This window comes from Prinia subflava, chromosome 2 (assembly GCF_021018805.1).
Source record: "Prinia subflava isolate CZ2003 ecotype Zambia chromosome 2, Cam_Psub_1.2, whole genome shotgun sequence".
Taxonomy (NCBI): domain Eukaryota; kingdom Metazoa; phylum Chordata; class Aves; order Passeriformes; family Cisticolidae; genus Prinia; species Prinia subflava.
The window spans coordinates 79,616,777-79,866,990 of record NC_086248.1 but is presented as its reverse complement, the minus strand read 5'-3'; the positions used below and the strand labels follow the sequence as shown (position 1 = coordinate 79,866,990).

General features: G+C 41.4%; 5 protein-coding genes across 14 annotated transcripts; 4 read left to right on the top strand and 1 right to left on the bottom strand.

Moving 5' to 3' along the window:
* Positions 1 to 8,888: 8,888 nt before the first annotated feature.
* PRPH2 (peripherin 2) lies at positions 8,889 to 18,422 on the top strand. The gene is made up of 3 exons (XM_063391901.1): positions 8,889 to 9,469; positions 12,160 to 12,406; positions 17,674 to 18,422. Exons 1-3 carry the CDS (start codon positions 8,889 to 8,891, stop codon positions 17,908 to 17,910), a joined length of 1,065 nt encoding a protein of 354 aa, XP_063247971.1. The 3' UTR covers positions 17,911 to 18,422.
* Positions 18,423 to 28,737: 10,315 nt separating this feature from the next.
* On the bottom strand, positions 28,738 to 84,703 carry UBR2 (ubiquitin protein ligase E3 component n-recognin 2). 2 transcript variants are annotated; one of them, XM_063390758.1, is made up of 47 exons: positions 84,502 to 84,703; positions 79,171 to 79,430; positions 76,686 to 76,764; positions 75,093 to 75,206; positions 72,100 to 72,227; positions 71,721 to 71,859; positions 69,970 to 70,032; positions 68,630 to 68,750; positions 65,998 to 66,105; positions 64,402 to 64,490; positions 63,638 to 63,736; positions 61,041 to 61,204; positions 60,850 to 60,949; positions 60,205 to 60,333; positions 59,257 to 59,440; positions 58,163 to 58,224; positions 57,290 to 57,400; positions 54,974 to 55,039; positions 53,542 to 53,664; positions 53,143 to 53,206; positions 52,742 to 52,866; positions 51,414 to 51,466; positions 51,050 to 51,152; positions 50,449 to 50,497; positions 49,869 to 50,023; positions 47,902 to 48,004; positions 47,111 to 47,220; positions 46,808 to 46,888; positions 45,893 to 46,074; positions 45,026 to 45,225; positions 44,096 to 44,189; positions 42,424 to 42,585; positions 41,989 to 42,086; positions 41,680 to 41,752; positions 40,749 to 40,897; positions 40,608 to 40,663; positions 40,081 to 40,177; positions 37,946 to 38,013; positions 37,301 to 37,436; positions 36,587 to 36,677; positions 35,665 to 35,795; positions 34,932 to 35,040; positions 34,634 to 34,690; positions 33,043 to 33,120; positions 32,597 to 32,767; positions 31,806 to 31,907; positions 28,738 to 31,014 (listed from the first exon to the last, which is right to left on the bottom strand). In XM_063390758.1, exons 1-47 carry the CDS (start codon positions 84,577 to 84,579, stop codon positions 30,873 to 30,875), a joined length of 5,256 nt encoding a protein of 1,751 aa, XP_063246828.1. In that variant the 5' UTR covers positions 84,580 to 84,703; the 3' UTR covers positions 28,738 to 30,872. The 2 variants fall into 2 exon arrangements, with proteins under 2 accessions (XP_063246828.1, XP_063246827.1); XM_063390757.1 differs by lacking the exon at positions 63,638 to 63,736 and adding an exon at positions 63,465 to 63,563.
* Positions 84,704 to 109,010: 24,307 nt separating this feature from the next.
* TRERF1 (transcriptional regulating factor 1) lies at positions 109,011 to 207,178 on the top strand. Of its 9 annotated transcripts, XM_063390752.1 has the most exons (18): positions 109,017 to 109,264; positions 137,425 to 137,480; positions 163,675 to 163,737; positions 177,645 to 177,736; positions 187,136 to 188,773; positions 189,379 to 189,428; positions 190,034 to 190,184; positions 191,117 to 191,365; positions 194,772 to 195,138; positions 195,707 to 195,767; positions 196,516 to 196,655; positions 197,350 to 197,453; positions 198,652 to 198,727; positions 203,487 to 203,575; positions 204,422 to 204,535; positions 205,215 to 205,403; positions 205,838 to 206,046; positions 206,650 to 207,178. In XM_063390752.1, the coding sequence occupies exons 5-18, from the start codon at positions 187,403 to 187,405 to the stop codon at positions 206,969 to 206,971; spliced, it is 3,492 nt and encodes a 1,163-aa protein (XP_063246822.1). In that variant the 5' UTR covers positions 109,017 to 109,264; positions 137,425 to 137,480; positions 163,675 to 163,737; positions 177,645 to 177,736; positions 187,136 to 187,402; the 3' UTR covers positions 206,972 to 207,178. The 9 variants fall into 9 exon arrangements, with proteins under 9 accessions (XP_063246825.1, XP_063246823.1, XP_063246824.1 ...); XM_063390753.1 differs by lacking the exon at positions 163,675 to 163,737 and having other exon boundaries at positions 109,014 to 109,264; positions 189,382 to 189,428; XM_063390746.1 differs by lacking the exon at positions 163,675 to 163,737.
* A 3,246-nt stretch (positions 207,179 to 210,424) lies between these two features.
* Positions 210,425 to 217,206, top strand: MRPS10 (mitochondrial ribosomal protein S10). The gene is made up of 7 exons (XM_063390756.1): positions 210,425 to 210,512; positions 213,518 to 213,576; positions 213,685 to 213,757; positions 214,797 to 214,936; positions 215,405 to 215,513; positions 216,649 to 216,738; positions 217,008 to 217,206. The coding sequence occupies exons 1-7, from the start codon at positions 210,477 to 210,479 to the stop codon at positions 217,092 to 217,094; spliced, it is 594 nt and encodes a 197-aa protein (XP_063246826.1). The 5' UTR covers positions 210,425 to 210,476; the 3' UTR covers positions 217,095 to 217,206.
* Positions 217,207 to 220,151: 2,945 nt separating this feature from the next.
* Positions 220,152 to 236,069, top strand: UTP25 (UTP25 small subunit processome component). Its single transcript, XM_063390745.1, has 12 exons — positions 220,152 to 220,910; positions 222,077 to 222,116; positions 223,294 to 223,543; positions 224,292 to 224,498; positions 226,609 to 226,697; positions 228,086 to 228,496; positions 229,526 to 229,745; positions 231,740 to 231,942; positions 233,148 to 233,330; positions 233,965 to 234,077; positions 234,486 to 234,731; positions 235,525 to 236,069. Exons 1-12 carry the CDS (start codon positions 220,810 to 220,812, stop codon positions 235,769 to 235,771), a joined length of 2,310 nt encoding a protein of 769 aa, XP_063246815.1. The 5' UTR covers positions 220,152 to 220,809; the 3' UTR covers positions 235,772 to 236,069.
* The last annotated feature ends 14,145 nt before the right edge of the window (positions 236,070 to 250,214 follow it).

Below are 250,214 nucleotides of genomic sequence, written 5' to 3'. Positions count from 1 at the left end.
TCGTAAAAATCTAAGTGCACGAAGAATCCACGCAGGAAAAGGACCGTAAGTATAGCGTGGTTGAGTGGGGGTGACCAAGTGCTTGAGAACGTGTATGTGTGTGTGAGTGTGTGTGTGAATGAGACGTGATTTATCACGAAGCGAGAGCGGACCTTAAGGTCGCGTTTCCGCTGCTCCCGCGAGGGACACGGCCGACCGACGGGGAAGCGATTGGAACGCGTGATATTTCGCTTCGTGTGTGAGTGCTACCCGACGGGGTGGGGGAGGTCACCAGGGGGTCCTGAAGGAAAGAGGACGTCCCTTTTTGAGTTCGGGGACGAGTAAGCCTTCTTGACCGCGACCAGGGGGGTCGCTTAATTTTTTCGGTGGCGGTTACAGAGCCCCGCCGTTAACCGAACATCCACGGAACGGTCATCCGTTGGATCATTAAGTTAACGGCATCGAGTTCGGAAACTCGGGATTTAATTTTTGGTATCCCATAACTTCTGTGCCACGGGGAGTATGGGATCAGATCTCAGCAGAGATCGGGAGGATTCCTTAAGGGAAACCTCAGCGAGGGCTGCTCTTGAAATTCCTCGGAAAAGTCCATTAGGAAAGTTGTTGCAAGGTTGGCAAGAATGCCCAATTAGGAGAGGAGCATCTAAAGATCGGATGATTTATTTGTGTATGAATGTTTGGGGAGGAAAGGAGATAGGACCTAATATTATATGGCCTGTGTTTGATACTTTTGACGAATGGGCGTGGGAAGCTCTGTGGGAACATGTAGCGAAGAAGAAAAGGAGAGAATTTGAGGAATTGGCATATGTTCTGTTATGGTATGAGGTACGAGTAAAGCTGTGTTCTGAGGAAAGGGAAACACGGAATGAACTGGACTACGGGATAAACTTCTCTCACGGCTCGGTGGCCCCCGTCCTGCCAGCCCCTACCCCTACCACTTCCTCCTCCCCGGCCTTCTCAGGGGCAGAGTTAGCACTGCCATCCGAGACCCATGCGGAGCCCCGAGCTCAGCGGCCACTCCAGAAACCTCCCTCCCGTTCAAGGAGATTCCCGAGAGGGAATCCTGCCCCCGTTTCTGGTCCTGACCCCGCACCTCGGCCACCGACGCTAAAATATGGAGAAAAAGAGAAGAAGGGTAAGGAGATCTTGAAGAGCCCGGGAGGGATTCGGGGTGGGACAGTTGGTGTGAGAGCAAGAATGGCCCGGGAGGAAAAATGGGGGAAAAGAAGCATTCCCGTAAGAAATTTGACAGTAGAGCAAAACAGAAATTACCAAAGGTGAATTGGAATGCATTAGAGAATAACTAGTGGTGTTGGGAAGCGTGCAAATTAGAAATGCGAGAATTCACGTGAGTCTGCAAAAGGAGAAAAAGATAGAAAAGGGATTAAAAGGAATCTTGCCTACTCTTTTCCTTGGTGGTGGTAGATCTTTTACTTCAGGCTGAATACATTTTGGAGACTCCCTAGAGTTGTGTATTTTGCTTTAAGAGTTTTTTTTCTCCTGGACGAGATCGGCGGAGTTGTTTTTTTTCTTTTTTTTCTTCTTTTCACTAACGTGGGAATGGAACGAAACCCGCCCCTTCCCGCAAGCGGCAGGGCGAGTCAGTCCATGGTTGCCGGGAGACGAAGGAAAGCGGCAGCTTTAAAGTGATTAGACGAGGCTGCCCGGGACAGAAAACCGCCCTGTAAGGCGAAATAGGAAGCAAAAATGGATAAAAGTATTGAGAGAAGAGACCAAGAATGAGAGCTATACTTATGCGTAGGAAATACCTAGGTGTTTGTTCTTGAAAAGCTGAAAATATATCTTCCTTTTAGTTGTCTGTCTGCTGCATGTGAGGATTTTGTGCAGATCAAAAGGTTGATAGTATGGTGGATGTAGCTCATCTATGTTTAAAACAATTGCTACATTTTGAATTCGGATTGTTAGCTTGAGCAGGAATATGGCATTTGTGTTAGCAGACAGTGTACTGCAAGGGTTTTGTGTGTTTCAGTTTTTCTTTCAAAAGGTTGAAGCATGTGGCCGGTGAAGCCAAAATTAGAGTGGCTGTTGAGAGGCAGGAAACTAAATCTTTCTGTCGAGATAGTGTTAGAATGGTAATTGGAGTCAGGATTCTAGTATTAAGTTGGGAAAGTGGTATAATTCTCTGTGTTGGTAGTTACAGGATTTTTCTTTATTCTTTGCAGTTCCTATTCTGTATGTATTTTATCTAGTTGGGAACCGGGATTCTTAATTTTAATTATTGACTCCTTAGAAGGAGATGGTTTGTGTTGTCCCTTTGATATTATGTCTTCTTACTTGCTCCTCAATTTGGAGGATGTGAACCTTGAGGTTGCCCTGGTGCCTGTGTTTTCAGGGGTGGAGAGTAAGTGATGTATGAGAGGCAGCATTTTGTCACCGGTGTTAAGTTTGGTCAGTGTTTGCTTGTGTATTTAAGTTTAATAATACGCAAGAATGGATAGCAAATACAGGAGCTTTACTTTGGGAATTAGGCACAAGTTATCTCGAGTTTGTTTGTTAAGAAAGGCTAAGTTTGTGAAGTTTTTTTTTGGACTGAAGTAAAAAGCAGTAGTGTTAATGTTCTGATAATTGTACTAGATAAAGCTGTCTGATTACCGGGGCCTGATGTTTACAGTGACTCCTGGCTTTGGAAAACTTTTCTGGGCTTTAAGTTCCGAATTTAAGTAATGTATGGTTTATTACAGAGTAAGTTCTGCTCTTTGTAATAGTTTCTTCTATTTGGTGTGCTTTGTTTTTTTTCTGTCTTGTTAAAATACTCCCCCAGGATTATGGGTGAGGTCTTAAGTTTTTCTCTTAATTTGTACAAATTTTGCTTACTGCTCACTGATTGTTTGAATTGGCTCTCTGATGAAGTGAAGAAGTCACTTCAGCTACTGCTGCAGGATTGTATCTTGCCACGCTGAAATAGGGGTCTGCAGCTGATCCTGTCTGTGAGAACAAACCAAAATAAGAAGTGTCGCCATCAAGCTAACAGCAGAGCTGAAAGGTCCGATAGTGCTTCTGGAATTGTGTTAATTTTGCTGATCATTAGGGGTGGCTGAAGCAAGGGTGAGAAGCAGTTGTGAAGGCAGATGCTTCTTGGGGGCTGAGTGAGAATGGCCATGGCAGGGTGCACATCGAAAATAGGGACAAGGTGGTCCCATTGTCTCACTCAAGTTGCGTCCTTCTTTTGGCTGTGTGTATCTGAGAATGTGCTGAGTAGGGGTCTGGAATATAAATTTGTAGTTCAGTTAATTAGCAGTAGTGCAGACTCATTACACTGAGACTGTAGAAACTGAGTGAGGATGTGTGTAACCTTAACAGCTGATTGTCCTGGAAACTGCTGTTGTCACCGAGCATTGTAGGATACTGGGTTTTATGAATGTTTGTCTGTATGCCAAATCACTCTGAATGTGCTGAGTTTGATTCTTGAAATAAGCCCAAATTGTTTGTGCTCATCTATGATTTTTTTAAACTGAATTTTTCTTTAAAAAGCTAAAACCTGTGTTAATACTATGGGATTTGGAGCAGTCTTAGTGTTTATTGTTTGCTCGCTATATATCCAGTGGACATTGTCAGAAGTATTGGTAGGATGTAAAAAGAATTGTTTGTATGTTTCAGTATAAACCTCGTTTAATAAGAAGTAAAATTTTCTTTCTGATTTTTCCTGTAACAGTACAAAAAAGGGGAAAAATTCTGGATTGTATGGTACATTGGGTGAATAGTGAGGTGAGAATCATAGTGATCCAGGGACAAAATTGTTTTTATGGTAAAGGTGTGAATGTACTATTAGATAACTTGTTCTAATATTCAGATTTTCTGAATGGTAGACATGACAGGGATTCTCTCTATACAATATTCTTGTAGTATTGGGCTGGTTTGGAATTTTGTATTAGGTAAATTCAATCTGAGGAAGTTGCAAGATTTCGATGTATATTCATGAGATACAACCAGGAGATAAAGTACTGATCAGAGCTTGGAAAGCGGTGTCATTAACCCCTCATTGGGAGGGACCCTTTCTTGTCCTTTTAACTACAGATACAGCCATCCGAACAGCTGAAAGAGGCTGGACACGCCTCCAGGGTTAAGAAACTAACAGCCCCGAGGGAAAACCCCGAATGGAAGGTCATCTCTTCCCCCGGAGATCTGAGGGTCCGGCTGCACCGAGGATGCCAACACCCTGGAAACATTAAGCTGCAGCCTAGAGGAGCCTCAAAGGAAACTTAATAACCACCCGACAAGGAGGACTGAGAGAGGGAAGGGTAACCAGAAGGAAGGTGTTAGAACATCAGGAAGGGTGAATCCGGAGCTCCAGAAATTTAAAGAGAAAGAACTCCAACCCCAGGATATCAGAAACAAATGGCAGAAGAAATATCCATGCGCTGCTCTGAACCTGGATGCCCCTGCAATCCATATATCCATTTCAAATACAATTATTGTCTTGAAATTTGGGTGGTGCACTGCAAGTGGGGGTGGGGGGGCCGCTGGGGTTATGCCCCAGGTGTTCTGAGGAAAAACAGACTCTGACTATGCGATTCTTAAACTGTGCCACACGTTTGGGATTGATAGAACCAAATTATCCCGGGTGGTATTCAATATACGAAAAGGGGTTAAAGGGAAAATTGGATCTAAAGGCCCAAGTGTTAGCCACGAAGTGCCGTCGAACTAATGTAGTGCCAGAACAAGTAAAGTAATCTCGGTGGGGAATTTTTGAAAAGGAGGTATGCCGTCCGAACCACCCCGAGGGTCCGAGCAGAGAGCCCCTGCTGTCGCGAAGAAACTTCCCCGTTGTTCGGTTGCAACCCGACAGACGCTGGGCCAGACAGAGGGAAGCTTCTGCGGATCACTCTAGGGGGTGTGAACCAGGCTGTGCGCTTGGTGAAGGGCTAGCCCTGTGACCTAAGGCTCCTCCAAAAAGTTACCCCTGTTAAGGCACAAGTAACTAGCTGGCACTCAGAGGCAGTCAAGGACATGGGAATTGGAAAGATAGAAGAAAAGCAGAAAAGGCAAACATGGTTCAGGAATCGCTGATCAGGTGTTTCTCCAAGGAGGAAAAACAATTAAGTAAAATACAAAACATGAATTAAAATTATTGACAAAAGAAAAGAAATGGGGGAATTGTGGGAAATATGGTTATTTAATTCATGTTTTATAAATAATTATAGATTGGGAACTGTGATATATATTATATAAAGATATGTATGTGTCTGCTCAACCCGCACGTTTCACGAACTTCTGGAAAGCACCTCCCTTATCTTCCGGGTTCCAAAAATGGAAGGTGAGAACGACTTGCTCCTGCCTACGTGCAGCTCAGCTCATCGGGACTCGCAACGGTCAAACGCTACACCGGTCATCACACACCTCTACGGCAGTTACTCAAAGCAAGGACTAACTCTGGACATTAGCATTTGAATGTGCCCAGGGACCCTTTCGGGATTTAATGTAAATAAAGTTAATGGTCGATGATTAGAGAAACAATGGGAGGAAAGTTGCCGAGGGGGAAACTAAGTGTATTTAAGTTGGGTCTTTAGGTGGGCAAGTTTGTGAACCCAGCTAGAGGCACTGGCTGCCAGGTCCTGTGTCCCTGGGGTCACCCTTGACTCTGCTTTTCCCGGGAGAACTTCGGTCAAGTAAGTTTGCTGTTCGTGGGGTTCGTATTGTTTTGTTTTTATTGTTTGAAATTGTTATAATTTGGTTCTAAATTTTGTGATTTGGATGTTAATAAACCAAACTATTGAATTTGGCAATAAATTTGTCCTGGCGTTTATAACAGACAACCTCTGAGGAGACCATTAACTCGAACATTCTTGCAGCAATTAGCTTTTATCTGCTATGGATCAATTTCAGCATTTTCTGTTTGAAGTAGAAAGCGGTAGTAAGTGCCAAACTAAAGACGAATCGCAGCCAAGAAAAAGCTTTTTAAGAAAAGCAGATGCCAGGCAAAAAATGTTTTTCTTTTTTAAACTATCCACACCCCAAAACACTTCTCGATGATCCCCCATCACCTTCCTCTCCCTTAGGCTGCTATGCCAGAGGCAGCCCTTGGCTGGCCAGTTTGTGCCGATGCTTGCACAGAGTTTGTCGACTCCGTGTCTGGGATAATAGGGAATAATTCTGGGACAATTCCCACTTTAAAAAGCGTTTAACCAATCCCCTTTAAAACTCCCAAGCACGGCGAGTCAAGTTGATGGGTGGGGTAGGTTTTTTGCACTTAAAGTCCCCAGCTGGTATTGAGCTGTTGAAAACTACCTAAATAAACAGCTCTTTTCCTAATCCGGGTTGTTTTGGTAGTGCTGATTGCTCTGTGATGACTTTAAAGGTAGACGTCTCAAAGGTCTGATTAGTATTTGAGTGTCCCCTCCTGAGCATCAGGTGAATTACTGATCACCTCGCAGCTAACGCTAGAAATTTAGCAGTGATTGATGAGGACCCTTCCCATTTCCTTTATTTATAGGCATAAGAGTAAATCTGGAGGGATCAGTGACCCCTGGAGCATGTCCTGCATGTGCTACTTCAATACTTTGATTCCTGAGCTAGAGGAAACACTGTAATGTACACACTTACATGATTTTGCTGCATCAGATTTGTCATGGGTATCTAAATGTTAAATTATTAAGTTGACAGGTATTCAGATTCGTCTGTGCTCCTGAATACGAAATTACCCATATCCAGAGCAGCACCAGGCTTACCTCTGCTGTGGGCAGCAAGTATTTCATTGTATATCCTCATGACCTCCAGACCTGGTACAGAATTCTTTTCCACTTTAATTACAGTTTCATGGTCACCACTGACAAGAAAGGAAATGGTTTCGAGTTCCTTTATCTAGAATTAACTCCAGGTTGTCAGATAAACACATTTTCCAAACTCAAATCTCTTAGCTGAGCCCTGAAAGAGTCAGTGAAACCCATGTGCTGGCTGCATTGACTGAGTGATATTTTGCCAGGAAAGATGCTATTTCAGCACCATGACTTATTGCACAAAAACTTGAATAGGCTCTCTCAAGAAACAGCACTTCTCATCCACTTCAGGGCAAGAGGAGAGAATAGTCCCTGATGGATAATCACCTTCCCTCTCATCTTACACGCTCACTCTTCACCAGCAAGGGCAGCAGCAATGCAAACAACCAGGCTTGCTTTAGGAAAATCCCAGCTACCAGCTGCTCTCCAGCTCACTGCAATAGCACCAGAGTGGGCTGGGAAAGGTCCACCACAAAAACCTTCTATTGAGACAGGAAGAAGTAGTGAGTTGCCAGCCTTTGTCGTTCCTGAAGGAACCTTCAGCATTCCAGGGTCTCAAATGGTAACTGAGAAGCATCCACAGTACCCCAGAACTGGAGACCATCAACATGTTATTTCTCAGTGCTTGGGCTTTTTAATTATTTGCGTCATTATTTGTCACACTTGCCTTCCTCCCAGCACATCCCTTCCCCTCTCTGTCCCTGAGGGCTGGTGGCCATGCTGCGGGCAGCCACTAGAGGATGCTCCCAGGGTCTTGGGTGGTGGCAGCAGCAGGTCTGGCTGACAGGCAAGAGAAAATTCTCCCAGTCCCTCCTCTGGGGCTGCTCCTTTCTCTCCTGCAGCATTAACACCCATGCCCTCACACACCTGCGGGATAATATTCCGCTGCTGGAGGTTAATTTCACGTTGTGGTGGCAGGGGGTGAGGCAGCACAGGAATTTCCCAATATCTCCAAACCCCTGTGAGGCAAGTGGGAGATGGTATTTCAGAGCAAGCAAAACTCCTCAGCAGTGCAGCGAGTGAGAGCCCGGCGCCTCTGCGTGCCTGACACAGCTGAGTGCTGCAAGGAGGAGGCTGCAGCCGCAGGAGGGGGTCCTACCCTCCCTTCTGCCCACTCCAGCGTGAAAGCAGAGCCGGCTGCAGGTCCTTCAGCAGAGCCTGAGGACCCCGGGGATGCTTCCCTTGCACTCAGATACAACATCCCAGGGCCCCTCTGCAGCTGCTGAGTTGAATTCCTCCCTGGTGTAAACACTTGGGTGGGTCTCCTAGGGCAGCCCTGCTCACCTCTCTGGCCTGGTGATTATCCAGTAAGCTGCTCATGCCAGCTCACTTTTTATAAAAGCATCTCTAGATTTCAGCCCAGGGTTTATTTATCGAGTTTCTCTGCACTTTTCCTTTCTCCTGCACTCCTGCCAAGACTCAGAGATGGTGCAAGCCCTGGAAGAAAATAGAAAATGCCAAGCTTGGTTTTTTAGGTCACCGTACATGCTTATCTGCTTTCAGAATACATAAGCCACAGGATGTCATCTCCAGTCAGTACAGAAGGATAAGGACCAGAACGTGGGTTTGGCTGTAGATATGAATATATCGGGATCACGGTGGGGAATGTTTGTATACAAGCAGCCTTTTTTAAACCAGAGCCCTCTTCCTCTTTCCTCTAAGGTTCCATATTCTTCTGGCAACAAAGGTCTCTTTATATCTCTGGGGTTTCATATTCCACCCAGCAGCCTATCGTAGGAGAGCACAAATCTACTAAATAGTAAAATGAGGGATTACTTCCACTCATCTGTTGACAGACATTTCTCCAAATTGGATCAAATGATTAAAGGTATTAGAATGACGTCTTGCAGATCCAGATCAAATCATTTGAAACCTTGGGAGTGTTTCTCCTTTGCTTGGAAGAAACCACCAGAAATAGTTGTAGGTGCTAATTGCCCATTATTCTCATTAATGTGAAATTGTTAACTGGGACCTTCGAATATTTTACTTACTTTAATCCTAAGCGGGGAACTTCAGGATGGAAGGACCGTGCAGTGGCTCGCTTCCCGATGTGCCGTTCGGGATCTCTTCCGACGCCTGAATGGTTCTTCCTCAAGTTGCTTACGCTGAGAAGAGGGGTCCAGGCTGTGAAATCTTCCAACATCTCCCACTACAAAGATGGCACTGCTGAAAGTCAAATTCAATCAGAAGAAACGGGTAAAACTAGCGCAGGGACTATGGCTCATGAACTGGTTTTCGGTGTTTGCTGGAATCCTTGTTTTTAGCATGGGATTGTTCCTCAAAATTGAGCTCCGGAAGCGAAGCGAAGTGATGGACAATTCTGAAAGCCACTTTGTGCCCAATTCTTTGATATTGATGGGTATATTATCCTGCGCCTTCAATGGTTTTGCTGGAAAAATTTGTTATGATTCTCTGGATCCTGCTAAATTTGCCAAGTGGAAGCCTTTGCTGAAACCTTACCTGGCTCTGTGCTGCGTCTTTAACATGCTCCTTTTCCTGGTTGCTCTGATTTGCTTCCTCATGCGGGGCTCCCTGGACAGCACCCTGGCCCAGGGGCTCAAGAACGGCATGAAGTTCTACCGGGACACGGACACCCCCGGGAGGTGCTTCATGAAGAAGACCATCGACATGCTCCAGATCGAGTTCAAGTGCTGCGGCAACAACGGCTACAAAGATTGGTTCGAAATCCAGTGGATCAGCAACAGATACCTGGACTTCAGCTCCAAAGAAGTGAAAGAGTAAGTGACCTGGTGGGGTTTGCATCGCGTTGTTTCGATGTTGGATCAATATGGTCCTCAAGTGCCCACAGGCACTGACTGCAAGGGGGTCTGTGTAAAATGGGGTCTTGTGTAATAAAGCATCCCAAATGACCAGCTAGATTGCCTCCTCCCCTGACAAGTTCCTCCAAAGTCATCCATAACATGAAATAAAAAGCATCAAACTACAATTCCCACTCTTACTCAGCGTGATGTAATAGTTTAGACTATAGACTTAATAGTTTTTGCCCTTCTTTTACTGCTTTATAAACCCATTACCTTGAGCCACACTACCAAATTCAACAGGAAAGTATCAGAACTTTACTAATCCTTAAGCAGATGTCAATGTGATTTATTAATTTCCAAAAAAAAGAATTCCTTGGAGATATACTGTTGATACCACTTTTAAAACTCCGCTTAGATATTGGCAGCTAATCAGCCACATGGAAATAAATAGGGGCAGTAACACTTTGCCAGTAACCCATGTGTTTTAGATCCTTAAGATTTAGAATTTTGTTTTGATATTCACTCAATGGATTGCTTCAGTGCTAAGATAATACTGAGCATCGATTGATGTTCCTAGCTTTACACAGTGGCACTTGTAGCCACACGTATTTTAAGTTCCGTCCTGTGCCTAATTTTTTAAAACCTCACATGAAAGCAACACTAGTTTATTGTTTCTATACAAACCAGACCAGGTTGTTGACCAGAAACACCTTAATGGCTTTGATGTCAGGTCCCAAAGACGCATTAATCCCAAAATCAGGTTAGATGCAGTAAGCCCAAGCAGAAAATAAACATGAGAACAAAATGAACCGTTGAAATTAAAAAAATAGCATTAGGCATAAATACCCAGAACCTTTATAAAAAATTGAGCACCGGGAAAGAGATGGTTATTCTGGGTTCTTTGGGAACATCATTCATTAACATTTATGCTCTCTGGTTGCATAATGGGTCCTGTAAACTGGAAGCAATCTGCCTTTTAAATATATTGCCTGTATTAAAAATGTCTGAAGCAATTTTGAAAAAAAGCTTTGTTTATCTCTTGGGATCTATTGGGATCCCTGCCTGACTGTGTAAATGGTGTTTCACTTGTGTGTGTCTCTCTGCATGTTCTTTTGACTTGTTGGGTGGTCTGGTTGTTTTTGCAGTTGGGAATGAGGGCTTAGTGAAAATTGTTGCAGATTTAACCCCTTGCACTGCAGGGTGTTATAACAAATACATTCACTGTTGAATAAGGGGGTGTTTCCATTGCGAAGGTATGCCCGTGGGTATAAATAACTACTTGAAAAAACCTTGCCAGCATTATATGGAGATTTGAGAGCTGTAACTTAATCCAGCAGCAGTGGAAGGGCAATGCACAGAGGGAAAACAAGGTTATACTGTCCTTAATAACTGATGCCTTGTTTGGGACTGAGACTCAAGGTAATTTCTTTGTACTACTGAGGCAGGAAATAGGGCATCAAAAATCTACAAATGTGTTTTAGTGAATTCAAGGTTTGTACTGTGTGGTGGTGCACAATCTCTGTTCCCATTCCTGGTGGGATAGTCTGGTCCCTTTGAAGCCAATAGTAAAGTTCTCCTTAGCTCCAAGGAAGGTGGGAGTCTGTCCTCCACAATGGGATTGTTATATTATTTGTAGAGCAAAAGCCTGATCCAATATCCAATCTCTCTGAAACGGGTGGAGCATTTACACGTGAATGGGAATTAGACCCAATCCAGAGCACACTTTACATTTAGAGAGAAAACCTCAGCTGTGTTTGCTGTTTAGATATATTTAGGTCATGACTGCAAGGTGGAATTTCCCTTTACCAGGCTGTTGGAATCACCTCTTATGACACAATTTTAAAATATCCATATAGAAAGCTACAAGTGGCCGTGGTGGTTTTTGCCTCTCTACACCTCCTGGACTCTCCATTCTGTGATTTTCTAAGCAAAATGGCCTGGTTTAAAACTGCAGTCCTTTTATTGTAGTCTTTTTGCAGAGTCAGTAGAACTACTTGCCTTCTAAGTTATCTTGCATCTAAACCTGTCCTAAGACACCAGGCTAAATGACTGTTTACAGAGAACAACCACAGGATCAGATGAACAATAGTTGGGGAGCTCCTGCGAGGACTTTGGAAATTTTGCAACATCCTGTTGCTGAAGCACATTTTATGTTTTCAATACTGGCTACCCTCCCAAGCCAAGAATAAATGCACAACCCCTCCCTGGAGCTATTATCATCAAAAAGAAGCTATTAGGTTTGCTGGATCAATGCTCTAGCTGGATATAGTTGGTTCCAAGGCTGCTCTGGGTTCTTTCCCAAGCTCAGGTCAGCTCCAGCACCTCCCTTCCATCCTAACTGTGTGGTGACCACTCTTTTTGCCCCTCCTGAATTCTCTCTGCCATTTACTTTTGTTACAAGTTAATTCCTTTGAAGAAGTGACCGGAGAGTGTGCATTTCCACCAGGAGGAGTTAATTACTCGGTGTGGCCTTGACATAGAAAAGGATTTCGGAGAGGAAGGACACCCCGGACAAACACTGCTGTGTGAACAAGGGGACACAGAGAAAAGGCATCCTCCTTGTCTTTGCTTTCCTTCCCTGTGCAGATTTGCTCCTGGATATCTTCGTGTGTCTGTCTGTGTGTCTGTGTGTGTGCATTCACGCTCCCTTCTGCCCTTGCCCGTAGCCGGATCAAAAGCAACGTGGACGGGCGGTACCTGGTGGACGGTGTGCCCTTCAGCTGCTGCAACCCCAGCTCCCCCCGGCCCTGCATCCAGTACCAGGTCACCAACAACTCTGCCCACTACAGCTACGACTACCAGACCGAGGAGCTCAACCTGTGGCGCCGCGGCTGCCGGGAAGCGCTGCTGAACTACTACAGCGGCATGATGAGCTCCATGGGCGCCGTCATCATCCTCGTCTGGCTCTTCGAGGTAACCTCTCCCCTCAGACACCCCTCAGCCAAGCGCCAGCTCTGCAGCAGCGGGGCAGCTTTCAGCGTGGGCTTCTGAGGGAAAATCAAACCTATCTAAAATGAATTTCCCCATTGTTTGGCTGAGAAAATATCTAACATCCGAGTAAGGGCTGAAAAGTCCCAGGCTGGAAACAGGGGTGGAGGGGCTGTGGCATCACAGACCCCTCTTAGCAGGGTGCGGAGCATCCCACGGCAAGAGGGGGAAAAGGGAGTGATTTTCTGTCAAAGGCAAGGTGCTGAGCAGGGCAGAGAGTGCAAGGGCTCTGCTGTCCAGATGCACGAGTTTTACATGTGTCACCATTTGTGGGGAATGAGAAATACAAAAAAAGCAGCACATCAGAAAGATATGAGAGCAATTAGGGGGACAGAAAGTGCAGTTAAAGGGTTTACATGCTGAACAAAATAAGGCTTTAAGCCACACACGGTGGAACGATTTCAAGGCAGCGTAGGCACCTTCATCAGCTCCACCAAGGTACTTGGTCAGAAAGAGTGGTTTAGGTGGAGCAGGTGGATTAAATTGATTTTATTCTGCTTCCCAAAACCACAATGCAAATGCAAACAGGTGCCAACACTGCCCAAGGCAGGTGTCTGTGGGCACCATAACTCAAAGTGCAGCTTGGCTGATAAAATACTGTTCATTCAATGCAATGAATCTCCTGCCCCTGGGAGATGCCACTTTTGTAGCCAGGGCGTTTAATCATCATTAATGCTTGGGGAGCGTGGGCTGGCAGTGGCACGAGGGCTGGAACGTGAGGTGCTGGATGTGGAGATCAGGCGGGACCCGCTGGTAAAAGAGAGGGGGCAGCTCCTCGGGGTGCAGCAGAGCCTTTCCTATCCTTGGAACAGCTGCCGCATATGGCATTGCCTATTTTAAATGATTCAGCTGCCTTGTTAAAAATTTAGATACATGCAAATTAAAGAAAGATGAGTTACATTTTGATACAAGCACTGGCCTACTGCCTTCCAGGAATTAAGATGCTTTTTAGAAAATAAACACCTACCTAAATCTGTGTATTGAAAAAAAAATATCATGAAGTTACTCCATGTTGTATTTTTTTAAAAATAGCTGCTCCAAACTGCAGAGAAATGAACTACCTCTTTACACTATTATTCTGGTAAGAAAAGGAAGAGAAGGTCTTTATTTTAGCCCAGATTCAAATGCAGAGCTCTTCAAGAGAGGGAAATTTCAACTCTATTTGAAAGTCAAAGAAATTCAAAAACTCAGGGGGAAAATGTACAAAAATACCAATTCCAGCTGCAAAAAATCATGACTAGGAACCTGTAACATACCTCCACTAACTTGCAAGCGATTAATGACAGTGATATGTTAACATTAATAGCAGTGATAAAAATGCAGTATTTTATGTCTAACTCTTCAAAGTACACCTGGGTATTTTTTTCAACTTGTGGCATAATGAGAAATGAGATCTCTTCTTTTCTTTGTCATTTTCAAAATAGAAGATGAGACTTTTTTTTCAGGCAATCAGAGGACTTTTAGGGCAAAACTTGAAAGAAACAACATGATCCTGGGTTACAATAACTTGCCCTCCTAAATATTCATTATTTGCCTGATATACTACCATAAAGGGCCTAGATTTGGGTCTGAAATTCCCTTTGCTTTTAAGGCAAACTTTGAAGAGGGAAAGGAAAGCAGGAAACAGACAATAATTTGGTTTCCCTTGAAATACAACCACTTCCTTTAAATTCCAGTTAGGATAGGAAACAATTTTATGCTGAGCAGGAGGGCAGCAGAGGTTCCAACTCCTGGCCAAGGTAAGTGTGGGTCTGAGCAGGGTGAGCCCAGGGGCAGTGGTTGTGCTGGCTCTGCACTTCTCATTTCCACTTTGACTTCCTGGGAAGGCACAGAAAAGTGCAAAAGCAAAATCCTGGGTTGCTTTACACCTGCAGCCACCATGGACTCAGACCAGGTACTTCTCCAGCAAAGCCGTTCTGGGGGCCATGGATGACTCTTCCAGCTGGGTTGCTGGAATTGAGGTGTGGGAAGGGTGAAGAGAACATGGAGGGAAATACTAATCACAGCTGTTACTCTGAGCTGTAGAAAACGTGCCAAACAGGTGCAGGGACCTCAGGGAAGGCCATTTCTCTTTCACCTTTCTATATTAGGCACAAGGAAGAATGAACATATTTTGAAACATCAGAACTATTTGAAAAGAATGCTAATATCTAGAAGCTGCTTTTCCTAACACAAGCTGTAGGCTTCTCATGTGTGACAACCAGTCATGAGGATGACAAAAAAAGATCACACCCTGCTCTGGCTAAGCCGCCTCAGGCTAAACCCTGGCAAACAGATGGGCTTCGCTGCAGAAGGTCAAGAAGAGCAAGCCTGAATGTCTTCTTGACCTGCCCTAGCCAGCAAAGAGGAAAAGAGAGGTTCAAGGGTTCCCTGAATAAAGCATTTCAAAAGGAATAGAGGGCTGAGGCTGATTCCTGAGATGCTCCAGGTCCTGTATTAGTGCAAACATGTGGATCTCTATAGGTCACAGCTGCCACAACAGCCAGGACCCTGGTGAATACCTCACACGTGCCAGAGAGCAGGCCCAGGCTGAGCTGCAGGAGAGCACTGAGACACTCACAGGAGGCATGCTGCATGTCCTGTGTTGGAGAGTAAACTCTCTGATGCATTAACAGGAGGAGTGAACTCCTGGTGATCTCCAAACCCAGCCCAGAGGCAGCAGGGACCCTCCAGATGGACACAGTTTGCTCTCTTGGCCCAGCTGGAGAGGGTGAGCATGCTATGGTGCAGGGCATCCACCAGCCCAGCCTGCACAGCCCTAGCCCTGCAAAAAAACTGTGGCCACGTTCTTCCTGGCACTTTAAAGCTGCAGTAAAATGACAAGGGTTTCCATGACAGGGAAATCATTCCTCAACAAGACTGGCCTCGCTCCAGGGCTCTGACAACCCAGCCTTCTGTGCTAGACTATGGTTAAGCTCAAACCTACAACTTAACTGTGGTTAAGGTTGGAGGTTTAGCTGTGGCCTCACCAGGGCTGAGCAGAGGGGAAGAAGGATCACATTCCTCAACCTGCTGGCAATTATTCATCTAATGCAGCCAAGGATACCATTTTCCCACTTTGCCACAAGGGCACATTGTTGGCTCAGGGACAGCTTGGTGTCATCCAGAGCCCCGAGGCAGCTTTGCTGCCAAGCTGCTGTCAGCCACTCACTCCCAACACATATTGGTGCATGGGGTTATGCCTTCCCTGGTGCAAGACTGCAGCTAAACTGGTGGCCCCAGACTCTCTGTGATCACATAGGAGATAGACTAACTTACCAGATACTTGTCTAAAAACTTCCTGGGCTCTCTTCTCATCTGGCAGAGAAGGCAGGCTCAGGTCAGTGGAGGTGACATTTTGCATTGCTTTTAAGGAAATCTCAGCTTCAGGAGCTCAAAATCTTGCTTAGAAAGGTTTTTAAGAAAACAAAGTCTTAAACTGAGAGAAAATGTCACAAAATCTTATCCAAGGACAGGTCAGATGCTCAGGGCTGGACAAGCACCTTATTTTTTAAAAGCATGACAATATTTAATGACTTAGAGCCATCCAGGAAGCCAGTCCACCTCCTCTGGCTGTCAAATAGTGGCACTTGGCAAATCAGTCACAGAACAAAGCTCCTGCTGACATGCAGCAAGGCAGCACAAGTAGAGAGCAATGTGGAGGCCATTTCCTGCACCCAGCCCTGTTAATCTGCACTTGCAACAGCCACTAATTTCAAAGATATCAGCCCCATGAGTGACAGCAGCAAAACTGGGACTCAGAGTGGAAGGAAGATGTCAAAGGCTATAAATCCCAAGACTACTGTGATGGGATTTGTCATTTCTTGTGACTTTTATAGAATAGTGCTTTAACTGATTTAAATCATCATATTATTGGCTAGATGAGACTGTTTCCAGACTCAGAGCCCTAGAAACTTCCTTAGTGACCAAAGTGTGGCTAGTCATACATTCCTGTGTTAAGCAGTATGAACATTTGCCTTTGGATATGGAAGTATTTGTTGAAACTTGTTTGTTTGACCAGTGTTTTCCCTTTCTGATCTTGAGTGAAGGCAGAGAAATATGAACATCGGCTAATTTTGAGAGTAGCCAAGTGTAGCTTTAGTCTTCCCGGAGTTTGGAGACACTGATCATACACAAGCAGGATGACCACAGGCTGAGGAATGGTCCGTGGAAGCACACATTTGGGCAGTCCCTTGAGTCCAAAAGCCAGATGTGAATTCTGCCATTGGCCTCGCCACGTGGCTGAATCCCAACCTCAAATCTGCCAGCCCCTTTAGCCATCAGGGTTGAGGAGGACCAAAGGTAATCTGTTCCTTGGGAAATTGGATAGGGTGACAGAGGCATCGTTCTTCCCCTAGAGAACAAACCCTATGAGGTCCTGACAGCTGTATGTGTTCTCCATCTGAGCTTTACCCAGCACGTGAAGGACCAAACCAATCTTGCTGCCACCCCATCCCAACCACCAGCCCTACACGTCACCAGGCTGGCTCTTCTGGGAGCTGCTCTTCTTTCCTTCTCTACTTCACTCATCAATCACTTTCTTCATGAGCACCACAAGGGTGAGGTCAGATTGTTCTGAACTGTGTTCGAAGGCAGGAGGCTGGCTAAAAACACACTTTCTCTCTGGAGGCAGGCACAGGGTGTTGCCAGGGTCAGCAGTGTTACACAGTACAGTAGAAAAGGTCTCAGTCAAGGCTGCTGGGACTAGGTAATATTTAAACAGAAATACAAATTTGTTTTAGATGGAACCAGGGAGAGATCACCTGCTGCCTCAGTTTCCTTATTTGCACATACCTGTATTAAAACAAAATCAGAATCTCAAGCAGGCAAACTAACGGCTCAAATCCTAATGCTGGTCCGTTCTGCAGAGACGCTGATTCATTAATATCCCCTTGATCAGCTTAATATACTCACCAAACATATTAAGGTCGACGCAAAGTCAAAATGTTTAGCTCAAAGTAAGTGGACGGTGGCCAAGGACGGTGTTGCACACCCAAGCTGCCTTCTGGACATGCAGGGCACAGCAGCCAGGATGCATTAAAAGCTCCCGGGAAGGCACCGGTGCTGAGGGGGCTGTGGAGAGGCCCCTGGGCACAGCCCCACGGCAGCAGCCCGAGCTGCCCACCCGCAGGGGGCACGGGGAGGCAGGGAGGGAGGGCCGGCAGCGCCCGCGCCTGGCTGACGCTCTCCGCCTTTCCCGCTGCCTGGCACAGATGTCGGTGATGGTTGGCCTGCGCCTCCTGCACACCTCCCTGGAAAGCATCGCCAATCCCGAGGACCCCGAGTGCGAAAGCGAAGGGTGGGTCCTGGAGAACAGCCTGAAGGACACTTTCAAATCCGCGCTGGAGAATTTGAAAAAGCTGGGTAAGTTCAACCAGGTGGAGGCAGGAGCCGAAGGCGCCGAAGGAGAGGAAGGTGGGAAGACGCCAGCCATCACGACAGTCAGCTGAGCTGCTCATTGAGGTGGACTTTTTCTCAGAGAAAAATAACATAAACTGAGAATTGTGAATAATCTCCATTTTAAAAGCTATGTATCATCCACCAGAACACACATTTCTACGCATGGTCACTTTTGTATGTGGGAGCGTACCACATAGTGCACCTTGGGATAAAACACTTATCCACAATGTGAGTACACCATATCCGTATCCCTTTGGGAATATGACCCCAACTAGGACTTCAATATTCACGTGTTCCCTTATCAGAGACAGTTAGTTTAAGGAAAAAAAATAAAAACTAAAAAAAAAAGATTGCTGGCATCACATGGCAATATCCATTCCATCTTATTTTGAAATTAAAAGTGGAATTTGAAAAGTTAAGGGTTTTTTGCTCAAGTTGTTTCACCAGCGTACTTTCTGTACTTAAGCTTTTAAGGAGAAACAGATTGGGTTTCTGGAGAGTAACATGATAGAATTCAAAGAAAGAAGGATTTCCAGAATTGTATATAACTTAGTATACAGGTATTTTGACAAACCTCCCATATGTGATTTTTGTTGATGTGCTAAGCAATGGTATTTTCTGCTGTATTCTTAAGGTGTACATAGAACAAAATGCAAACTTATGCCGAGAATTTATGTACTAAGCAAAAATTGTAATTTAATGAAGCAGCCAAGCATCTTTATAAAAACAACATTCAGGTAAGATTCAGGGGGTTTGTTTCTCAGGGTTTTTTTGCAGGCTGTATATCTTGAATGCATGTGTTGTAGACTTACGCTTCACCTTCTATTTAAATTCTTCACAGAAGCTTAGAAGACTCATCTTTTAGTGGATGGAATCCAGGCTATGAGCATGTGCCAGTTATGGTTACTCTGGACATTTTACAGAGTATGTCATCTCATAACTTGCTCCAGAACATTCAAGCCCAACTATTTTTTAAGGCAAGAAAAAGACAAACCCAAATCCAGACAGGTCACATAGAACTCACACTTTAAATATTTAAAAGAGGCTTAGAAAGTGGATACCATTCATCCACAAGTACCTCAAGCCTCACCCTTTCAGGCCAGGGAAAACTAAGTTTAAATCAATCCCCAGTGTGCAAATTTTACTTTATCAGTAAGGGGGTACTTCTCATTATATCTTTTAAATCATAGGGAAGGCACATGTTGTATATGCTGCACCTCTCCAAACATAATGTCATAGCTGGAGGATCCTGTTATCAAGTTGGAATAAAATATGGAAAGAGTTTGCTGTGGTGTGCAGCCTCTAATAAGGGAACAGAGCATCATCTTGAGTTTATTTTCAACTGCCAGATAATTTCAGCTAAAGGGAAAGAAACCCGAGAGAACAAGCCCCAGCCCCCTGCACCAATGATTGCAGACACCTCAGCCCCTCCCTGCAAGCCAGGCACCACATTTATTTTTACCCTGGCTGTGCAAACCCTCCACTTCTCGGGGTGTACCTGGGAGAGGTTTCTCAATGGGTCCCTTCTCCCTGGCTGGTGGCCGGCCCTCAAAGGGAGCCATGTTTGCAGCTGCTCACCATTGCACAGCCCACTGGTTTTCATTCTTAATCACTTGTGCACTTGCCCCAGCAGCACTCAGCTCCTCCGGCTTGTGTCCAAATTCCTTCCAGGACAGACAGATCAGTTCAAGGCAGGACAAGTGGGGATGTGTCCGTACATCAAGCTGTAGTTTCCATCTCAGTGCCCAGGCTGTTTCAGGCCACTTGCACACAAGGTTTGATCTTGACAGGTGTCTGTAGTGTCCTTTCATTTTCTCAAAGCTGGTCAAAGCTTTCAGCTGCAGCCATGATCATGAATTTAGTCACAATAACGAATTTAAAAGTCACTCTCCCCTTCTGTGTGTAAGACTCGGACAAGGGCACTGACAAAAGGCCAACTTGCTACTCACCACAGCCTATCGTCTCTTGCTCTGCTGAGGGACAGAACTGTACAAGGCAGAGCAGCTCCTCCCTGCTCAGCAGGATGTCACTGGGGCCAGCTGCCCCTCTCAGCTGGTCCATTAGAGAAGAGCAGGACTGTGGATGGTACACGATGTGGCCACATCTACCTGAGAAGAGCTTTTCAGAGGAGTCACATGTGGATAGGAGCTGCGTTACAAGGATTAATTACAGTCTTTCCTTGGGAGGCTTCAGCAAGCTGTGATCTATACCAGTTATTTGACTAGATTGACTTTTCAAAGAGATCTAGATTTATTGCTGCCCTAGAAATCTGGCTTAGGCCACTAATTTAGACAGAACTCTCCAATTATTCACGGTCTCTATTTTTTATCAGGTTATTGCTAAAGCAACATCATAACAAATTCTCAAACCATTCTTTCAATGCCACACTGGAGAAACCAGTTCCCAGAGCAATGGTATCAGGCAGGTAAAGAGACCATCTGAGACAGGTTTATGAAGAACAGTACTGGAACCAGGGAACAAAGAGTATATGGGCTAATGCTGTCTAAAATAAAACCTCCTGGTTGATGAAGATCTTTGTGACATCTTATGATTACCACAAGATTGTAATACGACTGCTGTGTACAATATTACATGTAATATATCACTCGACCAATCTTACACATACCTACTCGTGATACTGCAAATGCTGTTCTAGATAAAGATATTTCTGCTGACTGCAAATGTAAATTTAGGTATTAAAATGTTATTGCAAGTAAAGATCTCTTTAAAGAAAATGTTTAAATATATACAATTTAATACAGATTTCTTTAATTTGCATTACTGCTGACTTTTTCCTTCTGAATTCATTTTTTGGACATGTTTTATGTATTCCTATTCATGGAAGTTTTCCCCACCTCTATGTAATGCTCCAAGAGAAAGCAAACTTCCCTCTTTTCATGTGCCCAGCTAAGCTCAGGATGTGCAAGCAGACCCCTAAATCACCTGCCTCTTACTAGAAACAGAATTCGCTGTGCTATTTTAATAGCATCCTCTTGTAGTACATAGGAATTAAAACATCTTCACAGCCCTGAATGTGATGTTCTGGTCATGCTGAACCAGTGAAACCATTGGCATCCTCAGGGTCTTTGACAACCAGCTGGGTTTATAACCTCTTTTTCTCCCCCTGTTTAAATCTAACTTGCAATGGACATTCAAAGGAACACATTGATCTTATTTTAAATTTAAGTCTAAAGCTCACAAAGTCAAATCTCCCTGCAGCAATCCGACAACTTCCAGAGCCGTGCCCTGATTTTCAAACTAATAAACTTCAGAAGGATGTGAACTTAATTCATGCAAACCAGGCCACTTCTTTTTAGGTACCTCCATATGGATTAGCGGCTTAAATCCAAGTACCCAGATCTCAGAGCCAGCCCAAGGCCTTGAAGTGTCAACTCTTAAGCAATATCACTTTTAAAAGAATGACAAAAAGTTGCATTATTTTACCGATGACATTTATTTGAAGGGACACAGAACATTGACTAAAGTGCTTTAAAGGAGGAAATATAAACAGCTTCCTTAAAGCTATTAGTTCCTAAGTAGCCTTAATACAATTGATAAGATTAGCCTCCATGCATTACATGAGCTTGGGCACTTGGTAATACCGCACAAATACAAGTGCGCAGCTTAGCAAGGAGCATGGGAATGCTATATCGGGCTCACAGGCACCACGGACCTCCTGGCCGATGGGCTGGGAAGATTTTTAAGGCTGATATAAAGAAAAAGGGATCCCAGCAAAACACTTACTGATTTACACCCAACCTGCTTGAATCGTGAAAGAAGCCAACGTTGTTCTTAGCGTAATCAATGGAAAACGGGGACGGATAACAAATGCTTATTAAAAAAAAAAAAAAGAAAGAGCATTATTAGAGATTAGTTAATTAAGAGATAAGGCCAGAAAAATAGAATGGAAGCATGTGATAACAGCCCCCTGTGGGGAAGACACAGGCTTAGGCAAATTTATTTCTGGCAACAGCGATGCAGCTATCTCAAATCTGAAGTCATGCCTGTGTGGAACATTTTCTGATTTATATCAGACCTAGAGCGTTCAGTGACTGAGTGAAACACTGAAGTAGTAAAAGGCCTCTCTTAAAGCACCTGCATTTGCTGTTCCCATGTAATTTCATAGGTATTTCTGAATCTGGATCCAAAGCACAGTGAGGTGGGAAAGCTGGAGGAAACCCTGGCCTGGAGCTCAGCTTTGCAGACTTTCCATCACAGTCTCTGCAGCACCCTGCCCTGGGGGACAGCCCCTTTTTGCAGTTCCTCCCTTACATTCGGGAGGGCTCCACAGAGGGAGGGCTGAGCAGGACTCTCACCTCCCATCCCATTAGCTCCCCACAAAGCACACGCAAACAACTGCTCTTGCCTGATTGTTTCTAAGAGGATAGTCCATAAACCCCGAGGAAGTACATTTCCACAGCTTGTTCCCAAAGCTCTCCAGAGCAAAGGACGGTGCAGGAATCAGGAACCAGTCAAACAAGGACCAAAGGGCAGGTCTGCAGCCTGCCACCAGACTGATGCACACCCCCTGCACCAGGCAAAACAGGGTCAAGCATTGCAAAGCAGAAGTGAGGAGACCTGGGCATGTGGAACTTGGAAAGGCACAACTGCAGCTGGAGGGTGATGAAAGGAGGAGAACAAAGCACTAAATCTCAGGCACACAGTTCCCCACACTGACTCCCTTGGTAATAGGATGAAAATGTTTAGTTCTTGAAAAAAAAAAACCCACAGAAGTCACTTTGAAGTTTGTGATGATACAGAATTTCACAGCAGCACCAAAGAAAACGCCGTCCTTCCCAGCTGGAGACGCACAGAGCCCTTGCTCCAGCAGGCAGCAATGTCAGGATACCCAAGCTGGAAGGAGACTCTGGCTGTGTTCATCAGTTCCAGGGCACACACAGTCCCCAAACACAAGGTGCTGCTCTTACAAATCACCTCCTGCCTTCCCAGCCACCCAAATACCCTGTCCAGAGGGTGGCCCAGCTCTGCCTTAGACAAACACTTTTCCAGACGGGTGTCAGTTTTGCCATTTACACACTTGTTTTCTCCAGCACAAATAACAGGCTAGAGTTAAAAATGACAAAAACACAGGGGGAGCATACCAACAAGGACAAGGTGAATTCACGACTTTGTATGAATGAATCTTTCATTAATTACATAAATTAATCAAGAACATAAGTAAAATTGATTCTGTAATGTTGCTGTTGGCATATTTTAAGTAAATTCTGACAGCATTTCTTGTTTTCAACCCAGAATGTTAAGTGTAATTAGGACTTAAAAGTCAAATTTATTCTCTACTTCTGTAAGTTGAGGTTTTTAATTATTATTTTAGAGTATTTTAGATTATTTTTGAGATTAGGTAACATTAAACATGGATCAAAGGCATTTCAGGAAGCATTTTATTCAGGGAGAAACTTGCAGTGGTATGTCTAGATTTCAAATAATTACTACCACACCATATCCCTGACTCCAGTGGGAGTAAACAACTTTGTGTCCCCTCCCTCTTTGCACAGTGGCACTCAGCAAGGAGCACTGCTGACACAGGTAGACGTTCCCAGTGCCACACACCCTCCTCAGATACTTCACAGCCAGGTCTCTGTCACTGGTGAAGGCTTACAAGTGGATCCCAAATCTCTGAGAGCAGGATTCAATCCCATCCTCGTCTCACCACAACCACTGCTGCTGCAGCCCTGGAAACCACGTGCACCTCACAGCCATGCCTGAAGCAGGGCATCCAACCCTGAGCACCCACTGTGCTCCAGGGCAATGAAGCAACCACACTGGCTCTTGGGTTTGCTGTCCTAAATGGATGTGACACCTTTCAACACCTGGATAACTGCTCTTCCACATCTGCTCTTCCAAAGATTTGAAATGCTGCCCACACAGAAATGTTTGTTGCACACAAGTTGGCATTAGAAGCAGTTAGCCCCAGCCTCCCAGCTGAACACACTCTGCTTCTGCATGCTCCAAGTGACACACACGTTGCTAGTGTAGAGCATTTACTACTCCATTAGAAAAAAAAAAAATCAAAATTCCCTGTTTTCAGCTTCATCCTGTTCAAGCTGAAAGAGTGGAGCTTAAAACCTGCATTACAAAGTAGTACACAGAAAAACAAAAAAACCCACAAAGTTCATTGTTTCAGAGTTCATGCCATGCTCCAAGCTTTCACCTATTTGAGCACTTTGAATTACCCAAACATGACCTGGAAGGAATTATTATACACAGACGAGATGCCTGACTTATTCAACAGCATTAAGTAGATGCTTAGCAATTACTGCAGATTTTTTTTCCTCTTCTAGTGTATTTTCTGCTAAATTGCACATTCATTCCAAGACTTTGATACAATCACTGCAAGAAAACACAGGCTTCTTGAAGCTGCCTTTATGGGACCAAACAGCACCTTTATAATGCAGGCATCTCTAGTTAGAGAACACCAATGAATTACATCAGTGAACACATTGATGATCCCTCACCCTTGTTATTTTTATATAATCTTTTCTGCTATTCATTAACACACTTTACCATCCTCCACACTTAAGAGTACTGCAAGTACAGAAATATGTTTCACATGCTGTTCCTCAAATACATGGCTGATTTCAAATCAACACTTTGGTTCTATCAGTCACTAAAACATTCTGCAGTGGTCTGAACAGACACCATCCCTAACCTGAGCTCAGCTGTCCCACCCTGCCCGGAGCTCTCTACCCAGTCTGGCTTTCCTTCCAGGATCCCACGCAAAGGACAAGCTGAAAAACTTACCACCTCCGAGCTCACGCTGTCTGAAAAGAGACTGTGAAAATATATATTCACAAACTGATGAAAAAGTAACATTTAATCATTGCTGTCATGGAGACGAAGATCAGTACTTGCCATTTCATAGCTCCTACACCTGGCGCACTGCGAAACTCCTCATACTCTCCCTCTTCTTTTTTCCTCCAAGAGAGGAGTGTTTGACAAATCTCTCCATCAAAGATTGAAGATTTGGACATCTAATGTTTGCATGCCAGGAGAGGGGAAAGGTGGCAGAAGAGCAGGAAAAAAAAAAAGAGAAGATGAATATGCAAAAGACTCGAGATAAAAATATGCAAAGCAGTTTTTATCTCTGAAACAAAGATTTGTAGAAGAAATGTTAAAACTGCCACAAATGAAGTATGAATAGAAACATACATGTATGAAACAGCAGAAGAAATAACTGAGCAAGCCTTTAAAGTGCAGCATGTATGGATAACAAGGGATGTGACTGAGCAATAAAGTGGGAAGATGCTGAGAAATGTGTTGTTTCCACCCAGCCCATGAAGCCTGAGCTCCAAATGGCCATGGCACAGTTGTCTTCTCAGCAGCAGACCTGTGCTTTGGCAACAGGAGGGAGCGTGTGTGGGGTGTGCCTTTTCTCCTCACGTTCTTATGGACCAGCCAAAGCACCCGAAACAGGAAAAGACAACAAGCAGCCTTACTTGAGATTTAGGATGGGTGAAACAGGACACTGAGGCAAAACACAGCCCCACAGGTCCTACTGAATCCCAAAGAATATAAAGACATTTCCAGAAGCCATTGCTCCTGTCCTGTGTAGCACCTAGTCCTGGCCATACTGCTTGGACACACACACCTTGGTGTGCATGGGGGTGTGTGAGGGTGGCTACAGTGAACTTCAGTGAGATGAAATCACCATGCCCTTCTACAGGGTCTCAAGCTGAAGTGAGAGGATGTTTTAGTACTGTTCATAAATAAACACATCATAAATATTTGGCTATTTCTCAGGGCCAGCTGGCAATAAGGGGCACTGAGCAGCATCAAAACACTCCCAACATGAGCAGAGGGGTATAAGGCATGCCCAACGTGTGGGAATCCCAGGGCTCTGCTTTGTAAAAACCTGAACTATTTTACCGCAGCTTACATTCCTCCATCAGCCTGTGACATATTTAACTAATACACACTGACTACTCTAAGGTGACAAATAGTATTAACAAAACTAGCTGTTTTGTTGTTGCTGTTGCTTAAAAGTCACATCTGAATTAGCCATTAGAGAGCTGATTCTCCCAGAACAGAACCAGGAATCACTACTTCTCCTGACCCTTAACCTTGGAATAAAATGGATAATGAAATCCCTTCTTCCCCTTACTGGAAAAAGGCTGCTTAACCATCTGAAAAGTACAGCTCTGTGGGACTTTTAGTCAGGCCTCTGTGAGTTTTGAATTTCCAGTGGATTTCCAGGTTCCAGAACCTGGTCTGAGGGAAAGCAATGACAGATGGAGAGTCTCAGCCGTGGCTGAGATCCTCAAGTTCTTCCCTGTCCCTGACCCAACAGTTCAAACTTCCACAACAGCAGAATCCCCAGACTCCATGGACACTGTCGGCTGGCAGCAAGGAGAGGCAGGGAGGCTCCAGCTCCCCCTGGCCATGTCTCCAAGCCCCAGAGCTGCCTGTGGTGTGTGCCCTCCCTGCAGTCCCTGCAGCCGAGCAGGCAACTTTACCTAGTTATCCTAGGCTACAGTGATGCCCTTCCATCAGTCATTGCCAGTGCTCCAAACCAAAAAATGACATTTCCACAGGGTAAAGCTCACTCTGAACTTGAAGTTATCAGCAACTGGAGATGAAAGTGTGCTTATCCATGCATCCACGTGGCTCCCATCAGTCACTAGCAGATGGACAGCTTTTGTTTCAGCAATACTTATTTACAAAGTTCTTCCCAAGAGATTATGCCGCATTTGCATAAACACAGCCCAAAAAGAAACACCAACTCCTCTCTAATTCCTCAACATTCAAATCCCAAGAGGAAAAAGAAAAGCCAAACCAAAAAGGATTCATGGTAAGAGAGACATTTCCCTAAAGACAACTTGCCTGAAAGACTTCCTGTCGCTGCTAAGCAACCTTTGAGTGTGCCTGTCCCTGAGGAGTTGTAGAAGCCATTCCACACAGCTTGAACCAGCTACCCGAGAAAGCAGAGTCAAACTGCAGCGTGTTCGCTGTGCATGCAGAGGGGTGGCTGCAGGCTCCCTGCCTTGCACCACTCCTTCAGCACCTGCAAGCAGTCCTGCAGAAGGCAAGCCTGGATAATAACTGAATTCCGTGTTGCTCCAAGGAAGTCCAATGCTTCTCCACGTGGCATCAAGAACTCTGGGACAATCGGAGCTGAGGAACTGAACAGCTCATGGTAGAGGAGATGCGTCCCTATGAAAGTTCCTTTAATGCCAGTTAAGATACGAAAAACACTGTTCCATTCCCACAGTGATGCAGGACTGGCTCAGAAAAAGCTCCATACATTCCAATACAAAAATACTCAGATCCCAAGACCCACAGAACCCCACAAAGGTGAGCCCAGTATCTCTTGCTATTACCAGAGATGTCTGTTTTTATACACTTCGCTGCAGTAAAACACTTTCTCTGAACAGCAGATGTCTTACTTTAGAAGAACTTTCAATATGATTTCTGACATCTTCATAACCAATTTGGGGAGATGTAAACTAGGCAGACTGCGAGGTGGACAGAATCTTGGATGGATTTTCAGGCTCAGAGGGTGGCAATGAACAATTGGAAGCAAACCAGATACAAGCTGAATTCCCCAGGGGCTGATATTCAAGCCCAAACTGTTTAATACTGTCATATTTGACTTCTGTGATCAATAATCCCAACAGCACAATGGAAACAGAGGATCACCACTTTCTGCTGGAGGCAATTCCTAGGAAGGAGCAGAGGAGAGTCCAGGGCAGAAGGGAGGCTGATTGAAAACTCCATTGATCATGACATGATACTATTGTGAAGAGATTTGAGATGCAGCTCCCTTTGTACATTTTAATCTTCCAGAAAGGAAAGCAGCTGGGATTTAATGCTGAAGGTGGGTTGAGCATCCAGCTTCCCCTCTACACATTCAGGCCACAGAGGAAATTTTCTTAATGACAGAGCTTCTAAACAAAACACTGTCATTTAACATAAAATAAACTGCACTTAAAATGAGATGCCAGGGCTCGAGCACGAGATGTGGTAGGGATTTACATCCAATGAGAAAGGACAGAAAAGGGTGTGTGCAGCTGCTCACTCCATGCCCACTATCCTAGGAAAAGGAGGGAACTGTATAGTGCAGAACACATTGAACCCTTCAAGTCCAGGTTGTTCCCAGTTTAAATAAAGTGGGAAGGCATGAAATTTACTTGCTTAGTGATCAGCATTGAAGACTAATTTGAGGGACATGGGAGGAAGCTGTAGAGAACCAGAGGAGAGGTGGAAATGGAAACAGTCCTGAGAGTCCACGAGCACTTCACCTCAGCCAAATTCCCTGTAACATCACATGAAGTGGTTAGAGAGCTGTGGCAGCACTGGCTCTTGGCACAAGTCAGAAGGCATCAGGAGTTTGTTATCTTGGTTATAGACTTCCAGCAGAGTAAAAATGAGCCTCCTGTGGCAGAGTGGGGGGAGTAAAAAGTGTTATCTTCTAATATGAATACAGTAAATAACATTACTGATGTGAACCTCAACCATTATCCCTTTATAAAATATAACTTACAATCCCTTAAAAAGATGATTAGACTTTTTGGTAGAGGTCAAGAAAGGTTTAGCTGACTGAGGCAAGTGACACTAATAATATAATCATCTTACATTTATGGCCAGGGAATTGCAGATGTTGCACATCCAGGTATTTCTGTCAGCTTGTGATTAACAAGGGGCACACTTGAAGGAACAAGCTCAGCAAAATTCTAAAAACAACATTTAGCAAGTACTTATTGAATAGTTGACATGAAAAGCTTATACTCGATGCTTTCAGTTTTGTTTTGTATTTTGTTATGATGGCTTAGTATTTGGGAATATTTGTGGGGTTTGTTGCTTTTTTTTTTCTCTCTCCAAACACATAATACATTCTAGATTGTACACATAACCCATAAATATTAAAGTTATAGCCAATTTATTACAGATATTATTTCCCTGATACTGAAACAATATTATATATAAATATTTCTACATTAATATAAACACATGCAAAACAAATCAGAAAATTGAAGTCTTGAGTAAAGAATGATCAAATTGCAAAAAAAAAAAAGATAAATTGTGTACTTTGCAATTATTTGTGGTTGCAGTCTCTGACTCTGATCCCAGAGGCAAAACAAAAAATCCTTCTTGCTGTCAATATTTTGGTTTGCACAGAGAAATCTGTCAGAATCATCAATTATCTTTTTAATATTGTGATTACAGAAAAAGAGATTTTCAGTGCAGTTACACATTATTTGAAACTGTGGCACATAGCTTAAAAAGCAAAGGAAGAGTAACATCACCAAAAAAGTGGGATTTCTAAGTACCATGCACAGAAAATTGTTGGTATGTCAACCACCTGAAGTAGGGAAGGGTAGAGATAAAGCATTAAATGTCATTGTCCCCTGCAACTTCTCCATGTCTCTTTGTAAAAAGTGAAAGCAATATGTAAATGATCCAATCTATGATAGGTAATAGAGACAAAAGTAGTCTGTACTGATGTTAAGAAAAGGAAATCCACATTGGCCAAGTTTCTTTATTTAATACTTCACATCTTCACTCAATACTATTACTGAATGTTTGAAAAATTGTCCTGTACACCATGAATATACAAAATTTATCTGAAGCATTAAATCTGTAAAAATAGGAACAATTCAGTCAGACCAAGTGTAACTGAAGACCTGGCAGACAGTGAAGGGAATTGTTTATCTGGGCTGAGATATAGTCAGAAATTAAGACTTAACTAAAAGAACCACAGACTATTAAAGAAACAAAACTAAAATTGTAAATTAAGATTTTACTAATTTGTCAGAAGATAGGAGAGGGAAAGGTAATGGATTTTATTTTAAATCAGTAAGCATAATGTGATTTTTAGAGACACCTTGGAGGTCTAATTACATACAACTAGAAAACTCACTGCCTTCAGGCACCCTCATATCAAGTGCAAATCTGCGCAGTTATAGAATATATTTATAAAATATACTATATGCAAACATCTTTACAGAGCTTTAAATCAAGCCAAAAAGTAAATATACTTGATGGAACAACTGGAAAAAAAAATCAAAAATGTGGGCAGTGTGATTGTGGCCCTTCAAAGCCAGAGGAAACCATTCTGTTTATCTGCAACAAAAAGAAGATGGGATTTGCACCTTAAAAGTTGACTGTTAACAAAAATGAAGAAAATATCTTCTGTGCTTCTGAAAATTAAGATAAAATTAGCTTTTGTGACTTTTACATATTGTTGTTATCTTAAAATAACTTCTAAAGCACAATGTCAATCCTTGAATACCAACAATCAATCATGTAATTGAAAGTGAAAGGGTTTCCCAGCTAAATTCGAATTAAAAACTACTTCATTCTAAGGAGTGCAATGCTCTGGAAAAAGTTTTAAATTAAATTATTTTACTTGTAAAGCTAGTGTTAAGTTTTTTTAGTTAAAAAAAAAAACAACTGGAAGCAAGAAAGCTGCAAGAGTACAAATGACAAAATCCTTTTTAGATACACCAAGTGAAGGAGTGAATTATCCACTGATGCAGACAGAAACATCCATTTGCTACATTATTTGCTTCCTTACTTCATTCCATTGCATGTACACGCAGCGTAAGTATTAAAATGCAGAGTAATAAATAAACCGGCTCAGATTACTAGCAAGGGGCAATACACAATCCCGAATTGTGCTCTATCTAGTTTCTGTTTCAGCAGTCTTTTTCTCACAGTTCATATGAAAAATCATAGTCAGACTTCCAAAAAGAGTCGTTCTTGGTTTTGTATCAGAAACTTAAGTTCATTTGCCCAGGTTTATAACCCAAGACATTTCTGTGAAGGAAGCACAGTGCAAATTATAGGACTAATAAAACTTGCTTACATAGAAAGAAGTTTACTTGATTAATGTTAACTGGTATCTTTATGAAATACATTGTAAAACAAAGATTAAATAACAGGACTGAATTTGTTGGGGTTTTTTTTCCTTAGACTTTTTTCCTCATCCCTCCTTTGAAAAGCTTACTGAATTACAAAAATCTTTAATAAAGTTCCAGTCTTCAGCAGATAATCATTATAAATGCTGCCAATCAATGCCAACTAGAGTTTGATTTGCTTCTTGTGCATGTCCAATTTCCTCTGTAATACTGTGCTGCTGCCAGAGTTTTTGAATCTTTTTAAATCGCTCTTTGCACAGATGTAAGGGATTCCCACGTCTGAAAAGGAGATAACACTTATCAGGAATGATAAAACACTGCAACTAAGCACAAACACTCAGGTGTGACATACTGAGCATTCAACAATCCCATAAAATACTGCAATATTTAGATAACCCTTTAACATTATTCTGTTATCAGAGCAAATCAACAGGTATTTGGATGAGTAACCCGCAGTGCTACCTTGCCTGGTGCCCCTTCCTTACAGCTCAACAGTTCCCTCCAGCTTCTGGGAACCTCAAATCGAGCCCCCAGAACTCCACATGCAGGGTTTTAGCAACCTTCCCAGGCTGAACCAATTCATATACTCTGGGTTTTGCCAGTTTCAGAAATAGCAAGCATTAACAATATCAAGTCCCTAAATTATCCTTGCATAGGAAGCAGAGAAAGGAGTTCACGACAAAGAACTACCACACTAAATAAAATAATACAGTATTTCCACTTGGTATTAAATTAACACAGGTTATAAAAACAAATGCACTAGATACAAATTAAATTTTCAGCCTTAGTTTCTAGTCAACTTCACAGATGCTAAAAAGATTTAACTTTTAGCAGTTTTCAAGACAACTTTTTAACCTCGGGAAGATCATCCACAAAATATTTTTGACCTAAACCCACATATTAACATGAAAATATCTGAAGATACTAGATGCAGCAGCAATGTCAAAATATAATGTTACCCATATAATTAAGATAAAAAGATAACATAAAAAGTTATTTTTTCTGATTATATTATATTAGATAGTTCTATAATTCCCGTCTTTAAAAGACATAGTTTTTAAAATATTTACCTGAGTCCCTGGTCTGTCTCTCCATAGTCATCAAGATAAGGAGGAGGATAAAAGCAGCCCTTTGTTTTCCCAGCTAAAAATAGCACCTGACATTCTCGTACTCTGGAGAGAAACAGAGAGAAGATTTTCAGGTATTGATTTTTAGGTGAATAGTTTCTCATACTTTCATAGACAGTGCTTTTCCAGCTCATACCTACTTTCGTTCTGTATAATCTGCACGTACAGATTTTTAGAGGCACTTTTTTTTTAAACTACATCTCTCATTCTCTTCCTGTTATAACTCCTCAGTAGCAGTTAAAAACAATGTAATTTCATGTCTTATTATCTACAGTACCTGTAAAATACTGAACAGATCCACAAGAAAATAAAACTATTTTTCTTCTCACTAATCTTTACCAAAGTGAAAACAGACATTATCTAACACTTCCCTGTATGCAGGAAGACAACTAAAATGAATTTTTATGTTTTTACCAGCAAGAGCAGCAACAGAATCAAAGTACTTACCTTCATCATTTTGTAATACTTGAGTAGAAATAAACACACAGGCAAAACAAATTCCCTTGAAAATGAAATTTGAACTTTCTTTGAAATTTTATCTTCAAAGAAGCAACCTCTGAACCTTACACCAAAGCATAAGAAGATGAATACACTTTAGTTTTTAGGCAATCCTATTGTTAACCAAATACTGCCTTTACAAACCACCCCTGCAATCACACATATAGAGCTATTAATTTAATGACTATACACACCATGTAACCCAGCAATGAGAGGAGTAGTGTTCAGCTCCTTACCTAAGGAATATGCCCACTCCAGAACCACAAGTGTACGTATGTGCAGTACAGGCTCCAACATCTTCCCCTTCCAGTTCAGTCTGACAGCAGTAACTCTGAGAACACAGCATGGTCCCACACACAAGGCACAATGTTGGGGCTCTGCTTTTGTCACCACCTGATTTCGGACACCTTTTGTTAGGGGAAAAAAAAGGAAAAGAAACCCACTGTATGTGTAAACTCTAGATAGTAAAACAATTCAGAAGTACTTTTGAACATTATACAGTTAACAACTGAAATTTCTATTTCACTGTTTCACTGAAATACGGGGCAGTTTGGCTGATAAGTGCTATGTGCCCTTTATGATTCCATACACAACTTCCTGAGACTTTCAGGCTAAAGGTTTCCCAGCTGATGAAGAGGAGCAGCAGACTTTGGGGTGCTCACTGTAATTGCATACGACTTACGAGAAATTGGATGCTTGGTTAATGAGGCAGCTGTAGTCGTCCGGTAGGTCTATTAATTTGTTGGATTCTCTTGCATAGCTAGAATAAAGCAATCAAATCAGCACTCACATTTCAATGAATAATACACAAGCGACTTCAAACTCATTCATGTTTTCCTGACTCATCTAAACAGCATCTGTGAGTAATTAATTTTTTAAAGTTTCCCTCTTTTCTGCCATTCTTCGAGTAAAATAGTAGCACATAAAAAGATGAACACACAACATCTCTCAAATAAACCACCTCCCTTTTCTTAGTCTTATTTTTTATGAATTTGAGAAAATGCAGAGGTGGAAAATACATATTATTTGTATGCTTTTAGCAAACCAATTATGAGGTCACTATATATTTAAAGAAATATTTTTTTTCTCTCCTGTATAAGTTTGGGGTTTTTTTGTCACTAATATTGTGTGGAAAATAGTCTGACTTTCAAGTTTAAGGAACTTGTATCCTGAAGAGAATGAAATATGCATGCCATGAAAAGGACCTATTTAACATCAAATACTTATATATTAGAAATATATTTAAAAGTAAACAGATACTATACACAGAATTCTAATAATCTTCAATTCTAGGAATAATACAAATTAGATGTGAAATGTAAATAGAACTTTGTAACAGAAGCAATGTACAAGAACTGCTGAGAGGAAAAAGAAATCATCACTGTCAAATCAGACATAAGCTTGGGAGGAGCAGATAAGAATCAGCAAAAGCAACACATGGAAAAGATCCCAACAATCACATGTGGCAAGAAATCAATTACACAACCAGAATACTCTTACTGTGTAAGAAATTGTTAATAGTCTGGTCTTTCACAGAAGAAGTGATTAATTTTTATTTTTGTCACAGCCTTACTTATTGTGCTTATTGTAAGCACAATGTTAAAATATTGACTTTATGTATTTAGTACAGGAGATTAAAAAGCAGGACTATGTTTTTAATGCCAGCACTGTGAACTTCACATTAATTTCTAATTGTTAGGATAATTGTTAACCACTATTTTTACCCAGCCTTCAGAAAGAGTAACACCCTAAATGGTTTTCTACACCCACTAAGTATTAAATGCATTCTGAACTCAAAGTAATTGTGCAGCAAGAATAAATGTATGAAAAACTGGTTTTCTTTTCAGCAACTGACTCGGTGCTGGCTTTACTGAAGGAATTGGATTCTTTAAAAAGACAATTTAAAAAGCTCTTTAATGTCTGGTATTTTTAAAGGAAGGTTATACACATCTTTTAGCAACAGCATATTTTTTGCATCAGAAGGTAGAAAGTAATAGGAAACATGAGATGAAACTTTATGACTTCTGATTCCTGCACATCAGTTCTAAATAAAACCCCAATATTAAACTTTGCCTTCAAAATCTACTAATTTAAGCAGTATTTCCTTTTCTTAAAAAAAATTTAAAAATCACTACTTCCCTAATATCTTTATTATTAAATAAAGCAGAACAGATATTACATTATTATAAACACCCATTAGAAAAAATATTTGGAGAAAGCAGCAACATTAAAGTTTTTCCCCCTGTCTCTGCTTAAAATCTCTTTAGGTTTACCTGATAGCATGTCTCTTGCCTTCCAGGTATCTTTTTACTTCATTGTTACTGCACCAACTACAAGGAAAGAAAATGGCTTTTAACTTCAGGAGATGATAGAAAAACAAATAAGCAAAAAAAACCACAATACATCTATTAAAAAACCATTACAACCAAAATGGTTTCTTTCAAAACACTTCTTTCATAAACACTTCTCAAATTCTACAATTCTCTCCCAGGTATTTCTGGGAGAATACTTACACTACTATCTTGTGCAGATTCTCTATTATATTAAAACTAACCACAAAACACAACTTACCTTTCTATTAACGTGTTCAGAATCTCACTGTTTTCTTGAAAAAGGCAAGTGAGGTTGTTTGGCAAGCAAAGATAGCTACATAAGTGTTCAAATTGGTTTGCTCCATTCACTGAAAAACAAAAAAAGGTGTAATTCTCACAGCTTCATATTTGAAATGTTTATTATGACCACCTCCAGATTTATATTCTATCCCTATATATGCCATATGTGGAGGACAGTAAAGAATGTTACCAACATAACATAACATAACATAAAGTGAATTTACAGAGATATCATAGAATGGTTTGGATTGGAGGGCATCTTAAAGACAGCCTCATTTCAACTCCCCTGCCATGGGCAGGAACACCTTCCACTAGACCAGGCTGCTCAAAGCTTTATCCTACCTAGTATTAATTATTAGCAGATGCTGATTGAATGACATCAATGCAAGCAAAAGCAGGTTTTGTTTGAAAACAGCAATCCAGAGGAGCTTTGAAACAGAACCCTATTAACAGAAGGGAATTAATTTCTGTTTTAAATAATCTAGAATGGCACTTACCTCTATATTAAAAATACATTTTAAAAACAAACAAATTATTTTTTTGCCATTTTCATTACACTGATATGAGGCTGCACTGGTAACAAGCCCACATCCATTCAATCAGCCTCTTCAGACAAGAAAGATTAAATGTAATTTATTTTGACCATTACTGTTTACATCTTGCAAACCAATTTAATACAAAGCAGACAATACCTTGAATTTCTGAGGGTGCTGGGACTCCATTTAAGTAATGAAAAAACAAAGCAGAACATCTCAGGAAAGGCATGATTCCAGCTTTTAGATTCCTCCACAGGTGCCAGCCTGAGGAAATTTCTTTCAAGGCACTTAAGAAAATAAAAGAAAAAAAAGTTTGCTTTTATTTAGTCATTTCAGTTTGAGAGCTATATTTAGTAAGTCTTCAGTCACACTGCATACTAAATTACTGATTTCTGCTGAAACAATCACCGTGCAAAGTGCTTATTTCAAAGCAAACTCCAAGAAAAACAAGAAACCAGAGATTGATAAAAACGTAACCAACTGGGACAGTAATTTAAGGAGAATTCTGCATAAACACTTCAGATCACAGAATGGTTTGGGTTGGAAGGGACCTTACAGACCATCTCATTCCAATCCCCCTGCCATGTGCAGGGAACCTTCTGCTAGATCAGGTTTCTCTGAGCCCCATCCAGCCTGGCCTTGAACACTGCCAGGGATGGGGCATCCACAGCTTCTCTGGGCAGCCTGTTCCAGTGCTTCACCACGTTTCTCACAGAAAACAACTTCTTCCTAACACCTAATTTCACCTAAAACCTACTTTCTTTACGTTCAAAGCCATTCCCATCCTAATAAGTTTTCTGTACTCAGACACTGCCAATTCCAGATTCTGCAAACTGACTAAAAAATTGTTTCTGAGCACAATCTTCATGAGCAGGTATCTTCCTGATCACAGATGAATTTACAGGAATAGTTACTTAAGTGAATCTAGAAGTGCTGGATAAGAAACAAGATGTAAGACTGTCTAAGTTAAAAGTGTCATCTTTGACAGCAATAGTATATAGAATTCAGTCAATAGTTAATGTTCAGTTAAGGAGGGAGAAAAATAACATACAATTTTATCAAAAGATTATGGTTTTACCTTCCTGTACACTGGCAAAGAAATTTATACAGTGTAAGCACAGCTACTTCCTCTTCACTGTTAGTGTTTTCTTGGTCCATGCCATTCTCTTCTGAAGAAGAAATAAATAATTAACAAATTGTATCATATATACACATTTATGCAACAAGAATGTATTTTTCAAGTTCTGATAAAAATGCCCAAACGAAGTGAAGTATTCCACTGGGATAGACTATGCTGCTCATAGCTTTCTGCTGCTCATCTTATGTGCTAAGTTTGTGCTATTGTCAGCTTCAGTGAGGTGCTGGTTTAGTGGTCAGTTGGTTGGGTTTATTCATGTACTTGCTTGGAGTTCTTTGCTTTTGGCAAACTAGGACTTACCTAGCACCTCTTGCCAGGATTGCCATTGATTCCTTACTTTGCTAACTGCAACTTATTCCTCATGCAATGCTAAGCCAAGGCTGCAATAAACCCTCCCAGGCACTGCTACAGTAGCTAGAAAGCCAGGATTGGTTACTAGCAATGCTCCAAGAAACTCCTGGAGCAGAGCAATAAAGACAATGTACCTGAACTTTGAGTACAATTTATCAATACCCCTTTGTGGGCTCAAAGACAGCACCAACAATTCTATTTTGTAACTGTAAACTGCACCCATCCACCAGCAGCACCATAGCTTTCTCCTAAGTAAAGACTGGTGGAATCTTTTCAAAAACAGTTGAGACAAAGTGTCATTACCTGTTGATGAGGTAAGTAAAATTTGTATTATGTGTGCCATAGTGACAAGATGAAACAGGTGAAGATCTCCAGTGCCAAGACTAACCCCTGAAAAATCCTGACAATGTATGGCAGGGAAAGAGAGCACCAAGCTTACCTGTGAAAGAAAACAAGAACATTTGTACATTCCTGTTCCTTTTGAATCTTCCCTTTTCTCTGCTCATGCTGCAACTACGCCCCTTGAAGGCAGCACACTACATAAGGCTAATTTTGAAGCTAATTATACAGACACTATTAAGGAGAACAACAATTATCCATCAGGAAAGTTTTGAGTCAGTTTGAGTTTTGGGGTCTGTTGTTTTGTTGGCAGGGAGAGGAGTTGGTTTTCATGTATTTTGGGGTTTTTTAACACACAAAGAGTATGCATTTAGTCTCATCTTATCCCTTTTCAATTTATAGAAAAGAATACTTTTATTTAATACTTTTATTAAGAATACTTTTATTAAATTGTAAAAGTCTTCAAAATCTATTAAGTAGTGAAAAAATACTAAAAACCTGAACATTTTGAAAGGCTCCTAACCCAGAGTAAAGAGGAAGTTTTGAATAGTTTTTACATAGTGCCTACTGGATCAAAACTTATATTAATATATATTAAGAAATACTTACCAATAAATGAAACATGTCAATATCAAGTATGCAAGGAAGATTCCCATTTTTTTCATTAGGCACCAGTGCTAAGTATTTTGGAGAGAAAAAAAAAATATTAATTGAACATTTATACATGAAAACATTTTAGTGGACTTGAGTTAAAAAATGAGAGCCATCTCCTTGATTTACATGCTTAAAGAAATTAAAATACGAATGTACCTGTTTTGGCCAGAATCAATTCAAGAACTGTTCAACATTACTGGAAAATAGTATTGCCTACTTTACTGTATTAAAATAAAACAAACCCCGTAGCCATTTCTACTCCCATGGTGATTTTCTTTCATTGCCTGGGTTTCCAGGGGGAGACAAAACGAGACAGCATCTCAAATTCTGACAGAAATAAGTTCACACAATAGTGACTAAACAGGAACACTGATCACTGTCTCCTGGACAGCTGCTCAAATAAAACTTCTGCACTTTGTTTAAATTCACAAGACTGCCCAAATGTGCCTTACATAAATCATTTGCCTTACTGACTCAAAAATGCATTGCTACAGTCTCCTGAATCCATCACTTTATCTCAAATTAAGCTAGAGCTAGGTGTTGGTCTCTCCCTCTCTGTAGTATTTACAGTAACCACAAAGTATTAACCAAAGCACTCCAGCTGACAACAGAAACTCACACACTTAATGAATTCCAAACACCTTCATCTAAAAGCAAATACAAATTCAGAGTTTTGAAAAATTTTACAAGGTATTTTAAGTAACAATCAAGAAAAAGTTGCTTACTTCTTTAATCCAAGCAGTTAAGTCTGATCTGTAATAAAGCTGCAGCTCTGGGTATATTTTACAATGCAGCTATATGCATTAAGCTGCCAAGTTTAAAAACAGTACTACATTAAAAAATAGTCTCATCATGACAACTTAAAAATAGTTCAGCTGAAGACTGCTGCCTTGCTGGCCAAAAAAACTGAGAGCTGAAAACATGTGACATTTGGAAGCTATTTGTATTAGCAAACATTTCACCACGACTCAGATTTCAAATGCTAGTCCTTTTGTCAGCATATACCCACAGAACTCAACCCCAAAGTGTGAAAAATGTCTGTATCAAAAACATGACCAGAGCAAGGGACTTCCAAAACTGAACTTATTGAAAATAAGTCATCTTTATGTATTGTTTACAGAATACAGACAGATCAAAGGTGCATAATTTTCATTATTCCTAGCCTGTCAAAATAAAACAGGAGAAACCTTTCCTTCATAAAAATGAAAGCAGTACAGTTGCTTCTGTCAGTCGGAAGGAAGGAGAGCTTTGAAGAAATATTGATTCAAGTTTTCAAGAAAACCCAAAACACTTAGAACACCATATATTGCAAAGTTTCAGTCAAACATCCAGCAGGATTTTCTCTTCTGCTTCACACAGAAAACAGCTCAACCATTACTGCTACAAACTGATGCCAATTAAGTCTTTACTCATAAAGCTGCCAACTCTTAGCTGAAGTAGCTGGTATCTATCTACTAGTAATTTCAGTATATCAATGCATTTTAGAAGTTTCTCTGCTCTGCTGACTGGAGATATTAAAGTTATCCCATTTTATAATATCCTTTAAGAACAGTCCTCTCATGGGCAATTACTTCATTAGGCTGAACTTCAGACTTTTCATCTGTATCTACTAATGGTTCAAGATTGGAACATTTTGGCTGTTCTCATTAAAATTCTCAGTTAACCTATGACATTACATAGTAAGTCCTGTCTTACCAGAAATCCCACTTTTCAAAGAGAGAAAAGTTTGCAGATATATTACAGATTTCTGCAAATATCCCTTCCACACCAATCTTAATTTCTTCAGCTTTAAAGCTCCAGTGAATTATTTATGTGAAAGACCACATTTCCTTCTCCTTAGCTCTAGGTATCTTTCTCTACTGAAGAATCAACAGAACTCCTTCACAGCAAAATATCCATGCTTCTTTAGGAGCTGCAGTCCAAAAGAAATGTCTTTTTTCTTGACATAACACATATAGGTGGAAATAGCAGCACTTGGTTCATTACTTAAAACCACTACATAAAATAATCTTCTAATCAATACTAAGAGTCATTCTGAAAGTACTCAGGTGTATCTTCACAAAAAAAACAGCATAGGGTGGCAAACTTACATGCTAATAGAGTACAAAAGTGACCCTGTACTGCTGAAAGAGATGAAACTGTCCAGTGAGCTGCTGCAAATCTCGTTAGTGACGTAAGGCAGTCATCCTGTAAAAACAAAGAAGAAGCGACACTGCCACAGTTAATGAAGTTCCTCAACATGAAAAGGTCTTTTGACTTAACAGCATCTTTTTCAGGCCTCTCAAGTGCAGCTTATGGAGGCAGTTTGACTGTAAATATATGACAGATACTTATGTTTATGCAAATATGCAAGTTCCTTTTGGCATTCTTATTTTGACTGTTACCATGAGAAACTGCAGCCTTAATAAATTATGTGTTTATAGGAAAAAACGTAACAGTTTTGCTAGATGTGATTTTTAAATAGTTTAATAATCAGATACAGATCAACTAAACAATACGGTCTAATGAATAAAACTATTCAATATCTGTAACTTAAAATGTAGATATTCCTCATTAATGAAGCACAAGTCCCTCTTTTTTCCAGCAATTCAGAGAGGAATTGCTACTTGTTCCTTACCTGTCGACAAGGTAAATGACCAAATAATGGCTTATCTTCATCAGCTAGAATTCGTTCTGGAAAAAAAAGCAAAATTCCTTGTTGTGAGTTTACCAAATTTGGAAAATCTCCTATAAAGGAGCCAAACGAAGTGATCAGTACCTATAGCCTGTATTGTGTAAGCACAGCTGCCCCAGCACATTATAGGTACACGTGGGTCTTCCTCATTTGGATGAACCTTCAAGCCTACTTTGTATGTTGCCGTACCAAAAGTTGTCAGCATCTCTTTTATGCTCTCAGAATAAGGATTCCTAAACAAAGAAAACAATATTACTAATTCATTCTTTCCTCCACTGGCAGCATAGTACCTCTGATGATAAGCATTTACCCCACAGATAAACAACTGGAGTTTTAAAATTTAAGTGACAATTCCAATATCCTTCTTTGCATCTGGTATTTTGTGACCTCATGTTTTTGTGATAGATCCCCTATTATTTTTTGATTATCTGTTTGGAACCGATCTCATTTTTAGTGTTAAGAATATTTAGTCTTCAAAGACAAAGTCAAGGCTAAATTACAAGAAATGTGTGTGACTGAAAGCTAAATCTGTCATCAGCTGGGATAAGAGTCTTGCATTTTGTGTGCAGCTGGCAGACCAATGTGTGTAGCACGTAACAAGTTTTGTTACTTTCTCCTGAAGGGAAGACAGTGTAGAGCCAAATACAAATACACCTTTATAGCTGGAATTACATATTAATATTCTCTCCCATTTCATAGTCTTCCTTCATGTTTTACATGTTGTGCTGTAAGGTATAAGTAGTACAAAATTTATTCTACATGCCACAATTTAGATAATTGCAGCATGTTTCTGCACAAGGACTTAGCATATTCACTTCTGAAATGCTACTGAATTACTTAGGACTTCTGGGCTGGACTTCAATGTCATCATCATAACAATATTAACTTTTCTAATTAAAGCAAAATTCATATATTTGCCCAAATTATTGAGACCTTCTAGCACAGAAGTTACATGCTATTTTCACATTATGATTTCATGATGAATTTTTAATGATTTGTTAATATAAATACATACTTCAGTTTGAAATCTGGTCTAAATCCTTCAGGTAATTGCAGCTGATCCATTTTTTCTGAATGACCAGAATGGCCTGTACAAACAAAAAGTAATAAATCACCGATTATTCATCTATATGTAATTTTTACACTACAGAAAGTGCAGAAGCAGAATCTGAAATTCTATCACCAGAAACTGAAATCCCAAGCTGTTCTTGCCGTTTATGCCATCATCCCTCAACTCCATTGTGGCAGAAAACAAAATGCTTGGTCTCTTCCATGAATATTGTAACATTTTCACATATAAATATACAGATTTCTTCAGACTTACTTGCACTGTCTTCATTTCGAAGTAAATGCAGGGCTTTTACTTGCTGGGATACTGTTTTGATCCACTGAGTTAGGTTTGGTTGGCCTGAGAAGTCTAACCTGTCAAAAAAATCCCCAAACAACCAGTTAAAAACAAACAATCTGCAGACAGAATTAGTATTTCCTAGGCATTCCAACATCATTCATCTGTTTCTCAATGGGCTCTTTCTCTGTTGCCCATGCATTTTTCCACATTCAGCTCTTTTTCTGCAGGTCCTATGCTTTCCTAATACACAATAACAAAGCAAAATCCATAAACCAAAATAAATAGACAGGCAATCCACATGAGTTTATCAAAACAGAAGACAGCAAACATTCAGGAAGATCTTCAGGGGTGTAGCTTGTTTGGCATCTTGGTTTTTTACATTTATTGAGGACATTTATAAACCAAACTGACCTGTTAAACAAAACTCTTGGTGGAGGAAGCAGAGGAATTACAGTGTTGCTCAAGCATTCACAAAGTGGGCAAAGGAATTCACCATTTTCTACATCATAACTCGTGTGTACTCGTAATCTTTGTTGCCTTCGTTGCTCTTTTGCTTGGACTGCATCAAAATACCTTTAGAAAACAGCAAGACATTAGTGGCAAATTATTATTACTTGAACATAGAAATTAAAAAATTAAAATTGGGGAAGACACAGTTTTGTCTTTCCCCAAATACAGATAAGAGCATTATCAGAAGGAAAAATCTCTACCCTCTGACTGATAAAGCATTAGTGATTTTGGCTGCCAAAATGTACCCTAAAGTGCTGAAGTCCACTGGGCTGTTAAAATCATGGTTAAGAGAACATTACATTTAAGAAAAAAGGGGAAGAGGTAGAGAGAAAGTTGAAGCATTAAAAACCAAAACCAAATCAACAAACAAAAAACCCCAAACAAAACAAAACACCATAAGCAAACAAAGCATCCCCCCCAATCACTAAGAAACAAACAAACACAAACCCACCAAAACAAACAAACAAACAAAAATCCAAACCAAACCAAAAAGACAAACTCATTTTTACAAAAATTTTTTTTGGAAGATGCCATAAGCATTCTCCTTGGGTGTTTTCTATTACAGGCCACAATCAAAACAGCAGCAGCCAAAAAAACTGTTGGAAAAAGGAAGTGTATTCACTGCTTTGCTAAATGTAACTGCTATTCCAGAAGCCTCTGATGTGGTTTAAAGCATGCCCAGTGATGACCCTAAAATGATCTCAACACAGGCACCTAAGGGCATTTCCAGGAGATTATGGCAACCACAAAGGACTGTACACAAGCTACACAAGAAGATTAAAAACCTATCTTCAGTGAGCAGTGACATCAAAGACCACAAAGGAAACCTGTGCATAGTAATAGCCACAGAATCTCTGGGAGTTCCTAACACTCTTCATGCACAAGGCAGAATTTGAAATTAGGCATTTCAGAACCATGCTAAGGAACAAAGCAAGGGCCTAATCAAAGGCAGAGGCATGAATGGTTTGAATTTGTCACATGGCATTAGCACCACATAGCACTAAGCATGTTTACATACCTCAAAAAAATCAAAGAATAAAAATAACTGCAAAAGGCATTAATAAAATGCTCAGAAACAAAGGATAAAATTGAGTTTATGTTGAAGATGAACTTGAACTAGGTCACCAATGTTTCTACTTCAAATTAAACCTGTTGGAGGAATTAAGAGTGCAAGGGATGCACTGTCATTTAAAACCTCAGAAGAGAGAAGAAGATGCAGCAAAAGCATGTCTAGCAGTGAACTGCAAAAAAACCCCAAAAATCTGAGCTCCAAATATGTGTGCATCACAGGGAACTATGCATTGGAATAAACAAGGGAAGGGAATGACGCTGCCATGTATGGCTTTGGACTCTTCTTTACCAAGAGGACAGTAAAGGAAAATTATTTTGAATATGTTTACAGCATTTCATTTCTAGTCCTTTTTTTTCCAGTAGAAAGCTGTTTTAATCACTTCCTGAAATTCCTTTTCAAGTTTACTACATGGTAGGAATTCTGCCATTAAAATTAGTGTCATTAGGCAAATTGATAATATAACATGTTATTTGAGCTAAAAACTGAAATATAGCCTTTTACCTTTGCCAACACTGAGCATGCATAATATGTCCACAGCTACCCGTGTGCGTTCCACATGACAAGTCTGGGTGCATGAATAAGGGGTCATATTTTTCTATATTTAAAAGAAAAAAACAAAAGACAAACAACTTTGAAATAAACATTTATCAGAAGACTTAATGGCAGATAAATGTTGCCACATTGGTATTATTATTTAACTTTATCACAGAAGTGTGGTTCATTTGATGAAGCACAAAACACTTTATTAATCCATAACCATCTAAACTGTTTAAATTATTTCCAAGTATCACTTTACTTTGGTTTGAGAGTACATACTGTACTTAAAGGCTTCAAACCAAGCTTTCAGAGGTGTTAGGCCCTGGTACAAGTCTCCAAGATCAACCTGCAGTTGAGTTCAAGGACATTAATCTTCAGAGCGAGAATGCAAAACAATTCAGTGCAAAGATTTCTGTGTGTTTACACATACAGATCCCAGAGAAAGCTTTGAAACAATGTCCTTGCTCACTGATCTGTTTCACAAAGTACCTAAAGCCAAGATTTTTTTATTAACACTAAGAGGCATTTCAGATGATATAACTGAGAGGAAGAAAATGTACATCTTGTGCTTTTAAAGTACTACATTAACACCTCCTCTCTCTGATGTTACAGGCATGGTTGAAGAACAAGCATTTCTGATTTTAAGGGGTTTTTCAACAGTTATAAATAATCTGTCACAAATAAATGGCATGAGCTCAATGTCCTCAGTGATTTACATTATTCAGCACACACATTTCTACCTCACCAAAAATATGGGAGTTTTGCCACTGATTACACTGAAGATATTCACAAACATAAGAAGGTTATGTCACTGTCTCAGATGAAAAAAAATGCTGTTGCCACAGTAACCCCAACATTCTTTAATATTTAAGATAGCTATGAACAGTTACTTACCAGGATCTGGAGTAATTTTGTTTCTATTTTTAGACAACACAGTTGATCGCTGAATAAATGCTGCCAAGACCATAGCCCTGCTGTCCACTTTAACTTCCTGCTCCTCCTGGCACAATATACACATAACAACCTGTCTGGGTTCAGCTACTCTGGTTTGCTCTGGACCCAGGGCTGTGAGCTTTGCATCTGAAATCACAGGGCTAGAATATTCAAAGAATATTAGTGAGCAAATTATTTGAAAAACATTATAATTCAGATCATAACTTCAGTGTGTTTAGTGAGTTTCTGAAATTTGTGATAAATGCTCTCTGACAAAAAATAGCTTTGGCATTTATATAACAATTCCTATGTGCCCAGAAGTGGCATGTATTTTCCAGAAAAAAAATCATAACCCTCCCAATAGTATAACCCAATCCAGTTTAACACAGAAACTGAATCTGCAGCCCTCCACTACCATCATCTCTTTAGTGTCTGATATGAATTTTAAAAACACTCTCCACTTCCCCACAAAATCATTAGCATTCTCCAATTCATATTTCCAACTACCACGCAGATTTTCTTCCAGATCTTCAACAGACATATAATCAGCTATTTCCAATTTATGCTGTTTAATAGCATAGTCTCTTCAGCATTATTAATAATTTACTGGGTGATTTTGTACAAAAAATTATTTGCCTGTTTATATTTATCCCACAATTCTGACACAGAAGGGGCAGGAAGCATTCCACTTACTGCTGGTTTTTTTGTCTCACAAACTAATGAATAGTTTTCCATCAAGATCGATAAAAAGAGCTTTTTAAAGAGGTAACAACAGGACAATCTGATGTAAAGATTAATGAGAAAAAAAATTTAACAAGATGCCTTTACCTGTTTTCATGGCCTCCGGAAGTGGAAGCATCCAGCTCCTCCAGAGTCTGCTGAAAGAGTTCTTTGTTTTCATTAATGAAGTGCCGCTGCATCTCAGACATCTGGGCCATGATCTTCTCCCTGCGCAGTCTGGCAATCTCAGCCTTGCGCTTCCTTTCAGCTTTGTCTTTGTCACGTGAACTCTGAAATTTTGTTGTAACAGATTATTTATTTTAGCTGTGTACCTTGTACTAACCTCCAAACAATGAAAATCTCATAAAAGAGAAAAGAACAGTCTACCAAAGAGTTTTGTGCCCTCTTCTCTTTAGCTTGTGCTCAATGCCAGGCAGAACTGCAATCTAGAAGGGGAATCTCTTCCCCTCAACCTTTCACTGTATTTTGTATTTCTCTTCCCTTTAAGCACTCATAGGATAAAAGAATAAAGAGAGTGACATGTGTCATCTCTGGTGCTGCTCTCCCTCCACAGAAGCTGCATTCCTAAATCTACTACAGTGCTCCAAGGTGTGTGTGCAGTATCTCGGATGTCACGTTGAGCTACACACATTGGCAGAGCTTATCTGGAATGACCTGCATGGTAAAAATATATGGATAGCCTTTTCTTTTAGCAACTTTCCATGGAGTCTGAAATGATGCGAACAGCAGAAACATTTAATGCTGTGACCATAATACAGACAGTTCTACGGAGTAGAATTGCAAAAGATTTGGAGACTACAATATATGAAACAAAGTAAAACAGCTTAGGGACTTTACCAATAGGTACTTCAAACTAATGAGTTTGATCTATAAACTGTGACACAGATTTTCAGAAGTCACTGATGCTTCCCATGTTTGATTTAGACCTTCAATTAGAAATTTAGTCCTTTGCTAGTCACCACCCAGACCTGTTTCATATCAGCTGTTACAGATTGTTTTTACCTCCTCCATAATATTTCCTTCGGTCTCAGCCACGGGACTTGAAGAAGAGCTTTCTCTTAGCTTTTTAATAGTATTAAAAGTCTGTAAGAGAGAAAAAAGAAGCTTTTAACTTGTTTGGGACATGGGAATATAACTGTATATACTATAATCCTGACTATACAATGTGCAGTATTGGAATCCAGAAGAGTAAAACTAGGTACAACAAATCCACATAGGAAATATGGAAATCGTCCTGACGTAATTAGAAAAAGTTTCAAAAATCTTATTTCCATGATTTTCAGCAGTAATATAAAATATATCTACCTTCAATATCCATCTGATCATGTCCTTGTGCACTTCCAGATGAGATGCATTTTGCAGTGTTTCCAGCATAGCTAGTATGCTGGGGGAGTTATTGGGTGCTTCTCCTGGTTCTGAGAGAAAAATAACAATGAGAATTGATTACTGGCAAATTAATCACTCACTAACATTAAAAACAAGAAACTCCAATGCTTGTTCAGCAACTGAAGAATTCCTTCAACAAATAGGCACAATAGTAATTTTCTGTTCTCCCCCATTGCAAACCTTTTCATAAATAACTTCTAAATCCTGTAAAGTTTTGCTCACTGACTATATTTTCTTACAACAGAAATGCACTGTATATGCTCCCTGGCTGTTTTCATCTTGGAAACCTCCAACATTTTATTTCCCATTACTTCAAATGGAACTTTCATGTGTTAGCCAAACTAGAGGCATTAATCAAATGATACAAAGGAGAGTCAAGATTAAAAGACTATTTAAGAATACAACTAAGATTTTTGCAATTGCATCTGATCACGTGCAGCGATCTTTAGTGAGATGTTGCTTAAAGATATTAAGAATCAGATCTAGAGGGAATTATTCAACTTCTGCACTTCTCCTCTAGAAAATGCCTTTAGTATTGTACCAGCATAGAATCTACACATGTAGAAAGCATTTATCTATCAACTTGATAACATTTTGATGGATAAACAAATATACTCTTCTAGTAAATACAGTTTCAGAAGAATAAAATATGAGATCCTGGCATTTTCAGTTATTTCAAATTTGCTATACATTTGCAAAAAAAGGCATACTTGATATTTTCTGAGTGAAGGTAAATGTTACAACATTCTCCTCACTGAGATTCTCCAGATGTTGTTTTTCTTCTTGCAGTGCCATTCCAATCAAATGCAAAACCTAGGTAAAAATTACGAATTTTAGTTCTTTTCTTACATAATTAATATAATCTTATTATATAGTCTGAGTAATTCATTAAGAAACAGGAAGGTCATATAATACAATTATATATTACGAATATATTTGGAGTTATTTCTATATGCCGAATTCCAAAGCTACATTACACAGGAGCAACAGTTTTTGTTTGAAACTTTGCCACATCAAATCCACATTAAATACTTGCCTCTTTCTGTTTGCTGTCCTAACTAGTGAGTGGGAAGTCAGTATTTCTTATCTTTCTCCCTATCCCCAGCATGTTACTATTGCAAAGTCTCTAGACAGAAGAAGCGCGAAGCAGACTTTAAGTCCTTTTTGTACACAAAGTTTAGTGACAAAAAATCAAAATCTTTAAGTTAAATTTATCCTCTCTACAAAGACATTTTAAAATAATGTTAATTTTTAGGTCAGTGAAGAGCTGTAGTCTCCTTGAACTTAAAAAATGCTAATACCCTATTTAGCACTATGATAGTCTGAAAGCATTTTGAAGCTGACATAATTCATTCTTGGTGGCAAACTCTGTCACGTTGCATCAGCCAATTTGACACCCTGTACAAGTTGGCAGGATGCTCCAGACACAAAGGTGTTACTGATGCCTGGAATCAACGCTGACACCCATGTAAGGAATGGATAATCACCTGAAAATCTGTAACAGAACTGGAATGCAACAGACCAAGTATCTACAGAAAAAGTGGCAAAACCTGATGAGAGTCTTGAAGATTTTTTAATTTGTTTTAATAAACAACAGTTAATTTCTCCTCAGTCTATCATATCTATTTAACAAGACCTCACTAGATATGGGCCACCTCTTGCAGATGTCTTATATTCACCTTTGCAAGTGCTTCCGAGACAAAAGTGGTTGACTTGGGAAAGATGCAGGACAACTGCATGGCACCACAGAGAAATGCCACAAATTTCTGAGCAAGTGATAGGTCACTAATAAATTTCATGGTTTTGAGAATGGCTGAAGACATTTTAGCTCAGTCAAAGAAAACCAACCCAACTAACTTATTTTATACAAAGTTACTCCAAAACCTATCATTCTTACATTACCTAAATACAACTACATCATTGTGATTTATAATACCAATATACCTTTTACTTAGCTTTAAAAAGTAGTTTACACTCAATAAGACTGGATGTCAAAAAATTAACACTCAGTTTCAAAACTGGAGGTTTTTTGCAAAATGTTATTTAAAAATCCATCAATAATTTTTAAAAGTTTGGAGCTGGACCCTAAACCAACAACCCTAACCCAATATAAACAGTCCCTAGATGGCAGCTCACTACTCATCTCTGCACCCCAGAAAATGACGATTGTGACAACAAAATCTACAATAACCCTCCAGGTTTCTAAAGATCATTATAAATTGCAAGGAAAAAACAGTTCAGTTGTTTTCCAAAGTAGATACATTTTCAAGTTAGAAAATTCTTTTGTGCACTTTCATGGCTTTTTCCTAACGTGATTTGGCCTAAACTGAAAATAAGCAAAGGAACATGAAGAAAAAGTTCAGTGTCTGCTTCAACATGCAACAACTCAGATTAATGGGTTCTCTACCACAATAAACATTACTGCCACTGCTTCAAGCAGAATTCTTCTCTCTCATGTGCATCCCATTAGAATTTACCTGGGTCTTCCATTCACTTTTAAAAATAAAATTGCATCAGAGGCAGAGGGGTTTCCCTAGATTCGCATATCAGGAAATGCCACTTACTTCTCATTCACAGTATTCTGGATATTTCAAACACCAAGTTAACAACTCAAACCCCCAAAATCATGTTAAAATGCTCTAATGAATAAGCATTAGTTTAAATAAAAACCCCATACCCTTTGCAGCATGGACTCTGACCAGGCATAGCCATTGTGTTCCACTGCCCATTGCAGAATCGTTCCCATAATGCAGAGCATGACATCAGACTGCAGGATATTCACCAGGCTGGCAAAAAGTGGGCAGAAAGGAGGAAGAGCTGGCGGTGGAAGTGCTGAAAGGGAAATTGGTGTGTTTGACATTTCTCCAAAATTTGCAACACCCACTTAAAATGTCTGATTTAATGGCTCAACCCAAAGCAGGGGGTTGGAGCTAGATCACCTTTATGCTTTCTTCCAACCCAAACCCTTCTATGATCCTAAGGCAGAACACAGCTGCTCAATAAACAGTCAGAACAGAGTTACCAACGCAGGCTGCACCATTCAACATGGCTTGTGTGTAACAGAAAAGCCAAAGGAATAAGCGCTTCAGAAGGTGGGTTCCATGTCAAATCAGATCCCTGACTATAGCCAGGGAGACATAAGGGAAATTGCTTCGTTTCTAACCAACTTCTACCCTAGCCCTGGAACAGGCTGTCAGGGCAATACACAGCTTGATATGTGATTCCCTCTTCTCTCATCTCCTCTCAAAAATAAATACCTGTATCTTCTCTGTTCTGTCTTTTCAGCTTTCTCTGTGCTTCCTCTGCCTGAAATGGAAGAACAACGCCAGCATTACTCAAAATCTGTACCAATATAAAACTAATAAAAAAAGCATTCATGCTTTACTACACTGTTACTGTTTTTTGCCAGCCTTAAATAAACATGAAAGCTTTCTTGTCTTTTCAGTTTGTCTTATGTTCTACTGTAAAGTAGGGCATGCAACTTCAAAATTATTCTTTCCTCTTGAGCCAACCTGGATTCTTGTCCTAGCATAAAACTGTAAGGCAAGTTAAGAACTCAAATGGCAATTTCCATAAAGGTAAGGAAAAATACAGATTGTTTTAAATACTTTCAGTAAAATAAGGTCCAAGGGAACCCACAGACAAACTCCTGAATACCCACTGATTTCAACAGCTCTGTACAGAGCACAGGATCCAGTGGCACAGAAATCGCTGCAAAAACTTGGGCAAAATTTGTTAACATTCTTAGATATCCAGCTGGTAATACCTCTTCACAGAAGCAAGCTTTGGATAAAGGCAAACAACAACAAACAACAAAAAGCCACAAAATAAACCCCAGGAAGTTAAACTACTAGTTACCTTTGATTGCTCTGCCCTTGAAAAGTGATAGAAATACAGATTGAAGTTCTTAGCACATTCTGGTTTTAATTCATACAGCCCTCTGCCTGTTAATCCAGGTTTTCTATAAAAAAATAAAGCAAACAAAACACTTTATGTCAACTGGTTCTTAACATCTGAGAATAAATACTCAAGTAGAACAGCTAACAAACATTGCCTAACAGGCATTCTAGAAATTAAGTAAGTAACAGTATTAAGAATTCTGCATATGATTAAAGCCATGGGAAATCACCATGACTCAGTCCTCTTTCTTTCATTCTCTCATTTTCACTAATTTAGACATTCCATTTTTAAAATTGAATCATTAAAATAAAGGGAAACATACTTGAAACATGCCACTTCTTCAATCACACTTTCCATCCCAGTCTCTCTGTTCTCCTACATGGAGAGAAAAGGTAAGACAGTGCGTTACTGGAGTTCTTGAAATAATTGAAACACATTGAAATATCATACAATACTAGAGTAAGCATGCAAAGGGAATGTAGTACAAAGTCATTTTACTGGCACTCAAGAGAGTACTAAACTACATAACATGAAAATACATTCAGGAATACCATCTCTGCAAAAGGTACTTTGAAAAAGTCATGCCATTCTAAGTGCTTCATTTGTACTGTTTTCCCTGTCATAATGAACTCAGATGTAACAGTGGCAAAAGAAAACTCTATGTTAGCTTACTCAGCACATTTTTACAATACACAGCCAGTATTTCTAATTTCTAGGCCCTTAAATTGAAATAAACACTGGAAAGCTAAAAAGACCAGTTACTGAAAAATGCTGAAACAATCACAAAAGGCAGCATGAGACATCAGCTCAAATATGTAATACTTAATATACAAATTATCTTTTAATATTCCCATCCCCTTCTTCCAATACGTATTCATAGCAGTTACTAGGCCAGGGAAAAAGTATTTAGGATGGACAATATAATTTAGAACTCCAGCTTAAATTGAATTTGCATTTTCATGCAACCCTAAATTATTCTTAAATCATTACAAAATTCAACTTTTCAAACTGTTCCAGTTTAAAATATTTAGAAAAAAAAATTCATAATTTATCATTATTACCAGTACAGTAAAATAATAACTTTGGAATTCTGACTGTCTTCAGAAATAATTTTTAAGACTGCTTCAAAAATATTAAAAGAAGAAAGGAAAGCAAGCTTTGCTGTCCTACAGAAGTACTTACAATGGAATTCAGATAAATGATTCTGTTCATGTAAGTGAAGCATTTATGTTACACAAGTCATAACACAGTGTCTGATTCCATGTTTTTTCACTTATTGTTAGGCTTTAAAATATAACAGCTTATATTTCTGGATAGTTCTAACAACCCACTTCCATACATCTAATTCAGGGTGTACAAGCAGCCTGCAGAGACTGCTGGACAGATGGCCTGATTAGAAACAGTATTAAATAGAAAACAGAGCTGAAGAAGCTCTCAGATTCCTGCCTCTTTCATATCTTGTTCCTCCTCTGCCTCTGTCCTACCCTTGCCATGAGAACTATTAAACCTGTACTCATGCTAACCTTGCTCTTAGCATAACCATGCTGCTCTCATTCCACATTAAATGACATGAACTTACGTAAGACAATATTTCAGCAATCAGCCTCATAAAGTGGAGGCTGGTTCCCCCCTCCACACCCATTTACTTACATCTTCAGGGAGTGCCTTTACCAGTTCACTGTGAGCCATTGGCCTGATGCTCAGCTGATGGATGATCTCCCGCTTGATTTCATCTGTTGCATTTACCTGTCCTATTCCAGGGCTGAACCTTTCGCCTGTAGAAACAAAATACACGGGTTGGTTTTTTTTATTTTAAACATTCTTTTATCTTTTTCTCTAAACTAAATGCTGGAAAATAAGGTGCCTTCTGAAATCTCGACTTCACAAATTCATTACATTGATCTAAGCTAGTTTCAAGGCTTTTCTCCCAGGAAAGAAGTCAGAGCTACAGGAAGTTCACAACAGGACTGAACCTGGGATAGCAATAAAAACTGTCCAGATCATAAAAGAGCCTAAATTTTAAAAATCAATTAAATATATTCCGAACTTACCAACAATCATTATAATGAGGTATAGCATCTCTTCTATAAGAGTGTTATTTTGTTGAACAACATCCTGAAGTAAAACAATAAAAAAAAATTACATTTTTCAGTAATTATTCCACATGCTGAAAATACTTTTTCAGTGATTTGAAACATTGCCTGTTTTCACCCTTATTATTGCCAAACTGAGCTATGCTGAAACACAGTCATAAGTGCAAAAATTATGCAACATTTTCTGACATTTACCAGTTTGACAGGTAATAACATTTATGCATACTTCAAATTGGCCAAATGAAATTAAAATCGGATAGTTTTTACTTTTTTAATAAGAAATAGCTCTGTCTCAGCATCTGACACACTTTGAAAAACAAAACTGAAGATTTTCTATTGCAGTAGTACATAAAATACCTTGTTAGTATTCTCTGTGCTAAATCTTTTGCCATAGTCTGGAGTACTAAATATCTGATAAAGTTCAAAGCGACTCAGCATTATCATCAGGAAGTGATTTGGATCCATCATAGACACACCTGTCTATTGAAGAAAAAAAAAGATTACAAAGAGAAAACAGATTGGGTGTTATCATAGTCTGTTTATGTATTTATATATGATGTTCACTGTATATTCTTCATAAAATTAATTCCTCTCTTAATCCTATGAATGAAGACTTAATATTTAAGTTTACTCTCTTAGGACACCAAAACTGTAAGCCCATTTGACAGGCAGAATCCTATGCTTTATCAAGAATTTCTGATGCCATTTTAAGGCCATTATTCAAAATATTCAGGGTTACTCCTTCTATCTTAAGCAGTCTAAACAAAGTTCAGTGCAAGACTTTTGTTTGGTTGTTTTTATCTCTAAAATTTTGTTCCTGCTGGCTTATCTTCTAGCAGGCATAATATTACTTAGTATGTATCACTGAAGATTTTAACAACAAATTCCAATCCTCTAAAGAAAGGCTGAAGATTGTAGAGTAAAGCTTCCAAAACCTGCTTGGAAAGAAAAATACTAACATTTCAATGCATAACAAACATTGACTTCCAGAAATTTCTGTTTCTGAAAACTACTGGCTGAAGTTTTTTCTGTTTATTAAACAAGGTAACTAAGTTTGCCAATTACAAATATTTGTTGTTAGTTTACTATAGCTAATGGGTCCATCTTTAAACAGAATAAATCTCCAAGAAAGCTATAGAATATCTATCCAAATGGGCAGCTGAAAATGATCCTTTAAAATCCGTGGCAGATCAAGCCTCACGGAAACATGTGTGAAAGCAGAAGTAACTTGGGGCATGTTTATCCTCCTACTGGGTAGTGCTAACTCTAGGCAAGATTTGAGGGACTTTCTGAGGAAATATTTTGTTGTCCAGGTGAACTATGCACCCTGAGCTGTGAAACTGTAGATTATACTGCTCTCAATGGAGAAGCACTGCATCGGTGACAGAGCAAAATAGACTGTCACATTTGCAAAATCTCTTCTGAAGGGGAAAAACAAAACATCAACACATACACTGAGTACATTTCTGACAACAGGCAGATCATGCAACTGCAAGTACAGCACAACTCGTTAGTTAAAATATTACATTCTTGAATGTAATCTTGAAGATGTGGCATATATAAACTAAAAAGAAAATTCTGCACTTTTCAAATTGTAGTTAAAAAATAAGTATTACAATGATAGTTATTTCCTTTAAAAATTATTCCATAATTATGTAGATAAAATAAGAAAATTGAAGTCCTTCCACATAAAAATAGAATTCCTTAAAAAGGTTCTGATGAAGATAAAAGTAAACACAAAAACATGCTGAAAATACTTGAAAAAATGCAAACTGGTATACATGGTTACCTGAAGCATTACTATGTCCTTGTCAAACATCTCCCTCCTGCACTTCACATTATGGTAGTAATAAATCTGAAAAAAATACCCCAAACCCCACATCACAATCATTAACAAATATATTAATAATATTTCATCTAAAATTATTTTGCTTCTGTAAAAATAAACTTTGCTATACTATGTTCATAAATAAAAAATGAATCTGTAATTTGAAAAAAATTATACAATTATATCTATATGCAAAAAGCTTTCTATAAAGCACAAGACAAGCATAGTTGCTGGCTGGGTTGTAGTGATGCAATGCCTGGATTGCATAAACTTACAAGCAAAAATCTTTTTGACCTCTTTAGCTTATGTTTTAATGTATTTGTTTAGCAATTAACTGTTTGAAATTCACGGGAGAGAAAGCCCTTGCAGTTGGAGAAATGTTTTTTGCTCTCTCCATGAATTGCTCTTTAATCATTTGAGATACCATCTTTCAGGAATTGCCAGTGTCAGCAAAATGTTAATATTCTGGCAGAGCTGTACTTAACCCAAACCATCCTGGGGAGGAATCCAACAGGATGAGCCAGGCAGCAGCAACTCCACAACCACACTGAAAGGTGGGAAAGTTTGAATACACCATAATCGAGGAAAAATAAATAGGGCTGACAAGTTTCTGCCTAGGCCTGCAAACAAACTTCAGCATGATAAAATCTCCTCTAGACACACACCATTTCCACCAGAATTACATGAAGACAGCTAGATATGCCTTCCCTTTCTTCCCTATCCTAATAATCCACAAATATAGATGCCCATTCCTATTATCTGGGAAATTTGGAAGCTATTATCAGCTCCAAAAGGAGCTGGCTGAACATGAGCTCTCCTCACAGCCAAAGTAAAGAGAAAGGACTTACAGACTGTGGGAGTTACATTACCTCAACTAAACCAAGCCCTTAACTTCAAGATCCTGTCAACTAGGGGAAATTAACCAAGAGCTATGCTGAAATTCCAGATTTGGTGTGTGTCTACAGCACTATGGGCACTGCTATAATTGTACATGACTAGAGCTCTTTTTGCTGTAATCATCATGTAATCACAACAAGGACATAACCATATGAATATCCTTCAAGAGTCAAGAAGTGTCAGAATATAATATATTTAAGCAGTTTAATTCAGTCTCCTAGTAAATATATATTGCAATTATCTAATGGAGATGAGGGCTGATGGGACTGAAGGAATTATCTTGAAAATAAATCAAGTTAACACCTCACAGAATGAAATCCTATTCCTGTTGTAATCTAAGTCTTGCCGAGAAAATCGCTTGAGACAACCACCCTGGTGGGTGGTACTGACACCCCAGTACCCATTTTATAGCTGTTATGCTTGAGACACCTAATTTATACAAACACTGAGAACATATGTTTAGAGATGAAAGGAGCCACTCTCCAGAAGTGTAAGAGCTAAAAGCCAAGAAACACTTAGTTCTACACTGCTTCTAACGCTTCTGAGGGGTCTTCAAATTTCAATTACTTTATAAATATAAATAGCCATGCTATCATAATGCTGCATATTTTTATATCTGAGACCCTTTTGTGTGGAGGTGATGAATGCATTACCCACAGATGTGCAGACCTAATTCTGCACTTCCAACTGTTGCTGCACAGTACACAGTAAAAAAGCTAGGAGTCATTAACTGCATTAACTAGAACTCCACACACTGAGCACTGAGTTCGACGGCTACTGCAGCAGTCCTGAAACAAAAAAGCAACTTCTAACTAAAAAAAATCAAAGACCAGTTTAAAAGCAAAAATACTCAAATTATGCCAGTGCTGATAAAAATGCCTACCTCACATTGTCTTCTGTAAGACTGACATAAGTGAAATTTCAAATCAACACAGGAAAAGAAAGTTTTGAGGTCTGAAAGACCAAGAGCTCCCTCTGTACTCAGCACCAGTGAGGTTCCACCTTGAGTCCAGTTGTGGGCCCTTCACTTCAAGATATACATTGAGGTTCTTCCAGGCAACCAGCAACAGGACAAGAGAACACAGCCTCAGGCTGTGTCGGGGGAGGTTCAGGTTGGACATTGGGAAGAATTTCTTCATGGAAAAGGTTGTTAGAAATTGAAATGGATTGCCCAGGTGGAGTCAGCACCCCTGGAGCTGTTCAAGAGGCAACTGGACATGGCCCTTAGTGCTGTGGTCTAGTTCACAAGGTGGTGTTTGGCCAAGGGTTGGACTCGATTATCTCAGAGGTCTTGTTCAACCTCATTGGTTCTGTGATTCTGTGAAATTACCCTGAGGGAGTCATGAAGAAAGAGTGACTCTGCAGCTACTGTGCACTTACCTGATTCACGAGAGAGAAACCATTCCTTCTCCACATCCCTGCATGCACTTGGGCACATAGGACAAGGCATCGTAGAGGATGTTCTATTAACATAGGTGGGCTAAGTTCACTCTGCATTAAGAAAATGCAATATTTTGATGTATACAGAGAAAATAAAAGAAAATAGGACTGAAATGAAGGAGGATGATATTTGTGATCATTAAAATATTTGGGCACTACAAAAGACAAGCAAATCCAACACCAAAGTTAAATGAGCCTATTCACAGTCTTTCAAATCATTGTTAATCGCCCTTACATTCTGTCTTTGCTCCACACAGCTACTGCACAAGAGCTTTAGTTTATTCCTAAAGACAGCAACTTTCATATTTTAAAACATCAGCAATTTAATAACACTGTAATTTCCTTTCATTGAAAGGTTAAGTACTACTCCTTTCCAAAGATACTGAGACTTCTTCTCTCAGTTAGATTTTATCCTCTTTTATTTTACATTTTTTGACTACCCTTAAAGAAGTAGCATATCAGTAAGAATAGGCAGAAAGCAAGAAACAGCTGGGGAAGAAAATTAGAACCCAGCTGAAAGAGAAGGAATCAGATCCTGCCTGGGGTTCCTAAAAGCAGTTTCTACTACAAAAAAAGGAGGTTATGCAACCTGAATCTTTGTTACGCTAGCGAGCAGTACTGATCGTCTGTACTCATGAATATCTGGATATTAATCTTTTAAGAGGTAATTTTATGTATTAAAGATATTCTCTTTCAGTAGAATTCATAGAACATAGGTTCTTTGATTTATTTAATAATATCCTACACTTACATGACCAATCTGACATTCAGCATTAATTATATTTAATGAATATGCTACATTTAATTACATACCAGGGGCAGCAGCTCTGGAAACTTATATGCCACTTCAGTTTTACTCAGCAAAACATGCAAGCCTATATAAAGACATGGAAAAGCCATACAGAATATTGCATAAAATATTTTATGTAATTCAAAGAGGACAAAAAAGGTAATTTAATTTACTCTTGGACCATTTTCTGGACACAGTTACAGGTCTGCAAATTTACCACTTTGGAGCTAAGTAGCTATTTCCTGAAGAAACATTTTACAAAGAATACATTTTAAGAGCATTGAAGTTTTCCCTGTATAAACCTTGAAGTACAATTTTGATTTTTGACCTTTTTTTTGACTCTGTCATATCCCTGCAGTGACGGCCAAGATTCCTTGGTCTGTCAGGACAAACAATCAACAGCAGAAACCTCCTTCCTTTTATCAGTCCCTGGGGAGCTTATAAAATACCTCAGGAACTAGAATAAGGCCCCTATAAAACACATGAAGATTTTTCTGGTTTGCTTTCTTTTGAAGTTACACGGACTTTGCTCAAAGATTCAAATATTCAAAGCTATTTGACACTGACCTGCATGGCACTTTACCTAAGAATCACCTTTTCCATTTCATTATTTGTGAATTTATTTTTATCACGTTCTTTCTGATTCTGTAAACTAAAATTCACAAAGCTTTTTTCAACACAACTGCTGAACAAGATAGACACAATATGAAAAGAAAGGCATAGCTTAATTTTCTGGTGACACATCTGTTTGATAAATTTGTTCTCTAACAGAATGTTGATTAGTCTATTCAATCTGACAGCTAAACATATTCCAAAACAGTCGACCACAGTCCATATTTTGTTGCAGTTCTTTTGCATCACTCAAGTGGCAAAAGCAACAGTAGCTGCCTATAATACAAACTCAGAGACATGAGGCAATCTCCCTCCCCCATCCTGAATGATAACAAGTTCTCTGGTGCTTGAGAACATCTGGCCTAGAAGCTACCAAACAGCTAGAAAATGGCCAAAATTGATCCTATTCAGGCCTTAAACAATGCTTGTGTTTGTTCATGTACGAACACAAATCACATCTACAGAACATTTTTCATTTCCTGAAATACTTCTCAACTGTTCGTACCTGCAAGTAAACGAGAAACTGGGAGATGAATGCTAACTTTTTCCTGAGAAACGCAGTATCTGATGGTCTCAACTGAATGTCCACACATACTGAGGACTATAGGCTGCTCTCCATCAGTAAACCCACTATGACACTGCATCAACACAGTCAGGCATTTCTTGTAAGCTTCAATCAATACCTTTTCCTGAAAGAAAGATTACAGTTTACAGAGATTGTGAAAAAACCACAGCTCTGAAAAATAATACAGACAATGTAAAAAGGACCCTGAAGGGTATGCAATTTTACCTTTAACAACAGTCCTGCAAAATTAAGATAAGGAATCCAACAAAAGAGCCAAATAAAGGAGGGCACAAACTGCAAAACTCATACTGGTATGTCTGATTAGAAAAATACCCACTAGGATGTTGTTTGGGTTTGGGGTTTTTTTGTAACTGACACGATGGTAACTTTCTTGAGCAATGATCATGCTAGGCTAGTAAAACCTGCACATTAACTACCAGTAACAGATTAAAGCCAGCCTGAATGTTCAGGTATTCCAGGATCACTTATCCCACAGCCACATTTTACTATGCTCAAGTTCTGAAATCCTGAAACTTGAAACATTTATGGAGGAGAAATATGATTTAAAATCAAGCAGTATTTGGTATATCCAGGGCCTACTCCTCCATTACCTCCTCTTTGAAAATTATAACCTGATAGTGTTGTGATAATCACAGTCCTCAGATGTGTGACAAAACTGCAGTATTTGTAAAAGGCCTAGCCACATTCTTATGAATTGGTCAGTACAAACCACACTTGTGTTTAAATGCAGAAAAAATTTGCATTTGCTCATAGAAGATGTCCTTAGCTTATGGTGAAGTTGTGTTTAGGTCAATTTTTACATGTACTAATATTTGGGTTTTATCCCTCTTCACACAGAAAAACAACTCAGAAGGAATTAGTCCTTACATCTAATGCACACCAGTCCTGCATCATTGAAATAACAAGTGTTAATTTCATCTGCAGTGTAAACGCTGCTTCCCACTCTGGTTCCATTTCAATGTGCTGTCCTACTTGACGGGTTATTGGATCCATACCCTAGAACAAGAAGAATTATACACTTCAATAATGTATCACTGAAGTACACTGGCAGCAGTAGCAGAGGTGTGAGACAGTGGTTAGGTATCCTTACAAACATACTGTGCTGCAAAAAGAACCTTGGGGGAATGAAAGATAATGAAACCACAAGTGAAGAGGTCTATTCATGTGTCAGGAACAATTTATTCCTCAATACAAGGAGCAACTCTGCTGACACTTACGATGAACCAGATTTGCTCACAGAATTAATTGTCTTGTCTACATCTACAAGTGCAAAATATGCCCCAAGTTACACTTTCTCTTTTGAACTGCTCTTTAATTTTTATTGTCCTCTACAACAAAGTTTTAAAAAGTGAGGTAAGATGTTATGTTTTAGGAAAACACAGTGGCTCCAAAAGTGATACAGCACTGAAACTATAAAATTAAGAGTAGATCAAATTTCTTCTATTTTGACATCATAGTAGCTAACTTCCTGCTGAAATTTTGCCAGTTTTTGTAATTCACAGATTTACATACCTGCATACATTTGAGTAATTCCAAGAAGGCATCAAAACCCTCCAGGAACTTGCGGCGCAAGTCATCCGACCACTCCGTTGGCTTACTTATCAACACGTACCTGGGGAGATTAGAAAGATGCAAGTGCTCATTTTAGATTTTTTTTTTAAACTCCTCAATTTCTCAAATCAGCACATAGTTAGTATACTTACTTGAGATCCAAAATAAGGCTCTGGACGCGCCTGAATTTGAAAGCCTGAAGAGCAGTGTAACGTTCAAACTGAAACCTGCCTTGGATGTCACGGTGCCTTAAGTGGTCCATGAAAGTTTTGATGATAGTGGTCATGAGATTCTCTTCTGTTATTAGCATTCGAGCCTATTCCAAAGTACATTAAAATTTGCTGTAATTAACAGACACAGCTAACAAGATCTTCACACTGCACCATGAAGTTCATAAAATACATTATTTTTTAATCCAAAATAATTACATCAATAATTAGAACAGAACACTGAAAAGCACTATTTTCACAGAACCACACAAGACAAAAAAAAGGAATCTAGTCAAAAATTATCGTAAGTCAGATTTCTTTTTTCAGATCCTTTCTGTACAGAAGTCTGTAGTAAGGCTCCTGCTAACCTATGTAAATATGGCACAAGACACATTATTATGTGTCTTACAATTACCTTGTACCTCCCTTTAAGTATGTGCTGTCTCCTCTCAGATAGTTTGGGCCCTTTAGGGGAGTGACAGCTCTTCTGTTTTCTGTTTACAAACTGTCAAGAGCTGTGGTGAGCAGAGCCTCTTCTGAAACAGTAAGGAACTGCACATGCCATTTCCACATGGAAATTCCATGAAATAAACTTTTAATTTCCCTCAAGGTCTACTGCATATATCCATGTGTTGCATGAAACAAATCAGCAAAGTCTGACAAAGATTGTCTTCATCATCCAGCCTAACCTACCCCAACTTCACTACAGAGGAGGGGGCACAAAGTTACTGCCAGCTCCTCCTCATGAACACTTCCACATCTGCCCCCATCCTGTTGGTTCTCCGGGTTAAATGGGATGAGCCTTGCAGTCTTTGGATCTGGCTAGTAGACTCAACAAGACTGGCCACTCTGATCTACCACAATGACATTGAGGCTCTTCACTAGAGCTTCCAGGTTCTACAGCTGCTAATGATAATACAAAATAGTTTCTAAAATGCTACTGCAGTGGGGGAAAAGCATCTAATGATTAACATTTTCCCCCCAAAAAATCATCACCACCAGAGCTGCTCTCAAAGCAAAAAACTGCAGTTCCTTAAGAGATCCAACTCTTAAATTACTAAGATCAGTTAAAAAATGTTACTGGAGGATGGTGGGGTGATTTAAATTCTTTAACGTATTCATATAGTTAAGAATGAGTGACTATAAATATATTAAAAATAATACTTAGTTCATATGATAGAAGCTTATCATAATTACTATCATGTCATCTATCTATCATTCCGCACAACAGTCAAAATGCATTTGCTTTGCTTTTTTTGCATGCTTTTAAAATAGAACACATATAAAAGGGGCACTGCAATTACTCTGCCCTGGGAAAGGTTTGAAATTACTTTTTCAAAAAGTATGTATTGATACACATGTTGTGCCACCCCATCTGCCAAAGGGAACAATACCATTACCATCTGAATAATATTACTTGGTTAAGTCTAACTAAGTCTGAATATTGGCAACATTCTTATTGAAAGAACCCAAATGAAGAGGCAATATAATATTGTCCTGAACCATGGGAACAAAATCCTGAGTTCCTGTTGAATTCCTATGAATAACAACCATCCCTAAGAAACTAAAGCTTGCTCAGTATTGTGACTGCCATGCTACTATTGAATTTAAGAGCTCAATGAAGCTTATTAAATTTGGGAGGATTCAGAAGCATTCATTTTCTAAACAATTACGAGTATGAAAATCAGACTTTTATTCCAGCACAGCTCCAAATTTTAATTTGTCTTATTCATAATACAAGCAAAGACAGACTTAAATGGAGACTGGAACAAAAAAAAAGTTTCCCAAACAAGCTGGTGAAAGACCAGGAGATTTAGTGAGCTGGGAGAAGTCACAGTGTTTGTAGCACTGAAAAAAACCCTGGAAATTTAAAAGAAGGCACTGTCTTGAGACTCTTGAGACCTCCCTACCAAAGGAAGTAGGGAGTATCATGAGACAATTCTTGCTTGCACTTTGGTTGATTGGAAAATGAACATAAAGTGGATTGCTTATAACACTGCATCAAAATGGTGCTCTGAAACCATAATATGCAAACCGTAATATAGATTTCGACAAATGTGGCTCAGTATGATGAGGAATTGAAATGCTATGTGTATGTATCTCTAAATAAATATGAAAGTACCTTTGTAAAAAAAAGTAAAACAAAAATGGTAAAAGAAAAATCACAAACACCCAGCCTACTCTGGGAAGCCAGACTGAAACTTCCCAATGTTGAATGCTTTAATTTCTAAATCCACAGCAATATATGCAAAGTCTGACTGTTCTGCATTTCCACAGTAATATTAAAGAAATCTGCAGCTTTGAGTTATGAATCTTGAGAGGCTTTTAACAAATAAAGATTTCCTTTTTTGGTCTTTTAGTACTTACAAGAGAAGGCACTGTGAATATCTGTATCGAGAGGTCAGCAATTGAGAGCTCTCTGTCGTGGTCATCTTTCATAAAATCACTCTGCAATCGCTCATAGTTCTATTAAGAAGGAGGCAAAAAAAGGCAAGGAGTGCCAACTATCAGTTTTTAAAAGAAAGACAGGCACTACTCACCAGAGTAGGTACAGTGAAGAGTTGGACAGACAGAGCAGCCACCGATACTGCCCGTTCGTGATCATCCTCCATATAATCTCTCTGCAACTGCCGGTAATTCTAAACAACAAGGGGAAATTCACCTCTAATCCACACTGACCTGATTTTTTAACTTAAATGTCTGCTCTGGGAAACTTTAATGCCATGAAAAAGGGAAGAGTAGCTCTAACGGATTATTATATGGGTATACTGTACAAAGAATATGACAACTTAATCTGCTCACATGTGAGATCTACTCACTCTCATTTTCACAATAAAGGCTAGTATTTTATTTTCTACTCAGGAGTCTGCAGCAGAGTGGGCAGAATTTTGCAGTGCTGATTTAAAGCATTTCAAATACCAGTTACTGCAGAAATACTAATCAGCATAACTGAATTTCAGCACTATTTCTGAGCAGTGCTTTAACAGCTTACACCTCAACAAAGAGCAGCGATTAGCTCTTAAGGACTGATAGCCTGCATAGCTGATGGTGAAGACAAAAACATCTGAACTGCTTTAGTTCTGGGGCGTTTGAAAGGCCATTTCCTTCCCAGGAGATGAGATGCCATTATGACTAATATACTGAAGAGTAAAATAAGATTTCCAACATTTCATTTCAGGTTTTCACTTCCATAAAAAGGAAAAAAAAATCGGGTAACAGTTCATTTAAATCACTGTATGCTAACTAGACTCTCTTCACTAGACAGTTTTAGCATTTAATGGCTCTTTGTAAGAAACATACTTACTCTCGCAAAGCGGATAGCAAAAAGTTTCTTGTATTTCAAATCCATGAGAAGACTGCTCATGAATAACTGGTGATACACATTTCGAGCCCCTGTCAAGAAAAATGAATGAAATATCGCATGTCACTGTTTTCTATCAACATATATGGAAACATATTATGGAAACACTTAGAAAACTCCCACTGAATGAGGTAAACGTGCATTTCAGAGTAGAAGCTGCTCTGATTAAGTCTGTCAGGTGGTAGCAAAGGATGAAGAAGAATAATAAGCCAAAACTCTTCAAGAGGCATTATTTATTACTCCTATATAAGATATCACTGTTGAATGGGATGTATATCATCAAATATAAGGGAAGTTAGCAAAACAAGAACAGAACTCTGTTCATCCTCAGGATAAACAGGGGATTTAGAAAGGAAAAGAAGAGAACACTATTATGAGAAGTCTTGAGAACTGCAACAAATTTTCCTAGTTGTGAACATCTCCATAAAATAATCAGCTGGGCTATCTCTGAATTTCTAATCTGTCTGGACAGCCTCCCAGAAAGTATTATCAATACAAATTATATTCATCTCTATGTAGCTTGGATGGAAATACACATATGCATAATTTCTTCTGTAGGTCACTTTCAAGTCAAAAGCCATGACGCTATTTCCTTAATGGAGAAGAACTATGAAATACAAGAAAAAGTAGAGAAATATTGATGTTGAAATAGAAATGCAAAAGTTACTCCTTGCTTACATGAAAGACATTATCCTAACAAAACCTGTATTAAAAATGTAGTCATGCTTCACAAAAGCAGTACCTTTCAGATTACAAAATTTGCAGTGCCAGGAATTCATTCTCAAGATAAAGGTATTAGATAAACAAAACCTAAAATAATCATTTTCTCCATACTACATCCACTTTCCACCTTACTTCTTACTTATTTTATTGATATTCCAAGAAGGTACCCAGGCAGACATATTGCATCATTACCTACCTGTCCTTTGTGCTTCTCTTTCTTACACCTGGCCTTACCCTTTCAGGATATCAAATCAGACATGGAATCAACGAGGGAATAGAAATTAACTACCTCCCTTTCCTCAAAATTACAACTTTTCTAGCTAATTCAAATATATCAAACAGCCTTTCAAAGTTTCAACAGCTCTAAAACAACAGAACAGTAATTTTCACTGAATGTTCTCAGAACACTTAAGAATACCTCAGGAACACAAACACAAAGTCAAAGCAGAAAGACTCTGCCTCATCCTGCAAAACAGGCATTTTGGTGGATATTAAATGGATGCTGAGATCCTATAAAGCATGCAAACCCCCAATTTCTTTATTGTTTACTCAGTTTACATTAATTATCACTACCATTTGCATATTCAAGTCAGTTTTGAAAAATCAGACCTGAAACCAACCCCATCTCCAGTCTCTGTAGTTCTTAAATACACTTGGGAGTGTATCATAAAGGGAGAAATTGTAACAAATTAGGCAAAATTATCCATAATACACCACAGCAAAAATGATCAAACATTAGCAAATACAGTAAAAGGAAAACTTCTTCAAATACAGTTCAGGAAAACTAGCATTTTCCTGAACTCTGAGAAAACTCACCTTTCCACAGTTTAGAATCACACAGCATCAGCTTATCTACAAGTGAAGAATTTTCACCATCTGGCCCTTCTTGCAAGCCAACCTGACACAATATTCGGCGAAGGCCATCTTCATGAAGAGGAATGATACAAGTTAGTTACAGCTCAAACACAAGCGTGTGTTATTTTGACATCCTGGAATTTTCATACCACACAAAAGCCCTCACACTGCCCTCTTTCCCATGATAACTCAACAACAGCACTCATATTTTGCTGATATATACACAAACATTTCATACCTTGCAAGTTTCACGCCAGCCTTATGGAACATCAGGAACATAGTGAAAATTGCCAAATGCAATGATTTGATTTAAAGTTATCAAATAAAAATCTGCTTCCTTAAAAATGGTTTACTAAAATAACGAACAGTTATACAGCAGACTAATTTTCTAGGTTTTAGTTTTCCTGATTAAACTCCTATGAAAAGGAAAATATAATTCATATATGAAATAACTCATATGTTCATGTAGGAGCTTTTTGTTTTCACTTAGGAGTTGCTATCATTTCAAGGCTTCTCTGCATATTTTTTCAAATGGAAAGAAGCAGTAACTTGAATTATATGAACATTTAAGTTATTATATGCTTGCATCTGAAATAGAGCACAACCCAGACATGGTCCTGTTAAGAATGTTCAACCTGGCTTTGCACTGCAGGTGATACATATTCCCTGAGAACTGTGGGACTTACAGAGCCTTTACTTCCACACCCTGTTTGGCATCTCAGCTCCTCAGGCAGAGTGGGCAGTGGCTTAGTGCTGCATGGTGCAGTAATATACACTCTGAGAACCCCTACAGCAGTTTGAGGTTACTCCTTTTTGCCTTGCAGAGTTCAATACCAACTACTGTTATGAAGGACACCAAATCAATGGAAACTGCTGCATTGGTTCACAATGGTCAAACAGACACTTATTCCTGAAGTGGCATTTGCTGGGAAGGATGTAGTGGTCAAACTTCTGATGAAGTTCCTTAGCAAGGTTTTTCTTTTTTAGCGACAAGAATTTGTCATTTCATTGACAGCAAACATCCAACAAACTCTGGTACAGCAGACCCCTCCCCTGTCACTCAGCCTTTGTTCAGGGACATTTCAGTGTACCCCAGGCAGTGCAACTCTATCACCTCATGTTACAAATGACTGGTAGCGGACAAACATGTTTAAAAGATTGAGTAGAATTTAGTTTTTTGAGTGTGATTGCTAAAAACCAGGCTCAGAGTACTGACTGCACCCCAAGACACGGAAGGCAGTTCAAGCAAATGAGCACATTGGTCACAGACAAAATGTATGGGTGCTGTTTACAATCCAACATGCCTTTTGCCTTTCTGAATCATAAGGAACTCAGCATTTAACGAGCTGAACTCTTCAGAACTTCAGAAAGACTACATACATAACTCAAACAAAATTCAGTGCTTTCTTCTGTAACTTGAGAGACCAGTGACACATCCAAGTTACTTTTTTGCAACCATCATTTAGTGCTGAAAATTAATGACTGTGGCACCTGGCACAAATGACACAGCACAAGACTGGGCTTAAAATGAGAAAGACAGTGCCTGTCTACAAGTTTCACTGAAAGGGAAATTTATCACAGGAAGAAACTATCTTCAGAACTCCTTTCTATTAATTCCTACTGTTTACCAGAAACACTGGCAAATAGTTGAACAAACCACTACCATAAGTTTTGTTGAAAATTTTGATTTACTTAACTTTAAAACTTAAGCATAAACTACTTATGTTTGCAAAACAAGAACATTTTATAAAGACCCTGTGCATGAAATCTTGGCTAATTTTCCAATTATCAGTCTAATAAAACATACAGTCTCTGAAAGATGTTGCACTTATGGTGAATATACGTGCAATATGACAGCAGAGCATATTTTGCTAATACTTCTTGCTAGTATTTCCAGATGAAAAAAATACAAATTGCAAGGGGGTCTGTATCTACATTTCTCCACATCAGCAGTTTGACACTTTTCCTTTTATTTCCTCTCATGCCCTAAACCTTCACAATCTTATGATTTACCAGGACAAATGGGGAACCAAATCAAAACAAAAACTGAGCTTTCCCATAAAATCTGATACTGTGCATCTTGATTCCTTTGAAGAAAGCTCTTTCAAAAAATCTGATTAAGACTTTGTCAGCTTTTATGCTCACCAAAACCCTCCACAATTCCTTGCATTTTCTCTGTTCTACTTAGCAAAAAAATCTGAAGCAATCACTTTCATCATCATTCATCAAATTACTTCTGAATAATTTTGTTTTATCTAATCAGACAGGTTATTTTCAGCTTACTGCATTCATTTTAAAAGAAGTAGGGATTGAAAAAATAGCTTTTTGGCACATTGCATTTGACAGCAAGTCTTGGCTTCTGTTCAACAGCAACTACACAGAAAAGACTACGTAAGACTGGTAGCACTTTCACATGCAAGTTAGAATTCAGAACAGCATTCCAGTAAGAAAAAATAGAATGAAGTCTGACAAGTTATTAATAGCTTTGCCTTATACATTACATATCTGAAATAAGTAGACAAAATTGCTTCAGAAAATCAGCTCCTCTCACAAATATTCTCTAACTTAGCTCAAAAAGGTCAGTTTTGCCCACCTGAATATCCAATAACACTGCCAAGCCAAGTTAGAAGCTTCAGACCAAAGCTCTGATGGGCAACAATAGATGAATGCATAACTTGTACTTTCAATGGCTTTGTCTGACGACTGGTATTTCTCTTAAAAAGAAAAGGAAAAAGGAGGCAATGCATATTTAAGTGAGGACTCACATATACTTCTATACAGAAATGCAGCATTCCTATGATTAATTTTGATAATTGACAATATTAATACAATATTAATACATATTGCTAACACCTACATAGCAAGCCCCAAGAGTCTGAACTTTGTTTATCCTATTAATATTTGAAGGACCTTATTATGCAATATCAGCCTATTTAGGTCAATCCATTTTCCACTCTTGGCCTGTTATCAGTGCTCACACTGATCTGCTGCATTTTCCTGATAAGCAATCCCACGTTCAACCCAAGGGAGCCATGCATGTTTGTGCCTTCCAACACGACAGGCAAGTCACACAGCAGCCCATCATGGAAACTGACTGCCCACAGACTATCTTCAAAAATACAAATTAAATACACAAAGCTAAGACAAGAAAGAATTTGCCCTCATCTATATCTTAGAAAGCATAATAGCTAGATATTACACATAAAAGCCATTTGTTCTTTGACTGCATGGGCAAGTTAAAAATACTGCACAACGTTATCCTTAAAAATATGCTAATGCTTTCAAAATACCTTAAATAGTTAAAGAACAGTAACTGTAGTTGCAGCATTTGTTTTTCAATGGTTGCAGTATCATACAAAAACTATTTATTTCATGTGATTATGTACTGCACTGCAGCAGTTAACAAAAATTTAAAAGAAAGCATTATTCTCAAGTTTTTACATGGAAGAATCTTGCAATATGTAGATATTAATATATACACACATATAAATGTATAGACGCAAAATGAAAGTATTTGCAGTTTCATACTTGGATTCAATCAGTAATGATTTCCATAACTGTTGCTGTGAAAGACATAAGCAAGTTCACTCTATAGGAGAAAAACTGTAACAATTTAACTTTACTGACCTGAAATAGCATGTAATTCTGTTTTAAGATGGAAAAAATTATCTACAAACATCTTTTCAGAAAATTATTTTGGGTGTTAGGTAGGCCATAGCAGAGAAGAAGCCCAACAAAAGACCACCACCAACAAAAACCCCATAAACCAGTATTTTGATATCTCTACCGTATTGTAAATAGTACCTCCAACACTTTGTATCATTAAAACGGAATGAGTCATTATGATAACAATATCACAAACTGGTAGCAAAGCCTCCTTCTGCTTAAGATGAGGCAAGTAAGTAGGTAACATCCCTTACCACCATTACTTACCACTATTACTGATTTTGCCTGATCACAATATTGGAAGTCTCCGTATCGAACAGACCTACGGCCCTGCAAATTCAGAAAGATGTAACATTACCACCAACTCCTAAACAAGAAGTCCCAAGTCTCTGTTTTACATTAGTATAAAAAACACAGTAAAAGCTTCAGATGCATGCTAACTACTCTGCCTTTCACGCTAATTTCACTTTTTAAAGTACTGTATATATTTAGATACTTGGATTTCCCAAATGCACCCTGTACTTTTTAAAAGAAGATAAAATTGTATCCTATATTCAGTTACCTGTTACATTAAATTTTCTGTGTATAACATTGTTCTTAAGATGAACAAATAAAAGAACTACACTTCTTTTATTAAAATACTGAAAACATTAGTACAAAGGCATTATTCATTAGTTTTGATATAACTTGAACATAATTCAGATATTTCAGTGCCTTTTAAAAAGCAGATATTAAAGTTAACTGGTCTTTTAAACATACAATTGAAGCACTTGTTTTATTCCAAAAGTAAAGTTTTCAGTCTTTCTCTACTGTCAATCCATACATCAAAATTGACAGTTGATTGAATTTATAGTGTATTGCAGACAGGAAAACTCACTGGTATTTTAGATCTGATGCCAATCACTGCTTCAGACATAACATTCTCATTTCTTTCGCATACGTGCTCATGTATATATGCATTCATGTATGTATTTAGAAGTAGAAGGGATCAAAAGTAGGGAAACATCTATTAATACACAGCATGTGCTCAGGGCAGCTCATATTCAGGGAGCAGATGTGAATTTCTTGGTTACCAGTATCACAAAAGATAGAGCAGTGATAACACAAAACCAAAATCTAGTTCAGTGTTAAGTAATATGAAGTGGTTATATTTCCTGCACCACTGACCTCCTTGAAGTACTTTAACCACCCAAAATTACTTTCCCATTGCCATTTTGGAAAAGATTTCCTCCCCACACCACTTCCTCCAGAAAAGGCACAAGCCAATAAGCCAAGTAAAAAAGACACTCATTTTTCATGTCAATTGCTTACAGATTCATTGCAAAAATAACCAGGTGCAGTCACCCAATGATGTATCACTTTCTTTAAAAAAATGCACATGAGCCAAACTACAAACACAGCTGACACAGTGCTTCTGAAACTGAAATAATAGTTACAATTATATTCAGCATATAGTGATTCTGAACCTACTGTTCCTCCTAAAAATTGTGTTAAATGCTTTTACCCCTTCCTGCCACTATAATCTGACAACTATGAAAAAGAAAATTAAATTAAATTTAAAAAAGAAACCACAAACCATGAACCACAAGCACCAGAACAAAAGGAGCCAGTTATGGATTTTATCCCTCACACTTAAATGGTGTTACCTTGAGAAGCATTTCCTATGTTTGGAGCCTATTTAGGGGTTTTTTCTATGTCAGCTCCCTGGTTCAGTAAGGGAAGAGCCAAAGTTGCTGCCTCTCCTTGACAGAGGAGTGAGAAACACCTTGGTATTTACACTTACAAGACCTACTAGAATACATTTACATTGAAACATATTCAGTATGAGGTCTGCTTTGGACTGGCCAAATACTATTTAGGCACTGAGACATTTAGTATTAAGGCATTTTAGGGTGGTATGACTCACAGGACTCATAGACTCACATTAACTACACACTTTGGGAAAATAGACTAAAGTATAGTCATAAAACAAACATTAGGTCAAGGTAATTAAAAGTTCTACCAACTAATTCACTTACATCTCTATCTACTGTTGTTGCAAAACCAATGGCTTCCTTCTGTGTGCAGTTGACAGCCTTCTGAAGAGTATAAATAACTTGTTCATAGGTATGGACTTCATCATTAAACAGCATGCAGTAGTAAGTGTCACTCTTCTCACTTCAAAGCAAGGATTGAATTTACGTCATTCAAAGTAAGGATTGAATTCATGTCATTTAAAGCAATGTTAAAAGTGAAAGCAAGTGCAAAGGAAAAAATATGAGAAATACAAATCTACTGCAGTTAATGTATACAAAATATTTCTGACAATTTTAGGAAAAAACTTAAAATCAAAACTTGCATTTTCAACTGTAAATATCTGTGAGCCTTTAAAAGCTAGAAGACAAATATTATACTTACATCATTTCTAGTCCAGGTAATTCATTTTCCTTCTCCCATGTTAATATATCTACTGCATATTTAAATGTAATGGCAAAAATATTATAAGCTCTTGCTACCATATCTTCTGGTAAGTGCACAAGAGGATCCTGGAAAGTAAACATAAATAGCAAATGAGAAATTGAATGTCATTCAAAACAAACTCCCAAATTCGCACCTCTCTTTATCAAAGATGATGTAAGCATCTTCAATGATGTCTTTCTTTAAAAGACTTTTCAGTTGAAAGGAACAGAGTCAATAATCATCCTGTTTTCTTCTTCCAGTTCTACACTGACAGTCACCAAAGCTCTAATCTAACATTCAGTACCTGAATGTTAACTTGCCTCTGATCACCCATTTACATTTTCACACATTCTTCCATTCTCATTCTCCTTGTTCTCACTCCTGCACACCTTTAAAGATAGTTTTTCGGAAGAACTTTAACCTCTGCTGTATTAAAATCTGCTTCTTCTGCTATGCCTTCAAAACAATAATTTCAAATCCCTGTATCTTTTGATCCACTTATCAATATTAGTAAACTGCAGAATACAAATGACCATGCATCTCTTGTCCTGTTTTATATGCAGCATGCATTAAAAGGCATAAGTCTTATCTATCCAGGCTTATACAACAAGCAGCACACTGGCATCATGATTTATGATGCACGTCTCTTATAGCTGTGGTATATAAATAATTAACTACTGAAATGTAAATAGGTGTTTCATAATCATCTGTCCACATCTCAGTCTTGCTCACAGAGAGCTGCTCCCCTTTTGTCTGTGGACCATGCACCCATTTGTGCCCGTTCTGTGCTCTCCATTTGAAAACTGCAGCAGCCTCTACAAACCTGGCCTGCTCTCTGTGCCAGAGCAGAATGGAGGCTGCTGCAGGTGGGGGAATGGGAATGTGGAGAAGGAGGAAGAGGAGAGCTGCCTCAGTCTGCCAGGTCAAATGGAATACTTACTTTTTGGAGCAGTAAATGAAAACTACTGGCAACTCCAAATAAGATAGTGCAGGTACCACTGCCATTTCTCTCCAGTCCATTTCAAGAATGGTGACTAGAAATCATTATAAACCTCTTTTCTTAAGGAAATTGTCTTTTACTGTATCAAAATTTTGAGAACAACTAGTTCCTCTTCTGCAAACCTGGGAATGGAATGCTGCGTGGCCTGTAGGTCACCTGGACAAACATTATACACTGGGTCACTGACTCGATTGATCATTTGATATTTTTATGTGTGTGTAATTGTTAGACAATTAAAATATTTAACAGTGGCCCAATTTCTGGTTTAGGATTACCTAATACTAAATTTTGTGCTTCACTATAGCTTAGGTTGTATAAAAATGGCCACAATAATCTTTTCTCAACTTAAATGTGCATCATCTAAAGGAGGCTCTTGACAGTCAGCAATTCACTTTGTACTAATAACATTTACCCCCTACACCCTGAGATTCTTTGGGAATATTTGGAAGCTTTACAAGAGAGGTAATAACTGCCGTTTCTCTCTCTTTTTGTTTTTTTTTTTTTTTCCATTCATTTAAAAATTATCCAGAGTATGAAGAGCTATCAGCCACCAAAAGCAAAGGCAAACCATAAGCAGCAGCTCTCTCTCCATTCTCAGCACTTTCAACAAAGGCACATATCTGGGCAAGGCAGAAAACAGGCTCCAATAATGCTCAACACACCATCCTTCATCTGTCTCAAACACAGCACTGCATAAGAGATCTCAATCTCCATGGTTTATGGGGAAGAAACACAAAGCCTGCCCAGAACCTTGATTTGTCTGTCAGGCACACTCACTGTGTGAGTATCTTTGGGCACAGAAGCAGCAGTCTACCCAAGATTTCACAACAGGAGTTTCCTAAGGCTGCTGATTCATGTAAAATGGCACATGTAGACCAAGTGGTGAGTCCAGCAGCCACGCTAGAGTCTTAGGGTTGAGAGAACAGATTTTAGAAAGACTACTGTCACTGAAAATACAATTACAGTTGCTTCACTTAAACCATCAGATCAGCAAAATTCTACCAATGCTTGCCTTAGATTTTCCCATCAAATAAAATCTCACAGTATTACATACTGTATATATACACTATATATACATAAGAACAGATGTGAGTGGCTAGGTCAGAAGCCCAATTAGCCACACTAATTCCTGAGATGTAATAACAGATAAGAGTATAAGCAGAAGACAGAATGCTTCTCTGATCTCAAGTAACTTAAGACACTAACGTTTCCCATACAAAGATGGTACCTACAATTTTAAATGGCCATTTGTAATTTTTCCTTCCACAACCACATTAAATTTCCTTTCAAAAACATGTATAAACTTTTAACAATAGTGTTTTGCAGTGGTTAGTCCAACAGCTCGAGTACCTGCTGTAAGATGTGGCATGCCTTTTTGCATTTAATATGTCCAAGTTGTTATGCTATAAATCTGTGGTGAAGATGTGTTCTCTATTTACCTTCTCCAAACAAGCTCATTTAGAGACCTCTGTCTTACATTCCCATGATGATTTTCCTGTGACAGCAGGGTATCTTGATTTTTTTAAAATCTGTGCACCTCTCTTTGGTAAGATTCAGAATATTTGTTGCACAGACAACAGAATTTGGCTTAGTGGTGCACATGATTACATACAGATTTGGGTGGGGTTTTTTTGATTGGTTTGGGGGTTTTTTGCATGTGACAGAATCCCTTGACCTCTCAGAATACACAGGAAAACAAAGAAACAACTAAAGCTGCAGAGGTGACCAAGAACATACACAATGAAGCCTTTAAGTTGAAACCATTTTAAAGAACTCCTTAAGATTTTAATTTTAGTCTAACACTGTAGTTCAAATATTACCACTAAAGTTCCTACAGCCTCTCATGCAGAGTATACAAGACTAAAAATAACCCCACATGAACAATTTATATATACACACATATATACAAAGTTAACAATGTTTTGAAACATGATGCCTCAATTGTAATTACCTCCTCTTCTGCAGTTTCTGAAGTGTTAAGTTCATGCTTTTGACAGTAAGGACCTTCCTTCCAAGCTTCTGTATCACCACAGTCACAGAAACCTCCTCCACCTGATGTTGTCATCTGAAATTATTTAAAACCAAAACAGTTTGTGTGAATATGCATATATATAATCCATGCAGATTAAGAAATGAGTAGTCACAGCTGTACTACAAAAGCGTGATCACAACACCTAGCTTTAGACAGTACCCTGTTAAAATAGCAGTGCAATCATGTCTACTTTTATGATGGCTGAAAGCTTGTCGACCTCATCAGTGTGCCTATGTCAAAAGAAAAAACCCTGAACAACAAAACATCTCCAAATACCTCCATTCTGCCCCATCTGAAGTTTTCAGATTTTCCAAACCTATTACTTGCCATGGCATCCGTACTATGCCAAATTCTCAGAGTTTTAATCTGAACAAAGCTAAATCATTTCATATGGCACTATTATACAGTGACAAAAGGAATTGAGAGACTTAAAATTTTTCACATATGCTAGCACAGAAAAGAAGCATTGGCAAATTTTATATGTTTTATTTATATTTATATTATTATTTATAAATTATATTATATTTATAAATAAATATTTATTTATTTATATGTTTAATTATATGTTTTATTAAAATGTGTTTTAAAGACCACCTCAAGTTAATAAGCATAATAATACTTCTTTTTTTGAATCATAACTATTAACTGATACATAGAAGAATTCTTCTTTCATCTATTTTTGGTATACTCGATATACTGTATACATACAGGCACATCTTACAGTATCAACAAAACTAGATGGATATTTGAAAGAATATTTGCTTACACTTTTGGATGTTACCTAGACTTGTTAATTCAATAGGCTCAAAAAGTAAAAACCTATGTACAAGGAGGAAGCTGATATCAGCTAATTTGGCTAGGTTTCTTGATAAAAGCTGTTGTGCTTGGAGTTTTTTCCTAAATCCTAGTGTTTAGTGTAACCATGCAGTGAACACATTTACATTAGCAGCAGTGCAGTATTGTAAAAGACAGATTTAGAGAAAGACTGCACTGATAATTTTCACTTAACTTCTTAGTTTAAAAACACACCAGGTTTGTTTGTAGGTTTTTTAAACTAACCTATACTACTAGTAATAGCATATTACTAAAATAAACAGCATTTTACAGTTTTCATTTTGTATTTTAATTTTATGTTTAAGCTTTACATAGAAGTGGCTTCTTAATAAAGTTTTTTCAATAGCTTTTAAAAACAGTCAAAACAAAAAGTCAAAACCATTCAAACCCCAAGTCTAAAGCTGTAAAATTCACTAAAGAACATGTGTTAAAAATAACATACATTTGTAAGCTTAACTGTTGCACATAAAGTTTAATTGCTCAACATTTTAAAGTGTTAACTTCCAGAAGCTGCACTCAGATCAAAACACTCAAGTTCACATAGGGTTACTGCAGACATTCGAACTTTGTGTTCATTCAGCATTTGGAAATACTGTATACATTCTTCCACTTGACACTGTTTCTCACACACACACAGAATCACTCGTAACTATGTCATTATCCTGCAGGATCACTAACCCTGTATCGGTGCTCTCTGTGAATGCTTCCAAGAAAGCATTCCATGCACAACACACAAGTTGGGTCAACTGCGCAGTCTCTAAGAACAGCAACAACAGAAAGAAGAAAAAAAGCATTAAACACTTGCTTTTGCCTTTAATTACACATTTTACAACAGATAATTTTCAAATATCACTGATATAAACCTTCTAACTAATGTATATATTACTCTGAAAGAGGAAAGGGGTGGCTTTAAAGAGGGGAAACAAATGAAAGAGAAAAAACGTTCTGTTCTCATGACAGAGGAGCCTTTAAAACATTGTGTGGGTAGTACGTCTACCTGGGTAATACAGACCCTGCCTTCAAGAGGTGAGACAAGTATACAGGCAGGTAAACAGATGAGTTACATAACCCAGAATAAACCCAAGGAAGTCCTCTCAAGTACAGAGTCCCGCACCCATGATCTCCAGCAATCACAGAAGACATTTTTCACTGAACACTGGGAAGAAGGATCTCAAGCAACAGACTAAATCAAACCTCTGCTTCCAAGTTCAGCCCAACAAGCTCAATGATGAGCTGCAAGAACACAATTTTCTCAACCAGGAGAGCAGAGACCATAATAAGGTCATGTCTACAAACACTCCTGTATTAGACAGAAGGAATATTTGTAGTAAAAAGGGCTAAAACAGATCAGAAAATTGTGCACAATATTTAACTGTCCCCCTCAAAAACACTGAAAATTCTTGAACTCATGTAATGCAACTGACTTCAAGGCACCTCAAGATTAAGGCAGCTGGGTTTTGCAATGTAAAAATAAAAAGCAAGAGAATGTCTGTCTTACGATGACAAATATTAGAACCAGAATTCATAGAAACAACTTATTTTGTTTAAAATCCCAGAGATCACATGAAATCTCATTATAAAAAAATCTCTAAATTTCATTTAACCAAAATAAATGATGGAAAGGCCATCAGGCAACCATGACTTACTACGCGTGACTTACTACGCATATGTATTTTCTCCAGAGGAGCTACTAAAGGTGAAAATTTCAAAGCAAAATTATACCAAGCTCTTCCATTTTAGAATAGTTTATGTCCATGGCATTATTTTTTTTTAGATTAAAACCCCAAACAAACCACCACTTAATACAACAGTGTGCCTGCAGGATTTGGTAGATCAGCTCTACAATACTGAAAGTTGATTCTTCACAGCTCTAAACTTGTGGCAGTGTACTTAAAAATTCAGTACTATTTGTCAAGTAAATTCTCAGACAAGTAACTCTGCCTTTACCTAAAGCAGAAGCAGACCTGTAAGCTGCACAATAACACAGAAAATCCACTGCTTTTAATGTGGACTCGGAAAATGATTCTTTGCTGTATTCTACAAAAGCTCAAAAAAGCTCTACAAAACTCTCATTATTGTTCATTATCAGCCATAAGTTAAAGGAAATTAACACACAACAGGAATCAAATGTTTCCTGATCAACAAAAAAAAAAGAGAGGGACTCCATCCTCAAAATGTTAATGATCAAATACTGTTCATATGGAGCAATGAAAAGTTTGGGAATTCCATTATTTTCGTCTAAACACACTTGCTTCCTCAAGACCAACAACTCAATGTGTATCTGAAGTACCCACCAGTTTAATCTTATCCCTCTCATTATAAAGAGGTCTCAAAGCATTTCCAAACCCAAAGGCCAGTAAGGTATTATGTTTCTAGAAGAGGAGGGCACTAGAAAGAAAAATTCTTCCACTATCACTCTTTCCTTGTAAATGAAGGGGATGGAAACCCAGACAAATAAACCCTTGAAATTAGAGAGACATTCTGTCCCCCATGTCACCTCACCAAGTGTTCAAGTGTCCCAGTAAGTGGTAGAAACCACAGAAAATGAGAGGAATTTGTGACACAAACAAAACTTAAACTACAAACAGTTCAGAAAATAGACGATGAAAATGAACTTACAGCAAGTAATACAACAGCTTAAAATTGAAGATTCTTTTAAATACTTGTAATTGGTTAGGAACTTCCTGTTCTCTTTCAAGTAAAAGTATTTTTAGAGACATCTAGAGATAGAGGTAGGGAAGGAACTAGAAGCTTATATGCTTGTTTTAAGCAGCTGATAGATTGGTTTAGCAGGTCATGGAAAGTGGTCTAAAATACAGGACCAGCACTAACAGCTGATATTAAACATCCAAAATACACACACATACACTTGCCCACTTATTTCTGATTAATGCCCTTAAATCACCCTGAAAGGTAACTCCAAATTCGTTCTTAATCTTGCTTTTCATTTGTACAAAAACCATTCTACATTACACTAATTAATATTTTTCCATTTATACATGTGTGTTGATTTTTCCCCGATCCCACTTGTCATGAAAGACTGCAAGGTTACTTTAAAAATACATTTTGGCTATTAACTTTTCATTAGGGCAGTATATTCTTGTTGCAAAATGTTCCATGACTTCACAAATCATAAAGACTTCACAATATGAAGTTGAGCTACCTGCAAGAGTACGTAGGCTCTCCCACTTTAAAGACACGGCCACAGAGATGGGAGGGTCTGTTTGCTTGCTCAAGCTTTGGAAAACCAAATGCAGGATCTTCACCACAAAGATACCATTCCATTGGTCCCAGCAGAACGTGTTGTGCCAGCATGTCTTCTCTCTGAGGGGCAGGGTTGGGACCCCTGCAGTAAATTTTTGGTACATAATAGGCCAGATGCTGGTATACTTCTTTCTGAAGGTCATTTGCTTGCAGCCATTTCTTTTATAATAGAAGAAATGAGAACACAAAATCTTCATTAAGAAACAGATTAAACACAGTTCTAGACATTTAGGTTATTTTATTTCTAAATGAAATATCTAAAATGGCATTGCAAAACTAGAAAACTATGTTTCCTTTGAAGTGTTAAATCTAAATGATCACAAAAGACAGATGTTAGGAAAGGAATACATTTTATCCTTTTGACATAGAGAAGATTTAAGACAAAAATTCACTAAAATTTTCCTCCAGGATGAATGACCAGTAAAATGTTGGCAGTGATTTTTAGGATACAGCCTAGACTATGTTGGTCACATTTCTCTGGAGTGCAGACAGACGCTGCCAGCTTGGGACACAGAGGATCAGTGGGAGCCTGGAGTTGGCAAGGAACGGAGACAAAAAGCACATGGAGAAAAGCAAACACAGCATTAGGTAATAGTCCCTTTCTCTTTTAATTTCAACAAATCACCTGTGAAAATGAGGGAGTTTTGGTTTCTCCTGCAACCAAAATAACTCATCTGAATTACTATTTCAAGTGTCATGTTAGATTCATGAATTCTTGCACTGAGTTTGTGAGGCAAGGTTTTGGTAGAGAGGGGGCTACAGGCTGCCTTCTATTAAAGCTGCCAGAAGCTTCTCCGTATCCAAGAGAGCCAACAACAGATGGCTCCAAGATGGACCCACAGCTGGCCAAGGCTGAGCCCATTAGAGACAGCAGTAGCCCTTCTGGAATAACAGATTTAACAAGGAATAGCATAGTTAGGGGACAAAAAGAGAGCAATGGCAGTTGGGAGATGTGAGTAAGACTATGGGAGAATAACAGCTCTGCAGACCCCAAAATCAGTGGAAAAGGAGGGGCAGGAGGTGTTCCAGACATCAGAGCAGAGATCCCCCTGCAGCCCATGGAGGTCCAGTGGGGAACACAGATCCAACAGGGATCCTGTGCTAGAGCAGTTGGATGCCCCAAAGAGGCTGTGACTCCACAGTAGGAAGCCAGTGCTGGAGCTGGCTCCTGGCAGGACCTATGAATCCATGAGAGAGGAGCCCATGCTGGAGCAGGTTTGCTGGCAGGACTTGTGACACCATGGACGACCCACACTGGAGCAGCCTGCTCCTGAAGGACTGCACTCCCTTGAGAGACCCAGGCTGCAGCAGTTCATGAGAAGCTGTAGCCCATGACTGACACTGGAAAAGTTTGTGAGGGACTGTCTCCCGTGGGAGGGACCCCATGCTGGAACAAAGGAAGGATGTGAGGAGTCCTCCCCTTGAAGAGGAAGGGGCTGCAGAAACAACACGAGAAACTGACCACAGCCCCCATTCTGCAACCTGCGCTGCTCAGGGGAGAGGTAGGGAAAACACGAGTGAACTGGAGCCAGGGAAGAAGAGAAGGATGGGGGAAGATGTTTTAATATTTTGTCTGTCATTACCCTACTCTGATTTGATTGGTGATAAACTAAACAAATTTTTCCCCTAGTCGAGTCGGTTTTGCCCATGACAGTAATTGCTGAGTGACCTCTCCCGCTCCTCATCTCCACCACAATCCCTTTGTTGTATTTTCTCCCCTCTCCAGCTGAGGAGGGGACTGAGAGAGCAGCTTCGGAGGGTACCTGGCACCCAGCCAAGGTCAACTCACTACAATTCTCTTAGTCAATCAATTGTGAAAAACAATGTTGGCAGTTTTAAAAGGCATCAAACTACTGAACTGCCCTAAGCCACTTAAAAACTCACAGCTTCTCCTATTTTTTCCCCTGGTATACACACAGAGAATAAAAAAAACCCTCTAGGACAACATTTGTTTTATTTTAACCTTGTGGATAACAAATTTAGAAAGGTTTAAACTGTAAGTTAAGACTGCAAGGTTTTTATAATGAACAAATTATCCCATTTGCAGTGTCCACTGATTAAATCCTGTGTTACATAAACAGCCTCAGCATGCCATTTCTCATTGTAAATGTGACAACCAGATACCCCCAGCAACCTCCAAAAAGAGTTCAAAATCAACCTAAAACTGTACATGAAAATACAGAATTAATTATGCCAAAATAAATGGGTTTAGTGATCGAATATTAGAGCTTGATTTACTCTGAATTATTTATAACTTCCTCTAAAGAACTTATGTTTGAGATAACACAGTTGTAGTAAGTTCCTCAGAACACAGACATTCAGAGTCAGCTGAGCATCTGTGCAGACTGGCTGAATTTTTGTCTTTTTTAACATATTGAAGTAGTTTCATTTACTAGACATGTTTTTCTGAAGTAGAACTTGGTATTTTAAAAAACCCTAATTCGTCAGGGTGTTTTCTTCACTTATCTTTTCCTAAGTTTGACTTCTCAGAATTATGATTGATCTGCTAAATCTTTCTATATTCATCTAGCTTTGATGGTAAAAGCCCAAGTTTTTTCAAAGGAAGTCCATGGTTGCCAAAAAGCCATAGCCAACAATCTAGAAGTTTACAGATAATATCACCATTCCCACTAGAATTCAGAGAATACCATAGATAAAAAATTAAAAAATTAAGCTTTCAACAAGAATTTTCTTTTTCCCACCAGTTCATTCATCTTTTCCTCTCCTTTCATCAGTTCTGCCAAATAGCTACTACAGCCAGGAACTGACCCAATCACAGTGGCAGTGACTTAATGTTTTCCATGATTTTCATTTAATAAACTTGTTTTTACATTATTTTCTATAGCATATACTAGCTATTAAACGGCAGGATTTTTTCAGCAAAGTATCTTTAACTTTTAATTCAGCAGTACATTAGTAATTTCTATCTAGAGAACATACAGTGCATATTAGCTACACTACAAGCTCAGACAAATACCTAGGCAGAGAAAATTCTTGTTCCTCTAGTAAAAGGCTTTCCCATCCCAAAAATTCTGGCAATAGTTGTCTGAAAGTTAGGTGTGGCAACGACAAACGTCATCACATCCAATTCTGTTTGTGGAGCCAGTTCTACACACATAACTGTGCATACAATTTCAAAAATCAGATCCTGGATGAAATAATACCAGAAGGAAATCCAGGCTACTAGGACAAGGAAACAGATGTGACTCTAAGAGCTGCCAGGAAGGCAACTCACAGGTCTGCTGTGGGAGTAAGACTGTTATTAGGAATATATACATAGGTATACATATGTTGCACTGCCTTTCTAAATCACTACCTGGGGAACACTGAACTCCAGAAAAACTACTCAAAACTTTGGAATTTGTTCTTTAATAAAAGCATCCTGCATTTAGGCAGGGTTTCAATTAGTATTTGTCTATCTTCTAACCTGAAATCACACGCAAGAAAAGCTAATATTCTATTCTCCCAAGAGAGTTTTTTATTAAAAAGGGAAGTGTATTCCTCTTCACTTCCTCCCTCCTCACACTTACTCTACTGCAACAACTTTAACTGCCCTGGGAAAAAAAAATGTGCAAAGCATTGATCAAACAACACCTTACATAAGTTAATAGCTAATGGTTCATCAGGGTTTCTATTAAATTCCCATCTAAGTTAAGAGATACCACGAGAACAAAATATAGAACACTAGTAAGCCAGCAAACAACTCACTACTCTGTTTCAAAAGGTAAAAGATACAATTTATCGGTTTTTTAAATTACAAAAAAATACTTGCTATGTAGGCTCATGTTATGTTAAAGACAACTTTTTTATTTTATTTTTGTTCTTTGGAAGTTTATCATTAAGTTGTTGCCACGAAAAACTGAAACCTTAAATGCTGCAACTACTGCTTTGGAATGGTATTTGTTAATACTGGGCTATCAGCAAAGGAGGCAGAAAAAACACACTAGATTTGAATGATAGATTTCAGAATTGGAGCCTGTGCAGGTGGTGATAGATAATAAAAATGAGAAGGATTTGACTGAATTTAAGTTGGCACTTCTACCTGCAGCAAATTCCTAAATGCATTCCCCTGGGTGCATGATTGCCTTGAGTGTGACCCAAAAAAACCATCTGCCATTCACACAAACAAGGTAATTTGGGCTCAATTTGGACTACTTTATAAATGTCTGATGGAATTATTGGGTTTGCTGTAGAGAAGAAGGAAGACTAATCCTGGAGCTAAACTAGCTAGGATATAGCTAACTGTGCACATTTGCCCATCTAATCATATCTTTGCCTGCACCGAAGCATAATCTGAGGATAATCTGAATTATAACAGTCTTTTATTTTCATTTGGAAAGCAGCCAATGTAATTCCCATTGGGACACACAGAGACAGCTCTTCAAGGTTTTATCCTACAGATAGGCAGATGAGCAGTCTCAATTCTTTAACACATACATACAGTGCCTCAAATGCCCAAGTGTCTAACAGGACAAACATTTATGCCAGAAACAAAACTTCCTCCAAAGACTTTACGCTAGAGACCACATTCCTCTTCCAACTACTCTTTGTAAGAGAAGAAAAAGTATATAAACAGGAGTAGATTTCTTCAAATGTTACACTGATTTTACTAATACTTCCTCTACAAACACCCCATTCTAATAACCCTAGGATTAACTACAGCAAGCTTTTCCAAAACAGCATCTTAAATAGTGAGGAGGAAGGAAGAATCCTTTAATGGCACTTCAACACCGTAAAGAGTATTTGGGGTCAGAGATCCACCTAAATTAACGGAGGGAGCTGGGCGGGGGGCAGAATCTCCTCAGGTCTAGGGGTGATTGCCGGCAGAGAGAGAAGAAGGGGCAGCAGAGGCAGAGGAGCGTAACTTCAGTAAGCAGTTAAAGAAGGGGCGAGATGCCCGGGAGCCCTCGGCAGGGGATGGCCACGTCCAGGTGGCTTCCAGGGAGCCACCTGCGCCAGCCGGCACAACAGGAAAAGCTGGCTGATCGCTGCCATGGATTTCGGCTGCTGCAACAGCGACGCTGGCGACAACAGCGCGCTGAGGCCCCAGCGGGACGCCGCTGCCGGCCGGGGGTACCCTCAGAGCCAGCCCCGGCAGGGACACCCCTCCCGGAGAGCTCGCTGGCCCGGCGGAGCGGCCTCGCCCGGCCCCGGGAACGGCTCCCCCGGCCGGTGCCTCCCGCGGCCTCCGAGCCCCCGCTCCCTCCCCGCGCCGGGCCCGCCGCCTCACCGTGGCGATCTCCTCGGCGGAGCACTCCAGCAGGCTCTTGTCAATGGCCTGCACCTCCGCCTCCAGGTCCGCCGCCATCTTCTCCCTCCTCCTGCCCCCTGCCCCGCGCCGCCGAGGCCGAGGCCGGGACAGCCGGAACGGGGCCCGGGCGGCCGCCCAGCCCGGGGAACACACACTTCCGCCCCGCCTCCCGCACGTCACCGGCAGCCGCGCCGCGTTCTGGGGGCTGCAGTCCTTCCCCGCCGCTGCCCGGGCCGGGCACGGCGCCCCGGGCCCGGGGCCGCGCTGCGGGACCTGCGGGGCCAGGCCGGCGGTCGGTGCCCGCCCCCGGCCGCGTCCGCGGGCCGCCTGCCCTTCTCGCCTCACGGAATCCCAGGATCACGGGATGGGCCAGGCTGGAAGGGACCACATCTGCTCCAACCTTCTTGCTCAAGCGGCGTCATCCCAGAGCACATGGCACGGGTTTTCTACCAGACGGTTCTTGAGTATCTCCAGTGAGGGAGACTCTGCAATCTCTCTGAGTAATCTGCTCCAGTGCTCAGTCACTGCACTGTAAAGTTCCTTATCATGCTCAGATGTGTGATAAACGATGTGGGATAATTCGTGTTTATAATGTATGTATAATATAAACCAAGTTGTGCCCTTTAAAATAAATGGTAAAAATCATTAGAAACTGGGATAGACAGATTTGGGAATTGAAAAACGATCTGCCGGGAACTGGGGAATGACCAAATTTACAAGAGAAAAGAGAGGTCTGAGGAAGATGGGTCTTCTCTGGAGATGGAACTGCAAACAACCCAACCATTACCACCAAAATGGATCTCGCTCCACCATCAGGGATGCGCATCTCAATGCGCTATTCCCAGAAGTTGTATTTAATATTCGTCTCCCCACTAAGAACTATTCAACCCACCCAATGCCAAGGATAAATCTACATGAATATGAAGAAAAACTGAGGAGACAAAGAGAGTATGAAGCAATGCTCTGTCCCGCTAAAAAACTGTATATAAACAGGACTCACAAAACCAAAGATGTGAACTGAGGGAGCTATAGTGCGATAGAGGCCACAGCTAAAGTTCACCCAGTGTCGATCCTGGGACTCGACACTGATTCTTTGATTGTTGGCTTACCCAAAATTCTGTTCAATGATTTTTTTTTTAATTATTAAAATAATTTATTAATTTAGAATTGGCTTTACATTTATTACAATTTTGGCGCCCAACGTGGGGCCAGTTTTGGGCTCTGCGGTCCCCCTTTTTCCGTCCGAGAGGCGCCCCGCTGATTCAGCGGCTTGGTGGAACAGGGAGATTTCGTAGAACCAACTGGACAATCAACCAATCAAATAGAAGCCACAATCAAAGGGGTTAGGATAAAAGATAGCTTGGGGGCTCTCAGGAACTCAGGGAAGATCCAGGAAAGAGATCTTCAGGAACCGCGGTATATTTTCACTCATAAAACTCAACATGCACAAAGAATCCACGCAGGAAAGAGGAACTGTAAGTAGTGTGTGGTTGAGTGGGTAGTGACCAGGTGTGAATAAGACATGATATTATCACAAAGAGAGTGAGGAGCCTGAGGTCACAGTTCCACTGTCCCACGAGGGAGGTGGTCAGTCGATGGGGAAGCGATTGTCATATGTTTGTGAGAAACACTGAACCTTGGTAGGTTGGAAAATAGGTCACAGGAAGGCTAAAAGGGAGAGTACATCCTTAGGAGTTCAGGACTGGTAAACCTTTTAGCCTGCAACCAGGTAAGGTCCAGGAAAAACAAGGGAATTGAGAGCCCATCGCCAGACAAAACCCCACTGGTTGGTCCCCTGCTGGGCTAGTAATCTGGTGATACCAAAATTGCAACTTGAAGAATAGGATATTGACTAAAATCTGGGTTATCCACGACAAAGACAAGCCATTTCACAGTAGTCTGGGCAAAATGGGACTGTACCAGAATAAGGTTCAGGGAAAAGCTGTGGAAGAAACTGCTGAGGAAGGCATTCCTGAAATCCCATGGAGAAGCCCACTGGGATGGCTGTTGGAATGTTAGAAGGAGTGTTCCATAAGGAGGAGAAAGTCTAAGAAGAGGATGGTTCATTTCTGCATAGAAGTCTAGGGGGGGAAGGAGATAAGGAGACATGTAACTTGGCCTATATTTGGCACATTTGAGCAGTGGACTTGTCAGGCCTAGTGTGTTTATGTGGCAAACAAGGAGACACAGGAGTACGAGGAACATGACTATGCTCAGATATGGAGAAGAGCGAATATCAGGCTGTACCCGGTAAGAACTAACAGCCCTGCTGAAACTCGAGGGGATGCATGGGATCCCTTAGATAACCTCCCTCCACCATACTCGATACTTATACCCCAGCCCGCACAAGCCCCAGTCCCTCCCCAGGAGACCCAGCTCAACCCTTGCAGATAGGTCAAGCTCCTCTGGTGGCAGCCTCGGCACCGCCGCTTGAGTGCCAGCCTCCACAGGAGGGATTCCAACCCCCACCCATGCCCCCTCCTCAGCCCCAAGATCTCCTGCCCCTGAAGAAGCCACCTCCCGGGAAGGATTCAGTATCCCTTCCCAGCCCTAGCCCCCGCACACGCGCTGACTTGCCTAGACCAGCCACCACCCTCCCAGTTAGGAGGACGCAGTGGAAAGAGAAAAAAGTAAGCAAAAGAGACAGTGAAAGTGAAGAAGATAAGCACAACTTACTCCCCTTAAGGGCAGTGCTGACCACCCCCAGTGTTATGTGACTGTGCCTATTAATACCGCAGATATGAGAGCATTTAAGAAAGAGATGGGGAGACTGATGGATGATCCTCTAGGGGTCCCCAATAGGCTTGATGAGTTTCTAGGCACAACCATTTACTTGTATGATGATATAATGGCAATACTAGGGTCAATATTTAATCATGAAGAGAGGGAAATTATCAGGCAAGCAGGGATACGAGAGTGGGAATGCTGAAATCCCCAATCCTCACCAGGGAGTCTAAAATGGCCAAGTCACAATGACTTGGGTGAGATGCCCAGACCGACGACAGTCAACAAAATATGAGGGATCTAAGAAATATGGTAATACAAGGTATAAGGGAGGCTATTCCAAGAGGACAAAACATTAGCAAGGCGTTCAGCGAGTGTCAGTATTCCAAAAGGGGATAGGGGATAGGGGGAAAATTGGATTTGAGAGCCCAGGTCCTAGCAATTGACTGCCGAAGGACTAATAAAGTACCCTGCAGCGCAGATACGGTAAAGGTGGAGCACCCCTAAGAGGAAGTATGCAGCTCGGCCCAGTTATGGAACCCCAGAAGAATTTCCCTGCTGCTGAGAAGACAGATTACCTCGCCGCTGGTGGCAACCCAGTGGGCAGAGACATAGGCAGAGAGATACACCTATAGGGGATCCTAGTAGTCCTGAGCCTAGTTGTGTGCCCGATGGTGGGTCAGCCTCGGAGAGTTCAGCTTAGCACCAAGAAGGAGCAAAAAGCTGCAGAAACCACAGCATACTGAGGCCCAGATAGCTGCCAGAAGGACAAGGGATATGGGTGCTATGCCTTTAATGGAACTCGACACAAAATGTTTACATCAGGCGGGGAAATAGCTGACCACGGCCCAAAGGCGATACCTAAGAATGAGCTGTCAGACTTGCTACCGAAACAAAGAGACAATGTGAACCCCTTGGGAGACAATAATGAAAGAGTGTGCTTAAAAGAAACCTTTGGCTTATCAGACAACAAGGAATTAAAAGGGGGAGCCCAAAAAGTAGATAGAAATCAAAATTGGGGTAATAAAGATTGGCCAACAGAAAAGATGTTAGCTGCAACCTGAGCTCGAGATGGAAACGGGAAATATGAAACCTTGATCCATCTGCAAGATAAGCTCCTAAGGTTGCAGGCAGTAGTAGAAATCATTTCAAATCTTACTTTGGATGTCCTTGAATTATTGGCTAGATAGCATCCTCAAATGAGGATTTTTATATATCAACACTGGGCAGCATTAGATTACTTGTTGGCTGGAGAAGAGGGAGCCTCTAGAAAATTAAAAGGAACTGAATATCAGGCAGGGATTGACAGTTACGGGGAAACTATAAAGGACCAAGCCACAGAAATTAGAAAGGCGGCACAAGTACCCATACAAAAAGGGGACTCAAAGCTTCAAACCTCATGGTGGGCTCAACTATTCAGGGAAAAAATATGGTGGGAGAAAATAGGATTCTTTATACTATGCCCTATAGCTGGAATAATAGTCTTGCTTTGCATAACACCTGGCCTCGTCCGTTCAATATATTTGATAATACAAGGCATGCGAGTATGAATATAATGAATTTAAATGGGAGAAAAGGGAGCAGGGCAGCAACAGCATTAGCTAACTTTGAGGCACGGGCAAGAACAAAAAGGGATAACCATAGGAGTGACCTTCAGCAAGGATATTAACAATTAGAAATGGTAAAAGAAAGAGAAACATGAATTATATGTTAAAATTATAAGGGGGGAATTGTGCTAAACGATGTGGGATAATTCGTGTTTATAATGTATGTATAATATAAACCAAGTTGTGCCCTTTAAAATAAATGGTAAAAATCATTAGAAACTGGGATAGACAGATTTGGGAATTGAAAAACGATCTGCCGGGAACTGGGGAATGACCAAATTTACAAGAGAAAAGAGAGAAGGTCTGAAGAAGATGGGTCTTCTCTGGAGATGGAACTGCAAACAACCCAACCATTACCACCAAAATGGATCTCGCTCCACCATCAGGGATGCACATCTCAATGAGCTATTCCCAGAAGTTGTATTTAATATTCATCTCCCCACTAAGAACTATTCAACTGACCTGATGGCAAGGATAAATCTACATGAATATGAAGAAAAACTGAGGAGACAAAGAGAGTATGAAGTAATGCTCTGTCCCGCTAAAAAACTGTATATAAACAGGACTCACAAAACCAAAGATGTGAACTGAGGGAGCTACAGTGCAATAGAGGCCACAGCTAAAGTTCACCCAATGTTGATCCCAGGACTCGACACTGATTCTTTGATTGTTGGCTTACCCAAAATTCTGTTCAATGATTTTTTTTTTAATTAATAAAATCATTTATTAATTTAGAATTGGCTTTACATTTATTGCAAGGTGGAAGTTCTGTGCATTGGTTGCTACCCTCTGCCTCTTGTCCTATTGCTCAGCACCACTGAGAAGAGCCCAGCTCCCTTCACATCCTTATAGACGTCGATGAGGTCCCCCTCAATCATCTCTTCTTGAGGCTGAACAGGCCCAGCTCCCTCAGCCTTTCCTCATAAGAGAGATCCCTGTCTCTCAATCATCCTCATTACCCTCCACTAGACCTGCTGCAGAAGCTCCACATCTTTTTTTTACTGAAGAGCTCAGAACTGGACACAACACACCAGAGATGGATAGAGCAGCAGGATCACCTCCCCCAGTCTGCTGGCAATGCTCTTCCTAATGTACCCCAGGATTTTGTTGGCCACCTAGCCACAAGGACACTGATGGCTCATGGACAGCTTGTTGAACACCAGCACCACCAGCTTGTTGTGCACCAGTCTCCCCCAGTGTGAAGCGATATCTGGGACTGGGGACATCTCCAGTGTGGCTGGCAAAGCTGGGTGCCCCCTTCAGCTGAAATGTCCTTGTCAGCACTGCCAGCGGGCAGTGAGGGCTTCCTGGAAGGCTCCAAAATTCCATGCACAGAGAAAGAAAATATATCAGTAAATTATACAAATGTGGCAACTATGGCTTTAAGACCAATGTTACTAAATAGCAGAAGCTATAAATTCTGTTGCTCAGGTTCCAAGGGGCCAGGCAAACTGAGGCGTGGCTTGCTCACTGGAGTGGGGATTCCAGTCTGCCTCTCAAAAAACAAGTCACCACCACCAAACCCAGCAATCATCCTCCATAACTGCATTTCAGCACATACAGGCTCGGCATCTTACGAGGCCTTTCTAAAACCTGTTGTACCACTGCTGTACCCATGCGTTTGCCTTGCACTTCTGTAATTACAGCTGGGCCCAAACCAAGCAGACATGTCTGACCCTGCCACAGGGCACCTGAGTGTGCTGAGGTTTAAAAACACACCTTCCTTCATTTGCTGGCAACTTCTGCATGGACCTAAGCATTGTGCACAAGATGAGTACTGTTTCTACTTCACACCTCCTATCAGCCTTCACGGCTGAGGTAAGGACCCACTGAGCAGGAGCCTAACCTAGCAAATCTTGCTGAGAAAATCTCTGGTTTGGTGAATTTACACTGCCAAATCTAGACAATGCATGTGAGGGGAATAAACAGGCAGGAAAGGCAGACCAAGTCATAATTGCCTGCAGTTCTAGGTGAAGGCACTTATAAATGTTGCCTTTGCCAAACAGTGCTAAGTTACAGGAAAGCTGTGCATTGAGAGTGAGTGCTGCTTCACATCTTATATTCCTTAAAACTTTATAAGCATTCTCATAGTGAGTATGCATAGTTGCTTCTTCCCTTTTTTTATCTCCTTTCCTCTCCCTTCTCCTCATTCTCCCCTCTATTAGTAATTTACATATTGAGTTTCCCAAGAATAAGCATAATTTCCTTTTGTATGTACCCTTCGTATATGCAGGGTACATATTTTACTGTATTTTTTTAATCTCTTTTGCCGCTTCTTAAGTAATTGTTCTTAAAATGCAGAAAATAATTATATACTCCTTAGAAGATCAGTAAAGCCCACACTGTTTCTCATTCATGCACTGTGCATGCCTAAGGAATACAGAACATGAATCTTCTCTGGGAAATAGCATAGGGTGAAGGAAAGCTGTATGACTTAATTGTTTTCCTTTCTGGGCTGCATGAAGAAAATGTTAGAAAAATCCTGGAGTTTAGTAATATGAAAGGCATCTTATTTTACCTAGCAAAGTGGACAACGCAAACAGAAATTAGCCTGCAAAGCCATTATTTCAACATGAACATAACAACTTCCTGAGTATCATTTTTCACAACTTCAGGAAGAATTTTCCATAACATTTAGCCTGTGCCATTTACTTCATAAACAAAGATACTATTCAAATTCAAGAATAAGAATTAAGGTTGAGGACACTATCTTCTGCCAAAAAGCCTAATTCTTACCAAGTCTATTATCAGATAGAAACTGATAAAGAGAAACCTAGCCAATTTCAATGTTTCAACGGGCTTAATAGTAAATCTTCATGGCATTTTCTCTGCTCTAGATGGGGTGTTTCTGGGTCTCCCCATGCTTTCAGCACAAAAAATAGCCCATAGAATGCTACTGACCATAGTTATGAAAGATGCAGGTGTCATCTATACCTCTTTCATCTCCTGATCTGTCTGTTCAAGCACTGCTTACCTCTGCCATTAAAAAGAAGGAAAAAAAGAACAAAAGAAAGAAAAAAAAGAAAAAAAAAAAAAAAAAGAAGAAAGCAAAACCTAAATGGTAGTTTGACTGGGGATGAATTAATTCAATTGAAGTCCAGTATTATTAATAAATGCTGTGTCTGTTAAGAACACAATGTAAAACGGTGCCTTGGTTTAACCCCCAGACAGCAACCAAGCACCATGCAGCCACTTGTTTACCCCCCAACCAGTAGGATTGGGGAAAGAATTGGGAGGGTAAAAAGTAGAAAACTTGTGGGTTGAGACAAAGACAATTTAATGGGTAAAGCAAAAGCTGCACTCACAAACAAATGAAAACAAGGAATCTGTTCACTGCTTCCCAAGGTCAGGCAGCTGCTCAGCCATCTCCAGGAAAGCAGGGCTTGATCACGTGTAGCATTTATTTGGAGAGACAAACATGATCACTTAAAAAGTTTCTCCCTTTTCCTTCTGCCCTCCACTTTATATACTGAGTATGATGCCCTGTGCTCTGGAATATCCCTTTGGTCAGTTGGGTCACCTGTCCCAGCTATGTCTCCTTCCAACATCCTTACCAACGTGGCAGCACAAAAAAGCAGAAAAGGCCTTGGCTCTGGGTAAACTCCCCTCAGCAATAACAAAAAACCTCTCCATATTATCAACCCTATGTTCAGCACAAATCCAAAATATAGCCCCATACTAACCACTGGGAAGAAAATTAACTCTACCCCATCCTAAACCAGCACAATAGGCATAATTGAGGAAATATTGTCACAGTGGAGACTGATAGTTCCTTTCTAAAATCTGTTTTGAAGGTACTAATGAAAGACCCACTAGAAGACTGCTTCTCAATGCACCAGAACTCACCTACAGCAGCCAAGCTGGAGCCCAGCTGGTTTGAAGGAGAAAGGACCTCCAGTAGAGCACGCTCCAGAGGCCTCAGCATACAGTACTTCTGTTATCCTGGCTGAATGCTGCTCGAACGTGATCATCTTCCGGGCCTGTTGCATTTGCAACTAGAAATGGATGAAATCAAAAGGTAAAGAGATGTTGGAGGGAATTTTTAAGCAGCTGGTTTGCTGGTGTATTCACTGTACCTTAGATGCAGTCAATTTGACATCACTGTATTAATCTGAATGTAAATAGAAAAATACTGCATATCTAGACTGCAGGGATAAATGTCTATAAAGAAGGCTCAGAAAAACAACAAGCTATTTAGTGGAATTGTATGGAAATCATTATGAAAGGTGAGTCTTGTGAGAAGGATTCAGAAATGTTTCTATTCTCTGTGAAATGTTTCCTGGTACAGTTAAAAAACATTTAAAAAGCACTTTTGTGTCTGTTCACTAAAACAATGATGCCCTAGCAACTTAATTTGAGATTTAATATTAAAGCAAATGATCAGCATTTTGCTGCATGAAGTTGATATTACATATCTATAACATCTAAAAACATCACTTTGAAAAGACATTTGTATCTCTGAAATCTTCCCTAAGTCAGCAAACTTTTCCACTAAATAAAGCATGTGTCTAAATGTAGGATTCAGGTTTGTATTTTCAGTAACAGTAATCTTGAAGAAACTGTTTCCTTAGCAGATAATGAATGACTGAAGTAGTGATTTTTACACAGCAAATACAATTTTTAAAGCCATTATCATTTACATAGTTTCTCTCCCTTCCTCTTTAGTGCCAGATGAGGTAGGTTTCTAGTCACCATCTCCTTCATGGTCTTCAGATAAATTCAGATGGTAATTCTTTTATTTCTGTACTGCCAATTCCAATGACAAATTATGCTGACCAAAATAGAATTTTTTCCTGTGATAATGTTAATTAAAAAATGAATTGTGAATGAGGTGAACAATGACACCCAGTACTTGGTGGATTGATAAGACATAGTTCACTAAGCAAGACATTCAGAACAAAAGAGCACATGGTAATCTGCAAACACAGGTTATTTTAGGAATTTGGTTTAGAATTAGAGTATTAAAAATACTATCTGACAAACTGTAGGCGATTCTTTGTTCCTCAGAGGCACTAGTGCTATAATATCAGCCCTTTTAGCAATAAATCTGAATAAGCTTATTTTTTCCCCTCTGTCTTTGCATGAGCTTAGATTATAAGTGTATAATATTGTAAACATGATGTCAAGGAAAATTATTTTTAAAAAGATACTGAAAGCAGAGCATATTGCAGCATAGCAGCGAACATAGGAGGAATAATGAAAGCATAAAGATGCCGTGGCCATGTTCCCGTCTGGTGAATGCTCTCTGCAAGTCTAGCAAAGGCAGTTACATAACTGATTTTTATTGCATTAGGCAACAGCAATATTGCTAAGCAAACCGATGTGCAGAATTAGAAAGCTTCTCCCACAGTGGAAATGAAGAAAAAAGACAGAGGAAGGGCTCTCACTTAACATCCAGTAAGAAGGCAGGGCAAGAGGATGTGCATCTTCACTAGTGGATCATGTCAGGGGGACAACATGATTTATTTTCATCACACAGTGCCTTAGAAAAAAAACCAGTGTGTAGAGGTTTAAATATTTTCTTATTGTGAAAATAAAATTAGGAGAAAAGGCAAACCAGGCTCAACTTAAAGATAAAAAAATAGATTTGTTAACAAACACTAAAAGAAAGAGGGGAAAAAAAATTAAATAAAATTAAACTTTTCAAAGCACTCTTCCCCCCAATGGTTTACTTTCTCACATACAACAAAATTTGTCATTTTCAGTCAGTTTCACTATTGAAATATAATTTTTCATCGGTTCTTTTAGGAAAGGAATCTCCTTTAGGAACGTCTATGGAATTTTCTACTAACACCATAAAAGTTGTCTTGTGGGTCTCATCTCTCACAAGACAGCCACCCAGAAAACTTGCCTTTGTGAGGTCTTTCCTAATAGCAGCTTTCTCAACACTGCATATGGGCCATGTCTGCTTATTAGGGGTACTGTTTAAGGATGCCTCTTCGAGTAAAAAACAAAGATTCTCTTCTATTTCTAAAATCATCTTCATTTCAAAAACTAAAGTCTTCTTTTCTTTAAGAGCAAAGAGCTTCATATCCCTTTTAACCAGAGCTTTATATCCCCCCCAACAGCATTCATATGTCACAAGAAAAAAATAATTCATTATCTATGGTTTACTAGAGACGTCTAGCTAAATTAGGCCACTCCTTCTCTTTTGTTTCAAATAGTCATTTCACTCACTCTTCACTGATTTTAAGTTTCATGCTATGTCCTTTATAGCTCAATCACTTTGTCTGTTCTCACTTCAGGAAGGGTTGGTGCTCTAAGAGTTCCATTTGCTAGCAGAAAGGAGTTAAAACTTGCCTAGGCCTGCGGTGCTCATGTGGTCTCGGCTGAGCGGCAGCTGCAAACATCTCGAAGCCATGCCGGTGGAGGAGGCTGGTGGATGCCTTTTTTTCCATCTCTCAATCTGATCTACAGTAGCTCAGCTCGGGGCTGCCAGCAGAGTCTGCAAGCTCCCCTTCCTCGCTGCCAGCTGCTCCCGGGCCGGGCCATGGCCTGGCCCCTCTGCCGCAGCCCTCAGCACGCGGCCAGCCCTGCCGAGCCAGAGCCCTCCGTCTTCCCTGCCGGCAGCCGGGGAGAAGAGGGGCTCAGCCGGCTGGACCGCTCCCCACAGCAGCTGGGGAGAAGCAGGGCTCAGCCGCCCGGGCTGCTCCCCACGGCAGCGGCTCCCGGAGACCTGGCCGGGCCTGGCCCGGCTGCCCAAGGCGGAGCAGGCCTAAGCCAGGCCCTGCCGTGGCCCACGTTGTTACCTGGTGGCTCACCAGGAGAAAAGAGAGCGAGGGCTCGAACAAAGCCTCCGTTTAATATGGGTATTACCAAAAGTCGCATTCTGTTTTCTCAGTGGTCAAACCACATGCCAGTAGTCAAGAACTGGCCCTTGATAGGTCCTTGGCTTTTCTAAGGAAATTCAAGGTGCTGACAGGGCAATAGTCCATATTATTCTTTAACTAAAAACCAAACTGTGTTAACCCATAACACAGTGCCAACTCAGTCCGTGATAATTTCACTGCTTTCTGCAGCGTAATGTGTCAACAGTCTAGAGCTCAGGCTGGTAAGTTAAAACATCAACCTCTAAAAGAGATTTAACAGGAATTAAGATAATAGTCCCTAATGAGTTGCACAGGGGGAAAAACCAACATGAGAGCAAACGGAAAAAAAACTACACATGCAAAAATGTGCCTGATCTCATCTGTTTTCACTGCAAGTTCAGAACACTGCTAGTGTGTATTTAGACATAGCAGTTAATACAGGCTGAGGGATGAATAGATCAAGAGCAGCCCGGGCCAGAAGACCCTTGGGGTGCTGATGGATGAAAACCTGGACATGACCCAGCCACGTGCACTGGCAGCACAGAAAGCCAAACATGTCCTGGGCTACACCAAAAGGAGCCTGGGCAGCAGGCCAAGGAGGGGGATTCTGCCTCTCTGCTCCACTCTGGTGAGACCCCTCCTGCAGTGCTGTGTCCAGCACCGGGGTCCCCAGCACAGGAAGGACATGGACCTTTTGGAGCGAGTCCAGAGGAGGCAACTGAGATTGTTAAAGGGATGGAGCACCTCTCCTGTGAGGAAATGCTGAGAGAATTTGGATTGTTCAGCCTGGAGAAGAGAAGGGTACAGGGTGACCTAACTGCAGCCTTCCAATACCTGAAAGGATCCTGCAGAAATGATGTAGAGGGGCTTTTTACAAGAGCCTGTAGAGACAAGACAAGGGGGAATGGATTCAAACTGAAAGAGAGTAGGTTTAGATAAGATATTAGGAAGAATGTCTTTATTGTGAGGGCAGGGAGGCACTGGAAGAGATTGCCTAGAGAAGTTGTAGATGTCCCATCCCTGGAAGTATTCAAGGCCAAGTTGGATGAAGCTCTAGGCAACCTGGTCTAGAGGAAGGTGTCCCTGCTAATGGCAGGGGGTTTCAAACTAGATGATCTTTAAGGTGCCTTCCAATCCAAACCATTCTGTGATTTTAGGATACAGAGGTCTGTGAGCTGGTACCAAGAAAGTCTATGTTTGTGGCTCAGAGGTGGTCAGCTTTAACACCTAGGGATGTGCAAGAACCACATTTGTTCTGTAGCTAATGCCCTACACAGGCACTTATCGATGCCAATGAACATACAGGCTTATGTTGCAACCTTCCCCTTCACAGGACTTTCTTTCACATGGTTGACTATTTTTCAAGTTTAAACAAACTTAAATATTCTTGAGACTTCTGCCACTTGTGTTTGCATGGCAAACAAAGTGGCAGGAAGTGGGGTATACAGAGAGGCAGTCTGTATGTACTACATACTAGCCGTATGTAGTGTATGAAGGGCAACTGTTGATGCTGTGTTGCCGTAGGACCAGACCTTTAGAATCCTCGCACTAAGAAAAAGGAGTCAAGGTATTTAGTCTCCGCTGCAGCGCCAGCAAGCACAGCGTCAAAGTTCGGGGTCTCAAAGCTGCTCCAGAGGCTGTGCGGTATGGTGAGGTAGGCAGGTTAAGCAGTCCTCCTGAGCCATGCCCGCTGTGGCGGCTCCCTGCAGGAGCCTCTGGCGGGAGGCGAGGGCAGAGCCCGCTTGTCCCTGCTCTTCCCGCTGCCGGCGCCAGGTGTCGGAGGCGGCGCGGGCACGGCGGCGCAGCAGCGCCCCTCTGCCGCCGCTCCCGGCCCGCGCTCCCGGCTCCCGCTCGCTCCAGCCCGCAACCGGAAGGGTGTGGGAGGCTGCTGGGGCTGGAGCAGCCATGCGACTTGACTTTACCCTCCCCCCGCGCCATCTCCCGCTCAAATCAAGCGTTAACTGCTTAGTGGCTGATACTTCGGGAAATTCAAGGCATTCTTTGAATGAGTCAGATGTTAGAAGAAATGTGCTGTGCAGTGCCTGGGGGCCATGCATAGGGCTTTGGGTGGTAGGAGAGGCAGGACAGGGAGAAAGCAGAAGTGGCCATGGAGTTGCCTGCAGAGATGGATGGCAGGATGAGTGCTGCAGTTATCCTTCGGGAGAAGAAACTGGAGCAACCTCCTGTAGCGAGGTCCCTGCCTCAGCACTGCAGGGGAGCTTCTGAGTGCCGGGAGCAGCTGGGCATCCGATGGTGACACTCGGTGACAGTGCTTGTTCTTGGCTGATGGAGACCCGAACTGATACTAAACCGCTGGAGAAAGAGTTCTTGACTCTGTCTGAAGCCACATGTATGTGCAGTTTTGCGGGGGATGCACAAAGGAAATGGGAACATACAGCCCGCAAGCAGAAGCAGGGTGGATGAAAGATTTATCTGGGAATATGAAAATGCTGTGAACAAGTGAAGTAACTCTTCTTCTTTCCCCCTTCATTCACACAACGGAACAATTTTAAATTAGAACAGGTTGTAACAGATTTAATTTAGATCACCATGGTGCCCAGTATAATGCTACAGCATATTCTAGTTTATCTTTTCCCCTGATTTTAAGGGGCTAAACAGTTTTTAAATTGTGGATTTGTTATAGAATGTATGGCTGCTAGGCAGTCCTAACCAATTAGAATTTTTTTACTGCACCATGATTAATTTTGTTAGATAAAACTACTGAAATACAACTGAAGGTAGAAATAAAAAGCATTTAAGTGCTCTACAGCCATGATTTACTCTTCAGAGATGCATTTAACGCTGTCTCCGGCAGAAGAGCTTCATCCATTTTCCAAACATTCATTTGTTTATTTCAAGATTAGTCTCAGTTATAAACAGACATTAAATCACCTCCAGGCCCTAATACATTGTAATGAAGTATTGTAAACCATGTAGTATGTTGGTTTAAACAATGTAATCAGAAAGCAACAAAACCATTTTCTCCTGGTTCTTGCTGGCTCCCTGACTTCTGTCTGTTCAAAGAAAAGTTCTTTTTAGTCTGTAAATGTCAAGGTCACTCAGAGGTCAAGTTTGTGCTTTTGAGCTGTGGTTCCTTTCAGGTTATTGGCTTTGTTTTATTACTGAAAGGAACCATCCATTTTGGCATATAGAGCAAAGAAGTCATGTAATCCTATTAAATACAAAACCAACATGTACAAATAATGGTGAGGGTTTGACAATCACACAAAAGCCCCCTTTTTCTGCCTATAGTTAAGTCTGCACTGAGTAATTAATGGTCCTTCCACGAGCCTGTCTACAGTGGGAAAACTGCCTAACTAGTTTTCAAAACACTTGCTCAAAAACTGGCCGAGAGCCCCTTCTGGGCAAGCTGGCATCCTTCTACTGCGATGCTCAGGAATGGGAGGGGGACAGAGGCACCTACCTGTCACTTTCCCTCTCTGAGCAGAGCATGGCACAGAGGAAGACAGGCACAGTCCTAGGCAGAGGATCCTTGGAAACAGAGAGAATTAATTAACAAAGAAGGAGGAAAGCATCTTTGGAGAGTTAAGGATAAAAGGAGGTACTTTAAGTTATTAGAAAATAAACTTGCTTTGTTGGCAGGAGAGAGAAGAAGTTGAAAGTGGAGGTTACAGCATGCAAGTTGAGATGTAAGTGGATCATTATGTACTGGGCACAAAAACTAAGACATAAAAAATTAACAGCAAATAGCTCACTAATTTCCTTATGAAGAATGCTTATGCATATTGCAAGGTCAGTAGAAGAAAAAATTAAGAAGAGGAAATAAGGTATAATCAGAGTTTAAAATGGAGCAAAGAGAGTGTAGAATGATTTAAATTAAACTGTCTCAAAGTGGTATCTACATAGCGGTAACTGAGGGAAAATGCTGAGGACTTTCCTGGTCAGTTAGTTAGGATCAGATGTGAATGATGGGCTTGCCACACTCTCTGTTCTGCTTGTCACTTCTTTGAGGACAGTCAGCTCCAGTATGTGAAAACAGCTGAAGGTTGCAAACCCCAGTTTCCATAAACAACATTCATAACACTATTTTCACATCCCTCAGATGTGCATATAGGTTATCACAAGTTTAAAATCTCTGTCTGCTAGCAAGACAAAACATTACCATCCTAGAGTGTGTGCAAACATAAGAACTGACTGGATCTATTACTGATAAAGAGAGATGAGCTGATTGAGAGCATAGATAGCAATTGTAGATAAGATCAAAACCTGCATGAAATGTACGCAGGAGCTGCAGAAATGAACCCCAAGACATACAATTGAATATAACAAACATTATAGAAGTGGAAATGGGACACTGAGAAATCTATATTACCTGGATTGTGAAACAAGACTTACGAAAAGCCAGACAGTAAAAGTTTCTGGCCTATCATATTGCAAGGACAGATAGACAATAATGATTCTTGGAGTTTAAGTGTGGAACACGTCCAAGATCTTCAGATAGTCTTCTAATAGGAAGGGAAAAACACTGGCACACCACCAGGGAAGGACCTCCATGCAGGACTGCTCCTTAAACACAGACTCAAGAGGTTTTTGGCAGTCGCTTCAGGGAGAATGGTCTCTAATGGTGCAGTCTTAAAACAAGTCTGGAAAAAGTCTCTCTCAGCCCTGGGTTTGCTTCTTGAGTTGAGCATAGTTTAAGAAGGCCACAAGTTCAGTATGAGTAATTGGGGCTGCATTTATTTTTTTTGCCCTCCTTTGTTCCCAGCACATCACTCAAGTAGTGCATGGAAAGTGAAATACACCCACAACTCCTCATCTGGGGATTTCCTCAAGTGATAGACAATCAGAGTACAATTAGCTCCTTTGCCCCTGTCTGGGGTGCAGAGGAATTATCAGTGGCTCAATCTGCAGCTATTGCTAGCTGCTGGATTAGTCAACTGGCATGGGACTCAAAAATCCATGTATGAGCTGTACTTGTCCTCCCAAGGGGATTTAGAGGATGCGTTGGAATGATGAGAGGACACATAAACTGTAAAACATATACCCAGAGAAATACAAATGTATGCCTTCTTGTTGTTAGAGTTTCTGAATAAAGTGAAATGGTTTCTGCAGACCAACACATCAACTAAAGTAAAAGTTGATTTGAGAGACCTCTTTTCCCTCCTCATTTTTCCTCAAGCTTTTTCAGCAAGCTGGCAATGCTGTAGGTACTGCAGACTAAAAGCTGAGCCTTCTGATCCCTAGGTTATCCAGTCATTATTCATGGGTTCCCAGGGAGCTCTCAGATATGGGAGGACCAGCTTGTACTACCCACAGCATGAAGATAACTTTGGAGACTTTTATAGGAAAATTCCACACTTTACTGACCCAAAAGAGGTCTCTTCCACCCCTGAAAAAAATCTCATGCCTAGTTTGCACCATTATCTCTTTTCTCAACAGAAAAGACCCAAAAGTCCAACAACTTTAGTCTCACAGACCTAAGCTTGTGCAACAAGAGCACTACATGAGATTGTTTTGAGGATACCCTGTTTAATTTCCCAACTTCCATTCTAATTTGGAGATTCACAGGCCATTTGAATGTGATGGAGATAGTTTCTTCTTCTCTAGAAGCAAAATTAGTCCATCAGAAAAGACTTCATATGTTTATATATGTCTTGATTTGTCATCTGCTGCCCTTCAGCTGCTGCTGGCAAAACTTTCTCAGCTATAGAGCAAATTGGTTTTCCTCTACTATTAATTTTGTTAACCTGCCTTATGGGGGTTCTTTGCAGTTCCCTGTCTCACTGGAGCTATACACTAACCTCACTGCATTTTCTGCTTTCTTCAGTGCAGCTCTCACCTTCTCAAGTGTTCTGGGGCCACTAAACGAAAACAATGACACAGAAATGTAAAGGAGCTTGTCTTCTACTGTAAGTGCATTCCCATCACTGTAAAATTGTGAAACAACACAGCTTACATCAATCTGATGATGTAAAGTGCTCTTCATCATTATAAACAGAATATACTGTATATATATTGCATATACAGTATGATATTCATGAGTTAATAGCATTTTTAAATCTTGACAGCTGTATCCCTACAGTTTAAATGCATATCTGCCCACTGTCACATATGCAAGAAACAAATAAGTAAGTCACAGTAAGACCTTGAAATAACTGGTATATATGACTGTAAAATACTTGTATAAAAATTCAGATTACAGTTCTGAATGGGAAAGTTCAGAGCAGAGATGTGGATACCTGCTTTAAACTCCTTCAACAATCAGTTTTGAATTAAATCAACAAAATGATTTGCTTGTGTGCTGATGAATATGAAATATAGAACAGAAATGGCTGAAAGTAGGGTGATGGGATGTCAGGGATAGTTCTGATCAGAGGTGGCTGTCTGTGCCCTTCCGCACAATATGCAGCGTGCTGTTGCCAATATTGCCTCCGCTTCCAACAGACAAAATTCTGAAAAAGGAACAAAACTTTCATCTTGATCTCAGTTGCCAGTGTGGACTTAGACACATTGTGTGTTGCAATAGAGAACCACAGTGACTTAATTATATCTGTATTTAGATATTATCCTTCTGTTACAGAAAGTTATTTATATTAACTGTAACTTAAAGTTAATATGCCAGGCTTCCTTCTACTCTCATCACATCTTTTCTATAACCTTTTATCTTTAGAAAACTTTTGACTGTAATCAGCTTCATTTTACCTTCTGTACTCAAAAGTAGGATTTCTCTTCTTCAACAAACACATTAATACAGCTCTCTGTAACAAGCCATCCTAAAGCCTCTTTTTTATGTATCAATTTTACCACATAACAGATTTTTAAAGCCAAGATAGAACAATTCATAAAGATTGCTGGGGGCATTTAACAACAGTAGTAGGAGACAGTACCTTAAATCTGTCATTTCACTGGATTTTACTGGATTTCAATTTGATAGTGTTTTCATGAAATAGTGTAATTGAATTGAATCTTTGTCTGCAAACAGGACTATGTATTTCTTTCCAACAGTACAACAGCAGCAGAATTAGAGTAAGGTGTGCTTCTTCATAGAGCAGTTTTCAACTCTTACCACTGGGAGCACATACAAAGCCAGTGGGATAAAGCTTCTTGCATGTCAGCCAAAGGTCCAAACATTTCAAATTGGGCACAAGATTTACTTGAACAATACTGATCAGTCTTCAAGACATAAAAAGGTGCGCAGACCTAGGAGATTTTTTTTCATACTTTACCTCTGCAGCTTCATTCCTGGATGACACTGGACCACCTCTGGTCACTCCTTTAACCATCTGTAAAATGGAGACAGTATTACTGGCTCCTGATTATATTCCCAACTCAGATCCACAGTCAATGGTTTTAAAGTGCAGAATAGCTCAAGCCAGACCATCAACTTAAAATCTGGAAATTATTACAGAAAATATTTTCATTCATGTTAGTTTTATAAAGATACATCAGTTTTATATGTTTATGTATTCATAATTTACAAATGCATGTAATATAATTTATGTAATGCATATATATTAAACAAATTTGTAAATTTACAAATATATGTCAGTGTATTGTATAAAAAAAAAATCCTCTTTTCTGGCATGTGAAAAACCCACACAAACTGGAGCATTGCTCACTAGGACAAGATCCTGCAAGATGGCCCATGTCACTGTGTCTCTGTGCGCCCATGTACATGCCCACAGGTTATTCCTGACAGCATGATAGTATAAGCAATTCTTCCAAGAGGAATGGGAACTGGCACAAACCAAATGAAGCAAGAATGTCTCTTAAAGAGCTCCTTTCCCTCTCTAGGGCTCACATACAATTGCAAAACACTAATAGTGTTACTGAAAAAAAGGTCTTGAAGTCATCACTGTTTCTCACTTTCCTATCTGTAATTACTTTACCAAAATATTCTTAAACACTTTACATGGTTTACTTTGCTTCAGGGCATACCTGTGGAGTGACATCGTATCTCCTGTGTGCCCATCTGCAGGGACATGCAGAAAGGTCAAAGCCGTGTCCCACCAAGAGCTGCCAGGAGGATCCCTCATCCAGCAGCCCCTGGCTCCACCAGCACTGGGCCAGAGCCCCGGGGGCTCTGCAGCTACTGCAGGTTGTGCTGAAGGGGCAACTCAGCAGCTCAGTGACTGCCTTAGAGATGGGCAGCTCCAAACTTTGCTAAAATGTTCCTGAGGTTGAAGTTGAGAGGAAACTAGAGCTTTTGGATTTCCAGAGCAAACAGCTCTGCAGGTTCAGTTTTCCTTTTGTTTTTGTCCACTACCTGGACTGACCTTCTTAGAGAGCATCTTATCTGTCAGATGAGATAGCAGCTGTGGCTTTGAGACAATTAGAGGCGATTTAAAGTGGTGTGGCTGCAAATCCCATTTTTGAGCACACAGTCCTGTCTTCTTTTCTGTTGCTTGTCTGGCTGACTCAGTGAAGCTATCTATGGGGAAAACGACAGGGCATTTCTGGAGCACTGGGAGGTGATCTGGCTCACTGGGGAAGCAGTGTCAGCATTGGGTGTAAACAGGAGGCAAACCCGAGGCAAACCCGTGTAGCTGGAGTCAGTAATTTGCATAAGGGGTAGCAGGACTCTGGTCATCACAATTAACTTTTGTTTTACCCTTCAAAGAAAGATGCATAACATCATTCAGGTTGTAAAAGGCCCCTAGGATCACTGAGTCCAACCATTAACCCAATACTACCAAATCCACCACTCTCCCTTCACACCACATCTTGCATATCTTTTAAATCCCTCCAGGGATGGTAACTCCACCACTTCCCTGGGCAACTTGTACCAGTGTTTGACTACACTTTCCATAAAGAAATTTTTCCTAATACCCATTCTAAACCTCTCCTGGTGCTACTTGAGGTTATCTCCTCTAGTTCAGTTGCTTGTTAATTGAGTGAAGAGACCAACCCCACCCTGCTACAGCCTTCTTTCCAGTAGTTATGGACAGCAGTGAGGTCTTCCTTGACACTCCTTTTTTTCCAGGCTAAACAACCCCAGTTCCCGCAGTCACTCCTCATAAGACTTGTGCTTCAGACCCTTCACCACTCTGTCCCCCTTCTCTGGACATGCTCCAGCACCTCAATTTTTTTCTTGTAGTGAGGGGCCCTGTGAGCAGGGCTTGCACCAGCAGTCTGAATGAAAGCAGTATGCTTTCATCCTCCTCCCTCCTTGGCACATTTCCTGCACCATTCCTTATGCTCTGCAATCAGCAGAGCAATCTGGCTGAAAGAAAAAAAATAAAATTAAAAAGTCTTACTTCCAGGATTAGTTTTCAAATGGCAGCAGCATGGTCTGAGATCATATTAGGCTGCCAGTGAAATCCATGACTTCACCTCATATCTGGAATCAGAGCAGCCACTTCACTGGATGAGAGGTAACTTAGACCAGCAAGCTGGGGTGTTGCTCTTCAGACACAGGCCTGCTCCTCACCCAGGTGGTGGAAGTGGACAAAGGGAAGTACGTGGTAGTTTGCTGTAGCTGGGGTCCTGATGCATTTCTACTAAAAATTATTCAGTTCCATTTCAACCCTTGGCCATTTTTTCTAATTTGCAATGGATGCAGTCAGAAGTGACACTGAAGAGGGCAAGCTATTTTATCCTGGAAGCTCTCCATGTTCTGAGCTTCCTGGTGACAGGACCTAAGAGGGACAAACACCATACTGCAACATACATGAAGGCAAGAGCATCAAGGCCAGAGCACGGTTGTTAACATTAGCTTGAAACAAAGCAGAGACACTGTTTCTTGAGCACAGAGACAACCTGGAATTATGCATTTGTTGTTCTTTGAGCAAGCCCATTGCCAATAATGATGTATTTTTGTGTGTGTGCTCACGTTATGGGAAGCTGTGGCTACTTCCCTTTTGATGCACAGGGAATATGATCACAGAGAGCACACGTTTGGCTTTTTGAAACTATTCTATCAGTGCCACTCCTGTAGGACTCCAGTGTGTCTTATAGATATAAAAGGAAAGAGACAAATGACTGATTAAATCCAAGAGATTCACATGATACTAAACGGACTTAGAAGGGAAAGAGCCAGCTACTCCATGCTGGAAAACCCACAAATTGAAAAGAAAAATCAAGGTCAAGCATTTAACCACGGGGTGGATCAGTAATTACACCAAAACAACAGGTACCAAAGGGCAGAATTGTCATCTCTTGAAATTTCTATAATGGCTTTTACTTTTTCTGGAAAAAAGGCCATAATCTCAATTACAAAGTCCACATTATGTTGAATGTCAGGTTCTGAAACTGAACTTGCTTTTAAACCTAAATCCATCAGCACACTTTATGGCTCAAAAGCTCCCCCTTGAAACAAATCTAAGCCTGTCATTAGTCTTGTTCAGTGAACTCAGATAATTACAGTCTGATTTTTTTCCTTTTTTTAGGATAACATCCACAATTCAAAATTCAACATGGAAATAGGCATCTAAAACCAAGAAACTGGATGAACATCTGTATTTTGGCTGCTGCAACTTTGACCAGTAAGATAGTTGCATAAATGTGATTTTTAAGAGATGTCTGGAGTGGTTTTATTTTAGTGATTCCAGTTGTTTAAAAAAGGTATGTTACTTTCTACCACAGCCATAGTATGTTTTCCTCAGCATTGTCATTCTTGGAAAGCCCACAAATTCAAGGCGAATCCTTCTAATGAAAACTAAGGCATGTGGGAAAATAATGACACAGCAATTCTATCCCAGAAAGGAATGAACCAGGAGGATGATCAGAGACCTCTGTCACTTTCAAACTTCTGTAATGCTTTCATTTCTGAAACAGCCTCGCTTAGAAAAAAATTAAAATGCATCAATTGCTAACAAGACTCTGACAGAGTGATGGCAGTTCCCGTAAGACATGCGCTGCTTTTGTGTTGTTTGTAAGCGGTGGGAGGTTTCGGAGGCAGCTGAGCCACCCTGCCAACTTGCTGCAGGGCTCCCCTGGCCCTCCCTGCCCCTCGGCCCCCAGCTCCCCCTTGCTGACCTCCCAGGGAGCTCACCAAAATGGCAGGAACTGAGCCCGCAGAGGGAATCGGATTCTGGCTTGGCGAGCTGAACCAGCTCGGCGGGCAGGGAAGAGAGGGCAAGGTCTCCCTCTTCTGACAGCAGCAAGCGGGCGGCTGGGCCAGCCAGGAGCTCACCCCGGCTGGAGGGCTCCCAGCTCACCAACTCGCCAGGCATCCCTGCCAAACCCTTGTTGAACAATATCATGACAAGCCCGTGGAATTATTCTGAGGTAGAATACTGTAAATCGCAATCTGATTTTTTTATTCAAAAGTGGGAAGCTTGATATTCAAATCCTTAAAAGATTAGAAGAAGGATCAGAAAAACTGAGAACACAAATTAAGGTTTTGTGCTTTTGATGAAGACCAACTCATAACAGGCAGGATAAACAAAGAACGCAGTCTGGCTATAGCCAGCCCACACAATTTTGTGGAAATGTTGTCCAGAGCTAAGAGTTTTGTGTAGCTAAACTTGTTATGGCAGAGTAAGATGGGTCCAGCATGTCAGAAGGCTGCTTGATAATCACAGAATATTCTGGGTTGGAAGGGACCCACAAGGATCATCAGTCCATCTCTTAAGGGAATGGCCCATACTGGAGGCAAACACACAATCTTGGCCTTACTAGCATCATGCTCTAACAAACTGAGCTAATGATTCTTTATTCAAATTTAAATGAGACATTTGCTTCTATTTTGAGTTATAGCACAAAGCCTTGTGTTTCAGGTAAATCAAGTAACACCTAGCTGATTCAACAGAGATTTGCTTGCATTGATTAATTGGACAAGTAAAGATGCTGAGACAAACTCAGAAAGACTGTTAAATTCCATTGCTTATTTTCAGAGGTCATTTTGGAAATCACAAGTAATATGGGCTATTCTGGGTTTCAGACTAGACACAAAAAACAAACAGAGGCAAAGCACATGTCGAGTTGTGGTTTTAATTCTATTTTCATCATAGTTTATATAACTTAGGACTCCAACAAGCAAACAAACCAATCATTGAATCCAAAACTCAGCATAGATTTTGCACAGCTCAGCACAGAGAACTTACAATATCTTGAATGGTATTCTCTGGTTAAGTAAAAATAAAATTAGAAAATTAGTAGCTGGCTAGGAAAAAAACAAGCCTTTCTCACGTTTGCCTGTAGTTCAAAGAAACTGAATAGATAAGGGGTGATATCATACTTTTTCACTCTCTTGCTCTAATCTACACTGTAAATCAAAACAATCTCATAAAAGGTTAAATTATTAAGAACAGTGGGCCGATGGAAGTGTCATGCAACCAGGAAACCAGGATGACCATAAAAAGAAAATGAGGCTGCTGGTAACCATTATAATGTAAGGCTGAATCACAAATGCTAACACCAAAGACCTTTTTCTGTTCCACTTATAACCCTTGAGAGTTTTGTCTGTTGGGGTTTTTTTTCCCCTCTTTGAAGGCAGAAGTAGGCCTATAACCATCCCCGTTTCAATTTCTCTCTTCCAAGCTATGGTTTCTTACAGTCTGTCATTGTCCGTGAGCTTAAACAGAGCACTGCATAAGCTGTATGCATCACATATCTGTCCCTAAGATGTAAAATCCTTTCCTGCAAGGGAACATTTTGGTGCAATCTAATGCAAATACTGAGCCCAAGGGAAGAAGGGCCGATGAGGTATTTCGCCAAAACGTTTCTGTAGATTTAAAAAAAAAAATCATTTACGACTACCAGTGGCAAAGATCAGTGACCACAGGAGCAAGTTCCTACACTGCTCGCTGTATTAGAGAATTAACTTCTAAATTAACCCGAAGCGGAGGAGCCGCCCTGGAGCCGGAGGCGGCCGCGGCAGGCTCAGCAGCGCTTCCCCGCTCAGGGCAGGAGAGCTCCCGGGTGAGAGCGAGCGCGTCTCTACCGCGGCCACTTTCCCCCTCCGGCGCCCCGGGGCCGGGGGACGCCGGGCCACAGTGCCCGCAGCCCCCGGCCCCGACACGGCTGCCCCACGTCGCATGACACCCCCGGCTCCAGGGGAGCACCCTCTCCATCCCAGCCCCTCGGCGGCGGGACCCCTCGGCCCCAGGGCTGGCGCGGTGTCGTCCCGCGGCGCCGCCGCCCGGGCGGGAGCGGGAGCGGTGCCCGGCCCCACCGCCCTGCGGCATGCGGCGGGATCCCGCGGCAGCCCCTCGCCCGCAGCCCCGACCCGCCGGGAGCCGCTGACAGGTCGCCGCCAGTGGCCCCGGCACCTGCGCTGCGCTCACCGCCCTGAGAGGAGGGGCTGCCGGCCAGACCGCGGCGCGGCGGAGCGGGAGGGAGGGAGAGAGGGAGGGAGGCGGCGGCGGCGGCGCACGGCCGGCGGCGGGCGGGCCCCCGGGGGCGGCGGGCGCCCCTCGCCCCGCCGCGGGGCCGGGCGGCCGCGGCGCCACCGACACCTTACTTCCTGCTTCGCTACCCGGGGCCAGACCCATCGCGGCGGAGGGATCCCGCCGCCTCCCGCAGCCTCCTCCCCCTCCTGCTTCTGCTTTTCCCGGCTCCCTGCTGCAAGGAAATTATTTGACAGCGATTTGCTGACACCGTTTTTTTTTTCTTTCTTTCTTTTTTTTTTTTTTTGCCTTTCTTTCTTTTTGCATCACGGACTCGGCAGCGCGGCGGGCGGGGGAGGCCGTGCCGGAGGTAAGTGCCGGTGCCCGGAGCCTCCCCCGGCGCGGGGCCCCCGCCCCGCTCCGCTCCATGTGCCGCCGCCGCCGGGGTGGGTGCCGGGCAGCGGGGCCGCGCCGCGCCGGGCCGGGGGAGCGCGTTTCCTGGCGGAGCGATATTTGTTTACAGGATGGGCGCCGTACTGTAAGTGAAGTAGGACCGAGCCCGGGGCAGCTCCGTAATAAATTAATATCGCGATTTGCTCCCGCCTCGCTGACACCGCCACGAGCCCCGCGCCCGCCCCCCCTTCCCCCGCCCGCCTGCACTTGTTGCAGACTTCGCGCCAGGTAGGGGCAACGCTTCGCAAGTTTCGTTTTTGCAGGAGCCGGGGCTGCGCTGGAAGGAGAGGAGGAAAAAAAAAAAAAAAAAAGAAGGGGGGTGGGGGAGGAGGGAGAAAAAAGTTTGCGGCTCGCAGTTGACTTTCGGTCTGTAGCGCCGAGGCCCTGCCGGCTGCCGCCGCCTCCTGCCCGTCCGGGCGCGGGCGGGCGGGGGGCGCTGCCCGGTACCTGCGCGGGCCGGGCGGGCGGCGGGGCCGGCGCGGGGCGCCCCCAGCGCGGCGCTGCTGCGAGTCCCGGGCGCCGCCGCGCCGTGCCGGGAGCAGAGGCGGGGAAGGGCGGCTCGGCGGGGCTCGCCGCGGAAGTTCTCCGAGCCTCGTTGCCCGTCGCGGCCCCTGACACCAGTGGGCTACCCACGCGCTGCTCCTCCCGTCCTTCGTCCCGCAGCGCGCTCGGTGCCCTCTCGGTATCAGTGTCGGGAGCGAAGCGGTCCCGGGGCTCGGCTGTGGAGCCCTTCCCGGGCGGCACCGCGTGGGGCGAGCTCGTTTTGGAGGAATGGGAATTTCTGCCTCCATTCCCGCGGGAGAGGAGCGCGCGGCGGGCTGGGCGCTGGCGGGGCGCTCCGGTTTTCTGGCCCGTCCAAATTACGAAGTGGTAAGGAACAAAAACTCACAGCCAGGTATATAAATACCGGAGAGGCGATTTGCAAGTGAAATTAATCGGCAGTTAACCAGTTAAGAAATGGATAATGCCTATTCATCCTTCTGCTGACTTTACAGAGTGGTTTTCACGTCTGCCTGTCAACTAACCAGGCTTGACTGATGGAGATGTAAACCTAGCCAGGTTATTGCCTTCGTCCACTAAAATCTGACCTGCACTTGCTGTCCTTGCACATCAGTGCTGGTCATCATTCAGATAGTTACAGGTGAGATTCATACGTTTTTACAGACTGACATGATGGCAGCAAAATACATAGGATGACCCTTAGCTTAAATATTTGTGGAAGATATTGTGAATTGCTTAACTGCATGATTAGTGTTTTAAGCAGATAGTCACTGAGGGGGAAATGTTATGCCTTTGGTAGTTAGAATTTTACTGTAGATATGGGAAGAGGAGAGAGTTCACCTGCAAGGTTGGCCTGGCTGCTTAGCAGGGCCGCTCTGCTGCCTGTACCAAATCCTGCTTGGGCCTCTGGCACACAGAGCTCTCCTGGGGACAAGGGATTTGTCTGCTGCCCTCTCTCAGGGTATAGTGTAATGATGAAGTGACCCATCCTTACAGTGTCAGTGTGTGCATGAGTTATTCCTGCATGCGGTACATGCAGCTGCTTGCTGTCATTGCTTATCTACTTCGTGGTCTTGGATGTTGAGTTGGATCAGAATGGAGCCATTGCATTAATAAGGTGCATCTATCTAGAAATAACCCTTTTCGCTTTGTTGCCCACTGAAGTGAGGGCGTTTAATGTGCCCTGGTTACTATCTTACCTTTTTCTAACATTGTAAGTGTTGTACAAGGCACGCATAAAACAACTGAAGGTCTGCTTCATTAGAGCTCTAGGCATGCATACTGTGCAGCTTTGCATAAAACAAATAAAGACTTTTTCCTAGACTTTAGATAAGTGATTTTTCATATGAAGAAAATGTGTCGTATGCATTTTTCTTTCTTCTGTAAAAGATACTCTGATAAACTTTGGAAAAACAAAAGGCTTAAGTATAGCCTACTCAAAAGGTTTTGGTGCAAATGAACACTCTAGAACAATTTGTTCTACCATTGATTAGCAGCTCGTATTTCTGAAGTTGGAGACCTCAATGAGGACCCAAGCAGCACGGTGCTGGTGGTCAGACCTGTGTATCTTGAAAAGCCAAAACACTCAATTACAAGTAATGCACTTCACTGTGAAACTTGGCCTGAGTGCAGACTGGAGAACTGGCCTCTCAGTGGTACGATAAGAGTGGAGCTTAATCACGCTGCTGTATCAATGTATGTCCTGCTGTTGGCATCCCTCCCTGGGGAAGAGGGATGAGGCCACAGGTAGCTGGGCAGCCATCCTGCCTCCAGTGTTTAATATCATGGGCCAACATGAGCATAAATAAACCACAGCATGACTAACCTCTCTACCTAACATTGACTCATGTTGTATTTCGATAGACTGAAAATGTCTCCATGCCTAAGCCATTTCATTTTCTCAACCTGTATGTTACTGATGATGGTCCACCTCTTAAGAATCCTCCAGTATTCATTTAAGACCATAAAGCAAGTCCTTGTTTTAGGTTTGTTTGCTTTTGGGTAGTGCTTAACTAGCCTAGGTAGAAAAAATAGAATTCCTAGATTTTAAACTCAAAACTCTGTTGCTTCTCTTCTTCTGGCCATTTTAATTTTTCAAGTGATACAGTGAGGCTTGCTATTATAAACTGGGTTCATAATGGCATCTAACAGGGAGTGTGAGAAAAGTATAAGAAGAGCAGTTCTGTGAAGTATTGTAGGTTTCCTAAAGCAGTAAGTTAATATTTTGCTGTGAATATTTTAATCTTTTTTGTTGTTGTTTGTTTGTTTTTTCAAGTGGGGAGTATGTCACCTAAAAACTTACTCAGCCAAGGCTTTGAGAAGGCCCTTCTCTCCCTTTGCCAATACTGTAATGGGACTGTATAAAAAAGAAGGGCCCTGCTTTGTGCCTCCTTACTATGTGTCATAATAACTGTGAGATAAGAGTTTCATTTCAGCTTCCCTAGAAATATGTGTTTATTTTTTTGTTTTTTGGGGTTTTTTTTAAAGCAAGCAGCGTTTAACAGACACAAAATAATGGTTGGTGTGGAAACAAATTGTTTCCTCCCCTTGCATTCTTTTGAGAGCCTCATAGTTCCAATGAAAAATTATCGTCAGAATTACATTTTTTTCCGTCCCTAAAATTAACGGATCCTTTTGCCTGCCTGCCACCTGAGAGAAGTAGCCAAAAGCATCTTCAAGTGCGCGTATGAATTGAATTCTGCCTGGAGTAGCTGCCACACCCGTGGTTATTTACGTAAGGTGAAGAGCACAAGTGGTCACACTGACTTCCATGGCACCGCTCACAAGGGTAGAGTTACTGTGTGTGTGTAAGTGGGGAGGGGAGCAGGGGGGCTGCGTTCAGAACTAAAGAAAAAGGAAGGCAGCAAATTCCGTATGGTTTGCTGTGTGAGAAGTTACAAAACCTCTTCTTAACTTGTCCATCTCTGAGAAACCTATTACTGTAATCAGTTGCAGGGCTGCGAGGGGAAATCGGTCAGGCCTTCTAAGATAAAGACGAAAATAGCACATTCAAATATATTTTAAGAAAGGCAACTCTTCCTTCAGAGAGTAGGTCTGAACCTGGTTCAAAGAACAATAGCAACAACTTTATTGGGTTGTTTTTTTTGTCTTTAATAACTCTTTGCTTGAAACCAAACAAATTTAAGGGATTCACTGAAATTACTTCTGAGCAGCATGCGTTTAGGCACCAAGTTAACTTATGGTGCTTGTGGGAGTATCTCCTGTTAGATCTGAAATGCCAAGAATGGGCTCCTGCACCATCATCTTCTTGCTGTGCCGCTGTATGTCCAGGCTGGCCAGGAGGACAAAGTGGGTGGACACAGTCAGCCAGCAAGTCACATTGACACTGGTTCTTGTTGGGTGTTGGTTTCTGCAGGCAGAAGGAAGAGTGTTTTGATAGCAGTTTCTTTTCTCTCTTTTTGGCTTGCCTCTGTCACTCTGTGATGGTGGGGATCACCTGAGCCTGCTCAAAACAGCATCAGAAAAAACCCCCAAACCATTGATTTGTATGGGGAAAAACTGGAAAATGTGCTCAAGTTACAACCTAATGCCACAGAAACTTGAAGAAAGATACATCATTTATATTACCTTCTTCTTGAGAGGATAATGGTTTGGGGAACTGAGGACATGCTCTTAAATATATGCCCTATTACTGTGTAATTGTGTTTGGTTTTTTTTTATTTTAAGTTTAAACTCTTTGCATTAGAGTGGGGGTGTTGCAGGGTTTTGGAGTAGTCCTGTAGCGCTAGGTATATTTTGAGGTTCTGAGTGAAATGAGTCTTGTGGTTTCAGCTTACCCTGTAACAAAGAGTAATGTGTCGCACACAAACAGCCCACCTAAGTTTTTATAACTGACTGATGATTTGCTCTGGAAAGACCCAAAATCCTGATATGAGGCAGATTCAAAAGGTAGTTGATTTTTTCTTTTTAGTTTGTCATTCTCCAACTTACAGTTTAAATTTTGTTAGAATTTCAGACGAATCGCTTCTCTTTGGCTTCCCATCCGCTGCTCAGGTGGGCTGTTGTCACTTCCCAGGCACTTGGTGACAATGCCGAGTTTCCATACCCCACCAATGTCTAAAGCAGCCATCCTGGGTCTTGCCACAAATTTTCTCCTGTCTGTTTAGTTCAGCAAGAAAATGGTTTCTGTCTTTCCCCTCCCTCTCCTCATCAACTGCTCATGGTAAGATTTTTTTATAGAGCCCGCATTGTGATATGTCCTTGAATTGCAGAGCTGCAAGGTTTTGTTTTCATTTGCCATTTTTTCTCTTCATGTTTAAAGTTCATTGCAACTATAGCAAAGCAGGATTGTTGTAGATGGTCTTTTTTGATTCCTTCCTCCCTCCCACCCCCCACTTTGTCAAAATTCTCATATTCAGTAAAAGGAAAAACTCAGACTTGGGTACTGCAACTTACTTCACCTAACCCTGGAGTGTAAAGACTGCAAAAATGCAGACTGGGGAAGGATTGCCCCAGCAAAACAGGTAGGTGTAAGTTAAATGTTAAATTATCAGCACCTCCTTTTTAAAAGATTCCTGATGGTAAGGTTTTTGTTCATGCCATCTGTCTAGAACAGGGCTTACCAGGACTCTTAAAGGACAGGGGCCATTTGAGGTGCAGAATTTATATCAGGTACTTTCTTTTTAAGGGAATGTCAATTCCTAAATAATTTCAGCATCAGACTGTGCAGAAAAAGTACCCAGCCTGCGAAGCAAGTGTAAAATTTGAGAATGGCTGAAGTTCTCCCTTTAAAAAAAGTAAAATAAATAAGTTTCGTCTTAATTCTCCACTCCCTCTTCTTCTCCCCCTTCCTTCCCCCCCCGCCCCCCCAAATTTTCATTGATGGGGAAGTTTCATTTCCTTTATTTATATATTTTTAGTATGTGTGTTTGGGGGGGCATGAGGGTGGATAGGAAGGAAGTCTGTGTTCTAGTTTTTATATTTAAAACTGAAAAATAGCTAATGCCGGTGTGTTTAGAAGTGACTTTAAATATATTCTCCCCAGTAAATCGAAAATTCTGCTGGTGAATAGTGAATAGTGAATATTATTAGGGCATTGAGGGGTTTCACAACCCTTCTGTGTGGGTGAGGGTCCTGTGAGTTCCAGTTGTACTAGCAGGAAAGTGTTTTTCCCAGTACTGTCATGTTTCACATGCTGAATCAGAACTAGAAGTGCATTTTCCTGGAAGGATCTCTATTTACACTTGGAGGGTTATGCCAATTAAAGCCACATTAGGCTTTTTTAAAATTTATTTTTAATTCCACACTTGACCTACATAGTAACTTCTTTCATTTTCTTAACAGAGCACCCACTACAATCCTGGAATGTCAGTAAGGTAAACCTGCTGTCCTGTGGCTCTAATGCATATGGGTACTCTTGCAAGAGCATGATCTTAAGTGGGTCCTCATGAAATGAATGCTGGTAGAGGTTTGCATAACTTGAAATAGCCCTCTGTTCTCCAGGCAGAATTGAATACAGTTTACTGGGGAGCAGGAAATACATTATGAAGTATGTTGTCTATTTTTTCCTCAAAAGAGATCCGATGTACTTTAATTCTGAATACAACTTTTAAATACTGCAGGTTAGGAAATACTGTATTGCAAATCTGTGAAAGTTTGGAGACATGAGATGATTGTAATACACATTTTGATCAGAGACTAAAAGTTATGGACTTTTTTGGACAGTGCAGCAGTTCATGAAGAAGAAGGAGGTAAATGGGGTTTCTTTGGCAAATGTCTGTAGCTGCTGGGGGTTGGAGCAGGAGTGTAGCTGGCAGTGCTGCCTTCTGGACTTGTACCACTTCATTCTGCTGCTACCTTTCTGTCTCTTTCTGCTGGTGGAGATGTCCTAGTGGAAGATCTTGTTTGTACCAGGAAAAGACAACCCTTACTAGTAAACAGTGCTGTTGTATTTTGTAAGCAGATTTGCTACCTATTTGCTCTTCGTGTGACATTAAAATTGGCATTGTTAGCAACAGTAGTGTATAAATAAAAAAATGGACACTGATCAGACTTTACATGGTTTGTAAGTATGAATACTTGGAAGACCCTACATAGCTAAACTGAACTTTCTTTTCCCGAAAATATAGGCTGCCTTGAAATAAAGCCTTGAAATATTTAGGCTATTGACTTAAAGTTTTGTAAACATCTCAGTTGCTTCTTTTTTGGTCTGCCTCTTTTATATTGTGTTTTATCCTGAGCGTGGAAGTTGGGTTTACCTTGCAGAGAGATGGTGGTGTTTGATTTGGCTCCTTGCTGCTCTCAGAGAGGAGAGGGCTGCATGGTGCACTCTTTTGAGAGGCTGAAATCGTCTTCAGTGTCTCCTAGACCACAGTGGGCCTTGAAATAACCCTGAGCTCTGTGGCCATTACCAAAGCTGAGCTGGAGCCTGTAGTCACCTGAACAAGTACATGCCACGTATAGCTCAATGCTGAAAGCAGCAGTTTTGTTGCTGCTTGTGCACCTAGTAGTTTTGGAGGGAAATGTGTGGAAGCAGTTCAGATATTAACTCACTGGCATTATTTTGGGGTTTTTTTGTTAGCTTTCAAAAGCTTATATTCAGTGTTGCAGGGGAGCTCTTATAGATCTTGATGAAACAGAAGAAATGGTTAATGTTCAGCCACACCGTCTGGTGCAGGTCTGCAGTAGCACTGATGCTTTGACCTACCATGCAGTTCAAATTCAAGCAAAGGTCTCCCATGTGGTTGCTTGCATGTGTCCTCCTATCTCTGTTTTGTATCTGTAATTTCAGTGTATGCTTCCAGAATGATTTTTTATTCATTTCCAATCATTCTTCAAAGATAACTGGCAAAAACCATCGGGCTGGTTGTGATTTTACAGCAGTAGAAGGTAGACAACTTTGATCTTGTTAAATTAATTTTCTTCATGTGTGGGCTGAGTGTGTAGTGAGCTGATTTAGTTTTTATTGATCACTGTAAAAACGTGAATTCAGCATCAGAGCAGTGATAATAAACAAGTACTTGCAGTGATATTCTAATGAGTTCCTGGCAAAAATAAGGCAGAAAACCATTCAGAGACTGACATGCTTTAGCGGTGAGATGCTGAACCAGGATACTTTATTTAAAAGGGTTGAGTAAAGCTGTTTGAAGTTCTAACTCTCTCTGGCAACACACTTGCTTCGAGCAGGAGCATGCCAAATGGGGCAAGATGCAGTCTTCACAGAGGCATTTGAGTGTCAGAAATGGCCTTCTTGCCTCTGTCCAGAAGGGCTTTCACCCTCCTGATTGCACCAGGGTAAGACAGGTTGTAGGAACCAAGTATCTGCTCTTCAGGAGGTGTCTCTGAGCACAAGCAGTGGAGCACTAATGACCTTTCTGTCCCCATCCGCAGGGATGCCCTGCAAGCCATCACCATGTGTTTCAATAAGTCTGCATGGCAAAGCGTCAGGTACCGAGCTGGGGAGTGGAGAGAGGTTTCTAAATTAGCAGGAAATTTATGTCTGGAGAAATGAGATTTGTATTCATAACTACGTTAAACACTTATTTCTGAATATTGTAGTGTCACATCTCCATTTAAGATGGCAGTAACTCCCCTAAGCCAAAATATTTGCAGAAGTATGGGCAGGCAAATTCTGTCTCATTCTTCCATTGATGCTGTGTTTCGAAGACTTGAAGAGGCTTCTCAGTTGTGATGGTGAACAGTGATTCTCCATTTTTTGTTTGTCAGTGAAGCTTGTTTTATGCTGTCAGAGTTCAGTAAATTGGTATGTGAGCAGCGTGGATCACAATGAAAAATATTGCTGCTGTCTGTATAAGTTTGATAAAATCAGAAAATGAGAGGCAAAATTTTTCTTAAGTGAAGAAAAGAGGTTTTTTTAGGACTGAAATTTTGAAAGATATGGTTTATAATGAACTTTAATACTTTTCTAAAGTTGTTGCTATTATAATGAAAGAGCATGAATAAGAGAATATGCCTTGCAGGTAAAACAAAAAAAGATTTCACCGTTTATATACTTGAAAACCAAAGATGCATTGCAGAGGATAAATTTTACTGTTCCTATATTGCTTGTAGTAAAAAGTTAGTCTTTGAAGTTGAAAACAGCTTTAGATTTAAAGAAATAATACACCTGAAAAGGGAGGTGCACAGAAAAAAAACCATTGGATTAAGATGTTTTTTAATGAAAAGAATGTAAGTTAAGCCAAATGTTGTTGCCTGCATAGTAAGGTGCTGCTTATTATGAGTGGGAATGATAAAATAAAATCTTAGCATACTTTTATTTCAACGATTTCCAACTTTCAGAAGTTATAATCTGGATGTTGCATGCACATACATAAATGATAGACTAATACCACAGAATTACTTTAATTTATTGAAAGGAGCTGTACTTTGATGCTGGAAGTCTGTCAGCATATGATCCTTAGGCTAACTACTTGATCGTTAGTTAAAGTAGGGGTTCATTAAAATAACATGGGCTCATCTGGTTTTAAAGGCCACCTCTCAGCCAGTAGGCGATGGTCCAAAACTAATAAGGTTGCAGTGCAGACATTATATGGCAGTGGCACAGAGATTACTACATAAAGCTGGCTGGTGGGAAGGCTTCCGTCGGATTGCGTGCTCAGGGTTGGACCAGATTTTTCAATTTTTAGTCATCTGTAGCAAGGCCTGCTCCTGTTATAGTTGGTTCAACTACCTGTGTGACTGTTTCAAAGAAGGTGCAAGGTTGGGTCTGCATATGACTACAGCTCTTGTTGTAATTATTTTACTCTGTAATAATTGTATTCTTCCAGTTGAAGTATCACAATTACAGAGTGGAAGATGGGTTCAGTTGTAAGGAAAATCCTTACATTTAAGCCCTGTGCTATCCTTAGCATCAATGGCTTTTTAAATTTTTTTTTTCTCAGGTAGAACTTTTACTTTCAGGTTATTTCTGGAAAATCCGTACTGCTAATTATGTAAATCACAAGAAACGAAAAAAGAGAACAAAAGAGTGGGGCACCTTAGTTTAGGCTTCAGCAAATGCAAAGTCATATGTGACCATTACAGCTATCTAGAATATGTACCTGCGTTGTTCTGCTACTGCTTTTGTTACCAGGAAAACTTCAACTGGGCATTTCTCAGAGGCTTTGTACGTTATGTTACATATTTGCCAAATGTGGGAACCGGGAAGTTTTTCCAGGAGCAGGGTCAGCTTGTGCCCCCTGGAGAGTCCTTCCCTGCAGGGCTCCTTCCTTGCATACACAGAAGTTTCTTGCTGAAAGAAAATGTAGGGCTTTCTTTTTTTGGTCTGTTTGTTTTTATGCTGTTGTCTAGGCAAGCGTACGTTTTCTTAGGGCAATCCTTTACAAGAGCAGCAATTTTTCATACCTGCACCTTCTGCCTTTTCAGGCAGTGAGAAGCTCTCCTTGAATGGAGGAAAGGCAGATTTCAGACCTGCCTGCTGATCAGAGAGAGAGGAGAATGGAAGAAGTGGTGTTTGAGTGAATGAACAAACTTTCAAGCTGACTCAGTGATACATGTACAGGGTACGCTGTAAGGATTAGTCACCAACTTACAGTAAATCTGTGTGGTGCTTGGTGGGGATGTGTCTCTGTGGAGCTGCGCTTAGCAAGCTTTGTAGACTGAGAATGCAGGTAAATGTTATTTCCACAGTATTTTCCCAGTGAACAACAACAAAATGCAGTGAAACTCAAAGACTTGTAAATTACTAAGCTAAAGGCAAAAAAAAAAAATCTTTTGGCTATCTCATGGTGCTGCTATCTTCATCTGTGAAACTAGTAGGAAAATGAATAAATTATGCAACAACCTTTTTTTTTACTATTTAGAAACCTGTGCTTACATGTTATTGGTACTGTTCTACCTTGTTCTGTGCAGGTTGGTTTTATCTCAGGTTGTTTTTCTTTCAGTAGGTAGGTTTCAAGCTGCATTTGTGTAAAACACCGATTTACATGATGGCAGCAGAATAACAATTACAGGGAAGGATATTCATCTGTTGAAAACACTATTTTCATTTGCCAAACAGAAATTTCAAGAAAATTACCCTCCAGGTTGAATTTTCTTATAAGTGTTCTCAAGTTCTGAAATTATTTACTGGCATAATAGGTAAGCACAGCACTTACAGCAGAGTTTCTATTAAGAAGTTACTTTTTGGGGGGAAAAAGTGGGGAGTTTCATTTTTAAAAAGTTATTCTTTTTAAAAATGGTAAAATTATTCAGCAGCATTTCCTGAATTACCCAAATTCAGTAAGTTTAATTTTTTTGTACTTTCAGATTGTTCTTTTAGCAATTTCTTCTTTTTGGCGGAAGGTTTTTTTGTTTGTTTGGGGGTTTTTTGGTTAATTTAGCTGAGCATCTTTCATAATTCTAAGCTGCCCTTTCTCTCTGATCTTCTGACCTGTTTTGCTTGGCTTGTTAATCTTTCCTTAGAGAATAGTTAATTTCAGCCATAATTGTACCAAAAAATTCTTTAGAGCTGTAAGAGCAAGATTTTTAAATATACATATATATACCTTGTTAAAAATTACTTCCTCCAAAATAAAACACCCAAACCAAACATCTTGCTGAAGAGTGAGAAGCAGACTGTGCTGGCACGGCTGGGTGGGACAGTGTTGAGGGTGCGTGCCTGTACAAGTGGTTTGGCTCACTGCTCTCCCAGCGAGCTGATCCTGTCGAAGGCTTTGAGTCCTCTGAAGAGCAGGAGCGAGGGCTGAAAGCATTATTAACTTTTGGGGTTATCTCACGCTGTTTATTTGAAATAGAAGCCAAACATTTTACATATCTCTGTATCTTGGATCTGAAAAAAAGAGATTTTTTTTTTCTTTTTTTTTTTTTTCACTAGCCTATGTGTGGAAATGACATCACAGCTTACATCAGCCATGCTAAATTCAGAGGTTTTTTCTCCTCCCTTTTGGGTTATTAACTGAGCATTAGCTCTGTGCTGCGAGTCTTCCTTTGCTGACTGTGGCACATCGATAAGTTCATCGTAAATGTTCTGAATTTTGTGCGATGAGGAGAAACGAAGATCTGGTATAAAGCCTTTTGAAAGTGCTGGGAACGTAGCTGGTTTCCTTGCTGTGTGTGCAGCCAGACTGAGTGCCCCCCTGGGATCCTCACTGCAGCAGAAGCAACCAAAGGACGGCACTGTGCCTTTTGGCACTTCTGGTGACCAGGTCAGGAATTTGCTGTGGCACATTGTTGGGTAGCTTATGTCCCCACAGCCCTGCAGGTCAAAACCTGCCCTTGTGAGACTGGGTAGGTTTTGAACTAAAGCTCTCAGGTTGTGGCTGAATGTCCCATGTTCAAAGCAGAGCTCCTTGACAGGGAGTAGAGCTCCTCATCTCTACCAGAAATCCCCAGGCTTTGGAGCTGCCCTTCTGGGGTTGACGTAGGGCTACAGCTGTGGCGAAGTGTGAAATGGAGGCATGGGGGTTTCCTGTCAGAGCCTGAGGACCTGGGAGGAGGGAAACAGAAATCAAATTAAAGTTGACATTTTGAAAAGTTGATTGCTGTGTTTTTTAATCATAAAGCAATTTTTAAAGTAAGTCACTTCCCAGAGGAAAAATGAATACATTAGGAAAAGGGAGAAATGTGATGTTGAATTTGTGCATTTGAGTGCAGTACACTTGGTAGCTAGCTAGTGGTGGTACGAATGTGCACAGAGACAAAGCAAAAAGACAACTATTGTTCTAACACTCCTGCTAGATTTCCTGCAATAATGTCCTATATGTAGAGCATTTTAATTTATTTTTACTATTTTGGGAGGGCTGAGACTGTGGGGATGGGACTCATCCCAATAACTTTAAAAAAAACCCCAAAACCATGGCGAAACAATTTCATCTGGCACTTCAATGGATGTGGAGAGATTTCCCTTCTTGCTGTGTGTCCCAACCAGGAGCCCTCTGCCCTGGGAGAAAGGCAAAGAGGCCTCCAGGGTACCTCCAGCAGGAAGACTTGCAGGAACAGCTTTGGACTGGGCTCACTGCATGCGAAAGTTACCGATATCCATTCACACATATTTTTTTATGTCTCTTTTTCTGCCGTAGTCGAGAGCAAGGGGATGCAGGGGGAAGGGCTGAGGGCTGTGCTGGGAGGGCACGTGTTGGTGTAACCCCGCGTGTTTGAGCGGTCAGTGCTCGCACACGCCATGGAGCTGGTGCAGTCACTTGTCTCTCTTAGAGCTTGCGAGGAGCGCTTCATTGCTGCAGTTATTTGTATAGCCATATGCTAGTTTTTTTCCTTGCATATGTTCTCTGATAATTGTCAGTAGCAGGTGCCTACGAGCCAAGGCGGAGCGGTATTTAAAAATCAGATGCTTAATGGGATTAAAGAATTGTGTGAGTTAAGCACCAGCAAAAAGACCAGGTTGAAAGCATTGGCCTCTGAAGGTCGTGTTCCTCACAGAGTAACAGCGTGGTTGGTAGCAGTGCTGGTCTTTCAGCTCCACCATCCATTTGGAGAGATGTGACCTTCCAGAAGTAGTCAGGAGGTCTACTTTTGGGCCTTTATATGTGGTTTGGCTAAATCAGGGAAAACACAAAGTCCCTTTCGATGCATGTACCAGCCCCTAGAAACAGAACTGGACATGTGTTGCATCCCTGCTTGGTGACTTGGGTGGTATGGGGCTGGTTAGAGATGTGACATGAAATCTCTAGTCTGGCAGACTCCCACTCTTTGAACCTGCCTTTCCCCCTGTGTTTGTCAAGCAACTCAAGCTGTTCAGGTTGCATAGCTGGTTCCTGTTACATTGCATGTTTGTGCTTTGGGTTCCCATGGATCATTGCTGTGATAGTAATTGCTGATGTTGCATCTAGTTCCATTATCTGAGAAACAACCACCAAGAGGAGGATCTGGGGAGACTTGTAGTCACTCTGGACTTGGAATGATGCTGCTGTGTTCGCTGAAAACCGTTTTGGGGCATTGCATGACCAGAATCCCCCAGAATCCATGTGATATTACTGTGACATAATCTTCACATCTCCGTAAATAGCTCTCTGAATTACCACTCCTTCTGTGTTTCAGTTGGGGGGAACTTAGAGCTGGGTGTAACAGATGTCTAGGTGACCAACAAGTCAGAAGTATCTTGTATTTCAAAGTATCAGGAAAGACATAATGCCCCTAACATTCTTTTGTGGGGGGATTGTTGGTTTGGGTTTTTTTTCCCTTCATTTCTGGTAAAGAACTAGTAAAATATAGAGCACATATGGAAATGGCAGACGTTGTTGGGTTTTTGATTTTTTTTGTTGTCCTTGTTTCTAAAATTAAGCACACAGGAGTTTGTGAGATCTTGCAAAGAATTTAAATCATATTGCACAGTCATGTGTTCAAGGAATCTTTTTAATCTAGTCACATATAGTGAACAGATCCAGATTTTAAAAAATACATTGCAGTAAGGAGAGATAAACTGAACAGGATGAAGACAAAAGGCTGCTAAATATTTTTAACTGTACTTACCTAGTTTAGTTTGCTGCCAATATTCTGTTTCCTTTTTGTTTGGTTGTCCTTCATGTTCTTCCTATGTAAGAAAGAAACCTGTGGTATGAGCTGTTCTGCTTATCCTTCACATAATGTTGGCAACTGAGAATTGGATCACACGACTTAAAGTAGGTCTGTCTCTGTGTCAGAAAACTAACAGTTCCTCCTTCCTGTGGGTGGGCATCCATGCACAGGGGTAGTAAGTTTTTATTCTGCCACAGTGTTTTTCTGTAGTATGCTTCCGAGCTGGATTGGAGGAGGAGTGATCTTGCAGCTTGACCACAAGTGCACTTGGCAGTGCTCACATGGGCAGAGCCGCTTGCAGAATTTGGGTCAGCGGGACAGTGTCCTGGTGAGCTGTCAGGCACAGGACCCTCTAGCTGTGTTAACTTACCCTCATTCTTGCTACATATACCATAAAACTTCCTTGGATGTTTTTCCTGCTGCATCTGCAGAACATCAACCTTGGACTACTGCAAAACCTTTGAAATAATTTTGGTGGCAAATCCTACACCACTTCAGAGCATGAGCAACTCAAGTCAGGCATACTGAAGTCAAGTTTAGGCGTTGTAACCAAAGAGATGTACAGCACACGATACAACTGTACGTGACATTTTTTACTTGTTTCTCATGGTAAATTTAATGAGGAAGTCTTGGCAGACACATATATATACACACATGCACAAGGCAGATCTGAAAGAAGTGAATACAGGCGTATATGCATTGTGTTTTAATTGTTTTCTCTTGGGGGTTTTGTTATTGTTGTCCCTTTCACAAACTGTGAACCTGTAATTTTTCGTGTGCTGTTCTTTGGCCCTCTCTGCCAGAGAGGCTCAATCTATCATGTTAAAAGAAATCAATAAAAAGTCTAGAGGTTTATTTATAAAGTAGAGCATAGAGAGAGGCTGCAAAAATTCCATTAAAATGGCAGTTTAGCACTAGCTACATCTCCTTGGGATTAAACTCCAATATTTTAAACTATTAAAATTGTTACAAGAGTGCTTTTAAAGTACCACAAATCACAGTAAAGCTTTCTAGTTGAAACTTGCCTTTATATAGTGCACTAGAGTTTAGCTTATATATGTTTTTGGAGTGTCTGATGCTGCCCTCAAACACCATTTCAGCATCCATTTTAGAGCTTTATTGCAGTTAATAATCTTACAGGTTTATCTTCAAAGAGAAATACGTGAATGTAAGAAGTCAGAATTTATTTTCCTTCAGAAATATGAGCGTATATATGTCTTTGTACAGATGCAACTCTGAGCAAATTAATTATTTCTGAGAAGTCTATAGGCTTCTAATGTAATTCATCAGGATTGCATGGCTTGGCATGTGCTACTTGGTTACAGGAACCTATAAATTCCAGCAGCTGTGGGCTATTTTATGACATAGCAGTTTTCACCAGTGATGTGATGGTCATCTACTCTGTGTTTTCTATCCAAAGAAATAAATGTCTCCGTGTGCTCATAAATATGATGCTGGAAAGTTTATGGGATAGTGTCTGTAGCTGAACTGCTCAAATATCAGAAGTTGTGTTCTGAAATGCAAGCTTTGCCTCAGCAAAGCATGTTTTTGATTTTTTTTTTTAATAGTTGAAGAAGATTGATCTTGAAACTGTCGAGTTTAAAATGCAAATGATGCTGTATAGTTTTGTGTTGTACCATCTTCTGTCTTGGGATAAAATTGTTTCTAGTGGAAATGCCCTTTATTTACTTCCAAAAATACCCAGAAAAAAATGGTGAACTCTTATTTGGGCCAAAAGTAGGCTTCTCCTTCTCCAGAAGACACAGTGCAGGCTGTTGGAGAGTATGGCTCTTGGTAGGGGCTGCGGGAGCAGGCTACGTAAATGAACATGGCAGAAGACAAATGCGAAACTCCAACTGGCAAAACATTTGTGTGTGGTAAAAATATGCACCCTGTCACACAGTCATGTCCATAAATACAACTCAGTAACCCAGTTCATCGTCCCTGCATTGTTCATCAATTTTTGCTTTTCTTACTGACCCACAGCCTAGTTCTGGCTTACTTCTTGCTGTTGATTGTGAACATTGACCTCTTTGCTTGCTATGTGGAGTAATGATCCCAGCAAGCTTTAAAACAGCAAAGGTATTAACACTGCCCTTTCACTGTTAATTAACATCTGAAGTTTCAGAAAAAAAGGCTGTGTATTTTCTGTGTGGTGGAGATGCTAAAAGGAAACCACTAAAGCTTACTTTTCTAAGCACAGACAGCTAAAATCTTTTCTGTAAGGTGCTTCTCAGTGCAGAAAAGGAAAGCCTCTAGTTGTGTTATACAGCCCTGAGCAGAAGTGATAGTTAGCGTCTCTGCTTTTGAAAAAAAAAAAAGCAAGTATGTTAATGAGGATAAAGCAGAGGAGCATCATTCAGGAAAATGGAGTTTCCTGTGCAGTCTGAAGCCAGCAGCCCACTGAAACTGGGATTGCAGGTGGGTTAGTTCGGTTCGGCCAAATTGTGTTTGCTGCCAGCTAAGGCTGGTATCCCAACTCTGCTCTGCTGTTGGGGGGGCTCCTCCTCCTTCCTCTTCCTCCCCCTGGGTTTGCTCAGGCATGCTGTCTCCCTCACCTCTTGGTGCTGGGCAGTGCTGCTGTGCCCAGATCTGCACCAAACACTGATGTAAGGAGGGGAGTCCAGTGAGAGGTATGGGAAGAGGCAAGTGAGAGAAGGCAGCACAGCCCAAAGTGTTAAGCTGCAGCCTTTGGAAGGCATTTGTGAGGTCAGTGTGCTGCAGTGGTGTGGAGGCTGCCTGAAATCATTTAGGAAGTATGATGTCCTTGAAGAGAAATTAAGGTCTTCTGTCACTGTGCCATGCTCACAGAGCTGTTGTGGCTCTGACTCTCTGGCTACGTCCCTGTAGGCAGAGCAGCCGGTCATCAAGCTTTGAACATCAGTTCAGGCCACTAGTTTCCATTTCTCCCCTTCCTCGAGTGCTGGACATGTCCTCAGCCTAGCAGGATGTTTGTCTCCTTGTCTCCAACACTGACCTTTGCAGACCACAGTAAAACAGTCTTGATGGGGCATTGGTGGTTGTCACTGCTATCCTTGAGGAGAATGGGCCTGCAAGGTGGACACTGAGCTGGCTGCGAGCAGATGGCACACACTTTGTGGAACAGGTTACATCTGTTGGACTGGATTGCTTCTGCTTCTGAAATTTCCTTGGGAAGAGCACTGCTTTTAGCCAGCTGCTTCTGGGGTGAGTCTGGTCATACAGTGGCATCTGGGTCATAGTCTTTGTGCTGGGGTTGAGGCGTCAGCCAGCTCCTGAAGGAAGCCCCCAGTCTGCCTAGGAAGATTTTCCTGTTAGAGCAGTTCGGGGCTCAGCGATGCCCTCCTTTCCCCAGCTGGGGGTGGGGGAGGGGAGTGGTGTGAAGCCATTTTTGTGGGTTTGCCATAGCGAGGAGGTGATGTGTTTTAGGATGTTGTGATGACCTTGCTGAGTCAAACAGCTGTCGTATAGCTGCTGGTGACTGGAAAGGATTGTCCTTCTGCAAGTGTGATCTTTTAGAAGTTTGAGGTCTGATTGTTGTTAGAGCGGCTCTCTTGAGACACTCAAGTCACTATTTAACCAAACTGGCAAAACTATGTGCCTTTGGCTTCAAGGATCTGTTGCTCTTACCCATCCTCAAGATGCTGTGGGAATAGCTGCAGTGGCCCTCCCCTGTGCGTGGGGTTGAGCCCACAGTAAGTGAGGGAGGACTCTCTCCGTTTCTCTAATGCTTATGGCAGAAGGGAGGAAGTGGTAGATACCAATCGTGCCCTCTCACACCGCCTTCCACATGCATCTTGCTGGTGGCCACCCAGGCTGTCCCCCAGAGATGCTGCCCTACCATGACTAATTTCCTGGCTTTTAATTTGAAAATGCAGTTATCAAAGTTGTGCCAAGTTCCAGCTTTTGTTGTATATGGAAACCTAGAAAGCATACTTCTGGGAAGAGGTATTGGAGATCAGTTGGGTATTTCTGGTCACTGGAAGATGGAAGGGGTTTAGTCGCTATTGAGGATTTGAACAATTTAACTGGTGTACCTTGATTGTAAAATCAAGACTAAGTGCATTGGAAGTAGCAGATGTAAAGTCTGTCAGGTACAAAGACTAATCAAGGCTGTGATTGTTAAAGATTTATACTGTCACTTGCAAGGCCATAAAAGCTGAATATGATTGGTGAGATAATCAACCTGTGTGATAAACAGGTTATCTATCTTCTGTTGTTTATACAAATACTTTTGTTTGTAGTATTTTGTGGACAGCAGTATTTAATGGCCATGCGTGCTAGACATAACTGTTCATTAAACTTCCTTGGGAAATATTTTAACTAATAGATGTACAAACATTTGAATCTAGTAAATTCTTTATGCATTGTTTTCTCAGCTACAAAAATGTTCCAGTTAAGGGAAATAACTTTTCTTAGTAAGTAAATACTACTTTTAAGGAGAACATTTCATATTTTCTTCTGTGTTTTTTCTTTGCGATATGTGTGTGTATTTTAAAGAAGAATGCTAAGTGAATAAAAATCCTTGCTTGAAGTATTGGTGAGTTGGTAATGCAAGGTCAGATATTCATATTACTTCTATGGCCACTTGTTTAAAAATCAATTCTAATATGCATTTCATGTATATGAACAACTACAGATGTTGTAAAATGCAAACTACAGAGTAGAATCACAGAAGTAAGCTTTAAATGTAGATGCACTGAATTAACTGCGATGTCTGGGAAAGCAAATTTAGAAAAACAGGTATTGAGATGGCTGTTTTCTTTATTTGAGCAATTCAACTGTCAGAAATTGTCTAGAAGGAAATTTTTATGGCTTGTACAGTTTCAATATCTGAATACAGTTTTTACCAGATTTTGCATTTATTGGCGGAGCTATAAATAAATGCAGAATAATTTTGCTGGCCTTCATGGAGTTTCTGCAGATCACTATCAGCCCAGCAGCTCTCAGGGTCTGGCCTCACTTCCTCCTTGGCTGGAAGAGCCAACCCAGTTGTTAAAAACTGTGACAAAACTAGCTGGGAATTAATCTTAGATATATTGGTTAAATAGGGGCTCTTTTGTTTTGTTTTTAATTAAAAGTTATCTTTTTCAGACAGACAGTTTCCTGGGGATGCTGGGAGAAATGGTTAACTAAACAGTTTCCCATTACCAGTCTTAGTCCCAGCATTTGTAAAAGCAAAATACAACCTCCCCCCTGCCCCAATCTCTGAGAAGCCCACCAGACAGACAGCCTTCACTCTCCAGGGGACACCCCAGCCTGAGCACCTCTGAGGGAAATGTGCACAAAAAAATCAGCAGTTTGGTAAATGAAATAAAGGGGAAAATAAAGTTCTCACTGTTTCAGTGTGGAAATCAAGAAATATCAGGGTTGGCTGTATGTCAGTCTAAAAATCAAAGTTAGGAAGTTCCTTGGATAATATGAACTCAGCTTTTTTTGCATAGAACTGCTTTTAGATTGCCTGGCTCTTTAGGAATTGGTTGATAAATTTTAATTTTAGCAAAAAATGAGTCAGCCAGTTACCTAAAATAACATTTTTGTTAATGCCTTGCCCCAGTGTAAAACATTTGAAGTTTTTAAAAAAACAAACCTACTTTTTTTTTCTGGATTTTTCATCTTTAAAATTGTCTCTATGATCTGAGGGCAAGCTGTGAAATGGTTGTGACATTCTGTATCTTGACTTCAGCCCTGTATCAAGACTCCACGGCAGGGAGTGCAATCATGCGATCAGCAGAGTAGTGCAACACGTCTTAATTGCTGCATACTCCATTGAGTCCCCTTCTGGGGCCTTTTCCTCATGGGGTTTGGCAGGATCAGGACCACGAATTAGCTTCTCCATACAGTGCTTGTGACCCTTGACTGAACAGGGTAAAGGCAAAAAAAAAGACACACTGTGTACTCATAGAGACATAGCAAATAAGAGGACAGTTCACCTTTTATTTTAGCTTCTGGAAGTGCACCTTTTATTGAATTGCTGTTAGGGGAGGCTTGGTGAGATGTAAAATGGACTTGTCCTGACTTCTTCCAGTGATCCCAGCACTGCAGTGCTGTGGTGCCTGTCCTGTGTTTCTTGTGTTAAGAAAAGTGAAGCAAGGCAGCAGGAAGCAAGGATGTAAACTTCTCAGAAGCAGCAGGAAAATAATGACATCACTGTTTTTTCAAACTTTGAGCAGTCTTAAAGTTCTAGAGCTGTTTTCATCATATTTATTCCATGAGGAAAATTGTGTATTTTTGATAGTGATAGCACTTGATGTGATCATATTCTTAACTTTTTACAGTGCTGGCATTTACAGACATGGCAACTGCTTTGAAATAGTGTTTCTTTTATGACAGACCTGATTAGTTGGGAGGGAATGGGAATTAGAAATTTTTATAACAAGTACTGGCAGTATCTCACGCCCCCCCTTTAAATATCTTCCGCTTTTATTTATTTTTATTTGAAGTCATTATGTGAGGTGTATGTTATTCACTGAAATAGAAGTACGAGGCAGTTGGAATTCAGCATTCTTGTGAAGTAATCTGTTTCAGCAAAAAAGGGCTGTGAAATTTTTAATAAAAAGGAAAGAAAAAAGTTCTGAAAGTTTCTGACTCTGGAAACCCACTTTTTTCTTCTGAAAATTTTACTTGTTGGTTTAATTCTTGGTTGTACTGCTTTTGAAAAAAGGGATGCTGAATGAATATCATGGGATAATACAGAAGCCTTTGTAGGATGTTCACTGACCTACCTAAGAAACCCAAGAGAGATAATTACAACCTTTGGTAGTCTACATGTAAATGCATTTTGCAAACAATTTTCCATGCAAAAAAATGCAAACCAGTTACATTGTGGAATCTGGACTGTAAAAGAGATGCCTATTTCAAGTAATTTTTGATGAGTTCCAGATTAAAGAAAAAATAAAATTATGCCATATTAAATCATTAGGCATCTTTACTGGAGTGTAAGGAAGATTTATGGTGCAATGAAATATTGCTGCAACCTAATTTAGAACTTGACAAATCTGGTTTTATAGGGTTGAATTATAAGGGATACCTCATTACTTGTGGAGAAAACTTATTTTATTGTTATTTTTGGCACCTTGGTCTTCTCTTTGGTTGGGCTGTGCTCTGTAGAAGCAGCTTTGGGCAAGATGTCTCCGCTGATCCTTTTTCAAGGGAGCTGTGCAGGATGAAGTCATAATTAAGGATCACATCCTGGCAGGCCTTTCTTACCACGTGTGGTTGCTGATTTCAGGTTAAATGCTTGCAGTCCTCACTGCTCCTCTTGGTCAGAAATGTAGTTTTTCCTAAAAGGACTGTATTTCTTAAAAGAATTGTATTTCATTATCAGATATTCCTTACTGATAGTGAATATCAGATACTGTATATACAGTATCAGTAGTTATAGAAAATTTAGCTACACCAAAATTACATGTGTGCTGCCTTTTTTTTAATCTTCTGTTCCTTTCTTCTGGCTGCAGGCTCCCTGATTGCACAAGGGTATGCTTTGAGCTTAATGTAAGAAGCAATTTATGTGGAGTGTGACCTGCATTATGCTTGCAGCAGTAAATAGAGAACATTATTTTAAAAAATCTTTTTTCAGTTTAGGAAGTCTGTGAAAAATTTGAGGTAGCAAATACTTCAATCCTCTCTGAAGACTGCTGACACTATTCTTACAATGCTGTTTACAGGTTCTCAGATGAGAAAAAACCCTGGAAACTAAGTTTATGCATTCAACTAAACCAAAGAGGAAATTTTGCTTGGAAATAGTATTTCTTCATAGCGTAATATAGAGTTTCTTGTGTGCATTGTTCTCCCCACTGCACTGACATGCAGAGAGGTTGATCTTAAGCAGATTGCACACACATGTAACTACAGCCATCCATGTGCACATACAGGAGCATGTGACAAAGGAAAACAAACCCACAGGCTTTGAGTTCAGACAGTAAATCTTTTGAGGACCTTTTCTCCTCATTTCTGTGAGAAAGGAGTCTCAGCTTCTCCTGATGCTGTGTGTTACCTGAGCCTGTGGCTCTACAAGTGTGCTTTGTGAGGTGGCGTGCCTGCCACACGGGAGGAGTAAGGCATTGCTGGATGGCTTATGTGGTCAGGTATAAGTAGCAGAGGAAGTGTTTACATTTAGGAGACTCTCCTATTGAATACTTAAATGACTTACTGCTAAGCACAGCTTCAAAAGTTTAAGGAGAGTCGCAGTTCGGTGTGTGTTGAATTTGCACTATGTTATGCACTTAGCTTCAACTATAAACCATTTGCTGGTTTTTAGTGGCTCTGATGTTTAGTCTTTGGCCCTCCCTGTCCCATTTAGACATTAGTAGCCAAGTGTTTTGCCTCTGTATGTAGCCTTAAGTTGCACTTTTTTCTGGTGTAGTCATCAGATCAAATTATTTATAAAATGAGAACATCCTTTTGGACTTCATGTGTAAACAGTCTCAAATATGTGCACAGGCAGAGAGATTCTTCTCTGTTTATCCACAGTTGAAGGCTAAACATTAATAAATGTTAACATTAAATAGTGGGGGTTTTTCCCCCCTCATTCTTCACTGAAATTTTCCCTTTAAGGTTCAGATTCTTTCTCTAGATTACCCAAAGAACTATCCCATTGCCCTTGATCAAGACACTGGTTGCAGTCTGTGCCTGCTACTGTGATTATTGTGAGCTGGACTAAGCAAGTGGTTCCTGCTAGACAGGTATTAATGTACTCAGAACCACGTCTGCAATGGTGGCACGTGTGTTTGAGGGTAGGATATACGGTCTTTAGGCAATATGGTGACTCCAGGACTCTTAATTCTGGAATTACCAGTGAGAACTGGACACATGCCACCAGCTCACCAGAGTACCATTTGAAATTTCCTTGGAGCCAAGTTGGTGTTGGGCTTGGTTTATTTCTAAGATATCTCAACAGGCAACAAATCTGTGGTATGGATTCGGGGCTGGTGGAGAGGGATTCTCAATAAAGATCAGAGGTGACTGATGACGTCTCAAATTGCTGCAGCAGAGAGACCCCTATTTTGCTGTCTCTGCTTCTTGAAAATGTTTTGCTGGAGATCTGGAAGGTGCCCATCCAAGAGGCTGCCTTCAGCTAGAAGAGGAGATGGAAAAGCGAGCTGTAAAACAGGGTTTGAGAAATGTGCATCTTGCATAGGTTTTAAAGGTACCTACTGCTGCTAGGGTAATTTCGTTTGTATGTTTGTTGCAGCTTTCTGACTTCTTTTTTTTTTTTTTTTTTTTTTTTGTCTATTTTAACAAAACTTGAAACATCCTCTTAGCCAATGACAGCAAGGTTTGCAAATCAAAACCAAATCTGAGCATAGCACTACACTTGAGTGAGCTGTGCTAATCTAAGACAAGCTTCTGTTTCCTGCTTGGAGCTTCTACCCCATGCTCTCGTTTGGCACATGCACAGCCCTGTGTGCTGACAGGCACCTTGGAGGCACAGATCAGTTAAAGAAGTGTCTGTGGTGGCAACTGCTCCAAGCTCGGTATTTCATGGGCTTATTGGCTACGTACTCGTGGTTAGGAAGCAGGTGTTTGGAGTCGTGTAGGCTGGAGAGAAGTCCTACATTTGTGAATTAACACTCACAATGGAGTGGTGTCCCATTCTTTTTGTGTTCTTATGATTAGACAAAAAGCTTAATCTGCCAATGAAAGCATTTCCCGTAAGAAGACAGAGTGCAAGCACTGTGTGAGCAGAATATTTCAGGCAGTGAATATGTTGAGCTGGTAGAGTCCTGCATAGCCCAGCGCTGCGGTTAGCATAGAAACAGCCCCTTAAAGACCCTGTGGTCTCATGTTCTATCAGCAGCTCTATGACTGACTTTCACTTTCCCTACAGTACGAGAAGAGATAGAGAAGAGAATCTGCCATCAGTTTTCTCTCCTTGCATTTTTCCAGACAGTTTGGCCTCAACAAATTGTACAGCCTCCCTCTTGTCTGCGTGGGAGAGTACAGACTGCTGCTGGAGGCAAGTAGGAGAGATTAACATTCATCTGTTCTCTCGCCGCTCGCTTTTCCATCCCGTGGGCATGGGAGACTTACGAATGTTCCGCTCCTTTGGGGTGTGTTTCTACTCATTGCCCTGATGGGACGACCACAGAGACACCAGTAAGGTTGTGCAAGTTTCAGCTGCTGATTAAATAGGCATATGAGGAAGTCAAATGCAGTGTTTCCCTAGAAGGGTTCAGAGAGGAAGATGGAAGGACTGGCATAAGCCTTAGGTCGCTCGCTTGCTCAGAGATCTCCTTTTCCAGAGTCTGCGCACATTGAGGGCTTCATGCAAAGTCTGCCCCCTCGTTTGGGTCTTCCATGAAAAGTGTGTTTTGACACACTTTGAAAAGTCTGTTCCAAGCAGAGATACTTGCTTCTTTGATCTTTACTCTCTTTTTTAATGTTGCGCATACAGCCAAACAATCTGATGGGGAATATGGGGAAAGAAATTATGGGAGGGGTTTGTTTATTTTTGGGATTTTTTTTAAGGAAAGTTTTTTCTGATGTGGAAGCATGAGTTGATACTCTATAAACGTCTACAGTATCCATACAGAGCAATGGTTGGTAACACTCAAATGTAACATGAGGAGTTTTACTTTCACTTTGTGGTATTGTGAGGGACAAGGAGGGGTTTTGCAAACACACCTTTCTGAATGACCCTGCTGCAAGGGAAGCTCTCAGCTGCCATTGTCCTTTGGTACCCATTTACCCTACCCAGGAGTCAGGCACCTGGTGGGTGCATACCACGAGGAGTGATGTATCTGCTTGCTGTACTCCCTTCTGCACAACACCAGCCTGCCTGTGCAGGAACAGCAAAGGCCTCGTTGTCCCCAGCACCTCCTGCTGCTGCCGAATTGAGGGTCTCTCTCAAGTTAGAGCCAGGTATTCTTTCTCCTGCTGCTCCCCATCCTAAATGGGGAGTGGTTGATGGTTAGCATTTACTAATGTAGCACTGTGCAATGTTTGTTCTCAATGAAATGGAGTTGGGAGGCCTTGCTCCTTCAGGCAGTAGTTCCTGCAGGACAGAGGGCAGTAGGGCTCTTCCCATCATTTCCAGTGCTAGCCACTGCCCAGTGGGAGGTGATGGAGCTGCCACTGTGGACAGCGGCTGTGAGAATTGCAGAGCCTGGGGAGCCTTATGAGTGGGTACCCAGCACCCTGCATGAGGTGGTGGAAGAGTACAAATGTGGTAATTTTTTGGAAGTTACAGTAAGGATTTTACCTGGGGTAGCACGTGTATTGCTTGCAGTGGCAGGGAATTTCTACAGAGTTTGTTTGAACTTCTGAAAGGACGTTGCTAATAGGCATCAAGTGTGGTGAGGTCAGTACAAGAAGAACAAAACCTCCCATTCAGATAAAAGCAGGGAAAGGGAAATACTGCCACGTGTGGGATGGCTTCAGGCTAAACTGGTCCGTGCAGTAATTTGTGCAGTTCTCAAGAAACATACTATGGGTTTGAGCTTCCCAGCTCAGACAGGTCTGTGTTCATGTTCCAGGCTTTGGGAAAGCAGGAACGTCACCATCTGTGTCCTACTTCATTTGAAAGGGAAAATCAAAAAAAATCTTGAATGCCAGCCATCTGCTGATATTGCATCCAAACTTTATGCCGGTATCTGGGGGCAGAGGAGGAAGACAGTTTCTTAGGGGAGAGGCACTGTTCAAAGAGAAAGAGCTGCCTGTACCTGGGGTACTCCTGGATCCAGAAACCATCATAGGAGCATGTGCAGGATGGCTTGACATCTCAGTCCAGCCACTTCCTGTAGTACCAAAAAAAGTTTGGCCTAGAGAGAGTGAATCTGAGTCCCATCCTTCCAACAGTCTGCAACACTTGGTTTATGGAGTATTAAGAGGAGATTTGAGCATTTCTGTGAAGTGGATGCCCAGTGATGGGTGTTTAAGACTGACCATATTGATGTTTGACACAAAAAGATAAGTCACTTTTTCCTTGTAGCCTGGTCACTGGGGATAATGTTGTTTCAGAAATACACTGGGTTGTGGTTTTCAACAAGCTGCATATGGAAATAGGCCCATAGTCTCAATGGGAACTGACATGGGCCCTTGGCTGGACAAGAGCATGAGCAGATTTGATTCTCTTAAATTCTTATAACAGATCTCCCCCAGCAAATGCCCACTGAATTTAGATTTGGTTATGAAGGTGCTTTTTCTGAAGTCAACATGTCATTTTTCTATGTCATATTCTCTTCTCCTCTGTATTACAGCAGCTAAGTACTGCTTCTGTCTTGATGACTCTGTGTGAATGTGAACACAAGTCAGGCAGTAGAGAGTTAAAAAAAAATCCATTAATTAAAATATTTACATTGGAAGCTGCAAAACATTTACTCTTTGAGTAAAACAAACTTCCCCATTGTTCTTGTATGATTGCTACAGTTGCTCTGAAAATAGCCAGGAAGAGGTTGTGCTCTGAGGAATGTTACTGGGTTGGCAGGGGAATAAGAGGGTAGGGATACTGAAGTGGGCTCTTGGTCAGTGGCTCTCTTTTGTTCAAATCTTTCTGTAATATGCACAGAAGATCTCTTCTTCCTGAGGGGAAAAAGCACGAAACCTAACCAGACAACTACAACAACAAAAAAAGCCAGTGTGGTGTAACTGTGTTGTCATGGTATTCTGATAATGCCAAAAAAATTAATGATCATCAGTAGAATCTGAGAAAATGGTATTTACAGGATGAAAGGTTTATTTTTTTTAGTACTTGGTGTGTCCTAGTGTACACTCAGGGGAAAAAAGAAGCACCCCAGAGCTGGTAATTTGGGCCCTGGCTGGAGACCCCCATGCCACCATCCCCATTTTGCTGGTGGGGAAATGACAGTGCAGTGTGGTGAAAGATGTCACCTCTCTGTGGCACTGAGCACCTGTGGGTTCCTGCTGGGGTCTGTTGGCATCATAGCTGCAGCTGCTTGGTGTTGAAAGAAAACCAAGTGAGGGTGCACCTTTTTTTTTTCTTTTTTTTTTCTTTTTTTTTTTTTTTAGGCACAGGGATACCTTTAGTAGCATCAGTATGGGAGAGGTAGGCAAAGATGAAAACTGTTTGTCTCAAATCCTTTAATTCCTGCTGTATCTCCCCCTGGATAACTGGATTGAAAGATTAAGCATTGTTTGTTGAATAGCATTCTCTTGTGTGCCAATTCACCATTGCACATTTCTGACCTTTTCCACTCTGGCACTGGACTAACAGGCTTCTGGACTTTGTGGCCAGGACACTAGAATGGCTAAAAAAGTGTAAAGGGGTTGGTTTGGTTGGTTTTTTAGGTCCTTAATTCACACTTCTCACTCTAGGCAGACTCAGCTTTCAGGTTGCCAAATGGGAAGTCTCTCTTCTGCCCTAGTGACTCATGGACTGGCTGGATTGCAGGTCATGTCGTCTCTTCTTAACAGTGCTGTGGCAAAGTGTTTTTTCTAGCCTGAGTCTATCCAGACTGTAAATTTTATTGACAATTTTAAGGTTGCAAATTTGTTGGTTAGGTGTGTGGTATTCTTACGTCTGCTCCAAAGTATGTCAGACTGTGTGTCATGTTTACCTATATTATAAAAACACCTTGGTTGCTTTGAAAGGTTGGTCTGTAAAGGTGTTAGGAAATTAAATGTACTTGTTCAGGGTAGGCATCCTTTAAACTTGAGCATGAGAGTTTTGTTCCATCCGTTTCTTGCATGCTTTACTGTTTTTTAAGAGAGGGTGCATGCTGACAGCTTCTTGGCCTGGAGATAAAAAGTGCTGCCTACCCAGGTTTGATAGTCTGATGGAAAATTGTCTCCACGATGTATAACACCGCTGGGATTATTTCTAGCCATTACCGTTGGTCTCATTTTACAACCCTTCACATTATGTAATTTGATGCTCATTTAATTTAATGAGAGGATGCTGCAGACTTACTTATGACTCTGCAGGATAACCTGTATGCTTTGGCCACCTCTGTTAGCCCTGCCAAAGGAGGAAGAGCGTGTTTCTCACAGGACATGTTACAACATCTTTAATAACTTTATTATCCATGCTTCCCAGGTTGCCGCAAATGGGAGGGCAACTTGCCTGGGGTGTAGATTATATTGGAATGACAGGAGAAGTTTAACTTTTTTTTTTCTTGAACTATTTATTAGACTTCTGTTGTAAGGTTATCAGGAGGTATTAATGGGCTTTTCCTTTTGTTGCAGATGGAATTTCATGACTTGCTGTATTTTGAATAGGACGAAGAGATGTGTCTGATAAGGTAAGAGAGAGGGTGAGATGAACATGTTTCTACACAAAACTATCACACTACTTGGTTTTTTGGGTTGAGGATTTTTTTCCCCTGGCAGAACCCTGCAAGTAATTGTCATAATTATTTTTAAGTTAAATCTGACTCTAAGCCTCTGAGCAGAGACCATCTCTGTTCTGTACAGCTTCTAACTGGTTCTTTCTCCTGGTGAACTGATGTACAAAGGCCAGAAGACAAAAAGCCATAAAAAGCGATGCCCTTGCAGGCAAAGAGGCTCACAAAATAGTCATGATATTACTTTAGAGACTTTTTTTTTTTAAGTAACAAAGGATGTAGAGAAGCTTTTCTTAGTTTTGAGATACTACCCTTCTCCGCATCCCCACCCCTGGTATTTAAAAGTTCAAAAGATCTTTGAGCTGTTTTAACTTCTGCACTTTAAAACTTGTTTTTCTTGTTGCAGTATTTTCAAGTTTGGACTGTTCTTTATTAGGACAGAGTGTATATGTGTAGAAATGCTCTAGATTTGAGTTGGGAATTAATATTTGCTGTTACTAATTGCTGCAAGTTTGCTGATCTTTTAAAATTTATCTTCTTCTTCATTACAAAGGTAATGTTTAGGTGGATACTTTTTTCCTCTTGGTTTCCACTTCAGAGGTTTCCACTGTTAGAGAGGAGTAGATGTCTGTAAAACTCTTAGGTACTGAGAGAAGTATATTCAAACAACAAACAGCCAAGCACACAAGTAGTATTACCTAGGGATTTCAGTGTACAATTCACACTGCAGCTATCCAGCTCTATCACTTGTTTGTTTCATTTTTGTCTCCCCCTTCTTCCTGAGTTCTGTACCACTTACAGGCCTCAAAAATCCCTATTGTTCTTTTTGGCTCTTGGTTGGAAAATGTCATGGAAACAGCCAAATGCATGATGCCATTGTATGAGGATGAGGACTAAATTACTTTTCCTTGGATTCAGACATTTCGCTCTTTTAGATGCTCTTGAGGTTTTTTGGTCTGTCAGGGTTTTTTTGTTCTTTTTTCATTTAAGTTTTATTTTCCATGTAGAGTTAGCCTTTGGAGGGTGGCTGATCAAGCAAGAATTGAAAACACTGAATAACTCTTGGCACTGTGTGGTCTATGCAAGAATCAAAGGCTTGGTGGCTGCCTGGTTGTTTTTTTTTTTTGCAAGTGTTAGACATTTTGTCCATTCAGACCACCCTCTTTCAAGCCACTGTTGGATCATGTTATGAATATTTTATCTAAAAGTTTTCTCTCTACATGAAGGTGGTCTCATATGGGAATGGTTGGTAAAACACAGCTCTCCAGGTGAGAGAGCTTGCAGTGTGCAGCGCTGTTACACAAAGCACCTCACATGCATACCTCATTTGTTATGTAAACAAGCTGCTTCACTTGCACTTGTTCCAACCAGTCCTCCTATACTCCAAGAATGGGTAATTAAAATTGTTTTCAGGACTTCTTAGAGTTTTCAGCCAGCATGCACTGGCACTCCTCTGCACCCCGTCGCACCGTGCCGGCGGCACTGCTGTGGCTGGTGCCGAGCGGTGCCCACTGTGGCACTGCCACCAGCGTGGGTGTGCCCTTGTTGAAAAGAAGCATGGCCAGGATGGGACAGGTAGAAGTGCTCATGTTGAGGCTGCTTTGTTCAGATTCAGTTCACTTAGAAGTCTGTTTGTCCAGTGTTGAAGCCGTGCTGGGGACTTCAGTGTGCGTCAACAATTGGGACGGGACCATTTGGTGAGACAACAATTTAGTCATTCAGCTGCTGGTAATTCCTGAAGACATTATTCTCACATATTATATATGTATTACATAGTGTACAAATATGACACTGTTCAGTTTTATGTACTGCTCTCTTCTGTGCAGTAAATATTGACCTATCTGTGTGGGTGGCATGGGCAGCTCTTGTAGCACAGCAGCTGATTGCTGTGGTACTGTCTCTCCCAGTGCAAGTTCACTCTCCCCCTGTCTTGTAAAACAACCACTGAGGAGGCTCTGTTTCTAGCAAGTTCTGCAATTTGAGGCCATGACACCTCACACCTCCTCTCACCACTGCTTTATTGCCCATCTCGGGCATGTGCAAATTGTAAGGTAGATCCCAGCGACTGGGCTGGCATTAAAATGAGATTCTGTGATGAAGAGGTAGCACTTTACACTGGCTGTCATCTTTTACCTCTAAAAGGAAATATTCTGTCCTCATTTTGTGTGATACCTTCTCAGTGTAAAAATTCAATTCTGAGCTAGGAATGGGTGTATCTTGCTCCCCTTTCTCTGAGAAGGCTTTGTTTATCCTTTCCCCAGCAGCCTGGGCTGGAGAAATGGCACTGTCCCAGTCCTGGTCCTCCTGTGTTGCAAGAAGTGTCTGTCCTGTCATGTTCCTTCTTAAGGCTGCAGGTGTCACTCATTCTTTCAACTGTCCCTAACTACTAAAGATGTCATCAGTATTACTCCATTTATTTCATTTTTTTGCCTTCTGCTCCCTTTCTGCATTCCCTCTCCTGGTTTACATTTAGGTTTTCATCCTTCCACACAGTCATCTGGATTCTGCCCCAAATATGCCCTCAGGTCTTGACTGTGCCTCCTATCAATATTTTTCCTTGGTTGCTTAGTTTTCATGGATATTTCCCGACCCATTTCCTTCTGTTTCTTCTTCTGGAGGAGTCAGTCTGAAGCACTCTCATATTTCTTGCTGCCATTGCAATTAAATGGGTTTAGATCCCATTTAAAGCAAGAAAAGATGGTCCAGTCTCTGCAGAAATAATCTTGTTTTAATGCTAGCCGTGGTGACATCCTTGGAATGGTTGGCTTTTGGCATCTGTTCTACTGCTACGTGACAGGGTAGAATAAAAATAATGAATAATAGCTCTTTTGATATTCCTGAAGCCTAGTGATGAAATTATGAGACTTGGCAAGCTTGCAGCAATGTTGATAGGTGCCTGACCTCTCACCCAATATTTTCTTTTTCTTTCTCCCATATTTCCCTGTGCCTTTATCTTGCTTCCTTCCAAGCAACCTGGAGCCCCTTGTGAATTGCAAGTCCAGTTTAGCGTGAGGTCTGCCCGATAGCTCAGATCATAAATATAAAATCATTCTATAAGGGCTAATCTATTTTCAGAGGTACACTTACGAGATAAAAATTACTTTGATCGCTGAAACAGCATTGTGTCATTTTTGAAAGGAAATGACAAGGAAGTAACTGTTATCAGGCCTATTTTCACCCACCGTTAGCTTAGACCTGACAAACGGTGTCTGCAAGGTCTCTAGTCTTAACAGTTCCAAATTAGGTTGCCAATTAATACTGACTATCTAAAAAGCACTAGGTTGATGTATATTCTATTATTAATAGCTGTTAATGCCCTCCATAATAGTAATCTGTTTTGCAAACATCTTCTGGTTGTTCTTTTCTAACGAGTCTTGGCAGTGAAACCCCCGATTTTACACATGCAGAACCACAGTAACTTGTTGAAGTGTTTGTGTGGGTTTGTTTTCTTTCATTTTGGGTGTGTTTGTCTTGTTTACCGGGAGTAACGCTTGATTTTGATGAAACCAAATAGAGGCAAAGTCCAGGAATTACTTCTGTCCAAACTGGTCCATTGTGGTTTCTTCTTGTGTTCGTGCAGGTCAGCACAAAACTCTTGCATCACTGCCAGATGAATTTTAATAATTTCCTTTGACATTGTCAGTGAATACTTCTATCTCCACAAAGGCCATCTTAGGAAAACTTTCACAATAAGAAAGATAATTTGAATAAAATGGTAACAGGTAATTTGAGTTTCTTTTCTTGTATTATTTAGCTGTTATGTCACAATATGTGGAAAGTACCTGGAAAGCACAAGGAGAAAAAAGGGAAATCTCATGCATGAGGAAAAGCCTCTAGATAAGAGTGTGTAGGGGGAGAATATATACATAAATGTAGACATCAAGGTAAATGCTTTTTCCTTTTCTTTTTCTTCCAGAAAATTTGAATATTTGCACAATCTGTTGTTGCAAGTTTTAAATGCTTAACACTTCTAAAAGAATAAATTACTTCAATGCCTGAATTTGTAGATAACTGTCAGCTTCAAAGGATCAAGTGAATTGGAAGGAATGTCTGGAGAACTCAGTATAGGCAGGTATCAGGCAGAATATAGAAATGAGGGGAGTATATCCAGCTAATATAACAGAGATCTAGATGTAATTTTATACATGAATTAAGACTAATTATGCTACAAAAATCAGATTTCTGTGGTTCTGCTTTTAGTGTAAATGTAGGATACTCACTTCCCCCTCCACATCTCTGTTACACTGGGTTTCTCAAACTGCTTGTTACAAGAACTGTGTTGCTTCTGTAAAAATTAAGAATGAAAGTTCACCTATTTAATACTTTTCCAACTACCCTTACAAAAAGGACTACCTTTGGCTTTGGAATATCCTTGTTGTGAGCTGGCTAGCTCTGTAAGATATAAGTAACTTTACAGTCTTGACTAGGCAATTACGAGAAACTGAAGTCAGTACTGTAAAATTCACATTAAAGCTATAGGGATGAGATCGAAAGAGCCATTTAGCTTCTGCTTGAGAAGTGAACTGATCTGAACTTCCCCTTGGAGTGCATAAAGCACAGAGATGAGGAGCAGTTGAGGTGTGCAGTCTCTGGGGTGCTTGTTGCCATTTTCACTCCACCCAGTGAGCCAGGGCAGGGTACTAAACCTGGCCAGAACCACTGGCTTAGGCTTCTCCCTCAGGTTATTTTTCTGACTGACGTCCTCTGGGCTTCAGAGGGAGCATGGGCATGGTGGGGCTGCCAGGGCAGCTCCTGGGGGTTGCAGCTGCCCCTTCAGGGTGGGCACCCACTGGAGGAGGACTGTGGGGTGATGGGAGCATCCTTCCTTGGTGTTGGTGGTGTGACTGGAGCTGGGACAGGGAGTGAGGAGCAGTGACCCTCCCCCTGGTGAGCACACGGGGTACCAGCTCTGCGGCGGTGCACTGGCTGCCAATTTCAGTGATTGAAAATAGTGCTGGCAGCCAGAAACTTCCAACTGCAGCTCTGCTAATGACTGGTGTTGTGGTTTTGGGCAACTCCCTTAGTTGTCTTTGAGTCAGCTCCCCTTTCAGTAAAAAGAGGATGATACTTACTGTTGAAGTGATTAATTATTGTTCTTCACATGTCAGAGTCCTGCCATGTATTCTTACCCTTGGTATGGAGAACCTTCTCTGCTTTTGTTAAGCCTGGCTCCAAGAACATGAGATTGTACAGACTATTTTGTTTTGTTTTTTCCTTTTTTTCCTGTTAATTTAGAAAATGGTTCTGATTGACTCTCAGCACCAAAGTGTCAACCACCACTACCAATCTTCTGAATCTCTTCCTCTCTTCCTTTCTCTCTGCATCTCCCTCTTGACTGTCCATTCTTGATATGAAACCTTTCCTAAAGTAAAGACAGAGTGCCAGATAGAGTTAAAAGGAAAATTATGAGGTTTCTAGCAGTGAGGTTAAGGGTTTGCTACTTGGTGTAGTGAGATACAGAAATGTTCTGCTTTTTACTCTGAAACCCGCTCCGTGTGAAGGTTGTGCAGTTTCCAAGCTCAGACTTGACTGCTAACTTCAGACATGCTAGTAACTTGCTGTTTTTTAAAAATAATAAAGAAACAAGTCTAAAAATAATATTTGGGGGAGTGGCTGAGTAAAAAATTGCAAAATTCACATATGAGATTAAATTTAACTTAAACTCCCCCTAGATATTTAAATTAAAGGAAAGTATTAGATCAGGTACCCAGACAGAGCTCAGAGAACGCCAAAAGCCGGTTTGCTGTTAATCTGCCACAAAAAAGGTTTTGTCTGGGTTCATGAGTGGCCTCCAGCTGCAGGTGGTAGCTTTGTGCTCCAGGGGGAAGAGGGGATGCGTTGAAGGGGCTGAGAGCTCTCCCTGTTGCACCCATTGGGGTGGTGGGGCTGTAAGGAGCAGGCAGCTCTCGGTGCTCCTGCTGGGTGCCTGTCTGCAGCCCAGGCAGCCAGGCACACTGGGTCCCCAAACAGAGTCCCCTCTGTTTACTCTCTGGTGGCCCTCCTGATGCTCAGACAGAAGCCAGGGCTCTGGTGATTTGTGGACTTCATAAACCCCCAAAGAATGGGCTTCAGTTTTTGGAAACATAGTCTTTGAAGTACATTCAAAGGCTTCTGTCCCCAAAATGAGCATCTGGTGTCTGTTCATCCTGTTCTGCTAGAACAGATCATGACCTCTCACTTAGTGATTTCTACAGTGAGTCCATAACTTCGGGTGTTACCTTACAGAGATGTCCTTTCCTGGCTAGAAGTGACAGTAGGAGGCCTGTCCCATTTTTGTTTCTCTTTATCCATGGAGAGAGGCAATATAGTACCTGGATGGAGTGTAATGCATAGTGCTTTTGTTAGATTCAAGTTGCTATCAGGAGAGAGACATAGATAGGTATCATGAACTTTGTTTCTCAAACCTGCCATGTCCATACTCGGAAATCACTTCACGTTCCTCATTTATCCTCACAAAAATTTAAATTCTTCAGCACCAATTAGCATTAGGTAAAGCAGCAGAACAGTAGATTGCTGTGTGTCCTGGAGCTATGGCAAAAGCCCCGAATACCCTGAATTGAGGCCTTGGAGCACTTCAAAGACAAATGAATTTTGATTTGAATAATCTAACAGTGTAGGGAGCAGCAGGTACTCCTGAAGAGTTGTGCTCCAAGAGCCTTATTTGTTGGAGTTACCTGAATGCACAGGTCTGTGTTTGTGAATGGGTAGCACTGCTGCAGTGGGAAAGATGTTAATGCCAAAGGAGTTGCACAAGATTTTAGTCAGCTGGATAAGACAGAAGGTGGCTCTTGGAGAAACTGCGTTTAGCAAGCTTGCAGTCAATGAGTTTCTGAGCATAGTATGCATCATCTCAATCTACTGTAATTATGTACAGTCAGGCAGAGAAGATTAATTCTGAATTCTTCAAAACCTTTTCATCTGACCAGAAGCATTTTTTTGGGGCCTAGCTTTGGCTAATGTATTCTTTATCTTCTGAGTAAATTTTGGTAGAGACATTCAGCCATTTTGTTGGTAAGTCACTGATAACCATTATCCTCTTGGATAAGCCAAATATGCAGACTGTTTAAATTCTTGATATTCAGATGTATTCTTTGAATCTTTCACTGTTCTTGTGGTATTTTCTTTTCCAAAGTGAATAGACCAGAAATGCATGTTGCCCTTGTTGTTACTGTTTTTTAGATAACATTGTCCCTCCCTGCCTTGCCTTATACAAAATAATGCTCTTATCCATCCAGGGGTTACACTTCCTTGCTTAGCTGCAGATTTGTGCAGGAAATTTAGTGTCTAGATGGTGTCTGCTGTAACCCTGAGTCATTTTTTACGGGATTGCTGCCTTCCCAAATGCAGTTCCCCAAGGGTATTTCTTGGAGTTCTTTCTTTATTTTTTTTAATTCCTAGAAGTTTGTAATTTTATGTTATGGCTGTATTAAAACCAGCTGCTGCTCTGACAAACTATACCTAGCTAAAAGTATACTTTACCAGAAGTATACTCGTTTTTTGCTTACCATTGCTCCAGGTTTCACGTTCTGTACAAATGATGAGAATTGGTTTCATATTTTCTTTCTGATCCCTGGTAATGGCATTGGACAGCATCCAATCAGGCCCCCAAAATACAAAAAAAAAAAACAAACCAAACCACCAACCCAAGAGGAAGTACATCGTGTCATTACAAATAACACAGAATTTTGTATCATTGAACTTCTTGTACTCTGCAGTTTAGGTTTGTGTGAACATAATTACAGCTTTGAATTTTTTCTTTTAAATATTGCATGTATGTGGGGGAGTAGTTGTTTTGTTTTTGCTAAGTAGCATTTTTCCAGACAATTGCATTCATACCACTTGTGTTCTTTTTTGAAGGTTAAATTTAATATTGATAGGGTTTTTTAGTTTTTATATGAGATTAAGTACCAGACAGTTGCATGTTTACCATCAGCTAATAGTCAAAAGGTACAGTCTCACAAAGACTTGGCTAAAACTAAATGAATAGCTCTCAATTTCCTGTGGGTGTGGGGTTTTGTGTGTGTGTGTGCACTGCTTACCAATAAGGAATGGAGCAGCTTTCTTCTGAGATAGCTATGCTGCCAACTTTTATACTGCTGAAGTAATTTTGTTAAACAGGAGGAAGAAAAAAGTTCATAAATTGTCAAAAGGAATTTGACTGCAAAGTGTGCCAGCAGGGTTGGGTCTGGTTTTCCTCCTCCATTTTATCAGGAATAAAGTAGGCTTGTTGCTTTTGTACTTTATTGGCCTTTTGCTTTCAAATGGTGAGCCCTAACAGTATGCTGCTTTCATGATTTATTTCAACAGTTGCCTGTGAGTGTAATATTTGAACACACCTTGTGGAGATGAAAAAGGTCAAGACTTTTACTTCCATAGAGATGATGTACACAGCCTCATTTTGGGCATCTCACTGGGAAGTGACTCAAGTGATTGCCTTAGGGCTGTGGGGATTTGAGTGATGGTACCCACCACCAAAGCCATCTTCTGCTGCTCAGGGAATGCTCTGTTTGGTCTGTCTGTTACAGGCTCAGATGAATTTTGCCTCTAACATATACTAGTGTTGTCACTTTGATCCTGTGCCTTGCTAGGTGTTATTCCAATGATGGCATGCTATTTCTTCTACAAAGAAGAAATGTGCACTCTCTGGCCCTTTCCCTAGTCTGTGCTGTTAAAAGAGAAATTAGTAGATCTGACTGTGTCCCGCTTAAACTTCCTCTGGATTTCTTGAGTAGATAACTTGTAAGAACAAACTATCTCAGTCCTTTTTCTCTCTGCGTTCTTCTCCTGACTTGCAGCTTAAAATATCACCCCTTTAGTAGCCTTAAGAGGGGTAGATGATGAAGTCTTCATCAGAAGTAGTCTCTGAGGTTGAATCAGTTACACCATCAATCCCACTAACAAAGCTCAGTGGAAGTAGAGCTTTTTGACTCCATGCCAGAAGGATATCCAACAAGCTTTTACTGATTGAAAAACATGCTTGGGATATACCTGTGCAGCTTGCTGTGTAATGTTTTCCTTTTATGATCTTGTGGATGGCCCATGCTGCCTAGAAAACTTGGCATTTCTACCAAGAGAGATTGTTGGAGAACTCTCCAGGGATGTCTGCATAATCTCTCTAGCAATTGTTAAATGTGTGCTCCATGTGTCACTGACTCAGGGAGCAGCTGTTCTTCCTCAGTTCTGGTTTGAGGGTCAGAGCCAGATGAGGGTGTGTTCTTGCTTCCCCAGATTTCAGACATAGTGTGAGGGAATGAAAGGAGTAAAACAGCATGCTCTGAATAACCCTGATGAAGAGTGAGTCTTGAAATGATTTGTAGCTCTGATTACTTAACACAGAAAAGGAGTGAAAACTCTTGTTTAATGGAGACTTCAGCAGGATCAGTAGTTAAGGATCATCTGTAGGATGATCTGAAGTTCTGACCCCGGTTTCTGGTGAGACCTGGTATTACATGAGATTTCAGTGAAAGTAGCAATGACCACTGTTCAGCAAAATCATAAGTGATAGTGGTTAATATAAGGTATTCTTACATTATTAAAGTGCTTTTATTAAAACTAGAAAGATGACTGTATGGCCAGATATTGATGAATCCTGGTGCAAGAATCAAAGCCAGCAATACTCTTTAGGCACTAGTGAGTCACATACAGTTTGGAGATCCTGTGCTGTCTGTCATGCAAGACAAGTTCACATTTGCATAGGCTGCCTTTTTTTCCATGCATGGCTTTGGTTTTCAGTACTGGTTAAATTTTACATTATTTCCTTATGTTTTTAGCTGTTGATGGCATAATAAAGTGTTAACTCTTTTTTTGATTGTTTGTCCTCTTTATATATGTGTATATTTTCTTCTTATTAAAGAAATACACTTTTATTTAATTAGAATACCACCTGAAGAATAGTTGAAGGTGAGAGATAGGCCTTCTAAATTACTTTTCTCCTGTTTCAAACAAATTGAGACTTAGGTGATATTTACTAGCAGTCTCTTACTGATCCAAGGAAATAATTTTTAAAGACCAGGTCCTGAGAGTATTCTTTTTATTTGAAAGGGGTCAACATGAGCTTTTCATGTTCAGGCAGTGTGGCTGGGACATAGAAACACAACCATACAGGTTGCTGTAGGTGGGAATGTGGTTTGTATAAATAGTTTTCTTAGCAGGTGATGAACATTTTCCTTAATCATTTAATTACTTAATTTCAGGAAATCTCTGAGGGAAGAGAATGTCTGGGAAGCTCTGCCAGACACCTACATAGGTGTGGCAATAGAGAAAGAAAGGGACTATGGCATCTGAAGTTGGATGCAGGGCAGGAAGCGCTGGAGCAAGGGTTCTCCAGAAATGCTGAAATACAGATTTTGGGGAGCAGGTCATGAGGATCTCTGGTGGTTATTGCAACAGCAAGTCACTTTAGCCTCAGAGTTTGCCTGTGTGAGACAATTTATAATACAAGCCTCAGAAGTACTGTGAAAGTACTAAATGGATGCTTTCAGTGGAAGATCACAGGATGCTTTGAATAAAGCTTCACAAAAGTGCATAGTGTTCTTACACACAAACTATTTGGTATTAATAGTATCTCTTAAATGACAAGGAAAATGAAATGTGCCAGATTTGTGAAGCTGGAGAAATGTTTGCTCATTATTTTGAAAGAGCTAGAAAGTGCAGATGGAGAAGGGAGGATTGAAACCTAGGTTTGGAGCAAGAAGTCCTATAGGCTGTTATCATGGATGTGGTTTGGAAATCCTTTATTTTGTGACCTTGTGCCTGTCAATTGGCTTTGTAGGTGGCTGAGCATATATCTGAGCAGGTTGAGAGGGAAGAGGGTGTTCACCAGTGCGGAGCAGCGCGGGGCAGAGGAAGCTGCTGCGCAAACTCTCTGTTTGAAGATGTGGCAAACCAGGAACTGCTGTGGTCCTTTTCTTAAATAGGAAATACATGCAGCCACAAAAGGCAAGTGACTGCCTGGAGCCTATAATAGAAATATAAAGTTGCAAGAAGTAGTCTTGCAGCCTACTTTGGTGTTTGGATAATACTTCAAAAGCTGAAAAATAGGCCGATGTGCAACCTGCCTGCAGAATAACAATTGGCAGCATTTTAACCTGCATGTCCACGGTATGATTGTGCTTTCAGCAAATCTCAGAATGTTTTGGGTTGGACTTTAGGGATCATCTTGTTCCAACTCCCCTGCTGTGGGCATGGACACCTCCCACTAGACCAGGTTGCTCAGAGCTCTGTCCAGCCTGGCCTTGAACACTTCCAGTTGATGGGGCATCCACAGCTTCTCTGAGAAACCTGTTCCAGTGCCTCACCACCCTCACAGGAAAGAATTTCTTCCTGAATTATAGTGATGCCCTTATCCATGCTGCTTGGTGTCACTGAGATGAAGGGGCCCTTCATAGTGGGGGGATCATTGCAGCCCTGTCCGCAGCTTCAGAGTGTCTCAGTCCTGCCCATGCTCCAGTTCTGCTCTGCCACAGGCTTGATGTGGGCTTACAAAAATGGTTTGGTCTGCTTGAAACCAGCTCACAGAGAATGGGAAAGATTCCCATTGTCTCAGATGGCTGGAGCTTCTTGCTGCATTTCAGTTGAGTTGTTAACAGTGAGGTGTGACCTTTCTGTGAGCAGGTGAGAAGTGAAAGTTCTGCCTCTCCCTTGCTTGGATACTAACATGCTCAGAAATGAGGAAATAGCTTTAACTTTGTGATGGAGGCAAAAACACTAAAAAAAAAAAAACCCCAAACCCACTTATTAAGAGAAGTGAGTCCTCCACTTGATTATTTAGGAACAACTACGTGATGGTCAGGGGGTGTTCTCCCGTTGGACAAGTTGGCCATCATTTGTTTGGTATGGCAAATGAAACATTTCATTTTTAAATGAGCTGTGGTAGAGATGTTATAATATCCTAGGGAAGGCTTTGTGGCTAGTAATTAATTCTGGTAATTAATTCTGCTGTTGGGCTAGGGTTCAACAAATGGTTGCACAGGTTTTACTGAGGCAACACTAACCTGAGGAGCTGTTTTGAAATTTCTTTGACCTTTGTTAAAACATTAAAGCCCTATTAAAGTTTAGCCTGGGAGAACACCTTTAGGTCTGCATTATATTCCTGTTCTGGGAATAAATCCATATGGGAAAAACAGCACTGAGCACTTGGGTCTGGCATGTATATGCTTCTTTTAAAGGGAATCCTCTCATACAAGCTGAAACATCAGCTGACCTCCCCACCTCTGACTCTGCTGTGATGATGGGTTCACAGTCTTCTGCCTCTGCTTCCCTTCATTCTTCTTTTCCAGCACACCACTGCAATGCTGGTGCCATTTGTCTAAAAAAGTGCTCTTACTCTAAAAAAGCGAAAGTAGTACAATTGAATTGTTACTTTTGTCTATAAATATTAGTGCTATTTAATAATGATGATAGGAATTCTCCTTTTTGGGCTGAAAGCAGAAGCAGCACTATGTTCTGACTCAAGTTCAGCCACAGGGTTTTTTTTTTATAGTCATTAAATGCCTTATTGTATTTAAAAAACCAAAACTAATATTTTTGTTTTGGAAGAATGAGTATCTGATATGACAGCATAGAGCAAAAGTTTATTATGCATATACAGTTGAAATAAGTTAACTTGTTTAAAATGTATTGTAGAAGCAGTGCTTCTGCATTTGAAAAAGTTTCATGACTTCATATAACCATATCAACATGTTTCCATAGTTAATTTCCAGCCTACAATTGTATTATCCCTTGTCTAATGGAACATCATAATATTAAGTAAACTAATAACCCTAATGTTAATGTTGCTGATGCTTTATTAGATACTACATAAAGAAAAAAACACAACCAAACACCAAAACAACAACAAAACAACAAACTGCAATCCTACACTGACTTAACCAGGATATTTTTAACTCGTTGAGTTTTTCTGTAGGGGGAAAGTGGAGGTCACATCTAAAAATGCTGTATCCAATGCTCAAAATGGACCAGCACACAACAGCATGCTGAACTGTTAGGTACTGTTGCTTGAGAGGACATCAAAAATGCACCCAGATCTGTTCAGTGCTTTTCTGCAGGGAGGAACAGACTTCATGCTGGGACTTCCATCACATTTATGTATGTCCACATATATGCAGCAAACAGAGGATTAATGTAGTGAGTATGAACGGGTGATGAGGCAATGTGATTACTTGGAAAGGGAAGGGAGAAGTAACAGCCTTTAGCTGGTAGAACTGAGGTAGATATATTTCAAGGTCACTGGTAATTATACTGAACAAAGCTATTTCTTTCTAAATTTGAAAATGCCACCAAAAATCAGGGATATGGCAGATACATCCTGTGTCACACAAGATGTTAATTTCCTTTTGGTGTGGGCTTATTTGAGTAGCCTGAATGTTAGCCCAGGGCAGTCCTGCTCTGTACGCTGTGCAGAGGGTAGGGCTCGCTACGTTCAGGAGAGAGTTAACATTGGAAAGGAACTGGGGTGATGGGAAGAAGTGACAAAACACAGAGGCCTTGCAGCACTGCTGAAAGACTGGGTATGTTTTTTGGATGCAAAAGTCAAGCATGTCTTCTAGGAGCATAAAATGTTTTACCAGTGTGCGATGACACGGGATCACTACTGGAATAGAGTCCAATTCTTACATGCCTGCAGAAAGCTGAGAGATTGATTACAGTTGGAAAACCTGTTCTGCTGTTAGAGTTTTGTAAATAAAAAGCTTTGCATGCTTGCTTCAGGTGAAGTGGATGAGTTGTATTTTGCAAATATCTATAGAGGAAAAAAGGTACAAAACTCTTCAGTTTAGTAGGAGGAGGTGTAATGAGATTGAATTCAGCTGGAAGTTGAAACCAGATGAATCTGGGCTACTTGTAACACACAAATTATTAAACAGAATAAATTATTCGCTAAAACAGCTCCCTTTGGACATGATGGATTCCTAATCACTTGCCTGGGAATTATACTACATGTTTTTAGCATGGGAGAGTATTGCTGTGTGTATGCTTATAGCAAGCCATGTATCTGTGTGTGGGTCTGTGGCACACCTTGGCTGGAAGGTCAGACTGGTGATTGCAATGTCTCTTCTGTTTCCTACATTTGTGGGAGGCGGGTGGAGACCACCTGATGCTATGAAGCACTCTATCAGTTCAGTCTCCTGAGTATCATCTCTAGGAGGCTGGTAAGATTTTCTTGGTTCGTTGTTTCTTTTCTCTCTTTGGCAAATCTGCTGGGTTTTGATTCCTGACTCAGAAGGGAGAAAACAGAATTTAAGTCCTGCCCACCCATCCATGTGGAGAGTGGCTTCTGTAGCTAGGTTACAGGGGGTCCTGAGGGGCTTTGGGGTTTTTTATTTAATAGTTGAGAGTGTGGGATTTTTGTGAGGAAGATAGAAAGAGTCAGATGAATCAAGTTTTTCATGGGTGCAGGTATCCTGCTGGAGAAAAGAATGAGACTAACAGAATAGAGAGGAAAATGAACTTACGATCAAGGCGTTTATTTGATTTCTGTTTGATCTTATGGGAAATAGGGGAATTTTCACCAGTTATGGAAAAAGAAAAGCAGATGCATTAGGGAGCTTCCATCATTAGGTTGAACTTCCAGATTCACTCCATACAAGTAACAAGAGATTATTTTTCTTTTCCTGGTGATTCTTTGTTCACCCATATAAAATAAAATCTGTGTTAATCTAACTTCAAGTAGAGAGGGCTTTCCATCTCTGTGTCAAACTTCTGGCACACTTTTTACAATGTGTTGCCATGTGTCCCACAGGGAGAGAGAGCTCAGCACTAGTTGAGTTGCCTGCCTGCCTCTGAATGTGCCTCTCCAGGCTGGAGCAGGGGACACGAGGTAGAGCTGTGCCACTCTGCAGCACCTGGGCAGTGGACCCAAGATGGCAATTCCATATATTCACAGGGGTATAAATAAGATTCATACATGCAATTTAAAAGCAAAGGAATTGCACTTCTTGTCCCCACAGTAGCAATGATTGTGTAGAAGTCTCTATCTGGAGATAAAGGATATAGGATATATTAATATATCCTATATTGTGTTGGTGGGGAAGCCTTTGGTGGGGAATGAAGTTTTGTGTTTTAATGACAATGCAATGTTCCCATTGCATTTGTGATGTTACAACAGAGCCCTGTTTCACTGAATATGGGAAGCTCCCTGAGGATGGTGGAGAAAATGCCACAGCCTTCACTTCTGACATGTATTATGTGTGAATTATTTATGGTACTTCATTGCAAATGGAGTGTTCTGTAGTATATTTGTAAATAATGAATTCTTTATGACAGGACATCTGTGTCTGTGGATCCTGTGTCATGGAACTAGTTTTCTAAATACACTTTATGATAAGATACCTATCCCTTTTCCCAGGCTGTCCTGCAATAAGGTATTTTTGTATTCTTGTTATATGTTATCTATTCTGACTCTTGAATGATATATGGATAGGTATATATGTAGAATTTTGTATTGTTTCTTGTTAATTGATATGGTGTTAAGTTCACTTTTTATTTAGTAGGTACTTTTATAAGTAAACACTCTGATTTTTGTGTTCTATAAAATGAAGTTAGTGAAAGACTTATGTACCTCATAAATTAATTTTGCTTCTTCTAACTTTCCTGAAGAGAATGTATTTTGTAAGACAGTACTCATTTTTTAAAAATTACTATTTTTTTAATGAATAAGAACTAGTTTCTGCTTATGCCAATAGTTTGTGGAGGTAATGAAAATGCTAAGTGCAGTGTACAGTTCAGAATGGTGAAACAAGAAATGTGGGATGAACACCTGTTTGGCCCCGTACATGACTGGGGATAACATTTTCCCTTGCCTTTCTGTGCTGCTACATTGGGGAACTTGAGGTTCGTCACCAGTGGGTGGCTGAAGGGGTTGGCATTGCCTGTGCTGACCAGCTGACTTGTGGAGCTCTCTGGTGAACCAAGCCAGTGAAAAGATCCCAGCTGGAAAAATAATTCTCCACAAGAGAAGGGCCAGTTTGTCAGCAGCCCATTTCAGTATCCTGGATTTCTGTGTGGTGCACAGCTGGATTGGGCTATCCAGGTGAAGGGGCAGCTGCCTAGGGTCGAGGCTGGGAGCTCTGCAGGGCAGATGTGCTGCAGATCCCTGGGCCAGGTGGGAGGATGGCTGTGCATGGTCAACATGCAAATGCGAGCATGACTGCAAACGGGGCAGCTCTATTGCCATCTTACCACATCAGCTGAGCCACTGTGGTTTGCTGGTTACAGTGCCACGTGGAGGAGAAATGTGCCAAGAGGGAAAAATGCTTTCTTTTTGGGATGCTAAAAAAAAAAAAAAAAAAAAGGAATACTGTATTTTCAATTTCCAAAAAGGATGGGGAGTCTTCCATTAAATTATCTTCTGCATACCCTCCCTCAGTGCAAGCCTGGTCCTCTCTGTCCTCTCCTCATCCCCCCATCACTTCCCTTTCTTCTCTCTGGCCCATAATTACTCTCAGGAACTCGGTACCAGTGACCAGTTTTGCAGCTAATGTAGTGTCGTAAGCCTTTTGAATTCCCTCAAAACGAGAAGTTCAGGCTGGGTGCCTGCGTGGCCCCTGCGCTGCTGCAGTTGCTTAGCAGCCAGCGGGAGGCACAGGGGAGGAGCGGCTCGGCCCTCCCTGAATCATCTGCAGGGAGACAGGAGAGCACAGATATGACTGGGGAGCCCCATTAACATCTTTCTGCCTCTCCTGCGTGCTCACACACCCTCACCTGCCTCTGCTCGGCAGGTCCTCACTAGGGGAAGCAGAGTCCTCTGCATTCAAGCAACCCTCGCTGCCTGCAGGAAAGAGGCAGCACAACCATCCCAGGCAGCTGCGAGGCCTTGCTCCAGAGCATGGCGAATGTACTGCGGGGATGTTTCACCACCTCTTGGAAGAGTGGCCTTGGTCAGGCACTTCAGCTCACAAGGTCGTGGTTTTGCACACAGTTTTCCATTTTTAGTTGTAGGTTGCTCATCACTTCTCATCGTTTTTCCTTGCGGGCTCTGGCGGAGTAGTTCTGCTCAGTGTTCCTGTGATATCTTAGAGAAATCTCCAGTTTTCAGCCAAAAGTGGTGGACTCTTCAGTTACCAGGAGTGGTAGTAAAGGACACCAGCCTCTGCCTTGGCCACACTGCTGCAAGGTGATCGAGGTCTTGGATAGAGGATGGGCTGTGACTGAGGAGGCTGAGGTGTGCTGGATTACTCTGGGGTTGCCTCAGGGAAAAAAAAAATGCCTGAAAACACAACAGGTGGCCAAAAATGATGATGTCTGTTCAACTGCCATGGCAGTTTTGTTATACTTTAGGGCTGGAGGCATAGGTCTTTGAAAAAGTATGGGTACTGAGATGTCATTTGTAGAACTTCAGCCTTATTCCAGAGGGGTTTCTGTAAACCTGACCAGAGAAGAAAGCATAAAGAGTGCCTCAAAACCCTGGTAGATCCAATTAACCAGCTCACTGCATATCTTGCCCTGGTTGTAAATGTCAAGGTAATGTACTGTTTTGGAGCAGAGGCTGTCTCAAATCTGTGAAGTGTCCACTGCAGTGAGATCCTTGTTTATTTCCTCTCTAAGAACATTTCTTTCTGATGGGCACCTTGGATTTCAGAGATGTGAATGATGCAAAGAGAGCTGCGGTTGGCTGTAAGAGTCACACATCAGCCAGTTCGGTGTGTCATACTTTTCATTTTAATGCCGATTCCTAGATAGCCACAAACCTAGACTTAGAGGAACAAGCACATGATTTATATGAAGAAATGTAGTAGTGCTTGGATTTCTTTTTATAAGGCTAATTGTGTTAATTTGCTTGAGACACAATTATCTCAATGGGATTGATTTGTTTAATTAACTTGGGATGCCTGCAGGTGAAATAGTGAGTATAAATAGAAGGACAGTGGGGAATGCATCACTAATGTTTGTATTGCAGAAGGATTGACTCATATGTAAATGAAGTGCTGCAAGCCTGCCAGGCTAACCTACTTCTGGGGTGGTTTCTAGATATAAAAAAAAATATCTCATGCTGTCATGCATAACACAGGGCTCGTACACTCAGGAGTAAGTTGGTGAGGAGTGTACAGTGTAGTACTAGGGACAAACACACCTTCCTCCTGTTATAAATACCTTGCGTACGAGCACTTCCGTGAACACTGCCAAGGGATGGTGTCTGAAGGACATAGTTTGTGCCAGACCACTGTGATGGCACTGCCTTGATGCAACCCAGCAGCTTCTTTAGTGTGCCAGTTCTCCGTGATGAGAAATCAGTGCAGTTTCTTGTTCCAAATGTGGCAAGGGCCACTTCTGAACAGAGCACACAAATACCCTGCATGCAGCATTCCTGGGATGAAAGCCTGGTGGCAAAGCTGTATGTGTTCTCCTGCTCCCAGATTCCTCTGCCTTATTGTGTGGACATACCACTCTACAGAGGATTAGGTGTCTTAATAGACCAGTTCTGCAACCTGTGTGCATGTGCTTTGCCTGCTGTTTGCCAGGGCCCTATCCGACACCCTTAGTGTGTCTGTTGTTTTAAGGTAGGTAGTTATGTTCAAGGCCCAAAGGGGAAATTCTGTGTCTTTTCTGTCACTTTGGTTCTGTGCCATAAAAATCTAAATTCCTACAAATATAGAGGACAAGTTGGTATTTCTGATCTTTTCCCTACCTAAAGCAGATTACTAGTTTTCATAAAACTCTAGTCTTTCTCTGAATCTTTCGGAGATCTTTGTCTTAGCTTGTGGCAAAATATTGTGCAAATTGAATGGTGAATATAAACAAAATAAAACTAGATCAACAGAGCACTGCCACAGAACCAAACCAACTAAACAAACACACATTTCCTTTTAGCAGCTCTAAATGTATTGCTGTTTAAAAAATGCCTTTGCTTCTGCATGACAAGAGCATATAGGAGCACTGTTGTCTTTACCACAATTCCTTTTTTTTTACATCCTCAATAGTTTATCCATCTCCCATTAGTGTGATTGCTTCAAGCTTCTCCATTTTCTTCTGTACAGAAATCTATCTTTGTTCCAAATTATTCTTGTCCCCATTTTCTGAGGCTTTTACTACATCTGCTATCTCAAGAAGAGATCAGATTATAAGAGCTGAACCAGCACTCTGATGGAGAGCACGCTTCTGATTTATGCTGTGGCACAACAGTCTTATCCTTTGGATAATCATGTGAATGCTTTCGTCTTGAAAATGGAAAAGAAAAAATATTTCTAAGTTGTATCCTTGTGTATCTAGCAGTGTGTTTCCTTTATTTGCTGAACACTTGATTCAAATATCGAGTTACTCCAGAACTGTTAAACCAATCAGTTTTGAGTGTTTCACATTTTTCATTTAAATGCACTGGGCTTTTTATTGATCTGCAGTGGATTTAATTTGTCCCTTGGTCTGGCCTTGCATGGTTCATGTGGAATTCTTTCCAGTCTTCCCAGGTTTTTAACAACTGTAAATTTTGTCATCTGTGGGATTTTAGCTGTTCAGATTTTTGGTGGGGAGGAGAGAGAAGGTGTTGCCTTCCTGTTTTTCAGTTAATTGAAGATTATATTATACACTGCTATCCTGGTATAGAGCTGAGGGCATCCCTCCCTTGACCCTTTTTATTTGAAAGCTGTTTGTTTTGTTTTCATGTATTTTCTGTGTCTCTCTGCTGCTTTCAAATCTACATGCATGCTCTCCGTAATAAAGCTCAATTTTCTTAGAAGAATAAAAGGATTTTTTCAAATATTGTTTCAAGTGCAGTTCCCAGCGTCTTTGAATCCATAGTTACATTAACAAGCCAAAAGTACTCATTAACAGCAAAGTATGGAAGTGTTTATCTCTTGGAGAAACTAGGCTTGGAAAATTGTATTTTTTCAGAAATACTAGAGCTGTTTGCACCAAGTCTTTAGCTCTTCCACCTTCTTCCACTCTTGCTCCAGCCTTTGTTTGCCTTGTTTTTTCTTATATCCTGAATCTTTGCATAGGCCCATATTGTTTTGAATGCAGAGAACTCTTTCTGTCTTACTGTTACTTGAAATAGTTTGAAATTGTCCTGCTTTATTTTCCACCTGAAGGAAAATTGTGGTTGGGGTTTTTTGGGTGTTGGGACAGGGAGAGTGCTGCTTGATTATTGTACCAAGTCCCTCAGCTTTTCCTCCCATGTCTTGTTCTGAGAAGATTGTCTTTCCATATGTGTCACTCAAAGCCAGGACATCTTTCTGTGTTTTAAATGTCTTTTGTTGGAACCCTCAAGAAATGTCACACTTCTTCCATCTTGCCACCAGCCCATTGAGTGCTGTTACTCTGCTGTCAAGGTAGAGACCTCGATCCTTGTGGTGTTTAACACAGATTCTGTTTTGCCCTGGCTTGCAAATGTGTATTTCTGTCCTGCCTGTCATGTGGGGTTTACCAGGCTTTTGACTAGAACTAAGATTACCCAGTAATGCCAGTTTATCTTTTTCAAGTTATTACTACAAAGGCAAGTGGTGGGGAGCCTTTGTAACTCACATCACTCATCTCCCAGCATCTGTGGTTGTGAGGAGGGGTTTGGTTCCCTTTTGCCATTTCTGTTTGGGTTAGGGTAAGATGGCAATTCTGAGGGTGATTTGAAATCTGTTGAAGGAAGCATTACAAAGAAACTTTCCTAAAGTCTCTCTGAAGCTCAGGAGTTAAGGAGTAACAAGAATAACTGTGTCTTCTCCCCAAGACACAGTTTCTGACCCAGTTATGTAGATTTCACTTTCATAAATGAATTTTGGTTCTGCCTTAAAACCACTGCAAGAAAAGGTCTTTGTGTAAGTTTCAGTTTATGTTTTGTTTTTTTTTTAATCTGTTACTCCATTGAAGTATTAAATAACTTAATTCTGGAAGAGCTTATTCTTTCCAGTGCACGGCTTTCCCCTGAGGAAAAAGTAAATACACCTCCTCAGAGACACTTTGGAAATGATGCTACACAGATGTGCAGGGATGCACACACGTGCGTACACCCAAGCAGCACCGTGAGCTCTGCTCTGGGAGCCTGTGGTGTAAGGGGGTGAGACTGTGGAGGAGGCACAGTAAGCTGATCTGACTGGAAACTGTCTAATACTGAATTTCATTTCAGAAATCATGAAAGTATCATGCTTTTACCATGTACTTACTTATGTGTTCAAAAATATTTGCCCAGTGCATGTTATTTCTAAATTACAAATTACTTGCGTGGCAAAAGTTGCAGCGTGCTTCTCTACAAAATTGCAAGGAAGTTTCTTCTAAACTCTGCAGAGTAGTGAACTAAAGCATTTCTAGGCATTTTGTTCCTGTCTACAACTTGACTCAGGAAAACACATCAATGTGATTGGTGCATTTAATGGCCTCCCAGGTTTCTTAAAGTCAGGTTCAGAAACTTGCACAATAGATTATAGTAGATTACTGTTGACCAGGTAAAGAAAACGGATTGTGAAGGACACGTCAGGCACTTCAGAGGACGTTAAATTCAAATGGAAATCATTATTTCTCTTGAGCTGGATATTCACAGGAATACAAACTGAGTGGTGCAGTGGAGTGAAGGGTGCAGGTTGCATCTGCTGCAGAGACTGCTTGGTATAAGGCAGTACGGGTATGAAAAATAGCAAAAGGGACCTGGACATGGACTAGGGACTATGTTGATTCAATTCCTGGGTTTATTTTTAAAAAGACCTCCAGGATGATGTTGTGAAACTGTGAAGAACCATCAGAAATGTAATGAAAAACTAGAAAAGACATCAGGTAGGAAAAAAAAAGTCAGAGAACAAGGACGGTTTGGAAAAGGTTCAAGGTTTTTGATACAACAAAGGCTATATGTTGCTGCTCTTGAAGTATGCCATGCAAAGCCCCAACTGTCTCTTCACTGCAGGAATGCCTTTCTTTTCTCTGTGGTATTTTAGAAAGCCACATCTTCAAGCAAAATTGATTCTGACTTGCTTTTGTCTTTATATTGTTGACACTGAATTACTTGCTTATTGGATACATGCTTGTCATGCAAACCATCTAAGATGCCACTGAGGGTTGGTAACCTTGAAGGATATTTTCTATGTGGTTTTAACTGTAATACATTCTGAAACAAAAAATGCCTTTCTCCATACTGCTTTATAAGATTTAAATATTTTTCCCCTGTTGCCCTCACTGGAATGCAGAAAATAGGTTGACTGAAAGGCTGACTATCAAATTAAATTTGTTCATGTTTTAAATAACTTTTCACATTGCATCTCTAGAGATTTTTATCCCTGTATCTGCAGAAATGTCATCTGAAATTCTTCTTCCTCCAAGATTTTACCAGGGCAAAATTTCAAAAATGTATGCATCCATTTTCTTCACTCTCTTTCTTCCAGTTCTACACCAAATTGTGCCTCTTCTCCCTTCTTTTGGGTGTCCTTTTCTAGTGCTACTCACTCAGATGACATCTGGTGATTGGGATACTCAGGCATACCTGCTTCCACGAGGCAGCTCTAACACTCCTCTGCACATGTATGGATTTCTTTTGCAATAAACCAGCTTGTTTATAGCTACCGTGTAAAACATGGCTGGTGACTGGAGGAGCTTCTTAGCACTACATAATATTCTGTGTGAGGGGAGGTGGTTAGAGTTAGGAATAACTAGTCCATAAAGTAGGACGAAGCTGTCTTTACAGGAAAACTTGCTCTATTTTGCATCTGTTTCTTTTGAGTGATAAGTCAGAGGAAAAAAAAAATCATGATTTTTGCTTTTAATTCTGCGAATTTCTGTAATGTTCAGAAAAGATGTGAATAGAATTTACAAGATTATTGAAGATTATGCAATGGTCCCATATCCGTGAGCAGTTCAAGGAAAAAAAGTCACTGCTACTTGTACTGTCACTTAAATATGATATGAGAGAGACACTTCCCTCCCCTGCTTCCTGCCTCCTTTTATGTTCTTTGCAATGTGAATATACTAACATCTATTTGAAAGTTATTTTTGTCACCTAGGCCTTCTCTTTCACATCTACCTCAGAAGCAACGCTTGCATCTTGGCGGCGTGTGTTTGTTTAATCTAAGGAAGAGCAAAACTTGTTCAGATGACCGCAAAAGCAGAAACTATTGTTTGCCTCGAGATCATGGCGTGCATTTGTTTATCTCGCCTTTAAGGTGTTTTGTAATCACTTTTTCCCAGATCCAAAAGATAATGTCCTAGGAGATAGCAGCTAATAGATGCAAATACTGTGTGAATTATACTTGCACCTACTTGCATCAGTCACCCTGTGCAACAACAAAGGAAGAAAAAGAAAACAGATAGTGGTCCTTGTTCTGCACTGTGTTGAGGGCCCTTGACTTGCCCAGAGACAAACAAACAAAATGGATGAATGCAATAGAGTAGAAATTACTTTATTTTTTTTCCACTCTCAGCTCTTCATCGCGTCTGGTTCTGCATAGACGTGATGGAACTGTTGTTTTCGAGTGTTAAATAATATACATACTTATATAAGAACAAGCTCAATCCCTTTTTGGTGGGAGTGGTACTGTGCGTTCGGAATTTTTTTTTCAGACACGCCAGCAGCTTTAAGGGCTGCTGAGATCCTCATAGAATTTTTTCCCCGTGGTGCTGTCCAGCGGGAAGGGCCGGCGGGTCGGTGGCTGGTCCGCGGTGCACCCAGGGCGTTGGCTGCCGTGGCGGCCTGGTGGAGCGCACGGCGCTTCGGTACCTTCCGCGGCTGTCCTGGTGCTGGAGGAGCTTCTAGAGGAGCTTCTAGAGGTGCTGGGCTGTGGGTGGGCAGCTCTGTGTGTTTGGGGCTTTCAGCTGGGCGCGTGGGTGGGTCTGGTGGGTTCTAGTGTTAAGTACAATTCCAGAGGTGGCTCTCTTGTGGTTCATCTCTCGAATGACAAGAGGAAGGTATTGGGTCTTTGATGTTTGCCTGGCAGAGAGTTTTCCCTGCTCTGTGTTTTGTACCATTTGCATCTGCCTCATCACAGCCTGCTTTCCTGTAACCTTGTCTTCATTAACAACATGCTGTAGTCCCTCTACGAACAAGATAACTTCCCTAAGACACTGCTAATGGTTAGCTGTAAAAAAGGCTTAACTGAACTTACTGCTGTTGCAGTTTATTTCAAAAGACAAAAGTATCAATAATGGAATGTTTTAAGTTGTCCTAAGTTTATGCTTTGATTGGACCAGCTAATTTCTTAGACAACTGACTTGTCCTTGCCAGTCAGTAGAGACTTTAAAGGGTCTTTTCTCTAGGGCCGCTCAGCAGAAAGGGAATTTCAGTGCTCTGGTCACCTTCTTTCTAAAGACATTTTCTTGTGTTTTCCTTTTTTTGTTTACTCCTGTTTATCCTGGCTGTAGGGGAAACCTGTATCAGTTGCCCGATTGCACCCACAGTTACCAGGCAGGGCATCTTTGGAGGGTGATAATGAAGGCATTTATCAGAAGACCTGTTTAAATAGTTTGCCCAGTGCAAACAGTTTTTTACAGACCTGAATGAATGCTACATCTTAAAGAAATAAAGATCTGCATTTCGTGCTCTTCCAAATGCCAGGTCTTTGTTAATGACAGCAATACAAGATTGTCTCTAGAATCTTCTCTCTGTTAAGTGAAAATACAGATTGAAACTAATCCTGTAGTCAGATGGATTGCAGAAAGTAACACGTACTGTTTTCAGTGAAGTACTCACTAGCATATGAGCATCTGTGTACAGGTAGATCCCTCCTGTGCTGCTGATAGATCTTTTCTATGGTATTAGAAACTCCCTCCAAGTGTTCTGTCAAAAGGTAGCCCAAAATCTAGGTGGTTCTTTCCTAAGTAAACCAGCAGGCCAGGGAGGGGAGTAGCATTTGAGAGAGCATGCAAGTGTTTGACACAAACTTGTGGATTTGAGAGGATAGAAAATTCTTTATCTGGCACAATTTAGAAAAGTGCTGCTAAACCAGGGAAAATTAATTTTGTTTCCATTTTAAAAAATTAAATTAAAAATGGCTGTAGGAATTTCCCCCTATGATGTTGCATTTTGAATAAAAGCATTACAAGTTGGACAAGGCTGCGGGATGAGATCCTCTGTGAAGGGGAAACTGGGAGAAATAATGTGGTGTGAGCCTGTGTGAGCCCTTTGACTGAGTAAGCAGATCTGCTGTTCATTACTGGAACTGGTTGTTTCTGGCTGTAAACTGTGAATTGAGGGGTAGAAGGGTGAGGGTGGCGTCACTCCAGCCTGAGCTGTTGGCATCTGAGGAGGGAGTAGTGCCATCTGTGAGGGGCTGCACCTCAGCCCTGTCACCGAAAGGACTATGGTGACAAAGTTGAGTTGGTGGCTTGAACACGTGAGGTCGGTCCTTGGTGAACCTGCCCTGGTTTCAGGGAGATATTTCAGCCATTTTGGGGGAGAATTCAGTTGCATGTTGCCTGCCTGTGTGCACAAGTTTCTCCCACATATGGATTTTGTGGGAGAAACCACAGGGGTTTCCCCTACACTTCCTTTCACTTCCCTGTGTGCTGCTGCTACTGCAAAAAGTGCAAAAGGGGTTGCCTGGGCAGACCCCAGCTTTGCCTCTTAGAACTGTTCTTCAGCTTAAGTCAGTAAATGTGATCTTTCTGAGCAGAAAAGACACATTTCTATCTCTAGTGGTAACTTCTTGTTTTGGGAGTGGAGAGAAACTTTATATTTTTGTGGAATGTAGATTTAAGCTATTTAAAATGAGATCTTAGGAGAAAGTGTTTGTATATTGATGGGGGAAAAAGAACTTTGTTAGATAGTTCTTTGAGGTAAATGTACTTGTCAGAGAATTTATTATTTGAGTCATGTGATCCATCTAATGCATTTGACATGATTGTTATTCACTTGTACCAATTGTTTCCTGTCGCATTATATAAGTTGGCAAATGACTCTAGTGTTGCCTTTACTTTTATTTGCATTAGAAACTGCACCATAAAAATGTTCTCCTTGGGCTGCCTGCTGCTGAGCCAAGAGCTGTAAATAAAATGGTTTCTAATTGAAATCCAGGGGAACCACAGAACCATTATAATTAATGTACCCTCTGTTTTTTCTCTCTTTTTTTTTAATAGTATCACATATCTTTTTTTATAAAGTGAACCAAGCTTCTTTTCTTCCTAGTTACCTTTAACTTGAAGTAGTCACTTCTTGCTGTTAGTGTTTCCACACACTTTTCTGGATAAATGAACTGTTGAGGCTGGAGAGTTTTTAGGGGTTTTTTGTTTTGTGTTTAAAAATACTTTTTTTTTTTAGTTACAGAATTTATTTATCAAGATGAACAGTTTTGGAGAAGAGTAATGAAAAGATATTTTGTGGGTAAGCTTGGTGTGAGCATGTTGTGATCTACGGGTAGATATTACTGAGAAGTGGTTTTCTGCTTTTGACTGGGAGGGTGGGCACATGTTGCCACTCATGTTTTAATGGAATACTCCATCTGCTGTCAAACCAAGTCTCTTTCTGAACATGAAAGTTTTGTGCCAAATGCAACATCAAATGCAGATAAAAGTGGTGGGGTGTTTGCTTCAGCACTCTGTGAATGTTAAAACCTGATGTGTCTAAGAGGGTGGGCAAATCCAGATCATCTTGTCTATCTGGTTCTTTGCTTATTTTAAAATGGCAAATACATGTCATTCCAGTTGGTTTTTAATTTGAAACACATAGGCAGGTATTCTTTTGATCTGTAAATGGCTATTTTGTTGGGGATTTTTTAGTTAACTAGTTTGGTATTATCTGCTTTATTCGTAGAGTTCTCATCACAGATTACCTAATGTGTTGGATTCCTGTCTCTTGTGCTGCCTGTTATTTTTACCCTTTTTGCAAAGGCTGGTGCTATGCCACCAAAGAGATTTTTTTTCTCCCAGTGTTAAGGAGATGCAGCAAGTCTGTCATCCATTAAGGTTCAGAATCTATAATACTCATGCGTTTTGCTCTAATCATCTGCAGTGTAATTTTTATATTTTTTTATTCTGCATATTGACGGGGTAATTTTTTGTTCAGATATGACAGCCATGAATCATTCGGCAAGTTACTTGATTCACATGGATGATGATTCTTTTTTTTTTTATTAAAGCACCTGATGGGGATGGCAAGAACTCTTTTCTTGCTGCTTCACCAGATTTAGGAGTGGGAGCTGTGAGGGTCTTGGCTTACCTTGCTTATTAGAAACAAAGCAGATGCTAACAGCCCTGTGAGCCTAGAACTGGTTGTCTGTCGTGGTCCTTTAGGCATTGAGATGGAGTCAAAATTCTGAGTTATGTTAGAATTTCCCATCTTAGCTAAAGTCTTTCAGTTTAGGACCTTCTAAAAGACAGGAATTCCCTGGAAATTGTGGCACTCTCAAGTCCAGGGCAACTTCCTTCTGGTAATAACTGAGGCAATTTATCCATTTGAGGAAATGGCTAAAACTGACATGGAAATGAGCCTACTTGCCAAAGTTTTGCAAAGATTCTATTTTTATTGAGCACCATCTTGTTGTTAAGAGCCTACTGAAGCAGAGAAATACAAGTGAGATCTGAAAGAATTAGGTGATGGTGATTCAAAATACACAGAATTGTTCGGGATAACACACATCAGAAACTTCTTGGTGGCTCAGTGTTCTGCTATTGTGGGCATTTAAAATACACCATTCTTGTGCTTGTGTGAAAGGTCTCTATGTGGGACAGCAGACCAGTAAAGTCACGTCCACAGAGTTACGCTGCCATTTTCGTCTCAGGTTGAATGGACTATGTAACCCCATAAAGATGTAAAAATAGTCATCAACCACAGGCTGTAGAGTGCAAGTGCATGTCTGTTACCACTGGAAAAGTTGTACAGACTGCACTCGATATTTGTGCTTTGAAAAGGATGGATGTCTGTGAGGTTTCCCAAATCTTCTCTTTCTCACCAGAAACCTCAAATTAGGGAGGTCTAGGCTCTATCCACGTGAGGATCTCATGTCTTAAGTAGTCCTGTGTTGTCCAGAGAAAATTACTAGTCCTCTATATTTTACTGTAAGAAATATTTTTCAGGACTTCATAGCTCACACTAGTGAATAAATCATCCAAATCTCATATTCAGGTTCTCCTGACAAGAACAGGTGTATCTATTGGAAATAAGGACATAATAATTTATCAAATGCATCTCAGGACTATGCTGTGTACTTGTACTGTGCTTTGCTGATCAATGTAGAGAGGCATGACCAGCTGCCTCAGCACTGCCTGTGCAGAGAGTACCAAAGAGATGTTTTTCTTCTTGCACTAACACAGAAACATTTTCTCCATTCATCATCAGTTCATGAGGTCTTGGTAGGGAAGGAGAGCACTCCCGGGTTGTGGCTTCTGCTGGTACACCAGGAGCAAGAAGAGGAGGGTGGAGCTGGCTGTGGAATTGAGGCACACCAGACCAGCACTCCTCTGTTTTCAACAGGAGCTTGTGTTGTGCAAAACCACTGTAATAGTTTTCAAGAAGAAAATGCTATCTGTGTGTCTCTGGAGAATGATGGCTCACACTTGCAGGGGTTCAGAAAGTGTCAGAAAAATTTGATAGTTCAAGGTCTCTCTGTGAAGGAAGATGACTATGCTGTCTCTTTTCTGGGAAAGGGCAGGAGATCAAGAAGGAACAGGGCATTGCAATTGGTCTATTAAGACCATTTTAGCCTTGCAGAATTCAGGGAGGATTTGGCAAGAGAGAACTCTGGACTTCATAAGATTGCAACTGAAACTTTCAATGTGCAGAGGAATGTCAGTCCACTCTTGAGCCTAGACTTGGTGGCATGGCTTAACCTCAGCCAGCAGCTAAGTACTACACTCCAGTGGGTTGGGGAGGAGAATCAGAAAAGGTAAAACCCATGAGATAAGAACAGTTTAATAATTGAAAGAAAGTAAAATAAAATAACTGTAAGGAAAAGGGAGATAACAAAAAGAGAGAGAGAGAAGGACAAGTGTTGCACAACACAGCTGCTCCCCAGCTACTTCCCCATGCCCAGCCAGTCCCTCAGCAGTGATCCTCCCCTCGGTGTGTATGCCAGGCGTGATGTTCTGTGGTGTGGAATATCCCTTTGGCCACTTCAGGTCAGCTGTCCTGGCTGTGCTCCCTGCCAGCTTCTTGTGCACCTCTGCACCAGTAAAGCATGTGGGAACTGAAAGTCCTTGACTAAGAGTGAGCACTACTTAGCAACAACTGTAACATGAGGGATATTGCCTCTCATCCTAAATCCAAAACACAGCACTGTACCAGCTACCAGAAAGAAAATTACCTCTATCCCAGTGGAAATCAGGCCACTGGCTAAACTAATGTAGAAAATGGAGAGAGATGCAGAATTGACATTGCTAGGCATTGCTGGAAAATATACCAGTAGGATAATACAGAGTGCATAAACTGATCTGGGTCCTACATTACCAGAGACATTATTAATGCAGGAAAAGATGAGGTAAAGAGTGGCTTAAGATTTTTCTGTGGAATAGTCTTCCTCCAAGGCAATGTCCTGTAAAAAATGAAAATGAAAATAAAATCCACACTGGGGTTCTCAATATTAAAAAAAATAAAATTAAAAAAATAGGCTTACTGAAGCTTTTAACTTTTCAGAGCTTTAGATTTTCATGCTATTGTTATCTGGTACAGCATCTGATACAGACTTTTCTCATAGCCTGAATTTGCAGAAATGCTAAGAACATGACAGACACAGTACTCTTGATTATCTTTTGTCTTGTTCAGTTACTGCTTTTCCAGAAGGCTTGTCTTCAAATCTCCCATAAGGACAATTGGATTTAATTTTTTTTTTATGTAGGACCATTGCCTATTAAAAAAATAAAACATTGTTTTGTACAAGCCAAAATCGTATTACTGTTGTTCTAGCCTGATTCTTGGTATCTGAAGGAAAACAAATCTTTGTGCATTAGGTATTCAGAGGCAACTTTAAATCATATGTGCAGTTCCTTCATTACATGTTATCCATTATTTTTGTCTTTTAACTGAAGAACAGTAATAAGAATTCTTCATTGCAAGATAAAGGAACAAATGTAAAGTTGTTCATACATAGGAGAAAATATTATAATAGTATAGCAACCCTACCTGGGAGGTCTGTGCCTGAAATCTTTATCAGATGAAGCTGCTGTTGAACACCTACCTAACACTCGTGCAGGTTGGTGCTCTTCTCCTTTGGGTGCAGTCTTGAGGGAAGGCTGTTTCGATCACCCTGGTGCCATGCAAGTTTTGCAGCCCACACCTAAGTCAAAGGCCATGAGGTTTGGCCAAGAGCAATGATGGTGTTTCCTTTGCAGGAGTGCAGGTGTGCCATTGGAATGAAGCACAGGCAAACAAGGACAGGGCTCAGCATCTCTTCAGGACCTGCAGGCCACGCCGTGGTAGCACCAGCCTTCCCTCTCCCATGCCACCATGCTTTCAGAGTGGGAGTGGGTGTCACTGTGGCAGGGATTCTGGGGAGACCTGTGCCCTGCTGCACCTTCCCTTGTGTCTGGCTGTCTTCAACCTTGGGGGAGATCCCAAAGCTGCTTACTCTGGGTGGGAGAAGCTGAAGCACTGAGGTCTGGTGTTGCCCAAGCTGCTTTTGCTTCTGATTTGATCAGCACACTTCAATGTCTCCCACTTTTCATCTCTGCTGGAGTTGTTTTTACCTTCTCTTTTATCTTGTTAAAAATCAACTCACAATCCATCCTCACGCCCTTTCTACAGCTCCTGGTTGTGTTATCTGGTGTTTGCAGTGATGACGGTTGTTAGAAATGGCATTTTTGGTTACATCTTTCAGTCATGAAGTTCACAGCCGGAACTAAAATTGTCTGAGGTCCATGCCATTACTTCTCCATCCTCTGGTTGTACTGCTTGTAGCCACTGTTGCTTGGGCAGTTTCCAAGGGTGCTTCAGTGGGGAACATCCATGCTGCTCAGAGTTACAAATTACTTTACCGGTCAGATGTCTTGAGTAGATAATCCAGAGGTTTGAATCTGCTGTAAATGAAAAGTGAACAGAAGGGAAACCACCAGTGTGTCAGCACCACCATCTTCTTTCCAGAATCCCTTGATAAGTCTGATACACTGTTCCGAGAATTGCTTGCCTACTAATTATTGGAAAAGCATTACCGTTTCTTTGTGTCTGTAATTAGCATTTCAGCTTGAGTCTAAGGCTTGATGATAAATGAGTCTGGTATGCCATAGGTTCTGTAAATGATGAAAAACTGAAGTCTGTGTTTGCTTACTTTCTCCATAAAACAAACAAAACTTGAGCTGATCTGAGTAGAAACAGTGTCAGAAATGATGTGGTCTAAAGGAGGAGGTTGGTTTTATTTCTCCGTTTCCTCATTGGGTGGCTCACAATACATGTAAACAGTGCAATAAATAAGTAGTCCAAGTCCAATCTTAGCTAAGATAACCATGAAAAATCTGTTTATGTGTTCCTAAATCAGAAGATAGAAATGCATCTCCTACAACTGATAGGACAATTATAGAGTAAGTATTTAAAAGCATGATCCAGAGAAACCAAGATTTCCAGATAGCACACTCTGAAACTTAATATCCATGTAAACCAATTGATAATAAACATTGATGTACAGTATTGTATGTCCATTGAGATAAGTCTTTTAGGGACAGAGAACAGACTGAAAAGTTTAAGGCAAGCTCTGTGAAGTGGTACTGAGGTTCTGTCTGCTGTGCTGGCTTGTGGGGTTTGAGATGCAGAACTTGGTACGTGGCCATCTGAACAACAGCGTGTCTGAAAGACTTCTCTGACAGGATTTGTGCTAGTCACGTTGTCTGGTTTGTTTAAAGATATGTGCTTGCTCTGAAGGTGTTGGAGGTCTTTTGCAGACTATTTGGAGAGACAGTTCATAGAGGCTTCTCCAAATGACAGCAGATGGGAAACCACAGAAGTTAGCTGTAGTCTGATATCTCAAAGAGAGATAAACCAGTGGGCAGACTGTGGAAGGTTATTCCAGAGAGGAAACCTCAATGGCTCAAGTAAACAGGACTTGGGAATATGTCCACTGCTACCTCCTAGCAACCAAAACTTGTGAGGTTCAGTTGGCGCAGATCCACTTACTTGGAGGACGATTGTGCATAATTCATGCTAGATTCAGGTCATTGTGACCTCAGACAAAACTGGGACATGAAATGAGGCATTATCCTCTGGCTCCTCTTGCAGAGCCCCCGTTCCTTTACCTTCATGCAAAACTGTTCCAGGGTGCCAGTGGAATCATGGGGAAGTGTGGGCAGAGCCTGTTGGCTCTTGAATTGTCTGGTACAGTAATTCAAGCTCTATCTGTGAGACTTGAAAATGGTATTAAAAGGTCAGGCATACATTGCTTTCAGCTGGAGGCATGATGCTTAGTAATATTTCAGTAATCCTGAAAGATTTCTTGGTCAGTTGGTAAGAGGGAGACATAGATGACAAGCAAGTTTATCATCATCTTCAAAGAAACACTTTCCTACTTATAATTCACAAGACAGAATGCTGTAGTGGAGCACTGTGCCTGCCACAGAGAAGGTTTCTTCCCTGGTGTTTGTTAGACATTCACTGGAAACCTCTCCTTCCTGTTCTACCAAGAAACAAGATGGCAGTTTGGTCAGAAATAAAGCTTTAGCTTTTAAATTATTTAAAAGACCCTTTTCTTACTTGCTCTTCTGTTGTTCTTCTCAACCCCCCCCCCCCCCCCCCCCAAAGTTGTTCACAAAATAAAAACAAACAAATCACCCAAACAAATAAACCCCCTCTCAAGTAATTATCTTCAGCCTTCCCAGGAAGGGAGGCATTACTCTAAGCTGTGGGGGTTTGTTTATATTTTTCTCATAAGCATTAAGCAGGATGAACTTGCCTCTTGAAGAATGATATGTGTTTAGTTTGTCACTTCTGTATCAGTAAAGCACCACTAAGGTTTTCTGTGTTCTCTGCTATAAGCTGGCAAACTGGAGAGAGTATTGTGCTGCTGGACCTCCATTAGTGTGGGCAGTACCTTGAACATGAAGTTACAGGGCTGGGAGCACGCCTGCTCCAAAACCGAGGTTGTCTTTGAAGAGGAATTGTAGCAGCCAGTACTCAAAGCTTCAGAGGCTGGGTGTCTCTACCCAGAGGGTAAATGGGTGAAACGGTTGTGGCTTAGCTAGGAGACCTTTTTGGGAGCATTGTTACCATTTTTTGCAAATATTAAACGCAAAATCTGGATTTGTTGCAAAAAAGCGTCTATAAATTGTGCCTAGCCCTTCTTCCTTGCTTGCTAGCTGAAGGCACTGAGGTATTAAAAAGCACTGCCCTTTCCCCTCTTCTGTACTACTGCTGGTTATGTGGAATACTCAGGAAGGAAACTGAGGATTGGCAAATAATACCCACCCTACAGAAAAGTCTGTGCTAGGGAGAAGATTACTACAGGGATGGCTAAGAGTTTTTAATGTAATGAAGAAGAAAATAGTCAGTGGAGCTAATACTTGTGGGGAATAAATTCTTCATAGAAAGTTGAGAAATGTTCTTCTGAAAATGGTAAAAGTAATTGTAAAAGCTGAATGGCGTGGCATTTAATTATGTAAGGAACGAAAGAGGCTAAAAAAAAATAATAACCTGGTATATCAGAAAGCAATTTAAAATACAAGCTGGGGAAAATGGAATATTTCTGTCACAATAAGATGAATTCCACCACTGGCTGCATTGATTTCGTGTCTGAAGTTTTGTTCCAAACAGATCTGTAACTGGAGGGGAATGGGGGTGTGGGAAAGGCATATTTTTGTTCCCTCAGCCTCCCAAGCCAGCCCATTCCCCTGCTCAGCAAGAATGGTGAGAAAGATATGGATAAAAATACAAACAGGATTTAAGAATTTAATTAGCTCTGATGGTCATCCAATCTCCAGTTGTCTGGTAATTGTCTCTTTCAAAGGGATCATTTGAAGCAGAGCTTCATATGCTTTGTGAATGTCAGTAAACTAAGCTTGTTAGTGTACAGTGCAAAGGCCAAAGCTGAATTCTTGTGGGTATTTGCAGCCTTTAATAAATAGCGCGGCAGTGCCGAGGAGGAATCATTCCTTACACCCACTCGCCCTTAAGATGTTTCCCTTCAATTCAGAAATTAATATTCAGTTGAAAAGTTATTATACATTTTATGTCTTTCAAAATATTCTTGGCAGTGCATAGGAGTCAGTCTGCAGAGGGGTGGGATGGGTTGGGGTTTTTTTTCCCCACCTACCTTCTGCAGGGAAGATCTGGAGCCAAGAAGTAGCTGTTAGACTTTTAGGTTTGTCTGCTTATCTGTTTGAGGTTGGGGTGGGGTTTTTTTGGTCTAATAGTTCTGTTTCCTGAGCTATGGAGCTTCTGCTCCATCTTCTTAGGGCAGGGTTGGCATGTTATTGTGGCACGAGAGGTCAAAACATCAGGTTATCAGGCTGTGAGGTGTTCCCAATTCTGCCAAATTGGAACAATTAGGGCTAAAGCTCATTATGGGGAGTGCCCACTTAGATTTTTTTTTTTTTCAAGAGATTGGGGGATTTCTTTTAGGCGAGTTGCTGGTTTGCAGTAATTTTGCAAAGGGAAGAATAGTTTGAGGTTTTTTCAAGGAAGCAGAGTTGTTTATTGATGTCATTTTTGGCAATGATTTTGTTTGAACAGTTTTAGTCACCTCATAGTTTTAAGTAAGAAACTCCAATTTTGCAAGACTGTGGGCTTGAGGTATTAAGAATAGCGAGAAGAAGGGCTGGCTGAAATGTTTTGCAGAACTCCTTGTACTGAATGATTGGATGATAAAATGCTGGAGGAAATTGCTTGTAGATAAATGAAAGCAATGCAAGGAGGAGGAGGAGGAGGGCAGTCACAATACGGTTCATGCCTGATGAATGCTTCACCAGGTGTTACCTGCTCTGGAACAGACTTAGAGGTTGTCCTGTAAAAATGGCAGTGAAATGATAGACAAAACAAATGTCAGTACTTGTTTAGTGAAGGAACAGAAAACAAAATGTAAAGGATGAAAGTGATGCTGTGTAAATATGTGGTGCTTCCCTATCTTCAGTACCATATGTGCCTCTGGTCCTCCCTCTCTCCCATTTCACCTCCCCCAGTCCACATAGTGTTGTAAAAAAGAAGAAAAATCCAAAGTATGGGGTGACAGAAAACCACCACAAGTCCTTGGTCTGGAAGGAGACCTGCAAAAATGATGAATTTCACAAAGAAAGAGATGGGGGAGTGAGCGTCGGCTGTCCTTCCAAGGAGATGAGCAGGAGATGTGCATAGGACAGCTGTGAAGGGGAAGATGATGGATTCTGCTGCAGCTTTGGGGCTCTTGTACTGCCAGCTGGGTTGCTCTCCGAATTCGGTAAGGAGAGGACAAGAGGTGGTTATGTGGTAGGAGGTACAGCGGAATTTTCCTCTGGATGGGCTAAGCTGAGCCCTGCTCGAGGGAGCAGGGTTGTGTTCTGGTCAGTGCCAGAGAGCAGTCGCTCCGGGCAGCTGCCAAGGCAGGCACCTCCTGGGTTATGCTGTTCTGGAACTGGTGGTTTGCTCTCATGTGAGCACCCGTTTGCTTTGTGTGACAGGAATGAAGCTGACCAATAGCTCAAGTCAAAGACACTATAAACATGATCTCACATTGTACTGTAAGTGTTACCTGAAGCCTTGGACCCTACACATGAAAAACATAATAAATTTTGGAATTTGTAATCTATCTGTGGAGCAGCGTCTCATCTGCAAGATGCTCTGTTTGTCTAAGCCATTTTCTCTGAAAATAAATGTCATGCAATATTCCTGAAGCATTTCAAAGATGCAGAAATGAGCACATAAGAATAATTATGCATGCACGGAGAATCCTGTCCTTAGAAGAGAATTTGGATTCCTAGAGTTTTTCTAGGAAGGTGCAAGCAAGAAGCTGAACATGGAGCAGGGAAAAGGAACAACATGAGGCTGATGATTAAGAGAGGACTTCCAGCATGGGAGGAGAGACTCTGCTCAGATATAGTTGTGTTAACTGAGGTAATGGTATATGATTGATGATGATAATTCTGGTACTGGTAACTATTTTGTTGCTGATTTAGCCAGTTGATACTACAGTCTTTGTTGGTATTGCTTGTTTAATCCACATACTCTGTTGTTGTTCTTATGTTTCTTATCTTATGATGGCTAACTTTTCCCTTTCCTGCTCCAAAACTAATTAAACACTGTTTGATCATAACCAAGCAGTTTAGATAAGAAGATGCTCTTTGATACTATGATTTTTTTTTTCTTTCCCCTTTGGTATATTCTCAGAATCATGTTTTGGATGCCAGGGTAATCTGCAGGAAGTCTGAGTTCCCAATTGTAACACCTTGGTTAAGTTCTTAATGTCAAATGAGACAGAAGTTAATGCCATTTAAGTAAATCATACAGTCACAGAATGCTAGAATAGTTTGGGCTGGAAGAGACCTTGAAGATCATCCAGTTCCAACCCGCCTGCCATGGTGTCTTTGGGTGACTTTATGATGCTGCATCCCCGGTGTCTGCCCTATGCCCGGACATGAGTTCTGTGCTTCTAAGCTTGGAGAGGGGGGAGCCAGGGGAATTCCTGGGTGTGCGGTTTGTGTGCAGTGCTCACACACTGCCCCGGGTCCGCTGCGCTGCTGCGCTGCGTCGTCTGGCACGGATAGAGGGATCCATCTTTGCTTTTTAGCAGGACACCCCCCACTAAACCAGGTTGCTCAAAGCTCCATCCAGCCTGGCCTAGAACACTTCCAGGGGTGGGGAAGCCACAAATTGTCTGGGCAGCTGGTTCCGGTGCCTCACTACCCTCACAGAAAAGGATTTCTTCCCAATATCTAATCTAAACCTACTTGCTTTCCATTAGAAACCATTCCCCCTGTCCTGTCACTAAATTTGCTTTGTGAGGGCTCTTGCAGGACTAATTCAGCTTCTATCTATAAATCTTCCTCTCGTGTGTTGCAATAATATGCAAGCACACAGAAACTTTGATTTTTTGTTAGTGTAACATGACTGGAAAAAAAATCCCTGTCTTTGGTGTGATGCCTAGAGTTCTACTGCCATCCTCCATTTTATCCTGGGAAAATACCTGTTTTAACTTGCAGTGTGAAGCTGTGCTGATCAATATGTTACAAGCATAGTAAAGTTCAAGAAATTGCCTCCATTACTATCTTGAGATGAGAAATTGATTCAGCTGCATTCTCTTTCTGCTAATTCATCTGTGCTTTACATTCCCATAAAAGGTATTATGTGCTCCTTATTTTCCAGCAGCGTCATCAATCCTAATGAAGAGAGAAGACTGAAAATTTATATTGTGTATATGGGATAGCTGATCTCTGACATAGCTCTTAATTTGTAAATGTTGCTGTAGGCTTCACTTCTCAGCTTCTCCTTACTGTGCTTTGTTTGTATGCAAAATCTGAGGGCTGGGATGGAAGCAAAACTGAAGAATATGTCAAAGGAATATAAAGTTAGGTTGCTTTCTAATCTAAATCTCAAAAAATGAGATGGTGATTAAAATTTGATGGAAATAATTAAAATCTCATTTGTAAATTTGATGTACTTCTGCAGTATTTGTTCCTGCATTAATTATGTTGGGACTGCTTCCAGTATTTATCAGCCATCAGTTCTTTACCTCCTTCTCTAAAATGTCCAGAGTTTTACTTTTTAACATTGTTATTATGTATGAGACCTTTGCACGTGTCTGATAATTTCTGTAACTCTGCATAGGGGTGGTATTGTAGCTCTAATGATGAAAGAGCTATAGTGGGAAAAGCAGACAGAACAAATATGAAAAACAGGAAAGGGCTTTCCTGGGTATTTCAGTTGTTGTTTTTCCTAGTGTCCATCAGCCTGGCCCCTGTAGGAAGCTACCAGGAATGGTTTGTCTGCATGACATTTTGGCATATTTAGGCTTAACAGCATCATTTGTTCAGAGCAGATGGATATATGACAAAGAAAGCAAAACTATATACTGTGACTTCAGTCATGGCTCATGATATAGCAGTTATTTTTTTAATCAAATTTAAACATATTGGCAGGTTCTAAATAGCTGTGTTAAACTGAGGCAAAAAACCCCAACATTTTCCCTCTTGGCTCCACTGATGTTACTCTCAGGTTTTCTCTGTGTGTCTGAGTATTTTTTCTTACAAACAAATGGTACTCAATTTTTAGTCAACTATAAGATTCAATATGCCTTTTATAAACCTAGAGGTGTTTCAATAGCAATGCGAAAACCAAGTCAGATAAAGCCTTAAGTAGATGTAAGTTTATTAAAACCTTATTTCAACCAAGACTCATGCATTTGCTTAGGAAAGTTGTGAGCAGACAGGGTGCAAGTGGATGATGAATGGTTTGTGTTCAGGAACATGTAGCATTTAGGCTCACGTTTGTTGCAAGCCATGGGTGCACACAGGTTTTAGTTACTGGGGCTCAACGTGATAATGTTGTAATCAAAAACACACTTAGATCCGAGAAAATCCATGTGATGCTACCAGCATTTGCCATCAGCCGAGGTGTTCTGTTAAAGAAAGACATTTCAGGCAGGTCAGGCTCTGTCAGGAGCTCTGCTGTCTCTCATGGTGCACGCTTTGATAGGCTGATGTCTGGAGTGTGCTCTGCTGTTTTCTGTGGGCTTGGGGGGAAGATGAAGGGGGAAGCAAAGATTGGCACTGGACAGGACAAGGGAGTTGCTTGGGTTTTTCTCCCCCACCTTGCTGGATAACTAAGGGAGGGAACTTGTTCTGTAAAAGGATCTGCTGGACTTGGGGGGTGGCTTCTTGCTGTATGTACCAGCATCAGAGTGCTTGGGACCCATTATCAGAGATTTTAAAAGAAGAATTTTAACAAGTGAATGTAGCGTGACAGTGAGAGGAAGTAAATGTTGGTTGCTGTCACTGAGGTTATCTGTGATTATTTCTACATTTTCTTCTTGAGCCTGGAATGACTTTCCAAAACCCAGCAGGTCTCAATGCCGATGAAGCGTTTTCCAGTGGTATCAGTGAGCTGTGAATTGCACCCCAAGTTTCCAGGCCTGTTTCACAGCATCATAGAATACCAGGTTGAAAGGTACCTCAAGGACCATCTGGTCCAGTCTGGAAGACCTTGCATGTTTTTGTTTTGCTCCAGAAGGTTCTTGTTAGCCCACTCTTCCAGCCCATTCAGGTCTTCCTGCACAGTGTGGCTCTTCCTTCTGAAGTGTCTGCTGCCCCGTTTAGTTTGATATCATTGGCAGACTTTTTCAGGGTACATTTGACTCCGTGTTCCAGAGCACTCATGGGCAGCAGTGGGCTCAGCGCCGGGGGACCGCTCTTGTGTCACTTTGCCCTTGGTGAATCCATGCTGGCTTTTCCCAAGCACATGCTTCATCTGATTTGGATAAACCCCTGCAGGACTTGTTCTGTAACTATCCCCAGGGACTGAAGTATGGCTGACAGGCCTATAATTTCTTGGGTCCCTCTTTAAGCTCTTCTTGTGGATGGGGTGGCATTAGCCGCCCTCCAGTCTTTTGGGATGTCCCCCAATCCCCTTGACTTCTCAAAGATCACAGAATGGCCTCGCAATGATTTCAGCCAACCTTCTTAATGGCCTCAGATGCTGAGGGCCTTCCCTCAAAGCCATCCAGGCAGCAGCATTGACAAAAACAAATGTGTTGTTTTCATTTAGGTAATTTAAGATGCCTTGTTTAGATACCTCTTCTGCACTGGGTGACAGCCTGATTGTATCTCCCACATCTTTGACTTTCATTAATCCCTCCCTTCCTGGTTGCTCTACCTGCTCTTGTTTGTGTGATACTTGTCATGTAGGTTGCAAGCAAATCTCCTCTCAGTGAGAACGTTCACCCTGCCTCTGGGTTCTGTCAAAGCAGCATGAGGTGCTGTGAAATCTTTATGGCCTCTGCAACAGAGGCAAGATGTTGTTTTATTTATTGCATCAGCATAAGCTATTCCTCATTTTGCAGTAGGCGCCTAGCTGAGTAAGAAAAGATTCACTTACTTCTATTTCAGTCTGTAATTTGAAGTCTGTGGATGTATCAATCCCAGAGATTTGACAACGAAGCAGTCTCTCACAATCAATAAGGGAATGGGGCTCTTGGTTGTTCTTTAAAGGAGTTGGAGTGCTGATAGTTGCCCTCTGCCATAGTGACTTAAAAGATAGAGTAACCTGGAGATACTATATTGAATAGAAGTTAGTTTTTTGTTGTGTTGCAATAGGAAGCACAATGTCACAAATGTGCTCATGCTTTGGGGCAAGCTGGTGCTGGGAGATTGTCACATATGTGGAAAATCTAATTTCCATTCTTTTGCTTTGTTTAGATACGTCACTTTGAGAGCACAGAATGAAAGCAGCATGACATGCAAAGACAGCACAAGAAGATACAAGAATCTCACAAATCCTCAAAAATCAGGTAATGTCAGTGCATCATATGTCGAATTTTTTGAAGGCTGTCTGGTTTAATAAGGTTCAGTGCTTTTTGACTATTTTTCAAAATTTGGGCTTCTGAGTCCCTCTGAGTTTATTGATGGACTTCTTAAATCTGGTTAGTTGTGTGTTGGCTGTGTATCTAGTAAAATATCATTTTGTGTCCCACAACATGTATGACACAGGAAATATACACACATTTATATCTTAAAGGATTATTTTGGCTATATTGTCTCATAGAAGCAAAAGGACATTAACTTAAGAAAAAAAGGAGCAGCAGCCATAGTGGTCACATTTTTTTAGCCATTGGATTTGACTTGGCTCCATTGCTAGGCACCAGCATGATGTATTTTAGAGGGATGGACTTTTCAGAGGGTCCTGCAGCTGCATTTCTGAAAACTCTCTCCTTTGGGGGAGACACCAAGCTCAAAATAGCTGTTTCTCCCTACTGAAAGCTTAGCCATATGCTATTTTTCACATACTACTAGTTGTGCTTGGTTTCTTTGATTGTTTATCTGTCTCAGGATGTTTCCTCCTTGCCTGTTTTTGCAAATCCTAGCATATGTTCTTTGACTGTTTCAAAGCATTTCCAGTTACAGAAAAAGGCAATTGCATTGCACTCTGCAGAGCATAAACACCACAGAGGTCAGGAAGAAACTGCTTAAGTGCATTACAAGGGTGCTCACCTTAAACTAAACTTGGAGGCTTATCATGGCTGTGGTCACAGCAATAGCTGATGGATTAATGTTTGAAAATTTCCCCCTCTCCCCCAAATCAACAGCAGCGACCAGAGGTTGTAATGTAGCTACATACAGTAGCTGAATGAGGTCTGAGCTCTCTGTCCTAAGTTTTTTCATGTTTGCAAAACCAGGATCTTGCTGGGGAATAGCAAGTGGCTCAGTTCAGTAACAGAAGTGAACTAAAATATGAAGCTGAAGACAGTTTTGATGATAGGATGTGTTTATTTTCCAGGAAGCGTTTGAGAGTATTGCCCTTGATGTAGGACTCGGCAGAAGGGACGACAATTTCTCAGCTAAGCAGTCAGTAAACCCAGGGTAGCTGAAGAGATTTCAAATCAAGTTTCACTTGATCTAATGTGCAATAAAGTATCAGCAAATACTAAAAAGAGAAAACTGCTGGGTTTATCACAGGTGATCAGCCCTTTTAGTTAGTGCTGTCTTTGGTGTGCTTCTTAGTTGCTTAGTCATGGAATATGCATTTCAAATGCCTTTCTGGTCTTAAGTCAAGGCTTGTATTTTATTTCTAATCAGTATTGTGAGGAGATCACATCATTTTATGTTTGCCATTTTTATGAAGTTATGTGATACCTGCTTCTGTTGCGGTTCTCCGAACCCTTCAGAGTACCTTCAAACGGTAACACCAATTCACCCACAGCAAACATAATCAGATTTGTTGAAGCAACCTTCTTTATTTCTTTGGGACTCATGAAATTGTATCTTCCTTAAACCAAATTCAGTTAATGGCTTTATTTAGAAATCAGCCTCTTCTTCTTGAATAACCAGAATTTTGCTAGTTTGGGGAAAAAACCATGCCCATTAAATTACCCGTGCCTCAGAATGAACTTTTTTACATTGATCAAAACAAGAGGAAGATATTTCTGATTGTTTGTCTTCCTCCTCTCTTCTCCCCCTTTTCTAGAGACTTTCCTGAGATGATCAACTTTTGTTTTTCCTGTTGGGTTCAATGGATTTGGTGTTTGGTTTTTGGTTCTGTTTTTTGTTTGGGTTTTTTTGTTTGGTGGTTGTTGTTGGTTTTGATTTTGGTGGGGTTTTTTTGAGGCTGCCCTTTTTTAAACTTCATTGAAGTAGAGAAATTGCTCGGTTCCTCTCCCAATGCCATCGTTGTTCTCCCCTCCCCCAAGTCCAATGTGTTTTTTATTAAACTGAATTAGGACACTCTAGTCTCTCTTAAGAGTGGAAATGGGAACAGCTTAAATGAGCAGCCAGATGAGACTCAGCAGCCTTTCCAACTGCACTGCAGAAGCTTAGCTGCAAAGGGAATGATAATTTTTGAAGGATTTGTGCAACTGTTGAAGAACTATCAGCATTAATATTAATAAAAAGCAGCTAATCTGTTTTTCTTTTTCCATTTTAAGAGTATATAGCTTTCTTACTATGCTTGCTATAAAAATCAGTCTGCTAAATATTTTGCTTCCTTTCAATCCTCTTCCCTTTTGTAATTCCTCTATTTGCATACTTTCTCATATACTGAAGTGGGTTTTTTGTTGTTGGTTTTGCCTAAAAACGTCAACCTCTGGGTATGAATGCAGATACAGGCGTGGGTTTGAGATCTCTGCCATTCAAAACCAGCCAAAACAGAAGTGCTGCAGAAACCATAGGAGCAATTGTATCCAGGATTTGGATGGAAAGGTTTTCATCCCTAAAAGCATTTGTCCTTGAGGTAGCTGTAGAAAATTTTTGGTCCTTGAAATCCATATTGCGTTTTCAGTGCGTATTCTAACCAAAACAGCCATGAGCCTGGTATCTCCTGACCCTTATTTTCAGTCTCTGCCTCTCTTTATTGCTATATCAGATGTCTTCAGGATTTTTCTAGATACCTTTTTTTAAAAAAGTAGGTCTTTGAGTTATCATCCCACTTCTCTGTCCCTTTTCCTCTCTGCTGGCTCACCCAACCACCTTGCCTGGCATTGGACATTATTCATTCTCTTTGAGTACTGAGTACTGTGCTGATTTTTTCACAGGCTTATATTTTTGCCAAGAAAAAAAAAATAAAATAAAGGAGCAGGGGCTTGAACTCTGGCTGCATGAAAAGTTATGAGGGCAAACCTGGTATCTAAACAGCCCACAAGAGTCTCTGAAATGCATCGCTCTTACTCTCCTAATTCTGTGCTTCTCGGCCTTCCAGCATTACTCTGATCTGAAGATGTGGGGACAGTGCCAGCTTGGCACCTGAGAGCTGTGTGTGTGCAGTGCAGGTGGGGCTGTTCTTGGGTAGCTCTCCCTTACTTTTGAAAGCTGCTCCTCTGGGTGGGGCTGCAGTGATGTAGTGGCCAAGAAAACCGTGCCTGTCTGTGCCCAGCGTAAAGGCTGGTTATGGTCAGCCCGTGGCTGGGCTGCTGGGAGCACTGGGGTAGCAGAGTGCAGGCTGTCAGGGAAGGGACTGCTATTTATTCCTGTGTCTATCCTAAAGGAAATCAGAGAGAAAGATGATGTGAATGATGGCTGTCTTGGTTTAGTAATAGCTTGGCAGGAGATCTGACAGTTCTGAATAACAAAACAGGTCAATAAAAACAATCCCATAAAAAAGGCTAAAAAATGAATAAGAGAAACACTGCTTTGTTTCTATGGAAGCTAAGTAAGGAAAAAAAAAAAAAAGAAAGAAGGGAAGGGAAGGGAGAACTTGATTTTGGATTTCATATTACCTGAAGTTAAGACTGAAGCTTACATTCCAGTGGAGGAAAGACAGTCACTGAAGAGAGCCCTGTCAGCCTGTGTGACTGGGGGGTGGTAACGCCCGGTTAACACATGAGAACACACAGCAATGACACATTTCTAAGCAGGCCTTAAGTGTTATAAAACACACTTTAGGCTGCTAAGGGTGGTGGTTAACTTTGCTTTAACAGATGTTTTACCATCCCAGAGGGAGGGAGTGACACAAGGAGGGATGGTGCCCAGCCAATGATGGTTGCTTGCGAGTAGCTGATGCTGTTGCTTGCAAGTAGCTGCAGATACTCTGTCCTACAAAGGCTGGTTGAACATAGAGGGATGTGGGCTTTTTTGCCATCTTATCCAGTCTTCTTTTTTTTCAGGCTAGCTAGTAATTAATCTATAAAAGCACGTAGATTTTTAGCTTAAAGGGACAGATGAGAAACTTGAAATAAGTTGGACAAACTGTAGGATCCAATTCCCTTTTGATACACAGCCATGCAGCCTACTGAGATGGGTTAGATTAGTGCTGGAATAGACTTTTCAGCCTTTTAGTGAGTCTGCTTCCTTCAGCATTTGCTCTCGTACAGTCTTTTGTCATCCCTCTCCATTAACTCAGTTCTGAAACTGGCTCTGGCTGACATTCAGCCCTGATTTTACAGCACATATCCAGCCCAGCTTTTATGCATCGACTTACTTGTAGGGGATGTCTTGTTCTGAAATTCATATGAATTCAGGCAGTTCAATTGTGTGACTGTCATTTGATCTGTAATTTTACTCAAGTTGAACAATTCTGCGGGTTTTGGCTTCTGTGGTGTGTGATGGAGCCAGAAGTGTTTATTTTATATAACTATCATCTTCTTGGTATTTCACTGCCTGTTGTCTACTCTAAGTTTATAGAACGGCCTGGGTTGGAAGGGATCTTAAAGGCCATCTAGTCTCAACTCCCCTACTGTTAGCAGGGACACCGTCTGAGCACCCAGACCAGGCTGCTCAGAATGCCATCCAGCCTCGCCTTAAACACTTCCAGGCATGGGACATCCAGAGTTTCTCTGGACAATTTTTTCCAGTGCCTCATCACCCTTGCAGTAAAGAATTTCTTCCTTGTATATAATCTAAACCTTGTCTCTTTCAGTTTGAAGACAATCCCCATGTCCTGTCACTATAGGATCTTGTAGAAAGTCCCTCTCCATCATTCTTGTAGGCTCCCTAGAGGTGCTGGAAGGCCACAGTTAGATCATGGCAAAGCCTTCTCTTCTCCAGGCTGAGCAATCCCAGTTCTCTCAGCCTTTCCTCCCAGGAGAGGTGCTCCATCCCTCTAATCATCTTGGTTGCCACTGCAAGAGGTCCGTGTCCTTCCTTTGCCAGGAGCCCCTCAGCTGCTTCTGGTTCTATGGTGATACAGTTTACAAAGGAGAAAAATTGGATCACCTTTATTGAAGACTGATATTTTCTTCCACTTCAAGTTAACCAGAATTAAGTTATGGCATGCTTCCAGGAGAGACCATTTGTATTGCTTTTCAGTTACTTGTGTTTGAAGAGGGAGACAGCTGGAGTATGTAAAGGCATTCCAGCCAGCTTGGCGGGCCCCTGGCTTTCAGTCTGGAGAATGGAGCTGTGCAAGTTGCAGGGGACCTTGTCGAAATGATGAGAGAAGAGTTGGAGCAAACCCTTGTCTCTGTTGAAATCAATTGAACTACCATTAGCATGAGTCCAGATTTCATCCATAAACTCAAGCAGGGTATTTCTCTTTCTAGGCAGCCTACAGAAATGTTTCTGTCTGTTGGCATTTGTTTTCATGGTTCTTTGTAATGATTGCATAATTGGGATGTATCTGCAGTGTCAGAAATCTAATAGGTTAAGTAGCATAAATGACTGCTAGGAAGAGAAGAAACACAGAACTGCAGAACCGTTGTTGATTTAAACTCCTACCAGTTTAGTTGTTGAGTTTAACCATTTAGTAGTCAGAGCTGTTGTGATAAATGGCAGTGATGGGTGTTTAGGCACTAGTGCTAAACACAAAGGAGTAAAAGCACCCTTTTTTATTTCCTTTCCCTTAAATGGAAATTATTCAGTATGCTGCTAATGGCTTCTCAGTTGGCCAGAGACTAACTTTGGTGCCCCTGAGCCTTAATGATGTCGTGATAGACTCTGGTTTTAATCTGACAAAAAATGTATACTGTTAGCATTTTGTTAAAGCTGATAGCAAATGCTGTGTATACAGCATCAAGCCCTTGAATTTAAGCCTTTAGTTCAAGTGCTAAAAAAAACCATTTGGTATCTAAGGGACTGGTTGATTACTGATTATGCTTTTATCAATGTGCATATCTGGGTTTTTTTCTATTACCTGAAGGTAGAATAACAATGCTTTTTAAACATTTGCATTTTTTCCCTCCAGATCTGTGATGCCTTTGAAAGGAATGTTTTCATCTTTCTTTTATTTTTATTTTGGGAGAGGGGAGAAGGGTGTTTGAAAACAATGCCATTTTTTTCAAATGTGATTCTCATAATGACTAAACTTTCCAGTCCTTTTGTGACTTGATTAGTATTTTAATGTAATAACCCATTATAATTTTTTTCAGCTTTTTACAAATGTTTCTGTGTGACTAATGATAACTGTGTAATCTACCTGGCAGCAGCATGTCCCACCTCTCAAACCAGAGCTGAGTTGAGGATGTTGGAGCTGCTGGAAAGGAAATGTTAATGAACCATTTTTAATTAATTTATTTATTTTTATTCTGAGAGAGGGGAAGAAAGGTGTCTGTGCTAATGCCACAGATATAAAACCTCTTGAGTGCTTTGCAGTGTCCTGAGACATGTGACAGGTAGCCCCCATGTGAAAGGGTGCAGTAAGTGGAATTTGGCACATGCCCAAGGGACAGCACTTTTTTTGGTGACTACAGCACTAGCTGTGGCTGCTGGTACAGTCCACAGCATCTGCCACCATGGTGCTCCTGGCAAGAGAACGGGTCAGGGACCTGGTTGGCCCCTTGATACATTGTAATGAAATCAGGTTGTTTGCTACCTTAAGTCTCTTACTGTCCTTACTCCTGGAATTCTTGTGGTCTTTTATTTGTTTCCTGGAGACATTTGTTCTCCCTTACTGGTTGTATTGTTTCTTGTCCTTCGACTAATACTTGTCACTTCAGACTTTAAAAAGAAGGGCCAGACTCAAGGAACTTGGTGTAAATTACAGCTCTGTTAACAGGTGAACTGCAAAAGGTGTACCTATAGATCCAGTAGTACTGTTTTTATAGGAAGATGTGTTTGGAGCATCATGACTGAACTTCCTTAACTTGGCAGGCATAAAAGGAGATGCACGTTCCCTTTCTTCCTCTAAACGTTGATGGCCTTTCAGTGTGAAACACCACACACTGTTTATTTTTATGCCCTTTTAATGTTTTGTGGAGGGTTTGTTTAGTTTCCCTTCATAATTTTTAATAGGAAGTCTTTGAAGTTGGGTCGTGGATGAAAAATCCTGTTGGCAGCCTGACTATTCATTGTTGACTCCTATCTTCTTTAATTGTTCATCTATAAAAATCTGGAAGGGAGTGTGTTCAGAGAAACTGTGAAGCAATGTATATTTCTGGAAAGGGGAAATAAACTTGCAATTATTCTCAGCTATTATTTGTCACGTGAAGATGTTACATGCTAATGGTTGCAGATGGTTTACACAAAAACTATACACACTGCAAACCCCCTTCATTGGGAGCTATGGTTTTCTGTTATACATTATGCTAGAATGGAAAAGGTTTTTTTCTGCCTGCAGCTATGTATTACCCTTATTTGCTGTTGCTAGCACAAACTCTCCTTAATATGCATCCGGCAATGGTTAAAATTTTCTCCATCGGTGACTTCACATTTATCCACGTAGATGGAGGATTCTTCTAAGGTTAAAAAGGTAAGGACATCACTGTGCAGGAGTCTTTGGTGGAGAGTACTGCATTGAGAAAATCAGATGTGAAGGAGGCAGAGTTAAGGTTTTGGCTTAGTATTTCTGTGTCCCTGTTCAAGTTCAGGATCTGCTTTTATTTTAAAATGTATTTATGAGTGCATAAGCATGTTGTACCTCTGTGCATATATGTGACTGTAGACACAGTGATTGCTTCATATTATGGAGCTGTAAAGCAATCCTGTAATGTGCTTATGTATTTTTTATTCTTTGAAAATAGTACAAACATCTGTAAAATGTTATTTGAATTACAGTTTATACAGTAAAAATTATAAAAGGCTGCATTCCGTGTAAATTGCCTGTTAAAATCATGCAACACAAAGAAGGGTGAGAAGGTGGAAGCTGGAGTTCAGCAATCCTGATGTAAGGTGACTGATCAGAAAAGATTTCAATTGACTGGTTTGGTCTTAGCAGACATGCTCCAGGTCAGTCAGCCTCACCCGCATGCCTGGAAGGGTGATGAAACAGCTCATCCTGGATGTCAGCTCTAAGGGTGTGGAAAAGAAGGTTATCAGGAGTAGTCAACAGGGATTCACCAAGGAGGAATAATATCTTGACCTATCTGATAGTCTTCTGTGAATGTCTGGCTGTGTGGGTAGATGAGGGGAGAGCCTACTTGACTTCAGCAAGGCTTTTGACACTGTCTCCCATAACATCCTCACAGGTAACCTCAGGAAGTGTGGGTGAGATGAGTGAGTTGGATTGAGAATTGGCTGAAGGGATGGTCCCAGAGTTGTAGACCGTGGTGCAGAGTCTAATTGCAGGTCCATTGCTAGTGGTGCTCCCTAGGGGCCAATACTGGGTCCAGCCTTGGTCAGCTTTTTTCTCAGTGATCTGGATGGAGAGACAGAATGTGCTCTCAGCAAGTTTGTTGCTGATACAGAACTGGGAGGAGTGTCTGATTTGCCAGAAGCCTGTGCAGCTATTCAGCAAGAGCTGGATAGGCTGGAGAGGATCTTAATGAAGTTCCATGAAGGCAGGTGCAGGATCCTGCACCTGTGGAAGAATAACCCTCTAAACCAACAGAGAGGGCTCAGCTGCTGGGAAGCAGCTCTGTGGAGAAGGACCTGGGAGTCCTGGTGGCCAACAGGCTGTCCATGAGCCAGCAGCGCCCTTATGGCGCCAAAGGAGGCCAAAGGTATCCGGGAGAGCAGGAGGAGGAGCATTGCCAGCAGGTTAAGAGAGATGATCCTGCCTCTGTGTTGCCCCAGTGGGACCTCATCCTGAAGGGGTGTGTCCAGTTCTGGGCTCTCCAGTTCAATGGAGGAGAGGCAAGGAACTACTGGAAGGAGTTTAGTGGAGGGTTGTGGAGGTGATAAGGCAACTGGAGCATCTCTTATGAGGAGAGGCTGTTAGACTGGAGAAGAGAAAATGGGATTTTATCAATGCATAGAAATATCTTAAGGGCAGGTGTCAAGAGGATGGAACCAGGCTCTTTTCAGTGGTGCTCAGCAACAGAACAAGGGGCAATGGGCACAAACTGAAACAGGAAGTTCCATCTAAATATGATCCATCCATCCTTACTTGGAGGGTGTCAGAGCACTGGAATAGGCTGCACAGAGAGGCTGTGGAGTCTCCTTCTCTGGAGATGTGCACAGGTGAACCTGCTTTAGAAGGGGATTGAAGAGATGATCTGCAGAGGTCCCTTCCAACCCCAACCATTCTGCATTTTTGTGAGTCTATGACTTGGCTTGATAGTCAACTGTCTGAATAAAACTAGTCATGAGAACACAGTATATGGCCTAACTAAAACTGCTTGAATGTTTATGTACTTCAGGGGAAAAGACAGTTTTGAAGAATAAGCTTTTATTGGTTTGGCAGAATGATTTTATCGGAGCACTAGAGGAGAGGCAGGATAATAGGATGAGATGAAGTAATCTAACTGCTCTGAAATAGCCCAGCTGCTACAATTTTGCATCTGATTATGTATTTCAGACTAGAAGATTTTACAGTTTCCTTTGAGGCAATAACAATAACAGTTTATGGAAAGAGCCAGCACTTACCTTGTCTTTCTCTTACTCTGCAGGTGCTTGGCACACTGAACTTACTGATCTGTGTAGGATTTGTGCTGTGGCCCATTTACTGAAGATGTGAAACAACATCAAGTCCGAGATTGGAATTACTGACTGACTGGATCAAATTTTAGTCCTTGTAATGCACATGGACATGCTGAATTATAAGTAATTCTAGATTCTTCTCCCCTCCCCTCCCTTTCCCTCACTCAGCTATCTCAGGGTTCATAGAGATTTCAATGGTTTGTGTGCCTGTAAGTTTGGAACAGAAGTGACCAAAAATGGGGGACCAGCAATTGTATAAAACTAATCATACTGCCAACAACAATGAGAACTTGTACTACGAACAACACCAAATGAACTCCCTTCCATCTCTAAATCATAGCTATGGGACATCTGTTATGGATGCTCCCCAGGCGTCCCCCCTCTCCCCTCCATTCCCCCAAGATTCAAGGGACAGTATAGCTTTGCCTGTAGGTTCAAAAAGTCTTGGGTCGATGGATACATCTAGACAAACCAGTTGGACACATTCTGGCTCAGGAAACCACGTCCCAGCGAGGAACAGTTTCAATAATCAAAGCGCAATGTGGAGCCCCCTCGGGCAGGGGGAGTCCCATGATGGATACCAATATTCTTACCCTCAACCCAGTGAAAACCGATCGCAAAAAATTACCAGTGGGGTCCTGCACAAATTGGACTCCTTTACACAAGTATTTGCTAACCAAAATCTGAGAATTCAAGTCAACAACATGGCTCAGGTTCTGCACACCGAGTCTTCAATGGTGGATAATTCCGGTGACAGTGCGCTCAGGCAGCTGCTGTCCCAGAAGCCGGCGGTTGAGCAACAACCCGTAACTTCCACCGTACAAAGATACCAACCAGTGCCGCAGCAAACACATCAGAATTTTGCAAGCACACAGCAAAAGCAACAAATGCAAGTCATGCAGCACCAACAGTTGTACTACGACTACCAGCAGCACTTATCACAGATCCAGATGCATTCGGCGTTCCAGCAGGGACAGGCGCACATTCCACAAATGCAGTCCCAGCAGCTCCTGCCACAGCCGATGCAGCACTTGCAGCAGCCTCAGTACTACGCTCAGCCCCAGCAGGGACACCAGCGGCTCTCGATCCAGGAGATCCAGCAGCAGCAGCCAGCTCGGCAGCAGCGGCAGTGTCCAGTGCAGCTCGCTCAGTATTACCAAACACAACCTGTCATGCAGCAGTTGCAGCAGCAGCAGCAGCAGATGCAATTGCCGCTTCCTCCGTATCACAGGGAACCCGATGCAAAGACTATGCATGAACCACACCAGTACTCTCAGGATCCCAGTCATCCTGTGCAGCTTATCCAGCTGGGAGCAGTGCCTCAGTATTGCTTCCAAGACCCCCACGAACAGTACAGGCACTTGTACCCCCAGAGTTTACTGCAGCAGCAGCAAGATCAGCAGAAGCAATACCTGAGTGAGGGCAGAGTGCCATCCCTGAACTCCCACATTGGCCTCACTCCACCAGAGAGCGCCGAGGATCCCGCGCGGCAGGAGATGAATTCTGTAGGTAATGCTGTCCCTCATCGAACTCTTTTGCCGCCCTCGGGAGTTCATCTGAACAGCAAAAGCTCTCAGCAAGACTCTCCCAGCACCGCGTGGCCTCAGGTAGGTGGTGTTTTAGATCCATGCCCAGCCAAATTTGTTTGCAGAAGAGTAGCAAAGTGTGGAAACCAAGCGGTTCCAGCAGAGGCAGAAGGTTAGGATGTGAGCTGTGGGCATCTCTGGGATGGGCAGCTGTTGGGAAAATTCATTACCAGACTTTTGTCTACAGCTCTGGGTTGGCTTTGGGCCAGGCTGGCAGCAGCACAGAACTGCTGCTGCGAGGCTGCTGCTTTCCTTGTGAGAGGCTTTGGGAAGTTCTGCCTCCGTTTCTGGGAAGGAGGGAGCCAGTTACAACAAAGCCTTCCTGATAATTTTTCAACACTGCGGATTCAGTTGTTCAGGAGCAGTTAGGCAAATTCTGTTTCCAAATTCAGTGCTTCTGGGTCAAAGCAAAGGCTTCAAACAGCAGGTGAGTGAAGAAAGCTTGAACTAGCAGTACTCACAGAGGCAGATTTGATGTCTGGCTCTCAATTCAGAGGCTTTTAATAGTAGTAAAATTGTATGCAAAATGCAGACTTAATGCTGTGAGGACCTTCATTTACACAGTATTTCCTGAAAAATTATTTTCTCAACTTTTTCTCCTCTTTTCCATTCTCCTGTTTTGATAGCAGGTGCAACTGTCAGATGGCAGACTGCAGCCACTGTCCCCAGAACAAAGGTATTTTTAAAATACTATTTCTGTATTTTTAATTAAATATGAGAAATGCAAAGGAGATCTGTATTTAGAGGGAAAAGCATCCAGTAATAATTGTTGCTCTTCTAGAAACAACTTCAGTTTTGTGCTTTGTGATTTTAAGTTTGTATGATTTCCAGCAACCCCCCATAGCAATAGACTTACATTAATGCTTTCTTTATATTAAAAAAAAAGTAAGGGAACCAAAGAAAAACCAAAAGCAGGGGAGCACCAGTGTTGTATTTACAAGAAAAGGGATGCTGTGTGGTCTGGATGTACTTGTTAATTGTTGTCACAAGTGGGGAACTGCAGGTCTGTCATGGTAGATCTCATAGGTCTCAGATTTTCTGTATCGATGAGCATGTCCTGCTCAAAACTTCCCTTTTCCCCATCTTGGGAGCAGCTGATCTAGGTTATTGGCCACATATTCCACAGCAGTTGCCACATGCTTACTTGTTACTTCATTACCATCTAGCTGTAAAATTTTATTAACTTCCTTGATTAAAAAAGCTCCTTCTGCAACAAAGGGTACATGCCAAACTAATGTTTTTTCTTCTGTTCATGCTTTAAAAAAATGAAAATAAAAACAGTGGCCAGAACAGAGAAACACTTCCTGAGAGAGCTGATGCGAAGAACAAGCTAATGTGTTCAATATGCTTGAAGGAATTTAAGAGTTTGCCGGCTCTGAATGGTCACATGAGGTCACACGGAGGAGTAAGAGCATCTCCTAACTTCAAACAGGTAGCAGTCCATTTGACTTCGGTATGGCACAGTCCTGTTGTGTTGATGTTTGCTTGCTTTGCCATGCTTTGCTTTGCTGTCAAAACTTGTTCTTCTCAGCACTGTTTTGTTATGTCATACCCCATGGAAGTTGAAATGCACATAATTTTGTTAGTTTGTAGGCCAGAAGTCTTGTTTTGAAGACAGAGGGAGTGGTGGAGGACAGATCAGTGTTTGTCCTTCTCTGTTTCTCTGCACGTTACAGAACACCCTACAAAGTCATGTCAGGAGTCTCTAATTTTTTTCCTCCTCATGTTTGTTTATTATATTAGAAATACCAGGAACATCAAGTCTTCCTTATTTTCATTTGAACTACTTGGATGACTAAGGAATATTTATTGGAAGCCTTCCCAGGCTTTAACTGGAGGAGCAGAATTGTTGAATCTTTGACAGCTTTCTTCCAAAGTGTTTTAGTTGTATAGGTATCAACAAATACCAAACCAAAAATGTGTTTGAGTTGTTCTGAATAAAAATAACTTGCCCTGTCAGTCAGTGTTTATCCTGATAATTTAGAAATTCTGTCCTAACAGAGAATACCATAGGAAGGCAAAGAGCTACCTGAGTTCCACGGTTTGTGGTTTTTTTTTTAGTTGGGTGATGGAAAATTCTGTGTTTGTAGTGATAAAAAGAGACATGTTTGTCTCCACTCCTGCAAGTTACCTTGTAAAGATGCTCCAGGTGATTATTTGTCACCAAGACTGGTCCCTGTGTAGGAGTCACAAGCAGCCTGCCAACTTCATTTGAGGCGCAGAAAGAGTCCCAAGGAGGAACACTGTTGCGTGTTTTGTAACCCTGGCCGCTTCTTTTCAGCCACGGTGCACACGTTGTGTAGTGCACCGGCCCAGAAGCAGCGCTCCCTCACTCGGGCTGAAAGCCTTTAATTGTCTGTGCAGGATGAAGGGGAGAACCCACCACAGCAGCCGCTGCCTAAAGAGGTGGATGGCCTCGCGCCCATCGTCATGCCAGTGTCTGTCCCTGTAAAGCTTCTGTCACCTGAGCCCAGCACGCAGCCCTCTGCCAGCACTGCCACAGTCTCAGACAAGCCTGCCAGCTCTGTGTCAGATGACGAGATGCCCGTTCTCGTGAAGATGACTTACTCTCCACCGTGCAGTCCAAAAGTGGCCAACCCCTGCTCATCCTCTGTGAGTGCTGTGTTTCTTGCCACTAACTGTCCTGTGCTTGTCAAATCCCTTTGCTTGTAGTGCTGCTACTTTCTAAAACATCTGCATTTTAGAATATTTTTTAGAATCTTTATGATTCCTAATAAATAAAAAAAAGTCCCATAGCATCAGAGCCTTTCCTCCTCAATCATTTGAAAATACTTATTTTTTGCTGAGGAATCAAGATCTCAGCTGAAAACAAATAATTTGAAATTGGAATGTGACATTCTTTCATCCCACTAGAACAAAGGGATTTACTCTCTTTTTACTGGTTTTGTTTCTTCCTTTTCAGGCTGCTTCATTGTTACGTTATTGCTTAAAATCGGCAGTTTTATTTCTTCCTGTTTTCTGAAGTCAGATATATGTGCTTCTCATTTCAGCCAAAGAGAGTGCAGTGCTTAGAGTGTGTGCTCTAAGCAATATGAAACTCAGAGTTTTACGGTGAAGTAATTTTTCCTTTTCTCCCTGCATGCATCAGCTCTAAGGGTTAATCACTGGGATTTCTTATACAGGAGAAATAGCTCTACTTAATGCTTTCATTTTGCTTATAGAACTGAAATGGTCAGGCAGCACGAGGAATTGATGAGTGCTTGAATGAGATGTGAGAATGCTCATTATTATTTTCCTGAAGGAGTCCTGGAGCAAGCAATATTTATTTTGTGTTCCGGTGTAGAAATGGATTCTGCTCATTCCATCAAATCCATTTTGGCAGACTACGCCATGATAAGGGATTACTGGGGAGTATAAGTACTGTATGGTATTATCTGTACAATGCAGAGAAATATCCTTGTGATATTTTTGATTTTCCTTCTCCATGTGAGGCTGATGGACAAATGAGGAATCAGCATTATACCAGCATGGTTGACTCCTTACAATAGTTGCTCCTGACTCGTCATTCAGACATACCCACTAATTTTAAATATATATAATATATACATGTATATATAAAATCTTTCCTCTCTTCCTTTAAGACAGAGGTTTTACATATAAACTTCCACTTTACTGTGAAAGCTGTCATTTCACAATACTTAGTAACTCAGCAGTCGAATTTTTCATTTCTATTTCTAGTTCCACTAAAGAATAGGGACAGTCTTTTCTGAATCCTCAAGCTCTGAGTGGGAGATCTTCTCTAGAGACACCAGAGTAGGTGGCTTGGGCTTGTGTATTCCTGCAACGTATATAAAGTGACTGTGATTAAATCTGCCAGTGTTTGGTGAAATGCACATTCATTCCCTCAAAATTATGCTTGTGATCTTTGTTATTGCCCAGGCAAACCAAACTCATGCAGATCCCTCTCTGGACCCTATCTTTTATATAAGCAGTAGCACTGGAAACATTAAAAGATCAAAAGATGCACAGTTTCCTCCTCTTCTATAAAGAGATTGTGCCATTGGAGAAGGACTTTTTTTTAATACCAAAGACCTAAAGCTGTGTTGCATTTATTTATACTGTGCTTTATACTGTCCAGAAAAGCTCCCACGAAACTCATGGAATCAGTAAAATGAAACAGCAAAAAGGAATTAAACATTCAGCAAGGTTACAAGATGGTGAGCTGAGGCTAGCAGTCAAGTGACATCCATCAGGATCTGTCCAGAGTGGATCTGTCAAGGTGCAGCTGCAGGGCCCAAAAGTATGCATGCTGTCTTGGATATTGGGAATCAGTTACTAGAACTACAGAGGAGTAGGGTGGTTCTTCAGGGGTGGTTCTGCACTGAGAGCCCAAGGACACCACTTTACTGCTCAGTGTGACCATTTTTGAAAGCAGTGTTGGCATAGGTATGTTCTAGGTGAAGCAGCGTAGGAGGTGGAGCTGTTTAGGATTTCTAAGATGTTGCATTGATTTGCTTTACACTTGTGAGAAAGGAGTACCAGCTCCTTCACACTTGGAGAGCAGAACAAAATGAGCCCTTAATCAAAGACTTGGATCTGGCCTTTTGGGTCTCTTTTTTAGGTTTTGGGTTGTTTGGATTTTTTTCATTGAGTTTAGGGTTTTTTCCCCCTTTCTCCTTTATGAACACTAAATGTTCACCATCTTGATGGGCTTTATCTGTCATTACAGGTAACTTTCACTGTTCCAAATGTCCATTATCAGAAAAATCCTCTGCAAAGCTGCATTTTCTTCCCTGCAGAAGCAAAACTATTCCAAAACTAATTTTTTTTTTACAGACAAAAAATGTCAACAGCTGTTGGAGAGGATGCAGCCATGATCTAACAAAGAGGACAGGACCTCTGTAATCAAAAACATTTCCTCAAGCTGGAACTTATTAACATAAGGGATAAAGGGTGACAGTGCTAATGCTCGTTTAACATGATTTTTATTGGATGAATGTGATTCTCAAGAACCACCCATGGTGTAAAGATGTATGTTGTATAAACATACATTGTAGTAATTTGCTTTATGTAGCAGTAGAATTTACCAGATGATAAAGACATTCTGGAGTAACACTGTCAAAATTTTCTTCTGCTTCCTAAATTTATTCTAAAGATGGCCTACAGCCTAAGTACCTAAAAGCAGTACATTTAACAATACGGTGTTCATCTACCAGCTTTTGTGTGTTCTTAAAACACAACCTGAGGACCTGTTTCTTATCCCCACTCCCCTAAGAAATCCAGATTCCAGATTTGCATAAATTCTGTGCCTTCTGCTTCTGTATACTCTAGGGATTTGTTATTAAATTATTTTTAACATTCAAATTCTAGAAGTCTGGGCATGTTAATAGTGTATGAATTTTCCAAGTGGTCATCTACTACCCGTTTTTCTCCAAGGAAGGAGGAGAGAGTTAAGTTCAAGATTTATTGCAGCTGGACTGTAATCAAGCTGATGGGAATGTGGTGATAAGAGGCAAAGAATTTGAATTTATTACATTTTTCTTCCTTTCCTGCTGCTGAGTACTGCAGTAATTTCACTGAGCTCATGTGTCCTTTCTGGTCTCACTAAATAAATGCGTTAGAAAACCTCTCATATAAAGTTTCTAGTAAACTGTGACTGGGTAATGCAGTATCTCCCACCAGCCTTGTGTGCATGTTCAGTGCAAAGAGAAATGCCCAGAGTGTCTGGGTAGTGATGAAGAAGGATTTGGGAGACTCGTGGTCTGGGGGAGCAGTTCCCTGCACTTTCAGAAACTGACAGCAGCCTCTCCATGTCTGCCTCTGTGGCTCAGCCCTGCCTTGAGGGCTTGCTGCTGGAGGTGAAGAGTAATTTGTCCTGGTTTTTCTCACTCCCCTGAGGTTTCTGTGTAGTGCCAGATACTGTTCTGGCCAGGGTTATTATAGTGCTACCTGAATAACTGCCTGGTGGTAACAACTTTTCTTTGGCCATTGCCCAAAGCTGTGTGCAAACCACAATTAAGTGTGCCTGAATGATAAGATTCTCTGTGTCTTCATTTAGGAAACTAGCAAAAAACCTCATCCAAGTGCTGTAAAATTGGAAGAAAACTTCAAACCGTTGCAGGACAAGAAGAAGTATCGGCACAGACCCGAACCTCTCTTCATACCTCCTCCTTCCTTCAACCTCAGCATGTCCCACTCCGGTGCCACTCTGTACCAGAGCCAGCTTCGCTCTCCGCGCGTTCTGGGCGATCACCTGCTGGACCGCACACACGAGCTGCCACCCTACACTCCACCACCCATGCTCAGTCCCGTTCGGCAGGGCTCCGGCCTCTTCAGCAGTGTTCTCACTTCTCACAGCACATCCCATGCTCAGCTGCCACTTACCCCCCTGACACCCACTCCACGGGTGCTCCTGTGCCAGTCCAGTAAGTATGGCATTTACAGAGCAGCAGGACAAAGGAGAGACTGCTGTCCTCTCTTCCTGTGTCACCACGTTGAGGGGTTTTGTGTGTGCTCACATGCATGGCCAGTTCTCCTACCTCACACGAAAAGTCCATTTTAGTGGCAGTTTTGCCTTGGATTTTGCAAAGTTAAGGCATAAAGGAAATAGAGGAGCTTAATCTGCCAGTAAGGCTGTGATCATTCCATGTGGGCTGCCTCAAGAATGAACCACCTTGCCTCTCATTACATCTGGGCCTTGTGAAGTGGAAGAAAAAGACCTAGTTTAAGACATGGGGTTCACGTTAAGTATTTGTTGTTCAGTACTTCACAAGAAAAGTGTGTAATCACTCACAATCAGGGCAGTAGAAACCTCTGAAGTTCAGACATCTCTATTACCTGTAAAAATTTAGACTGTTTCTAAATATCGATAAGGGGTCGTTTTTGCATCATAGCCTCTGGAGTAATGTTGGTGTTAGTAGGGAGGTGGCAGTGCAGCCTGGGAGGGTCAGCAGCAGCAAAACAGCAATACTCAAATTCCAATCTCTGTTTCAGATAGTATTGATGGAAGTGTCATTCCAGTGACGCCTGGGCCTGGAGAACAGACTGTTGAACCGTAAGAAAAACAATATTTTTTGTCACCGCTTTTATAGATTAGCTCCAACCTAGAGCCCGTGGTCTGGAGTGTTTTGAAGCAGGCAGGAAGTATTCAGCTGCCTGAAATCATGTTGGGCTGGATGCATTTAATGTTTCTGTGGATGGTGGCTAAGGACATTTGGAGCAAAGTGGCTGTGGAAGATTTAGGTGTCATGGCTCAAAGTTAGTGATGGCTGGGAAGAGTGCTGTGAGGAAAACGTGCCAATCTAGTACTCTTGCATTTGTGTGTATATATATACATACATATATATATATATATATAAGAGTGGAGCTTTGGAGTGGTGGTGTTACCTGTTAGGTTCCTCAGGGCAAAGTGCACACAGGGTTGTCCCTCAGCAGTAATGGCTCTTTGTGCTCTCTGTTGAAGAGTACCATGCTCTGTGGAACAGAAATTTGCTGTTTCTGATGTCTAGCCTCTTTGCTAGTCATGCATACAAACAAGCTTGGGTTGTCCCTAAGGTACGATGTCTCAGTATGGCTTAAATTGCATATTGAAATTTTTGTTTTTCCCCAAGAGATCAGTTCTCTCTAGTATTCAAAATACTTATCCCACTGGGAGTAAAGCATTGCATAAAGCAATCTGACACAATTTCCTGCCACTTCAGTGCAATAAAAGTTTTGTTGGAAATAAAGTGAATGCTAATCTGACTTTTGTTATTCCTACACATTGTGTAGTTGAATACTTATTTATTTTTTCCTCTTTACAGGCGAATCAATATTGGGTCCAGGTTCCAGGCTGACATTCCCGAGCTGCAGGACAGATTGCTAATGGAGAATGATGTGCACAAGGCTACTTTGGTTTGGAAACCATGGCCAGAACTGGAGAACAAAGTCTTCCAACAAAGAGGTATAATGACTTGCTGTTTTAGAAGTTCCTACGTCAGCCTGTGCCTGTTGAAGAAAGAGGCATTGATTTCTTGTGTCTGTACTGAACAAAACGTTCAAGAGAATATTAATTGCTGAGCAAGAGACTAGAACTACATGGTTCAGGTTCAGAGCAACAGCATTATATTGGGAAGTGGCATTTAAAGGGAAGTCTGGATGATCTGTTTTCTGGCAGCCAAGGGGGAAGCCGGGAGGTTGGGTACTGAACTGCCTGGTAAAGGCAGAGGTCACAGCTGAGAGGCAGCTGATGGATCTTGGGCCTGTCCTGTGACCATAGTTGAGAGGAAATATGGCAGGCTTGGTGGATTCTACAGTCCTGAGCAGAATTTTTTCCTGCTTCTAACATGGTTCATTCTGTTTTGCCACCCTGGCTGGAACCTTCTTGGCACAGCAACATCACTGGTCCATGCAAGTCATTGCCTCACAGGCAGATCTCTGGCTCTGGAGTAGCCTGTCCCATCCCAAGGATGTGCTGTGTTACATCCTCTCCTCAGTGATCCTAAAACAAAGAGATGAGATGCTGAGGAAAAAAAATGTGGAAGAATCTGTTGCCCTGAACTATGTAGTCTTTGAGGGGCCTAACAGAATCCTTGGCTCCAGCTGTTTGACTGACAGGCTACTGTATTAGCAGTAAAATGTTGACTTGTTTCTGACAGTGGAAGACCTTTTAAATATGAGCTGTTCCAGTGTGTTACCTGGTGGAGGAACTAACTCAGAATACGCTTTGCACTCTCTCTTTGAAGCAAAAGGAGATATTATGGTAAGATAAAAAGCTGAAAGGGGAGATATGATCCTCTTCTGCAGATAAATTAGCATGCTTTATTAAATGGATTTAGATATGGTTATATAAAAAAGATTTCTGATTGATTTGAAATGATGCTTTAAACATCCTGTAACATTTTTGGGGAATGACTTTTCCCTTTATTCTCTAATAAATTTAAATTTCAAAGCAGTGCCTCTCTGAAGGCTTACTGTATATTTCATATAGATAAGATTACTTAGTTTATAGCCTTGGGGCTTTGAATGTCTCCCAGTGCTTGCTCCAGCCCTGATATTTCACAGGCTTTATATTTGGTCACAGAGAGCTTAGTCTTCCTCTAGCCCTCATAAAAAAGCCCCCTTTTTTTGGAGCGGCAATCACATCCACTTATTTGTTCAGAACTATGAGGTAATTGCACACAGTTCTTATATAAATAATGCATTTCAAATATTTGCATTAGTTTAGTGATGGGAATGTTATTAACTAAGGCAAAACATCCATTTTGCCCAGTGTTAGGGAAAGGCAAGGCCCCTTGTACCAGTTCCTGGAAAGCCAATATAAAACCAAATGCAACAAAACACGGGGCTGGAATGAGTCTCACTGGATTGGCTGATACAGTGGGTTTTAGCTTGTGTCCCACTTTCCTTAGGCTCTGTTAGCTGTATCTGAGGGGTCTGAGAATGTCAGGATGTGGAATTTGCTTTACAGAGAGTTTGCATTTTCAGAGGAAAAATTTTAGGGATCCATAAATCCTCTGTTTTCCTGATCTGAAGGACTATCAGCTATACTTGCAGTCATTCTTGACAGATGTTGACCTACACAGATATTCTAAAATATTTTATGCTATAAATATTAATGCTGTCAAACCAACTATTAAATATTAGTATTAATTAATACTATGAAGTCAAACACATACATGTATTTGTTTGTGGCAAGCAGAAGGGAGGGAATGAGCTGGAAGTTGCTAAGTAATAGCCACATTTGTGTTCATTAAGGCAGGACAGGTGCACATTAGGTGCTCTTCTGTGAGGTACAGTGTTAATGGGCCTTGGAGCAATTTGATGTGATTTTATATGACAGAAAAGAGAAAAGAGAGAAAATTAATTCATATCCTCATACCAAATAGTCTTCTAAATGCAGCTTTATGCCACAGCTGATTGCTTTTCCTAATTCTGTTTTTCCCTGCTTTTTCATTTAGGTTGCTCTTGAAAAGCTGCTGTTGAGAAAGCCAGTGAGACTGAAGTGTCATCCTTTGGCAAATTACCACTATGCTGGTAGGTTTCCTTGTGATCTTTCTATCTGTTACACAGTCCAAGCCTGGCTTCCCAGGCTGGAGCATGGGATCACGTTGCACTCTCTGCTGTCTGCTGCAGGGATGGCAGCATTTAATAGAGATGATACGGATGGTGCCAAGGGTTCTCCCACAGCTGTTTGTTGCAAGTTTAGCAGTTTTATACATGACTGACTATGTACAGAAGCTTTGCATCCATGTTGCTGTGTAGGATTCTATGGATTTAAAACTGCTTCGGATAATTATTTTTCTCTTTTAAACTGAAATTTAACAATTTCATCTCCTTTTAAAATTGCTGCTATTTGTAATTTATAATTTAGTATCATTAATGTCTTAATTTTCTGGTACATAAACAATCAGCCATCCTGCCTGCTTCTTCTGAGGTGAATGGTGCACAATAAATGAATATGATAATCCTGAGCACCCTTCCAAAGAGGCAGTGCTGTAACTCTTACTAGGATCTTAGTGCTGCTTACAGAGCCTCTGTGTGGGAATCTAGTCAAAAAAGTCTGGGTTGGTGACTTGTTTCATAAAATTCAGCAAGAACTGCATTGTGGTGTGAAACAGAAGTGAAATACAAATGTGATGTAAGTCACTGGAGTTCAGTTGTGTCACCTGAGCAGAGATGGCAGTGTCTCCTCTGCAGCCCCCCATGCTATTGTTAAATGCTTTGTAGTGGCTAACAAGTGCTGAGGCACAGAATAGGGTTTTACACAAGACATTTCAAACTTCATCTGAGTTCAGGCTCAATAGGAAATGAGCCAAGAGTCTTCTGTTGGTCAGTCAATCACAGTGTCAAAGGTCAGGTACTCACTTCAGTTACAGTCACTGTGCAAGGTAAGTACAGAAGCAGTCTACTTCCTGGCTGGAGCAGGCCACTGGAAAGACTTCCAGGTAACAAGGAGTCTTTGTAAAGCAACTCCTTAACCCCTTGGCCTGAGAACAAGAACAGAAATGTGTTTGATGGTGGCTGATACTGACAGTAAATAGGTTTTTGGTTTTGTCTGAGAGAAGTGCTTGGTGCCTGTGATAGCAGCTCTGTTGCAGTCCAAAGGGTGGACATGGTAATGGATGGAGAAGGACATCAGCCAGGAATTTTGATCAGGGTCATCTCTTGCCTAAAGAGATGACACCAAATCATATGTGTGAGACAGTTCAAGGGCTTGAGAGCAGGAAGATGAGGAGATACTCCGCAGCCTCTTCTTCATCAGTTAGCAATTTAATTAGCAGAGCAGATAAAAAATTGCTGCCTCTATGGCAGAGGAGGAACAGTCTCTACCAAAGCAACTTAACAGTGGTTTCAGAAAGAATTCATTGGGGTTCAGGGAGGAGCCACGAGACTGTTTTGTTTAATTTCACATAAGATGATTCTAATCCTTGGTAACTAGCACTGAGGCCTGTGGACACCTTTGAATCCCTGTTTCTTAAACAGGAAAGAAAGTTTGATTGTGCTTATCACAGCATGAAATAAAATCTCACCAGCCTGGATTTAAGTGCCATAAAATAACAACACAAAGCACTACTTTCCTAATGCTCTTACATGCAACATGTGACTGTAACTTTATTGACAGCACTGCTGTGGCACTGTGCAGCAGCTCTTGAATAAGTTTATTTCTGATTGATAATCAGCCACTCGAGGCATATGAGAATTTTTCACAATCTAGTGCATGAATAGCTTTAATATGACTTCAAGTGGCATCATTTTGGGATAACTTCATGTTTTCTGCTCCATACTCAAAAATCACGGCTCTCAGGCTTGCCACATTTAAAGATGGAATACAATGAAACAGAGCGTGCCACTTACTCATGAGAATTAACTCATCAGAGTACCCCAAACAACAGATACCCAAACTCATCCTTAGCATTGCCTTTGAATGAGCATGCAGGCAAATGGGTCACCTTTGAAACTTGTGAAGGAAGCCCTTGTAAAGCTTGAGGATTTTCTGTTGTGTGCCAAGAGAGCTGGACATGCTGAACCAGGGCTCCTTGGAAGAACACCCTAATCTCTGTCCTAAGACTTTGCCATCTGTCAGGATGGTGTTTTAGGAAGAGAGAGGGAGCACCTACCTAATACAAGAGGGGCACTGTTGCAAACACTTGAATTGTTCTCCTTTAAACAGTGGAGGTCTGAGGTTCTGCAGTGAGAAATGCAGGAGAGGTGGTCTCTGACACAGGGCACTTCAGGCATTCTGGAAGCTTCTTGTACATGCTGTGACAGGATTGTGGTCAGACCCAGCATATGTTGTATGTAGTGGCTTTCAGCTCCCTCTCCTTGGGGCTCCCTGGGTGTACATGTAGCCCCCTTGAAACCCACAAGTTGGGCCCAAAGCACACAGATGAGAAGAAGCTATTTAATGTCAGTTAATCAGTGCAAAAAACAGTATGGCAGGTAAAACAAAATGTAGAATAAATATCTAAACATATAGATCAGCTTTAAAATTTAATCTGTATTCTAAAGCCCCAAATTCTTTTTGCTGCATTGCAGATCTCTCTCTATGCACGTTCTCTATATCTCCCTCAAGCTAACAAGAGCAAAAGTGGTTTCCCAGCAACCAGAGTTAAAAACAGCTTTTCTTCTGTTTCTTTTCCTACACAGGATTTATTCTATTAATTAGGTTACTTCCAATTAACCCGCATAATCTTATAAGGGTCTCTGCTAATACCACAGCTATTGGGGAAAGTATGCAAGGCCCAAATTCTCCATAGGTACACAAGAAAATTAGTTCATGGAAGTGATTCTATGTTATTTTTATTGTGTTGTCTTTTTTGGAGGGTGGGGTAGAGGCAGGAGAGCAGAATGACTGGAAAAAAAGAAAATCTCTCCTGGTGTTCTCATGCTTTTTAAAGTTACGTTTTGGCATAATAGAGTGGCCTCCTGGACTGCATGAGTGCATTTACCCCTGCACAAAGGGAGGGTAAATGCAAATGACTGACAACTTGTGTAAGAAGAGAATGATGCTGGTTCAGGGTGGGAAAAGATGGAAAGGCAGTGTGTCAGCAGAAAGATCTCTGGGTGATAACAGAATAAGTAAAACTTGTGGCTTGAAGCCAGTGCCTTTCTCTGATGCTTAAGAGAGCTTTAAGTGTAAATCTCTGTGGAAAAAACTAATGCATGCTTATATCCAGTACTGGAAGAGCCTATAGAAAACAGGTTGCAGAAAAGTTAATTTTGTAGTTTTCAGCATATAAAGGAGTGATGAGATACCTGCTCTGAGCTTGTAAGCCTGGGAGCCAATGCTGAAAAACAAAACATTTGCAGTTAATAACATTGCTATTTTATTTTAGACAAAAGTAACTTGTAGAGTTCAATACCATGCTTGGTGCCAAGACCCAAGTTAATTGATATTGGTGCAGAAGCAAGCATTTCTATGGGGAGTAGTAACAGGGACAGGAATATTTGGGATTTCTTTTCATTAAAGCTTTAGATGTTTCATAAATTCTCAGTCTGAAGTAGAATCTTCTTATAGTGTAAGTCATTTCAAAGGCATCCACTTCATAACTTCTTGCATATCCTTCCTTTAATGTATGTAACGCTGCTTTGATGCATCAGAGCAATCCTGTGCTCCTTCTGTTTGACTAATACTGAGAAAGCATAAATTCAGTTCGATTTAAGTGTTGATTTCACATTTTCAGGGGCAGTTAGGCCAGAGGACCAAACACAGAATAACAATATTTGGAATTTTTATATACAGTTTTCATTAAATGATAAAAAACACTTTGTGCATATTGCACATTGCTACAGTTTCTACCTGCTTGTGACCTCTGCCACAGAGGATTTAAATGTCTTATCCCAAACCATGGAAGTGAAGAGCTGCAAAAGGATCTTACAAAAGGAGAACAAAAGGAGATTTGAACTTCTGTGTCATCAAATGTAAGGTGGCATACATGGGAATAAACAATTCAAGCCTTACATAGGAAATTATGAGCTCTGTGGTGGTACTTCTCAACTAGAATGAAAGTTTGGGATTGTAATGCTAGTTCTAAGAAAGTAGCAGCTGTATTTTGCAACAGCTAAAATAATAGTCAAGTGTTAAGAGGATAGAAAACATGGTGATGCCAGTGTGAAAGTCTAGACTTTATGTGTACTTCTGTGTGCCTTTCTGTTCCTCTTGTCTTTATAGGAATGTTTTAGTACTGGAAAAGGTTCAGAGGGGGACAGGAATAATGATCAAAGATTTGGGAGTGATAGAAATGGCACACAGTTCTGAATAGCATGGAGGTGATGGTCAAGGTTGGGTTCACTTTCTCCTCCACTTGAAGAATGAAGGGTCACCCAGGGAAGTTACTTGGGGCCAGGAAACAAAAAAAAGAGGTGGCTCTTCATGCAGAGTGTCCACTGATCTGTGAAACTCCTTGGCGAAGGATGTTTTGGGTATGAGAAGTTTAATTGACTGAAAGGAGGAGTGGCTCAGCACTTACAAGGGTAGTTACTAAATAAGCAAATTGTAACAGACTCAGGAAATCCCCTGTGCCCAACATGGTCAGAGGTTAGGAAAAATTAGGGAGAGGCATTGTATTTGCTTGCCCTGATCTTACTGTTTCCTAGGCAACTGCCTGTCACCACTGCTGGAGACCAAATCCTGGTTAGATGGACTTTCGGTCTGAGTCAGTACAGCCATGCTTGTGGGTAGCAGCAATCACTCATATGTGCTTGAGACTTCCTGGTTCTTGTTTCAGATATGGCATCAACATAAAGGTGGTGAGTTTTTATAATTCATAAGGATTTCACGTTCTTTTTTAAGGCTCTGACAAATGGACGCATCAAGAAAGGAGACTGTTCAAAGAGGCATTGTCCACCTACAGCAAAGATTTCATATTTGTACAGAAAATGGTAAGGTTATTTTTGTTCTGTCAATTGCTGGTGGGTTTTTTTTCCTTTTGCTCTATTCTGTTCCTCTTCATTTTCCCTCCAGTGCCAGACCAGGTGCCTGATAGCAGGCATACAGGCAGCAGTGGTTACAAGAGCACTGATAGGAGTGGTATATTCATTGGGTGTACCTGTGCATTAGATACCAGTAAAAAACAGTTACAAATAAATAAAAGTTGTTCCTCCTGTTATTACATGAAAGTTTTCACACCTGGAATCCAAGTCATGGCATTTTATATGTGGGACAAGTATGGTTTTCTATTAATAGTCTTGATGTTCTCTGGCAGTTTGTTACAAAGTACCAGAGTCACTGGCATTGAGCCTGGTGCCAGAAAGGGTTGAAACCTATTAATTAAGAGAAAACATGTTTGGGCTTACTTTTCATGTTCTGCCGCAAAGCAGAAAAGACAAGGTTATAAATCTCAGGGCACAATACCCTACTTGTTAGCTCAAATGTTGAAAAATATGTGGGTTTATGGGAGTCAAGCCTTAATTCCTACATTTCTCAGTGGTGCCATGTGTAGTGCCACTGTACAACTGAGCAACAAGAGTGCATTCTGAGTCATTTTCTGTCTGGAGTTTAGAGAATCCCAGAGAAATCTACTGAAGTTGAACAAGTCAGTGCAAATTTGGCTGAAAAAAATTATAAAATAATTACAAGAGTATTCCTGTGTAGTCAAACTGCCTTTTTTTTTTTTCCTCCATTTGAATGTTTGAGGAATAAAGCCTTCCTCTTGTAATATATTAAAATTGTGTTGAATGAAAGCAAGAAATTAAGACTGGACTATTTCTTCAATTCCTTAACTACAGGTTAAGTCTAAGACAGTTGCACAATGTGTGGAATACTACTATACCTGGAAGAAAATCTTGCGTTTGGGACGGAAACACAGAACGCGTTTAGAGAAGAAAAGAGACGAATGCTTGGTAAGTCTAAAAGAAGATGAGAAAGTTCATCACTTGGTAATTTTTTGTTTGTCCTGTTTTGAGGAGGAGGTTGAATTAAGTCACATAGGTATCTTCCAAGAGAAATTATTCCATAATTCTAAATTATGTTCTGTGTGAACATTTTGTGACCTCAGCTACACCAAGATTTGTGTGGCTGGACTGCAACCAGATAAAAGTGCATTACCTAACTGTAGTCCAGGGAAACCTCTGTAAATTATGCCTGTGCCTATGTGTGTTTCTAAAGGCTGCTCTAACATTCCAGTACAAATACGACTTGGGATGTGTTGGTTTGTGGGTTGGGGATTTTTTGGTTGGTTGTTTTGGGGTTTTGTTAAAGTAAGTTGACTACAAGTACAGTGTACATGGCCTCTCTAATGGCAGGAGGGCAGCACTGTGCCTGGCATTTGTAGATCTCCGGAACCACAGCTCTGTAATACATGGAGGCTGTCTTGAGCACTGCAGAGAAGCTTTATGTGCTGTAGCTTATCCATTAGGGGTGGTAGCTCCAGTAAGACCAGAAGTCCATTCAGGATGGGGAGAAATACTGATACTGGGAAGCACACTTGACTAAACTACTTGCTGTTTCAGAACTCTGTATCCAGTGCTGTCTATCTTTGACCATATTTCTAGTGTTCCTTAAATGCACTGTCTGTTTTAGACAAGTGGAGAAGAGGAAGTGTTAGAAGAAGATGAGGAGATCGAAGACGACAGAAAGGAAGAAAGGGAAATGCAGAAGTCACCTGACCCACCAGCAATCTCTCTTGTTGGACCCATAGATCTACCTGCCGTTCAGGGTCTTTCACTGTCTTCATCCTCCTTCATCTGTGAAATGCCAAACTGTGGCGCTGTACGTGTGTTTGGTATATTTAAGGGGGAGAGGGTGGTGATGGTGGTCGTATGTGTAAACTACTGACTTGTGATTTTGACTGCTTTTAATTCCCACCCCACACAATATAAGCAGTTTGAACTGTACAGAAAATTCTGATGTATCAGTTAGAAATACTATATGGTAGCAGCTCCAATTAGGTTACACAACTTTAATAATAGGATAGCTCACTGCTTTGTTTTATTGTGACTATCCTCAACGATAGTGGGATATTGCTGAAAACAAGCACCCTTTGAGCGAGTAGATGGTGCATTTAGAGGTGTATACTTGTTCTGTTGTGATATGCATTCAGCATCCTACCTTCTGCAGTTCCAGTATTGTGATTTCCCGGGGTTTATTTTTTTGTGTGTGTGTTGTTTTTTTTTCCTCCTCCCCACCACCCTGCTCCCTGCCAGGTGTTCAGTTCCCGACAAGCGCTGAATGGCCACGCTCGCATTCACGGAGGTACGAACCAGGTGACGAGGACACGCTGCCCCATTCCCGGCACCAAGCAGAAATCTGGTACGCAGAGCGGATACTGCTCCATCAAGAGCTCACCTGCCCACAGCACAACAAGCGGCGAGACCGACCCAACGACAATTTTTCCTTGCAAGGAGTGTGGCAAGTAAGTGTGACTGTCTGCAGTGCAGCATCGCCTTTGCCTGTTGAGATTCCACATCAGCAGTGCTGTGAAAAAACTCTGTATTTTGCTCTGTCTTGAAAGAAGCTTTCCCCTTAGATGATGCGTGCTCTTACCAAAACTGTCAGAGATAGGTTTGCATGACATTTTGGATGCCCCCTGCAGTATTTACTCCTGACATTCCAGCTTCCTGCTTCATCACAGACTTGGATGTGGCAGTGGGCAACATTTTCTGTGTTTCTGTGCTTGAGTTTGTCCATCCTGATGTGGTAATCCTTCACTTTTTCCCCATTATGCAAGATGGTTGTGAAACTGGTAGAGGGAAAATTAGGATGTGCATAGATACTGAAGCAGGTGTGGGAGCTACAAACTACCTCCGGCAAAATCAGAGTAGGCCATTTTGGTACCATTGGGATGTATAAATCTGGTAATGTGTCCCTGAAATTCGCACCATGGCATTGCAGACTTCACTGACTTCTATTTCAGGACAAGGAAGCAAATGTACTGATAAGTTGTTGAGTCTTTTTTGGCTCATTTCATCAAAAGCAGTGCATTTCAATCTGATTTTTTTTTTCCTTTAAAATTTAGGGTCTTCTTCAAAATCAAAAGCCGCAACGCTCATATGAAGACTCACAGACAACAAGAAGAACAGCAAAGGCAGAAAGCTCAGAAAGCTGCTGTGGCAGCAGAGATGGCAGCCACTATTGCAAGAACTACTGGGCCAGCTGGGCATAGTTTGATCCCTCTGGATCACATGAGTTTGGTTAAACATGTTGAAAATGTTGGTGACATTGATGATGATGTTGTTCCGGATCTCGGTGATGTCATGGAAGAGAATGAAGTGATGGATGCTGACCTTTTACTGGATGATGAAGATCCAGATCTACTGCAGGATGATGCTGAGTTGTAAATAAAGTTGTTTGATAGACAGCTACTGAGCACACCCTGAATGGATCAATCAGGAAACCTGGACTGCTTGTTTATTCCCACTGATTGTAAACTACCTGTTGAAAATTATAATTCTTTTATCCAGGTCTAGAAAAAAAAATCTGCTTTTTTCCCTTTTTTTTTTATTAATTTGTGTTTTGGGGGAAGAAATAAATAATTGGTACAAATATTCTTATAAGGTGTTTTTATCTGAGCTCTTTTTGCTGATAACTTCTAAGGCCACTAATTACAGAAGTTCATGGTTCTGCTATCAGTTCCTACCAGATGGTCCTGGTAGAATCTTTAGTCTTTAACTCTTCCAAGTTTCATTTTACCCCAATTACAAGAATAAATTTCACACACTTCTGATGAAACTTTTTTTTTTTTGCCTACACTGGATCATTTCCAGCATCTTCTAGAGAGTAAATGTCATCTCTCTTAAAGATATGATTACATTATTTGTCTTTGTGCTGCCATTTCAAGCGAGATGGAGGAAAAAAAAAATCTGGTTTAACTGTGAAAGAGTTAGTAATATTGCAGTTCATTTTCAGTTCTGTCTTGGTTACACAGGACACTTTAGACCTTCCATTTTAGCAAGGTTTTGATCTGCTGATTTTAAAATGACCTAATTTCAAGGATTGAAGAAGGAAAATGATTGTTCTGTGGTTCACATCCTCTGATGGGAACACTGAATCAGGAATACTGCCTTGGTAATCAGATTGCACTGGAAATATTGTCCCGTGACAATAAATCACACTGTGGAATAGCCATCTCGGTGGTTTTAGGGGAGCGTGTGCTTGAGCAATGCTGCTCTCTCACCAGGCAAACACAGGGAAGCATTCTTGCCACTGGAAGAGACTGATATGCTTTCAGCACTTAGGTATAATGTGTTATTCTTGTGCCATTTTCAGTCCTCTACATTACATCAAATTCAGCTGTTGTTTATTTATTATAAACATGCTGCAAAGGTGAGTTGGTGTTGCTGTTTAATGACCATTTCTCCTCCCTTAGGTTCGGATCTACAAGCTGGGCACCTGACACAGTTTATATAAATTTAGATTTGGTTCTCTGATTAAACAGGATATTGAAAGAATTGTACGTTGCAGAATAAAACAATGAAGGAAGAAATGGAGTTAGGTTGAGTGGACCTTTAACTGCAGAATACAAATGCTGATTGCAGAGCTTTCACAGGCAGCAACACTGATTTTCTTGTGAATTTTGCACAGTAGACGAGTATTGTTAACTTTATAAAATATTTTATAAGACTTATTTCAGATCTTCCAGGCTTCAGGTTTGTTTGGGATTTTTTTATGGGTTGGGTTTTATTTTACTGGGTTCTTTTGCCATATTCCTAATATCATCACCAGAATCTGAGGGATGGTGGGTCTTATTTTCTACTCGTTATCCTTGTTTAACTATGCAAAATGAGCGTAAATCACGGCACTTTTGTAGGAGTCACCGGACCACGCAAGTTCAGAACCAGTGGGACCTACAGACAGAGAGAGGTGCCTTCTCTGTCAAAGCCAAATATGTGAAGCCAAATGACCTCAAGTTTCTACTTAAGGTCGAATGTTCAGATACTAAAGAACAACCCTTCAGGAGAATGGAAATAACTTCTCTGTTTCCGGTTAGTGAAGTTCCTGTGTACATAGTTGTTTTGATGTTTGGGGGGGGTTTCCAGAGTTTTGGCAGTAGGATTTGACCAGGGGGTGGAATTTCACTCCTGTCACATAAGGGGAGATGTTCTCCCTCATTGTACCCCTGAGCTTCAGGAGATCAGGCAGCAGCAGCTTTTTGTTTCCCAACCCGCCATTCAGCACATTCCCCAGCAGATCCTGTCCATGCTGTGACATTTTATTTTACAAGGGCCATAAGCAACGCAGGTTCAGCAGACTGGGTGCTCACCACCAGTGAGACCCACTGACTAAAAATCTCACAGAAAAGGGCAAGTCTTCGTGGTTTGCTAAGTGGAGGCTTTTGCAAGCATTAAAACGTGTTGGCTTTCAGGAGCCTGTGTTAGAAACAGCCCAGCAGAGTCTACACTTCCTTTTGTATAATTTTGAACTTTTAAGGATCTTTGTGAGAAAGGCTCTACACTGGAAAATGGACAGGTTTTCAGGTTCCTGGTGGTTAAAAACTGTTTAAGCAAAATGATGACTGAAATCAGAGTTCTGCATGAAGAACTGAGTGAAATACAGTACAAACTTAGGGGCTTGATTCTGAAGATCAGCTCTGTATTAAAGAATCTACAGTGGCACTTTTTTAGTAACAATTGGGCAGGACCTGTGCTAAGCTTAGAATCTATAAATACATATACATACATATATGCCTGGTTAAGTAACATTAATTGGGTGCTGTTTTATTGTACAGCCAAGAATATAATAGAACAACAATAACCAAAGAAGTTATTCATAAAGGAAAAAAAAAAAAAAAAAAAAAGAAATGCACATTTCCTTAAGCAGTACATGATTTAGGCCTCAAACATTGACTTCGTCATTATTAAGTGTTGCACTGGCTGATGTTAAATGTGCTGTTCTGCCTATTTGTACGTGAGTTGAACATAGTTTTGTTTCAGAAAACTTTTTTCTTGCCGATGGTTGATGATGGAAAACTATTCAATATTGGATCTAGTCCTCTTTGATAAAACCTGTACATACAGAAAACATATTTTATGAGAAAAATCTTATTTTCAATATTTAACTGTTATTTTATTAGAAGATGGTTGTGTAAATATTTTAGGCGTTCTAGTGTAAAAAGCGGACTGTAATTTTAGGTGGCAGAGGAAGTAACAAAATAAAAAAAATATATACATTTGATAGAGCTTGTGATCTATGCTGGTTTCAGGTTCCCGTTAGCATTTGACTTGCACAGCTTAATTTCAGGTTAATCTCACTCCACACTGCCTACCTTGTTGTGTGTATTTAGTGGCATAAATTAGTACTTATCTCCCCGCCCCCTTGACAGATTCGGTACCGATCAGAAGCTGTGTTGTATTATTAACCGCTATTTGTATGTGTAAAAAGAAAGGGGTTTGTTTATATGCCATTTCCAGTCATTTTTCTATTTCGGTAAAATACACTCGAATGGGTTTTGCTCTAACGGGCTTGTGTCCTTTAAAATATTTTTAAGAGCGGGGAGAAGGTTGAAAACTAGGGTTCGTGTAATTGGTTTGGTTTTGGTTTGGTTTTTTTCCAAGGATTCCTAGAGAACAGGACGGGGAGCGCCTGGCAGGGGACCGGGAAGCGGCTGAGGGGGAGCCGCTGCCCCGCCGGTGCCGCCCTGAGGCAGCGCTCGGGGGAGGCGGGAAGCGGGGTGGGGGAGCCGAGTTGGGGCCTCGTAGGGCTCCTGCGGCGCCATGCGAGTTCCCAGCCGGCCGCGGCACCCCGAGCACTGCCCCTCGGCCCGACCGCCCCAGCGGGGGAAGGAGGAGCGGGGGCGGCCGCGCTTCTCCTTCCGGGCGAGGCAGCGCGGGCCGGGGCGGAGCCAAGATGGCGGCGGGGTGGCTGTGGCGGCGGCTGTGCCAGGTGCGGTGTGTGGCGGGAGAGGGAACGCCGTACCCCCCCGTACTCCCCTCCTTTTCCTCAGCGTCTGCATTCCTGAGGGCAGCGGGAAAAGGGGACAAGGTGGCAAGGGCTGTCCTTCGGGCTGCGGGAGGGTTGGGGCCGTGCAGCGTGGGGCTGTGTCTCCGCACGCCATCATCGCCTGGCGGGTCCTCAGAGCTGTTCCCTGCAGTTCTGCGGTTTTCCCGCAGTTCGTCCTGGTGGAAGGGATAGCGAAGAATAGGGGACTTGGATGTGGAAGCCATGTGCTAGGCGAGTTTCTAGTCTCAAAAGTTTCAAAGCTTGGAAGTTACATGGTAAAATAATAGGAAAGCATTTTGCACTGACGGTATTTGCTAGTTAGGGCTTAAAAACAGTGATTGCTTTCTCTCAAATTGAGAAAATTGGATTTTTTTAAGCCCTAAACTCTCTTCTATGTATGCAGTGCGTTCTGGGCTTGTTTTTCATGTGTCTGTCTCCCCCTGAGAGGCTCTCGGCCAAACAAAATTAAGGCCATTTTGCACTAGGAGAGGGATAATTATGTTTTGTGAAAGTCTTGGTTCTGTTGTGTTGCGGTCCTTGAGTGTCATTTCCATCTCCCATAATGGCCATAAAAGCACATCATTAAATAAGACTATTAACAATTTCCTGCCCACTGAACGCCATATCTACCACCTGAAGTATTTGGTGTATCATTTTGTCAAATTTGCATAGAACACCTTTAATTTAATGTTACAAAAACTTTTTACTTGATGCATATTTGCTCAGTTAGTAACAAAAGGACATGGCATGTAGTAGGAATAATATGCACAACCATAGAATATTGGAAAGGCTGCAGACTTGGGATAGAACTCTGCTGCTTCATCAGGTTTCGTTTTATTCGTTTTTGTTGCATGAAGACTGAAATTTTTGTATCTAAAACCACATAACACATTGCACCATGAGTGCATATATATCTTTGCATGCAAACGATAAATCCTTATAACCAGGTCAAGCAGTTATAAAGTAAAAGATTACATAGCATAGACTGCATAAGCAGATGCATAAAAAAGCCCAAAACAGATTAAAAATTCATTTATGATTACAGTTAATAGCCTTACATTTGTCATCTGGGGTCAGATTCTGTGTCGTGTACTTGCACAAACAGCTTAAGCCCTGCACTGAATAGTCTTTTATGCTCATGGGCCTGTCTGCTTCCTGAAGTGGTGTCGGATGATGGTTACTGTACTCCACATTGGCACTGAATGGCTGGAAGGAAGGCGGCATTCTGACTTCAGGGAGAGAGAACTGAGGTGCAAATGTCAGCATAATTTTGTCATAGAATCATAGGCCTGGGTTGGAAGGGGCCATAATGACCATCTATTTCCAACCCCTGCCATGGGCAGGGGCACCTTCTGCTAGATTAGGTTGCTCAGAGCCCCATCCAACCTGGCCTTGAACACTGCCAGGGATGGGGCATCCACAGCGTCTCTGGGCAGCCTGTTCCAGTGCCTCACTACCCTCACAGTCATGAATTGTTTGCTAATATCTAATCTACCCCTACCCTCTTTCAGTTTGAAGCCATTCCCCCCTGCCTTGTGGTCTTGTCCCTCTATTTTATTGTTTGTCATTAGACAATTACTATCTAATCACTACTTTTAGGTTTAAGGCTCAGGTAGTTCCCAAAATAAATTTTGAAACTTTCTGAGTGCTTATCAACTACAGTGGCAAATATTCAGTGCTCCTGAAATTGCCTATTTTGTTATGCACTTTAAGAATGCAACAGTAGTGCTCTGTGAAGGTCTGGATTTGAAAGGATTGCTTAAGGGGAGACATTTGTACCATAGTCAGCTTTGTAAACAGAAATCTCCCCTGCCTCTTCCTGCAGTGCTCTTTATTGGAAGCAGCATTTGTAGGATGAATTGCAACTGAGGCAGAATTACTTCAGAAAACAGCTTTGCTCACTGCTGATGGATAATGAATGTGTGATGCGTACTGGAAAAGGTTAGGGACCTAGTACCATCATAGTCAGTTATGCAACTGCAGTGAGATTACCTGAAAATGTGTAAAGTCCGGCTGTTTTCTGATGATTTGATTAGACAGTCACCTGCATAACTCCTGGGTGGGGAATCTGTCTTCTCTCTTAAAGCTATGACTCCAGCACATGTCAGAAAAGAGCATCAAGGGGCAAGATAAGTAACTGATTAGGCTTCAGCATTCTGCTGCAGCCCTGAAGTTCTCTTAAGTGAGAGTTCCTTTCCTGCCCCCCTCAAGTAGTCTGTAACTTTATCAAAATAAGAATTAGTGGAAGGAAGCTAGAAGCCACATCATGTTCAGAAGGGAACAATTATTCTAGTGTGAAAGATAGTAGTGTTACATGATTAACAACTGTATTCGTTTTCTAACACAGAAAATTGTGTTATCTTTTAAACATGGTTCATTTACTTGTAAGAAGTATTTTTATTTAAATGGTCTCTTCAAAAGAACAAGTGTTCAAAATCACAAGAAACTTTTTTTCTGAAAAAACAGTAGATTTACAGTTAAATTCACAGACTAAATTTTTGTATTTATAGGATACTGTTTTCAGGTGCTTTTTAAAGTGCTTCTTAGGTTTGTCACTTGACAAAACTTACATGTAGTGTACCATGAAAGTAAAACCAAAGAGAAAATATTATTGTGTACAGAAACGGCATCTGATGCCACAAAAATACATTTTTCTGTTAAAAATATGCTTTGTAATTGCTATTCAGGTGCCTCAGTACCAAGTGCATACTGTTACTGTGCTCTTAACGTGCTTCTCTCTTCAGGTGCTATTGTATATTGAAATACATTTCCATGCTCCTGTTTTCCTGTGTTTTCCAATGCAGCAGACTTCCTAGTTTGTCAAATCAGTGCCTAGGAATGTGCTGTGCTTTGGTGTGCAAAAAAGTAATCTTTAATAAACCTGTATTAACTGGTTGCTTTCTGCTTTGGGGAAAAACCCCACAACATGACCTATCTGTTTTATACAGGGATCAGCTTTTCCTGTCAGTTATGCAAGAAGAATGGTGCAAAAGCAGTATTTTCTTCCGTAAGTGTAACAGCCCCTCCTCCTTCCTCTGCTCCTCCATACTCCCTGAAAAAATAAAATCCAGCTTTAACAACTCATTTTATGCTTTCCCCATGACTGTATTTCTAGGAGCTCCAACTTGATGGGAGCACGGCTGGCTGGATCCCATGGTGATACACAGGAGAAAAAGGCTAATCCTTTGGTGAGTGTTCTGTGACAGAGTATTTTGTGTATTATCTTAGTAATAAAGAGGACATCCAGAAAAACTTGAATTCTTTTCTTGCAGCTTTTTGAAGGTCTGTCTTAGTGATGTCAAATTCATCACAGACAGAGAAATAATTTAGATTATTGGTATTTGAGATCTTCTGGGTTGTTTTTTTTTCCCAACAAGATTTCTGTGGCTCACAGCTGCCTCTCAGTAACTTTCCCTCTTTTCTGTGCAGCTGTAGCTCTATGAAATACCAACTTTTTGGTCATATTCAGTTCAGTGCCTGCGGCAGCCTAGCAGCTTTTTGACAGGGGCTTCAGAAACATCTGACAGGCAGTATTAGCTCTACAGTGCTGATCCAGCCTTCCTGCTGTGCCTGGTACATGCTGGGTTTCGTGTGCTGAACTGCCTAGGAGTGAACCTCGGGGAAAATCAGCACTTCTGCACTCATTAAGGCTCTTCAAGTTGATCAGCATGCCCAGACCATCAGAAATTGAAGCTCAGCTGAAAGTCATAAACTTGCACTTGTACAAACATGAAGGGTAATACACTTGGGGAAGACTACTGTGTTTAAAGTAGTCTTCGAGCTGACTTAGTAAAGTGAGAGTTCTGGTTGCTGTCTATAATGTTCTATTTATTTTCCATACCCAAGCAAGCTCTTGCGTCTTAGCCCACTGCTGTATAAATTACAAATATTGCTCCAGACTTGCTTCAACAATGAGTTTTGTTCTTGCTGTTGTTAGTGTTGTCCTCCTTATATCTAACTGGCATTCCTTTTTTGGATGAAGAAATTTTACCTAAATGTTCAGAAGTTAGCTATCTCTTCACACTTTGCCTTTGCTGGTAGAGTGAGACCTGTCAGTCAAGGTAATACAGTCAAACTCTTAGATAAACTAGAATAAGCAGCTCAACAGGTGGTGGGGTGTTTTTGCTCTTTTACAAATGGGGCGTGCAGGCTAAGGAAATATGCAATGCATGCATTAATGAAGGAGAACATGGTGTGGTAACTCTTGTCCTTTCTTTAAAAATGCAGGTATCTATTTCAGATGAGCCAGAAACACTGTACAAGAGGTTGTCCATTTTAGTTAAAGGCCATGATAAAGCTGTGTTGGACAGCTATGAATATTTTGCAGTGCTTGCAGCTAAAGAACTTGGCATCTGTGTTGAAAAAGTGTAAGTAACTGATCTCTCGAGTGATACAGAGTGAGAAGCTTCTTCTGTCATCTCCTGTAATTCAGGTCCTCTGCTTGGAAGTATTATTTTTTAAAAGAAATGGCTATAATCTGACTTTTTTTTCTCAGATTATAGATCTAACACTTCTTTGATGGCAGGGTGGTGACAAGAAAGCAGCAGCAGTTCTGCACTCAGCACTGCCATAGTGGAAGTGCTTTTTATCTGCATGAAGGATACTGGCAGTACTTTCAGTACAGCTGTCGGTGCTGCAGCTGCCCTGACCTAGTGCTGGTTAAAACCTGAGTGTTAACCATGCCCATGTGAGTTAATAACAAACTGTACCAGTGTTTCATATTTCCTTGTAGATCTTCTAAGTGTCAAAACCAGAGATTTCGGCACAGTTTTTCAGATAAACTTATGTTATCATCCTTTATATAACATGAACATTTCTTTTTCTTCTTTGCTCAGAGATAACCCCCCAAAGACAATAGAACGATTTACACTTCTCAAATCTGTACACATTTACAAGAAGCACAGAGTTCAGTACGAAATGAGAACACATTACTTGTGTTTAGAGGTAAGAAAGGAGGAAACAAAATTGTTCTAAGTGCACAATTCAAAGATTACTACATGCTAATGCACAAATGAAAATGTTTTGGTGAGGAGAATGCAGGATAATACTGGAAAACAACTGACCTAGTTACATAAAATGCAACATGAGTTATTCTGAATCCACAGCCTACATAATTTTTAGACAAAAAAGTTTATTTTTACCATCATCTTAACAGCTGAAAGAATGACTAAGGAAAGTAAGAATTGAGGGTGACCTTTATGTGTGTTACGCTCTTGGTTTCCAAAAATCATTGGGATGAGAGTTTTCTCAGGAAAGGAAGAAGATGCAGCTACATCATTGGCATTGCCAGTCACTAAGGGTTCTGCTTTCTGTGAATTGGTCTTTTGAGCAGACATACTTCTGTCCTATGCAGCATCATGTGGCAAACTAAAACTGCATGTAGGAAATAGAAGAAAGGAAGCATAGACAAACCACCAGCTCTGTGGCCGATGACACAGACATCTGCACGGTTTAGAATGCAGCTGTGGTTGACTTTCTTAGAAGAAAGGTTTAGTGCCAGCGTTTTGTGGCTCCTGGGTGTCTTAGTGTATATTTGCACAGTGCTTAGCAAAATGGGACCTCAAGTCCCCTGACATGAGAGCAGTGTAAGTGGCTGCCCGCAGACCATAAGCACTATTTTTGCCTTCCAGGAAAAACTAAAAGATCAGTAATTGAGTGGAAGCAGGAGAAACTAAAAAATCAGTATTTCAGTGGAACTCTGGAGTTGCAGGATTTATAACAGGCTTCAACTCTGGGAGTGTAGAAAAGCTGGGGGTTCTTGTATAATCTTACATAATTCATGTAATTAATTTTATCTGGTACCTGCAGTGTTAAGATCCACCACTTCCAGCATAATCAATGCATGTGCTCCCAGGCAGCATGTGCAGTTCTGCAGGGTGAAGTAACCCCTTTATACTTGCATGAGGGCTGAGTACAGATGAACTGCTTCTGTTCAGAATATTATTATGGAAACTGGATTCCTGTAAGATGTTTGGTCCCCTAGCAAGGGCTAAAGAAGCTAGGGCAAATTGTTAAATTATTATTCTCTTTGAAGTATTATTAACAGTAGTTCATTAAAAAAGAATTCTTTCTGTTTCAGTTAAAATACCTAACAAGCAGTACTGCTGCAGTTTACTTGGAGTATGTGCAACGAAACTTACCTGAAGGGGTTGCCATGGAAGTGAAAAAGGTGAGTTTCCACCCCACATAATTAACTGTTGTGAGTCCTGATGCAAGTACAAGTAACGACTGAAGTCTTTAGAAACTCAGGTGAGAAAATGAGTGCAGTTTGATAGGAAATTTTTCCGAAATACTACATGGTAAAGAGGCTGTATTGTTTGGAAGTGCCACTAGGTGGCATTTTAAATCTGATTAATGTCTCGAACCGGAATAAATAAAGCAAAGTAGTTGGATGTTAGCTGACTGGTACAGTAAATGGTTGTTTTTCTCTCCTTTTAGACTAAGATAGAGAAAATACCAGAACACATTCAGAAACCTGTTTGGGATACACTACCTCAAGTAGAAGAAACTGAAGTAAAGTCATGAACTGGTACTTGGCTCCATTAGTACTGAAATTCATTGCTCCTATCAACCTCATTTACTGAGACAGTCCATTGTTAAATAAAGGTTCTCTTATAAATAAATTATATAAACTCTTGTTTCATCAAGTTATTCTTGCTCACAACTCCAGTACATGTAGACTGAACTGCTGTAAAGTGAAGAAGTTTGACTTTGTTCTATGATCAGTGACTATGGTAATTTCTAATAAGTTTGTAGAAAGATAAAGTTTATTTTTACTTATATATGTGTATATACCATCTCCTTTTGATACTAGATGGCTTCTGAATGCTGAAATACTTGCAAATCCACTTCATATTTGTGTAATGTGTAATATTATGGATGCCAGATTGTTATCAGTTTTGGATAAACTAGTTTGTTGGATAAACTATTTCCTATCTTCTTTTCTCCTACTTATACCACATGTCTCCAGTTTTGCTTCCAGCCACATTTCTTAGTGAGCGCCAACAGCAACACTCCAACCATTGCTTTAGGTTTTGTCTCAAGTAATCTTCCTTCTGACTGACCAACTCCTCTGATTTTCAGTCAGAAAATTTGTAGTTGCAATAAAAACCCAATGCTTCATACCATTTATAGACATCAGAATTTGAGCATGCTCTGCTGTGTTCTTAGGAGTCAGACATCCAAAGTTGAAATGATCCGTGTCTGAAGGGCCCACTTTTGCATCCATGTAGCAAAATTGTCAGGATCAGCAATTTCATTTCCTTAAACAAAGGCAATGTATGCCACATGGGATGTTCGGTGCATCCCAGCAGAGCTGTGTGCTTCACAGGAGTGTGCATCACACTCCTGCCTTGCTAGAATTCCAGCTGGAATATGAAAGGAGTGATGTATGCCAAGGGAAGACATTGAACTCCTTTCTTACCTTTCTCTTTGCTACAAGCCAGCGTTGCAGCTTACACATCTTTCTTTTCATTATATCCACAGAAGCGCATGCAATATAAATAAATAAGCACTGAACTTTATAAGCTATATATCATAGTCCATTGTGTAATTTACACTGCCTAAATAACTTAGGGCAAAATAATTTGAAGTTCTAGCTGTCCATTCATGAATTTGGATAGAAAGGGTGTGATCAGCACATTTGCTCCAATTAAAAACATACACTAAAATGAAAAAATCTCACAAGGGAAAGGGCAAAACCAGAGGTGGAAAAGCAGGTATGAAAAGCACGAAAGGGAGTTGCTGCGAGACAGAAGAGTGAAGGCAATAAGCCAGCAAGGAGGAATCTCTTCTGTTCAGATTAGTAGAGTTCTCTAAAATAAAGGAAGTGGTTTTTATAAACCATCTGTCTCTGGAATGTCGTGCAGATGAAAGTGCTGGAGATACACAGGTAGCAGCAGCAGACTTCTGCTGACGGGCTTTAGTTGCGGTTGCTGACAGAATGGGGTCAGAGAACAGATTTCAAATAATGCAAGCTTTTCTCCTTCCCTTCCTTTACACTATTATTGCTGGAATCAGAGATGCTGGTGCATAAGAAATCTGTCGAAAGAACATTGCTGGTGATATGTTACCATGTTAGCAACTAGGAGCTCCAGGGTGATTTTAAAAGTTCATTAAAAAATCAGATTTAAAATTTTCAAGTGGAGAGATCTAATTTAAGAAAGAGATTATCATATAACAGTGGTTACATGTTCACTGGTCTATGGGATATCAGCATCAGTGCTGCTTTACTGCCCATGCCACAGAGAAGCTGAGGTGTTCATTTCCTGGGAAACACATCTTCTAGTATGCACTTCAATGGAACCACGTTTCAAGTAGTTTCATTTGAAACCCCAAATACTGCCCAGGTAGAATCCTTCTCACACAAGGAATGGGGAGGAGGGAGGAAGGAGTTGAGCAGAAAGAGGGAAACAATCCCAGGAATATCATTGGTTTCAATGGTTAAATTGAAGTCAGGAGGGAGAAAGGGGGTGAGAGTAGACTTCAAGGTACAGGACCAAATCTTCTAAGCTGCTAGAAGAATTTTCCCATTCTGGTGAAAAGAAGTGTGAAGAAGTGGCCACAAAATCAAGTGCTGGCATTCAGATCATCACATAATAATGAGATCCGTGCATCTTTAATTCATAAAGCAATATTAAAACTCAGCCTGAAACTCCAAAAGTAGTGTGAAATAGTCATCATAGCCAGAATTATGGAAAGAATGTACAAACAACACTGGAGTCCGAGCTACAGGCTTACTGTCACCGAGATCCTATAATTTTTTTAACACACAAGAATACAGACCCCAAAGAGTTCCTGAGCTCTCCTGATTCAGCTCTGAACAGACTCCTGCTCTTCCTGGTGTCTCCCAATGCCAAATACTAAGTCAACAAGAAATAATTTTGAAACATAAAAATGTACTGCCTTTTTCACATTCCTGACAGCAGTGGAATTGATTGGCAATATTTTTCTTCTTACAGAGCATGGCTGCCAACTTCACCAAAAAACCCTGGTAGTTGGAAATGGTTTATTTTAGCGTTGTTACGTAACACATTGGCTTAGACAGAACCTGCCAAGGGAATTTCTGCTGCTGGGCACAGCCAACTGCTGCTGCTGTCTGTGCGCTGCGGGGCACTGGGTAAAGCAGGTCGGAAGAATGGTTTGGATTAAGACAATTTCCCCCAAGCCAGAGGGGTTTAGTGAAGGGACAGACCATGAGATTAACAACGAAGGAGTAACTCCTGGAGGCTTCTGTGTAATTGAAGTGCAGGTAATGTGCTTGCTTGCTTCAGTCAAATCCATGGGTGCCCTCAGGTCAAGATAGTCAAGAAGTTACAATCCAAATACAAAACTCCTTTTCCCTAAAATATTCCATGCCTCCATGCTATCTGGAATTACGTTGCTCTCACTTAGTTCTTGTACTCCCAGAGACAAACTGAAACTAATTGTGTGTGCTTTGCACCACACGCATTTATAGCCCCACGTTGCTAAAGATTAGACGAGTTCCAGCTAGGTCAAACAAAACCACGGGGATATAAGGAACATAAAGAACTTTAATGCAAAGAACTGAAAATTAATTAATTTGAGACAATTTATGGTTTCTGAAAATCTGTTTGTCTCCATACACAGTAAAGAACGCTTAAGCAGCGCTCAGTAAGATTCCGCAGTGGCATACTAGAATTTAGTGGGATTTCATCTGGAGTTTTTGACTGCACCTTTTATAATAAGGCAGTCTGGACATTAGGGACTTGCTTTGCGTCTCTTCCTCTAGCCTGATTGCAGAGGTTTTCCCAGAAAATGTGTAGCTCTTAGCGAAGCACTGCAGATCCTGGGTCAGCTGGGAAGGCGCTGCAGCCCCGGCGGTGTCCGACGCGCTCCGCCCGCCCCAGAGCAGCGCCGGCTGCCGCTGCCCACCGGCCCCGCCACGGCTCCGGCAGCGGAAACGCGTCACGGTCCGCACCAAGCTCGGGGTCGCGGGCGCAGCTTCGGGACGGGGCTGAATTTGGACACAGTCCAGGACAAGCGTTCCGTGCCGCTCTTTGCGTTCCGCAGCGCGGCCCGCAGGCACAAACCCGGGCCCGGCACGGCACGGCCCGGCACGGCACGCTGGCCGCCGGCGGGGCGAGGCCCGGCCCCCGCGCTCACCCCCGTCCGCCTCTCCTTGCAGGCGCCCGCGGCCCCGCCTGCCGGGCTGCGGGCACCGCCCCGCCGTGCGACAGCGCAGCGCGCCGGGCACCCACGTGGAGCGGGCCGGGCCGCGATGGGCAAGCGGCGAGCGGGGCGGGAGCTGCTGCGCAGCCTGAGCAAGAAGCAGAAGAAGCACCTGCGGGAGTTCGGCGAGGAGCACCCGTTCTATGACAAGTGCGTGCCGGGCTGGGCGGGGCCGCCCCTTCCCCGCGGGTCGGTGCCGGGGCTGCAGGGCCCGGGAGCCCCGCTGAGCCCGGGCCCGGCCGCTCCCCGTCACGCTTCTCCGAGGGAAGGAGGGCAGCTGCGGCTGCGTGGTGCACTGCCGCCCCTGGGCCGGGAATCTCGGCTCGGATTTTCTTGCAGCAAGTGTAAACTCTTGTGGTGCGGCCCGGAGGCTGCCACGAGGAGCGGGGAAGCGGAGGAGAGCGCGGTAGGCTCCCACTTTGATACCAGGCCGGTCTCTTGGCTTGTCAGGCTTCCAGCTTTGCCAGTGTTTACTCCGTGCTCTTTTCTGATCTCGGAAAGGGTGAGAAAATAGAGCAGCGAAGATCTGTGTGACAGGAGCCGTTCCCTCCTCGGCGGGATGCCCGTCTGTCAGCATGACCACCCTCCATGTGGACCCACGTGTAAGCTCCTGAGGAAGGAGCTGCTTAGTCCAGATGCTGTGTCATCCGTGGTGCTGCTGTAAAGCCTTTAGAGCAGGCTCACAGTGTTGAGGTGTGCTGTTTGCGTGTCCCCTGGGACCTTCCTGGCCGGTGTGGATTGGGATGGAAGCCTGCTGGAGGGAATGTCGTGTGTCACCCTGTACAGTGATGCTCAGTCCCACACAAGACTGCATCTTTTTGAAGGAATGGAGTTCAGTTTAAACCCAGCTTGCACAGTGGCTTTGAAGAACTGCAGTCCCAACACTGGTTAATTAATGCTGGTTTTCCTTTAGTTTGTGTCTTTTTCCCACTTTACATACCAATATTTAGCGCTAGAGGTAGTCTTTGTCTCTGATTAACTTTTTTGCAAACTACCCTTGTAGCTAGATTCTTTTAATTCCTTTTGAGACCTCATTTTCTGAATAACACTGGATTTTACTTCAAATTTTTTATTGATCAATTGTAATGCCTGAGCACTTAGGCTTCATGTACAGAGGGTCACATCACCTGAGAGGGTGACCCTTAAGGGCAAATGCCCAGTCTGTTTTCTTAGGGAGACGTGTGATGGTTTGGTTTTAAGCTTTCTTTTAACTTCTTTAAACTTGCATAACTGATCAATTCACTCTTCCCCTCATTTCTTTCATCCTGTGTGTAACATCACTGGCAGATTAAAGTATTGTGGTGCTTTCTTTTCAGGGTTCCTGGAAAACCAGAAGCAACTCAAATATGTGAGCTGGTAATGTATTTTTATTGCTTCCTTACTTTTATCTTTATGTAGTTCAGTGAAGTGAAAAACTTTGCATTTCATATTTCCAGCTTATTCAGGCTGATTAAGTTGTTCCACTTAGAAAACCAGTATTTAGTAGAAAAAGATGAATGTGATTTTTATGTGGCTCTGAATTGTTCTCTGTAATGTCTAACTCAAAACTGTAATACCATCAGAGGGCAGAAGCAGCAGGAAATAACAGCAGTTCTTAACTTTTTTGTGTATTACTTAGTCACATTGAAAATTAGATCATGCTGGAAGTTGTTTTAATAATGTTGATAAACTTAGTATTGCATGAATTAAGAGACTTTGTTCTCTGTCGAACAAAGAAATATGTTAATACTCATTTTTCTTCAGATTGCCAGTGCTTTTCTTTCAATCAGGGTTTGGGAACCTCCTTTATCGTCAGATTAAGAAAAGACTTCAAAGTTTTAATTTGGAAAAGTTAATTACTCTGTTTCATTTGTTTTCTTTAGCAGTTTTGTGCAATAATGTGGTATTTACTGACTTTTTCCCTTTTTGGGCTAAAAGAAACTAAGAAAGGAGTAAATGGTGTTGTGTTGATACTCATGGTTTCACTATAGTTTTGGCTGTAATCCGGACATTGGTTTGAGCAAGCCCAGGGCAGAACTGGTTCCAGTCTGGCTTGCTGGAAGTGGAGGTGTACAGCTGAACCAAACCTGACCAGCTCTCTGGGGAACCACTGTCCACTGACATCTATTTCACTTACCTTCTTGAAAGGCAGAAGCATTTCCAGCATGCTCTGTCCCTTGTATGGGTGCCTTTCTACAGTTTTCCATCTGTATGTGGTTTCTTAGAAGAATCTGGTGCTGGTTCAGTAAATGCTGTGGAGTAAATGTCTGTGGAGATCAAATGTCCTCACTCAGCTGAGACTGAAAGCACTGGGTTTTGTGATGCTTCAAGTCAAATTGGTGCAGAAAAAGGCACTTCAGTCTGTCTCCCAAGATGCTTTCAAAATCTAAATGGAGGTGTCGAGCATAGTTATTGGCATAAAATGGTGGGGTTTGAAAAATTCCATTGCACATATCAGAGGAAACATAATGGTGCAAGTAGAGGTAAGGGTATTTCCTGCTGCTTTATAGGCTGTTACTGTTGTTGCTGTTTACACTGGACTTTTTCTTTCCAGTCTGAGGATTCAGATAAGTCGAGTGCAGAAAGCGATTCGGAGACTGAAGTGGAACAGGTCTCTGGGTATCATAAGCTCCTGGCTACCCTGAAGACCTCGCCTGAGTCTGAGAGTGAGGAAGAGGAAGATGAAAGTGAATCAGAAGAAGCTGAGGAAAGTGAGGCTGAAATGGACAGCGAAGGGTCCCAGGAGCCTGGAGAAGGAGAGGGAGGTGAAGAAGATAAGAATGATGTTCCAGAGGAGGAAGAAGGTAGTTTGTCTTTTCCCATGCTTCTTTGGTAAATGTTGTCAGACCAACGTATGTTTTTAGCCAGGATCCTGGTGTAGACTGGCTTGTTGGCTGCGTGCTCTTCTGCCTTGGAGACTCTGTTGCTCCTTTGGCTCTGTGTGGATGGGAGCAGCAGCTGCTGAAGGATTTAGCAGGGGAAAGGGTAGCTGTGCTCATTTTCCGCCAGACAGCCTGCTGCTGCTTCCTCAGATGTTGTTTGTGCGGCAGCACAGGGGAAATCCACATGGAGCAGCAGACCAGGGGTTCTCACCCACTCTTGGGAGATGCAAGCTGTTCTCTCGAGCAGCATCTGGCTTGGCTGTGCCACCGAGAGGAGGGAAAGGTTTGCCTCACAGCACGGGAGGGAATATGGAAATTGGAAGGAAATCTCTGCCTTTATGCTGAGGTATCCCCATTCATGAGGTCTGCAAAGAAATGCTGGGAGAGAAGAGTCAACCTTTAATAATTTCCAGTTATTTGGGGTCTTTGGAAACTAAAAGATAATTCCTCAAATAGGTTGCTTCTTTAATTTTGTCTAGGGGAGCACATTTTGTGTTATGTAACATTTGTCAGGCTAGCCAAAAGTCATCTTATGGTAGAATACAAAGCCTGCTTTTATATCTTTTGATAGAGTTTTGGGAGAAAAAAATCAGTAACTCAAAGGGAACAACATCTACAGACAGTAACTTTTCCAGGAGAAAATAACCTGTTTCTTTCTAACAATTGACAGCCACAGACACAGCAGAGCAGATGCTCAGCCAGGAGCAGGCTGATGGCACAGATACCTCTTGTGCCCCACGTCATGGAGTAATTGAGGAGTTTACTGATGTGAAACATGAATCTGAGTTTAGCTTGGAAACCAATTTCATGGAAGAGGAGAGTGAAGATTGCAATGCAGATAGGAGAGACAGCAGTTCTTCACAAGCTCTTCCAGAAGGTAAAAGATTGTGTGTTTGTGTTTAAGGATGTGCCTTTAGAGGAATATCTGTAAACATGTTTTAATTGTCCAACGCCCTAGTGATAGGCTGTACAGCTTTGAAGTTCCTCCACCACATTATTTGTGGTGCTGCCCACATGTCAGCTGGTTACATAAGGGACCCCTAACACTAGTGCAGCTGTGTAGCTGAACCATTTGTTCTCTGTAGCCCCTGGGGACCAGGATTCATGTGGGGTTTTTACTATGAGTTGGAAAGCTTGAAGTATCAAGAACTGGAAGAGTGTGTGGAGGGTGTTATCTTGTTCTGCTGCTTTAATGGTAGTTTAAAAGCCACTGTAATACAAAGAGCTCTGCAAGCCTGCACTTGACTAGGGAAGATATTCTTGGCACAAACAGACAGGAGATAATCACAAAGCTGACCTGTGAGGGCATCCTTCACATCTCAGCGGAGTTAGAGGTCAGATTCTGAGAAGCTTGGAGCAGTCACAGTAATTTAGACAAATGCTCAGCACTCTCCGAATTTTGAAGGTTATGCAGAGGAGTCTGACTGCACCAGGATCAGGAGAGTTTGAAGCATCAGCTGAGCACATGTAGTGTCTTTTAAGGGTGTATCCCCGAATCTCAGTGCCCTGATGGATGCATCTGAAGCTCCTGTGTTGGCGTTGTCCCACCATGTCCTGCCATATGTAACAAAATAACCGTGTTGCAGGGGTGTGCGATCCTTCAGCGACATGGCGCTTGCACAGCTTCTGCTCATATTAATGCTCTGTGCCTTTAATATCAGATGGCATAGTTTGAGCGGGAGAAATATGTTTGTAGCATCCCTAGTGATGCTGGCTTGTCATCTTGGAGCAGCAGCTGACATTAGATCTGGGAGGCAGCCTGGGTGATACATGAAATGTGTGGAAGCATCAAAGGGCCATGTGATAGAAAAAACAGCTCGTTCTTGTTACCATGAGAATATGACTTAGGCTGTTGGCATTGCATTTTAATGAGAACAGTAGCTCTCCAACTGCATGCTAAGTATCCTGACAGCTTTGTTCCACCTATAAATGATACACTTCTTCTCAGTGAGTTCTTGTAGTTAGGAAGTGTCTTTATATCTGTTGCAGAAAATTAGTCACCTAAGATAGCAAAAAGGGGATGAATTTCTACTCTGGTCCCAGGGTCACTAAAATTCCTGAAAATGCATCCCATTACTCCCTCTACTTTATTGGGAAAATGCTGGAATCAGTAAAACTCAGCTGATGAGAGACCCTGCAGTACAATTAAATGATATCCAGTTAATTTGCATTTGTGGAAAGATTTTCTCAATTTTTTTTTTCAGTGTCAGGATCAGTAAATGTCTTGACTTTTGCCGGGTAACTTGTGTGTGGGCTGGATATTTGTTGGCAAGCACCAGTGTTCACTAATTAGTTTTCTTTATGCAGCGAATGCTGCTGTGCTGCAAGCAGGATACAGGGCTTGGCTTTCAAAATTAACTTTGCATGTGACTTTGTGCGTGCCAGTGTCTTTGAGTATAATATGATTTAACAGTTCTTTGCCTCTCCTCTCCTTTCCAAAAAAGAAATACTGATTAGAGAAATCAGACTTTTTCTCACTCCAGGCAATTTTTGTCCCCCTTCTGAAGAACTCGCTTAATATTTCTCTTCTTTATTACAAAGTGTGTTCATATCACTGGCCAAAGCCCTGGGCAGAACTGTTTGTAAATTAGGAAGGCTAGCAAGTTCACTGGGGACTTTACTATTGACGGCCTTTTTCACCTGCAAGCAATGATCGTGTCAGAGCTTAAGGCAAAAAATTGCTACTGTTTTCCACTGCATACTTTTTTCCTGTCTAACATTTGATTAGTGCTTGAAAGTTCTAGTACTTCCATAAGTGCTTCTTTTTCTTTTTAAAAAGCAATCTGTCAAATCTGTTCTCTCTGTTCTTTGCAGAGAGAATTTGACTTCCTTTCTTTCATCTCCAAGTGCTTTGAAATAACTAGTTTTAATTGTGGTGTTGGCCAGCATGGAAACTGTTCATCTCATTTGCAAATCCTTTCTACAGCTTGATTCTACTATTAGCTGCAATAGTTCTCAGGCTGTTTTTTTGTTGTTACTGTAAATAGATCCATTTAAACAGCACATGGACAAAGAACTTGAAGAAAAGGAAATAGAGAAAATGTCTACACTTCCAAAAACTTCAAGTCAAAGCCAGGTAATAATGTTCTGTAGTCGTCCAGCATTCCTAAAGATGCCTGGATTAAAATAATCCCTTCTTTATACAGGTGAAGTAGATCACAACTGTTATTTTTAGCTGCTGGCACTAGAATTATTGAGATTTTGTCACTGTGTTGTTTTTGAACTGTTTTCTTCTTCACTTACTGCTGAGCAAGAGTTGAAATGTGAAGTCTACAGTTCTGGAGGCATATGGTGACACATCTGAAACACATGTCTGGAGTGAAAAGTTTAGAGTTTGAGCTGTAGTCCCAAAACCTGGACAAGGGGTGGAAACAGGGCTTGTTTCTGAGTGGTGACAGCACAATGCAAGGGATGTGCTCTGCAGCTCTGCGTGAACTTCTGAAGAGACCATGTACACTTTTAAAAGTACTTGTGATGCACTTTCACATCCTTGCTTCAGGATAGCTCTGTCCCTGTACACATTTACAAGCCAGTGGAAGGGGATTTTATTACTTATATTACTTATATTACTTTATTTCTTAATTCTGGCAATAATATGTGAATTACAGTACCAGAAAACCACGTCATTGCTTGACGGAGAATATTGGTTTTCAAAATACTCATTTTTAGACAAACCTTTGCTTCATAACTTTTCCACATCTGATTTTGTTTTGGAGAGTTGCCTCCCATTCTGGTCAGCCATATGCTGGGTGACATTCATTGGAAGATATCCAATGGTTAGTCAGTCAGAGAGAAAGCTGTGATTTTTTTTTTTCTTTTTTGAAATTTAATTTACTTTTTTGGCACATCATGGCCAAAATTACTGGTGCCACCTGAAGCAATACATGATTTATCCTTGCTTAAATTGATATAGCTACTTTATGGGGACAGTTGGGGACAACTTGCATGGCAGAAGCCTTAAATTTTAGAGTTTTCCCCTACTACACTGATAGCTGTTCAAAATAAGACACCAAACAAGGCTGCATTGACCAACTGAATCACAGCTTCTGGGATCAGCCCCTATTGGGTTTATTTCCTTCTTTGGTCAAAGTACATACCTCAGTGGGGCCAGTTGGTAAGTGCAGTTGGACTCCAGGGTTTTCATCTTGTCCCTGGTTTGAGCCACTGATTTGCTGGGCTGGTTAGGCAGAAAATGCCTCAGTTTCCTCTGTCATGGGAACAGTTACAGACACACCATTGCAAAATCCACCCAGATCTACTGAGCTGAAATTCATTATTTATCCTGGGGGACTCTAAAAGGGATTGCATATTGAAAAAAAAAAAGGTTTCCACTTGTGTTACGAAAAGATGATTTCCTTAATTTCATGAACTTGATTAAAGTTGATGTAACCATCTGTGGTGATATGCTTTCAAGTGTGCAAGGTTTGGTACATATCTCCTCAGTGTTGGCTTCTTTTTTTTCAGTGGCCAAGGCTGGGTCAACTAATTTTTTCTTCCACTTTGGAGAAACATAAAACTTTGAAAGTAGACAAAGAAGTTGATGTGAAACAGCTTCATCTCCACAAGCCTTTGGAATCCACGTGGCCGAAAGTGAATAAACAATTTCTGTCTGCAGTGGACAAACCAACTGATTCCTCTTTTACCCCGTTACAAAGAGAGCTCTTCTGTGTCATGAATTCGTACCGGGACTTGTTCTATCCAGAAAGAAATGCTTTAACAAACGGAGAGGAGATCCGGCACGCCTACTGCCTGCATGCCTTGAACCATGTGCTCAAGGCCAATGCCCAGGTGCTCAGCAACAATGCCAAACGAAGGGATCGGAAGCCAGGGACTGACACTGATGACCACAGGGATCAGGGACTCACCAGGCCTAAGGTAAGAGAGCCCTGATTCCCTGATCCCCACCCCGCCCACCTGCTCAGGCTGTACAAATATCCTGGTAGTTTATCCACAAGTATTTCTGTTGCTGCTCTCTCAGGTGATGTGTTCCTGGGCTTTTCTACATTTCTTTATCATGCCTGGAAGTTTTCTGCCATGGCCAGGGAGAATGCTGTATGAGAAGCAGTGAGCTCAGGGTTGTTAGCCAGCCTGGTTCTGTGCCAAGCCATGAGTTTGACTTATCTCTTTTCTTGTCCCCCTGTCACCACAGACTGACAAGTTTTCCTGCTTCCGTATTTAAATCTGCCAGTACAGACAGGTGCCTTCACATCAATCTTCATTATCAGTGCAGGTAGTGTAGGCTGTCACTCAATGTGGGTTGTGCCTGAAATTCTTTTGTCCTTAGGCACTTGTAAGGTCTTACCTGCATGGAAAAATCTTTCTGTACCTGGGAGTACCTCAGGGAATCCCAGCCCCCCTGTCAAGACCACCTGTCATAGTTGAGGGAGTGGGCCCCAAACCAATCCTCCCTGGCTTCACAGCATCCTGTAGTTGATTAGCAGGTGGATTCAGCTATGGCAGCCTGTCACCAGTGTGCCAGCTGCCTGCTGAACAACTCCAGAGATGGGTTTAGGTGTTTGCTGCATGCGTGGCAAATCTTTGGTTTCTGTGCTGACTCCCCCATTAGCCATTTATAGTTTGGAGTTCTGTGCAGAGGCTATTGCCACCCATCCAGGAGCCAGCCCTTGGCCCTGTCTCCGTGTCACAGAGCTCTTGCTTGCCTGAGGGTTAGGGAGGCAGGAGAACGTGCTTAGTTCAGTTCCCCTGAGTGAGCTGGGGAACCAGGCTGAGCCACAGTCAGTTCTAGAGCACTGGATCCCAGTGCAGCTTCCCTCCCTGCTGCTTGTCAGAATGCTTTTGTTTCATTGTTGATCACAGGGGCAGATCCAAGCCAAAAGTTTGATTGATTTAATGGCAAGTGTTTGTATTTTATGGGTTGTTCTCTGTAACTGTTGATGTGCACAGGTACTGATGATCGTGCCCTTCAGGGAGTGTGCCCTGCGGATTGTGCATATTATCATCAGTCTCCTCGAAGTGAATGACAAGAAAAAAATAGATGTAAGCAATAAAAAACGCTTCAAAGGGGAGTTTGGTTCTGACCCAGAGGAGAAGCCCCCCAACCTGAAAAGACCTGAAGATTATGAAGCCGTCTTTGCTGGCAACATTGATGACCACTTCAGAATTGGTAATGACCTACTGAAGAGATGATTTTTAGCTTGTACAGAACTGCTAAGTAACAAACTTTTCCCAAATGCCTAAGAGCTATCAGGGCTGGAAGTTCTGGTGAGACTCTAGGCTGTGTGGTCTTCCTGCTGGTTTTGCCCTGGCAACCTGGATATTTCAGAAAATCTTTCTTGCCTTGCCAGAACTTAAAAAGGAAGAGAAAACAGAGAAGTAATTATTTTCACATCAAGTTCAGAATCATTTAAAATGCAATGACAGCTTTTTTCTAGCAGGACTGCCCACACCTCATTTTGAAGATAGCCTTGATTATGCAGCAAAATCTTTTCATGTTATAAAAAGGAAAATCTTTTGGGTTTAATGAGCCTGTTCACTATGTCTCGTGTTATGGTTGGAACAAAATTAAAGCTCATTACTGAGCAAAGCAGTTTTCTGTGCTTCCCATGGTTTTCATGGAAGCAAATTGGTAGCCAGCAAGTAGGAGTGTTGGACAAGCAGAAAATGTGAGACTGTTTCATAATATTGTAATCTTATTCTGTTTAGTAACTCAGTATGCAGGCAACTAGCTAGTGGCTTGGTTCCTGGAGCTACTAAGATGAGAAGGCAGTTTTTCTAAATTAACTTGACAGATCAGAGGCTTTTGAAATACTCCACCTTGAAAGATAAATTGGCTCCCCAAGAAATGTAATGATACAGCAAAAGATGTGAGCGGGTCACACTCAGTCTTTCTTCCTTCCCCAGTGAATATCTCTCAGGCTGAGAGCATCTTACTTTCAGTAGCATAATAATTTTCCTTCTAGTCCTTTCCCATACCACACTCTGCTTGTTCCACTTACTCAGTGTTAAGAAATGATTGAAGAAACTTTCAGTGCTGTTAACTTGCAGAAGCAAATTATAGAAGCAGAATAATTTCTCTTTCTTACTGTGCTGCACACCCTGTTACTTCTGCACAAAGATCTAATTTAAAGCATATTTGTTATGCCTTACTGAAACCACCACTCTTTCACATTTTAAAACAGAAAAAAGACTTGCTGTTTCTAAATTGCATATATGCTGTGACAAGTGATATCTTCTTCCTGGAAATTCAACCAATTGAACATTTCTTTTTTTCTTTCTTTTTCCATGTTGATCCTTGGGTTGAAATAGACAGCAGGAGGCGTCCCTACTGCTGTCTCTGAAATCCTTGGAAAGGCCTTCAGCTGTACCTGTGCTATCGGCCTTCACATTGTCAGGGAGAGAAGCTGGAGAGACTTTGTTGGGCAGATTGAAGGGGGTGGTTTGAATGTGGTCTGGAGTAGCTGCTTTTTAAGACCAGAAACCTGTGGGTTCTAGAAATATTGCCATGTGGTTATGACAGCAACTCCTTTGGTTCCTTCCCTTTCGTGTCTGTAACATGCGAGGTGATGCGTAAGCTGGTTCAGGATGTACCCTGCAACACGTGGTGTGAGAAGCAGTGTAGGTGCAAGACTTTAGTCACTGTAACATGAGGAATCTTGTCCTTTGTGGCTTAGCAGCAAATCTTTCAGCCCTGTAAATGAAGGCAGTTGATAGTCAAGAGATCCACCCCAAATCTTGCATGACAGATTAAAGTAACAGTTATTATAATACCCAAAGGCAGAGACCAAAGTTCAGGATTCAGGGAGAAAGGAGTAGTTAATAATTTCTGCTTTTTTCTTCATAGGTTGTTCAACCTCCTCATTCCCCTATTCATCAGAAAATCAAAACCAATATGTTTCAGTTAAAAATTTTCATTCAGATTATAAAAAATCCTTAAAAATAATCCAGAAATGCTCTTCCAAACTTCATGAAAATTTTCCAAATGCTTGTCAAGTGGGGTTAGGGTGGGTAAGCACTTTTTGGGGAGGGTTTCTGATAGATTAGTTGTGTCCAGCTATATTCATCAGTGTGGGGAGAGGAAATGGAGGAAATTACTGTTCCAGAGCCTCCAGGAAGAATGTTGATGTTAACTGAGCAGTTGCTGTTGGTGTTGTTGCACAGGGGTTGCCATCCTGCAGAGGAGCATGAGACTCTATGCACCCTTCTACTCCTCAGACATCATCATTGCCTCTCCCCTGGGCATCAGGACTGTCATTGGCGCAGAGGGGGAGAAGAAGAGGGACTTCGATTTTCTGTCGTCAGTAGAAATCCTCATAATTGATCAAGCAGACATTTACCTGATGCAGAACTGGGAACACGTTCTGGTGGGTTTTCCATATATGTCTTCATTTTTGTGCTGTGCCTTGCTGGTCTGACGTTACTCAGTTTTGGCAGTGAGCAGTATTGCTGGTTTTTACTGGCTTGATTTTAGACATGGATGTTCATTTCTTTTCCTTCCTCCACCCTGATATTTTTCTTACACTAAGAATATTCTTTCTACAGATTTTGGGTATTATTCAGGACATGTTCTCTCTAAACTTAGCTTGGTGCTTTAGTAGTATATTTCATCAAAGGTGTGTTTTGGGAGGTTTTAATTATCTTGCAGCATGAGAATGATGATTCCTTTGATCACATCTGGGAGAAATTATGTCAGCTGTCTGAGTGCCCAGTGTCTCAGTCAGACTGCAGCCATTTGAGGAATCTGTCGAACCTAATTCAGGTTCCACCAGAAAGCAAGAGGAGCTGCTGCATGTCTCCACTGACTGCAGACGTACTAAGCATTAGTCGTGTCCAGAGTTAAACAATGTGAAGGGTTTCCTGTACATTTAATGCAAATAGAGCTCTTGGTTTGTGGCTAGTCTGCAGCAGTACCCTTGCTTTTTGGCTTTTGATTAATAGAAGTTTTCAGGATTGAAATGGTAGGGTTTTCTTTTCCATGTAAAAACACCTCTGAGGTACCTGGACCAGAAATTTAGACTGCCTGATGCCACCATACATTTTGGATGAGTTCTTCTCTCCTCAGGAGTTGCAGAAAGGCACATGAACCTACACAATATCCAAGAAAGGAGTCTTGAAGCCTTTCTGATTTTCCCCTTAGTTGCAACTGCCTGCCAAGGGGTGGCAGGCATGCTAGTCCTAGGCATTGTTCCCTGAGGGCAAAATGCAGTGAATTTCTTCAAACTCTCCTGAATGTGATGAGAGCTGAGCTGTGCTTGGGCTTCTTTTAGCTCAGAAGCCTTGGGCCGGTTGACTTCAGTACAAACAAATCCATTATACGTGCCCCAGGAGAAGATCAGAAGGTTACTGTTCCTGGTGACTAAAGAGACGGTAGCTTTCAGTTCTGTGGCAGGAAATCAAGTAAATTGCTCTTGCTGTGGTCAATAAATTCCAGACAGTGGTGTCTTGGGAGATGCTGCTTGTTTATGTTCTGTGCTGCCTTGCTGGTCCCTGCCCTGCTTCCCACTGCAGTTGAGGCTTTTGCAGGCAGTCAGGGATGCCAGCAGTGATGTGTCTCCATGTGTCTGTGCAGCACCTGATGAAGCACATTAACCTGCTGCCTCTGGATTCCCACGGGGTGGACTTCTCCCGAGTGCGGATGCTGAATCTCAACAACTGGTCCAAGTACTACCGGCAGACGCTGCTGTTCAGTGCTCTGCAGGACCCCCAGATTAACTCTGTCTTCAACAAACACTGCTTCAATTACGTTGGGCAGGTGCGTAGCTGGAGTGCTGGTCTGGAAGGGAGGGGGAGAAAAAGAGAAAACCCAGCATGGGGAAGAATTCTGTAACTCAGTTGCTGAAAGACTGTGTGTGCCTGTCATTTCCCTCACCCAAATGTTTCAGTCTGAATCTCCATGACATTACATACTGTGCCAGAGGCATGAAGAACTGCTCCTCATGCAGGGATGCTTATTTGATACTTTTCTTCCATAGTAGCTGCTGTTTCATGTCAGAAATCAGATTTTGGGTTTTAATTTGACAGACTCAAGTTATTTTGTTCTGCTTATTTTGCTGTTAAATGGAGAGTTCATCTGCTTCCTTTTTATATCTCCTACCGTGTAAGATACATGAACTGTTAGTATTTTGAAAGAATCAGGAAAACTAAAAACTTCAGGAGACCATCTCAAGTATACGGGATTCAGGGCGTAAGCAGTCATCGTGTATTTAACAGACCTGGTGTGTCTATCATGGCTGTAGTTTTGTGTTGGAGCTTTCTTAAAAACAGCCTTGTGCACTGTTTCTCCTCAAAGCAGCCTTGTGCTCTCAGATGTGAGCTGTGGGAAGCTGGCTGCAGCGTGCCTGCCTTTGGAATGCTGCTTCCCTAAACATCCTGCTTCCTTCTCACAGGTGGCCGTCCGCAACGTGCCGCTCACTGGCTCCATCAGCCACGTTGTGGTCCAGCTTCCTCACGTTTTTCGGAGATTAGAAGCTGACAGCATAACTTCTGTGATAGATGCAAGGTACTGTGTGTCTCAGGCTGCTTTGCTGCGCCCTAATGACTGCAATTTCAGATTTAGTGGAGCATACTGCAGAGCACACTGGGTTCACCACAGAAGTACATCTTTGTTAGTCCTCAGGTGTAGGCTGAGCTCTGCACAGGTGAAGGGGAATACTGGCCTTCTCCTTGCCAAAGGCACTGGAGAATACAGTCTGGGGAAGGAATACCAATCTCTACTATGATTATGTAGTGCTGGTAAAGCCTTTTATCTTCTTCACATGTAGAAATCCTGTGAAGTTAAAAGAAGGAAAAATGTAGTGAAAATCTTTGGCAGTCTGTTGTTTGATGATATTCCTGTCTGAGCTCATATCAGTATTAGAAAGCTGAAGTTTAACTCTGGTTAAAATGTATTTGTTTTTTTTAAACTGAGGTTTCAGTTTTTCATCGACAAAGTTCTGCCCGAGTACCGCGACGCCATCATGTCCCACACGCTCATTTACGTCCCGTCCTACTTCGACTACGTGCGCCTTCGAAACTACTTCAAGAAGGAGGACCTGAATTTCACTCACATCTGTGAATACACGAAAAAGGCTACTGTCTGCAGAGCAAGGCGCTTCTTTCTCAAGGGAGAGAAGCAGTTTTTGTTGTTCACTGAGCGTTTCCACTTCTACAAAAGGTAAGTTGTGAACCGAGTTTTCCCTCTGAGTTCCTTGTGTGCTGTTCTGAAGGTAGAGTCTGACCTGAATCATAGATGGGCTGTGCTGCTTTTTGAATCTGTTGGATTCCTCTGAGGACTTCTTTGACTGAAGTAAGAGGTGTTAAATGTACTTTCAAGTTTTTGCCTGTTGTCAGCAGTCCCTTTGCAGAGACTTTAATATTGTGTTATGAGCAAAGCTTTATTCAGGAAGGTCAGTGCTGCCAAGTTCCAGTGATGTCAGGACAGGATGATATAGCCTGCAGATGGGATTCATTGGGCCTTTTATTTGTGTTCATCCGTGCCACAGTAATTGTATAAAATTTTGGAAGGAGTATATAATTGGTTCAATAATGCAATACAGCAAACTGAGGCCACTTGGAAAATTTGCTGTGTCCTGACTAGAGCTGTTTACAAGTTCCTAATGGAAGAGGAATCTTTTTTGTTTTGGCAAATACAAAAAGTTTCATGAGGTTTGGTCTGATCAGGCTTCACTGTATTAAATTCCAAGCTGAAGAGGCTGACCACTTCATAAATGGGTGGTGGTTGGTACTTTGGAGGACGTCACTGTGCCTGGCAGTGTGAGATTTTCCTTCTAAATTCCACTTCTCTGTTTAGTCTTCAGTCTGTGACACGGGGTTTGTAAAGTTGAGCTACAGCTGGTGTGCATTGGGGTTGATGGAAATTGGAAGGCACGATAGAGGATTGATGTTTTAACATGCGTATTTTGTAAAATTTACCTCAAATTTCTTTGGTTTTGTTTTTTCTGCTACAGGTATACAATAAAAGGCATTAGGAACCTCATTTTCTATGAGTTACCAACATACTCCCACTTCTACAGTGAGATTTGTAACATGCTGAAGGCCACAGACAGTGGGGTGGATGCTACTTGGACTTGTACTGTGCTCTACTCCAAGTACGATGCTCAGAAATTGGCGGCAGTGGTTGGCATAGACCGCACAGCTCAAATGCTACAGTCCAAGAAGAATGTGCACCTCTTTGTTACAGGAGAGAATGATTAACTAAGTCTACAAACTGGGTGATTAGATGGACCTGCATTTTACTCCTAATGCAGATTTTTATATTGCTTTTTAAAAAAGTATTAAACTTTTTATTCCCTTTTGTTAAATATTCTGATGAAATTGTTTGTATAGCATTAAATTTTGTATTTCAGTACTGCCCAACAAGAAACGAAGGATGTAATTTCAAAAAGCAGGGCTTAGGAGGTGTTTTCTGTGTAGAAACAAAATCAGTCCAGAACTATTTTTCTTGTATATTAAAAGTCTCATTGGTCAGTAAAGATTCATGCAGTGATAAATAGCTTTTGATTGGACTGTTTCAGTTCATTTTCAGGTGTAGCAAGCTCACCTTCTTTTCTCAAAGGTAAGTTTTTCTTCTTGTCTAGGATAAGAAAAATGCCCAAGTATTGCATGAGTCACTATTCTGTAAGCCTGCACAAGGGAGGTGGAAGCAGGCAAGGCCTCTATAGCACAAGCGTGTTGCTGAATGAGAGCTGGACTTGCTTCAAGTTGACACTTGTGAGAATCCTTAAATGTGCTTGGGTAGGAGCTATGGGTTTCTGTTTTTCCTGGAGTGACCTAAATATCTCTGCCTCTTATTTCCCACAGACCCTCTGGCTGGTCACTTTAACCAGGGATAAGTACAAAACCAGGGGATACAGTTGCAAATGTCCATGGAATGGTATCTGGCACCACAGGTGGAGGCAAGGTAGTTGGTTTGTCTGGTTTTTCTCCTGATGGTTGCATATGGACAACATGGCAGCATTATGGTGCTGCCTTTTTCTTTTTCTTCTTTCAGGAAGCTAAGTCTAATTTAAAGGGAACTAAAGGTAGAAGGATTAATTTTTGTAGGCACATGCTAGGACTACAGGAAGATTGTCCTCTGGAGGGGCAGGTGAGTCCTATGCCAGCCCAAATGCAAGAAGGAAACATCCTGTAATAAGCTTTGAGGGGGTTCTTGTCTAGGAGGCTTAAGTAAATAACTGAAGTGAAATACACTCCTTGATAGGAGTACATTTCACTTTGCATGTATATACAGGAGTATATATATAAACGAGGCACATACTTTCTCCCAATTTTTGTCATATTCCTGATTCCTGTATTCCTCAAAGGCTGTGAACTCGAATAGTTATCGTTTAGTAGACGTGAAAATCCATGCAGTTTCTTCTTTTGCATTTTAATTAATGTCTATTAATTTTACACACCTCTGCTATAGCACACAAGACTTAAGAGCCAGCCCTAGCAAACTTTTCCTGGTAGACATCTGTCTCCTGTAGAGCACAGGGCAGTGGTGGCAATCAAGGATTTTTATTGTATGGCCAGGCTGGATGTGGGAGAATTCTGGCTGCACATATGAAAACAAGTGCACAAAATAGGATTAAGGAATTTCCTTTCTACACCGGATGTACTTAGCAGAGATAATAGCTGACCTCTGAGGAAGCTAAAGTGGGATGGCTGCTTAGGGAGATAACATCATGCAGTGCAGCTTCTGTTTAAAGAAGCAGCAAGAGTTTTGTGCCAGAACCTTAACTCTACAAGGATTTTTCTGCCCACACTGAAATTAAAAGCGAAGTGCCTTGATGGGAGTAACACCAGACTGTAGACTGAGGCCTTCATGATATTTTAATCAGCTACCTGGGTTTGTTCCTAAGACAAGCATACTTGGAAATTTGAAATGTATATACTAGTGTCACATTTCTGATGTTGATTACTGATTATAAGTCACTGATTACCAAAGCAGTGTGTAAATGCCTTTTCACTGCTTCAGTAGGTGCTTGGAGCTGCCAGCACAGAGCCTTGGAGAGCTCTTGCATGAGGGTTTTGTGCCCTGACAAATTCTTACTTGCCTTAGTAGGGAGCCTCATCAGCCAGCACTGATCCTAGGCAGGAATTCCACGCAGCAGCCTGTGGTAGTGCATCAAACAGGTTTGCTGGTACGGCAGCTCTTCTCTGCACTGGTGTGAAGGTCCCTTTTTTGCCATCTTAAATAATTCCCTGGTGCAGGGGTTTGTCCAAGACTGGTTCCAGAGACAGTGAGTTACTGGGGGATGGTGAGCACCAAGGTCAGAATTTGGCCCATCCTGGATGGACACAAATACTTCTCTTGCTGGGACAACTGCTAGCTCCCAATGAGTTAATTTAGAGCCCATCCTCCTGGTAGTAATGTGGCTTTCAGAGAGGTGGCTGAACCTAGTGCATTTGTGTGGGGACACTAAGTTTTAGAAATGGAATATAAAGGATTGGGGTTTTTTAAAACTGTTCAAGTTCTGACACAAATGGAATGAGAAAAGCATTAGCAAATATGGTATTTTACCTGTTTTTACTTGACAGCATGCAGTCTCTGCAGGGTATTTTGTCATTTTCTCACAGGAATACACCAATGATGAGTAATTACTCATCTCGACAAAACAAATGTAAAACATTTTCCTGTTCATTTTGATCTCAGTATCATACCTTTGTGAGGGTGATGGTATTCTTAAGAATCCATTTTTAGTCATTGTTTTAGGAGGATCTCAGAGTACTGACAACTAGTCCTGTATTCTTTGGGAAATGTGCTGTACCATAGTGTGAGAGCTGACTGCCTGTTCCAGGCCCTGGCTGCTAACACAGAGCTGCCAAAGCATTAGCACCTAGCTTTGGGAAATTCAAACCCAAGGGTAAAAATAACTGGAGTTAAGATGTTAAATGAGAATTTCTTCTTAGTATCTCTTGCCTCAGGAAATTTCTAACGAAACCCTACTAATGGATGACCAAGAGAAAGACATACCTGTCTCTGTAGGAAAATTGTTCTTGCAGCTAATGAGTTCATTTTCTAATAGATCATTTTTTCACTAGCAAAACCTAATCTGGATAAGAGGTCTATTACATTTTGTTGCTCCTTTCAAAGATGACAAAAAGGCAATTTTTTTTTCTCTGAAAATGTGTTTGCAGGATAGGAGCCAGCCTTCTGCTGCTGCCTGTATTAATGTGGAGGAGGGAGGGAAAGGTGACTTCAGGACAGTCTGTCTCCACACTGGAGAGCTGCCTCCTGTGAAGAGGCAGGTTGTTGGTTTTGCAGCAGTTATTGGGAAACATGGGACGAATCACATGAGAGAGAAACTGGAGCATTCCTGTTAACAACAGCAGAATTAACAATTACTTTACAGCTGTGCTGTCACAGGCTGCCAGGGTTTCTCAGCTCTGCATTAGTCATGCTCCATGGCCTCAGCCCCAGGAGTTACTCTCCAGAGTTTGGGGTTTTTTTGGGCTTGGTAACCAAGCGTGTCTGATGAAACAGTTTGTGGAGGGGGCAGCTGAGAAGCCATCATGGGGGAATGTACGAGCAGCCTGTGCGGAGAGGGAGAGGGGTGAGCAAGGACGGGATGCAGCCAGACCCTGCTCGCCCCCAGCTCCCTGGGCTGTCCCAGCAGACAGCACAGAGGGCTCCTCCCTTCACCACAGGGAGCTGGTCAGAGCTCCCACGGTTCTGCACTGGGAAGGGAGGTGCCCTGGGGAGGTCACTGGGTTCAGCCTGCATCCTCCTCTCCGCAGAGCCCTTAATCCCGTAGCAGGTGACCCTTAATCCCATAGGGAAGGTGAAGGTGCTGCTGGTGTGCTGACTGAGCTGGGCTGTGCTGGAGCCCAGGAAGGCACAAAGCCAGAAGCCTGACTGGAAAACACACAGGATTTAAAATACACGTTGTTTTACTGGAGCCAGAGCTCCTGGCCAGCAGGGTGCTTTTGGACATGCTAGATCCAAGACATAGTTTAGTCCCTGTGGTTTAAAATCTCATCTTCTATGCTAAACTTGACAGGAAAGGGTAATTAAATAGCCCAGGGCTGGTTGTATTTTAATTAACCATTAGCTTCAGTGGTGCTTGAGGCTTGCTTGTTTATCAGGTGGACTGGGAGTTGAGCTGAGACCACCAGCTCTGCGATGGATAAACAGCTAACAGGTGTGAGCTGGTAATGGGAATTGGTTACCTGAAACAGAGATGAGGGAATGGCCATAACATTGAGTGGTACTTAAGGAATGAATGTTTGGTTATATAAGAGAGATGCAGGAATTTCAGTAAAGGACATGAGCGAGATGAAGGTAAGGTACAGAAAAACAACACAGGACAGAACCAGGACTGTAAACATGGAACAGTTGACAATATAATTATGTAACTGCAGCTAAAAACAGGAATTTAGCCTTGTTCTTTCAGACAAAACAGGAAAGTCACACTGAAGTCCTACATGCTGTACATGACATTACATTTCCAGGGTCAAACTCTTATCACTGACAGTAGCATAAATCTGAAGAGATGTTGCCAGAATTGCTAAAACAGAGGTTTATCAGGATGCTGTAAGGTCTCTTACTAGCCCCTCCTTTATGCTCTTACAAAAGGGGGACTTGGTAGCTGGGACGATAACTGAAAAACCATTACCAGTACCTTGTAATTACTATTAGAGAAGCAGAAATTTCCATTTTATTTACTTGTCAGGTGTCAAAAGCAATCACAATTAATGCGTTAGTAAACAATTAACAGTTTTAAAAATGTGCATTTTTTAAATCAAAGTAGGAGGAGCAGAATCAGTTTTGTACAAAGTCATGAGCCTAGATATGACATGGATAAGTGGGAACCAGTTAATATAATTTATCTGTACTTATAGAAGGTTTTTGAGAAGTTCCTTGATAAGAGGAGCTTCTAAATTGTTTGGTGAGGCTGGAAGGATCACTGCTGCTCATTGCAACAAAAATCTCTAAGTTACTCCATGCCAAGTTCTCTGCTGACTGTCTCTGTAGCATGAACTATCACATTTCCCTCTCCAACATTATTCTGTGTGTTGGTCTGGCCCCTCTCATTAGCTTAATCACAGAGTTAATGCTCCTTTAGCCTGGGGAAGATTTTGAAAGGAGGGCTTGGCCTTGCAGCTGTTTGGAGCTGGGCTCAACAGGGAAGACCTGTCCAGAAAAGCCCATTGGAGCATCAAGAAATGGATGATAAGTCAGGAAGTGTCTTTGTGAAAAGAAGCCTAGTGGGTTCCTCTGGTGCAGCCAGTGCTCAGTAACTGGAGAATAAGCCAGATTTTCTGACAGCTCATGTTTTTTAGACATCACATAGTGCTGAATACAACGCTATGACTTAAATATTAAAACTATCTGACCCTAAGCATGGTCTCACCCTTTCCCTGCTAAATTAAAGGACGTGTTTAAAAATTAACTAAAAAAATTACATTGGAGGTTGCAGGTTTGTAGCTTGGCTTGCTTCTACTCTGTTGTCCTCTCCCAGAGCAGGAAAGAGCCTGTGGTAATTTGTATCATCTCTTCTGCCATTCCAGATCCTTCAGGCTGCTTTGTGCTTCATTTCTCCCTCCCCTTCTCCCACATGGGTATTGTCAGAGGAGTTGGGTGGAATGCAGTTAAATGCTGGTAAAATGCAGCTAACCCAGGGAAAGAGCCCCAGAGGAATAAATTAGTGTCTGAATTAATTCCTGCTATAAGCTGGAAGTTCTCCAGTAACTTCAGAAGCTGCTTGCTTGAGTCCAAAGGAAGGAGAGATCATTCAGAGATGGTGATGCAGAAGCTCTTGAAGTGCTTGCAAGCTTTGTGAAACAGCTGACACGAACTGCAGGCTTGGGAATGTTGGGTGGAATCAGCCCGTGGGCACAAGGAAGGCCAACCTGTCCTCAGGGATGAGAAGAACTGAAGCAGAAGTCAGAATCTCAGTAAGGTCCTGTTTCCAAAGAAGGAAGACCAAATGACAGTATTCCAAATCTGAGCCCCTCAGTGCGCCACATTGAGGTACTTTGGGAGGGCAAATAGCAGGGCAAGTCTCTGTGTGGAGGAGTCACAGTGTGGGGAGGCCCCAGGGCAAGCGCAAGGGTCAGGGGGGTTCTGGCAGTGCACAAGAAGCTGTCAGCACCACCAAGACAGCGTGACTGAAGAAGCAAGGTGCAGAGCACCAAGTGCAGAGCTTCCTCCTGGGGGAAGACTGGACTCTAGGAATTTTGCTGCATTTCTTTTAGAGGTACAGACAGAGTGTGAAAGAAACTCAGATCCAGGGGGTTTTCCCCCAAAGCTTTGCAAGAGGTAAGAAAATTAATGGTATAGGGTACATCTTTTTTTTCCATCACTCAGATGCAATTAGGTATCCTTTCCCTTCTGCTGAGTTCTGCTCAAGGGAGGAAAACAGGGAGAGCCTCTCTCCTCTGGAAACCTGTGAGGCCTGAGGTCAGCACAGAAAAGCAGTGAAGGAAGGTGTGGAGTCTCCAGCAAGCAGGAGAAGTAGAGCAAGAGTCACCCTTCAGGTGTCACCCATTTGCAATAAACAGATCTGCTGCCAGTTTAGGGAGGGTCACACCACAATAGGTCACTGTAGGTGTGGGTTTACACATGTGTTGCTTTTTAATTTCCCCCCAGTCTTTCCATGTTTTTTTTTCTTGGAGGAGGGGCTTAAACAGAGTGCAGCAATGCACGTAAGTATGGTAGGGATGTTTTGCCTATGGTGGCGAAATGACAGTGGTTTTGCCCTTCCAAAGCAGAGAAAAGGAAAGAGCAGCAGGATTTGCCTGGATGTTTTGGAGCCGCCTCTTGGAGAGTAAGGTCAGTCTTTCCCTGGTATTGTATTTTACTAAAGTTGTGGAGATAAAGAAAATATATTCAGTGGGTAACAGAAAGGCATCAATGATCATGTTCTGGGAACCTGTGGCCTTAGACTTCTGGTCTCATGTGGCAATTTTTCATTTTTTCCCCCTTGGTCAAAAAACCCCTCAAAAATTAACAAACAAAAAACCCCCCACAAAACAAACAAACAAACCCAATCAAAAAAACCTCAACAAAAACCTAAAAAAACCCAAAACCAAAAAACAAACCACAAAAAAAGTATCTCCAGCAGCCAAAATGCTAACACATTTCATTTGCAAGTGGTGATCAAGGAGCCAGGACTTTTCAGCAGCCATTTTTTGGCAAGGTTTAGAGCAATTGAACCTAAAGGAGAGCTTTTTGCCTGGCCTCACCTTCTGTATGAACTTTTCAGGTGCTTGTGCACCTGTGTACTAGTAAATTAAACATTTACAAGGCTCCCAGCTTATAGAAACAAACAAAAGATATAGTTGGGGTAACTTCTCTCAAACTTTCTGGCTGCATGTGGTTTTTTAGTTCTTGGGTGCAGGGGCCATTCTCATGATAAAAAATGACATAACAGCACGTGGCACTGTGCTGAGGAACTCATTCCAAAGCCAAGTCAAAGGCTGCACTAGCCCTTGGGCAGCTTCTGTTACCTGCAGAGCAACTCAGGCATTTTCTTGTGCTGTGCTCTCTCTATTCCCACCTTTTCCAGTATGCAGGTAAGTTCCTGAGTGAATGGGAACTGTGATGAGGAGTCCCAGTCATTCACATGCGGAGTGCTCCATTCCCTGCTCGTACTGTGAGGCAATTAATGCAATTTGTGCTCTTTGGCTGAATGAACAGCTCGAAATGAACCACTGAGCCATCTGTTCCTCCAGCTGACATCAGGCGTGGCAGTGGTAGCAGTCAGCTTTTGCTGGGAAAGAAACATCTCACTGTCATTAAGGAAAGTTCAAGAAAGGAGGGTGTGGGTTTGCTGCTTTCTTCCCCTTCTACTATATTTAAAACAACCTCTCTCTTCCATATTTTCTTGTGGCTCAGACTATGTACCCCAGAGACTTTTCTGGCCTGGTCAGTGTGTTGGCAGCAGGGGAGTGGCTACACCGAGCACCTTCTTTTCTGACTTCTGGCATGCATTTGCTGAGAGGGAGGTGCTCAGCAGCGTCTGAGTTTTAGAGGATTGTTTTGCTCTTCCCTTGTTCTGGCCATCTCCACATGCTGCTTTCTTGAGCTGAGGTGTTCTAGAAACAGCATCCCTTGAAACCAGCTCTCATGAAGGCTTTCAAAAGGTCTTCTGGAGGTCATATTTCATCCCCTGAAATTATTAAAGGCTACCTGATACAAGAAAGAATCATTATCCCATTAGCTGTAGGAAGACCAGGAAAAAAGTGGCCTGTTCGTCATGGGAAAGAAGTGCCATGTACAGATGACCCTCAGGAATTGGGTGTTAGATGCTTACTCTGTGTTTGTGCTCACTGAAAGAGAGCTACAGGGAACAGATGCTCATGGAGTTAATGCTGGTGGCAAAGGGATAAGATGAGCTTAGGGCAGGGAAAGTGTAAGCAGAGACTTAAGCAGAATATTTTAAGATTAAGTAGGCCTGGTGGACTCCATGTCTGAATAATACCCAGAGATGTGATGCAGGATTTCTCTTAACAGTTGTGGACAGGCAAGATACCAGCAGGTTGGGGAAAAGCCAGGATAGTGCCTGTTTTTAAGAAGAGCATCTGTGGGGAGTAGAGCAAAGCTAGGGAATTTTAAAACCTTTGCACCAGCTCAGAACTTTTAGGATGAATTTCCAAAACAGCCTGAGAGCACTTACCAGAGAACTGACTGATCTAAAAATAACAACAAAGGAAGGAAAAAAAAGAAACTACATCACACCAAGCTCATTTTGTTTTAGAAAAGAGTGTCCAGAGAAGAAGCCATAGCTTTATCTTGATTTTCAAGGCTCTGGCATTGTGGTACAACATTCTGATCAAGAAAGCTAGGAAAACACTGAAAGGTCTGAGGAGGAGCCTGAGCTGGTGCCCAGCTAGATGAGAAGCATCTCTGGAAGGCAGCAGTGGCAGCAGACATTACATCACAAACTTTCCATCACTGTCTGCTCTGGAGCAGGTCTTTTAATGGGTTTGTTAATAGCCACTGCTGGGCAAAGGCCTGTGCTTATTACATCTGCAAATGACAAGAAGCTTCAGGGTCTGTAAAGGGCAGGGTTTGAATGCCAGATGTTATCAACAAATAAGAAAAATAGCCTGGGAAAGAAAAGCAAAAAAACCCGAACAAAAACAAAACAAAAAAAATCCCAAATAAACAAAAACCCCAACAAACTTCAACTAGGAAAAGATCAAGATCATGGTCTTGGGCTGGAATAAAAAAATGCACATCACAAAGTAATAAAATATGATGCTTAACAAAAAGATATGCAAAAACACAAGGTGGTATTGTCACATGCTAAACAGGAGTCTGCACTATAAGGATACCAATAAAAATATTTTAGACTTCTTTACCTTTAAGGAGTATATTCAAAAACATCTATTCAAAAACACTAGATACTGGAGTATCCATTTGATCTGGGACACTGCATTCAGAGCAGGTATGGGCCAATTAGTCCAGGGAAGACTGAAAAACAAAAGACTGAGGAGTGAAATGCTCTGGTCCTCCAATGAACAAAAGCTTGTTCAGAGAGCAAGAACATCTGCCCTTTGTGATGAGTAGGGTAAAAACCAGGGAAGATCAAGGTTCAAAATTAGGAGAAACATTTTAATGGACATAGTATGAAGGTATTGCTCAAGAGGGTTGTTTTTGTGTGACCTTGCAGCCTTCTTGGCATAAATAGAAACAAAAGTGCTGCTGCCATTGCTGCAGGAAGAAAAACTGCACATCGGTGCCAGGGAGTGGGACAAATAGCATGGGGGGTGTTTGTGTCTTCAAACGAGGGTGGTCAGGGCTCTGAGGGCACCAGCAGGCTCTGCCTCCTCTGCCCCAGCCTGGCTCAGCTCCCCACGCTGCTGCTCTGCCCCGTGGGGACGGAGGGACCCTGGTGCAGCCCAGCCTGGCAGAGCTGGGTCTGCTCTGTGCATGGTTAAAGGGCACCTGCAGGGCTTGGGCTGTGGCTTGTCAGGCTTTAAGGCAACCCTGCCACAATTTCCTCAGCTGTGCTTCCCCAATGGATGCCATCTCATGTTGCTGGACTTCTCTGTTTCTAGGAAGGAAAAGACATTTTTAGCACAACAGTGTTTTCTTGAAAAAATGAACCAGGATTCTTCCTTTGCTGCAGAAATCGTTTGTGCTAAATGGACAATGATTTCACCAATTTTATGGTTCATTATCCCTTACAGCAGAAGAAAGTAAAGAACTATCTTAAGCAAATAGATAACAAAATAATTTATTTTTTAATGCAGACTGAATGTTCGCCAAGCCCTGTGCAGTCATTTTTTTTCATACAGCAGGAATTGCAGCCAAACCAAGTTATGTGGCTCATCTCTGTTTTATGATCATTTCATTTGTTCATAATTAATGTCCTACATCCTGCAAAGCCAAGCAATAGCATCTGAGAGCTTCTTTTCTCTCTCAGTAGTCGGTAAACAGGGATCTGGCTGAGACATGCCTGGCATTGTTTAACCAATAGACAGTTGTGTTTTATGGGAGCATGGCACACTGGGCCAAATTCCAGTCCCACTGGAAATCCTTGGGCCTGCTCCAAGGAATTCAGGGTAAGGATAACAGAGACGTCAGGGCCCATTTTTTTATTCTGGTAGGTGGATCCCTCCATGCTTTATCAATGGCTCTTCACTGGTATAGGGAGCAGTGCTCTACAGCTGCCAGCTGCTCTGGCAGGTGAGGTGTGGACTTAGGTGCCCCATGCCAGGCTGTGAGACAGAAGGGCGTGAGGGAGTGACTCAACATCAGCCTGCTAAGTCATCTATTAACTAAAGATGGTGGGACTGTTTCCAAAACTGCATCTAAACAGCACCCAAAGACATTTTGGCTGCCCATGTGCTTGGTATTTGTCATAGCACATGAAATTCTTGTACCTGTTCTATTTGGGATTCCTTAATAGGCAGCACTTGATTGGAAAAGAACAAAGAGGCCAGTTGTGCTGCACTTCCAACTGGAACAGTTTAGGATGAAATGTCATGATTGTGTATCTATTTTAGTAGTTAAAAATTAAAATGTAAGTAAGATTGTCCTCCTTTGGCATAGATTTTATTTTATTCAGTGCACTTGGCAACGTTTCACACTTAATCTTATCTGTTCAAGGTAAACATCCCCTTAGAAGCTACACTTTCTAAACAACCTTTCCAAAATCCTTTCCCTATAGTATTTTACCAGGGTCTTATGGACAAACACCATTGTTTCCCTGTTTGAGACAGGAATTCTCTCTTTACTTTATAAAATGCATACCCTGAGAGGATTTGCTGTCTAGGTAAAGGGTGAGAATTAATAAAGTGAGAGGCTCCCTTTCCCAGAGTTAAGAAGCAGATCCCCAAAGGGCTCCTGACAGGGCTGGGGAGGAGAGCCCTGGGTTCCAGCCTGAGTCCATGCAGGGCCAGCCCAGTGACCAGGCAGGAGACCCCAGAGGGAAACGCTGCTGGAGCAGAGAAGATGAGAGGAGCTGGAGCTGCCTCCCCTCCTTCTCTTTTCTTCTCTCTCTCCTTGCTGTTGCTTCCCACGCTTCTCCAAGTGACAGAAATTTTTCATTAAAAGGAATGCTGAATTCCAACGTTTGGCTTCCTGTCCATTAATGAAACTATTTTATTATTTGAAATTCAAATGGAAATCATCCATTTCTCCAGAAGAAGGCTAAGAGAGAGCAGGAGATTTTTTGAATACCCAAAGTTCCTCAAGCTTTCTCAGGTTCAAGACTTTCTAGTGTGAACATGGTGATAGTTTCTTGCCAGCTAAATATTCTTTATGTTGCAGGAACATTTTTCTGTGAGGGCAGATGGTGTTCGATTGGTAGTCAGAATAATACATGAACAGCAGAGAAGATGTGGGTTGATTAAATAATTAGCATACTGTGACATTCTATTGCTTCACTGTAACTTAAAGCTAGGTCAAAATGCTGGTCTATATTGCACCTCCCTCCCTCTTTCCTTTCTTCTGGTTGTTTTTATGCTTACTCCAAAGCAAAGTTTAACAGAAATCAAATCATTTCCTGGTAGCACAGTGTTTGTATTTGTTACTCAGCCCTGTATGTTACAGAGTAAAAGTAATATAAAGGAAATTAAATTTTGCTAAATGAATTTCAGTTGCCCAGCAACATATCATACCCAGAGTGAGATCCAGTCAAGCATCACTGTGGCTTAATATGTGGCACAGATCAGTGTTCAGGCCAACACGTGTGATCTTGGAAGCCAGGACCAGTGCGAGGGCTGAAGCCTGGTTTTCAGTCACCATGTCTGCCTGGACAGCTCTTTGCCTTCAGAGTTTGTTTGCATGTCCACTAGAAGTCTAATTAGTTAATCTTATCAACTCTGCTGCTTCCTGTCCCCCTGCTCTCCATTGGTACAGCAACAATAATTACAGGCAGTTTGCCATCAGATGAGGAACAAACATAGGAAACATGCTTCTCTAAGCAAGGATATCATTATTCACTTACTAAACACAACCCACTGAATTACTCATCCTCCTCTCTAAGTCCTGATGTCTATTCTGGGTTTTTGGAGACTTTCTTTGAATAAAAATGCAAGAAGTTGGCCCACTAAGAAATCACTGTCCTCTAAGATGTTAGTGCTGACTAAAGAGAGAGAAGTATCTTTGGCTGCTGTGTAACCACTAGCAGGGTGTAGGGGAGAAGTTGCCGTAGTAACCTCACAGGTTTGGGGGTTTGAGGCTTTGGATGGTGGGGTACCTGCAGTAGGAATAACAAGACAAGAAGGGAAAGAAGTTATCTGCTACCTTCTAAGTGTTACTGCTGTCTCTAGGGTAGTCTTCTGGATGTCCCTAGTGCTGCAGGCTCTAGTGTCTTAAAACATCCAGGGAGGATACCACAAAATGGGTACATCCACTTTTCTTGTTTTCTTTGAAATCAATTTTAAGGTGAGGATTGAAATTTCATGTTTGAGAGCCGTCATAGTTAAACTGGCTAGTTCATAACCTCTGCTTGGGTGGGCTGACACTGTGTAGGAAGAACAACAGTGCTCCTGGAGTAGCTGTAGAGGATGTACACTCTCACTCCACCTAAAGAAAAGAGTTTAATATGTCTGTGTCAAAGTACTGCAAACCCAAACTATACAAGAAATGCTAATGTCAATAGGTCCACTCAGAGATTACACTTGGAAATCAAATTTCTTGATGTTCTTTTGCTTCTTTAGAGAACTAATGTTCAAAAGTGATGGTAAAACAACCCAGTCTATTTATATTAAGTTCTCTGGAGGACATTTTAATACAAATGCTACAGTTAACTACTGTTATTTCTATGACCAAACATGAAATATTTGTATAGTGTGGAAGTAGAATGTCAACCAAAAGTAAAAAAAAGAGAAATCATCTGCTTACAAATATGCATTGGGAAGGAGGAAGCCACTGCCCTTAATGCTAAGAGGTTGATGGCACCTTCCACTCTGCAACTCAGCTTGAGGCTCATTTGCCTCTTCCTTAAAGCCTGCAGAACCTCTTGCTGCTCAGGACTATGGTGTAATGACTGAGTGCTGTTCCTGAAGACACCTTCTGCTTCTCACATTTCTTGGTGAACATTTATTTGGAAATTATGTTCTTTGATTCCTGTCCTAAGTGATTAAACTCCACTACTGCGAGAAATTATTCCAGTATACTCCTGTTTATCTTACAAAATACTACATAGCTTAATAAATGCATATTTTTAGGGTCTTTGAGTAATTACTGCTATTATTATTTTTAAGTAGCTTTTTAATACAACCAGGGCAAGAGACTGGAACCATTGATAATTTATGCTCTCCTTGTGCTTGAACCTGAAGGAATGACATGATGAAAACACTGCCTTATTCAAGTATTGAGACCCACAGCTACATTTCAAGATGAGAGATAAATTGATTTAAATCACATACCTCACATTCATTTACTTTTTTAATTTATAAAATGCAACTTAAAAAACATATTTGCCTAATGTAGAAGCTCAAAGTCAAATAAAGAAGACTGGACTGGACAAGAACAAACATTTCAAAGCTGGCATCCCCTTAGCTCAATCATAAACTCACAGTGTTCCTAAAGTTCTTATTCCCCAGATGAATTATGGGGTTAATTTTCTCCCTAGCCTAATGGAAGGAAGAAATCCAATTACATTCAGAGCCCTCAACAGGAACAGGTATAGCTCTTCACCTAGTTATTAATATTTACAACCATCATCAGAGGGATCATTTAGAAACACAGCAAATTTTCTTTTCTTCTTGACCTCTAGAAGGTTTGAAAATTTGCTGTCCATAAAATATGAACAGATCAGGTTTATACCAGGATGTCTAGATGCAGATAGTGAAAAGGACAGGCTGTGAGTATGAAGTTCAACATTTTTCAGTATTTTTGAATAAGAATATTTTTGGAAAAATATGATTATGGTTTTAAAGCTGTGATTCTGAAGGGCTGGGAGGGCAGTAGATATGCAAATCTAGTCAAAAGTTGGAGAGAGGGGTGGCAGGATTAACACACTCAAAGTTGGCTGGTGATGCTCACCTCAATTTTGTAACAAAACCCCAACCAAGCAGACAGATTTACATAGCAAAACATTCTTGTCAAGGTCTAGATGTAAATATCTCTCTGCTCTCTTAATTTTGTTCTATCTATTAACCATGCTCTTATAATAAGAGAGAGGAATCATCATACTAGTGGAATGTGAGGGTGGTTCAGGACTGATTGTCATCACTTGGTTTGGAGGGT

Coding starts and splice junctions, on each gene's coding strand:
- PRPH2 (XM_063391901.1), top strand. CDS start 8,889: ATGGCACTGCTGAAAGTCAAATTCAATCAGAAGAAACGGGTAAAACTA. Junction 9,470..12,159: donor AGCTCCAAAGAAGTGAAAGA/GTAAGTGACCTG, acceptor CCTTGCCCGTAG/CCGGATCAAAAGCAACGTGG. Junction 12,407..17,673: donor TCCTCGTCTGGCTCTTCGAG/GTAACCTCTCCC, acceptor TGCCTGGCACAG/ATGTCGGTGATGGTTGGCCT.
- UBR2 (XM_063390758.1), bottom strand. CDS start 84,579: ATGGCGGCGGACCTGGAGGCGGAGGTGCAGGCCATTGACAAGAGCCTG. Junction 46,889..47,110: donor TGATCAGATGGATATTGAAG/GTAGATATATTT, acceptor TCTCTCTTACAG/ACTTTTAATACTATTAAAAA. Junction 35,796..36,586: donor CTTTGCCAGTGTACAGGAAG/GTAAAACCATAA, acceptor TATTTTCTTAAG/TGCCTTGAAAGAAATTTCCT.
- TRERF1 (XM_063390746.1), top strand. CDS start 187,403: ATGGGGGACCAGCAATTGTATAAAACTAATCATACTGCCAACAACAAT. Junction 191,366..194,771: donor CCAACCCCTGCTCATCCTCT/GTGAGTGCTGTG, acceptor GTCTTCATTTAG/GAAACTAGCAAAAAACCTCA. Junction 198,728..203,486: donor GGCAAATTACCACTATGCTG/GTAGGTTTCCTT, acceptor TTCTTTTTTAAG/GCTCTGACAAATGGACGCAT.
- MRPS10 (XM_063390756.1), top strand. CDS start 210,477: ATGGCGGCGGGGTGGCTGTGGCGGCGGCTGTGCCAG. Junction 210,513..213,517: donor TGTGGCGGCGGCTGTGCCAG/GTGCGGTGTGTG, acceptor TGTTTTATACAG/GGATCAGCTTTTCCTGTCAG. Junction 214,937..215,404: donor GGCATCTGTGTTGAAAAAGT/GTAAGTAACTGA, acceptor TTCTTTGCTCAG/AGATAACCCCCCAAAGACAA.
- UTP25 (XM_063390745.1), top strand. CDS start 220,810: ATGGGCAAGCGGCGAGCGGGGCGGGAGCTGCTGCGCAGCCTGAGCAAG. Junction 226,698..228,085: donor AAACTTCAAGTCAAAGCCAG/GTAATAATGTTC, acceptor CTTTTTTTTCAG/TGGCCAAGGCTGGGTCAACT. Junction 228,497..229,525: donor AGGGACTCACCAGGCCTAAG/GTAAGAGAGCCC, acceptor TGATGTGCACAG/GTACTGATGATCGTGCCCTT.